Source organism: Neofelis nebulosa, chromosome 5 (genome assembly GCF_028018385.1).
Source record: "Neofelis nebulosa isolate mNeoNeb1 chromosome 5, mNeoNeb1.pri, whole genome shotgun sequence".
In the NCBI taxonomy this organism is placed as follows: domain Eukaryota; kingdom Metazoa; phylum Chordata; class Mammalia; order Carnivora; family Felidae; genus Neofelis; species Neofelis nebulosa.
The window spans coordinates 9536965-9810375 of record NC_080786.1 but is presented as its reverse complement, the minus strand read 5'-3'; the positions used below and the strand labels follow the sequence as shown (position 1 = coordinate 9810375).

At 46.0% G+C, this 273411-nt stretch overlaps 2 protein-coding genes and 2 long non-coding RNA genes across 12 annotated transcripts; 2 read left to right on the top strand and 2 right to left on the bottom strand.

The window, feature by feature from the left end:
• Positions 1-8408: 8408 nt before the first annotated feature.
• Positions 8409-41327, top strand: LOC131511658 (uncharacterized). Its single transcript, XR_009261644.1, has 3 exons — positions 8409-8488; positions 39708-39860; positions 41209-41327. It is a non-coding gene; the product is annotated as an uncharacterized LOC131511658 (long non-coding RNA).
• Positions 41328-98259: 56932 nt separating this feature from the next.
• On the top strand, positions 98260-104205 carry CCK (cholecystokinin). The gene is made up of 3 exons (XM_058729543.1): positions 98260-98394; positions 99660-99875; positions 103801-104205. The coding sequence occupies exons 2-3, from the start codon at positions 99662-99664 to the stop codon at positions 103932-103934; spliced, it is 348 nt and encodes a 115-aa protein (XP_058585526.1). The 5' UTR covers positions 98260-98394; positions 99660-99661; the 3' UTR covers positions 103935-104205.
• A 4273-nt stretch (positions 104206-108478) lies between these two features.
• On the bottom strand, positions 108479-141464 carry LOC131511656 (uncharacterized). Its single transcript, XR_009261643.1, has 2 exons — positions 141129-141464; positions 108479-108886 (listed from the first exon to the last, which is right to left on the bottom strand). It is a non-coding gene; the product is annotated as an uncharacterized LOC131511656 (long non-coding RNA).
• A 910-nt stretch (positions 141465-142374) lies between these two features.
• Positions 142375-266739, bottom strand: TRAK1 (trafficking kinesin protein 1). 9 transcript variants are annotated; one of them, XM_058729542.1, is made up of 17 exons: positions 262852-263036; positions 231011-231205; positions 185159-185235; positions 178689-178805; positions 175594-175694; positions 174698-174806; positions 172835-172913; positions 171756-171886; positions 171064-171138; positions 170243-170380; positions 165547-165623; positions 163830-164066; positions 162516-162832; positions 155640-155858; positions 146244-146346; positions 145396-145486; positions 143168-143296 (listed from the first exon to the last, which is right to left on the bottom strand). In XM_058729542.1, exons 1-17 carry the CDS (start codon positions 262940-262942, stop codon positions 143291-143293), a joined length of 2163 nt encoding a protein of 720 aa, XP_058585525.1. In that variant the 5' UTR covers positions 262943-263036; the 3' UTR covers positions 143168-143290. The 9 variants fall into 9 exon arrangements, with proteins under 9 accessions (XP_058585523.1, XP_058585516.1, XP_058585517.1 ...); XM_058729540.1 differs by lacking the exons at positions 145396-145486; positions 262852-263036 and adding an exon at positions 266456-266739 and having other exon boundaries at positions 142375-143296; XM_058729533.1 differs by lacking the exon at positions 145396-145486 and having other exon boundaries at positions 142375-143296; positions 262852-263041.
• Positions 266740-273411: the final 6672 nt, after the last annotated feature.

Sequence of the window (273411 nt, the reverse complement as noted above, 5' to 3'; positions counted from 1 at the left end):
CTGACCACCCCCCAAACCCCCACCCAGGGAGCAGCCTTCATGCCCAAATTCTTTTTTTTTTTTTTTTTTTTTTTGTGAGAGAGAACGAGACAGAGGGAGAGAGTGAGAGCAAGCAGTGGAGGGGCAGAGGGAGAGGGAGAGAGAGAATCCCAAGCAGGCTCTATGCCCAGTTCGAAGCCAGACACGGGGCTCGATCTCACGAATGGGAGATTGTGACCTGAGCCAAAGTCAAGACTCGGGTGCTTAACTGACTGAGCCACCCAGGCACCCCAATGCCCAAATTCTTGAGTGAAGAATTGAACCCTGGGGCAATATTGACCACTGGGAGCACCAGGGATCCCAAAAGACGAAGCTACCTATCTCAGATCCCTCAGGGGACAAGAAATAGGGGAGTTAGAGCCTCCTTTCCGGGCTCAAGTAGAAAGCACTCAGCTTCTTGTCACTCCCAGGATGGGGAGCAAAGCTCCTGGTTGCACCTGAAACCATCCCTCACCCCACCTCTGCATCAGGGCTCTGCAAACCTGGGGTTCCCCTGGGAGCGCTGCTGGCTATGGCATCTCACTGGGTGCTATGCCTCTGGCTGGTCTCTAGTTCAAAGCTAAAAGTTCTCATTCCAACTGGTGATTTTCCTCCCTTAGCCAGGCTGAGGCTCATGTTTCTATAAGCAGAGCCCTGGTTGCTAGGTGACATCCTGGCTCCTCGTTCCGGAGGCAACCGAGGCAGAAATGAACTGAAGAGATTTGAAGCTTCCACTTTGAAGACAGAATATGAAACCTAAAAGAGGAAATAAGACCCTAACTTAATTGGAGGGTTACATAACAACCAGACATGGCTCTCATGTCCTCCCCGCTACCCTGCCAAGACCAGTGGGATATATTTAAGTGTATTTTTCAAAATAGGAAAAAAAATAGTAGCAAGTTGAACTGATAAATATAGTTGGCTCTTTTGATTGGGAGAGGAAACTTCTAATTACATCGCTTTTCTAAGCTCCATCAATCAGATCTACACCTTCATTAGCCTCTGAGTCATTAGTGGAACTTATTGAAACAATTAGAACTGCACAGAACTGCACCCATCAGCATCTCTGACAGCTGCATCGGGGATTTAAACTTTTCATTAAAATTGGACGGAGCCTCTTGCAAATCAATAAGGAGTAGATGAGCATTCCAAGTGAAAAACGAGCAAAGAATGTGAATAGACAACTTACAAAAGAACCATGAATGGACAATAAACAAATGAAAAAATTTCCCAACTCATTAGCAACTGTGAAAATACATTAAAATAATAATGAGAAAGCATTTTCATCTATTAAGCAAGTATTCTTTAAATGATAATATACAGGATAATATACAGTAAATGTGCTGTTTTGATGCACTGTTGGTTCAAAGGCAGTCAAAGGAGACCTTTCTGGAAAGCAATGTGGCCGCATATTGAAAGTCTTAAACATATACACAACTTTTGGCCAAGCAATGTGGTGTCCTCATTTACAAAATGTTCACATAACATTATTTATAAAAAGGGAGAAATTTGAAAAATATGTATCTAACAGTGGATATTAGTTAAGCAAAAAGAAATCATTTTAATTACATGCAAACATATTCTCAAGATTGGGAAAGGGAAAAAGAAGGTTATAAAGTCGCATGCACTTTATGAATCCATTTCTGTAAGATGAAAAAGAAAACTATTTATGTTCATATAGAATACTGTTAGCTGGGGTTGACAAACGTTCTTGATTCATGGAAACTTTAGTGCCTCTGAAGTTCTCTCGTGGAGCCCCTGGACACTGCTCCCTGCCCTGAATAAAAACCCGACAATTGAGTTTATTAAGTAGTTAGCTCCAAACAATTTAACAGTAGTAGTTTTTATGGTGTTGGGCAGATGTTGCTATGTTTCCGTCAGGTACTTAAAACACCCTGTGGCACCCCTGTGAGTTTATTGCGGAGCCCTGGCACATACTTTGGAAACGGAGCAGCTATAAAGCTAAAGGTTACCTGTGGTTCAGTTCTGGATCCCAAGCTGCGTGTGTTTCCACATGGGCTCTCTCGCTTGCTAATGAGTGACCCTGTGCAGACTATCTTCCCGGTGCCTCAGTTTTCTCCTCTATCAAGTGGAGTGCAGGTGACTTTGAATTTTTTCTTTATACTTTTTTTTTTTTTTGCATTTTCAAAATGTCACACAGTAAACATGTATTGCTTTACTCTTTCTTTCTTTCTTTCTTTCTTTCTTTCTTTCTTTCTTTCTTTCTTTCTTTCTTTCTTTCTTTCTTTCTTCTTTCTTTATTTTTAAATCAGAGAAAGTAGCGTCGTCAGCTCCCCCTGTCCTGAGTGCTGGGCACAGGCAGGACAGAGAGTGGAACAGGTAACACACCTGGAAGGCGTTGAGGGCATTCTCCTTCTGCAGACAGTAGTGCCTTGGTAATTATGCATGAAGAATGTCCCTCTGTGCTACCTTGGGACAGAAGGACTTCTCATGGGCATCTTATTAATTACAAATGGTAGAGGGCATAACTCCCTCCCCAACCTCAGGTAGTTCGGCATTTGCCTCTGCTCAAGCTGTGCCCTGTGCTGGGAGCACCCTCACCCCTCCTTTGCCTGGCCACTTCCCACACTGATCCGTACTCGCTCCTCCTGCTCAGTCTTGGATGAGCTCAGAGGCTGTCCTCTGACAACCTCTACTTTATTGAAATACTCCTTGTCTGTGTCTATTGCTGCCTTTTCATCTCCCCCTCCCCCGCCGCTTCATGCTTCCTTGGGGCAAAAGCTGCATGAGTCTCATCTGCCTGGCATTCAGTGGGTGCTTCACAAATGCTTGTTGATCTGCTCATCCCCTTCATGGAAGGCAGGAGGCTGTGTCACACGGGGATTTACATTTGTAAATTCACATTCCTTGGGAACAAGGTTACTCTTGGCATAACCAACTTTGACCAGAAGCTTACGGGTCCTGCTTGAGGGTTGGGTATGGAGCGGACTGTCCCCTTGGGGTATGTCGGTGGGGGCACTTTATAGGATCACTGGGGAAACCAAGCCTTTGGCCTGGGCCTGGAGAAGCACTGACTATTTCTAAGAGTGACTAGCTAGCTAGAAGGGGCTGATCGCTGGGATGCGAGGCATCATGTCTACTCGCAGGCCATGCAGAAAACATTGCTGTCTGCTCACTCAGCAAATGATGATTAAGCACCTGCTGTAGACACAGCCCTACACCAAGATCGAGAAGATTAGCAGGTAGGGTTTGAATCTTGAAGGGGAGACACACACACCGGTAACTCTAAGATGTCAGGCCATGGTTGCTGGGACAGAGGCATGAACAAAGCCCTTTGGGGACCAAGGCAGGAGACAGGGAGAGTCTAGAGGAAGGAGGGGACTAGTTTGGCATGATGGGTAGCTGAGACTCTTCCACCTGGAGAGGGAGAGAAGAGGGGGAAGAAGGAGGAGAAGGGTCACGGGCAGGGGAACGGCAGGGACAAAGTCAGGAGTGTGAGGCATGTTGAGGAGGGAGGGGCCCAGTGCAGCAACTGCCCAGTTTCTGCCTGGGGTCCCCCCCATCACCCGCTTCTCAGGGGATGTGTCCAGTGAAAAAGATGCAAAAGATGGCCTCAGGCCAACTCAGCGCTCACGGCTTTGCTCTCCGAGTCCTGGGCAGTGGGCGGTGGCTTCCAGGGCCAGCACCCAGTGAGGCAGATCCCAAAAGGGTCAGGTCCAAGTGCCGACGTATGGGAGACACACATGAAGCTCCCCAATCCAGAAGCACTTCCTGGAGGTCCTGAGACAAGCCCCCAGGATGGGATCCCAGGGACATGGCGTCTCTACTTCCCACCACCACTCCCAGTGTGGACAGCCAGGGCCTCTCATTAGGTGTCTCAGGGACAGAAAAATGTCCCCCCTACTGCTCCTTTATTCTACCTCCCACAGTACCCCTCCTGCAGAGCAGCCTCCAAACAAATGGGTCTGTTCAATTAAACAGAATGAAATCTTCCCAGTTTATATGGGATAGGGATTCGAAGGATAAGGAATCTGAGTAGCTGTTTGTGTACTTATTAACTTTTTCTTTATTTCAATATCTAATACACATTTATTATAGAAAATTAGAAAATGCCAACAAGTAAGCATAAAAAAATTGGGGCACCTGGGTGGCTCAGTTGGTTAAATGTCTGAGTTCAGCTCAGGTCATGATCTTGTTTGTGGGTTCAAGCCCCACGTCGGAATCTGTGCTGACAGCTCAGAGCCTGGTGCCTGCTTCAGATTCTGTGTCTCCCTCTCTTTTTTCCCCTTCCCCGCTCATTCTCTCTCTCTCTCTCTCTCTCTCTCTCTCTCTCTGTCTCTCTCTGTCTCACTTGTTGTCTCTCTCTCAAAAGTAAATAAACTACAAAAATTAAAACATTGCATTTCTACCACTTAAGGATTACTTTTGTAACTTTGGTCTAGAGCATACCTTTTGTGGTGGATGAAACTATTCTCCCGATTCTCCACTCCCCTGTAGTTGTATTAAATATCCACACCTTGTCATGGCTTCATAGCAGGTGGACTAAACTTCCCTGCCCCTTGATTTCAGACCTGGTTTCGTGACTTGCTTTGGCCAAGGGGGTGTGAGTAGACATAATGAACTTAGAGGCTTGAAGTGTGCTCGTGTGGCTGGGTTTTCCAATTCTCACTCGTGCCTTTCACCAAGAGTAGGACATGCCTCAGGCAGGTGTTGGTCTAAGGTATAGACCTGGTCTCAGCCTGAAGTCCCACCATGGCCACCCTAGGTAATTCCAGATGACCAGCAGATGAGAGAATATGGAATAAATGCTTATTATGGCACACCACTGACATTTTGGGGTTATTTTGTGCATCATATGTGGCAACTAGTGACCCATACGCTCTTCGAGATCTTTTCCTCTGCACAATTTTTAACCGAACTGAGATTATACTCTAGTTTTGTAGGCCACTTGTTTCGATTCTTGTACTTAGCTTAATTTTTATGTTAGCTAACGTTGAAACCATATTCAAATTTCTCCAGTTGACAAAGAAAATATCTTTTACAGCTGGCTTATCCGAACCGGTTTCAAATCAAGGCTCTGACCTTGCATGTGGTTATGTCCTTAAATCCCTTTTAACCTAGCACAGTCCCCTTTGGGATGACACTGGCATGTTGCAGATGAACATTTTGGCTAGAGTACATCGGTGACGCTGTGTGCTTTAGAGCACACCACTTTGGGACACCTTAACGTCTGGACGACCCTTTTGTGAAGATCTCACATACAAGCCTCAGGGCTGAGGCTAAGGCCCGACTGAGTCAACCAGTAAATGTACGAGCCACTTTAGATTTAGACAGAATTACTTACACAGGCAGTGAAAGGAAGTATGCTGAACGTGCCAGCATGCCATGATCCTTTCCACGGTCCCCAAGAGGAACCGCACTGAAACTGCACAGGCAGGTGACTGCGGGTGAATCGTGGGACCCTGTTGGTGGACTAGCCAAGGGCAGACCGCAGCCAAGCAGGGATGCATGCAGGATTCAAAGGCAGGGAGAGGCAGGGATGGAGCAGAAGGCCACATTCCTCATCAGAACCTGGGTGGCGATGAGAAGCTCTTTCATGGCAGCCTCCCAGGGGAGAGAGGGAGGCCAGTGGGAGATGGCCTCATGGCAGCTCCTTACAAGCCTCTCATCCGTGTTCTGAGATCGCAAGACATTCTGCCAAGACCGGATTAGCTGCCACTCAAGACTTTGCCTGTGTGGATACATTCAGGGTCACCAAGACCCTTGGTGGTGCCAGCTTCCTACGTCTTCCCGAGCGATCCTAAGGCTGCCTGTTGAGTGAAGGTGCTGACGATGGCCTGAATCTCCCACGGAAGTGATCTGTGGGATGCTCCTATGTCACTCGATGAATGTTCAGTTCCCTGTCCACCGTATGTGGAGGATGGTAACGGCGACGCATAAAGCTTGCCTGAATCACCATTTCAGTAGTGTCAGTGAGACAGTGGTCTGCTCTTCCTCCTGCGTCTGCTACCTGGCATTCTGGGAAGTAAGCTTTCCCTCAGCCTCTGAGGCTCTCCGGAGCCTCTGAAATTAAGTTCCTACTGAAAATGTGGGATTAATGCTTGATTCCTACAACTGCGTATTCCAATTTTTATTATTAAAAAAATTCAAAGATATAAAAAAAGGAAACAATGGCACTGCAAACACCCTTCTACCCATGACTCAGATTGAAAAATTGTCAACACTGACTGTATTTGCTTTATCTCTGTGAGTATATATTTTATTTTTCCTGAAAGTAAATTGTAGACATCATTACCCCTTATTACCTCAGCAAGCATTTCCTCAGAACAAGGATATTTTGCTACATAAACACAGTGCCCTTATAACTCCCCAGATAATTAATATTAATCTCTAGTATTATATTCATCATATAAATATATATAGCTCAACATTAGACTCAAATTTAAGTTTCCCCAATTGTTCTCCAAATGTCTTTTATGTGTTTTTTTAAACAAAATAAAACCAGAGTCCAATCAAATTTCATGCATTACATTGACTTTGTTTAGTTTATTTTAATCTAGACAATCCTCTTCCCCCAGTGGCTTTGATTTTAAAGTTTATTTTATTTTGAGAGAGAGAAAGAGCTGGGAGGGGCAGAGAGAGAGAGAGAGAGAGAGAGAGAATCCCAAGCAGGCTCTGCTCTGTCAGGCACAGAACCCCTGACGTGGAGCTCGAACTCATGAACTGTGAGATCGTGACCTAGGCTGAAATCAAGAATCAGACACTTAACCAACTGAGCCACCCAGGCGCTACTGGCATCGATTGTTTCTTTTAAGGGTCTAGGCCAGTTGTCTTGTAAAATGTCTCAAATTCTGTATTAATCTCACTGGCTTCTTCATGGGTCACTTGACTGCTATTTCCGTAGATTTTTTTTCAGATTCAAATTATGTCCAACTGCTTGATGAGGTCCAACTTAAATATTTCTGGCACCCACAGGTAATGTTGCATCCTTCATACTGCATCTTCTCAGGAGACACGTAACCTCAGGTTGTCGTTCTATAAGGGGTGCTGCGTTTAAGTGGCTATTTAGGTTAGCAATGACCACAGTTCTTCCTTGTAAAAAGCACATTTCCCCTTTGTGATTAGTAAGTAATCTATGGGGTGATACCTTGGCACAGTGTGAATATGTGTTCTCCAGCTGCCTTTCACTGTTCGGGTTGAGCATGTAAAAATAGTGGTCTGTCCGTACGACAAGGGAGGTGGGCACTGCAGTGAAGTATCTACAAGTCAAGGAACATTGAGGACTGCCAGCCCCCACAGGTAGCTGGAAGAAGCATGGAAGGATCCTCCCTACAGGTTTCAGAGGGACCATGGCCCTGCGGACACCTTCATTTCAGACTTCTGGCCTCCAGAGCTCGGGAAATTAGTGTCATCTAGAAGAAAGGATGCTGTATTGGGAGTTGATCCAGATTCTAACCTTCTTACTAACAGCCCCATTGACTTCTGAGTCTCTGTCTCCTCGTCTATGAAATGGACCCTACATTTGTCACACTTACTTCAGGGTTGGGGTTGTAAGGATAACTACCTCTGTGTGTCAAAGGAGACATTGTTTGCATAGGGACTACGTAAACAAATACAGGCTTAAAATGAAGCGAGAATTATATGGGGTGTTGCAAAATGATGCTTTGCTTTTCTTCTCTGTTTATTAGCTGACTTTTTTTTTCTGTAAGGAAGAGCTTTCTCTCACCAGCTAGGGATGAACTAAAGCTCCTACACACACAAGAAAATGAAGCTACATATCTTTTTTGTCCTTTAATTATCAATTTTCAGAATAAGGACTTGATATATTAGTTATCTCCAGTAATGACAATTGAATTTTTTCTTTTATCTTTTAAAAATAATTACTATACACCCATGTGTCTTCGTGTATTCAAAGTTTTATGATAAATTACAGTCATTATTCTTTTTTTTTTTTTCGTGCTCCAATGATCTCAAGTCTGACCAGTGGCAAGCCCTTCAAACTTGACTCCCATGACCTGTCTTGATGTGTATCTCGTCATGACCCTCATCAACTTCAGCGCTTTTAATTAATAGAGCAGTGCACCACAAGTGAATCGCAATGTAAACTATGGACCTTGGGTGATAATGACACATCAGTATAGGTTCATCCATTGTGACAAATGTGCCATCTGGTGTGGGATGTTGATAGTAGGGGAGGCTGTGCATGAGTGAGGGGCAGGGGATACAGGAGAACTCGGTACCTTCTGCTCAATTTTGCTATGGGCCTAAAACGTCTCTAAAGTATTTTTTAAAAAAGAAATACATTAGTTTTAAATTATGAAACATTGAGCAATTAATAATTATAGAGAATAAAAGAATATAATATAGAAATATTTCACCCATTCTTCTGTCCTTCTCTCCTTCCTCCCTGTCTCTCTCTCTCTCTCTCACTCTCTCTCTCCCAGCCCCTTCCTGGAGGTTATCACCGGGAGCACAGGACTCTGTGGTACATGCACCCAAGATGTACTATGTGAGTATAAAAAAGAATGAAAAAGCCCTCCATGCGCTAAAATGGAGTGATTGCAGAATGTATTGTTAGTGTGGGGCAGGGTGGGGGAAGGCACAGAACAATATATATAAGATGTTGGTTTCTGTAAAAGAGAGGAGAAAACAGAATGTGCATTACTTACATACCTATATCCATTTGCTTAGTTTTACAAAAAGAAACACTGGAAAGATAATCAAAATGGTTGCCCGTTAGGGGTAGGATGGGGAAAATAATGGAGGGGATGGGAATAGAAATGAGGCTTCTCTGAAAATAGCTTTTTATATCATTTGGATTTAACTGCACAAAAATTTTACATATTCACAAAATAAAGTTAGAGAAGAAAAAAGCAAACTTTGAAACTGAAAACAAATTAGGCTCGAGGAAACCAACTGCATAATAAATTAGTAAGAGCTATGCCAAGAAAAAGGGTTTTCAGACATCTTTGACATGGTTTTCTGACAGTCTGTTCTTTGTGAGATGTATTCCAAGACCAGAAAGAACTGCAAGAAAATACTCAACTTCATTGGTAGTTTTATTAGGAACATTCTGTTTTAATTTGTGGACAGTTTTAGGTATGTTGTAAGATAAAGCAAAAAGGTAAATACTTGAAACTGTTTTCTGTATATTATAGAATAAAGCAATTAATTAAACATATTCTAATATTATTAGGGGCCAAACGTTTTCAGGGTAAAAGAAAAGAGGTCCAAATACAAAATAGAATAGATTTAATAGAAGCTCTTCATTGTTAAATTTGAATTGGAGTAAATATGAACCCATGATTTGTATGTGTGTATATAAATATGTATAAAATCCATAAAGGACCTGACAGAATGACCTGTCTCAGTTTTAAAACACTTGTGTGCTGGGAACTCCCTCAGTTATATAAATATATATATCTATTTATATATGATAGTTCTGTGCACTGAAAGGGCCTAGAAGCAGTGAGCACCCCAAGCACCTAGATCTTTAATTCTAAACAAAATTCCCACTCAAAAGAACCAGGGCTCCTCAGGGTCAGGACTGGGGCAGGGAACTATGAGCAGAGTCTGAAGCATCTTGTTGGTCCAGAAAATAAGCAAATGCTTAAAGACTGCAGGGTACGATGTTTGCTGGGATGGAGGGAGCTCCCAGGACATGGGGCTATTCAGCTTGAAACCTGGGACAAGTTGGTCATTCGGTCAAGTTTTCTCCAGACAGGCATTTGCATTATTTCCAGTTTTTTTTTTTTTTTTTTTTTTTCCTAATGTAAATAATGTCACAATGACAAACCTCTTGTTTGTTTTGTATTTGTGGATGTGCATATTCAAGGTAGATTCCCGGCAGTGGAATTCCTGGGCTAGAAGGTAAATACACCTGTCCTTTTGTTAGATGTTGACAAATTCTCCTCCACGGAGGTGGTTATGCTGTTTGGCCTCCAATTCTTTGTCCTGATACTTGGATCTGACCCAGCAGGGACGGAACATCTTATGCCGTAGTTAGGAAGATAAGTGACTGCCATTTATTTCCAGGGAGTATAAATGACGGTCATCAGCTTCTTTCCTAGATAACTATCTTGATAGCAGGAGAAGGAGCGAGGAGGAAAAGATGCTTTGACATCTTTGGGGGAGGCTCTAAGTCCGGATTTTCCCTGCATCCCCGTTCTGCCTGGGTTTCTGGAACTCTGACACGCTACTCAGGCAAGATAACAGACTCCAAGCCTACAATTCCAAGCCCATTCTCTTTCAATACCCAGACCCTTGTCACTAGTTAACACAGGGCATTCTCACCCAGGTCTGCCTTTTTGGGCCCTCAGCTTATTTGGGCTGTTGAATTGATACTGGGACCACATACAAGGGCCTCCCTTCTCTGTCCTAGCCCTCTTGTTGCTAATCAGGGCACATGCTTCTCCCCTTAGCACTGCCAATACCTAGGACAGGAGCTTTTTGTCCATGTACAAAGCAACAGAAGCCTCCCCAGTGCAGCTGTTTTCTTTTCTTTCTTTCTTTCTTCTTTTTTTTTTTTTTGCTTCCTCCCAGCAAATAGAACATTTACATTTTCATAAGCATACCCAGATTTTATGAAACCTCAAACAAATTCTGCAAGGAAATAAATCAATTGACATTACAGCTATTTTGTCCCAGTCCTCATGGAAACCTCTCATTCAGTTACGTGAGGTTCCAGGCCTGGCTACGGCCCTAGGACAGGCTGTGTCTGCATGACCCCAGGGGCTCTGGATGTGGCACCGGCTCTCCCTCTCCCCCAAGAAAGCATGGTGTTAATGTGAATGAGCTAGATGTATAAGTGGTTACAGAAATCAACCTCAGAGCATGCAGTTGAGTGAAAGAACAAGTTGCAAAAGCAAATAGAGTATCTATTGAAGGCCCACAAAGCACTACATCATTCATGGAGACATCTGCACAGGACTGGTATGCAGGGGCCACTGCTGGGAGAGCCGGTTGGTTTCTGGCTGCTTACTGCTGTGATGGGTGCCAGGCCCCATGCAGGTTGTTAAATATCTTGATATTGTGTCCCCCTCCAACAGTGGCACAGCGTGAAAACAAGCACAGAGAAGCACACAACGTTAGGGTAGTGGGTACTTAACACACGGCAGAATGGAGGGAAATGGTTCGCAGGTTAGAGGATTTGACTTTGCCTATAGCTTACTTTGTTCTTTCTCTTTTCTGTTGTTAAGGATATGAAAAAAATATGTGCAGACATTAGCATTCGTTAAGTGTGTATCTGGCTGCTTGTTCTATTATTCTCTCTATATTTTTTCATATACTCTAAATATTGAATTATTTGTGTACATATATATTTTAGAGAGTGGAGAGAAAGCCTGAATGCAAAACAGTGAGAATGGGTTATGGGAATAGACTTAAAACCTCTCTAATTTGTCTACAGGAGAGGGAGGAGGAGGGATACGGAGTCTATTCATCCACAAATACCTGCCTTTTAACTCTGTTAGTCACAAATTCCCTGCAATCCCAACAGTCAGCCAGGGGGTTGGTAACACATCAGGTGCTCACTGACCACTGAGAAGCCTGAAGTCGACCTGTAAGCCCTGACCTGGAAAGTCCCCAAGATGAGAGAAGCCATCACTGGGCGACACCGGCAGTTGTCAGCTGTGGTGACTGATTACCTCTGGGAGGGGGTTGGGAGGGACAGAGGGAGCGGTGGAGGACTTTCACATCTTATTCTTTAGAATTGTGCTTAGTTGTGTTTGATGTTTCATAGTAAGAATGAATGAATGCATTGCTTTTAAAATTAAAATAATTTAAAGTGGTGAGGGTCACAGGAGAGGTACAGGCAAAGAGCCTTAAAGGAAACAAGAAAGGGCCCATGGAGGAGATACGGGGGCCCTGAGGAATAGGTAGGACCTGGAATACAGAAGCAGGGGAGGCGAAAGACAGCAGGGCAGAGGCATCGAGGTAAGAAGCAGTGGTGGCTTCAGGAAGGGAGTATGGAGCTCTCCTGGGAAGGATCTGGTAAATACACCGGGGCCAGATTAGGCTGGACTTTGGATTTTCAGGCTGGGCAGTCTGGCTTCCACTTCTCTGCCGCTTCCCCTCCCTGGAAGAATCAGACTACTGCCCAGGGGGGCTATGGTTGCCCAAGTGTGACTGGGCCCCACAGACCTAAGGTGAGATCTGCCCAGAGGTCACTGGGAGATGGGCCAAGGCAGAGGCTTCTCTGTCATTCTCGGTCTCCCATGAGCAGCCCTGGGTGCCACGTTCCCGGAAAAGGAGGTGGGTGGGAGAGGGAGGGCAGGCGGACAAGTGCATTCTTACTGAGCTATGATCAACTGCTGGGCACATGGCCTGGGGCCTGGAATGAAACTAGGAAACCATTAATTTATATAATCTGCTAATTAAGCTAATTGTCTGAACAGCACTTTTTTTGTATAGTCATCATAAAGAGGCATAATGAGCATAAAAACAAAGGTCTTTCTTTTTTTTCTTTTCTATGTCTTAATCATCACTTCAAATATCCCTCCCTGCCTGGTTGCTATAATTATAGGCTCTCGGTACAAAAGTGAAGCTGGTTTCCAGAGGATGTTGAGTTCACATCCCTGTTCTGCCAGAAAGCTGGCCCTGTCCTATAGAAGCTTCTGAAATTAGGAATGCTTCTCTCTGCGCGCAGAGTTCCTTGGATGCCTTTTGATCACACAGAGACAGATATTTCAGAATGCCAAGAGACAGAGACAGAGATTCCTCTCCCTACGCAATGGAGAAGTCATATTGTGATAGAAAAACATGGTGCTGTAGTGGACACCATGGGTGCTAGGCAGATAGTGTTCTTCCGAGGACTGTAGAGCAGAATGCAGGATGCCGTCACCATGACCCCAGAATGTTCTGGAACCCTTGGTAAGAGGTCCACTTGTGGGTGGTGATGGAAGAATAGGTAGAATGGACAATTCTGTGCCCACACCCACTGAGAAGATCATCTCTAGGCAGTGCTATCAGCGTTCACCCTTGGAAACGCTTGCCACTTCTAGGCACAATGTAAGCTTGACTTTATCAGCCATCTTTGTTGAAAGGCTGCCCATCCAGAGCCCATCTGGCCTGCATCAGGGAGGGAGTAGGAAGAAACAGGGAATTAACATCTCTCTGAACCAGCCCTTATGGGCAGTGACTGACAGATGTGAATACCTTAGCTCTATCCCCCTTGGACCTCCATATCCCAGAGTTCCTTCTTAGGATTGGCTCCAGTTACCCACTGCAGTAGCTGGCTGAATAGCACACCCTTACTGGCTACCTCCTCTGCCCAAATTCCTTTCTCCCTCACCTTCCCATGCTCCCTCCACCTTCCATGTAAACTACTCACTCTCAAATCCTTAACTCAAGATCTGCTTCTGCAGGAGCTCAAACCAAGACCCCCTGCGCAAACCTTGCTGTGGGCAGCTCCATCCATAAGCCACCACATTTGATCATTAGATTCGGCTCAGCTCCTCAGTCCTTGCTGAAGTCTCAGCCTTGTGAACTTGGCTGTGGGTTTTCCACTGTGTTCTGCATCCTTGGAGGTGCCCCAGGAACCTCAATGGGCAAGGGAAGCAGGTAGTTCTGGGGACCCCTCACCCTGAACCAACCTGAATAGTTCTGCTTTAATCTGTTATACATATGGATTTAATCTGCAAAAAGGCTTCTGCCATTGCCGCTGGAGAAATAAAGACGGCAATCACTGAGCAATCCCAGTGCTCACCCCAACCTGAGAATCTGTTGATTCTTAATGAGCTAAGGATTTCAAGTTTACAAGCCTCCACCTTTGCCAGCCCATCAGAGTGTGGGGTGTCACCATGGGAGAGGTCTGCTGCCCTTGCCCCATGGCCACCACCTTGGCACAGCATAGCTATCCTCACTTCCTGTTGCCTGAGTGAAGAATATAGTCCATTGTCATTTATGCCTTCTGAAGAGGATCCAGAAAACGTATGTCTCTCTTCCTGTATCTCTAGCCCACACTTCCATGTCTTCCCTCATACAAACTCCTTCCAATCCAGTTAAATGGACCATTCACTCTGATTTTCAGGGACACTTTCCTTATTGGCACCTGTGTTAGGCAAAATCATGGCCCCCAAAGGTGGCTACTCTTTAGTTCTGGGAACCTGTGACTCTTTTACCTCATATGACCAAAGAGATTTTGAAGAATTTGTGATTAAATTAAGGATCTTAAACTGGGGAGATTATCCTGGATTATCCAGGTAGGTCCCTGTCATCACAAGAGTCCTTCCAAATGCAAGAATAGAGAAGGAAGAGAGGGGAGCAGAGTCAGAGATGTGCTAGCAGAAGCAGAGCTCAGTTGAGGTGGAAGGGCCATGAGCCAAGGAATGCATGTAGTTTCTAGAAGCTAGAGAAGGCAAGAAGGTGGATTCTAGAGCTTCCATAAAGGAAAGTGGCCCTTCTGACACCTGGATTTGAGCCCAATGAGATCCCTTTCAGACCTCTGACCTCCAGAACTATAAGATAGTAAGTTTGTGTTGTTTTAAACCACTGAGTTTGTGGTAACTTGTTATAGCAGTAATAGACTAATACATGATATCTGTGCTGTATGCTATTCCCTCTGGCCCTGATACCCTCCCGTCTTCCACCCCACCCCATTCCCACCAAGTTCCCTACTTTCTGGGTGCCATGAAACTTCACTTGTTCCTGCCTCTATCTCCAGGGTCATCCACCCATTAGGCATCTCTCAACACAATCCCCAACTCCCATAGCTCCAAGCCCCAGAGTTGCTCTTCTGGCTTTCAAACATTGCAGCCAATAGAAACAATTTTTCCATTTTGCACAACTGATGCAGACTGACATTTTGAAGAATTTTATGAAAGAAGAAAAGGAGGGGATGAACTCTCAAAACACAAGCATGAGAAAGATTGGAGACATACTCAAGTATAGGCTTTTAGTCTAAAAATTCAGTAGAAACGGGGGCACCTGGGTGGCTCAGTTGGTTGAACATTTGACTCTTGATTTTGGCTTATGATCCCAGGATTGTGGGATTGAGCCCAGAGTTGGGCTTCACGCTGAGCATGGGTTCTGCCTTGGATTCTCTCTCCCTCTCCCTATAACTACCCCCCCCCCCCTTAAAAAAATCCAATAGAAGTAGCAAAAAACTGCATTAGGATCCTGAGGTTTCTGCTTGGAGCAAGCCTAATGCACTATCCTGACTTCCTGCCCTGCTCCTCCCTGCGTAGATCTGTCCATGGCTTCCAGATGCTACCTCACCCTTCTTGGAGCTACCCGAAGCCCTCTGAAACTTCCTCCCCATTTCTGGGCTCACACCTTCAAGACCCCATTAGCTCACTCACTTTCAGTCTGAGGGGCTCAACCAGGTGGCAGCCTTAGGAAAAGCTGATGCCCACAATGGCAGTGGGTACTGTATAACTTATTATCCAAACTGGGATACTTTAGGTAGTGAAAGGAGTTGTTAATATTTGTGCTTGGAAAAAATGGGGTAAAGTCAGCTGTTGTGGGCAAACCGGGCCATTTGGCCACCCTGGCAATGAACGGTCCGACTCTTCCTGGAGGACCCAGTTGGGAGATTCAGGGCTGTGAATCTCCTATCTTTCTGCCCACATACCGGAGCTGACAGAGGAAACAAAGCTAACCTCACTCAGACACAGGAGACAGCCAGCCAGACACCAACAACACTAACAATCCTCAGTGAAGGATTGTTCTAGGGGAAAATGTGCCCTGTGCTCAGATAAGGCCGGAAAACCTGGCTTACATAAAAGCGAGAAAGTTTTGGTCTTTAAGTCAGGACTTCTCGGAACCCTTAATCCTCCAGTGTGGGTCATGCAGCTCCAAGAAGAAAATACAGTGTGCCATGTTTCCCTCACAATAGCATGGCTACCTTCCAGAAATCCCATATGGCACCTTGAGGGATAGTCAGAGGCAGATCTGAAGTAGCAGAGTGGCTCAGATTCTCTGATTCGGGAAATCCCAGTTTCCCTTCACTTGGGAAGGCCCCAGAGATCGGTGGCCTATCCCTGAAGAGTCCTTGGGACCCTGCAAACCATCCTTCTCCAGATGTGTGGGAAGGTGTGTAGGGAAGGGGAGGGGCAGTTCTCAGGCATGAGCTGAGTGCAGACTTGTACCAGGTAAACTCCACCCAGAGTTGGGGCACGTGTCCTCCCCTCCTGGGTGGTGGCTGCTTTAGAAGTTGCTTTTGTCTTTTGCTAAGAGACCCAGGGAACTGCAGAACATGAGGTGATAATCCAGGGTGGCCTTCCTACCTCCAGTCCCACCCCTGGACCTGAAGTCCTGAAGATAAGCCTACTTCTAGTCACAGGTTCATTTTGGCCTTTCAAGCCCCAGACAACAGCTGCTTGTAGGTAATGCTTGAGCTGAGCATTGATTTTGCTTTGGAGGAGCCAGAGTCCCTGCAGCCTACATATCAACAGCCTTCATCCGTCATTCAGACATGAGCCTGGAGACCCAAACCCGAGCACATTCATGTGCTGGCCTGCGTGAGCTGATGACCCATGCAGGAAAAACGAGGAACGTTCTCTCCTGCACGAATCAGCGTTTATCATTACTCTGTTTCTGCCATCATCCTAGGCTTTTATTTCTTGTACTTTGGTACCTTAGGAATTAATCAAACTCAACTCCTATCATCCAGGAACAGTACACATGCAGAGATTCAGAAGAAGGGCATGTGGTTTGCTGGGGAGAGCACTGGTTAGGAATTTGGAAGATCTAGGCCTGTCTCCAATTTTCTTCCCTAAAAATCTTTGGGTCTCAGCTTGTTTTGTTTTGTTTTGTTTTGTTTTTTATCTACAAAATAAGGTGTATAAATGATATAATAATGAAGTGTAATAATGAAACTCAATTCAGGTAAGCATAAAATGTAATTTTCTCTGTATGTGTATATGCATGTGTGTGTGACGTGTTTTGTGTGTGTGTGTGTGTGTATGTGTGTGTGTGTATGAAACTACAACTTGCAACTTGCTTTAGAGGCATTTCTCTCTCAGAGCAGAAAACATTTACATTTCCCAATTAAAGGTAATTCTACCTCTTCTAATTTGAATGTCTCTTTTGTGTAAATATTCTGTTAATTCTAAATTCAGGCTTCCAGTCTAGAATTATGATGCTCACCCCTCAAGGAGTCTCCTTACCCCTTTTCCTTTCCAAAGGAAATACAAATCAAAACTATAGTGAGATGCCACTTAATACTCAGTAAAGTGGCTGTAATCAAAATCACAGATAATAACACATGTTGGTGAGGATGTGGAAAAATTGAAACCCTCACACAATGCTGACATGAACGTAAAACAGTGCAGCCACTTTGGAAAACAGTCTTAGCAGGTCCTCAGAAGGTTAAACATAGAATTATCATATGACCCAGAAATTCCACTCCTAGGCATACACCCAAGAGAAATGAAAACATATGTCTACACAAAAACTTGTATGCAAATGTTTACAGCAGTATTATTCATGAATAGCCAAGAAGTAGAAACAGTTCAAATGCTTATCAACTAATGAATGGATAAATAATATGTCTGTCCTCACAATGAAATATTATTAGTCAAGAACAAAAGATAAGGGGTGGGGCCAGGTGGCCCAGTTGGTTGAGCATCGGACTCTTGATTTGGGCTCAGGTCATGATCCAGGGTTGTGGGACTGAGCCCCATGCCCAACTCTTCGCTGACTATGGAGCCTGCTTAAGATTCTCTCTCTCTCTCTCTCTCTCTCTCTCTCTCTCTCTCTCCCTCCCTCCCTCCCTCCCTCCCTTTCCCTATGACCCTCTCCCTGCTCATGCATGCTCTCTCTCTAAAATAAAATTTAAAAAAGAAAAAAAGATAAAATACTGATACCTGCTACAATGTGGACAAACCTTAAAGCCTTACACTAAGTCAAAGATGGTTGAGGGACCACATATTGTATGAGCTCATCTCTATGAAATGTCTAGAACAGGCAAATTAGTAGAAACAGAAAGAAGATTGGTGGTTGTCTAGGGCTGGGATGGGAGTTGGCGGCAAATGGGGAGTGAATGCTAAGGGATATAGGGTTTTGTTTTGGGATGGTGAAAATATCCCCAATTGATTGTGATGATGGTTGTACAACTCTGTGAATAATATACTAAAAACCTTGGGCTTATATAAATGGTGAACTTTAAGTGGGGAAACTTTAATATGTGAATTATATACCAAGAAAGCTCTTACCACCCCTCACCACCCCGCCAAGGAGTTGCTCTCTTTTCTCTGATGTTAAGCTGGTAGAATAAAAACTTGAAACTGCTAGTGGCCATAGGTGCCCATCTCTGAATGAAGCCAACATAAAAGAAAGCAGAAACAAGAAAGAGAAAGATTCCTGTGGATATTATTTGAGCCCCTGATTCAGCCATGCCTGAAGCCATATACTCCCTGGACTTTTTGGTTATGTGAGCCACTTAATTCTTTTGTTTTGCGTAATAAAATTGAAGTCTCAGGGTGCCTGGGTGGCTCAGTCTGTTAAACATCTGACTCTTGATTTCAGCTCGGGTCATAATCTTATACTTCATGGAATAAAGCCTCATGTCAGGCTCTGCTGATGGCTCACAGCCTGCTTGGGATTCTTCCTCTCTCTCTCTCTGCCCCTCCCCCCCCCTCTCTCAATAAACACTAGAAAAGAATTTAAAAATTTTTACTTTCTCCCACTTAGAAATGAAAATATCTGACTTGTATGGTTTCACAGGGTTTGTCTTGATTTTGGATCCAATTCTACTTTGGAACATGACTTCCAGCACTTTCTCAGCTACATAAACCCCAGTGTGGGGAAGACATTTCCAACTCTGTGCACAGATGTGCTGTGTCCTGAGAAAATCTCTACAGAGCCCCCTCATCACCCAGAGCTGAGCAGGGCGGGGAGCTCAGTGTCTCATCTCAGGGACTTGGAGTCACAGGTCACTCTGTAACATGCCATTGACTTTGCAGCAGGAACAGTTATTCCAATTACCAGCACCTCTTTTTTGAAAATATATCGGGCACTGAGACACAACATGTGGAATAAGTGACCTCATTAAAGTTACCAAACATTTGATCTGGGAATAAAAATTTACACAAAACCCAGTTTGTTTCTGAAAAACCTATGGGAAATTTCTTTAGACTATCCAATTTACTAAAAACAAGACAATACATATAAATGTTTAAGCTGGAAGAGATCTAAGACATTGTTTGGCTCAGGGGTTCTGATTTTACAACCTGAGTTAATGAAAGAAGGAAATGAAAAATACTTTCCTTCCTGTTCATTTGAACTAATGGTATAAAGTTCTTTTTTCACCCTAAATAAGCCTAAGGTGGCACAAAAAGCCAGACCCACACACTTGGCTGTCAGAGACGCCATGGATTGGCTGTGCGAAGATGGCTCAACAATCTCATTTCTTCTGCAAGCCAAACACCATCATCTTGTTAAAATTCACTTTAGAGCAGATTTAAAGGCTCTTTTTATCTAATTTATTTTTAACGTTTATTTATTTTGAGAGAGAGAGGGAAAGCGTGTGTGCATGTGTGAGGGAAGGGCAGAGAGAGAGGGAAGGAAGGGGGGGAGAGAGAGAGAGAGAGAGAGAGGGAGGGAGAGAGAGAGAGAATCCCCAGTAGGCTCCGTGTTCAGCACGGAGTCCAACGTGGGGCTCAATCCCACAAACTGTGAGATCATGACCTGAGCTGAAATCAATAGTCGGACGCTTAACCAACTGAGCCACCCAGGTGCCCCTAAGCCTCATTTTAAAATTTAATTACACAGTTTAAGTTGTTAAGAAGCGAGGATCTGAGATAGGTGGTGGGCTGCAGACAGGCAGGCAGTGGTCAGGCTCAAGAGGAGGGCAGAAACAGAAAAAAGGAAAGATGTCTGAAGTTCAGGAGGCAAGAAGAGGAGTCCAAGGTCAGTCAAAGGCAGGAGAAGGAGGGAGGAACAAAATCACTCAGGTCTTGCATTCAGGGCTCCAGTTAAAGCAGGAACAAAGGATGGATAGGAATGTAGGAAACAAAAAGCTAGGGATCTGGACAAAAGTCTGGGTCAGCAGAAGCCAGGAAGGGGACAGAAGGCCTTGGAACTAGGTGGGGCTCAAGGACAGAAGGAAGGACTCTCTTTGGGCTGAGAGTCATGTGGCACAGGCAGGGGGTCCAGGCTGGGTGGGGGGTGAGGGGCCAGTTCAGCCTGCACCCCAATCTAGCTCTCCTGGGTGGTCTCATCCCACCTTCACCTGGCCCCATGCTCCCCAATTCATGCTGTGGCTTTGGCCCCCTCAGTCAGAAGTGGGCATCCGACCTCCAGAACAGCCGCCTTGCCTGACAGAGCTCTGCCCACCACTGTAACTTGCCCCACAGTGGAGCTCAAACCCTGAGTTCTAACCAGGAGCCCACCCAGCCCACTGTGGCTCGAGGGGACACACTCAGTCCATGACCTGCTCTGTTAGTCCCCAGACTGCCTGCAAGTATAGGTCATCTGATTTGTGCAAATGTCTTACCTTTTTACTAGAGTAGAAAGCCCCTGAAGGCACATTTTTCACAGCCCTTATGCAATGCCAGATGTTCATGGCCTTGATGCCCCATGAATGTTTCAACTGAGTGAATGAGGCCACTGGGTAAAGTTTTCTTTTCAACTGGCTTCCCAGCCTGATTGCAGGAGGCTTTTGCTAACAAGCTGTTCTCAATAATGTTCATTTTTTATTTCAGTACTGGGACTTGCCTACTGGGCTCTTGGTAAAAACAAAACCCAAGGGTGCCTTTTAAGGAAAGGACCCAATGTTTAAAGCCTACAGCGAAAATAAAATAATGAATACCCTGGAGGAATCTTGCAGTCAGAGCTGGGATTTCAAATTTGTTAGGATTATCCTTCGTCCAGCTTGAGACCTGTGAAAGCAACTCAGAATGTCCCTTAAGTGTAATAAACAACCTCGACTAAGGGAATAAAGGACTGTCCCTGGACCAGAGTCACACGGGGAAGGATATAACTGAGGACACCATCCCTAGCCAAGATGGAGAGGGTTTACCTTGGCAACTACAGGCTGCTTCTGGGCTGGGAGAGGGAAGAGAAAGGAGACGGAAATGCAGAAAAGTGCCAATTAGTAAATTAAACATATTTGTTTGATTTGTTTGATGATATTAGATCGTTATTGAGCATTTTTAGGTGAGATAATAGTGTTGTGGTTATGCTTCGTATAAAAGAATCCTTATATTTTAGAAACATACACTGAATCATTTACCATGAAGTGATAGTCGTTCTAGAATTTGGTTAAAAACAAAGCATGGAGTCTCAGTTGGTTAAGTGTCTGACTCTTGGTTTTGGCTCAGGTCATAACCTCACAGTTCGTGAGTTCGAGCCCCACGTTTTCAGGCTCTGTGCTTGACCGCGCAGAGCCTGCTTGGGATCCTCTCTCTCCCTTCCGCTGCCCTTCCCCTGCTCATGCTCTCTCTCTCAAAATAAATAAATAAACTTAAAAACAACAACAACAATGGATGGATGCAGATAAGGGGTAAATGAGAATCTATTATGCTATTTTCTCTACTTCTGTACGTGTTCAAAAATTTCCATAATAAAAAGTGAAAATGAATAGTAAAATAATCATAAACGAGCCCAACTTGCTGCCTCCTATTGTTCAGTGTTGTGAATTCAGAATTTCTCCAGGAACTGACAGGGGGCAGTGGGACAGCAGGGAGAGGGCAGCATTTTGGTTGGCATGGAGTGAGGACCAGGTGAGAAACTTGTGTGGTATGTGTTTGCATAAGAATGGCACTCTTTGGGGTTCCTGGGTGGCTAGTCAGTTAAACATCCGACTTCAGCTCAGGTCTTGATCTCACAGTTCATGAGTTCGAGCCCTGCATTGGGCTCTGTGCTGATAGCTCACAGCCTGGAGACTGCTTCAGATTCTGTGTCTCCCTCTCTCTCTGCCCCTCCCCTGCTCACACTCTGTCTCTCTCTCCCTCAAAATGAGTAAACATTAATTTTTTTAAAAAAGAAGGGCACTCTTTACTTAGATGGTTAATTTGGAATGCCCTGGGGACAGGCTCAGGCTGTTATGGGAGAGGTGATGGTAAAGTCCCCCAAAGACAGTCTAATCCTGGCTATGCCCAAGCAAGTTTTTTCTTAGGGCCCAAAAACCTTCGGGAACATTTGAATTGTGCCTGCAGATTTGAGGGCTTGGAGGAAGAAGAGAAGCAGCCAGATCACACAGCTGCTGCTTTTAGTTCTGGTGGGACTTGGTCTATAGCCGTGGCCTGGGCTGCTCTTGCTCCATAGGGCCAAGCACAGGACTCAGAGTTCACAGTATTTGTCAACTGATAAATCGATTGATAGACTGATCGATGGGTGGTTGCTGTAGAGCCATGAGAGCACACACCTATCCTAAGTCTAGGCACACTGGATACATGGTCATCCCCTGTCTCTGACCTTGCATGTTATGGATCCCATGTGTATACCAAAACTGAATAGAGCAATGCCTGGAGAGGGAATATTTCTCATTTTCATTTCCTTTCTTTGTTCTTTTTGGGCCCAGACTTAGTACTTCTTTGCACCTTAAATTTTAAAAGATTATTTTTGGAGAAAACCTACTTAGATGCTACCTAAACTCTAACCAGGCATTCCTAATATATATATATATATATATATATATATATATATATATATATATGGAAAAATACACACACACACACACACACACACACACACACAGAGTTGAGCAGTTCGCTGAGCTCAGAGTCCTGAAGATGCAGAGTGAGCACTATTCACTCATAACAAATCCAGGAAATACACATCAAGGGGCCCACCGGGTCATTTACTTACCCATGAGGAGACCTCTAATGTGAACTTGCCTGTGCTCATGATTCTCTATTTCCCAAGACCAGATACCTTTCCCAAGTTCTAGGTCTATATTTCATTGGTCCATTAGGCATCTCCACTCTGGGATTTTCTCCACAAAATTCAAGTTAGCATTTCCAGTGTTCAATTTATAATTTTTCTCCAAATTTGTTCCTATGTTACCTGACTTGGGAATTGGCCAGGTCAGAAATGCTGGCGTCACCACTGTGGTCCTCACTTCTTTGTACCCCTGCTTCATTGATTCTGTCTCCTGGACACCCCTGGGATCTAGCCATTCACTATCTTCGATCTGATGACCACTAATGGTTAAAACCCTCATCATTCCTCTTCTGAATCCTGACAACTGACTCATAGCCTGGACACTTCAAGCAAATGGATTCAGGGTATTTCCTTGAATGATGAGAAGATAGATGGTCTCAGGAGGATAGGCAGAGGCCAGGCCACGAAGAGCATTTTGTGCCATGGTGGGGCTGGATCTCTCTATCCATGTTCTTTCCACTGTCTTTTCAAGGTGGGTGTGAGGTCCTTAGTCAAGCAGAAGGGTGCATGGTGCCATCCTAGACTTCACAGATCACAGGAGACTCAAGTAGATGGTCTTGGTCCTTGATTTCAGATAGTCCAAATGGGTGTATTAGCTCCACAAAACTCGGGAAGCTTTGCTACAAAGAAGTCTGGGAGACATGGTGTTTAGTTTTTATAGAGGCTGCAGGACAGGAAGGCCAGCTGAAGAGGGAGGTGTGTGGGTACTGAGTGAGTCTGTCTATAGTATTTGCCCCTGTAAGAATGGCTTCCCACGCTCTTCCAGGGAAACTTTGAGGAAAGCAGAAAAGAGAAATAAATACTATGACAGGTGTGAAGACAAAGCCTAAAGTCATTCTCCACTACTCTAACATTTCTTTGACATCTCATGTTTTGTCTTAAAAATGAACGTTGAGATTGCCTACTACTGCATAATAATGTCTATGCTTGTTTGTTTACATAAAATTGTAGGGTTTTTTTCCCTTGAAGTTTTTGGCAAAATTGATGCTCCAAATAAAAGCAGCCTTTATGTGACAACTGCCCCTACTCCTGGGACACTATGGCAGTCCACCAGGGGTGGGTCCACCTGCCCCAGATAAGGAACTTGGGACGAAGCCAATGAGGCAAGCGTTAGACACAGGCAGACCCCTGGGGCTCACCCAGGCCCCAACACCACCAGCAAATGAAGCCAAGAGTTCCTTAGTGCTAGGTTTCCACTCTTAACTTCTGTAGGGTCTGGCTCTAGGCAGGAGGAGCCCATGGGTGGTGGGATGCTGTCTGTGGCTCCTTCTCAGAGGAGCTGGGGAAGGAAGAAGCTATGGATTCTCTTGTCATCTCTCCTTTTTTTCACATGCAATTTGAAAATCACACAGCTGTTTCACACAGCTCCCTATCTGCTTGCAAATAAATTCTACCTCTTTCCATAATGGTGACTATTTCTTTTTAGAATTCTCAAGGCCTTACCTGCAAAACACTTAACATTCTCCTTAGCGCTCGTTTAAAGATGTCTTCCTTTGATAAAGTGGCAATTATCAGGTAGACGGATTGTGCCTCAGGATCATTTATCATCGTACAATCAATGGGATTGATTTAGCGTCTGAGCGCTGTGCATCTGGATGTTTTCCAGCCAATATAGCATCAGCAATCGGTGGCGAAGTCATTGTTATTTCAGTGGTTAATAGATGAGCCTGTGACAGGAATGGGATTTGAGAGCACAATGGCTCCCTAGAGTCCTTCCTTTCAGTCTCAGAATCATTTGTGGGAAATAGTCCAGATCCCAATTTTGCAGTTTCTACATCTCTGCTCTGGAAGCCCAAGGACATCCTTATCAATGCTGCCTAATTGTCTGGTTATACTTTTTTAAAAGCACATCCCTCAGATTATCCACTACAGTTTCCCCATACAAATCTGTAGAAATTTAAGAAAATGTATCTTTAAAAAATTCATAACTATTTTGGAAAGCAAGAGAGGGTGCTATTAGTGGACGTTGTGAGGGATGACTGAAAGGCATCGGAAGGCAGATGGGATCAGACAGAGGAAGGAAACCAAATTCCAAAACATGCAAAGGAGAGGATTCTTAAAAAGGAGGGAGGTGTCCTAGAGGGTTGTGCCAAGTTGGAGAGAGGCAGTTACAGAGATCTGAAGGGTTCTAGATGGGATCTGGCAAGAGAGGCAGACAAGTGGTTCAGACCCTCTTCCACTTTCTACCTTGTGCCAGCAGTAGGTGACAGGGCTGTCACTGATCAGGTGGGAGCAGCGACTGTAGATGCTTAGGTCAAGAGGCAAGTGGTACCCTTCATAGTTGATGACTCAGGAAGCCAACAGCTACCACATCCAGAAACCTGGACCTTCCCCAACAGCTGCATGTCACCCTGGCCTGTGTCCATAATGATAGACTGAGATAAATAATGCCACACACACCTTTCAGGACAGCTCAAATGCAAAAATGAACACAATCAAAATTTAACAAACACCTGAAGAAAATCAAGCACACCCAAGAGATGCCCTAATGAAACAGACAGAGGAATGGACACCAGAGGAAGTACAGTTAACCACGCACACAACACTTCAGCTGGATGAGAGAGAATTTCATATCAAGTAAGAACAAGTTGTTAAGAAAAAGGCCCAGGGGCGCCTGGGTGGCTCAGTAGGTTAAGCGTCCAACTTTGGCTCAGGTCATGACCTCACAGCTCATGAGTTCAAGCCCCATGTCAGGATCTGTGATAACAGCTCAGAACCTGGAGCCTGCTTCAGATTCTGTGTCCCCCTCTTCCTCTCTGCCCCTCCCCCACTCACACTCTGTCTCTCTCAAAAATAAACATTAAAAAAAAAGAAAAAGGCCCAGTTAGAAAAATATTAACAAAGAAATGAAACACATACAAGCACTGAATAGAATAGAAACATGGCTTTAAAAATGGCATAGTGAAAAAAAATGGCTTAGTGAAAAAAAAATGGCATAGGTGATGAAACAGAGGGATTCTGTCATAATTGAGGACACAAGGACCAAAAGATGAACTATGAGAGAATAATCAAGAGATGGAGGGTGATGTAGACATGTCAACATCATGTAATGTGAGTGCCAGTAAGTGATGATATAGAAAATGAAGGGTAGGGAGGGGCAGCCCCATTTCCATCTTGTAACTGGAAGTGATCCTTAGAAATCCAGTCCTGAGCGCCAGCAACAGAACTACTTCATGGCCTCTGGGCCTTACCACACACACAAAAAGCTCCAAAATAGTAAAGCTAACTGCAGGCTTAACACTGAAATGTTTTGTCTTTTGTCCTTTTGTGATTATAATATACCCACTAAGATATGCAGCCAGCACACTGTGTTCAAAAGTCACTTGATTGTTCTGTCTTCTTCTATGACCCATGCTGTTTCTACTTTAGGGTTTGCTTTTCTTTCTCATTTAATTTTTAAAATATGTTAAACATTTACATCGTTCAAAATTCAAGACAATGTGAAAAGATGCCCAGAAAATCTCCCTTCTGGGTGGCTCAGTCAGTTGAGTGTCTAACTTTGGCTCAGGTCATGATCTGAGCGTTCATGAGTTAGAGTCCCGCATTTGGCTTGCTGCTTTCAGTGCAGAGCTCATTTCAGATCCTCTGTTCCCCTCTCACTCTGCTCATCCCCTGCTCTTGTTCTCTCAAAAATAAACATTAAAAAAATCTTTATACATTGTATGCCCAATTAACACAGATTTATTATTGCTTTTGGCAGTTGTCTCTTTTTTTTGTCTTTTAAATCTTATAGAAAAAAAGCAAAAAAGTTTATACTGTCTTTTATATTCACCTATATAGTTCCCTTTATGAGTGCTCTTTATTTACTCAATTAACTGTATAGTCTCTGTTCATTTCAGCCTAAAGGACTCCCTCTAATATTTCTTGCAGGGAAAGTCTACTAGCAACAAATTCTCTCAGATTTTGTTTACTTAGGAATATCTTAATTTCTCCTTCATTTTTTTCACATATAGTTTTACTGGGTATAGAATTCTTAGTTGACAGTATTTTTCTTTCCACACTTTAAATACACCATCCCACTGCCTTCTGGTCTCTGTGGTTTCTGATGAGAAATCAGCTCTTAATCTTATTGAAAATCCCCTATATGTAATGAGTCACTTCTCTCTTGCTGACTTTAAGAGTCTCTCCTTATCTTTTGTCTTGCAACAGTTTGATTATGATGTGTTTAGGTGTGGGTCTCTTTGAGTGTATCTGACTTAGAATTCAATAAGCTTCTTAGATGTATGGATTAGTATTTCTAACCACGTTTGGGAAGTTTTGGGCTATTATTTCTTCAAATATTTTTTCTGTTGTTATGCTTGATGGTGTCTGTATTAGGGTTTTCCAAGAAACAGAATCAATAAGATACATTATATCTATATCTGTATCTATATCTACCTCTATATATATAGAGAGAGACTTATTATAGAAATTGGCTCACAAGATTATGCAGTGTGAGAAGTCCCTTGATCTGCCATCTACAAGTGGGAGAACCAAGAAAGATAGTGGTTTAATTTAGTACAAGTCAAGGAATATTTTAGAGGTTTTCAAATACCTATATGGACACCTCATTCTCCAGTTCTTTCCCATTAAGTTGTATGATTAGCCTTTTTTTTTTTTTTTGGTCCCACTGTTACCTACCACCTCAGCCAGCTGTGATATTAAATGATTGTTTAATTTTTTTTTTTCATTTTTGAGCGAGAGAGTGGAGGGGGCAAGTGAGCAAGAGGCCGAGAGAGAATAGGGGAACACCCAAAGTGGGGCTCAAGTTCACCTGACACTGGGCTCAAGCCCACAAATCATGAGATCATGACCTGAGCCAAAGTCAGATGCTTTTTTTAATTTTATTTTTAATTTTTTAAAATTTACATCCAAATTAGTTTGCATATAGTGCAACAATGATTTCACGAGTAGATTCCTTAGTGCCCCTTACCCATTTAGCCCATCCCCCCTCCCACAACCCCTCCTGTAAACTTCAGTTTGTTTTCCATATTTGTGAGTCTCTTCTGTTTTGTCCCCCTCCCTGTTTTTATATTATTTTTGTTTCCCTTCCCTTATGTTCATCTGTTTTATCTCTTAAAGTCCTCATATGAGTGAAGTCATACGATTTTTGTCTTTCTCTGACTAATTTCACTTAGCATAATACCCTACAGTTTCATCCACGTAGTTGCAAATGGCAAGATTTCATTCTTTTTGATTGCTGAGTAATACTCCATTGTGCGTGTGTGTGTGTGTGTGTGTGTGTGTGTGTGTGTGTGTGTATACCACATCTTCTTTATCCATTCATCCATTGATGGACATTTGAGCTCTTTCCATACTTTGGCTATTGCTGATAGTGCTGCTATAAACATGAGGGTACATGTGTCCCTTCGAAACAGTACACCTGTATCCTGTGGATAAATACCCAGTAGTGCAATTGCTGGGTCATAGGGTAGTGTGGCTGCACCAGCTTGCATTCCCATCAACAATGCAAAAGAGATCCTCTTTCTCTTTCTCGCCAACATCTGTTGTTGCCTGAGTTGTTGATGTTAGCCATTCTGACAGGTGTGAGGTGGTATCTCATGGTGGTTTTGATTTGTATGTCCCTGAGGATGAGCAACGTTGAACATTTTTTCATGTGTCGGTTGGCCATCTGGATGTCTTCTTTGGAGAAGTGCCTTTTCATGTCTTTTTCCCATTTCTTCACTGGATTATTTGGTTTTTGGGTGTTGAGTTTGATAAGTTCTTTATAGATTTTGGATACTAACCCTTTATCTGATATGTCATTTACAAATATCTTCTCCCATTCTGTCAGTTGTCTTTTAGTTTTGCTGATTGTTTCCTTAGCTGTGCAGAAGCTTTTTATTTTGATGAGGTCCCAGTAGTTCATTTTTGCTTTTGCTTCCCTTGCCTCCAGAGATGCTACAGCCAAGATCAAAGAGGTTTTTGCCTGCTTTCTCCTCAAGGATTTTGATGGCTTCCTGTCTTACATTGAAGTCTTTCATCCATTCTGAGTTTATTTTTGTGTATGGTATAAGAAAGTGGTCCAGGTTCATTCTTCTGCATGTCGCTGTCCAGTTTTCCTAGCACCACTTGCTGGAGACACTGTCTTTATTTCATTGGATATTCTTTCCTGCTTTGTCAAAGATTAATTGGCCACACGTTTGTGGGTCCATTTCCAGGTTCTCTATTCTGTTCCATTGATCTGAGTGTCTGTTCTTGTGCCAGTACCATACTGTCTTGATGGTTACAGCTTTGCAGTATAGCTTGAAGTCCAGGATTGTGATGCCTCTTGCTTTGGTTTTCTTTTTCAAGATCGCTTTGGCTTTGGGGTCTTTTCTGGTTCCATACAAATTGTAGGATTCTTTGTTCTAGCTCTGTGAAGAATGCTGGTGTTATCTTGATAGGGATTGCATTGAATATGTAGATCACTTTGGGTAGTATCGACATTTTAACAATATTTGTTCTTCCTATCCAGGAGCATGGAATCTTTTTTCCATTTTTTTGTGTCTTCTTCAATTTCTTTCATAAGCTTTCTATAGTTTTCAGTGTATAGATTTTTCACCTCTGGTTAGATTTATTCCTGGGTATTTTATGGTTTTTGGTGCAATTGTAAATGGGATCGATTCCTTGATTTCTCTTTCTGTCACTTCATTGTTGGTGTATAGGAATGCAACTGATTTCTGTGCATTGATTTTATGTCCTGCAACTTTGCTGAATTCATGAATCGACTCTAGCAGTTTTCTGGTGGAATCTTTTGGGTTTTCCATATAGAATATCACTCTTTCCATATAGAAGAGTGAAACTTTGACCTTCTGGCCGATTTGTATGCCTTTTATTTCTTTGTGTTGTCTGATTGTAGAGGTGAAGCTTCCAATACTATGTTGAATAACACTGGTGAGAGTGGACACTGTCTTGTTCCTGACCTTGGGAGAAAGCTCTCAGTTTTTCCCCGTTGAGGATGATATTAATGTTAGGTCGTTCATATATGGCTTTTATGATCTCGAGGTATGATCCTTCTATCCCTACTTTCTTGAGAGTTTTTATCAAGAGACGATGCTGTATTTTGTCAAATGCTTTCTCTGCATCTATTGAGAGGATCGTATGGTTCTTGTCCTTTCATTTATTGATGTGATGAATCACATTAATTGTTTTCAGATATTGACCAGCCCTGCATCCCACGTATAAATCCCACTTGATTGTGGTGAATACTTTTTTTAATGTATTGTTGGAGCCGATTGGCTAATATCTTGTTGAGGATTTTTGCATCCATGTTCATCAGGGAAACTGGTCTATAGTTCTCCTTTTTAGTGGGGTCTCTGTCTGGTTTTGGAATCAAGGTAATGTTGGCTTCATAGAAAGAGTTTGGAAGTTTTCCCTCCATTTCTATTTTTTGGAACAGTTTCAAGAGAATAGGTGTCAACGCTTCCTTAAATGTTTGGTAGAATTCCCCTGGAAAGCCATCTGGCCCTGGACTCTTGTTTTTTGGCAGATTTTTTATTACTAATTAGATTTCCTTACGGTTATGGGTCTGTTCAAATTTTCTATTTCTTCCTGTTTCCGTTTTGGTAGTGTTTTTGTTTCTAGGAATTTGACCATTTCTTCTAGATTGCCCATTTTATTGGCGTATAATTGCTCATAATATTGTCTTATTATTGTTTTTATTTCTGCTGTGTTGGTTGTGATCTCTCCTCTTTCACTCTTGATTTTGTTTCTTTGGGTCCTTTACTTTTTCTTTTTGATCAAACTGGCTAGTAGTTTATCAATTTTGTTAATTCTTTCAAAGAACAAGCTTCTAGTTTCATTGATCTGTTCTACTGTTTTTGTTTTTTGTTTTTTGGGTTTTTTTTTTTGGTTTTGATAGCATTAATTTCTGCTGTAATCTGTATTATTTCCTGTCTTCTGCTGGTTTTGGGTTTTATTTGCTGTTCTTTTTCCAGCTCCTTAAGGCGCAAGGTTAGGTTGTGTATCTGAGATCTTTCTTCCTTCTTTAGGAAGGCCTGGATTGCTATATACTTTCCTCTTATGACCGCCTTTGCTGCGTCCCAGAGGTTTTGGGTTGTGGTATTATCATTTTCATTGACTTCCACGTACTTTTTAATTTCCTCTTTAACTTCTTGGTTAGCCCATTCATTCTTTAGTAGGATGTTTTTCAGTCTCCAAGTATTTGTTACCTTTCCAGATTTTTTCTTGTGGTTGATTTCGAGTTTCATAGCGTTGTGGTCTGAAAATATGCACGGTATGATCTCAATCTTTTTGTACTTACTTAGGACTGATTTGTGTCCCAGTATATGGTCTATTCTGGAGAACGTTCCATTTGCACTGAATAAGAATGTATATTCTGCTGCTTTAGGATGAAATGATCTGAATATATCTGTTAAGTCCATTTGGTCCAGTGTGTCATTCAAAGCTATTGTTTCCTTGTAGATTTTTTTTATTACATGATCTCTCCATTGTTGTAAGTGGGGTGTTGGAGACTCCTACTATTATGGTATTACTATTGATGAGTTTCTTTATGTTTGTGTTTGATTTATATATTTGGGTGCTATCATATTTGGCACATAAATGTTTACAATTGGTGGGTCTTCTTGGTGGATAGACCCCTTAATTATGATATAATGCCCTTCTTCATCTCTTGTTACAGTCTTTATTTTAAAGTCTAGATTGTCTGATATAAGTATGGCTACTCCAGCTTTCTTTTGTTGACCATTAGCATGATAGATGGTTCTCCATCCCCTTATTTTCAATCTGAAGGTGTCTTTAGGTCTAAAGTGGGTCTCTTATAAACAGCATATAGATAGATCTTGTTTTCTTATCCATTCTGTTACCCTATGTCTTTTGATTGGAGCATTGAGTCCATTGACATTTAGAGTGAGTAGTGAACGATATGAATTTACTGCCGTTATGATGCTTGTCGAGTTGGAGTTTCTGGTGGTGTTTTCTGGTCCTTTCTAATCTTTGTTGCTTTTGGTATTTATATATAGATATAGATATAGATATAGAATTAGATATAGATATAGAATTAGATATAGGTATAGATACAGATATAGATAGATTGATAGATATAGATATAGATATAGGTATAGATATAGATAGACATTTTCATCTTTTCTCCCCTCAGAGAGTCCCCCTTTAAAATTTCTTGCAGGGCTGGTTTAGTGGTCACAAACTCCTTTAATTTTTGTTTGGGAAACTTTTAACTCTCCTTCTATTTTGGATGACAGGCTTGCTGGATAAAGAATTCTTGGCTGCATATTTTTCTGATTCAGCACACTGAATATATCCTGCAACTCCTTTCTGGCCTACCAAGTTTCTGTGGATAGGTCTGCTGCAAACCTGATATGTCTTCCCTTGTATGTTAGGGTTTTTTTTCCCTTGCTGCTTTCATGATCCTCTCCTTGCCTGAGTATTTTGTGAATTTGACTATGATATGCCTTGTTGATGGTCGGTTTGGGTTGAATCTAATGGGAGTCCTCTGTGCTTCCTGGATTTTGATGTCTGTGTCTTTCCCCAGGTTAGGGAAGATTTCTGCTATGATTTGCTCACATAACCCTTCTACCCCTATTTCTCTCTCTTCATCTTCTGGGTTGTGATTCTGATGTTGTTCCTTTTTAATGAGTCACTGATTTCTCTAATTCTTAAATCGTGCTCTTTTGCCTTCATCTCTCTCTTTTTTTCTGCTTCATTATTCTCTATAAGTTTGTCCTCCACATCACTGCTTCTCTGTTCTGCCTCATCCATCCTTGCCATCACTGCATCCATCCATGATTGTAGCTTTGTTGTAGCATTTTTAATTTCATTCTTGCTATTTTTTATTTCTTTTATCTCTGCAGAAAGGGATTCTAATCCATTTTCAACTCCAGCTAGTATTCTTATTATCATGATTCTAAATTCTGGTTCAGACATCTTGCTTTTATCTGTGTTGGTTAAATCCCTGGCTGTCGTTTCTTCGTGCTCTTTCTTTTGGGGTGAATTCTTTCATTTTGTCATTTTGAAGGGAGAAAAGGAATTAATGAGGTACAAAAATTAAAATTAAATAAATATTAAAATTATAACACACACACGCAAAAATCGAATAAATGATGCTAGATTCTAGGTGTGTTTTTCTCTGGGTGTTGAAAGTGGTTTGACAGATTAGAGAAAAAAAGGGGGGGGAGAAAAAAGGAAAATCATTTGAGAATTTGAAGAAATGAATACACTAAGGTAGACTAAAATGAGATGATGGGAGTAAAATAGAATTTGAAAAAATATACACAAAAGTAAAGAATAAAGTAGAAAAAAAAAAGAAAGAAAATAAAAATTGAAAATAAATTTGAACTTTTCTTTTTCTGTGTTCAAGAAAAAGAAATGAAAAAGAGAAAAAAGATTTAAAAAAGGAAATCAGGGGCGCCTGGGTGGCGCAGTCGGTTAAGCCTCCGACTTCAGCCAGGTCACGATCTCACGGTCCGTGAGTTCGAGCCCCACGTCAGGCTCTGGGCTGATGGCTCGGAGCCTGGAGCCTGCTTCCAATTCTGTGTCTCCCTCTCTCTCTGACCCTCCCCCGTTCATGCTCTGTCTCTCTCTGTCCCAAAAATAAATAAAAAAACGTTGAAAAAAAATTAAAAAAAAAATAAAAATAAAAAATAAAATAAAAAAATAAATAAAAAAGGAAATCATTTGAAAATTTGAAAAAGTGGATACACTGTAGTAGACTAAAATAAAATGATGGAAGTAAATAGAATTTGACAAAATCTATATAAAAGCAAAAAATATAGCAAAAAATTAAAGAAAAATATTTTTAATAGAAATTAAAGTAAAAATGAAGTTTTTCTCTTTCTGCATTCAAGAAAAAGAAAAGAAGCAAGAAAGAGGAAAAAATGAAAAAGAAAAAAGGGAAATCGTTTGAAAGTTTGAAAAGGTGAATACACTGAAGTAGACTAAAATAAAATGATGCAAGTAAAACAGAATTTGAAAAAATTTACACAAAAGTAAAAAATATAGTGATAAAAATTAAAGAAAAATATTTTTAATAAAAACTGAAAATAAAAATGAGTTTTTCTCTTTCTGTATTCAAGAAAAAGAAGTGTAAAAGAGAAAAAAAAAGACAGAATATTGAATAGATGAACCTGCTAACAGATTGAAGTAGGACTGAAATTGCTTCGTTTTCCCCTAGAAGTCAGTCTGTGTAGTTCTTTATAGTCCATAAATTAAGTCAGTGGTGAGACTTGTGTTCTTGAAGAGTGAAGTTGGCCCGGTTGGGCGGGGCTCGGTGTAACAGCTCTGCTCTCCACTAGATGGCGCAGCTAGCCTACTGGGGTAGATTATTGTGGCGCTCGTAAGTGCGTATGCGCATGCGCGGTGAAAATGGCGTCACCCAGGTACCCAGTGTGTTCTCCCGGATCAGCAATCGCGTACCCATCCTTGTCTTCAGCTTTCGTCCACTCCCTGCTCTTTCACTCTCCGTGACCAGGCCCCAGGCAGTACATCTCTCCCAAGTTTTGTCTCAAATGCACCTGTTTTCCCCAGCCTCTTACTTCTGAAGGACTGTGGTTTTGACCTGCTCACCCCTCTGTGGGAGGGTCTCACCGAGCAATGGCTGAATGCTGGCTGCACCCCAGGAATGCTTGCTGGACCCTGCTGCTGCCAGTGCCCCGAGACTATGGCCAGGTGCCAGTCTGCCTCAGAAAAAGTTCGAGAGATAGTGTAGCAGCAGGGATTATGGAAAATCACAACACACATCTGGCACCAGGCTTCATCCCCAAAGACCTTGTTCCAGCACCAGTGAATGTGGCCGCTTTCTGGGGTCTGCTGGGACCAGGTGGCTTCAACAGTCTCTACCAAATGTCCTTCCAGCAGTGGACCTGCTTTTCCCCGTGTGGCCCAAGAACCTCCCGGACCCCACTCTGTTCCTGGGGATTCGCCCTTCCCACCAGAGCACCACCAGGTATCGAGCTGAGGAGTTGCAGACTGCGCTCCCCTTGTTCACAGTCTTAATGGAATTTAAACCCTCTCCTTTCTCCTATTTTAGTTTAGCCCCTGCAGCTGTTTCCAATTTTCCACTTTCTCTCCAGCTGCTTTTGGGGAGGGGTGCTTTTCCCGTATTCTCCCCCCACCCCAGTCTCCATCCTCTCTCTGCTCACGAAAGTACCTCACTTCCTGCACCTTCTTGCTCCCCAAGTTCAACTCTCTGTGCCGCGTACCTGCTGAATTCTGTGGTTCAGGTTGTGCAGATTGTTGTGTTAATCCTCCAGTCAGTTTTCTAGGTGTGTAGGATCCAAAGTCAGATGCTTAACCAACTGAGCCACCCAGGTGCCCTGGGAAATTCCAAATAATTTTTGAATTATTTTCAAAAAGTGTCCCTGCGGAAAAAATCATTTATACTGGGTAAACTCAGAGTCAGGTCAAATAAAGACATTCTTGTGGGTGGGGTCTTCCTGTTAACCTTTAAACAGGTCAAATAATTACAATTCTCTGAGAACAGGGCTTTGAAGAAGCTCAAATCTCATTTTGCTCCCTCCAACAGCTGCCAAGCTGCAGGTTTTTATTGCAATTGTGGTGAATTGGTTTTCAAGGCAACCATAAAGCTGGGGTGATGGAAATACCTAAATTAGAATGCCACAAAACTCACTGTGCTACCAAGAGTAAGTCATTTTTCTTGAGTCAACACTCCCTGAATAGCTGTAAGCCTTTGGTTAATTTCCTTTTGGTTAAGTTGATCCAGGTAATTGTTTTTCTTAGTGTTCTTGTTGCTTCTATGAGAAGAGAATTTTGAGAAGTCCTTACTCTATCATTTTTGCTTACATCATTCCTCCTGGTACAGTTTTAATTTGAGCTTTTCTCGTAATAAATGAAGTTAAATATGTTTTCATATGTTTAAAAGCCATTTGCATTTTTTTCTGTGAACTGTCAGCCATGTCTTTTGCCCATTTTTCTATTAATGTTTTTTGGACTTCTCGATTTTAAGAATGCTTACATATTAGAGAGATTGGCCCTTGGTACATGATACAAATTGTAAATATTTTTTCTCAGTTTGTCATTTGTCTTTTGACTTTGCCTTTGGTGTTTGTTTTATTCTGTCATGCAAAAACTTTGAAAAGTTTTTAAAATTTAGTTAAATTTATCAATCTTTTAAAAAATTGCATCCTAATTTTAAGTTGTAACTAGAAAGGCATTATCCACTTCTGTTTTTTTTTTTTTTTTTTTTTAATTTTTTTTTTCAACGTTTTTAATTTATTTTTGGGACAGAGAGAGACAGAGCATGAACGGGGGAGGGGCAGAGAGAGAGGGAGACACAGAATCGGAAACAGGCTCCAGGCTCCGAGCCATCAGCCCAGAGCCTGACGCGGGGCTCGAACTCACGGACCGCGAGATCGTGACCTGGCTGAAGTCGGACGCTTAACCGACTGCGCCACCCAGGCGCCCCCACTTCTGGTTTTTTTAATTAAACTATATTTCTTTCTAGTACTTATGATTTCATCTTTTACATTTAGATTGGATCTATTTGAAGTTTATTTGAAGGATATGTATGAAGTATAGGTCCAGTGTGATATTTTCCCAAATGGCTAGCCAGTTGTCTCAAGATCAATTATTAAGCATCCCGTTTTTTCCAGTAATTTAAGACACCACTTTTGTCATGTACGGGATTGACATATATACTTGGGTCTGCTCCAAGTTTTTTTATTCTGCGCCATTGGTCTTTCAGGCACCAATACAATATCAGCTTAAATATTGAGTTGAGGATTTCTGTGGCTGAGGAATATTCCATTGTGTATATGTGTATCACATCTTCTTTATCCATTCATCTAGCAGTGGACATTTAGGTTACTTCCATGTCTTAGTTATTGTAAATAATGTTGCAGTAAACAGAGTGGTGCATATATGTTTTCAGCTTATAATTTTTGTGGACGCCTGGGTGGCTCAGTTGATTGGGTGTCTGACTTTGGCTCAGATCATGATCTCGCGGTCTATGAGTTTAAGCCCCGTGTCGGGCTCTGTGTTGACAGCTCAGAGCCTGGAGTCTGCTTCAGATTCTGTGTCTCCCTCTCTCTCTGCCCCTCCCCCACTCTCTCTCTCTCTCTCAAAAATAAATTTTAAAATTTTTTAATAAAAAAATTAAAAAAAATTAGAATTTTTGTTTTCTTTGGGTACAACATGAATGGACCTAGAGGGTCCATTTGCTAAGTGAAATAAGTCAGAGAAAGACAAATACCATATGATTTCACTTATATGTGGAATCTAGAAAACAAAACAAATGAACAAACAAGCACACAAACAGGAAAACAGAAACAGACTCAAATACAGAGAACAAACTTGTGGTTGCCAGAGGGGAAGGAGTTGGGGGATTGGTGAAATAGGTGAAGGTGATGAAGCAGTACAAACTTCCAGGTGTAAAATAAATACGTTCAGGGGATGAAAAGTACAGTATAGGGAATATTGTCAATAATGTTGTAATAACTTTGTATGGTGACAGATGGTAACTATATTTACCACGATGAGCATTGAGTCATGTATGGAATTATTGAATCACTATTGTCATACACTTGAAACTAATATAACATTATATGTCAGCTGTACTCAATAAAAAAATATTGAAGACTTCCAGTATGTTTCAATATACGGTAAAGCTAGACTCTATCCCCTGGTACCTTCTTCTTTTCAGGATTTTCCTGCCAAATTTTGCCTCTTTATTTCTCCATAGAAACTTTCTATTTGTCTTTTCAAGTTCCAGAAGAGAAAAAACTTGATGCTTTTGTAGAGATCACAGTAAATTCTTTAAGTAACTTGAGCAGGATTGAAATCTTCATGATGTTGTCTTCTTGTCCAGGAATATATATCTCATATTTCACTGGTTAGGTCTACCTTTTTGACATCAGGAATCTTGTAGATTTTGGTGCATAAACGTTTCTTAAATATTAAACATTTCTTACTTAATTTATTTCTGCATGTTTTATCTTTCTGGTGTTGAAAAGCAGTGGCAAGAGTTATTTCTTTGCCTTGTTCCTAGGCAAAGGAAAGACTTCAGTATTTCCCCATTAAATAAGAAGCTGAACTTCAGGTTGACACATGTCTATTTTATCAGAACTTGCCCTAACTTTCAAAGTATTCTTTTAGCCAGAGGGAGAATTATGTTCCAGAGTTGTGTAAAAGAAAGGTGTTTAAGAGAATTGTAAGTAATTTTAAAGAATTGTAAGTGGCAGGAGGGTAGCTTGCCTATTATGAGAGGCAGGAAATGAAATAGAGACCATTTAAGGACACATGATGGAGATCTCACAAACTGTGCTAGAGAGCTTGAACCTTCTTCCATAGTTGTAAAAACAAAAAATCGCCGAGAGATTTTAAGCAGAGGACAGCATGATTGGACTTATGTTTTAGTGAGATTCTTCTGGGGGCAATGGCTAATAAATTCCATTAACAAAGCATTTCAAACACGACTGCAAATCAGACCAGACACTGTTCACTGAATAATCCAGGAGGAATAACAAGTTAGGTCCAGAAAACCAAATCATAACCATGTCACTTTTTTTTTTTAATGACTTAAAAATAATGGAGTCAGTAGATCTACTTAAGACTAAACATGAGAGACTTTTTTCTTTTTCTTTTTTTAAATTTTAAAATGTTTATTCATTTTTTGAAAGAGAGAGCACAAAGGAGCGAGGAACAGAGAAAATGGGAGACACAGAATCCAAATCAGGCTCCAGGCTCTGAGCTGTCAGCACAGAGCCCAATGTGGGGCTTGAACTCATGAACTGAGAGATCATGACCTGAGCTAAAGTCAGACACTTAACTGACTGAGTCACTCAGGCACCCCGAAAGACTTTTTTCTATTTATCTATTTCCAAAACCTGGAAGTCCTCCTAGGGAGAGTCAGCTCTGGGTGACTGTGCTGAGTCAGACCTGGTCAGGAAGTGCTGTACCTTAAAGAGGCCCCCAGCAACATGGTGGGACCTGGGCGACCCTTACAGCAAGCCCCAGAATCACTTTCATTCACCGAGGACATGACTCTTTTCTCTCCTTTTCTTTTCCTGAGTGGAGTGCTGGAAATAGTCAAGCACAAAGCACAGCATGGTGGACAAAGAATATGATGTTTGTGTTCATGAAAAATTCAACCCTAATTATACCTCTGGGAGCCAGTGGGAGTTATGAAATAGTGTGCCCGGGATGTTCATCTTGTTAATAGATGCCAACCATGGGGTACTTATTTTCCATGCCATTTATAAAGACTTTGATGGACAGAAAAAAAGCTGCTTGCGTCAGTCCATAAAGTTATAAGATGTAAAGGATATTACAGTAATTCTTCGGGATGATTTTCATTTAGTATCTGGTCTATGAGAATGCCTTTCCTCCCGTTAGTGCAATATTCCAGCAAATGTAATAGTCAGCTTAGCAGGAACTCTCAAAACTTTACTCACTAACGTTGGCTCAGACACCAGGGACACATTTTGCTGCCATTTAAAAGTAATTATTTTTAATATGTTTGTTAAAGAAATGGTTTAAAAATTTTATTTCTGACTCTCAGTTTAGGAGTGATAGCGCCTAGATTTCAATCACATGGGTTGACTGACATACAGAAGGTCATGGTGTGACCCCAACATGACAGCCAGCTTTCTGAAAGCAAATGAGCAGTCAGGTAAGGTGAACACAAAAAAAAAAGGAGAAAGAGAAAACTAGCTAGTCCCTTTGCGGGACAAGGAGTATATCAGCAAGTTTCTTTGGTCTGAAACCAAGATCTGAATGTCACCTTTAGTGACTTTTACCAATGTTTATGCAAGTTGAACCATATGAAAGTCCTGATAGTCTACTGGTTTTGACTGACAAAATCATATTTCATATAGTTTGCAGATCTGCTGGCCCATGGAGCCAAAAGTCCCCTGGGCATCTCAGCAAGGAACTCCCTCAGCATGATAATTTTTTTCCCTCTTTTGTTTTTCTGGGTTTTTTTCTTTTTTAAACCTCACTGAATATAGCGACTCACCGCCATTGAAGAGAATGAAGGAGAATGTGCCACTTCTGAGACTGAGTCATGGGAAGCACCGCGGCCTCCATCTTGGATGAGAAGCAACAAGGAACATGTAAATGAGAGAAGGCAGAGAGGACTGTGACAAGGAGTCTGTGACTTTGTGAGTATCATAAAGTCAGTGGTGCCCTCCATCATTACCCTTTCAGATGCTCAGGCTGTGCTTTGTGGCCAGTGGAAATTGGCCTTGGTTTTTAGCAGACTTGGCCCTAGGCTGTTTCTCTGTCTACCATTGCTCCCTTGGCAATTGCACTGGGTTCTCTCAGGGCTTTAGACCCCTTCCACTCGCTGATGATCCCAGTAGTTCTATCTCCTCCTCAGCCTCATCCTCTGAACTTCAGACCCTCACCTCCAGCTTCCACCCAGGTGTCTATCTGCCCATTGATGTCTGAAAGGCACCTCCAACCAAACCCATCATCCCCCTTCCATTTACTCAGTTCAGAATCCTTAGAGGCTCCTTGGCCTTTCTTTTCCTCACACCACACTGGGAGATCTCCTTTCACTGCATGAGCCAGTCTGACCCTGTCATAGGTCTCATGGAACTTATGCAGGTCTAAGCCAACTTCATATCTTGCCTAGATTTGGGGAACATTCTCATACAAGCACTCACTGCCTCTACTCTTGCCACCAGGAGGATCCTCTGAAAAGTGTGTCAGACTATATTCCCTCCTTTCTTGAATCCTCTGGTGGCCCCACCTCATTCAGATACAGTAGGGAACAAAACCAAGTTCCTCCCCTTGTGGAGATGGCACTCAAGTTGAGACAGACAAAATTTAACAACAACAATCTAACATGTAAGCAGGTGATGAGAACAAATGGCTTCTTTGTTTGAACACTTGAACTCCCCTAAAGAGACATTTCCAGGAGTAGAAACGTCTTCAGTATCCGGTGCAAGTCCTGGCTGGATTCAGACAGTGCTATGGTCCTGGGCTCCCTGAAGAATGAGGACAGGCTGCAGTGGGAGAGCCCAGACTTTGGAGTAAGGCAAACACAGCTCCACCCTGGCCCTGCCCCCCCCCCCCCACTACCTGCAAGGTCTACCTATCGAATCCCTTCTCCCATGAAACAGGCTAAAGAGAGTATCTATTTCAGGGTATTTTCCTGAGGATTCAGTAAGATAGTACATAGCACCAAAGATAATGCCTGCTACCAAGTAATGATTCAACAATTGGTAGCTATTATTGCCAGTATTAATGTTAACATTGTCTGTCCCCAAGACCCAGATTTTTTTTTTCAATCGGCAAGAGAAATTCCAAACACAAGAAATCACAGCCTTATAAAAATTTGAATGAAAGGAGACTACAGTGGTAGGGTTTTTGAGAACTGCCCCAGGGAAGGAAATTTCTCTGAGTACAGTATCAGTACCATTATGGAGGATCCTACTCATGGCAGGAGGGGAGACACAGGATTAGGGTCAGAGCCTGATACTCTGTTCTTTTTGCGGCTGCCAGGGCTGTGCTAGGGCAGAAGAGGCAGTTTAAGACACTGAAAGATGGACATCAAGACAAAGGTGGAAGGTGGTGAGGAGATGTGGGACCTCTCTAACCCGCTGGTGAGTTAGAGGTCCTGAGCAGCTTGACCAATGTGGGCCTCCCCCTGATGAGATGGCAAGTAAATTTCCAGTACTGTAGTCCTCTCTATGGCCTGACTATTATTTGTATCAACTCAGCACTGATGTCCAGTCAAAGCTTTGCCATGTTTGGGTGGACAGCAGACTTCTGGAGCATGGAAAGAAGACAACACTGAACATCAGCCACTGTCTCCCACAAGGGTTGACAGTAGGATTCTGCAGATTGTGCTGAACACAAAGGGGCCTTGGAGAGCGTGATGGGACAGAAATCTTGTCTGTGCTCTAAGTCGTTCATCTGAGGGACTCCTTGTAACTCAGCTGTTCAAAGGTGGAGATTTTAGCAAATATGTCTGCCCAGCAGGGGTGCCTTTTAAAATTTTGCCTCGTGTGCTAATGGGATCCTGCTCACACCCCTGTCCAGGGAGGAAAGGGACAAGGTGGCATGGGAATGCCACAGTCATCACTACCTCTATGTCCCTCATTTAGGAAGGTTGGGGTTAAGCTTCCTTATCCATAAATGGTCAATGGTAAACATATTGAGCTTGAGGAAGTCCAAAAATTGTCCTCTACTCCCAGAAGACATGCTACTCAAATTAAAGTGGAGACTGGGAGAGTATTGTCAGATCTGTTTTGGAAAAGGAGGAGGTGTCTCCTCCTGTAGCAGATGGGAGGCCTCCATGGCCTCAGGGGCAGGAGCATTACCAAGTTCTGTGCCTGGGCTTCCTATGAGGGCATCTCCATGGCTACTTTTCTAACATCCCTAGAAACAAGGACCAGACTAATGTAGACATCTGCCAGAGGGCAACTGGAATTTTCCACATGGAACCACTACACCCTTGATGGAGAATGCCAGGAAGGGAGGAGTGGGAGAAAGGCTAATAGAAGAGGGGAGATGAAGAGTCAAAGGGTCAGCAGAGAGAATCACCAATTAGCTTGAGTGAACAGCCCAGGACTCCAGCCTTGGGGAGCACACTGGAGAAATGAGGAGCTGGCCTGGATAATGGAGAGGCTACAAAGTCACCCCAGAGGGATGAGGCAGGATAAGACATGGCCTAACATGTCAGGAAGAGAGACCAGGAAGGTAAACAGAGTCTGGTAGGGAAGGGTTGGGCTACACAGGGCTGCAAAGTCTCTGATCTTTATACCTGTTGCTGGCCTCAAGGGGGTGAGCATTGTCTCTTGAGTCCAATAAACATGACCACAAAGGATGCTCCTATGTCTGAGCAGAGGGACAGGGATGTTTCCTGAGCAGAGTGAGAAGTTAGAGCCTATGGAGGGTCTTCAGGGATAGCCTTCAAGAATGGGGGGCTGGTGGGGAGGCTAGGTGTCTCAGTCAGTTAAGGATCCAACTCTTGGTTTTGGCTCAGGTCATGATCTCATGGTTTCATGAGTCTGAGCCCTGCATTGGGCTCTGCACTGGCAGCGTGGAGCCTGCTTGGGATTTTCTCTCTCCCTCTCTGTCTCTGTCCCTCCCCCAGTCAGGCTGTTTCTGTCTCTCTCAAAATAAATAAATAAACATTAAAAAAAAAAAAAAGAATGGAGGGCTAGAGAACTCTGTGGGTGGGGGTACCTGCCACCTTCCACAGCGTTCATGCCTACATGCTCCCATTTGTGATAAATCTGTGATTCTTGAGTATAAGAACAAAAACTGGGGCCCTTGGGTGGCTCAGGTGGTTGAGTGTCCGACTTTGGCTCAGGTCATGATCTCACAGTCCATGAGTTCGAGCCTCGCATTGGGCTTGCTGCTATCAGTGTAGAGCCTGGAGCCTGCTTCAGATCCTCTGTCTTCCCCCCTCTCTGACCCTACCCCTCTCACTCTCTCTCTCTCTCTCAAAAATAAATAAAAAATTTTTTAAAAAGAACAAAACCTTCATGATAGGGAGCCCCCAATTTCCTCCTTGCCTTCTAACTTTGCTCCTTTTCCTTTCTTGTTTGCAAGACCTTTCACCTTGCAAACTATGACTAGACCATAAGCCACAAGGCTTGCAAAGAAACTTCTTGAAATATACTATTCTGATGGTGTTAGGATTGCACCTGGGCAAGGGGCACAAAAATAGAAACAGCCTCTAAACCGTGAGTTTCCACTGAGGTCCAACACTGCTTCCTAAACCCACACTGCACATCTGCAAAGTCAGCTTCCCCTCTCCTATAAACACCCTAGCCCCGCTTTAATCTGGGGCCACCTGTCCCTCAGGTGTTCTCTGATGTGCATTAGTTGAATAACTCTTTAATCTTTATTCAAGTCACCTAAATAACTTTCTTTTCACAGCTGGTACTCAGACAAATGGTCCTAGAACATTATTTGGGTCATCCGTTCCAACGCCGTCTTCTGGCAAGTGTCCGGTGGTGTTCAGGCAGGGCGGGATCAGCCTCTCTCCCCCACAGCACTGGGCTTTGTCTGGCACCACTCTACTGAGCACAGGGCCATGGGGCACAGGCGGAGTGTGAGCGTGTGCGTGGGTGACTGAGAGCAAACCAGATGAGCGCCGGGAAGATGACACCCTGCAAGGAAAGGAGGTGGTGTGGGGGAGGGGCAGGGGAAGAGAAGTTGAGTCTCCTTCGGTGTGTGCAGATTGTGAATTTCATCTCCTGAATTGAGGAATGAAGAATTAGAACTTGCTTTATATTCCATGACTCTACTTAACTTCTCACTCAAGTCCCATTCTGCCGGGCTGTAGGAAAAACGACGTTCGTCCTTTCTGGGACACCTCACCTTCTATGTGGTCCTGCTTTCCTGGGTCTTGCACAGTGCCAAGGCCCTGGGGTAGGGAAAGCTCTGTGGTCCTTAGTCATCAGGCCTGCGGTTGTCATTCTGATTGCTTCTGGACAGGCAACTCTTGGTGACACCCATGCCGGAAGCCTATCTTGAATGTATCTCTCTCTGGAGTCTGGCCACCTCCCTGGTGGGGCTGCCAGGAAATAGGGTAGTGCCCCATCCTCCCCTGGGACCATGGCCTCACTCTTCCTTCTCTTATGCCCAGTGGAGAGCAATCTATTTTCAGTCTGGGGAGAATCCGTCTCCTTTTATGTTTCTTTGACTATGGTTATTCTCAGGAATTCACTTGTAAGTGTAAAGGCAACACCAGCAGGACTTTCAGAGTACGTCTATTTTCTGACTTGCCACATGCCTTGGCTGAAGCAGTGTGCACCAAGCTGACTTAAATGAGAAGGGAAAAGGGAAACAGATGGGGAAAGAGTACATACATTTATGTATCAGTTAGAAATCTTCTGGTTTCTCCCCGCCTTCCATGTCATCTGCTCTAAGCTGAGGCTGGGAGCCTGGGGTTTGGAATTTGTGGGTTGGGGAATGCTCCCTGGAGCTGAGGGTGGGGTCAATCCCTACCGGGGCAGCTTGGCTAGGGATAGGAGAAGGAGGTTCTCCAAATGGAGTATTACCATAAAGGAGGGAATTAGAGCAGCAGGAAATACTCGGCAGTCTTCTGTGACCTTTCCCTATTCCATAATGACTAGATGTTTCTCCTCTGTGTCCCTAGAACGCTTTCCTCCACTGGCACAGACCACAGTCTGGCTTCATTCCTGCCTCCCTCTTTAGACAGAGAGCTCCCAAACTGAGGACCTGTATTTGTTCATCTGGGGACCCTAAGCCCCTGAAAGGTAAAGACTGAGTAAGTAACTCATTGGAATGTTATGGAATCCCTGTCCCTGCTGCAGGTGACTGGCCTGCAATGGGTGACTGAGGCCTGGGTGTGGAAATTGTGGCTGACACTGAACTGTGCCACTCAACAAAATTAGGATCAGTGGATTCAAAGCATGGGCCAAAGCAAGCCAGATAAAATGTAATGCTTCAAAACATAAAACCGTGGACTTGAATTGCAAAATTCAGCTGGGATGAAAGTGATTTGATGAAAGAGTAGAGCCTATAAGCAAGATGTAGAGGTTCTGATTACCTTCAACTCAGTATGAGTCAGTAATGTTACATGACTGGCAAAGAACAAAAATCAGAGTAAAAACCGGTAGTTTGATATAAGGCTACATTAGGAGAAGTATGCCATCTAAAACAAAGGAGGTGATAGCCCTCTTATTTCCCTCACTGCATCCAAGTCAAATCTTTCCTGGGATATAATGTCCAGCCCTGTGCACTATGTCTCCTGGGACACATGACTGAACAGAATACCTTCAAATAAAAGTAACCAGAGGGTGCTTTCATCTCAAAACCTGATCTTGTCTTGTCTTTAAATGGTACTGTATATACTCGATATCCCTGTGGGAAAAAAGGAACGTACATAAAACTAACACACAAATACACAAAATTTAACTCAACACAGAACTGAAAACTATAAACGTCAAGAAGAAAACATTAAGAGAAGATTCTTTGCAATGCTGGGGTTGGTAAAGATCTCTTAAAACATAAACTATAAAAGAAAAATAATGACACATGGACTTCATCAAAATTCACCCAGAATTCTTTGAAACTCACCCAGAAGAAAACAAAAATGCAAGCCAAATGGGAGAAAATATGTGCAGTACATGTATAAGACAAAGAACTTGCAGCCACACATAAAGAACTCTTTAACTCAATAAGAAGACAAAACAATACAGTAAGAAAACATGCAAAAGATTCAAACAGACACTTCACAAAAAAGATATACAAATGGCCAATAAGCCATCCAAAGATGTTCAACATCATGATTCATTAAGAAAATAAAAATCAGGGGCGCCTGGGTGGCGCAGTCGGTTAAGCGTCTGACTTCAGCCAGGTCACGATCTCGCGGTCCGTGAGTTCGAGCCCCGCGTCGGGCTCTGGGCTGATGGCTCGGAGCCTGGAGCCTGTTTCCGATTCTGTGTCTCCCTCTCTCTCTGCCCCTCCCCCGTTCATGCTCTGTCTCTCTCTGTCCCAAAAATAAATTAAAAACGTTGAAAAAAAAAATTAAAAAAAAAAAAGAAAATAAAAATCAAAATACCATGTACTTAACAGAATGGCTAAAAGTAATGAGTCTGACCCTACTGAGTGTTGGCAAGGCCGTGGAGCAACGGGAACTCTCACACGCCTGGTGGGGATGTGAGCGATGTAACCGCTTGGAAAACAGCATGACAGTTTCCTAAAATGTCAAACATACACTTGCCCTACGAACTAGCCATTCTACAACTATGCATTTACCCAAGAAAAATGAAAATACATGCCCGCACAAAGAATTATACACATGATAACAAATCTTTATTTGTAATATCAAAAAAAAAAAAAACCTGGAAGCAACACAAATGTGCATCACCAGGTGAATATATAAAAAAATTATACAGGGCGCCTGGGTGGCTCAGTCGGTCAGGCGTCCGACTTCGGCTCAGGTCGTGATCTCGCGGTCCGTGAGTTCGAGCCCCACGTCGGGCTCTGTGCTGACAGCTCGGAGCCTGGAGCCTGTTTCGGATTCTGTGTCTCCCTCTCTCTGACCCTCCCCCGTTCATGCTCTATCTCTCTCTGTCTCAAAAATAAATAAACGTTAAAAAAAATTTTTTAAAAATTATGGTATATCCATACTGTGGAATATTACTCAGCAAGAAAAAGGAACAGACTGTGCATGTGTGCAACAGCCTGGATAAATCTCAAAATAGTTATGCTAAATGAAAGAAGCTAGACAAATAAAGTACATGCTCTCTGATCCCATTTATATATAATTATAGATACATGCATATATATTTATATTTATATACATTCCAGAAAACTCAAACCTGTCTGAAGTGTCAGTGTAGTTGGTGCTGATGCAAATTGTCATCCTGATTGCAGTGATGTGTACATATGTCAAACTGAACAAATAGCACACTTTAAATATGTGCAATTTTGTGTATTTCAATTATGTCTGTGAAATTGGGGGAGGGATCTTCTCTTGGAAGAACGTAAAGTCACATCAGACGTGGCTGGCACTAGCATTGAAAATTCTAGGATTGTTGAGACAAGAGACTAGTAAAGCAATGCCTGGAAAGCCTGAGGGCTGCCCCTGGTGTTGAAGTTCCCCGGGGAGAAAAGGCAAGGGTTCTGGAGAAGGGGTCACTTCTTGCGTGGAAGATCTGCTGTATGGTCGCCAAATGCAGGCAGAGAAAGTCAAGTGTCAATGCCCATGGGGATCCTGTTCCAGAAGGAACCAACTGGAATTTGCTTTCTGGACTTCGTCTGAAAGTTTCACATTAGTAGCCACCAGACAAGAGTTTTCCCTGCCAAGTTTGTGATTGGGGTGGGTTATAAGTGGACAGGAGTTGGCCAAACCAAATGTTAGAGTCTGACACACGCTGTGGCAGAGCCACTTGACCTTCCCCACATGACACAGCCAGTGTGGCTTCCCTGTGACCCTTCAGCTGAGCATTTGCACTGGCCGTTGCCCAGTTCTGAGCACCACGTCACTGCCTCCTGCTCCTCTGTATCTGAGGAGTGGTTTCAAGACTTAGAACCGTAATGTGATCGTTGTTACCACTGCTGATTAATAACATGGGCCGGCATTTGTTTAATACCTGACCGTGGATACGATTGCAAAATTAGACTCCAAACTATTCAATGTCCTATAGGCATTAAAATCATACCTTTTGGGGTGGTTCTTTCTTTTGGACAGAAATCACGTGCAACATCGATCTTCTACTGGGTAATGAGGTATCAGCTAATTTAAAAAGTATTCCTCGTTGGTGAGTTAGTAGAGACATTACTGACGATGCACTTTACATGTATTCATTCTATCTTCAAAACAACCTATGGGATAGGAAGTAGTATTACTCTCATTTTACACAGAAGGAAACTGAGACACTGAGAGATAGAGGAATAATTACCCAAACTCAGGGAATAAGACAAAAAAAAAATGATGACTTCATCTATCAACAACATACAAAGAGCTTTTAGTGACAAGCCTCCTAATGGCCATATAATTATCTGTGGGTGAGATGGGGTGTAATTTTATTTGACCTACTATGTAGTATTTACTGTGTTACCTAAATGGGGGTGTAGAGGGCACCAAGGTGGCTCAGTCAGTTGAACATCTGACTTTGGCTCAGGTGATGATCTTGAGGTTTGTGGGTTCAAACCCCGCATCGGGCTTACTGCTGTCAGCGCAGAACCCACTTCGGATTCTCTGTCTCTCTCTCTCTCCCTCTCTCTCAAAAATAAATAAACCTCAAAAAAAAATCCCTTTGAAGTTGTAAATGTAAATCAATATGTCAGCTCCCACACTAAAAAGTAGAAGAGATGGGGTGAGGACAACAGCCACGGGTTTTCCAGCAGTAAGAGAAAGGGCCAGAGATGGGTCCCAGTAACTTGTGAATCAAGTCCCCATTCCAACTAACTCATTAAAATATTCATCACTAACATGAAAGTACTTGACCTTGCAAAATGATAACAGTGCCAGACCCCAATTAGATGCAATGGCAATTAGTATTTTTAAAATGGTGTATCCGGAAGACAGGTGCTGCTGATGTAAGTGGGTTGTTAACCCATCTGCTGAAGCCCCTTTCCTCGTCATCTGGGATGCTAGCACAGTGTTAGGCCAATGGGGAAACGTCATTGGTAAAAGCAAAAATATTAGAACCAACCTAAAAGTGTAGGTGAAGTTAAATAAATTATTTGTGGAATTCTCTGTACCCAGTTTTCAAAATGAGGGGTTCCTTGCCACATTCTGGGAAGGTGTCCATGGTTCTCATTGCCCACACAGCAGCAGCCCTAAGCAAATAATTATTTTTTTAAATTTTTTAACGTTTATTTATTTTTTCAAATGAGTTTTCAAAATGAGGGGTTCCTTGCCACACTCTGGGAAGGTGTCCATGGTTCTCATTGCCCACACAGCAGCAGCCCTAAGCAAATAATTATTTTTTTTAATTTTTTAACGTTTATTTATTTTTGAGACAGAGAGAGACAGAGCATGAACGGGGGAGGGGCAGAGAGAGAGAGAGACACAGAATCGGAAGTAGGCTCCAGGCTCTGAGCCATCAGCCCAGAGCCCAACGCGGGGCTCGAACTCACAGACTGCGAGATCGTGACCTGAGTCGAAGTCGGATGCTTCACCGACTGAGCCACCCAGGCGCCCCAGAAAATAATTATTAAATGAATAAGTGGGTACGTTGTTAAGTGAACAAAAGTAAACAATACATACAACAGAATTCCATTTATTGTTTCAAAAGGGGCTACATGTGTTCAAAGGTATTTATTTTTTTCCTATCTGCATAAACACAGAAAATATCTGGAAGAATATGGTACCCAACTGCTACAGTGGCTACTTCTGAAAAGAGATTGGAAAGACAGGGGATTTTCCAGTTCAGAAAAGTGAAATCAGGAGCTGGAAGGTAAGTGCTCTAGAAGGTATGTGAAATGAGGAAAGTGAGACAGAAAACTTCACATACAAACACAGTTTCCTAAGACATCTACCATGTATGTTCATTTCGAAAAAATAAAAATATACAAAAAATTAAAAGCAGTCATCTTTAGATGGTGGGTCACGACTGACTGTTGTTTTCTTTGATGCTTTTTCTGTACTTTCCAAAATGCCTACAAGAAAGGTTTATTATTTTCACCAATAAACATGTACGCTTTTTAAAGGAAAAGAAAGTGGGGCACCTGACTGGCTCAGATGGGAGAGCATGTGACTCTTGATCTTGGGGTTGTGAGTTCAAGCCCCATGATGGGTGTAGAGATAGATTACTTTAAAAAGAAAAGAAAAGTAAAGAAGCATACCCACACTGAGTTTTGTTCATGTGAAGGCATGCATGCTCCTTAGCCCTGTAACCCAGGGGAAATTTACTGGGTTCCCTGACAGCAGAGCAAGGAAATTTCTCCCCGTGGCAGGTGAGGGAGGTCTTACCCAGCCACTCACAGACTGTGACTGAGGCTCTCAGGTGCCCGGATTGAAATGGGACAAACCTGTATAATCGTGCTTCCCAGACGTGCTCACTCCACACCAAGTCATCCATCCACTGGGCACACAGGCTGGCAGTTCTTGTTCATTCACTGTGAATGTCATCACCTGTCCCCAGGCACAGTGACTTCTGGCTCATCACACTGCTCCCAATAGATTTAGGGATTAATCACCTTTGAAACGAAATCAGGCAAGTTTGAGATAAATAGGCAAACATCACAGAAATTGAGTTCTCTGTGTATGTGTTTCCGAAGGCATGGTGCATATCCCAGAAGATGGTGTATAGGCTAGAAAGCAAGTTCAAGCATCATGACCGATGTCTCCTGACAGCCAGGGAGCCTCTCCAGACAGTAAGCTAAGAGAGCTGTACTTACCAATTTTGTCCTTCACAAGTGAGGAAAACAGAGATACTGTCATAAAAGCTTGGAACGAAAACCAACAGGGTGTAGACCCGGAGCACCCTAATTTGGGTAGATGGGGTCATCCCTCATTGCACTGAGGTCAGGGAATCACTTCCACACAGCTCATCTAGAAATCTTGGGGTAACATGTGTCTATTCCAGTTTAAGTATTGAATTACCAGTGCTGGGACCTCCTTCTCCTATTGACCCAGAACAATTTATGAAAGGGGGAGGGAATCTTATATTACACGCACGTGTACAAAAATAAATGAGGTAAAATACTCATCCCCTTGTGGCTGGTGGAAACTCCCCAAAAGCCATGTTTCAAAATATATCAAGTATGTTATCTTATTTTCTTGTTATTTAAATTTTTTTTAATGTTTTATTTATTTTTGAGAGAGAGAGCACAGCTGGGGTGGGACAGAAGGGTTGGGGGGCAGGGGGACAGAAGATCTGAAGCGGGCTCTGTGCTGAAGGCACCAAACCTGATATGGGGCTCGAACTCATAAACTGCAAGATCATGACCTGAGCCCAAGTAAGATGCTCAACTGACTGAGTTGCCCAGGTGCCTCTATCATTATTTTTAAAAAATCTACAATGAATATAGATTATTAATATAATCAGGGGGAAGTTACATACAAAATAACTTGGGATGGGCCCAGAACACTTCATTTTTAAAACTCCTAGGTGATTCTAATTTATGCTAGATTTTGAGAACCACTCCTCTAAACCTATTCTTTAAAGCTCCTCAAAGAATATAATATAATATAATATAATATAATATAATATAATATAATGTAATGTAATGTAATGTAATGTAATGTAATACAATACAATACAATACAATACAATACAATACAATACAATACAATACAATACAAGAAAATGTAGCAAAACTTGAAGGTTAAGAAAGGATACTGCCCCATGCAAGAAATATTCAGGAATATCTCTGAGATATAGTGAAAGTAGACCAAAATACAAGGGGGGCTGAGGCACAGTCCATCACAAATGAGGAAGAGCGCGTCTGGGGAGAAAACTTGGGAACCTGCTGCTAGACAGAACCCTGGTGATGTCCCTGGGCTGTGGTTGGGAGCGGGAGAGAACTGCCTGCCAGCTGCAGGGTGCTTCAGATGCAGGATATTTTGGGCCATGTCCTCATCATTTTAAGAAATTCCCTTCTATTCCTAGTTAGAGTCTGTTTAGTTTTCCTTTCAGGAATGAGTTGATTTTTTATAAAAAAATTTTTGAAATCTAGTGAAATGCACATATGTTTTTCTTCTTTAATGTGCCAATCAAATGACTGACATTAAAATTTTCCTAAAGTTGAATCATGTTTGCATAGCTAGTATAAATCTTATTTTTAATATGCTGCTGGATTTAATTTGACTTTTTTGGGGGTGGTTTTCATCTTTATTTTTTTTAACTTATTTTTTAAATTTACATCCAAGTTAGTTAGCATATGGTGCAACAATGATTTCAGGAGTAGATTCCTTGATGCCCTTCCCCCACTTAGCCCATCCCCCCCCCCACAATCCCTCCTGTAACCCTCTGTTCTCCATATTTAAGAGTCTCTTATGTTTTGTCCCCCTCCCTGTTTTTATATTATTTTTGCATCCCTTCCCTGATGTTTTTCTGTTTTGTGTCTTGAAGTCGTCATATGAGTGAAGTCATAGGATTTTTGTCTTTCTCTGACTAATTTCGCTTAACATAAAACCCTCTAGTTCCATCCACGTAGTTGCAAATGGCAAGATTTCAGTCTTTCTGGTTGCTGAGTAATACTCCATTGTATATATATACCACATCTTCTTTATCCATTCATCCGTTGATGTACATTTGGGCTCTTTCCATACTTTGGCTATTGTTGATAGTGCCGGTATAAACGTGGGGGTGTATTGCATGTATCCCTTCGAAACAGCATACTTGTATCCCTTGGATAAATACCTAGTAGTGCAATTGCTGGGTCAGAGGGTAGCTCTATTTTCAATTTTTTGAGGAACCTCCATACTGTTTTCCAGACTGGCTGTACCAGCTTGCATTCCCACCAGCAATGCAAAAGAGATCCTCTTTCTCTGCATCCTTGCCAACATCTGTTGTTGCCTGAGTTGTTCTTTTGAGCCATTCTGACAGGTGTGAAGTGGTATCTCATGGTGGTTTTGATTTGTATTTCTCTGATGATGAGTGATTTTGAGCATTTTTTATGTGTTGGTTGGCCATTTGGATGTCTTCTTTGGAGAAGTGTCTATTCCTGTCTTCTGCCCATTTCTTCACTGGATTATTTGTTTTTTGGGTGTTGAGTTTGATAAGTTCTTTATAGATTTTGGATACTAACCCTTTATCTGATATGTCATTTGCAAATATCTTGTCTCATTCCATCGGTTGACTTTTCCTTTTGATGATTGTTTCCTTAGCTGTGCAGAAGCTTTTTATTTTGATGAGGTCCCAGTAGTTCATTTTTGCTTTTGTTTCCCTTGCCTCTGGAGACGTGTTGAGCAAGAAGTTGCTGTGGCCAAGGTCTAAGAGGTTTTTGCCTGCTTTCTCCTTGAGGATTTTGCTGGCTTCCTGCCTTACATTTAGGTCTTTCATCCATTCTGAGTTTATTTTTGTGCATGGTGTAAGAAAGTGGTCCAGGTTCATTCTCCTGCATGTCACTGTCCAGTTTTCCCAGCACCACTTGCTGAACAGACTATCTCTATTCCAATGGATATTCTTTCCTGCTTTGTCAAAGATTAATTGGCCACACGTTTGTGGGTCCATTTCTGGGTTCTCTATTCTGTTCCATTGATCTGAGTGTCTGTTCTTGTGCCAGTACCATACTGTTTTGATGATTACAACTTTGTAGTATAGCTTGAAGTCGGGGATTGTGATGCCTCCTGCTTTGTTTTTCTTTTTCAAGATCACTTTGGCTATTTGGGGTCTTTTCTGGTTCCATACAAATTGTAGGATTCTTTGTTCTAGCTCTGTGAAGAATGCTGGTGTTATCTTGATAGGGATTGCATTGAATATGTAGATCGCTTTGGGTAGTATCAACATTTTAACAATATTTGTTCTTCCTATCCAGGAGCATGGAATCTTTTTCCATTTTTTTGTGTCTTCTTCAATTTCTTTCATAAGCTTTCTATAGTTTTCAGTGTATAGATTTTTCACCTCTGGTTAGATTTATTCCTAGGTATTTTATGGTTTTTGGTGCAATTGTAAATGGGATCAATTCCTTGATTTCTCTTTCTGTTGCTTCATTGTTGCTGTATAGGAATGCAACAGATTTTTGTGCATTGATTTTATATCCTGCTATTTTAATGAATTCATGGATCAGTTCTAGCAGTGTTTGGGTGGAATCTTTTGGGTTTTCCATATAGAGTATCATGTCATCTGCGAAGAGTGAAAGTTTGACCTCCTTCTGACCTATTTGGATGCCTTTTATTTCTTTGTGTTGTCTGATTGCTGAAGCTAAGACTTCCAATACTATGTTGAATGGCAGTGGCAAGAGCAGACATCCCTGTCTTGTTCCTGACCTTAGGGAGAAAGCTCTCAGTTTTTCCCCATTGAGGATGATATTAGTGGTGGGTCTTTCATATATGGCTTTTTTGATCTCGAGGTATGATCCTTCTATCCCTACTTGCTTGAGGGTTTTTTATCAAAAAAGGATGTTGTATTTTGTCAAATGCTTTCTCTGCATCTATTGAGAGGATCATGTGGTTCTTGTCCTTTCTTTTATTGATGTGATGTATCACATTGATTGTTTTATGGATATTTAACCAGCCCTGCATCCCAGGTATAAATCCCACTTGGTCGTGGTGAGTAATTTTTTTAACGTATTGTTGGACCTGGTTGGCTAATATCTTGTTGAGGATTTTTGCATCCATGTTCATAAGGGAAATTGATCTGTAGTTCTCCTTTTTAGTGGGGTCTTTTTCTGGTTTTGGTCAAGGTAATGTTGGCTTCATAGAAAGCGTTTGGAAGTTTCCCTTCCATTTCTATTTTTTGGAACAGCTACAAGAGAATAGGTGTTAACTCCTCCTATATTTGGTAGAATTCCCCGGGAAAGCCATCTGGCCCTGGACTCCTGTTGTGGGGGGAGATTTTTTATTACTGGTTCAATTTCTTTACTGGTTATGGGTCTGTTCACATTTTCTACTTCTTCCTGTTTCAGTTTTGGTAGTTTATATGTTTCTAGGAATTTGTCTTTCAGATTGCCCATTTTATTTGCATATAGTTGCTCATTATATTCTCTTATTATTGTTTGTATTCCTTCTGTGTCGGTTGTGATCTCTCCTGTTTCATTCTTGATTTTATTTATTTGGGTCCTTTCCTTTTTCTTTTTGATCAAACTGGCTAGGGGTTTATCAATTTTGTTAATTCTTTCAAAGAACCAGCTTCTGATTTCATTGATCTGTTCTACCGGTTTTTGTTTGTTTGTTTGTTTTGTTTTGTTTTTTTTGTTTTCGTTTTGTTAGCATTGATTTCTGCTCTAATCTTTATTATTTCCTGTCTTCTTCTGGTTTTATTTGCTGTTCTTTTTCCAGCTCTTTAAGATGTGAGGTTAGGTTGTGTATCTGAGACCTTTCCTCCTTCTTTAGCAAGGCCTGGATTGCTTTATACTTCCATCTTATGACCGCCTTTGCTGTATCCCAGAGGTTTTGGGTTGTGGTGTTATCATTTTCATTGGCTTCCATGTACTTTTTAATTTCCTCTTTAACTTCTTGGTTAGTCCATTCATTCTTTAATAGAATGTTCTTTAGTCTCCATGTATTTGTTATCTTTCCACATTTCTTCTTGAGGTTGATTTTGAGTTTCATAATGTTGGGTCTGAAAATATGCACGTTATGGTCTTGATCTTTTTGTGCTTGATGAGGGTTGAATTGTGTCCCACTATGTGATCTGGAGAACATTCTATGTGCACTGGAGAAGAATGTATATATTGCTGCTTTAGGATGAAATGTTCTGAATATATCTCTTAAGTTATTCTGGTCCAGTGTGTCATTCAAAGCCATTTTTCCTTATTGATTTTCTGTTTAGATGATCTGTCCACTGCTTTAAGTGGGGTGTTGAAGTCTCTTACTATTATGGTATTATTATCAATGAGTTTCTTTATGTTTGTGATTAATTGATACACACACACACACACACACACACACACACACACATATGGGTACTCCCACATTTGGAGGATAAATGTTTACAATTGTTAGGTCTTCTTGGTGGATAGACCCCTTAAGTGTGATATAATGCCCTTCTTCATCTCTTGTTAAAGTCTTTATTTTAAAGTCTAGATTGTCTGATATAAGTATGGCTACTCTGGCTTTCTTTTGCTGACCATTAGCATGATAGATGGTTCTCCACCCCCCTATTTTCAATCTGAAGGTGTCTTTAGGTCTAAAGTGGGTCTCTTATAAACAACACATAGATGGATCTTATTTTCTTATCTATTCTGTTACCCTATATCTTTTGATTAGAGCATTTAGTCCATTGACATTTAGAGTGAGTACTGAAAGATATAAATTTATTGCCATTATGTTGCTTATAGAGTTGGAGTTTCTGGTGATGTTCTCTGGTCCTTTCTAGTCTTTGTTGCTTTTGGTTCTTTTTTTTTCTTTCCTCATCTTTTCTCCCCTCAAAGAGTCCCCCTTAAGTTTCTTGCAGGGTTGGTTTAGTGGTCACCAACTCCTTTTATTTTTGTTTGTCTGGGTAACTTTTTATCTCTCTTCTGTTTTGAATGACAGCCTTGCTGGATCAAGAATTCTTGGCTGCAAATTTTTCTGATTCAGCACATTGAATATATCCTGCCACTCCTTTCTGGCCTGCCAAGTTTCTGTGGATAGGTCTGCTGCAATTCTGATCTGTCTTCTCTTGTAGGTTAAGGACATTTTTCCCATGCTGCTTTCCTGATTCTTTCCTTGCCTGTGTATTTTGTGAATTTGACTCTGATATGCCTTGTTGATGGTTGGTTTTTGTTGAATCTAATGGGAGTCCTCTGTGCTTCCTAGATTTTGATGTCTGTGTCTTTCCCCAGGTTAGGAAAATTTTCTGCTATGATTTGCTCACATAACCCTTCCACCCCTTTTTCTCTGTCTTCATCTTCTGGGACCCTTATGATTCTGGTGTTGTTCCTTTTTAATGAGTCACTGATTTCTCTAATTTTTAAATCGTGCTCTTTTGCCTTAGTCTCCTGCTTTTTTCTGCTTCATTGTTATCCATACATTTGTCCTCTATCTCTGATTCTCTGCTCTGCCTCATCCATCCTTGCCACAGTGGCAAGTATTCTAGATTGCAGCTCAGTTATAGCATTTTTTATTTCATCCTGACTAGCTTTTACTTCTTTCATCTACACAGAAAGGGGCTCTAATCTATTTTCAACCCCAGCTAGTATTCTTATTATCATGATTCTAAATTCTGGTTCAGATGTCTTGCTTGTGTCTGCGTTGATTAAGTCCCTGACTGTCATTTCTTCCTGCTCTTTCTTTTGGGCTGAATTTCTTCGTTTCATCATTTTGTAGGAAAAAAAGGAATTAATAATGTAAAAAAATTTAAAATTAAAAAATTAAAAACAACACACACACACATCAAATAAATCATGTTAGATACTAGGTGTGTTTTCGTCTGGTTGTTGAAGGGAGCTTGATAGATTAGAGAAAAAAGGGAAAAAAGAAAAAGAAAGAAAGAAAAAAGAAAACATTTGACAATTTGAAAAAATTAATACACTGAAATAGAATAAAATTAAATGATGGAAGTAAAATAGAATTTGAAAATTTTACAAAAAAGTAAAAAATATAGAAAAAATTAAATAAATATTTTTAATAAAAATTGATAATAAAAATATTTTTTTTCTCTTTCTGTATTCAAAAAAAAGAAAAGAAATGAAAAAGGAAAAAAAATTGAATAGGTGGACCAGGGAACAAACTGAAATTCAATTTAAATTACATCGTTTTCCCCTAGAAGTCAAACTATGAAGCACTTTATAGTCATAAACTAAGCAGGAAGAGAGACTCATATTTCTGAAGAGTGAGGTTGGCCCAGTTGGGCAGGGCTTAGTGTAATGGCTCCATTCTCCACTAAATGGTGCTGTTTAGCTTACTGGGGTGGATTGTTGTGGTGCTTGTAAGTGTGTATGCACACATGCGGGAGAGGTGAAAATAGCGTCACCCAGCTACCCAGTCTCTAGTATCAGAACTCTGTTCTACCTGATCAGTAGTCATGCACCCATCCTCTGTCTCCTGTTTCCATCCACTCCCCACTTTTACACTGTCCGTGACCAAGCCATCAGGTTGCCAGGCAGCACCTCCCTCCTGAGTTTTATCTCAGATGTAGCTGTGTTTCCCAACCCTTTACTTTTGAGGGACTGCGGCTTTGACCCACTCAGATCCTCTGGGGGAGGGTCTCACCGAGCAATGGCCGGGTGCTGGCCACACCCAGGAACATTCGCAGAAACTGTGCTGCTGCTGCCGCCTGGAGACTGCGGCCAGTTGCCAGCCCAGCCCAGAAAAAGTTCATGTGATCGTGTGGCAGCAGCATTTCAGGGATTATGGCAAATCACAACACACATCTGGCACCAGGCTTCATCCCCAACGACTTTGTTCTGGCACCAGCGAATGTGGTTGATCTCACTCTCTGCTCCTGGGGACTCACCCTTCTCATCAGAGCACTACCAGGTATCTAGCTGTGGATTTTCAGACTGTGCTCCCCCTGTTTATAGAGTCTTAATGGAATTTAAACCCTCTCCTTTCTCCTTTCTCCCTTTTTAGTTCAGTCCCTGTGGCTGTTCCCACTTTTCCACTTTCTCTCCAGCTGCTTTTGAGGAGTGGTGCTTTTCCCATATTCTACCCCCCACCACAGCACCTCTACCCCCATCTCAATCCTCCCTTCACAAGCAAAAACAGCTCCCTGCCCTCTGAGCCTTCTCTCCCCCAGTTCACCGCTGTTACCTACTGAGTTCTATGGTTCAGGTTGTGCAGATTGTTGTGTTATACCTCAGATCAGTTTTCTAGGTGTGCGGGATGGTTTAGTGTTAGTCTGGCTGTATTTCATGGATGCGAGACGCAAAAAAAAACTTCCATGCTCTTCTGCCATATTGGTCACTCCCTGGAATTTTCATATTTATAGAGTGAGCTAAGCTTATAGCCTGCCTGCCTGCCTGCCTTCCTTCTTTTTTCTTATGTTGGTATCAGGATTATTATGCTAGCCTTATAAAATATATTGGAAAGACTTCCACATTTATACATGGTTAAGTAATAAGAAATTTTTGGTACCCCAAAGGTTTGGCTGTGTTTGGGCACACTTTAGTATAAATATTAGACCACCTTTCCAATTTATTATGTATTTGTTGTTCTCTTTAAATTTCCTACTTCTTTGCCAATATTGGGCATTTGATTCCTAGAAAATCATGTGTGTTTTCCCTTTCCAGTTAGTTATTATAAAGTTTTATATAATATTCCCTTCAATTTTTAAAAACTCTACTATGTTTACAGTTACAGTCCCTTTATCATTCCTAATGTTGTTTATTGGTGTTTTTTCTAAATTTGTCTGGATTAAACTTGTCACAATTTGTCAATTTTATTTGTTTCCTCCCTCCTCCAGAAGAAAGAAAGGGTTCTATTGTTCCATTTCTTGGTTTCTACTTTTATATTTATTATTTACTTACTTTGGGGGATTATTTTGATGTTCTTTTCTTAGCTTTTTGAGTTGAGATGTTAGTTTTTTTTTAATCTCTTATTTTCTAGCAAATGTATTAGAGCTCAATTTTTTTTGTATGACTTTGGCTGCACCCTAAAGATTTTTATATGTAGTGCCTCTTCTCATTTGTTTCTAATTTATCTATATGTTCCACTTGATTTTTTTCTATAATGCCAGTATTTTGGATGTTATTTCTATTCCAATTAAATGAATAGATTTGGGGGTTGAATTCGTTTTTTCTTCTTTTTTTTTTGCCATCATCATGTGTTGATTACTAAATTTGCCTGTAGAGATTTCCTTTTTCTTTCTTTATTTTTCATTTTCATTTTAAGTTTATTTTTGAGAGAGAGAGGGTTGGGGGGAGGCAGGGGAGTAGCCAAGAGAAAGAATCCCAAACAGGCTTCATGTTCTCAGTGCAGAGCCCAACACGGACCTCAAACCCACAAACTGCAAGATGATGATCTGAAAATCCAGAGCAGAATGCTTAACTAACTGAGCCACCCAGGCACCCCAAGATTTTGTTTTTGGAATGAGTTGCAATTTGCCTTTAGGCCTAACATACGCTTAATTTTTAGAGAATGCTCCATATTTGCTTAGAAAGAATTTGTCTTCTTTGAGGCTGGGTACAGCGTTCTTTATATAGCTGTTATATCAAGTTTCATTACTATGTTCTTCAAATATTTTAAAGCCTTACCTATTATTTGCTTATTGATTGCTGGGAGAGGTGTGTTACTCTCTGTATCAGCTAGCGGTTGCCGCAAAACAAAGCCCTCGAAACTCAAGGGCTTAACACAGCCATCATTTATTATCATTCCTGTGCTTGTGGCAAAGTGGGGTCAGTGGACCTATTGAGCGCTTGGCTGAGCGCCTCAGCTCCAGGCTCTGCAGGCCATGGTTGCTATGGTGGTTCTGCTGCTGACTGCAGGTCTGTGTGGTTGATAAGTTGATTCTGCTCCTCATTATAATTCTTTCGGTTAGCTAGAACTCTGCTCCACAGTGCCTTTGCTAAGCTCTTTCTTGTCCAAGACTCATGACATTTGCAGATGTAATTAAATTAAGGATCTTACTATGAGATCATCCTGGATTTAGGGCTCACTTGCCCTAAATCCAGTGACTGGGTGTGCTTGTAAGAGACAGGAAAGAAGCCACAGAGACATACAGAAGAGAAGGTGCCATGAGGAGGGAGGCAGAGATTGGAGAGACATGCCTAGAAATCAAGCAATGCCAAGAATTGCTGCTAGCCACCAGAATCTAGCCGAGAGACATGGAACACATTCTCCCTCAGAGCCTCCAGAAGGAATCAATCTTGATTTTGGACTTCAAGCCTCCAGAACTGTGAAGGAATAAATTTATGTTCTTTTAAGCTACTCGGTTTGTGGTAATTTGTTTCAGCAGCCACAAAAAAGCTAATACAATCTGCTCCCACACATGGCCCTACTCTTGCTGACACATAGCAATATGCTTTAGAAAAGTCCTTGAGATGTAAGCTTTGTTCCCCATCCAGGCTGTGCTGGGATCTGACTCCAGGAAATGAGGCATGGTGAGAGCAAGTCGTGAAGAGAATTAATATCTCTATGAGGCTCTAATTCAAGTGAGGTCAGCATGGTCTCCAGACAAGGGGAGGCGATTCTCCTCTGGCAGAGGGAGGAGGTTGCTTTTGCCAAGGGAATTTGAGGATTTGAGATTGCTGGGTTTAGCCACCAAAATGTTTCCAACCCAGGTATTTTCTGCAGCTCTGTCTTAAATTCTGGGGGTGATTTTCAGCACAAACTGATCCGATTGCAGCAGATAAGGATCTCCTTAAAGGCTACCATACTGGTGTTAGAAGTCAGGATAATAATTCCCTTCCTAGAAGCATGCAGTGATTGGAGCAGGACATAAGGAGAGCTTTTGGGTGTTGATAGTTTTATATATTTTTTAAATTTTTTAATGTTTATTTATTTATTTTTTAATTTTTTTTAACGTTTATTTATTTTTGAGACAGAGACAGAGCATGGATGGGGGAGGGGCGGAGAGAGAGGGAGACACAGAAACTGAAACAGGCTCCAGGCTCTGAGCGGTCAGCACAGAGCCCGACGCAGGGCTCGAACTCACAGACCGCGAGATCATGACCTGAGCCGAAGTCAGACACTTAACCGACTGAGCCACCCAGGCGCCCCTAATATTTATTTTTGAGAGAGAGAGAGAGAGAGAGAGAGCGAGTGGGGAGGGGCAGAGAGAGATGGAGACACAGAGTCTGAAGCAGGCTCCAGGCTCCGAGCTGTCAACACAGAGTCAGACGCGGGGCTTGAACTCACAAACTGTGAGATCATAACCTGAGCCAAAGTCCAACGCTTAACCAACCGAATCACTCAGGCACCCCTATATTATTTTATTAAAAAAATTTTTTAGTTTATTTATTTTGAGACAGAGCAAAAGTGGAGGAGGGTCAGAATGACAGAGAGACAGAATCCCAAGCAGGCTCTGTATTATCAGCACAGAGCCCAATGCAGGGCTTGAACTCAGGAACTGTGAGATCATGACCTGAGCCGAGATCAAGAGTCCAATGCTTAACCGACTGTGCCACCCAGGTGCCCCTTGACAATTTTATATTTATTTAACCTGGGGCCTGGCTAAATGGTTGTGCTCTACAGAAATTCCTCAAGTTCTGTGTTTATAATACATGCACTTTTCTGAAGGTTACACTTCCATATTTTTTTCATTTGTAAAAACTTGTTTTAAAGAAGTTTAAAAAGTATTAAAACAAGAGCTGCTATGGAGGCTCTCTGGCTTTGCAAGTATTTTCAGAGTTGGAAGTTGATTGCCCTGAGCCAATCGTTCTTTTTCCGTAAGTCCCTATGCCATCATAAATAGCCAGACTATTTCATATTTGTTTTTAATTAACATCATTTCCACAGCAATTAAGTGAAGTTACTATCCAGTCTCCTGGGACTGCCTCATCATGAGTCCTTCCGAAATCAGGGTCTAAGGCGAGGGGAAGGGCAAGACCAGGAGAGTGAACAAGAAGAGACAAGGGAAGCAAAGGAAGGGAAATGTGTGACCGCTGCTTCACAAGGAGTCACAAAGAGACACGGGGCAGGTCTGGAGCTGATCAATTTTTTTAAAAGTTTATTTATTTATTTTGGGAGTGTGGGTCTGTGTGTGTGTGAGCAGGGGAGGAGCAGGGAGAGAGAGAGAGAGAGAGAGAGAGAGAGAGAGAGAGAGAGAATCCCAAGCAGGTTCTACACTGTCAGTGCAGAGCCTTATGTGGGGCTCAGTCCCACAAACCATGAGATCATGACCTTGGCCAAAATCAAGAGTCAGACGCTTAACCAAATGAGCCACGCTGGCACCTCAAGGATCTGACAATTTTTTAATACCACTTCAAATCTTCTTGGCCTCATTTCCTATTCCAGCCACTTCTGCAGCAAGTTCTGTAATGGGTCCCAACCAGTCTCACACAAGAGCAACCTGAGTGGGTCTCCTCCTGCCCCAGGGCTACTCTGATGCCAGAATGGAAATGCTCAGGGGTGGGGGGGGGGTGCAGGGGGGACTCATTTAGCACTCACACATGCATAAGCTAAGAGGACCCAGGAGTCAGCATCTATGGGGTAGTGGCAGCTAATGGATAAATGCTCCCCTTTCATACCCCAGAAGCACCATTCTGAGATGCACTTCACAAAGCGCCCTAGACCATCCCATGTCATTGAGCATCCGTCACTAGCCATATTGATACCAACTTAAATCATCTTTGCTCTAGTTTTCCCTCCTTCTGTTTCACTCCCCGTTTCTCTTGCTCCTGTTCCTTGGGATCACTTCCAAAGCAAATTATCTGCATACTTGCATTACCTGTGTGTCTGCTTTAGAGGGCATTAACAAGGCAAAATCACTCATCAGGACATTTGCCCAGTATGCATGATGGGTCACAAACAGGTACCACACCCTGGTGTGAGCCACAGGAGAGAAGGGAAAATTAATCTGTCTGGATTCCTTTTATCTCCCATTTTTCACTGATTTCATGTTAGTCTACAAGTTGTTAATTCCCAGTCCTTCTGCATTGTATCATCCAACTCCTTGCCCACCATTCAGGAAATCTGATCCTGTATTTCACAGTGTGGGATGGAAGGGTGACCTCATGGGGTGGATGCTGATTGATACAGAGAGAGAGGAGGCAGTGGAAAGGCAATGCAAGAGCTACACAAGTTTAGTGTCCTGTACAAGGGAGAAAACAGTATTTGAGATGTAAGAGAATTGAAGGTTGACAGAGCTTGAGAATCTACAGAATATTCAGAGAATCCACCCAGAAGCTATTGAAGCTCAGGTCTGCAGCTCAGGAAAGAGGCCAGAGCTGGAGCTCTGGATGTGGGAATAGCCAGGACACAGGAGGACTAGAAGCCTGAGGATGAGGCCACTCTGAAAGGCACAGATAAGGGTCAGGGTCAAAGCTGGGGATCCAAGGCAGGCAGATGTGCAGAAGAAGAGAAGCCAAGGGAGGACAATCCAAGTTAGGAGGAGAGCCAGGAGGGTGTTCTGTTATAGAAGCCAATGGATAGAGGGGAAGCGTAGGTGAAATGCTGTGAAGAGGTCAAGCAGAATGCAGACTGAGGAAAAATCTGTCCTGTCTGGCAATTAGGAAGTCATCTGTGAGCCCCGTGAAGAATCTACATCAGCAGAAATATGGGCATGTAGGCCAGACTGCAGCGGGGGAGGTGAAGTAGTATGGGCCTCCAGGGATGATCTTAGAGGAAGCTGAGGATGTTGGCAGGAAGGGGAAGGGGCACAAGTGGGGAAGAGGGAAAGGGAACTAACATTTACTAGTATAACATTAGCACCAGGCCAAGGTCTTCCACATTATGTCCTCACGGACTGCACCCCCTAGTCCTGGAGGGAGGAGCCATCCTGAATGAGAGGAGGGAAAACTGAGGCTCAGAGAAGTGGCTGGTCCAAGGTCACAAGGCTGGTAAGGGTAAGCCTGGAATCTGCACTCAGGATTGCCTGCCACTATGAGTTTGCTTCTCCATCATCCGCTGGAGGGTGAAGCAAAACTCTGGGGAGGACATTTCAGGAGGGAGGGACTGGATTTGTGTGCAGTCAGAGACACATATGGAGAGAATATCTGGTGGCGACAGTCCCAGGGGAAGCAGAGGTGGCCAGGGGATGGCATTGGTAAGATTCGACAAGTAACAAAATCATGGACACATCTTTATTTCTGTTGGCTTTTTTATTTTCAAATCTCTAAGTTAATAGACAGCTCTCTGACTTCCTTGCCCGGGAATTAGATCATGTTGCTCACTAAAATAATGCTGAGCCTGGAGAGGTGGGAGCAAGGGTGCAGGAGGCCTGTCAGGCTCAGGCCCCAGGCCTAGAATATTTCTTTCTAGGGATGAAAATGATATGTAATAAACAAGCAATACCAACAGTGCTGTGGGAGGGCAAAATAAGTTTAAAAAAAAAGTATTTTTTCTTTATTTATTTATAATTTTTTTTTTACTATTTATGTTGAAATAATTATAGACTCATAGGAAGTGAAACAAATTTTTAAATGACAGATTATTTTTTATTTCTGACATGTTTTATTATTTATTTATTTATTTATTTATTTATTTATTTATTTTCTATGGTTCAAACATAATTAGAATTTTTTTAATCCAAATTAGTTAACATATTGTGTAATAATAGTTTCAGGGATAGAATTTAGTGATTCATCACTTACATATAACACCCAGTGCTCATCCCAAAAAGTGCCTTCCTTAATGCCCATCACCCATTTAGCCCACCCCGCCCCCTCCTGCAGTAACCCTCAGTTTGTTCTCTACACTCAAGAGTCTATTATGGTTTGTCTCCCTCTCTGTTTTTATCTTATTTTTACTTCCATTCCCCTATGTTCATCTGTTTTGTATCTTAAATTCCACAAATGAGTGAAGTCATATGATATTTGTCTTTCTCTGACTGACTTATTTCACTTAGCTTAATACACATTAGCTCCATCCACATTGTTGCAAATGGCAAGATTTCATTCTTTTTGATTGCCGAGTAATACCATTGTGTATATATACCACATCTTTAACCATCCATCAGTCAATGGACATTTGGGCTCTTTCCATACTTTAACTATTGTTGATAGTGCTTCTGTAAACATTGGGGTGCACATGTCCCTTCGAATCAGCACTCCTGTATCCTTTGGGTAAATAGTACATTTGCTGGCTTGTAGGGTAGTTCTATTTTTTTTTTTTTTTAATTTTTTAGGAACCTCCATACTGTTTTCCAGACTGGCTGCACCAGCTTGCATTCCCACCAGCAGTGCAAAAGGGTGCCCCTTTCTCCACATCCTCGGCAACATCTGTTGTTGCCTGAGTTGTTCATGTTAGCCATTCTGACAGGTGTGAGGTGGTATCTCATTGTGGTTTTGATTTGTATTTCCCTGATGATGAGTGATGGTGAGCATTTTTTCGTGTGTCTGTTGGCCATCTGGATGTCTTCTTTGGAAAAATGTCTATTCCTGTCTTCTACCCATTTCTTTACTGGATTATTTGTTGGGTGTTGAGTTTGATAAGTTCTGTATAGATTTTAGATACTAACCCTTTATCTTATATGTCATTTGCAAATATCTTCTCCCATTCCATTGGTTGCCTTTTAGTTTTGCTGATTGTTTCCTTCGCTGTGCAGAAGGTTTTTATCTTGATGAGGTCCCAATAGTTCATTTTTGCATTTGTTTTCTTTGCCTCCAGAGATATGTCAAGTAAGAGGTTGCTGTGGCTGAGGTCAAAGAGGTTGTTGCCTGTTTTCTCTTCTAGGATTTTGATGCCTTCCTGTCTTACGTTTAGGTCTTTCATCCATTCGAGTTTATTTTTGTGTAAGAATGTGCTCCAGGTTCATTTTTCCACATGTCACTGTCCAGTTTTCCCAGCACCATTTGCTGAAGAGACTGTCTTTATTTCATTGGATATTCTTTTCTGCTCTCTCAAAGATTAGTTGGCCATACGTTTGTGGGTCCATTTCTGGGTTCTCTATTCTTTTCCATCGATCTATGTGCCTGTTTTTGTGCCAATACCATACTGCCTTGATGATTGCAGCTTTGTAATACAGCTTGAAATCTGGAACTGTGATGCCTCCAGCTTTGGTTTTCTTTTTCAACATTACTTTGGGTATTTGGGGTCTTTTGCAGTTCCAAATAAATTTTAGAATTGTTTGTTCTAGCTCTGTGAAGAATGCTGTTGTTATTTTGATAGATATTGCGTTGAATATGTAGATTGCTTTGGATCTGATGTACGTTTTAAATGACGTACCTTTTAAATGGCATATTTTTTCCCTGCGATTAGCAAAAAAATTAAATATTAGTATCTCAGGGTACCTGGGTGTCTCAGTCGGTTAAGTGTTTGACTCTTGATTTTGGCTCAGGTCATGATCTCATGGTCATGGGATGGAGCCCTGTTTCAGGCTCAGAACTGACAGCACTGAGCCTGTGTGGGATTCTCTCTCTCCCTTTCTCTCTGCACCTCCCCACTCATTGTTTCTCTCTCTCCCTCTCTCTCTCAAGATGAATAAACGTTTATAAAAGAATTTAATAATATCTAATATTAGCAAGGGTGCGGGGACAGCAGCTTTTTGGAGGACAACTGGGCTGTGTCTTCCTATTCGAATACCCACGTGCGCTTGGAACCACCGAGTCCAAGTGTGAGAGAAGCACTCACACACCTGCACAAGGAGGTTAAATGCCCATCAGTGGGGACACAATACATCAATAAGGTAGAATTTCCATTCAGCCACTAAATAAAGATGAAGAAAATGTATGTTAGGAAATTCTCCCAAAAACATTGTTAGCTGATTTAAAAAAGCAAGTTGAAAACAGTACTATAATACAGTATGACCTTATTTATTTAAATATCAAAACCAATGCAAAACCAAATTATTTGTGTCTATATAACTACAGTAATGTCAGAGGAGAGAAATGAGATTGGAGGATAATAGAATCAACGTGGAATTCATTTTATTAGTTTTGCTATTTTGCAATGAGAATATACTCATGTATCATTTGGGCATTGAATTTTTTCTTTAGAATGAGGACTGCCAGCCTAGTAATGCCTGCATGATACAGCTCTCCCCTCCTCTTTTCGCAAATGTCACATAAAACTCCATTTTAAACAAAACTAGACTCCTACTGTCCTTACCCCAAATTCAGCAGTTTTCAATAAATAAATGCTCCTCAATTTGTTGCTTGTCTTTGGTCTATTTCTAAGCCCTGAAACAATTATTGCTTTGCAATAATTATCTTGTCCAGTTTTATAGTTGTTTTTGGAAAAGAGGATTTACCAACATTTTTATTGGCCATTGCTTTTTTCATTTTTACCTGAGTTTATTTTCTTTCTGAGCTAATGTTTTCAATCTATGGAGTCTATATAGTTTCCTGGAGCTGCCTTAACAAGGTACCCAAAACTGGGTGACTTAAAACAAATACAGTTTTCACAGTTAAGGATACCAGAAGTCAGAAATCAAAGTGTTGGCAAGGCCATGCTCTCTCTGAAGGCTCTAAGAGAGAATCTGTTCCATGCCTTTCTTTTAACTTCTGGTGTTGTTGGCAATCATTGGCATTTTTTTGGCTTATAGATAGATCACTCCAGTCTCTGTCTCTGTAGTCACGTGAGGTTCTCCTTGTGTGTCTTCACATCATCTTCCCTCTGTGTATGTCTCTCTCACTGTCTCTTCTCTTCTTATAAGAACACCAGCCATATTGGATCAGGACCCACCTTAATGACTTTTTCTTAACTTGATTATATCTGCAAAGACCTTATTTCCAGATAAGGTCACATTTGAAAGTACCTGTGATTAGGACTTCCATGTATCTTCTTGAGGTACATAATTCAATCTATAATAGCTAAATATATCAATCTTTTATCTTATGGTGCCCATGTATTGACTTCTGCCTAAGAAAGGTCTCCTTCATCCCTTTATGGATAAATATATTTTTATGATGTAATTGTTTACGTTTAAATTTCTGAGACATCTGAAATTATTTTGGTGTAAGGAATGAGGTAAAGACTTGACTTTATATTTTCCATGCTCTAAAATGGTTTATTAAGCAATCCATTCTCTCTCATTGCTTCAAAATGGCACACATAGGACCCAAGAGTCAGAGGAGCTGAAGAACTAGATGCAGTGGGAGCCCAACTTTGGCTCTGAGCCAACCTGGTTTTTCAGCAAATTGATGACAACATACATGAGAGCCACCAGAGTGCCTCATGTCCTACACTAGCCTCCCCAGTATAAGGAAACATGGTTATTCCTTCCCATCAGCCTTCTAAATTTTGTGCAAAATGTCTCTGGTGGTCCACGGCAACGTGTGACTATGCAGAGAAAGGAATTCTTAGCTAGAATGACATAATAGGGTTTGAATGGAAGAATGATGTGATCTAACTTAAATTTTAAAAAAATTTAATGTTTATTTTTTACAGAGAGAGAAGGATAGAGTGTGAGCGGTGAGGGGCAGAGAGAGAGGGAGACACAGAATCTGAAGCAGGCTCTAGGCTCTGAGCTGTCAGCACAGAACCCAATGTGGGGCTTGAAGTCATGAACCATGAGATCATGATCTGAGCTGAAGTTGTATGCTTAACCAATTGAGCCACCCAGGCTCCTCTAAGTTAAATTTTTAAAGGATCACATTGGCTGCTTTTGCATAATCCAAGTGAGACATACATGTATCTTAGACCAGGGAGTACTGAGAAGTGGTCATATATTTAAAGAAGAAGCAGGGGCAACTGGGTGGCTCGGTTGGTTGAGCAACTGATTCTTGATTTTAGCTCAGGTCATGACCTTATGGTTCATGAAATTGAGCCCTGCCCGGGGCTCTGCACTGACAGCAGGGATCCTTCTTGGAATTCTCTCTCTCCCTTTCTCACTGCCCCTTCCTTGGGCTCTCTCTCTCTCTCCCTCTCAAAAATAAATAAATTAACTAACTAACTAACTAAACAAACAAACCTAAAAAATTAAAAATAATAAAAGGACTTCCTTATAGATTGGATATTGTATGTGAAGGATGACTCCAAGATTTTTTTTGGCACAAGCAGCCTGAAGAATGAGATTGCCATTAATGGAGTTTGAGAGACTCAAGGAAGATCCAAATTTGGGAGACTAGTTAAGAACTGGGTTTTTGGGGCACCTGAGTGGTTCAGTTGGTTAAGCGTCTGACACTTGATTTCAGCCCAGGTCATGATCTCAGGGTTGTGAGATCAAGCCCGGAGTCAGGCTCCTCACTGGGCATGGGGTCTAATTAAGATCCTCTCTCTCTTCCTCTACTACTCACGTGCTCTCTCTCTCTCTCTCGAAGAAGAAGAAGAAGAAGAAGAAGAAGAAGAAGAAAGAACTGTGGGTTGGTTAGGATAGATTTGAGGTAATTACTAGACCCCTAAGTGGCGGTGTTACAACCTTGGACTTAGAGATAGATGGTCACTACTCCTTGGGATGGAGCAAGTGTATTCCATGTGTGGGGAGAATGGTGCATAGGGAAATTTGGGTACCCTGAGTGGTAGATTGTAGCAGAGAATGCTATGACTATCAATACCCAGCCTCATTTTCTTTCTTTAATAAGAAAATCCTGGGGTATGTGGGTTGCTTAGTGGAGTGTCTAACTTCGGCTCAGGTCATAATTTCACAGTTTGTGGGTTCGAGCCCAGCATCGGGCCTGCTGCTGTCAGCACGGAGCCCACTTCAGATCCTCTGCCCCCTATCTCTGCTCCTCCCTGCTTTCTCTCTCTCTCAAATAAATAACTAAACATTTTTTAAAAAAAGAAAAAAATCTTGAGTTTTAGTTGGACACAGGACTTTTCAACAAGAGTTGACCCCTTCCAGCATTCCTGTCAGCTTTCTGAAATCATACAATCTGGTTTTAGCTAATAGACAATAGCAAAAATAATGTAAGTCACCTCAGGTCATACTTTTAAAAGGAATGAGAATAAATCACACTTGATCATAGTGAACAACTCTTTTAATATACTGTTGGATTCAATTTGCTAGTATTTTGTTGATAATTTTTACATCCATGTTCATCAGGAATATTGGCCTGTAATTCTCCTTTTTAGTGGGTTCATTGTCTGGTTTTGGAATCAAGGTAATGCTGGCCTTGTCAAATAAGTCTGGAAGTTTTCTTTCCTTTTCTATTTCTTTGGAACAGTTTGAAAAGAAGAGGTATTAACTCTTCTGTAAATATTTGGTAGAATTCCTTCCCCTGGGAAGCCATCTGACCCTGGACTTTTGTTTGTTGGGAGATTTTTGATTACTGACTAAATTTCTTTGTTGGTTATGGGTCTGTTCAAATTTTCTTTATCTTCCTGTGTCAGTTTTCATAGTTTATATGTTTCTAGGATTTATCCATTTCTTCCAGATTGCCGAATTTGTTGATATATAATTTTTCATAATACTCTCATATAATTGTTTGTATTTCTGTGGTGTTGTTTGTGATTTCTCCTCTGCATTTGCGATTTTATTTATTTGAGTCCTTTCTCTTTTCTTTTTTTATAAGTTGGACTAAGGGGGTTATCAATTTTATTAATTCTTTCAAAGAACCAGCTCCTCGCTTCATTGATCTATTCTGTTATGTGTGTGTGTGTGTGTGTGTATCATTTATTTCTGCTCTAATCTTTGTTATTTCTGTTATTCTGCCAACTTTATGCTTTATTTGCTGTTACTTTTCTAGTTCCTTTAGGTGTAAGGTTAGGTTGTATATTTGAGACTTTTCTTGCTTCTTTAGGTAAGTCTGTATCAATATAAACTTTCCTCTTATAACTGCCTTTGCTGCATCCCAAATGTTATGGACTGCTGTGTTTTCACTTTCATTTACTTCCATGTATCTTTTAATTTGTTCTTTAATTTCCTGATTGACCCATTCATTCTTTAGTAGGATATTCTTTAACCTCCATGTATTTGAGGGCCCTCCAAATTTTTTCTTGTGGTTGACTTCAAGCCTCATAGCATCATGGTCTGAAAATATTCATGCTATGATCTCAATCTTTTTTACTTGTTGAGACCTGATTTGTGGCCTGATTTGTTGAGACCAGAACAGTATGTGAACTGTTCTGGAGAATGTTCCATGTGCACTTGAAAAGAATGTGTATTCTGCTGTTTTAGGATAAAAAGTTCCGAATATATCTGTTAAGTACATCTGGTCCAGTGTGTCATTCAAAGCTATTGTTTTCTTATTGATTTTATGCTTAAATGATCTGTCCATTGTTGTAAGTGGAGTGTTAAAGTCCTCCACTATAATTATATTATTATCAATTATTTTTTAATGTTTGTTATTGATTGAATTATATATTTGGGGGTTCTAAGTTGGGGTCATAAATATTTACTATTGATAGTTCTTGTTGGGTAGACCCCTTTATTATGATTTAGTGCCCTTCTTCATCTCATTACAGTCTTTGGTTTAAATCTAGTTTGTCTGATATAAGTATGGGTACTGTGGCGCTTTTTTTTTTCTTTGACATCCATTAGCATGATAGATGGTTCTCCACCCCCTCACTTTCAATCTGTCGGTAACTTTAGGTATAATGAGTCTCTTCTAGGTAGCATATTGATGGGTCTTGATTTTTTATCCAATCTGATACCCTATGTTTTTTTATAAGAGCAGTTAAATTCATTTATAGTTTTTTAATTTATATTCATTTATATTTATATTTATATTTATATTTATATTTATATTCAGAGTAATTATTGATAGATATGAAGTTAATGCCATTGTATTACTGGTAAGTCATTGTTTCTGAAGATTTTCTCTCTTTCTTTCTAGTCTTTGTCACTTTTGGTCTTTATTTCCCACTCAGGGTCCCTTTTAACATTTCTTTCACAGCTGCATTAGTGGTCACAAACTCCTTTAGTTTTTGTTTGTCTGAGAAACTCTTTATCTCTCCTTCTATTCTGAATGACAGCTTTGTTAGATAAAGTATTCTTGGCTGCATTTTTTTCCCCATTCAGCATGTTGAATATATCATGTCACTTCCTTTTGGCATGCCAGGTTTCTGTGAGGAGACCTGCTGCTAACCTGATTTGTCTTCCCTTGTAGGTTAGGGATTTCTTTTCCCATGCTGCTTTCAGGATTCTTTCCTTATCTCTGTATTTTGCAAATTCTACTATGATGTGTCTTTGTGTTGGCCAGCTTTTGTTGATTGAAAAAAAATTTTTTTAAGTTTATTTATTTATTTTGAGAGAGACAGAGATAGCATGAGAGGTGGAGGGGCAGAGAGAGAGAAAGAGAAAGAGAATCCCAAGCAGGATCTGCACTGTCAACACAGAGCCTGATGTAGGGCTCAAACCAACGAACTGTGAGATTGTGACCTGAACCAAAACCAAGAATCTGACCCTTAACCAACTGAGCCACCCAGGCGTCCCTAGCTTTTGTTGATTTTGGTGGGAATTCTCTGCCTCCTGGACTTGGAGGTCTGTTACTTTCCCCATATTAGGGAAGTTTTCAACTATAATTTTCTCAAATAAACCTTTTGCCCCCTTTCCCCTCTCTTCTTCTTCTGAGACTCATATGATATGAATGTTATTACGCTTTATGGAATTGCTGAATTTCCTAAGTCTACACTCATGACTCAATATTTTTCCTTCCTGCTTCTTTTTGGCTTCATTATTTTACATAATTTTATCTTCTATATCACTTTTTCATTCTTCTACTTCGTCCATCCTTGTGGTCATGATATCCAGTCAGTTTTACATCTCAGTTATAGCATTTTTATTTTGGCCTGACTACTTTTTAGATCTTTTATCTCAGTGGTAAGGGCGTCTCTGGTTTCTCTTATGCTTTTCTCAAGCCCGGCTTGTATCGTTATGATTGCTATTTTAAATTCCGGTTCAGGCATATTACTTATATCTATTTTGATTAGCTCCCTGGCCATGACCTCTTCTTGTTCTTCCTTTTGGGATGAATTCCTCCATCTTGGCATTTTGTCTAGGTCTCTGTCTCTTGTGTGTTAGGAAAGCCTGTGGCTGGTCCTATTTCCACTAGAGCTGAAGCTTTTTAGCACTCTATGATCAGTACACCTGGTGCATGCAGCGGGCTTGTGATGGTCTTTTGGGGAGGGGCCTATTGCTGCTCTAGCTCTTAATCACACTTATTATAAAAGGCACCTGTAGAGTTCAGGTGGCGGGGCTTTGTGTAAGAGGCTCAAGCCTTCTCTGCATGTGCTATACTGGGCACTGAAGTCCATCCGTGCTGATGGGAGGGGTGAAAAATGGAAACACCCCAATCTCTTCCCTGCAGAGGGGAATTGGTTCAGGAAGCCCTCACAGAAGAGTGAACAATCTCCCATTTTGTTTCCCAGGCTTCTGTCACATCCCCGACTTCACCCTGTCTGCATCTGTAGTACTCCTGTGTTTTATCTCAGGCACGTGGCTGGGTTTCAAAACTCCAAATTTGAGGCACCAGTGTCCCTAAAATGAGAGGTGGATCCACTCTGATCTTCTGGTTGAGGATCTCACCATGCTATGGCTGGTACTGGTTTGTCCCAGAAAAGCCATCACATGACTGTGCAGAGGCTTGGATTTTATGATGAAGCACAGCAAAAGCTGGCATCCAGGTTAGCTGCCTTCAGCACATGTATGCTCATATGCTAATAAACAGGGCAACTCAATGGTGCCTGCCAGCTCTTTTGTCGCCTGAGAAGCAGTACCACCTCTCCCAAATGCACTCCAAGAAGGGGAGCTGTCTTTCCCCACATGACCCAGAGGATCCTCAGAGCACTCTGTCTGTTCCCAATCTTCTTCCTTCCTTCTTCACAGGAGCACTGATATACTCACAAGGCTCTACCCTGGCTCTGGGGTGGACTTCTAAAACTTCAGCTCCACTTTGTGTAAACTTGAGATAATTCGCCCCTGTGATTTTCCCAATCAATGGTTTTGGGGAAGTGTTTCTCTTGTGTAATCCCTTGTGTGCTGCTTTCTCTCTGTTTTTCTCTCTCTGTCCTCTCTCCATGATCAGGGATCCCTCCTTTCCACACTACCTGTGATTCTTTTCTCCCCCAAATCACATCTCTACACCTCCTACCTTCCACAATGTAGACTCTTTTCTCCCTCTAGTTGTGCAGTTTGTTCTCTCAGTCCTCAGATCGATTTCCTGGGTGTTTAGAATGATTTTATGATTATCTAACTGTGTTCAGGGGATGAGGCAAACATAAGGTCCTCCTACTACTCCACCATCTTAACCCTTCTCTCCATAGGTCATTTTTCTACATAACCAAAGTATCAGGATCATAATTAACAAAGTTAGTAATAATTTCTTAGTATGTTATCTCATATTCATTCCATATTTGTATTTCTCCAATTGTCCCCTAAATGACTTTTAAACTAATTTTCTTGAATCAGGATGCTATCAAGATCCATTGTATTTGTTGTTATGTCTCTTAAATCTCCTTTCATCTACAACAACCTCACTCCCCTTTTTATTCTTTCATGACAGCGACCAATTGAAGACACATGGTCAGATGTCCTCTAAGATGACTCATCTTTTAAGACTAAAAGTCAGTTCTAAAATTAGGTTAAATTTTGGGGCAAGAGCATGTCATAGATAGCACTGTGTACTTAATATTACGTCACATCAAGAAGCATAAACAGTCTGGCTATCCCTTTATTAGAGATGCTAAAATTGTAAATTTATTTCAAAATCACTTTTTAAAACAATATAAAATAGGTAAGAAAGATGAAAAGACATTGGCATACTTTAATCCAATAATCCAATTCATGGAACTCTGCTTTAAGGGAAAAATGAACCCAAAGTTTTATGAATATATTAGGCCCTTACCTGTTTTTAAAAAACTGGAAATAATATGAATGTTAAACAGTAGTAACTCTGATTTATTCATTATTTTATTTAATATTTATTTTTCTATTACTACGTGTTAGACAATGGGTAGGGCCTAGGAACTTAAAGACCAATATGGTATGGCCCCTACCTCAGGATCTGCTGGGGGAACATGCAAGCACATAGACATTTACTTCATAATGTGAGGAAGACCATATGGGGGAAATTTCCCATCTTTAATGATTTCAGTACACTTCCTTCAGTGTCCTTCCATCTCCCCAGATCAGGAGGCATTCATAGATTTCCGATTCATTCGACATTAATGCCTAATATAACTGCAACATGGTTTTATAGAAGATAAGCAAAATGATTTTTCAGGTAGCACATATTGATCACCTATAACCCTGAAACAATGAAGAGTCCCAAGATAGGAGACATGATATTTGTTCAATAACAGAATTGCATCCATCATGTTTTAATGGCCTGAGAGAGAATGTAGGAGGGGAAAATGAGCATGATTTATTTGTAGATGTAAATCATATCAGCTTTTAATGATTTTTTTTGCTGTCTCCAAACCTAAAATTATGTCCCAAAGCTTACTCCATGGCAGCGGTGGGTCATATGTACTGCACCACCAGTCCCAGGGTAGCAGCAGGACAAGCACACAGGCGCAGGTGTGTAAACAGACCCATGTTCTACATCAGAGGACTTGCACATGCTGACCCTTCTTAACACAAAGGCTTAATGCCACAATCTCAAAGTAAAGATTGTCAAGTTAGGCTATGATATTTTTAAATGTTCACCTGTTAAGCTACCCTTCAAAGTTTTTTTCTATAAAACACTTTATAACTTTATGATTAAATCAGACCTGAATGAGAATTTAAGGTCTTCTTAGTCCATCCCTTTAACTTTTCACTGGACCATGACTCAGCCCATAAAGTAAGAATTTATTTTATTTTTTAAAAAATCAGAAATAATGATAAATGCCTCAAGGAGTAATTTCACCATTTCTGCTACTAATTGGCTCTGTTATTTACAGACGTTGGCATTTAAGGGCACCCTCCTGCTTTTCTTGTGCTTCAGTTTAAACTTAGTTCCTTTGGTTCTAAATCTTGGCTAAGATTAAGTGCCCAGGATCAGTCCCTTGCCCACTCTCATCCTCCACTTTATCCACCTAATATCCCTGGCTCTACTTGGCTAACTCCGATTGCAAAATATCCAAATCACTTGCCACCACAGGCTAGCATATGGTTCATTTTTCAAGGGACTGTGAGAGGAAAATTTCTAGAAATTTATGCTGGGCACAGAGCCTCTGCTCCCAACTTGACTAGCTCAGGGGACCTTTCCCCGCCTGTTTTGAGGTGGCAGAATTGTCTTATGGAGATACATTTTTAACCTACTTTAAAATTCTTATTAGCAATTCCAGAAAATGGAAACAAATCTATAGTGACAAAAACAGATCAGTGGTTGCCTGGGGATGGGGAGGGAAAGAGGAAAGGGACACCAGGAAACTTTTGGGGGAAATGGAAATGTTCATTATCTTGATTGTGGTGATGGCTTCAAGGTTGTGTGCATATGTCAAATGCGATCAAGTTATACATGCTAAATATATGCAGTTTATTGTACATTAATTATACCCCAGTAAAGTTTTCAATGAATTCTTATTAACTCTTAGTTCAACTTCTTTCACACCCAGCCTAATTGCAGAAACCCTGACTTACTAATTTTCAAAGCCAGATCCCTCAGTCAATACCATGTTCCTTCAATCCCCAGGGCTGGAAACCACAGCAGTAACATCTTGACACAAGCCCTGCTATGTAAATCACTGTTAGTTCCCTGTAATCATGTGATCATTTCACTATCAATGGGGCTCAAAAAATTAAGTTGATTACAGTTTGTTCCTGCCATGCTTGCTGTTCAGCTGTGTGTGGGCTGCTCTGTGACATTGGAGGGGCAGACCTTGCTTAGTACAATGAATATTTCATAGATGAATATTCTGAAGAGTACATTCGACTTTATGTAAATGGACCATCACCCCCATCAAGACCTCCTCAAGGCCATGACTAAGACTTGTCCATTCTGAATGTGTTTGGTGCTTTGGGGCTGCTTTGGGGTTCACCCAGTGTCTCCTTCCCAGCAGCATCCCAGCTGTGTTTTAAAAGGAAGACAATCTAAGACACTCTCTTCCACATCAGTCCCCAACAACCCTTTTCCTCTCTCCCCTTCGTGAGGGAGGAGTGAAGAGAGATTGTGGGAACATTGAGCATCTCAGAACAACTCCAGAGCCTTCCAGAGCAAAGACTCTGATCATATTTAACTCCAAGCCAAGGCAGAAGAGAGGAGAAGATTAAAAAATACATGTATCCACATCTGAACTGCCTTTTCCAAGAAAGAGTGTGGGTCTTTGTTTCTAATCACAAATAACTTTCCTACCCCAGGAAAAAAAAAATACTTCTTCTTCCAATCACCTGGGTAAACTGACAGGACAGAGTTTTTAAAAGTCATGTTCAGACTTAATTAAATGTGACAGAATCCTGGCTCAAAAAAAGCCTATATAGAATAGGAATTTATTGACTACTATCACTTGGAGATCCAGCAGTGGGTCTCCTCGGGAACAGATGGATTCTGATGTTAAAGGGTGCTGTCTGGCCTCTGTCTCTTTCTCTCTCCTACCTCATTCTCAATCTTCTGTGATGGCTGCATTCTCAGGCAGACTCTGGCCTTTTCATGGAAGCATGATCACCCACAGCTCTTGATTACAAGGGTCCCTAATGACCCTACTTTATATATGTATATATAAAAGGCAGAGGTCAGCAATTTCTATGGTAACATATCAAGTCTTACAGAGGAACTCTGATTGGGTCTGCTTGAGTTAAGTGCTGATTTGTGAACCAGTCACTGTGACCAGAAGAATGGGGTGCTCTGATTGGCCAGCCCTATTGCCATGGGCCATCCATGAAGGAGGGAGTGAGGTGGGCATCTAAACCACATGACATGGCTTTTCCACAGTAAAGAGAAACCCTGTTAGCAGAACAGGGAGAGGAGATGGCATTCTGAGAAGCTGTCACAGTCCACTAGAAACAGAAAGAGAAATTGTTGGTGGCCCAAGAAAGTCTGTTATCAGAAGAAGAAGAAGGGGAAGAGGAGGAGGAGGAGGAAAAGGAAGAGGAACAAGAACAAGAAGAAGAAGAAGAAAAAAAAAAAACCTCTCCCACTTACTGCCATGTGGAGAGTCACAGAATAGAACTGTCTTCTCTCTTGTGAACCTTCATGATTCTCATGCATCATGGTGGGGGGGGGGGGGCGGGCAGGGAAGGAGATTCTTCAACTTGGTGGAAAGGCTAATGCCCTGCCTTTGCCCGTACTATCTTGCTTCTGCAGCAGGAGGAAAGGCCATTGGACTGCCCTCCCCATTCACAGGAAAATAATGATGCCAACTTGTAATTTATTCAGAGCAGAGATAAACTTGACCTTCACAGAGAAGAAAATAGCTCTGAGTGGGGGAAGTATTGATGAATGAAATGTCATCATTCTTGGTCTTGACCTGTAAGATTTAGATATATAGTAATAGACATTCATGAAGGAAAGGGGCACCTACAATCACCTTCTGTTAGGTGACGGAGGTTTATGTTCTCAGAAAGCCCACAGTTTGAGATTCTTTACCCCCTCCCTTATTCAGTGCTATTCCATTTAAAGAAAGGAAAATTTAGCTGATATTGCTGTGATTCAAAAGTAAGTCCAGTTTTAGCTAAATCTTCTGCTGTTACCATTGAATCCCTCACTCCCTTGGTTCCAGCTCTATCATCTATTGGCTACATGACCTTGGGCAAGTATTTTAATCTCTCCAAACTTCTTCTCTCAAGGGCATACCATATATTGGACAGTCCTCTTCAAATTGATCTATAGATTCAACACATGTCTGATCAAAATCCCTGAAGGCTATTTTTTTGTAGAAATTGACAAACTGATTCTAAAATTCATACAGAAATACAAAGATTTAGAATAGCCAAAACATTTCTGAAGAAATAAGGTTGCACTGGGTGCTTTTTGTTTTTCTAAGAATCTCTTCTTACCTTAAATGTTCTTCAGTTTTTCTCAGAAGCGTCTATATATGGATTTATCTTTATCTCTCCTACATGGGTTTTAGTACTCAGTGTGAATCCAAGGACTTATGCCTTTCTTTAGTTCTAGAAAGTTCCCAGCATTTCCTCAGACTATTACTTTTCCTTTCTAATTCACTCCTTCTGGAACTCCTTTTAGACGTTTGTTAAAGACTCAGTCTAACTTCTTTTTGTGTGTGTTATTCTCTCTTTGCTAATTTCTTGTTTCATCCTTTATGACTCCCTTCCAATTGATTAATATTAGGGTTTGGTCTATTGAGCTTTTATTTCAATGACCATATTTTTTTATTTCTAAGATTTCTAATTGATTCCTTAGAATATCTACCTGGTCTTGTTTCATTTCTGTATGTTTTGTTCAATAATTTCTTATTTTTATAACTATTTCTTCATCTCCTGAGAAGTCTTAATCTAAAGTCATTTTCAGATTACTCTGTTATTTTTATTTTATCTGGTATGAATTCATCTCTTGATTACTGATTTTATTGACTGCCTTTCTTAGAATTCGTTTTTCCTAATGTGTTTTTTAATTTATTTTTAGCTTATCTTAAATTGATCTGTCTCTTCTCTTTTTTTCTCCCTCCCTCTCTACACCTCAAGCTCGTGTCTTCCTGTTAATTGGTCCACTGATGCCTCCACTTGGCTTTTCAGGACACCTAGCTCTGTCTGATATTAGAGATTTCCCACATCCATTTACATAGGCTTGGGCTAGGTCCTGGCTGTGAAGTTCTGCCTTTCCACTTCCCCTGTCCTGGGAAGGTAGATTAAGTAAGCCATACCTCCAGGAAATGATGGAATGAGAAATTTTTTCTCACCTCTTTTGTAAGGCAAGGGAACGCCAGCCAAGTCTGTGGCTCCCACTGGTAAGCCTGGTTCTGGTGAGTAACCTTGCATGGTGCACTTGTAGGTTCCACTCCCGTGAATGATGTGAACTCCTGTCATTGCTTGCCTCTGTGCCCGAGGGCCTGTATCTTTAGCTTCAGTTTACTATTGTACATTTCTGTTATGCTCCTCGTCTATGGATATGTAGATTTTGCTTTTCATTGAAGGTATATCTTCTAATTTTCCCTTTTTTGTTTTATCTATCACTCTTTGGAGAGGAAGGAAACCCTCAAACGAAAACTAACAAAAGAGAAACTAACTCCCCCAAGGTCATAGAGCTAAGAGGCAAAACCAAATACTGACCTCCCATCTCTATGACTCTCAAGTGGATGCTTGATCCACACCATCACAATCACTCATTTTTTTCATTGAAAAATGTAGTTGTTCTTCTATAGCCACCTAAACATAGATGATCTCAACGTCTTCACGAATTATTCATTATTCATTTAGATAACTTTATAAATCTTAAACGAATTTAGCGGAGTAGAGTATCGTCCATTGAGACTCTAAATTGCCATAGTAAGTATTTTTTCCAGGTGCTCCACCGCATTGATGACTTGAATAAGTGACACTAATTGCAATTAATAATGATATTTTTTGTTATACCAATAGCACCAGTATTTGCATGCCAGGCACTTAGACACTGAGATAGAAAAGGATATAAAACATGGTTCCTGTTCTCAGGAGCTGGGCAGACACTACCCTAATCTAAAAATTCATATAATACATTAAAAGATAACTAAAAGGAAAGGTAGGATAAATGTATGATGGTCTAGGGTGACTAGGTTGCACCTTGTTGCACTGAGTTGATGAAAGTTAAAAAGAAGTTTTAAGAAAATGGCACCTTCGCACCTACCTGCATGGTTTATTCCATTTATCCCTGTTGAAAAATGTCTGCTTCAATTGAGAAATACTGCAGTACAACTGTTTCTCCAACAAACTAATATTTCTGCCTGGCTCAACAGTCAGTAATTTTATTAAGGTATGATAAGGTGGCCTAATATTATTTTATTAACCCCTAAAGCCAGAACACAGTCTCAGATAGCATCTTCAAATTATGAGTAGCATAAACAACGTGACCGACTTTAATTTCAAGGAACTTCCCAGTCACCTAAGGTCATGAAATAAGGAAGTCAGTGAAACTGAAATATTCACCCGAAAAAAATAACACTGCACAGTCCTGACAGCGGGGGAACAAAGAGAAGAATTTGAATCTACATTTTAAATAAGAAATTCCCCTCAAGTTGAAGATGACTTTAAGTGTTTTCAAATTAAAACCAACTTAAGGAGTCGAGTCAGATTTTGTTGGTGGATTTTTCCTTCTTTTCTCTGTCTGTTACTTATTACCCTCACCATCGCCACTTCCTATTCACCTAATCCCTACTCCCATATCTCCTCATAGAGGGAAATGAGAAGCTGAGCAAATTCAAAACCTCTGGATAAATATTACATAGATTCTTTTACCATTGCTTTTACTTTGCTGGTTCAATCCAGAAAACAATAAGGTACCTAAATCAACTGTTTGTCGAAATGTGAGCTAAGCCCATTAGTGAGACATGGGGGTTCACAAACTGACTCCAAATTATAAGTCCTTTCTTCAGTTCCAGGAAAAGCATGCTCTACCGGAGTTCTAGCCAATTTGAAATAATAACACAGTTCTTCGCATATGTAAGTCACTGAGAAGGACGTTTTCCGGTTCTCTCATTTAATTCTCACAGTAGCCCAAAAGGGTAGGCTATTATTATCGTCATCCTCATTTTACTGATAAGAAAACTAAGGGTCTGAGGGGATAAATAACTTGCTCAAAGTTTCACAGCTAAGGGGAAGAACCAAGATTTGAACCCAAGCAGTCTGGGTCCAGAGTTTGTGCTCTTCAGCACCACACAGTATTTCCCTGGTAATTGAGTTACCCAGAGCCATGTCTTAATAGTTTCTATTGCTTCCATTCCCATTTGTTTCCATTTGCAGCTTACCAATCTATTCACTCACTCTGTCAATTTTTCCTTTTAATCCTTACACATATTTTAACAACTCTTAAAGTCCCTGTCTTCTTAACTGTCCCTTCACTAATTCCCATCAGTCTTTTCTTTTAAATCTTGAACTTATTTGTAATCATTGTTTTAAGCCTTTTACTGCTGAATTCCAACATCTGGGTCATTTCAAGATGTATTTCTATTTAATGCTTTTTCCACTGATTGTGGGACTTATTTCCCTGCCTCCCATATCTGGTAATTTTTTTTTACTATATGCTGAACATTGTGGATGATACATTATAGGAAGCCTGGACTATGTAATTTTCCTTTAAATAATGTTAGATTTTGTTCTGACAAGTGGCTAAATTACTGGTGGATCTTCTTGATCTTATCAGGCTTTGATTTAGGCTTCGTGAAAGGCGCCCAGTTATGTTCGTGTTCTGGCCTTCAATCTAGGATGTATTCCTTACTCCTAAAGTAAGATCTGAGGTCTCAACTGAAGGTTCAGGGTGCTCAGCAAGATCTCTGAACTCTGGCTGCATGGAAATCCAACGTTTCCCAGCATGTCACAGCTTTCGGTATCTATTTAGTCTTGTCCTGCACATACCCAGTTCACACTGCTCCCCCTTGTGCAATCTCTCCTACTTGGCAACCCGCTCTGCTGACTCCAGTCACCCAGCAACCCCAAACTTCATTCCCTGCTTTCTCCACACAGGAAGACCTTTGTGTTCTACTTGGACTCAATTTTTCTGCTCCACTCTGGAAAGCGCCCCCAGGCATAGGGTCGGAGAAAATGGAAGTTTCTCCTCTCAGTAATCAGAGTCTTGCATGGCCTGCTGTCTTGTACTGAAAACAGTTGTGTCATATATTTTGTCTAGTTTTAGAATTGTTCACAAGAGGGGCCAGTGAGCAAAAGAAGTGTGCCTCGTGAGGACAGTGTGTGCCTGTTATTTGCTAAGCATTATATATAATATGCCAAATATATTTTCCGGGCAATGCCAGCATTTGCTGCTAATGACCTATTTATGTGTCATTTTCAATATATTATATTTAATACACTCTAAGACTATTGGTTGTAATATATACCATTGTTTTAGGAACACTGAAGCAAAAATGCTGTTGATTAAACAGAATTCCTTGATAGTCATCCTGCATGATGCATACATCAGTCACAGCAATCCCTTGTTGCTTTGAAATTTCTTTCATCTGTTCTAAGGAATTTGGCAATCTCTCCTGCCTTCAGTTGCACAGCTTAGAGGGTACTGGGCAATCATTTTGTTAAGTATCCCAATACAAAATGCAGTACAGCTTTGCCCGCTTGTGGGTGTCTTCCTTTTTATGACCTATGTGAAGTACTTGACTATGGTTTGCTGAGAAAATATGGAACTGCAATAATTTTTCCAACAGCAAGCCTATTTGCTTCATGGACAACATCTCTAGGTTTTACTACTGTTTCTGTGCCCTTCTATGCACACAATAACTTTTCATTTCAATGTCAATTGTAGTGTAACCTTTCCGAAGTCATTTTAAATAGTGTTTAAAGCCAACATGCATAGGGGTGCCTGGCTGGCTCGGTTGGTGGAGCACGTGACTCTTGATCTCAGGGTCGTGAGTTTGAGCTCCACAGTGGGTGTAGAGATTACATAAGAATAAAATCTTAAAAAAAAAAAAGCCAACACGCATACTGCAGCAATGCATACTACTCAGTTGATATGGCACCAGTACGAACAACCAAGGCTAAGGTTGTGCATCCGTGTGCAATGACAAGCACAGGCCAAATAGTCTCCAGTGATTATAAGATGCCATAGACTGTAACACATGTCCGGATTTCAGAATGTTAAAGTGTGAAAAAAACATGTACCTCATAGAATTGATAAAATATGTACACATAAATTATGCACACACATACACACACACTTACAGGACATAAAACCATGTCTAAAAGGAAGTAATTTGCTCATAAAAGGTCTTCTAATTGCTGTTCCCATTTTGACAACTTCAAGCACACTTCAAAGTTGCATCACTGTTGATCCGTTAGTTGGCCTAGTTTTGCAAATTGGACTACAATTTAAGCACACTTCTCATAAAATGAAAGTAATTACAGTGTGGGCCTTCTGAAGGCCATGCCTTGCTCTCACCACACACACCTGGTGAGAAGAGTGTAAATCATCCTAAATGCGTATGCCCTTTGCTGCAGGGATGGTGAGAGCTGAAGGTTGCCTTCTCAGGCCCGGTGATTCCTGCAGAAGTCCTGTCCCAAGGAAGAGGGGGAAAGACACTGCTCTTGGACTCATAGCCTCCCTTGGAAGCAGGACCAAGGCACTTCCAGGTTCTAGGCTGCAAGGACACTGCAAATGAGCACAGTGCTGTACCTTCTCCCCCACCCTCAATGCTGGAAACAGACATGAGTGATATAGGCTCTTTAAAACTGGCTTTCAGTGCATTTAACTTTTTAAAATTTTTTAATGTTTTATTTATTTTTGAGAGAGAGAGAGAGAGAGACAGAGTGTGAGTGGGAGAAGGGCAGAGAGAGAGGGAGACACAGAATCTACAGCAGGCTCCAGGCTCTGAGCTGTCGGCACAGAGCCCGAGATGGGGCTCAAACCCGTGAACTGCGAGGTCATGACCTGAGCCAAAGTTGGACACTTAACTGACTGAGTGAGCCACCCAGGTGCCCCTAACTTTTTTAAAGTTGGAAACTATTTAGGCAAGGTGAGAGTTTATATCCCATAGCCAACCCTAAAAGTGCAACATCCTTTTTTCTTTCTTTCTTTTCTTTTTTTTTTTTTTTTTTGTCTTCCAGTTTTTTAGAAAATTTGTTTAAAAGGTTTGGGAAATCCCAACAAGCAAAAAGCATGTTTTAATCTTCAGTGATGGTGGCAGCAGTTGGCATACACTATGTGCTGGTTATGTGTTATGTTAGGACTCGTGCGCCTGATCTAATCCTGACAGTGACCAAGAGAAGTCGCCATTATGCTATTCATTTTACAGAGAGAATCAGAGAGACACAGCAACACAGGCAAGGTCACACAGCCAAAGGGGGCAAAGCAGGGATTTAAACCTGAGATGTTCTGACACCAAAGTCTGTGCTCTTATGATTCAAAGAATGTTTCTCCCCAGCCTCTCCATTCAAACCTCTTCCAAGTATAACCTGCTATCTCAATGAAAAATAGGGACTGTCTGACCAGGTGAAGAATAAATGCTAAGCTCACACCTCAGAGCACAGAGTGAGTCCACAATTGGCAGGAAGCGCCCCATCCTGGACGAGGCAGAGAAGCTCAGGTGGCAGGCACTTCATTTTCCAAACACAGCAGGCTTGGTCCACACCTGACTCACCAACATCCCACAAAGTCTGTGAGCAACCAGCTTCCCATTTTCACTGAACCTCTTAAGCTAATGTTAGCCTTAAAGGGAGATATGAGATGATGCCCCATTGTGCTTCGGCCACATTGGCCTCAAATGTAAAAGGCACAACTGGAAAATTCAGTTAACTGTGAGCAGGGAGAGGGACAGGCCCCAGGGGTAAAATGGAGGGGTGGGGCACCTGGTTAGAGAAATAGTCTTTCCTAGATGCCCTTACTCTGGCTTGGTCCCAGATCTCAGGTTCAGAGAGAAGACAGATGCCAGCGAGGAAACTGGAGTCACAGGAATGTGAAGGTCACTACCAGAAAGAGTTCCTGAAGGGTCTGGTTTTGCGGTAATTTGTTGCACAGCAATGGATATTGGAAGGGCAGAAGGCAGGCAGGCAAGAAGGAAGGCAGGAAGGCAGGAAGGCAGGAAGGCAGGAAGGCAGGAAGGAAGGAAGGAAGGAACAGGGGAGGGAATGGGGGAAGGAAGGGTTGGATTCAGAAGCTATGATAACAGCTTAGGGAAGAACCCAAGAGGACCCAAACTATAGGAATCGAGAGGGGGCAGGGGGACATCAGCTTTGACGTGGCCCAGAAAGCTCAGAGTCTCTAAGCCCTGACAGACATGCAAATAATCCAGCAGCCAGACTTTCCACTGCTAAAGCTTTCCAAGTTGGGCAACAAACCATCAGATGTTTTGGTCCCCGCCCCAGATAAAGGTCTAGTGTTTGTAACTTCTCCCCAAAAGGAAGAGTGTGTTTTCATCTCCAACAATGATCGGGTTCTGGCCACACAGAGGCTCCACTGACCTCAATGACAAGTCCTTCACGGGAGTGTTTCTGAGAGGTGGCTGCTGGGGGGACAAATGCAGAAATGTGCCAAGCCGGGAATGTGAAGCAAGTCCTGGCTGGGTCTGGCATCCCTTCCCGCCTTTTCCTACATTTCCATCCATTCTTGTTTCCCTTTTATAATGATTCAAAAATTCATTAATTTTATGTAGACATAATTTCCCCTCACCCCAAAAGAAATAATAATAATCCTGGTTTTCCCAGGACACTCCTAGTACTTGATAGCAAGGCAGCTGCTTAAAAAGAATAGCCTATTGGGGCACCTGGGTGGCTCGGTTGGTTAGGCGTCTGACTTTGGCTCGGGTCATGATCTCACGGTTTGTGGGTTCGAGCCCTGCATCGGGCTCTGTGCTGACAGCTCAGAGCCTGGAGTCTGCTTTGGATTCTGTGTCTCCCTCTCTCTCTGCCCCTCTCCAACTCATGCTCTGTCTCTCTCTCTCTCTCAAAAATAAAATAAACATTACCAAAAAAATTTTTTTAAATAGCCTGTGAAATGACTCTCTCATACCATTCAAATAATTATAGTGAGCCTCTCCTGGGATTCAGATGTCCTTTAGAGTATCTGTGGGCAGGGGAGGGACTTGGCAGTAAGTATGGGGGCTCCTTCCCTTCCAGCAGAGAGAGGCTTTGCAGGTCTCAATCATGCTTAGCTAATAGCATGGGTGTGCAGACTAAAAGTTACTCATCCAACAACCAGAAAGAATGAAAAGGCATGTTTGCATAGCTCAGTGGTGGGGGGATCTCAAAAGGAGCTGGCCTGGAAGGCTAAGTTCACCTGGAACTGTCCAATGGAGCCACAACCCTGCCCCACCTCCCCCTCGATCCCACTCCTACTGTCTCCACTCCATGGAATTCATTCTAGTCCAGTATCTTGATTTTGCCACATGAGAAGCCCCATGACTTTCATAATCACCTGCTGGAGTGAACACCGTCTCTGTTCTACCCAGGTGCCCTTGGATCCCTTTTGTTTCTTCCGTTCTCCCCTGCCCCAGCTTCTAATGGCTTCCACTTATGGCTCTAGAGGGCTATGCTCAAGCTACTGGAGTCTCTTTGCCTTCACCTCCAGAGAACCAGAAGTGCCAGTGAGTTTGCCTGCCCTTAGCCAATGACTGACAGGTGCAGGAGACATCACTGAGGTAGGGACATCACTGAGATGTAACTTAAATGCCAGAGCTCCCTTGCAGGATCAAATGGAGGCTAACTTCTATGGGGCTCTGTTTGGGATGCACCCTGCCTTGGCTTCCTCCATTCCTGCCCTGATTCCCCCACTCTCCTACCAGATGCATTACTCAGGTCGGCTTCGGGGAAGCCTGGCCAAGACATTTCAGGAGCTTGTTAAAAAGTACACCTTGGCCCCACCTTCAGAGGTTCTGATGCAGCAGGTCTAAGATAAGGCCCAAACTCTGCCTTTTTAATAAGCACCCCTGATGATTCTCAAGCTTGGGTCAATCAGTGGACTCTACACTGAGAAGAACTAGTCCAAAACAAGTGATTCAGACTCAAGGAAACGTGCACTTGGGGTTTCTCATGTGGTTTGATGGTCCTATACATGGATGAGAGTCCTGATGCTGAGGTGAGGCCACTTTCCATGCAGCAAATCCTTTGCCAAGTTGTATAAAAGGAAGTTTCTGCAACCCGTTAAGATAAACCCTAGTGTCCACGTCCGCGTGTCAGCCTCTAATAAATTCCTTGAGGCCAACGCCACTCCCTTAGTTACCACAGCATCCCAGGACTATCTCTTAGCCACACGGTCCACAGAGAGTTTATTACCCATGACGGGGGTAAGCATGAGGAATATTTTTAACTCTGGAATATGACTCTGATGGAAGCTGAAAATTTGACTGTCATAATTTGGGTTTTCCCAGAAGTAGACCTGAGCAAAGGCTTTGAGGGCAAGTGGTATACTTGGGAGGTGATCCCAGACAGCACAGGGGATGGAAATAAGGGAGTGAAACAGAGCAAGGAAGGCAGCCACTTGAAAGGTGCATTGTTGGGCATGGTACCACCAAGGGCAACTGGGGCTGAACCCTGGTGGGGACCTATGACAGCCAGCGTAGAACATGGCTTAGGTGAGAGAGCTGGGGATGTGTTCATTGCTTCCCATGAGTGGCTGGTTGAGGGCTGCTCCTGGGGACCATTAATCCCCAGCACTTAAAACCCACCTCTGATGGCCGAGAAGACTCCTCCCATCACCAGGGAGAACACTCGGGCAAAGAGTCACAGGGGCTAGGAGCTGGAAGTCAGACTGACCCACAAGGCACCCATGGCATCTGATGAAGCATCTATATTAATATATGAGGGCGTGCCCTGGGAAGGCAAGTTCCTTCCAATTACAATGCCTATTGCATTGTCCTTAAAAAAAAATAAATTAAAATAAAATAAAATAAAATAAATAGAGCAAGAAAACGAACAGTTATGGATGGAAGAAAAAGAAACACAGCCATATCATGACACCAGCAGCATTTCTCTAGACGAATCCTTTAGGCCCATCTGTATCTTCCCAAGGAAAGCAGATTGCTTTGTGAGTTCCAGGGCTTTGGCTGGTGACAAACCCAGCTCCTCACTTCTGAATTTCCCAGCTGTGTGTACAGCACAAGCGAATGCCTTTAGCAGCCTGGCAACTCTTGCGGCAGCTAGGGTTGCCAAGAAAGAGCTGTGCTATCACTCCTGCTCTCTGCATCCATGATTTCTCTTTAAAATTAGCATCTTGTTATACAAGGGTCATCCACGGGGAGCCCAGAATAAGTCTCCCAAAACTTGAGCTTTAGCGGACTTGAGCTTTCAGTGCGATTCTTCCTCCACTTTGACTTCAAAGGAGCCACTGTTCGCAGAGAAGAGAGTGAGTGATAAAACTCAGGAGGCTTAGCGCAAATCTGTGTTAGTGACCCAATCCGAAAACACCTCTCACTTCTACTCCCTCCTCCCATCAGTATCTCGTCCTGAGACAAGTCTTTTTGTTCCAAGAAGAGCTGAATGTGGGAAAAGGCTGAAAATGCAAGTTTTCTTGTCCCCAAGACCTCACCTCCACTAAGGTTTATCCCATTGAGAGTTCACACCATTCTAGGAAGTGATTCCTACATGCCTTGTTCGACAGTTGTGCAAACACAGAATCATGACACCAAAGTGGCTTGCTCTGCGTTGCACAAACCGTGAGTGGGAGACCCAGGACTTACAAAGTTCCCAGGGTCGGAGAGGAAAGATCACAGTACTCGCCATAAGAAAAGGATGTGTTTCTTGAACGTTTCTCCAGGCAAAATATTTGTACCCATTGGTGCACACTTCCCCCCAAAGAATAAGAACAAAATGGGAAGGCCTGCATGTTTTCACAGTTCAGGAATGTAACGGGATCTTTCCTCAGGTTTGCACTTAGGGGCTGCAGGAGACACTGTTCATGCTTCACCCACGTCCCCTCAGCCCACCTGTACTCGTCGGCAGCTGCTGGGGACGGTTCCTGTACAGGCCGGTGGCTATCCACATCGAGTTCCTGCATCTCTATTCTCTGCCCTACCCCCAACCCATCACAGAACCCTCAAGCAATAGGACATAGGAGTCATGGATTAATGCTTCAGTGGTACGATGGTGAGAGGTGTTTCCTATACGGCTGTTCAGAAGGGCCCCAGCTAGACCGAGCCCCAGTTTCCTTCATCCATAACCTCTTTATTAAGCCACATTTACTTGACTTTTCTCTCTTCCCAGACTCATTTTCCAGCCTTCTCAGTTCAGCAGTCTAGGATGCTCTCCAAAACACACTACCTGCATCCAGGTCTTTGTCTCGGGGTCTGTGTTGGGGGGTGGGGAACCCAAATGAAGGCAGACCCAAAATATAAGCCAACGTTCTTGCTCAAAGATTGAATCTCTTTCAGCTCCAGAAACTTACATAAGAAACACAATCTGGCAGATAGGATCACATTCTCACTCCTTTTCAAGTCTCAGGCAGCCCCTGGGCCCAGCACCCCAAAACTCCCCGCGCAGCTGGAGGCCCGTCTGTTGCCAGCCATCTCTGGGGAAGTTACAGAAGCTGATAAACAAACTCTTTCCTTCACTCATCATCCTGGGTGCTAGGAAAATATATGCACAGATCCCTCATTTCTAGGCTGCCAATTTTTAACATTTTATTGCACTTGCTGCAGGTTTCTGCTATTCCTTAAGGAATGAAAATCTAAATAGAACTTCTTACATTTATGGTACAAACTCTCGCAGTTCAAATACCGCCGCTTTTTAGCATGAAATGATTTTTTCTTTGGGCTACTTTCCCGTCAACATGCCTTTTGGACGTTGTTCAATATTATCCCTGCACAAAGCAGCCCAAACTTGCTTTTCCCAAAACCCCAAATATCTGCCCACCTCCGTACTGGCATGTGGGACCTCCCTGTCCATCCTCGGATCTCAGGCTTGTCCACAGAAGTGAGTGCAGGTTGGATGGTGTGGTCAAGCCCATTAGTCAGTAGCAAGGTGAGGAAGAAGGGATGTGTACTTACGTTCTCTCTGCACTACATCCTGACGCCCTGCCCTCCACACACTTACACACTCCACCCCATCTTTCCAGGGTCCCTGCCTTCAGTCCCTGCTCCCAACTTTTGCCCTCTTACTTTCCCCTGATTGAATTAAGATAGCAAAAAACATCATGCTTAGGCTTTAAACGTCCAAGTTTTTAAGTCCTGAATCCCAACCCCATCTGACTCAACACCCGCTTTGGACAAAAGATACTACTCCCTTTGCTGGGAGTTACATTTTTAACTCTTACAATACACTTAAACACATAATATTTTAAAAATCAATATAATGCCCCAAATATAACATACTATAGAAAGAAAGTACATTACATAATATAACAGCAAGTTAGAATAAAATGGTATGTATCTCAATATGCAAATGGTCAGGCACAGCTAACTAGAAGAGGAAATTGTCAGATGTTTGCACCTACTTAGAATGAGTAAGTTTGGTCTTAAGGCAAGTAACACATTTTGCAACTGAATTTTGTGGCCATTTTCCTCTGCATTGATGATTTGAACCAAAGGTTAAAGGATATAAGGATTTTTCTAAGGCAGCTAGATTCATGGGCCAGTACAGGTATGTAGAGGGAGCTCCAATACCACAAGCAACCTTGGGACTTGGTGATATGATTTTTCAAAATGTGAGCTCACATCATCATGGGCTTTATTCACCTACTTGAGTGTCTAGTGGATCATTCAACATTATGTGCTTGTCTACCCAGGGGCTTGCCAGACACCTAGACATCCTGGCCCCCATTCCCCCCAGTACCAATAGACACCCCCATTACTGTACTCAACCCCCCCAAAAAAGTCCGCATGCATTTCCCAAACATCATCTAGAGGGCAGTACCAGCCATACTGAGAAGCGTTGCCTGCGCTTTGCCTCCTACACATGCTGGAATTCAAACAGACCTGTCACTCAAAGATTGAACCCAGTCATCCAGTGAGGTCCGCTCGCCACCAACTCAGAGCTAATGCTCTCAAGTGGTGGGTGTGGCTGAGGAGCTGGCCAAGTAGCTGGAGCTGAAGAATTAATAAGCAAGAAAAGATAAATATGCTGTCCTTGACAGTTGGGAACAATTGCCAGGCAGGGGAACTGGGCAATATTTGTGAAATGTTAAGTGTACAAACCCTTTAATTCTGCAATTCTACTTCTACAGATTCATGCCGTAGGTAACCTTGTGCATGTGCAGAATGATGTATGTTCAAGGAGCTTCTGTTATAATTGGAAAATACTGGAAACTATTTAAATTCTTAACCATAGGGCCCTGGCTCAATGAATTAAAGCACATCCATGTAAAGGGCTATTCTGTAGATATTGAGGTAGAATTATGCCAACAGTCCAAAGTGACCTCAAGATATATTTTAAGTGTGGGGCGCCTGGGTGGCTCGGTCGGTTAAGCGGCCGACTTCGGCTCAGGTCATGATCTCGCGTGATCTCGCGTGAGTTCGAGCCCCGCATCGGGCGCTGTGCTGACAGCTCAGAGCCTGGAGCCTGTTTCAGATTCTGTGTCTCCCTCTTTCTCTGACCCTCCCCTGTTCATGCTCTCTCTCTCTCTCTCTCTGTCTCAAAAATAAATAAATGTTAAAAAAAAAAGATATATTTTAAGTGAAAAAGGTGAAGTAGAGAACATTATGTACTATGTGCTTATATTGGGATTGTGTGTGTGTGTGTGTGTGTGTGTGTGTGTGTGAGACACTTATTTGATGCACTTGTATATGCGTGGACTCCCTTTGGAAGAATTTACTATAAACTAGAATCACTCTTTGCCTCTACGGATGGTATAAGGATGGGGTGAGGGTAAGACTTCATTTTCATTCATTTCATTTCATTTTGTTTCGTTTTGTTTTGTTTCATTTCATTCATTTCATTTCATTCATTATTTTCTACCTTTTCAGTTGTGAATGATGTGCATTCAATACCTATTCAAACCTTCTAATTTCATTTTTACATATTTATTTCTAAATGTTTATTTCAAGAGAGAACGAGAGCACACATGGACACAAGCAGGGAGGGGGAAGAGAGAGCGAGAGAGAGAGAAAGGGGGTGCTCTGGTGGGGGAGGGGCAGAGAGAGAGAGAGAGGGAGAGAGAGAGAGAATCCTGAGCAGGCTACATGCTGTTAGTGCAAAGCCCGACATGGGGCTCAATCCCATGAACCATGAGATTGTGATCTGGGCTGGAATCAAGAGTTGGATGCTTAACTGACTGAGCCACCCAGGTACCCCTAAATTTATTTTTCAAAACTAAGAGCTCTCCCCAGGAGAGTTGTCCTGGGACAGCTGTGACCCCAGGCATTAATTCAAAGAAGGAAAAATGGCCTGCACTGGGCACCAAGTGGGCTGATAAGGCAGGACGTGTCCCTGCTGGGAGCTGAGACCACTGAGGGACACACTGTGTCCTCTGCGGTAAGGGGCCCCAGCTCCAGAGGGAAACTGGATTGGCAGGATCGTAGAACTTGAGTCTGCTTATTAACTTTTCCCAGGTATAACCATAGAGGCTTCTTTTAAAACCTTCTACAAAGGGAACTGAGCCCAGCGACCGGCCTGAGGACAGTGGCAGCCTGTTTCCCCAGCAAGTACTGTTCCTCTTGTCTTTCCAGTATGAAAAGTAAAGACTTATTCTGCGTGGAGATCAATGACTGGGAGCTGAACGCTTCTCATACTTGTTACCCATTCATGAGGCAACCTCCCATTTCAGGTGGCTCTTACATCCCTGGCGAAAGAAATGGTGCTGAAGACAATTCCTGTGACCGTTTGGGAGTCAGTGACCCAGCCGAGGGTCAGCAAATGGCTTTTCACTCACCACCAAGCACCTCATACAACCAGTCTACTAAACTATAAGAGTTGTTTGCACCCTAAATGTTTATTGATCACTTAGCATGCGTCCAGCACATAAGTCACAGTTCCTGTCCCCTGGCATATGGGTCAGTGAGCTAGTCATATAGACGAAGAGGTCAGTCAACAGATTTATTGAGCAACTGCTATGTACCAAGCACGGTTGTAGGAAATTAAGATAAAATATGGTAAGCTCTAACACTGAATGTTAGCAAAGTGCTAGAGGAATAAATCTGCAGTGTCACATAACCCCTCAGTCCTGACCTTGAGAGTGCCTGCAGGCCCAGCTTCCCATCGCCAGCAGCTGTAACTGTTGCTCTACGGGCTTCCCGTGGGAGCTAGAAACCCCTCTGGCCCACACACACAGTGGGCCAGAAGTGCTAGGGAATTAATTACCGCCCTTCCTCCGGGAACCAGCCTCAACCAGTGACTGTCTGGAGTTGATGTATAAACACCCAGCTCCCTCACCCACTCAGGTAAGATAACTCTGAAGTACGAGTTCTGCACTCACCCGAGGGGTCCCCAGTGGGATTAACTACCACCCAAAAGTGTCCCTTGACGCTTATCATTGTGATGTTGCTTACTCACAGGCTGTTTTACTCACCTGTTGGTGTCTGGGTTTGTCTTACCTGACAGGACCTTCCTACCCAGATTTGAGGGATTCCACTGATGTTACAGAAACGCCAGTGAAAGAGGAAGATATTTTCCACATGCAGCTATGGTGCAGCCTGCTATGGGCTTAATGCGTTTTCCCAAAATCCGTATGCGGACGCCCTAACCCCCAGTGTGATGGTATTAGGAGGTCAGACCTTTGAAGATAATTAGGTTTAGATGAGGTCATGAGGGCGAGGTCCTCATGATGGAATTAGTGCCCTAACAAGAACAAAACCATAGGGCTTGCTGTCTCTGTACCATGTGAGGACACAGCAGGAAGAGAGCCCAAGAAAAGAGCTCCGACCAGGCCCCCGGCCATGAGGGCCCCCTGATCTGGGTCCTCTCGGCCTCCAGGCTGTGAGAAATAAATGCGTACTATTTAAGCCACCCAGTCTATGGTGTTTTGTTATAGCAGCTCAGCTAGTCCCCTAGGCTCCCTGGTAGCTATTCCCACCTCAGCCATCAGCTTCTCTCTTCTCTATGGAGAACTTTCTCTGGCCCTGCAGGAGCAGGGAGGCCTATTCAGAAGTAAAGGGGGAGCTGACACCCTGGAGAAGCCTTCAACCAACGGGCCACAGGAGCTGGTGAGTAAATGCCCCAGACTCTCCTAGCCTCAGGTAGTCACGTTCCAAGAGATATCTCACAGAGCCCCCAGTGGGACTGCTGCCACACCAGGAACCCACTCATCAGCATGCACCAGACTGTTTTCTCTCTCTCTTCCCTGCTCCCTCCCCCCTGCTCCCTCGAGCTCCCAGATAAACCCCCTGTGCCCAGGTGCTTGCCTCAGCCCTGCTATTGCAGCACTCAAACTAAGACAAGACGTTCTAGGGAACTCATCATTCGGGAGAGGAAGCACTCTTCACAATGACCCCAGCCACTTCCTTCTTTTCAGTCAAACTGTTCCAGGTCATAGCAGATGACACTGGCTCCGTGGGCCTTTGAGAAGTTCCAGGACAAAAAATGGCATTTCTAATACATGTTCGAGGGGAAACACTCAAGACCCAAAATAGAAGCCTTCAAACCAACACATCAGGAATCAGAGCAAAGAGTCTCCTGACTTCTTTCAAACGGGGGTTACTTGTAACAAGTTTAAATTCTGTGGATAATAAATTAGGAGGCTCTAGTATGTCCCTGCAAATGCCACTGAGTTTTCTACAAGTGCAAAATGGACAAATGTCTTTGAGATCCTTCCCGTGGCTAAAAATCCTACATTGAAGTGATTGCATCTGTTGCAAGGACCACCCGCTGGAGACACCGCCTTAACTCTAAACAGGACTTCACTTAACTGCTTTTCAGCACAATCAGATGGAAATTTCCAGATTCTAAAACCAGTTAAAGTCTCACCACTGCTCCGTCTCAAATGCTACATCTGGATACGGCTTCCATGCTCTCAGCCCCCTGCATGAGGGGAAGGACCCTCCACGTTCTGGACCCCAGCTGGTGAGTCTCGCTCAGTGGTAACGGGGTGAGGGTTGGGCAGGTGGGGGACAGAGAGGGCACTGCTCAGGGCTCATTCTCAACGTGCTCCTGGACCGCCCATGCACAAGCAGTGAGTTCAATCTTCTATTAATTAGACTCATTACCTACCTCACCCTCATATCCCAAACCTGCTCTCATACCTGAATTCCTTGTCTTGGGTAATTCTCCACACCCTCCTCCCCTGGCTCACGACATGGAGCCTCGAGGTCAGCCTCAGTCACCCAGTTTCACTGCCTCCACAGGCTTCTCGAACACCAAGAGGTTAATAGTGGCTGTTCCGGGGTGATGGAATTTTTCCTTTTTTCCCTACTTTTACTTATTTTCTGAATTATCTCTGATGAACACATTACTTTCATAATGTTTAGTATGTTTCATAATAATTAATAGTTTCATAATGGGTTATATCCTAAATATAAATCTATCTTGATCCCTCCTGGCCTTCCTAACAGATCCTGACTTACGGTCTCCCCTCTCACTTGGAACACCTTTCACATCACAACCAGACTCTTCTTTCTGAACCCGGAGCCTCATTCCTTCCCTCCCCCTCATCAAAACATTTCTCTGGGATGGTGCCCGACCTCCTCCACCCAAAGGGCCCCCCAAATACATCAGAATCACCAGGGGGTGTATGTACGTTTACTTGTTTTTTTCTGCTCTCCCATTATACTGTCATCATTGTTCATACTGAATCCCCAATGCCTGGCACAAAGCAAGGGTTCAATAAATATTAATTATTAATGAAATGCATGGAAGGAAGGAAGTTAAGTAACCGGCTTACCATAGGGAAATTCTACAGCAGTGGTTCTCAATGTATGCTCGGGGGCCACCAGGAGGCGCATCATGGGGAACTTGCTAGAAATGCAGATTCTTGGGCCTCACCTCAGAATCAGAAGCTCTAGCGACAATTGAACAAGCCCGTTATGCGATTTTTAAAAAATTTTTTTAAAACATTTATTCATTTTTAATGAGAGAGACAGAGCATGGGTGGGGGAGGGGCAGAGAGAGAGGGAGACACAGAATCTGAAGCAGGTTCCAGGCTCTGTGCTGTCAGCACAGAGCCGGACCTGGGGGGCTCCAACTCAGGAACCGCGAGATCGTGACCTGAGCTGAAATCTGGCGCTTAGCCGACCGAGCCACCCAGGCGCCCCTCCATGACTCTGTTTTATAACAAGTTTATGTTCCCAGAAATGTCTTGGCCACGGTCAGGAATAAAACTAGTCTCTCCGACTGAACTACACAACCTTCGCAGCAGACTCGTGGGAAAACATTTTATCTGCTGCTGCCTTTTCAGAAACGTTTCCTTTAGGTGGCAGAAATACTGCAGCGTCTAGAGTTTAGAAAGGGGGAGGGGTGCAACCAGAAGTGTCTCCCCCGCCCCCCACCCCTGCCGCCTCGCAGCGCTCCCCGTGGTCCCGCCATCTCCGGAGCCCCACAGCTGAGCCCCACAGATGCCAGTTTTGAAAGAAGCACTTCCAAATCCTCTGGAGGGAAAGGAGAAGAGGAATGGAGGGTCCTGGGACGGGACGAGGGGTAGACGCGACCCCCCGGGTCTCAGGCTGGGAGGCCTCGGTGGCGAGGCGGTTGGCGGTGCCTTTCGCGGGGACGCGGCGAACTAGAGCACCAACGCAAACGGCTTCAGGTCGGCGACGGGCTTGGGCACCACGGCGCCCTGGCGCCGGTCGCCTGGCACACGAGCCAGGGGCGCGATCGCGCAGGGAAGGACGCGGGGCGGCCTCGGTGCCTCGTTGCCCCCTGCGGGCGTCGAGTGACCCCTGCTCGTCCAAGCCGAGCAGCCCCCGCTGGCGCGGAGACCGGGCCCGGGCGTGGGCGCTCGGCGACTCCGGGAAGGTGGGAGCGGCGGATGCCGTTGCCGGAGGGGAACGCGGAGCGGGGGCTCTTTGGGACGCTCGCTGGCGCCACTTGTCGGCGACCGGGAGCCGCGCGCGCCGCGAGCAGGAGCTAATTCAGCCCCGGAGGAAAACACAGCCCTTTCCCAAACTCTGAGCAAAGCCCTGTGGTGTCATCCCCACTTTACAGCCGCGTGAACAGAGGTTGGGAGTCCAGGAGCCAGCTCCGGCCGGAACCCTTTTCACTGACCGGGGAACACAAGCCCTAGGAATCCTGGAGAACCTCCAGGGCTTTTCCTAGGACCGTGAAGAAGACAGTGAAGACCCCTCCCTCCCCCTGGAAGCCCACTCACTGATCCAAACATCCAGAGCGCAGCCAGGGAGGTTCCGAGGGGAGCCAACACCCCTCCAGCTCAGAATTACACTTCTGACCCCCAGCCCTGTCTAGTCACCCCACCCCACCCCACCCCACCCCGCCCGCCGCGTCCCCGGTTCCCTGGCCGGCCCCCTGCGGTCCCCAAAGCAGACCAAACTCTCCAGCAGTTTCTCCATCCTGGAGGAGATTTCCCCACACCTAGGCTTCCCACCCTAGAATGAGAAAGGGAGAGGGAGCGGGACAGATCTGGGAGAGGAAGCTCCCCCCCCCCCCCACCAACAAAGAGGGGGGCGGGACACCCGACACCAACTCCACAGAGCCATCGCCCCCTCTCTCCCAGGAGCCACTTCAATCGGTCGTCGCCCCAGTGGCCGCCCCGGAGCACGTGTTGCTGCCCGTCTGCGTCAAGGCTGGCTAAATAGATGACTGGCTAACAGCGCCGGGAGGGGCTATTTAAGCAGCAGCCTCCTGCCGGCCCACCCTGAACTTGGCTGGGCTCCCCGCCGCTCCGGTGGAAACGCGAAGCCAGCTGCGTCCTACTCTGAAGGTAGGTTCCGCACTCTCCCGCGGGGGATCCAAGTGTTCAGTTGGCTGAAGAATACTGTCTTCAGTTTGGTACCCTTTCCATTTTTCTGCTTCCTGTGTCTTCTTTCCGACAGCTCGAAAGACCTTGCTCGAGGTCAGAGACAACAAGGAGGTCTGGGTGGGTACAGCTGATGGAGAGACTTCCAAGCGCCTGCTTTGTTCTCAGCAGCACGCAATGCCGGAATATCTATTTGCTGGGATTAGCATGCAAAGTGGGGTTTGCTAGATGTTGCACAGAAGTGCCAGGTACTTTGCAATCTCTTCAGATAAACTACCAAGAGGTTTTAAGATTTAAACTCATTTTCTAAACGTTGCAGAAAAATTCAGGGCTTTGGGGATCGAAACGTGCGAGTGTTACCTGCTCCTGGATCCAAGATGCAGCGGAGTTTTGCCAACGACTGAAGACGGAGCGCATATTTCTGATTTTGAAAAGCCATTCTTGCGGTTTGCGTGGTGGTTTACTGCCAATTCCCATCTACACCTTAAAGAAACTTTATAAATATGGCTTTTATTTATTGTTCCCACATTTTATTTTTTTTTTAATTTCTTAACGTTTACTTATTTTTGAGACAGGGAGAGACAGCATGAACGGGGGAGGGGCAGAGAGAGAGGGAGACACAGAATCTGAAACAGGCTCCGGGCTCTGAGCTGTCAGCACAGAGCCCGACGCGGGGCTCGAACTCACGGACCGCGAGATCATGACCTGAGCCGAAGTCGGACGCTTCACCGACTGAGCCACCCAGGCGCCCCTACTGTTCCCACATTTTAAACTGCGCTACTCATTTTTCGCCGTTTATGAAAGCTTTTTAGCTGTCAAGGATCTCATTTCTCCCACGGAGTCTTCTCTCCAGCTAATTTTCCCATCTTTAATTAATCTCTTGCTTTTCCAGTTAGAAGACAGACGCTTTAAGAACACTTTCTGGCACTAAAGGAAAACAGAAGATTTTCCTTCTGCTAACCAGGGCAGAAGACAGGGTCTCCGTCCCATACCGGGGCACCGGGTGTGGTTCGCCCAAAAGACAAAAGGAGCGCGCTTGGAGCTCCCGTCGGCGCTTGGCGGCGCTTGGCGAGCCCCCGTGCCCTAGAGCTTGCGCAAGTGTGGCGGGTCTGGAGCCCCGCGCGTTTGGACTGAGCCCCCTTTTCCATAGCCCAGGTGCCCTGACCCTCCGCGAGAGGCCGCGACGCCCCACCTTTTCGTTCACGTCCCCTCCTCTTCGCTCTCCGCAGCCATGAACGGAGGCGTGTGCCTGTGCGTGCTGATGGCTGTACTGGCGGCGGGCGCCCTGGCGCAGCCGGTACCCGCGGCGGACCCTGCGGGCCCAGGGGCGCAGCAGGAGGAGGAAGCGCTTCGGCGGCAGCTGAGGGCCGTGCAGAAGGTGGACGGCGAGCCCCGAGCGCATCTGGGCGCGCTGCTGGCCAGATACATCCAGCAGGCCCGGAAAGGTATGGATGCTCATTCATCTGTGGGGTCCTTATCCCTCACTTCCGCCCCCGCGCGGGGCTCCCAATCCCGACCTTCTTCCCTAGCGTCTGGCGGATGGAGGTGCGTGACCTCTCCAAACGGGAACACAGGCTGCGCGTTAGGCTGAAAGGGTTTTCACTTTCTTTTCCCAATTGTACTGCACCGGGCGGTGTGGTTTTCTGGACGTCCTTTGTAGCAAACTGAGAGCTAGTGTGGAAGATTACATTTATTGGGGAAAACCGTTTTTAAAAGCTTTCTTGAAACTGACGTTTGGTACGTGTTGCTGTTTAAGCTCAACACCACATTATGAAGACGTTAAAAGGTAATTGCAGAGCAAATTACTGACTCAAAAAAGGTTTTCAGTCCTACTACATACCCTCTACTGAAAATGCAGAGGAATCAGAAGCCACTCTGACGCTGACACTTGAAAGCCCCCCCGGCAGGAAGGAATCAATGCTGAGAAAACGTTTGAGTTCTGACTGCAACCGCTGAAAAAGAAGTGACAACGTGTCAGGTTTCCCAGAAGAACATAACAGGAGGAAAGAATCAGGAGCAGTTTTGAGTTCCCCTCGTCAGTGATTTCAAATGATCACCCAATAGACCCGTTTGTTTTTATTTTGCTGTTGGAGAAATGGTCCCAATTGCAGCAGGAGCCCTCAAGCCACAGATTTCTCAGCATCAAAGTCTTTCTCCAGGAATAAGGTGACTGGGGGGCTCGCTAGCTGAGTGCCATGCTATCAACCCTGCCCCTCTCCTGGGCCTGTCTCATCTATAAAGCAGGGATGAGGCTAGAGTTCCCCTAGGTCCCTTCTAGCTCTTTGTGTGATTCAGAGGGAGGCTCATTCGTCCGTATGCTCCTTAGGAATCATGATTGGGACTGGGGCAGTTTTTTTCTACCAACTTGATCCACAGTGACACTTATGGTCGACACAGGCTGTGAGGCAGTAGGCTGAACTGGACCAACACGGCTGGACAATAAACCACAAAAAATGCCGCTGGGAGGGGGGGGAGGGGGTCCTTTCCCATGAGGCTCCCTTACCCTCTCATGTGCCGGGACCTGGATTTGAAGCTTAGCTCGTGGCTTGACTAGACAAGGAGGAAATGATGGGCTCAGCTTTCCAGAGTCTCTGATGGTTTCATATGAAGGTAAGATTGGGACTTTTCGACCAGGGGAGTTCAGAAGGAAAACAAAACGAAACAGAAGATGATGTGTTACATTTTGTCCTCTCTTTGAGAAATTGTCCCAGCTACTGTCTTCTGTTTTGCTCTCCAGCTAATTGAATCGAGAGATGTGGAAATACGAGTCAGATGGCAGAGGGAGTGTGAAAACTTTTTGAGTTCTTGCTGATTGTCTGCATCAAGATAAGTTAATGTCTGTCCTTGGAGGTAGGCTGAACTTCAGCCAGACCAGTCTGAAATAGCATAGGTTTTTCTTTGAGCCATAATCTGGAGCCACCTCCCCACCTTAGGGAAAAAACCACCAGAAACAGGTCCGGGAAGGAAGCCGGTTACCACACCATTTCCCCAGAACTGCCATTGACAGCGGCTTTATGCTACAAATAGCTGGAAGCTTCTTCCCGGCACCTCTTCTCAGCCACCTTCTCCCTTGGCCTTCAGCCTGTGGCACCAACCACACCTACGTGGGAATGGCAGCCTCTGCCTCCCCTGGCTGCTGACACCCACCACGAGCATGGGTAGGAAACAATCAGACTCGTCTGTTTGACGAATATGAACCGGGGATAAATATTTACACCTCGACAGTTTCTTTGACTATTTTACTGTTTTGATTATCGTGCTGGGTATTTACTCAACTGTTGTGCTTAAAGGCCCTAAATGCGATAATGCACTCTTTGAGGAGTGCTCAAGAGGTGGTCATTAGGGATTGTCTGCAAAGCTTTCAGTGACTGAGGAGAAGCAATTCTATTGAGGGAGCACGGGGACATATGGCATACACCTGCCCCGTGCCCAGCAAAGCTCTCATGCTACAGCTGTAACACCTGTACGGTTAGCCCCCAGCAGCCCTGTGCAGTAAGCTCGCTTATTCTTCGTCACTGTGGGAGCCAGGACTCTAAGAATGCATAAGCCACGTGACTCCGCACATCTAGGCCGACTCTGCACGTCTGAGAGTCCGTCCAGGCCCTGCCCTCCCCAGAAGGTCCAGAAGCCATTCAGCTTCCCATTCGGGGTTTTCAAGTTTAAAGGAGCCAGGTCCTTCACTTCCGTTCCATAAACCAGTTGTAAGTCCCTACTCTCGTCTGCACTGGGGAAGTGAGCGAGGACCCCAGTAGATGCACACGCTGTGAGCGCAGAGCTGTGTGTGGAATGGGGAAATTGAGGTGTGTGAGGAGCACAGCCACCAGGGCTTAACGTGGTGCCCCCACCAAGAACCCAGGCTGCTTGTGCCCATGGAAGCTGCCACTTCGCCTCATTAACTGGAACTTGGGGTCGTGCCAGCCTTTGGTGGGGGTGTTCGTCCGCGGCAGGCGGGAAGATGGGCCGTATTTCCATGACTGTGTACAGATAACTGGACTGCAGGGGTTTTTTGTTTTTATTTTTTTAGTGTGAGGACTAATCTTTTACCTGGAAGATGTTGAGCAATTCGATAGCTGGGGCTCTCTTCCTTGTGCATAGGCTGGAGATATCTGCAAGGGGCTGGAATGTGCAGGATTGACTCTCGGATTCCAAGGCTGGGAAGGGATTGAGGTGGGGTGGGGGATGGAAAAGAATGGGTGGGGACATGGCTCTGTATAATTGTTTCTGGTTTTTAATTTAGCTGGCTTTACTTGGTTATCCAATGAGACAGAGGAACTGCTTCTGCAAGGTCATGTGTCACTAAATAAGCCACGGTCTGTCTGACTCTTTGCAGCCTGAGGGCGGGAGTTGGCAGGGGCAGCCTCATACAGAAGGGCTGAATGCCAGCATCACAAGCAGTGGGGACGCAGTGCACTGATCCAATAGGAAGTATGGGGTGGTCTTCCATCACTGTGCTCTTAAAGTCCCCTGGGCTTGGCCCTTCGAGGTCCCTGAGGGACTTACTTGCCTCTTGGCTTGCACAGGAGAAGGCATTCTACGGATTTCATACCCGGGAGGCCTCTGTCTGTGACCCTTGGCCTAGGACTATGTCATGTCTCCCAAGAAACAGCTCCTTCGTGTCCCTTCTCCCTCAATGTGAATTATACATGAGAGTCATCCTGTTCCCGAGGACTTAACTCCAGTTCCAAAAGGCCCATTTCTCATTCAGTTATTGCATTTGGATCAAAAGGGCTGAATTAAATAACTTCCTTATTGCCTTTCTGCCCACTCTTCTGTCAGTTACTGACGTAAGATTTTATAATCTGACAGTGTGCCTTTCTCTCAATATCATTTTTTTAAAAAGAAGGTAGCTTTAAAATTAATTTTTAAATGGTGTTTGTCTAGTGGTAGGACTCGACTCCATTTTTTTTTAACCATTCTAACATCAAAATACTGCAATTGTGTTACCTTAACGAGAGTCAAGTATGCTCGGGATATTAAGGAGTGAACTTCAGAAATGGGTTAAGTACCAAGAAAATCCTTGCTTGACGTCTGCTGAGGGCCAGCTACTTAAGAGAAAACACGCTTCAGGGGTAGAAAGACCAGGCAGGTCCCAGCTGTGAAAGGCCACGGTCAGTGAATCCACTTAAATCGTTACAGATTAGAAACCACAACCATAGCTAGCAAATATTACCCTCCCTGGTTACACAGACCTGGGTCCTTGTCTTCTCTGAGATTTTGGGCCAGCAGTCCCACTGCTTGGTAACTCTTTGATACCTTTAAGAAAGTGCATGTTGCAAATTGTCTGGCTTTTCCCATTGCGCTCCTCTCAGATTGAATTGGTGCTGCTCCTAGATATAATGGCCCTGCTTCCTCTTCCCCTGCCCTTCGTAGCTCCTTCTGGCCGAATGTCCGTCATTAAGAACCTGCAGAGCCTGGACCCCAGTCACAGGATAAGCGACCGGGACTACATGGGCTGGATGGATTTTGGCCGGCGCAGTGCTGAGGAGTACGAGTACCCGTCCTAAGGGCCCCCACCTTTGTCAGCAGCCAGGAAGCAACCTCCCGGCTCAGAGGAGGCAGAATACGAAAACAATGACACTCACGACCCATTGTCTCTGAAGTTTGACGTTTTAAGTATCTATTTATTAAGTTTTCAATGTGAAAACTATGTCCGTAATCTTGTTCACTACCACCTCACCCCTCACCGGAATTGTACGAGCGGAAGACAAACCGTTTTCCTCGTCTGTGACACCTGGTCCTAAAGTGTTGCTATGCTATTAAAATGATTTCATCCTGCCCCCTATTTCCCTGTGTCTGTTGAGTGCAAAGGACTCCATTTAATCCTCGGAACCTTCAAGGAGGGCCGCCCGATACACGGTGCCTGAGGACAAATCCCTACGGTAGATGGTCCCAGAGAGGGCTTGGGAAATGAGGGCGGGCATGGGGCGGACTCCCCTGCTGCAGGCAAAACGGCCAGTGGAAGGGCCTCCTGGGTCAGCTCCATGGCCCAGCCCTGGCCACCCTGGGCCTGGGGCTCCAGCTGGGCTCCACTGCAAAAAGAGAACGTGTCCTGCTTGTGGTGAACACTCATTCGCCTGGGTAAAGACCAGAAAGGCAGCTCGGGATCCGTCCCAAGGTGGAGCCTCACCGTCTTCCCGTCCCCTCAGGAGGCATCTACCCCATCCCACGCCAGGGTTTCTTTAGGTTCTCTTGGCCTTTAACCAAATTATGGAGCAATGCTGTCCGTGCTTCCACATACCTTTGACCCCTCCACGGCCCTGTGGCACAGAGGTTATTGTCCTTCTTTTAGAGACGAGGAAACCGCTCTGAGAGGTGGAAGGGACGGGCCCACAGTTCCCCAGCTAGTGAGATTCACAGACGATCACTCCTAGGGAGTGTGACCCCCAGCACCCCAGCCCTTCCAGACTCTGGAGTGCACATGAATCACCAGGGAAGTCCGGTAGCCTGCCCCTTCTGATGCGGCAAGTCTGGCCTCGGGCCTGAGCAAGCTCCCGGGTGGTACCAGTGCTGTGGGTCCCGACCACACTTGGGGCTGCGCGGTCTACAGGGGAGCCTGTGATTACACTCCTTTGGGTCTCCCCGTATCCCAGAGACATATTTCAGGGCCGGCCGGGTGATCCTGGTAGCTCTCCAGCACAGAAGCTCTCCTTTCTTGGACCCATCCCGCTGGTGGGTCTCTGCAGGGGTCTGTGAGAGAAACTCTTTCAAGAGGACACCCAGAGACAATCTGACACCAGCCACCCACAGTGCAGCCTTTCCGTGCCTCCTGGCCGAGGCCTCCAGAAACCTCGGGTTCCAATCCAGGAAAGGCCCCAGGTGGCCTGATGCAGCAGGACATGCAGCCCCAAAGGGAACAGACGTTGGGAAGAACGTTGGCACATCTATACCTGGTCCTGGAAAGGCCGCACTCAGCCCGGGGTCCTCCCCAGGCCCTCAGTGCCATCTTTCTTGACACCAGAAGGCCACCGGGAAAGTCCTCAGAGGAAGACTGGGTCCTTGCATTCTTTTTTTTCTTTTTTTAGTGTTTGTTTATTTTGAGAGAGAGAGGAAGAGAGCTCATGTGGGGGAGGGGCAGAGAGGGGGAGACACAGAATGGAAAGCAGGCTCCAGGCTCCGAGCTGTCCGAGCTGTCAGCACAGAGCCCGATGTGGGGCTCGAACCCACGAACCGTGAGATCGTGACCTGAGCCGAAGTCGGACGCTCAACCGACTGAGCCACCCAGATGCCCCCGGTCCTTGCATTCTTTAACTTGAAGTGAAGTCAGAATTCAGTGTAAAACTTAGACTCTGAATGGACAACACATTATATTGTCCCCTTGTGAGCCATTACCTCATTCAGTCCCTACAATTTGGTCTCAAAGACTGCTTCAGATCTCAGGGCAGTCCCAACCAGTGAGTTTCTTAGTATGGTTTTGTATTTCTCAGTTCTAGAATCTCCATGCAGATCTTCTATTTCCTTGCGAAGATTTTCTTTTTTTTTTTTTTAATTTTTTTTTTCAACGTTTTTTAATTTATTTTTGGGACAGAGAGAGACAGAGCATGAACGGGGGAGGGGCAGAGAGAGAGGGAGACACAGAATCGGAAGCAGGCTCCAGGCTCCGAGCCATCGGCCCAGAGCCCGACGCGGGGCTCGAACTCACGGACCGCGAGATCGTGACCTGGCTGAAGTCGGACGCTTAACCGACTGCGCCACCCAGGCGCCCCGAAGATTTTCTATTCTAACGTGTTTCCAGGATGTTTGCGATTGCTCATTTGAGCACTTTTAGAACAGCAGCTTGACAGTCTTTGATAATTCCAACATTTGTGAAATCTTATCATTGGTGTCTGCTGATTGTGTTTTCTGAGAAAAAACTGAAAATCTCATGGTTCTTTGCATCCTCAGCAATTTTGAATTGTATCCTGGACAATTTGAACATTGCATTATGGATCTTGTTTAAGTCTTACAAAAAATGTTGATATTTTTGTTTTAGCGGTTAGGTCCCTAACCTGGTTAGGGTCAGTCTACAAGGTCTAACCCACCTTCTGTGGTTATAATGCAGGTATAATGCATATAATGGTTATATGGTTCTAATGCAGTTCAGTTTTCAGTGAAGTCCAATGAACTTTCCTGGTTTGGAAAATCTCAAATCCCCCAGTGACCGCTGTGGGAACTGAGCGGTGCTCTACATATAACTGAAGTTCTCCCATCCAACTACTAATTTCCTGATCAGTTGGGATCAGGCATTCAGGGTCGTAGGCTGGTAGACCATAACTTAAATTCTCCAAGTCTTTGATATGCTAATTAGGACCTGATCCAGACATGCAGGGCTCGGGAGTCCGTGAACAATGATACAGACTCAATTTCCTGAGCCCTTCCTTCTCTGCAGTCTCCCCTGCCCTTTTCAGTTCTGCGGGTTCCCCTTTTGGGTCTTCCACCCACTTCCATTCAGGTCCCAGTGGCAGGAGAAAAAAGCCGTGGGGGCTGGCCTCACCCTCTTGGGATCACAGCTCCTCTGATCAAAGAGCAGGTTCCCCTTGTTCAGAGTTTTGGCTCCTACTGATTTCATTACTGACTGTCACCACCGCGGTGTGGGTTTGCCTGGGAGCTGTCGCGTGAGAGAACAGAGAACGAGAAGAAATAGAAAACCAGGGAATGCTCGTGCTTTCCGGGCATTAAGAGCTTCCTATGTCACTCCTCAAACCAGAACTAACAGGCATCTCCTGGAACTGTCTGTGCCCTCGACCTCACTTCCGGTTTCTAGTGCATTAAGCTTAAGAAAGGCATCACCTGGAGCCGTCAGGGATTTTCCCCTGCCTTCTCCCAGCCTTCTCTCAGTCCGGCACTTCCTACTGGAACTGTAGGATCTAGATGTGATGTCATCTCAAGATGTGCCCAAAATTTGAAACCCAGTCATTAATGGCATCAGGCTATTCTCTAAGAAGGGGTGGCTTATTTTATTATGTTAGTTTTGACCCATTTAATGTGACTCCCAAGAGGCTTCTGGTTGGGAAAATCTCAAGAAAGAACAAGAGTTGCTGCCGTGTGGAATGTTACATCTAACCACGTCCCGAGGCCAGCACCTTTTGTACCTTTTCCTGCCCGTGGCTCACACGCTGGTGTGGGCAAATAGAAGCAGGCATTGGCAGTAGTTCAAGCCTTACCTGCCCAAACACCTGTGGACCACGGCCAGAATGACTTCCATGTGTTGGATCTCTAAGTTCCTTTTTGGAAAGGATTCAACTACTCCCTGACATCATCTTGTCTGGTCTGTTACAAACCCTTCGCTGGCTTAACACCCGTGGAACTACACCCGTGTGCCAGGCACTGTGTTGACATGGCAGGTACAGAGACCGAGCCAGCTGGTAGACTCATGAATTCATAGCGCAGCGCACCAGGAACTGACAGGTAATGCGCAGAAGCTAGGAGAAAGCAGTGTGGCTGAATTAAGGGGCCAGCCAGCCGGGCAGCTGCCTGAGGGTGCCAGTCTCTGAGTGACATCGAGCCGCCACCGAGGCAAGTTGGAAACCAGGTGTCAGTGAAGTTCTTCGCACTGAATAACTTACCTAACTGGAGAAATGGAGGTTTGGTGTCGCCCCTACAGAAGACAACAGCGCCCTCAAGTGGACATTTAAAAAACCCACGCACACCTCTGGGTACCAAGCATCTCTTCAAAGAAACAGTGGTGCCCATGTTGAAACCTGCAGGATCGGGCCCATTTCTCCTTCCCAACCTGCTGGTTATCTCAACAGTTGGTTGAAATTTTAAAACCAGAGGATTCAGGGTACGGGGGCTGTTTTCTAAGAATGGAGATGGTTTCTTTTATTATTTTAATTTTGAGCCTTTAATATGTTAGGTTTGGAAGATCACCCAATGAAACTGAAGAGAGGATAAGGGCCACAAGCAAGTGAAGTGCTTTATGTAGAATTAAAACCAAGAAAAATGAAGTCTCAGATATATCGTGAAGGCAACTTGGTAGCTATGGTTACCTCTAATTAGTGAGTACCTTATGCTTTCCAGATCTGAGTGGAGGAAAATGGAAAGGAAAAATAACTTCAAATAAGTAAACATGTTAATTTCCATTGGGTGCATGTATTCTTGCACTTTGAACATAAAGGATGAGATGTAAAAATGTGTTCTCTTCGCCTTCGCCTTCTGTGTCTTCCTTGCATAACGAGGACTCATAAGCCCAGACTGGGGGTCAAGGAAGTCTCCTCGAAGGGAGTGGCACCAGGGTGCAGGACAGGCAGCTTGTGGCAGATTCAGACCTACACAGGAGTCCTAACTGTGGCTGAAGTAGAGTGAGTACATGCAGTATCCGAATGAACTCCTCCTGTTCTGTGCCGGACCCCAGGGAAGGGTTGGATCTGGCTGCGGTCCCCATCAGGAACGCCCGGTTGGAGGGTCCATAATGACTTGGACTTGCACTTGAACGGAGGGAAGTCCCAAGAGAAGGTGATCTGGAGTCCAGTCAGGTGTTCTGAGAGAAGACACGACATAAAAAACATACCCACATTTAAAGGGAGAAGAGAAGTGGGGCAACCGTGCCACCTACTCGAACCATCTCATCCCTACCAGAGCTGAAGCCCCATCTTCTTTGTCTTTTTAAAAAATGTTTATTTATTTATTTTGAGGGGGTGGGGACAGGCGCAGAAAGAGAAGGGAGAGAATTCCAAGCAGGCTTCGTGCTGTCAGTGCAGAGAGAGATCGTGACTTGAGCCGAGATCAAGAGTCGGACGCTTACCTGACTTGAACCATCCAGGCATCCCTGAAGCCCCATCTTCGATCTGACCCAGCCTCCAGCTGAATTCAGGCTGTCGGCAGAGGGGAAGGCTCCTGTCTCTCTGAGGGACTTCTCCACTTCAAAGGAGAAAGATTTCATTTATAATTAATGAACTCACAAAATGGGTTTCCAAGGAACACTAGACACAGCATGCAGATTTAAATTCTTATTCTCTTCCACTGTCCGGAAAAGAATTGTGGGATTGGAATCTGGATAGCACAAACTTTGATCTGTGTGGGAAACCCCTGAAGTTGTTCATTTATTTTTTCACCCTTTCATTCAAAAGCTATTTACTGAGATGACTGTGGTCCGGACACAGAGCTAAGCACCAGAGACATGGCACTAACATCGGGCTTTCACATTCTAGCCAGAGGTGACAAATCGGGTCCAAAGGCAAAGATTTAGGCATCATTTCCCCTTGGACACCTAATGGATACCTCAATCTCAATAAATCCAAACTTGGACTGATGACCTTCCCCTGCCCCAACCTTCTCCAGCTACTGCCTGGACTCCAACTCCGTTGGTGACAACTCCATCCCTCCAGGTGCTCAGGCCAAAATCTCTGCAGTAATCTTTGACTCCTCTTTCCTTCACACTTTTCATTGAAAACATCGACAAATCTACTTGGCAATGAGAAAGAATGAAATCTGGCCGTTTGCAGCAACGTGGATGGAACTGGAGGGTATTCTGCTGAGTGAAATAAGTCAGGCAGAGAAAAATAGATATCATATGTTTTCACTCATGTGGAATTTGAGAAACTTAGCAGAAGACCATGGGGGAGGGGAAGGGGGAAAAAGTTACAGAGAGAGAGAGAGGCAAACCATAAGAGACTCTTAAAGACTGAGAACAAACTGAGGGTGGATGGGGGGTGGGGGAGAGGGGAAAGTGGGTGAGGGGCATCGAGGAGGGCACCTGTTGGGAGGAGCCCTGGGTGTTGTATGGAAACCAGTTTGACAATAAATTATATTTGATAAAAAATAATTTTAAAATGTGACATCTATATATAATGGAATATTATTCAGCCTTAAAAGGGAATGAGGTTTTGACACATGCTACAACATGGATTGACATTGAAGACATCATGCTAAGTGAAATAAGCCAGTCACAAAAGAGCAAATAGTGTATGATTCCACATATGCGAGTAATCCAAGTCGTACAGACAGAAAGTATAATGGTGGTTTTTAGGGACTGGATAGAGTGGAGAATTGGGAATTAGTGTTTAACAGACACAGGATTTTCAGTTGGGAAAGATGAAAAGGGACGGTGTTTATGGCTCTACCACAATGTGAATGTGCTTAATGCCACAGAGCTAACTGTACAGTTAAGAAGGTCAAGTAGTAAATTTTATGTTCAGTATATTTTGCCACATTGAAAATAAATTTTAAAATGTTTAATTAAAAAAAAAAGAAAGAAAGAAAACATCAACAAATCTTGTTGGCGTCACTTCAAAACGCCTGGGTGGTTCAGCCAGCTAAGCTGGCTTAAAAAGCCAGAATGTATTTAGAAGCTGCCCACTTGTTATGACTGCCACTGTCACCACCTTGCTCAGAGCCACGTTACCCCTCACCGGGATTACTGGAACAGCCAGCCAACTGGTATGCCTCTTCTACCCTACGGGTTCTATACAGAAAGACACTAGTGTTTATAAGCAGCTACAGAAACCAGTAACCGAAGGGTTAACCAAACTACTCGAAGCTGCAGCCCAATAAACACAGGTGCAACTCTTTACCCAGACCTTTTTCCTTTGCCTTTAAATATCCCAGACTCTCCTCCTTTGGGGAGGCAGATTTGAGTTTGGTCTTATCTCCTCGCTCGGCTGCCTCTGGAATAAATCCTTTCTTGTGGCGTCCTCCATGTTTCAGTGATTGTTTTTGCTGTGTATGAGAAGTTGGATTCATTTACAAGTCGGGTGACCCAGTCAGGAGCTCTTTGGCCGTAGCTTGTCGGCCCCCAGTTGATAACTGAAGTCCAGTGACTGGTCCAGCCAGCTGCCTAGGCTCTCTGTCCTGGGGACCGTGCCCAGGGCCCCACCCCAACTGGGAGCCACCAATCGCTGGTGCTTAATTGAACCATGGCCAAAAATGGTTTTTGGTTTCACTACGGACAGACGTCTCTTGGTAAGTATTTTGTGTTTGATGACAGGTAAATTCATTTCTCCCTCCCATTCAGCTGCCTCCAAGTAGGGAGTTTGGGTTTTTTAGGCTCTTTTTCTTGCTTAAGAAAAAACTGATTAAGGAGCCCTTTGATTCAGTTGCTGGCTTTTAGGGAGGAACTGGAAACCAGGAAGCCATAGGTTCAGTTGGTGATGCTCCAATTTTTGAGGAGGAACCAATGCTCGTAGAGGTATTCTGGACTTCATTCAGTTTGGTTGTTGCTTCAGCTTCTGGTATCTTTGAATAAAGCTAGCTGTCTTCCAACTGGAAAATAGGAAATGACGATTTATCCCCACATGCTACCCTTTGGGCTGTGTTCTCCAAAATTGTGGTGGTTTTTTTTTTTGTTTTTTCAACACTGCTTGGCCGCAATATTCATTAGGCTCTGGAGGAAAATTACAGATTAATGGATCCATAAATTATAATACCGTCTTACAATTAAACTTGTTTTGTAAAAGGTAGGTATTTGGAGATCGAGTTTTCAAGATTTGGTTTGCATCTTTTTTGTGTATTTCTCCATATACGTTGTAAATGTGAGAGATTTTCTCTACCTCTGGAAGGTATTAAAAGAGCTCTATTTAGTTGGTTTTAAAAAAGCACTTGTAAGAATTAGGCATTCTAATTCAAAGATAGAAACTAATCCAAATGTCTTAAAAGTTCATATGATCTGGGAAAATATTTGCTATGAAAGCTAAATTAAGGTTGGTTTAATTAAAATGGATACGGCTTTAGAATTATCAACATTAGATTTAAAACTTATTCTGTCCATACTTAAAATCAAATAAGTTTATGTTATCTCCATTGTAAAATTTTTCAGAAAAGAGGGGGGGAAGCCCCTTAGAACTTTGTCTAATGCCTTGTGAAGTTTTATAAGTAATCTAAGAACAAATAAACAGATGTAAATAATTTAACATAATTACGACTACTGAATGAGGGGGAACAACTCTATGCAAGGAAAGTGAGACTGGTTTTTGAGAAGGAAAAGTTAGGACAAAATCTGAAAAAAAAAATTGTAGGTTTGGGAGAAAGAAAAAGTAGTTTTGTGAGAAGGGAATCTTTGGAAAGGAATTCTGTGCATGGTCAGGACTAAGATTATGTAGTCTAGTATGTGTAAAAACAAACAAACAAACAAAAAAACAAAACAAAACAAAAAAACCAAAAACGAACAACCAAAACAAAACAAAAAAATTCATTAGGGAGTGATCAGCACCTGGGGAACAGAAGGGAGCGTGAGAGTGATCAGGCAGACGTTGAGAAGTGATAGGATAGCAAGAGAACCCTCAACTGATTCTCCGAAGAGTTCTAAAAGAATCCTCCTAAATTGGGATGAAAGGGTTGGATTTTTATAACGGTCATTGGATGTGGCCACCTGGGAAGAAGGCATGCCCTTGGTAAGGCAGCTGTCTTTAGTCAAGGCAATCCCTGATGGCCTCTGGGAGTTGAGGCTCATTGGCAGCATTCCTACAGCTGAAGGTCTTTGATTCCTGATGGGGATTCTAGTCCACACATCCCAGCACCTGCTCCAAAAACTGAGGTCCATGCAGCCCTCTGGATGTCCTTGTCTTGGTAAATATATCAACATGGGAGACAGGATGAGAAAAGGTGGGACTGCACACATTTTTTTAAAAAAATTCATCCTGCTGGAATGAATAAGTTTTAATATCAGGTGTATGTTGGTATAAGATGTATACCAATCTATTAAAAGGACACTCTTCTTACATAATTGGTCTAACTTGTAAACAAAAGTTTTTCTTTAACCTGCCTAGAAAAACAAAGCTTCAATTAAAAGAGCTACGATTTAGGGGCACCTGGCTGGCTCAGTTGGAAGAGCATCAAACTCGGGGTCTTGAGTTTGAGCTCCACGTTGGGTGTAGAGATTATATAAATAAATGAGTGAACGAATAAATGAACAACTAGAACTAAGTTCTGTTAGCAACTATGTAACCCACTGCATTTGGCTTTAGAATCCCTAACTGCCACCTTGGCTAAATACATAATTGAGTATTAAGCTTTGTCATCTGTAATCTTATTTAGGCATGTGTTTCAACACCTGGTATTTCAGACAAATTTCTCAAAATTCAACTTCTAAACGAAGTCATCTTGACTAATTACACTTGTTTGGTATGTCAAATTACACGGGAAGCATTGCCAAGTAAGGGCTAATAGACCTTTTTAGGTTATATTCTATGGGTGAATGCTAGAACTGTTCGAGCAGTTATATAGAATTCCTAAGGTTTTGATACATCCTATATAATGTCATCACTTATTCTAATTATTGAAATGTGGTCACAGAATTTCCTTGTTAATTGCATCATAATGACAGAGGTCTCTGATACCTAAAGATTCTAAAACCAGAACTTCTGGAACAAATGGAAAAGCTGTATTCAAACAGACTTCTGTTTGACACCTTGCTGGTTCTCTAACGTTTGCTTTTCTAAATCTGAAGCTATGACTTACAGAAATCTGGTAAAATACTCCTTTGAAAACAAATATGAAACATTTCTTTTTCTCCCTATTTGATCCCTCCCAGAATTTAGAAAGTCTAGTGAGTATGATATTCTCATGGCAATCATTTATTTGCGTAAGTTCAATAAGAGTCTGATCTCCTTATGTCCGGACATAATTGGAAACACTGGTTTTAGCATGACTTTGACTAGAATGCCATATTTGAGAGAGATGTGCATAAACTGATATGACCAGACAGTTTTAAGTGATAAGGTTGCCTTTATGGAGCCAATGAAGCCCCTTGGAAAAGAATAAGCCTGGTATCTTGCTTATAGGGTTCCCAGTAGCCTTACCAGGTAAGTAAAGAAGGCCATTTTCTGGCAGGTGCAGGAATCTCAGGATATTTGGGGGACCTCAAGAAGAGGCCACCAGACCTCACTTGTGATACCTGTCTTCTTGAGGTCAAGTATTTGGCTTGGCTTCTTAGCCTCAAGAGGCTGTTAAAAGTTTAATCTGAAATTCCTTATGAAAAGTACCTGCAAAACCGATTAAAAACCAACAACCTGTATGGCCAATCACTATTCTTGCTGTGCTTATGTAAAAAAGCCAAGTTTATTAAAATTAGACTTATTTTACAAACTAATCTGTCTTTGGGAATGAGGGTGGTTTTAGAGTCTAGTTCTGATTAACTGTCCTTGAGTGTTTGTTTACCCGTACAATTGGACTGGACCCCAATTTCCTGAATTCAGGGTATGACTCTTCAAACTACCATTTGCAAGGTTCTCCCATCCTTTTCACTTGGAGTCAATGAGAACTAAAACTGCCTTCTCCAAAGCCCTCCAAACTGAACCTGGACAATGTGATCCAGACTTCAGAGAAAAATTGCTAGAACAGCCCATGCCTGTTGCTGCACTGACCACTCAAAGATCACCAGAGGCACACAGATAATGGAACAAGTTTATTCCAGATATTCAGATTTGCTGTATCTGCCATTAGAAAATCCAGACCTTGAACTGTTCGTAACACAAGCAGTTTTATGGATTAAGGATAACGAAGAGCTGGGGGATGCAGTGGGGACCCATCAGCGCCTGTCCATGGTCAATGACCCCAGAAATCAGACTGTTTGCCTAAAGGAGAAATAACAAAAATCTTGATAATACAGAATGTTGGGTTTCCACCTGGAATTGAAGAGTATTTCTAATGAGTGCAGAAAGTTTTTATCCCTCTAACTCTGATCTTCACTATGGCAAGTTGTTACTAGAATGGTCGTTGTCCCAATTTCCTCAAGAATAAGAAGTGACCAAAAGACAGTGGGGATGGAAACCAGTAACCATAACAGTACTAATCTCCGCTGCCGACCAATAAGCACAGATGCAACTGTTGACCCAGACTTTTTTCATTTGCCTCTAAATATCCCTGACTTCCTCAGGAAGGTGGATTTGAGGCTTGCCCTCTTAGCTCCTTTGGCTGTCTCTCCAATAAACCTTTGTCTTTCTACATGCTTGATGTTTTCGTGTAATTGTCTCTGCACACCAGGCAGATAGACTTTGGTTCATTTATAATACTAAAGTCCTTGTTTCTGAACGGATCATGAGGATGTAGTTGATAATCATCATTTCTTTTATTCACCAAGCTGCCCACATTCCCTGCCAACCAAACAGGCATAGCCACCGGGGATGGTTCAGATCTTCCCCAGGTGAAAACTTGCACTATTTTCACTGAGTAAAGAATTCTGCCCAGCTGAGGACAAAAGAAACATGAAGTAGGTGGTGTAGGAGGAAGGAAGTCCTAATTGCCAACCAGAAACCAGGACTACCACACTGGCTTTTTCAACAGATGGACTATAGAGAATCGAACAGGTGTTGAAGACTGAAAAGGCAAAGGAAACCTGGGATGACATAGTAGCATTAACGGGTAGAAGAGCCCCACCCCTGCAGGACTGGGGGAACAAAGGGAAGAAGTTGGGATTCATTAAATGTAGAAGCTCAGCGTGGTATTGAGGAAGTGGAGCCCAGAGCTCAGAGGAGAGAGCGCTACCTGGCTGTGATCACAGAGCAGTGTGCGTGCGTGCGTGCGTGTGTGTGTGTGTGTGTGAGAGAGAGAGAGAGAGAGAGAGAGCGCGAGCACGGCGAGATGAAGTTTTGGGGAAGGTTCTGGGAATGAGGGAAAAGACTTAACTGGAACCAGCTGCTTCTTCCAGGGTGAAGAAGTGTTGCTAGTTGAAACTTATGGGAAAGGTGCACAAACAGGAAGTGACGAGCCTCACAGTGATGCGCCTGTCAGTGGCACTTGGTGTGGAAATGGTTTGCAGAGTCCCATCCTTAGCCCCATTCATGTATAAAATGGTGAGTTAGGAGCTGAGAAACAATAGCTTAACAACTGACACGTTGACTTTATTCTTTCATATAGGATGTGTTGAATGGCTAACATTGTGATGCATCCACAGGCCCAGTGTCTCAGGACAGGGTCACGATGGAAGATCAGGTCTGCACATACCCTATAGGTCCTACACTTCTCTTTAGAGAAGGCCATGCATTTACTATTTGCGAGAGGGACAGTTGTACTGTGCTAATGGAAGTGTTGTTGCTGATGAGGTGTTTGGTTTGAAGTAAAAGGAAGAAGAGGGGGTGGACAGCCAAGGGGTGGACTGTGGGGGCTATTCAACATTCTTTTGGTCTATTCAGCACCTTTGAACATCCCTCCTCTGTTTGGGAATTCTCTACATCCCCCAAGGAGGAGCCAAAACTTTTTTCCCCCAGCCTCTTTCTGCGGCTGGGGCATGAGCTTGTGAAGCTGGCCTCATCAATCATATACACCATCAGTAGTCTGGACTACAGTGGCTCTCCTGGAGTGGGCCAGTAGCATGATTTGGAAATGTTCCTACCTCCATAGCTTCCAGCCCAGGTTCTCTGTCCTTAGGAGATTCTGTAATCTTCCTATTATTCCTTGCTTAGCCTCTTTTCTCTTTAAACCATCTATGGCAGGTTTCTCTTGTTTGTAACTAAGAGCCTTGGCTGACGCAGATGGTAAGAACATACTGTTTGTTATATAACTCTTAGCTCTAAGTTTGAAATTCTTCATAAAGAAGGATTTTAAAATACAGGTGAGTGAGGATATAATGGATGAAATAAGGTCCCAGGAAAAGGAGGTAGGGGCTGAGATCCATTGAATTGGTGGAGATATGGACCAGAGTCCAGAAGAACCCACCCTCCTTTATAACAGAAGGAGAGCAAAAACAAGGAGTGTGCCTGCAGCAATTTTAAAGGTTTGGTCACAGAAAATCGAGACCATTCCTGTGTGATGAATTTTCTCTATGACAGAGGAATTTTTTAAACTATAATTTATTGTCAAATTGTCTAACATACAGTGTGTAAAGTATGGTTTTGGGGGTAGATTCCCGTGGTTCATTGCTTACATGGAACAGTCAGTGCTCATCCCAACAAGTGCTCTCCTCAATGCCCATCACCCATTTTCCCCTCTCCCCCACACCCCCCAGTCAACCTTCAGTTTGTTCTCTGTATTTAAGAGTATCTTATGGTTTGCCTCCCTCCTTCTGTTTGTAACTATTTTTCCCCTTCCCTTCCCCCATGGTCTTCTGTTAGTTTCTCAAGACCCATGTATGAGTGAAAACATATTGTATTGGTCTTTCTCTGACTTATTTCGTTCAACATAATACCTTCTAGTTTCATCCATGTTGCTGCAAATGGCAGGATTTCATTCTTTCTGACAGCCAAGAAGTATTCCATCGTATACATAAACAACATCTTTATCCATTCATCAGTTGATGAACGTTTAGGCTCTTTCCATAATTTGGCTATTGTTGAAAGCGCTGCTATAAACATTGGGGTGCATGTGCCCCTATGAATCAGCACCTCTGTATCCTTTTCCTAGAAGTGCTATTGCTGGGTCATATTTTTATTTTGGGGGGTTCTGTTTTTAATTTTTTGAGGAACCTCCACACTGTTTTCCAAAGCGGCTGCACCAGTTTGCATTCCCACCAACCGTGCAAGAGGGTTCCCATTTCTCCACATCCTCCCAGCATCTGTTGTTTCCTGAGTTAATTTTAGCCACTCTGACTGGTGTGAGGTGGTATCTCAGTGTGGTTTTGATTGGTCTTTCCTGATGAGTGAGACCTTGAGCATCTTTTCATGTGTATGACAGAGGAAATTTTATTTGTTGAGAGTGAGCCAGAGGTAGAGTAGAAAGTGAGGAGGGGAGAAGGGCAGAAATAGCACCTAAAGAGAATGAGAGAGATAAGTGACAAGGGAAATGTAGAATTGCCTAGCTACTTGGAAGGCCCAGCTGGGGTGGGAGATAATAATTTGGCATCCATGCTCATGGTTTATTTTCTCTACCAGAAGCCAGCAGTCTGATCAGGAAAAAAAGGTGAAGAGTTGAATGATCCAGAATTGGGGTTTTCACTTAGGAACTTGGTTTTGGAATGATGGGGCACAGTCTAGAAGACTGGATAGGAAGAAAAGTAACAAGATGAAGGGTGGGTGGCAAATTAAAGGGGCAGAGGAGCCAGGAGTCTAGATTCTTCTTTAAGGTCCAAGAACACATCAAAAATGGAGTCATGATGAGGCCAGTGGAGATGACGAAGTATAGGAATTGAAGGCCCAGAGCCAAAAGGGCCATCCCCTGGTGGTTGAAGTCACCCAGGCTGACAGCAAGACATAAACTGGAGAAAAAGACTATGAGCTCAGTGTTACACCCTCAAACAATGAGGGGGAATTTCCAGGAAGATGGTCAAGGACAGCCTTGTGGGGAGGGAGGTTGAGGGTCGGGAAGCATGGACTTCAACATGGCAGTGGTTCTAAAAAAAAGGTAATGGGAAAAGAACAATCCAAAGGAAGTAGTAGAGAGCAAGGAGGTCCAGGGCTCTCAGGAATCTGGAGAGTGGGGAATGACAGCCTTTTTCTGAGAGGGTCCTAAGGACCAGGTAGGTTTGGGTCAGGCATGGGGTGAAGGGCTGTTGATGGTGGAAATCAACAATGTGAGGGAGTCTTTTCACTATAGAACTTGTATTCCAGTGAAAAATGGTAGAGAGGGCATGGCTCTGAGGGAGAAGGGAAACCCCTGGGGCCATTCCAAGTCATCACCTTCTCCCCCACTCTGGACAGCTGGCCAAAAGGTATAGCCCAGCTTTGGTGTCTGCCTTCTTCCTGCTCCTCCATACCATGAGAGCGATTTGCTAAGAGCAAAACTAACCATATCAAATATTTAAAGTGTCCTCACTTAGCAATGGGAAATTTAATGAAAAGGTGCCTTTTACCTTAGAAGTCTTCCATACCAGCCCAACTCAAAGAGTGGTCTGTGGGCTGATGCCAGTCCGTAAACAAAATAAGAATGGAAATAGGGAATGAACGGCTAGATGCTTTTGGAGCAATTGATGTTGCCACATTATCTGAGCAGGTTACCAAGAGAGGTGGATCATTTCAGGTGCAGGACTCTCAGGGGGTACCAGCAGCAGACTGGTCACACATAGTGGGACCACAGTGCAACGTGTGTAGATTGTCAACCGCAAGCTAAAAATATATACAAATCTGAGCAAATGTAAGCCTTCATTTACTTTTCTAACAGTATTCAAGTTAATTTTTAATCAAGCTTGAAAAAAATGTATAATTCAATTATTATTCAAGTTCAAGAAGTAAAATTTGGGGCCGCTGGGTGGCTCAGTCAGTTAAGCGGCTGACTCCAGCTCAGGTTATGATTTCATAGTTTGTGAGTTCGAGTCCCATGTCGGTCTCTGTGCTGACAGCTCAGAGCCTGAAGCCCGCTTCAGATTCTGTGTCTCCCTCTCTCTCTCTGCCCCTACCCTGCTTACTGTCTGTCTCTGTCTCTCTCTCTCAAAAATAATAGACATTAAAATAGAAAATCTGTCTCTTCTCTATTAAAAAAAAGTAAAATTTACAGTGCTTATTTTTAGCCAGAATTTAGATTGTAAAATAAGCCCCACTGGAATTATTTGTCAAGAAATTACCTGACAAATCTCCTCTTCCTTTCCTGTCAATATTCCCTCTCTGAGGCTGGTTTCCCTGTGGTGGGTGTTATTAAAATAAAACATGGAAGCATCGTAGATACACCTTATCCCCTGCAAGGAGCATGAATGCCTATCTGAATGAGCTTGGATAAAATAATCCAACTTCTTACCACATTAAAAACTTGGATAAGTGTTCATTCCAAGTGAACATATAAATATTGAATATGTAAAATCACTATAACTGTTTTAGTTACGATTGCAGAATGACGAAGTTGAGTATAAATAGTCCCTAAATTAAGCGTTCTATGTGCACTTTCAGTGAATAACCTGAACTATCTTTGTAACTCTTTTCCTATGTTGTTATTTGTTCTTATAGAGTATATATTTATATATAAATTCTAGGTTGGAAAGTTTCTCTTTAGAAACTGAAAGATGAAATTCATTCTTTTCTAGTAGTGTTGCTGTAGAAAAGTGAGGTCCTATTGTTCCTTTTTTTTTTTTTTTTTTTAAATTCCGGTATCATTAACATAGTATTAGTTTCAGGTGCACAGTATAGTGATTCAACAATTCTATATGTTACTCAGAACTCATCATAGGTGTACTTCTAGTCCTCTTTGCTTATTTCATCCATCATCACCCCCACAGCCCCCCTGATAACCATCAGTTTGTTCTCTATAGTGGAGACTCTGTTTTATGGTTTGTCTCTTATTCTTCTTTTTTCATTTGTTTTGTTTCTTAAATTCCACTTAGGAGTGAAATTATATGGTTTTTGTCTTTCTCTGATTGACTTATTTCACTTAGCATCATACTCTCTAGCTCCATCCAGGTCATTGCAAATGGCAAGCTTTTATTCTTTTTATGGCTCAATAATATTCTGCTACACACACACACACACACACACACACCCCACATTTTTACCCATTCATGGACATCCATTGATGGACACTTGGGCTGCTTCCATAGTTTAGCTACTATAAATAATGCTACAATAATCATAGGAATGCATATATCTCTTTGAATTAGTGTTTTTGTATTTTGGGAGTAAATACCGGTAGTGTGATCAGTGGATCATAGGGTAGTTCTATTTTTAATTTTTTGAGGAACCTCCATACTGTTTTCCACAGTGGCTGCACCAGTTTGCATTCCCACCAACAGTGCGCAAGGGTATCTTTTTCTCCACATCCTCATCAACGCTTGTTGTTGTATTTTTTATTTTAGCCTTTCTGATTGGTATCAGATGATCTCTCATTGTAGATTCGATTTGCATTTCCCTGATGATGAGTGGTAATCAGCATCTTTTCATTTGTTGATTGGCCATCTCTATTTCTTTGGAGGAATGTCTGTTCATGTCTTCTGCTCATTTTTTTAAATGGCTTATTTTGGGTGTATTGAGTTGTATTCTTTATATATTTTGGATATTAACTCTTTATCAGATATGTCATTTGCAAATATCTTCTCCCATTAAGTAGGTTGCCTTTTACTTTTGTTGTTTATTTCCTTTACTGTCCAGAGACTTTATTTTGATGTAGTCCCAATAGGTTATTTTTGCTTTTATTTCCCTTGCCTCAGGAGACATACCTAGAAAAATGTTGCTATGGCCAACATCAGAGAGATTACTGCCTATGGTATCTTCAGGGACTTTTATGGTTTCAGGTCTCACATTCAGGTCTTTAATCCATTTTGAGATTATTTTTGTGTGCTGTGAAAGAAAGTAGTCCAGTTTCAATCTTCTGCATGTTGCTTTCCAGTTTTCCCAACACCCATTTGTTGAAAAGACAGTCCTTTTCTAATTGTATATTCATTCCTCCTTCATCGAAGATTAATTGACCATATAATTGTGGGTGTATTTCTGGGTTTCTGTTCCATTCATCTATATGTCTATTTTTATGCCAGTACCATATGGTTTTAATTACTACCACTTTGTAATATACCTTGAAACATGGAATTGTGATGCCTCCAGCTTTGCTTTGCTTTTTTAAGGTTGCTTCAGCCATCCAAGGTCTTTTGTGGTTCCATACAAATGTTAGGATTGTTTGTTCTAGCTCTGTGAAAAATGGTATTGGTATTTTGATAGGGATTACATGTAGATTTCTTTGGGTAGTACAGACATTAACAATACTTGTTTTAATACATGAGCATGGAATGTCTTTTCATTCCTTTGCATCACCTTGAATTTCATCAATGTTTTTGAGTTTTCAGAGTATAGGTCTTTCACCTCTTTGGTGAGATTTCTTTCTTTTTTTTTTTTTTTAACATTTATTTTTGAGACAGAGAGAGACAGAGCATGAACGGGGGAGGGTCAGAGAGAGGGAGACACAGAATCTGAAACAGGCTCCAGGCTCTGAGCTGTCAGCGCAGAGCCTGACGCGGGGCTCGAACTCACGGACCGTGAGATCATGACCTGAGCCGAAGTCGGCCGCTTAACCGACTGAGCCACCCAGGCACCCCTGGTGAGATTTATTTCTATATTGTTTTTTATGTAATTGTAAATGGGGCTTTATTAATTTCACTTCATGCTGCTTCATTATTAGTGTGTAGAAATGCAACAGATACCTGCACATTGATTTTGAATCCTGTGACTCCACTGAATTCATTTATCCATTCTAGGAGTTTTTTGGGGGGAGTCTTTAGGGTTTTCTCTATATAGTATGTCATTTGCAAATAGCAAGAATTTTACTTCTTAATTATCAATTTCGATGTTTTTTATTTCTTTGTGTTATGTAATTACTGTGGCCAGGACTTCCAGTATTATGTTCAATAAAAATGGTGAGAGTGGACATCCTGTCTTGCTCCTGACTTTAGGGGAAACACTCTTTTTCCCCACTGAGTATAATGTTGGCTGTGGGTTTTTCATATATGGCCCTTATTGTGTTGAGGTAAATTCCCTCTAACCCTATTTTGTTGAGGGTTTTTATCATGAATGGATGTCATACTTCTTCAAATGCTTTTTCTGTATCTATTGAAATGATCATATGGTTATTAACCTTTCTCTTATTGATGTGTTTTGCAAATATTGAATCACCCTTGCATCTCAGGAATAAATCCCACCTGATTATGGTGTATAATTGTTTTTAAAATGTTTATTTTGAAAGAAAGCATGAGACAGGGAGAGCACAAGTGGGAAAGGGGCAGAGAGAGAGAGGGAGGGAGGGAGAGAATCCCAAGCAGGCCCACTTTGGGGCTCAATCTCATAAACCATGAGATCATGACATGAGCCAAAATCAAGAGTCACACACCTAACTGAGCCACCCAGGTGCCCCTGGCACAGATTTTTTTTTTTAATGTATTGCTGGATTTGGTTTGCTAATATTTTGAGTATTTTTGCATCTATTTTACATGAAAGCTATTGGACTGTAGTTCTCTTTTTTGTGTGTCTTTATCTAATTTTGGTATCAGAGTGATACTGGCCTAATAGAATGAGTTTGGAAACTTTCCTTTCTCTTGTATTTTTTGGAATAGTTTGAGAAGAATAGGTATCTAAAATGTTTGGTAGAATTTGCCAGTGAAGCTGTCTGGTCCCAGTCTTTTGTTCACTGGGAGTTTGTTTGTTTGTTTTTTCTTACTGATTCGATTTCATTGCTGGTAATTGGTCTGTTTAAATGTTCTATTTCTTCCTGCTTTAGTTGTGGGAGATTATGTGTTTCTAGGAATTTATGCATTCCTTCTACCCTGTCTGATTTGTTGTCATATAGGTTTTCATCATATTCTGTTTGTATTTCTGTGGTGTTGGTTGTTATTTCTCCTCTTTCATTTTTTATTTTGTTTATTTGGATTCTCTCTCTTTCTTTTTGATGAGTTTTGCTAGAGGTTTATCATTTTGTTGATCTTTTCAGAGAACCAGCTCCTGGTTTCATTGATCTACTGTATTGTTTTTTAGTTTCTATACCCTTTATTTTTGCTCTAATCTTTATTCCCTTTTCCTGGGTTTGGATTTTGTTCTTCTGTATCTAGCTTCTTTTAAGTATAAGGTTAGGTTGTTTACTTGAGATTTTTCTTGCTTCTTGAGTTAGGCCTGTATTGCTATAAACTTCCCTTGGGGCACCTGGGTGGCTCAGTCTATTAAGCATTTGACTTCAGCCTGCAGTTCATGCGTTTGAGACCTGCATTGGGCTCTGTGCTGAAGGCTCAGAGCCTGGAGCGTGCTTCGAATTCTGTGTCTCCCTCTTTTTCTTCCCCTCCCCTGCCTTCCCTCTGTCTGACTCTTTCAAAAGTAAACATTAAAAAAAACCTTCCCTCTTACAACCACTTTTGCTGCATCCCAAAGGTGTCGAACCATTGTGTTTTCACTTTCATTTTTTTCCATGTAATTTTTATTTCTTCTTTGATTTTCCTGGTTGATCCATTCATTGTTTAGTAGCATGTTATTTAACTTCCATGTATTTGTGTGCTTTCCAGATTTTCTTTTTGTGGTTGACTTCTAGTTCATAGCACTTTGATTTTTTTTTTTTTTAATTTGTTGACTTTTTTGTGGTCTAACATGTGATCAATTCCAGAGAATGTTCCATGTGCACTTGAAAATAATGTGTATTCTGTTTTAGGATGGAATGTTCTGAAAATGTCTATTAAATCCATCTGGCCCAGAGTGCTATTCAAAGCCATTGTTAGCTTGATTTTCTGTTTGGATGGTATGTCCATCAATGTAACTGGGGTGTTAAAGTCCCCTACTATTACTGTATTACTATCAATTATTTTATGTTTGTTATTAGCTGTTTTATATATTTGGGTGCTTCCATGTTGGGTGAATAAATATTTACAATTGTAATATCCTCTTGTTGGATTGTTCCCTTGATGATTATATAGTATCTTTCTTGTCTGTTGTTACAGTCTTTGTTTTAAAGCCTATCTTGTCTGATGTAAGTATTGCTACCTCAGCTTTCATTTGACATCAATTTGCACGATAAGTTCTTCTCCATTCCCTCATTTTCTTTTTTTTTTTTAAGTTTATTTATTTTGAAAGAGAGCCCAAGTGGGGGAGGGGCGCAGAGACACACAGAGAGAGAGAGAGAGAGAGAGAGAGAGAGAGAGAGAGAGAGAGAGAGAGAGAGAGAGAGAGATATGGAGGATAGAGAGAATCCCAAGCAGGCTCTGCACCAGCAGCACAGAGCCTAATGTGGGGCTTGAACTCAGAAGAGATCATGACCTGAGCTGAAATCAAGAGTCAGATGCTCAACCGACTGAGCCACCCAGGCACCTACCATCCCTCCGCTTTCAATCTGCAGGTGACTTTTGGTTTGAAATGAGTCTCTTGTAGGCAGCATATAGATGGGTCTTGTTTTTTAAATCTATTTGGTCACCCTGTGTCTTTTGATTGGAGCATTCAGTCCATTTACGTTCAAAGCAATTATTTACACATTTCTTGCCATTTTGTTACTATGTTGTTGGCTTTCTTTAGTGATATATTTGGATTCTTTTTATTCCTTGCATATCTATTACATATTTGTGGTTACCATTAAGCTTGTATATAACCTCTTATGCAATAGCACTCTATTAAGTTGATGGTTACTTAAGTTTAAACCCATTTTTACTCCTCCCCCTACCCCATGTTTTTGATATATGGTGTCATATTTCATATCCTTCTATTTTATGAATCCCTTGATTGTTTTTTATAGAAATATTTATTTTTAACTGTTTTTGTGATTGTGTGTGTGTGTGTGTGTGTGTGTGTGTGTGTGTGTGTGTGTGTGTTTTACTTTTCATGCTCTCACTTAAGGTTTTTCCTTTCTACCGAGTCCCCTTTAATATTTTTTGTAGGGCTAGTTTAGTGTTCATGAACTCCTTTAGTTTTTGTTTGTCTGAGAAACTCTCTATCCCTCCTTCTATTCTGAATGATAGCCTTGCTGGATAGAGTATTATTGGCTCTATTGGCTGAAGATTTTTCCCTTTCAGCACTTTGAATATATCATGCCATTCCCTTCTGGCCATCAGAGTTTCTGCTGAAAATTTCCCAGATAACCTGATGGAGTTTCCATTATATATAACTGTCTTCTTTTCTCTTGCTGCTTTAAAATTTTTATCACTACTTTTTATCATTTTAATTACAATATGTTTTGGTGTGGACCTCCTTGGGTTGAATTGGGGTGGGGGGGAGGGGATCTCTGTGCCTCTTGGATCTGGATATCAGTTTCCTTCCCCGATTAGGCAAATTTTCAGCTATTATTTCTTCAAATAAAAGTTCCCTCCCCATCTCTCTTCTCCTGAAATCTCTATAATGCAAATGTTGCTATGCTTGAAGGAGTCACTGAGTTCCCTAAGACTGTTCTCAATTTGCATAATTTTCTTTCCTCTCCTTTGCTCAGCTTGGTTACTTTCCATTCTGCTTCTTCTAGCCTACTGTTTATACCAAGTGTATTTTTAATTTCATTTACTGTGTTTTTGATCTCTGGTTCTGTTTTTAAAAAAAATTTAATGTTTATTTTTGAGAGAGAGAGAGACAGAATGCCAAGTGGGGGAGGGGCAGAGAAAGAGGGAGACATAGAATCTGAAACAGGCTCCAGGCTCCAAGCTGTCAGCACACAGCCTGATGCAGAGCTCGAACTCATGTACCGTGAGATCATGACCTGAGCCGAAGTTGGACACTTAACCAGCTGAGCCACTCAGATGCCCCTGGTTGGTTCTCTTTTTTATCTCTGTGTTAGAGTTTCACTGATGTCCTTAACTCTTGTCTCAAGTCCGGTGAGTGTCTTTATGATCATTACTTTAAATTCTCTACCAGGCATATTATTTATATCTGTTTTGCTTTGGTCTCTTGCTGTGGTTTGGTCCTGTTCTTTCAACTGGGAAATATTTTTGTCTCCCCATTTTGTCTGACCTTCTGTTTCTGTGTGTTAGGGAAGTCAGCAGTGTCTCTTGTCCATAGTGAGAAAAGCTTTATGAAGAAGAGGTCCTGTAGTGCCCTGAAGAGCAACGTCTCCTATTCCTCAAGGTCTGGTGTTTCAGGGAGTGTCTCCTATGTGTGTTGCGTGTGCTCTGCTGTTGAGTCTTGGCCTTATTCCTTCAGTCCAGTTGTCTGAAGAGGCTCTCTTTGCCTAATGTGGTATGTTTGGTCCCCCGCAGGGGTGGCGCATATTTTAACAAGGTGGGCAGTGGTCTGCTTGCGAAATGAGACCTTACTGATGCCAGAACTGAAGCTCCTGCAAAATGAACAAGTCAGGAGGTGTGGTGTTGGCAGCGTTTGCACTGATCTTCTGGGGGAGGAGCCTGCAGGGCTGGGACCAAAGGGAGCATGACTGGGAAGGGCAGATCCACCAAAGCACAGGGGGGCAGGGCTTGATGTAAGCAAGTTAGATAGCCAGTGTGGGTGCTGGTTCCTACAGATGGCTGTTGTTTATGCTGGGGTTGGAAGAGGGAAATGGTGTCTTCAAGCTCTTTTGTTCCTGGAGAGGCCTTCTCATGATCTTTGTCTCTTGTAGGCACACTGTGAGATGAGAAAATCCTCTCCCTCCCATCTGCCTCTGGTGTGTTTCAAACTGCTGGTTCTACACTATATCTCTGTGGGCTGTTGGTCATGCTGTCTGTTTAAGGGTGAAGCTTCCACTTCCAAATTTCCTCTGGGACCTTGCGGATCCAAGCCCATCCATTTTTAAAACTCTACAGTTAGCCACCCAGGGGCACCTGGATGGCTTAGTCGGTTGAGCATCCGACCTGATGAGCATCATCATCAGGTCATGATCTCGCGGTTCATGAGTTCGAGCTCCACATCGGGCTCTGTGCTGACAGTTCGGAGCCTGGAGCCTGCTTCAGATTCTGTGTCCCCCTCTTTCTCTGCCCCACCCCTGCTTGTACTCTGTCTCTGTCTTTCAAAAATGAATAAACATTTTAAAAAATTAAAAAAAAAAAACTCCAGGCTTTAAGTCCAGCTGGTCGTAAGAACTATGAAATTCATCCCCTCTCACTTTCAAAGGCAAGTATTACAGGGATTCATCCTCCCTGTTCATGGGCTCCTCTGCATGAAAGTCTATTTCCAACACTTCTCTGCACCACCAGCTCCCTCACCACCACAGATGGTCAAGGTCTGTTTCACTCCCAGACCCCATCCTCATCCTTCCTACCTACTTCATTATGGCCTTTTCTTTGCCTTTAGTTGTGGAGTTTGTTCTGCTAGTCTTTGGGCCATTTTCTGGGTTATTTACAATGATATGATGACTGTTATCTAGTTGTATCCATGGGTCAGGGTAAACTTAGGGTCCTCCTACTCAGCCATCTTCCCAGCTGACCATAATGACTTTTATTTCTTTTTCTTGTCTGATTGCTGTGGCTAGGACTTCCAGTACTATGTTGAATAAAAATGGTGAGAGAGGTCATCCTTTTCTTGTTCCTGACTGTAGGGGAAAAGCTCTCAGTTTTTCACCATTGAGGATATTAGCTGTGTGCTTTTCTTTTTTTTTTTTTTTTTTTTTTTTTTTTTTAATTTTTTTTTTCAACATTTTTATTTATTTTTGGGACAGAGAGAGACAGAGCATGAACGGGGGAGGGGCAGAGAGAGAGGGAGACACAGAATCGGAAACAGGCTCCAGGCTCCGAGCCATCAGCCCAGAGCCTGACGCGGGGCTCGAACTCACGGACCGCGAGATCGTGACCTGGCTGAAGTCGGACGCTTAACCGACTGCGCCACCCAGGCGCCCCCTTTTTTTTTTTTTTTTAATTTTTTTTTTTTTTTTTGCTGTGTGCTTTTCATATATGGCTTTTATTATGTTGAAGTATGCTCCCTCTGAACCTACTTTGTTGAGGGTTTTTATCATGAATGGATGTTGTACTATATGTCAGATGCTTTTTCTGCACCTATTGAAATGATCATATGGGGGTGCCTGGGTTGCTCAATCGGTTAAGCATCTGACTTCAGCTCAAGTCATGATCTCATAGTTTGTGGGTTCGAGCCCCATGCTGGGCTCTGTGCTAACAGCTCAGAGCCTGGAACCTGCTTCAGATTCTGTGTCTCCCTCTCTCTCTGCTCTTACCCTGCTCATACTCTGTCGCTCTGTCTCTCTCTCACAAAAAGAAAATAAACATTAAACATTTTTTTGGAATGTTATATGGTTTTTATCTTTTCTCTTGCTGATCTATTATGTTGATTAATCTATGATTATCAGGGTTTTCTTGCATCCCAGGAATAAACCCACTTGATCATGGTGAATTATTTTTTTAATGTACGATTGGATTAGGCTTGCTAATATTTGTTGAAGATTTCTGCATCTATGTTCATCAAAGATATTGGCCTGTCATTTTCATTTTGTAGTGGTCCTTATCTAGTTTAGGTATCAGGGTAATGCTGGCTTCATAGAATGAATTTGGAAGCTTTCCTTCCTCTTGTATTTTTTGAAATAATTTGAGAATAGGTATTAATTCGTCTTTAAATGTTTGGTAGAATTTGCCTGTGAAGCTGTCCAGTCCTGGATTTCTGTTTGCTTGTAGTTGTTTTGTTTTTGTTTTTGTTTTTGTTTTAATTACTGATAGAATTTAATTGCTTGTGATTGGTCTGTTCAAATTTTCTATTTCTTACTCAGTTTTGGGAAATTATGTTTCTAGGAGTTTATCCATTTCTTCCACGTTTTCCAGTTTAGTGGCATATAATTTTCATATCATTATTTTATAATCCTATGTATTTCTGTGGTGTCAATTGTTTATCTTTCTGATTTTGACTCTTTTTTTGTTTGTTATGATGAGTCTGGCTAAAGATTTATCAATTTTGTTGATCTTTTCAAAGAACAGCTCATTTTTGTTGATCTGTTCTATCATATTTTTAGTTTCTATATCATTTATTTCTGCTCTAATTGTTATTACTTCCTTCTTTCTACTAGTTTGAGGTTTTGTCTTTTAGCTCTTTTATGTGTAAAGTTAGGTTTTTTTGAGATTTTTTTCTTCTTGAAGTAGGCCTGTATTGCTATAAACTTTCCCCTTTGAACCACCTTTGCTGCATCTCAAAGATTTCAGACTGTTGTGATTTAATTTTCATTCATCTCTATGTATTTTTTTATTGTTTGATTTCTTGGTTGACCTATTCATTGTTTAGTAGCATGTTGTTTAACTTCCATATATTTGTGCATTTTCCAGATTTTTTATTGTGGTTGAATACTAGTTTTATAGCATTGTAGTCAGAAAAGATGTATGGTATGACTTAAATAATTTTGAATTTGTTGCAACTTGTTTTGTGGCCACATTTTAGGTATATGGTGTTATACTTTACATCCTTTTATTTTGTGAATGCTTTGACTGATTTTTATAGTTAATTTTATGACTTTTGTGCTTCCTACTTTTCTTACATGGGGGGCGAAGAGTAAAGAATGGGTTCAAACTTAACCATCAGCTTAATATATACTGCTACATGCATAAGATGTCATATACAAACCGGATAACCACAAATCAAAAACCAGTAATAGCTATAAAATTGGATTCCTTTTTTTTTTTTTATTTTTTTGCTTATCACTAAAGAAAGCCAGCAAATTGTGAGAGAAAAGAACAAGAAAGGGAACAGAGAAGAACAGCAAAAACAACCATAAAACAACAAAGGGAAAATAAGTACATTCCTATCAATAACTACTTTGAATGTAAACAGACTAAGTACTCTAATCACAAGACATAGGGTGACAGAGTGGATTTAAAAAAAAAAAAAAAAAAGGCCCATCTATATGCTGCCTACAAGACTCTCATTACAGACATAAAGACACATGCTTTTCCTTCCCTTCGCTTTCAGTCTGCATTTATCATGCAAATAGAAGTGAAAAGAAAGCCAGGGTAGCAATACTTATATTGGACAGAATAGACTTTAAAACAAAGACTGTAACAACAGACAAAGAAGGACACTATGTAATAATCAGGAGAACAGTCCAACAAGAGGATGTAACAATTCTAAATATTTATGCACCCAACATGAGAGCACCCAAGTACATAAAGCAGCTATTAACAAGTGTATTGAAACATATAGGAAGTAATCAATAGTAAGACAATAATAGTAGAAAACTTTAACACCCCAATTACATTAATGGATAGATCACCCAAACAAAACTCAACAAGGAAATGGTGGCTTTGAATGACATTTTGAACTATGTAGATATAACTTATATTCAAAACATTACATCCTGAAACAATAGAATACACATTCTTTTCAACTGCATGTGGAACATTCTCCAGAATTGAGCACATACTAGGTCACGTAGGCTGCATGGTCTTTTCTTTCCACTGAAAAAGTTCCCTTTAACAGTTCTTATAGAGCTGGTTCAATTGTCATGAATTCCTTTAACTTTTGTCTGGGAGGTTCTTTATCCTATTCTGAATGATAACCTTGCTAGATAGAGTATTCTTGGTTGCAGGGCTTTTTTTTTTTTTTTTTTTTTTTTTTTTTTTTTTCCTCTCGCTCAAATATATCCTTTAAATATATCATGCCACTTCCTTCTCGCCAGCAAAGTTTCTGCTGAAAAATCCACTGATAGCCTTATGGGGTTTCCCCTGTATATAATCGTTTTCTTTTCTCTTGCTGCTTTTAAAATTCTGTTTATCACTACTTTTGCCATATTAATTACCATGTGTCTTGGTGTGGACCTCCTTGGATTTTTAATGGGGGCTCTCTGTGCCTCCTTGATCTAGGTTTCTGTTTCCTTCCCCCAATTTGGGAATTTTTCAGGTATTTCTTCAAATAATCTTTATGCCCCCCTCCCTTTTCTATCTCTTCTCCTTCTGGGATCCTTATAATGTAAATGTTATTATGCTGATGGTGTTGCTGAGTTTCCAGAGTCTATTTTCATTTTTCTTTCTTTCTTTCTCTTCTCTGTTCTGCTCTGCTCTGCTCTTTCCCTTTCCCTTTCCCATTCAGCTTGATTGCTTTCCATTACTCTGTCCTCCTGGTCATGGATCCATTCTTCTGCTTCCTCTAGTTTACTGTTTATTCCATATAGTGTGTTTTTAATTTCAGTTATTGAGTTCTTTATCTCTGATTGGTTCTTTTGTGTGTTTTCTGTCTCTTTGCTGAGGGTCTCACTGAGGTCCTCCCCTCTTAAGTCAAGTATCTTTGACCATGACTTTTGGTTTTTTTATAATTTATTTATTTTTTAAATTTAGCATATAGTTAGCATATGGTCAGCAGTTAGCATATAGTTAGTTAGCATATAGTTAGCATATAGCAATGATTTCAGGAGTAGATTCCTTAATGACCCTTACCTGTTTAGCACATCCCCCCTCTGACAACCCCTCCAGCAACCCTGTTTGTTCTCTATATTTAAGAGTCTCTTATGTTTGCCCTTTCCCTGTTTTTATATTATTTTTGCTTCCCTTCACTTATGTTCATCTGTTTTGTATGTTAAAGTCCTCATATGAGTGAAGTCATAGGATATTTGTCTTTTTCTGACGAATTTCGCTTAGCATAATACCCTCTAGTTCCATCCACATAGTTGCAAATGGCAAGATTTCATTCTTTTTGATATGAGTAATACTCCATTGTGTATATATATATACCACATCTTCTTTATCCATTCATCCATCGATGGACACTTGGGCTCTTTCCATACTTTGGCTTTTGTGATAGTGCTGCTATAAACATTGGGGTTCATGTGCCCCTTTGAAACAGCACACCTGTATCCTTTAGGTAAATAGTAGTGCAATTGCTGGGTCGTATGGTAGTTCTATTTTTAATTTTTTGAGGAACCTCCATACTGTCTCCCAGAGCAGCTGCACCAGTTTGCATTCCTACCAACGGTGCAAGAGGGTTCCAGTTTCTCCACATCCTTGCCAGCATCTGTTGTTTCCTGAGTTGTTCATTTTAGCCACTCTGACCAGCATGAGGTGGCATCTCAATGTGGTTTTGATTTGTATTCCCTGATGATGAGTGATGTTGAGCATTTTTTCATGTGTTGGTTGGCCATCTGGATGTCTTCTTTGGAGAAGTGTCTATTCATGTCTTTAGCCCATTTCTTCACTGGATTGTTTGTTTTTTGGGTGTTGAGTTTGATAAGTTCTTTATAGATTTTGGATACTAACCCTTTATCTGAAAAGTCATTTGCAAATATCTTCTCCCATTCTACTGGTTGCCTTTTAGTTTTGCTGATTTTTTCCTTCAATGTGCAGAAGGTTTTATTTTGATGATGAGGTCCAAGTAGTTCATTTTTGCTTTTGTTTCCCTTGCCTCTGGAGACGTGTTGAGTAAGAAGTTGCTGTGGCCAAGATCAAAGAGGTTTTTGTCTGCTTTCTCCTTGAGGATTTTGATGGCTTCCTGTCTTACATTTAGTTCCTTCATCCATTTGAGTTTATTTTTGTGTATGGTGTAAGAAAGTACTCCAGGTTCATTTTTCTGCATGTCGCTGTCCAGTTTTCCCAGCACCACTTGCTGAAGAAACTGTCTTTATTCCATTGGATATTCTTTCCTGCTTTGTCAAAGATCAGTTGGTCATACATTGGTGGGTCCATTTCTGGGTTCTCTATTCTGTTCCATTGATATGAGTGTTTGTTTTTGTGCCATCTTGCTGTGATTTTTGTCCTGTTCTTTCATTTGAGATCGATTCCTCTCTCCTCATTTTGTCTCTCTTTCTGTGTGTTGAGTCAGCTACACCTCCTGCTCTTGAAAGTAGTGGGCTTATGAAGAAGGATCCTGTAGTGTCCTGCAGTACAATGTTCCATGTTTACCAGAACCTGACATTTCAGGGCTGTCTCCTATGTATGTTGCATGCACCCTGCTGTTGTGTCTTGGCTGATTTTTTTCCTTCAGTCATCTACCATGGCTCCCTTTGCCTCTTGTGAGAGGAAGGTTTTGTCCCTGTTTTGGTAGGGGGCCAGTCTGGGGCCACCTTGGGATTGAGTTGAGTCAAACCAGGCGTTTTCCAGAGATGCAGTAGCACTGAACTGCAGGGTACTTTACTGTGTTCTCTGAGAAGCTTTTGTTGGTGGGCAGGGCCCACAGTCAGACCAGATATCTGTCCCCAGCCCACAGCAGTTGGACTGGTGTGTGTGGTTATTTTCCCTTCTCTTTGGGGCAGGAGTAACTTTGGATGGGTCTGGCCTCTATTTGGGGCTGCTGGCACAATGCCAGGCTGATGGCATTGCTTTGGATAGGCTCTGACCAAGGGCATACTGCAGGAGAATGCAGGGGCAGCCATTCCCACAGATGTTCCTGTGTCTAGATGGGGGGTGGGGAGAAATGGCACCTACCAGCTCCTTTGTAATTGGAGAAGTCTCCCTGTGATCCCTGACCCTCCAGCACATGTTCTGAGATTAGTAAATGAGTGTTTCTCCTTTCTACCCAAGGCAGGTTTTCAAACTGCTGCCTCTATGCTGCAGGGCTGTTTGATGTGCTGTCTCAAGGGTGGCGACTCCCATTTCTTCTTACCCTCTCTGCTCTCCCAGAGCCAAGCCCACTGATTTTTAAAGTTTCAAGGGGCTAAGCCCCCACTCGTTGTAAGAACTCATGAAATTACGCCCCTCTGTTTTTCAAAGCCCAATGTTCTGAAGATTCGTCTTCCCTATGTGGGTCCCCCGTGCCTGGGATTCCTGGTGTGAGGGTCTGTTTCTTCTCTCTGCTCTCCTGGCACTTCTCCAGAGCTCCCATGCATGGACAGTCCTGTGAGTTGATTTAGCTCTCTACTGGTTTTCGCCTTTCCTACCCTCTTGGACGTGGCCTCTTCTCTACATTTCACTGTGGAGAGTCTGTTCTGCCAGTCTTCAGGTCATTGTCTGGGTTATTTACGCTGATGTGGGTGTTACCTGTTGTATCCATGGGATGAGGTGCAATTAAGGTCCTCCCACTCTGCCATCTTCCCTGAAGTCCCTGTATTTAGCCAGAGTTTACAGATTGTAAAATAAGAGCCATTGGAATGATTTGTCAAGAGATTGCTTGAAAAATCTTGTCTTTCTCTCCCGTCAATATTCGTTCTCTGAGGCTGGCTTGTCTATGGTGGGTGTTATTAAGGTAAAACATGGAAGCATCACAGATATACCTTATCCCCTACAAGCAGCAAGACTGTCCATCTGAACTAGCTGGGATAAAAGAATCCAACTCCTTTACCACATTGAAAACTTTGAGACACAGTGTTCATTCCAAGTATGTATGCAGGTATTTGCTGTGGAAAATCACTACTTACTTACAACTGTTTAGCAATGATTGCAGAATGACAAAGTGTAATAGTGAGTCCCTATATTAAATGTTTTATGCATACTTTGAATAACATGCAGTAATTTCAGAATTTTACTTCTCCTATGTTATGTTCTTATATTCTTGAGATATATATAGATACATATATCATATTATTTTGAGAGAGAGAGAGAGAGCGAGAGCGAGAGAGAGAGAGCGCACGCAGGTGTGCATGCACAAGCCAGCAAGAGGGGCAGAGGGAGAGAATCCCAAGCAGGTGCCATGCTGTCAGTGCAGAGCCTGATGCAGGGCTCGATCTTACAAACTGTGAGATCATGACCTGAGCCAAAATCAAGAGTCGGATGCTTACCAACTGAGCCACCCAGGCTCCCCTTGAAATGTAATTTAATGTCTTGAATCTAATAATTTAAAAGTTGGTTTTGTATTTTCATTGTATTTGACAAATATTGGCCCATCTTGATTGATTTAAAGCAAACCAACAAATGCTTCACGACTAAGAATTGAGAAGCACCATTTTCTATGTCTATAAAGTCCCGGTGGCTTGTTGGCTGTTGACACCTGGCTCAGTGACCCCCTCCCTCTTCACACCTATGTATTCATGTGGGGTCAGGACTCCAGCTTTGACAAAGCAGACTGGGAGGAACCAGAGACAGGATATTAGCTGATGAGGGTGGAAGTACCTATTTACCCAGTTCCTAAGCCAGGAACTTTGTCTTTTTGGTGGGTCAGTTCCAGAGCCTCTGCAGAACTGGGGGCACCCACTCAGAACAGCTGGGTGCATAATGCAATTACTTCTCCAGTCACAAGCTAGGACCCAAGGGCAGTGAAGGCCACTGGCTGGAAATCAGGCAACCAGGAGAGTCAGGAGTCACATGGAGCCATTGCTACACTGGGCCTTGGTGTCACAGGTGGTGAATAGAGGCCTCAGTGAGGACTTAGGGTTTATCTAATTGGGGGCTTAGGAGAACAACACCTCTGTTTTTTCTGTTCTGAAAAGATGTTCCTAAATTTTGGCCTGCCATTTGCGGACCACCTCTCCCAGTCCCTCAGTGGTGCAGCTACCTGGCCATAGAAAATCCTGCCGCATTCTGCCCTGCTCGTGGTCGGCACCGGGTTCCTGTTTTGCTTCTTTTCCCTGGGTCTCTCGTGTCTGCTCACAGGCATTGCCAAGCCTTCATGCTGCTGGTCTAAGCTAAAGGCTCCACTTTCCCTCTCTGGTCTTAAGTTCTTTGGGACTTGAGAGCAGAATCAGCCTGAGCCTTGGGCATTAGGGAGAATACCCAAGTACTGCTGAACAGACACTTCCTCCAACCCTGGATTTGGTCACTCTGCTGGGCTTAGGACACATGGGCTGACGTATTAAAGAGGAAAGGGGTACGATATCTAGAGCCCACTCTCAAATGCTTTTGGAAAGAGCAAGGGACAAAAATTATTTTTATTTTTATTTTCTAATGTTTATTTATTTTGAGAGTGAGAACAAGCAAGGAGGGACAGAGAGAGGGCAACAGAGAATCCTAAGCAGGCTCCACACTGTCAGCGCAAAGCCTGATGCAGGGGTCGATCTCTGACTGTGAGATCATGACCTGAGCCCATATCAAGAGTTGGATGCTTAACCAACGGAGTCACCCAGGCGCCCCAACAGAAAGTATTTTTAAAAGGAGGATGTATTAAAAGGGGGTGGACTAATTTCCAAAGGTGGAAACACCCTACTATGGCATGTTTTGTAAACTATGTTTCGCTTTCTTCTGCCTCCCAGGGATGGCAGGGTATGTAGGAGCTGGTCTCCTTCCTGTTCTGAATTTCTTTACTGATACCCCAAGCTTGTGAATCTGCTGCCCCCTTGGCCTGGAATGCCTCCCTCCATTTCACCTGCTCGACTCAGACCACGCCTCCTGACTTCCCTCAATGTCTCTGTTCATCCCGGTAGCCTTCCCTGAATTGCTTTCCAGGGAAGAGCAAACCCACGTGATTCCAGGACTGGCTCCTCAGAGTAGGTTCTTCCAGGTCTCCTGCTGTCTTCAACGCCCTCTACTGGCTACAGAAAATGCTCCCAGCACAGGTTTTCCAGCCAGGAGCCCACGTTGAGCAAAGACTTAATTTTTTTCTAAATTTCCAATCCATTCAGGTAATTTGGCATAGCTTTCCACCTCCACAAACTTCTTGCATGAAGTCTAAGTTCTGGGTGACCGCAGTCCTACGAGCTTGGGGGGAGGCACCCGTCTGCTTTCTTCCCCCTGTTGGACAGGCCCCCTAGGCATACCTGCCTCTCTGCTCCCAGGCACTGTTTGGGAGTGAGTCCCACATCTGTCCTGGTGCCAGACACTTGGTGATCCCCTGGGGATCTCTCTGAGGAGACCCACTTGCTTCCATTTCTACTCTCATGTGGTCACTGTCCGAGGAAGGGCGAGGAGCTGCAGTGGTATTCTGGGATAGCGCCACTTTCTCCGTCCCCCACTGTGAAACTAGCTCTTCTATATTTAGATCTTCAGACTCCTCTGGGACTTCTCCCAAGACCCTAGAGTTGGCCCTCTAGGGTCAGGGAAGGTGAGGGACCCTCTTCAAAGCCCTCCTTCATGTACCAGCTCAAAAGAACCTGTTGGGTCATGGGGGTTGTGAGGGAGACGATGGCAGTAAAAAAGGAAAATGGCTCAGTAGGTTTCATCCCGAATCTTTTGGTCTTAATGCAAACATACACTCAGTTTTTTCTGTCCTCATTTAAACCAAGAATTTGAGGTCTTTGTTCCTGGTCCCATCAACTGCCTCTTTGACAACATCCCCTTGGGCCATGGTGCCTTCCGGTTCAGCAACCTGGGCTGGGGGTAGGACTCAGGAAATACAGGAAGAAATTCAACACGGGACAGGGAGGGAAAACCCAGCTGCCCCAGGATCCTCCTGCCATAGCCAGGAGACAGAAGAATGCATTTATGCTTATAGTTTACAAAGACCTATGCTATTAGGGTGTTTCCCACCTTTTCAGGGTTCCTTGAATCTTTTTGAAATTTTTAATGTTTATTTTTGAGAGAGCAAGAGAGTATGCCAGTGAGGGAGGGGCTGAGAGGGAGACAGAACCCGGAGCAAGCTCCAGGCTCTGAGCTGTCAGCACAGAGCCCGACGCGGGGCTTGAACTCCCGAACCGTGAGATCATGACCTGAGTCGAAGTTGGACGCTTAACCAACTGAGCCACCTAGGCGCCCCTTTTCCTCTTTTCTTTTTTCTTTTAAATAAGCTCTATGCTTAACATGGCGCTCGAACTCACAACCCCGAGATCAAATGTCACATGCTGTACTGACCACTGAGCCAGCCAGGCATCCCTCTTTTAAAAACAAATTCTTATTTGCCTTTTCTAGAAACACAGGAAAATGACTTGTAGACGCATGTCAAGCCCCTTTATCTTAATCCTTTAGCATCTCCTAAGAAATGGGACAAGTTTTTACACAGCTACAGTACAACTGAGTTCATGAAATACTGATTCAGTATTTTTAAATATACCCAATATTCAAATTCCTCCGATCATCCCAATAGCTTTTATAGCAGGTGTTCTAGTTCAGAATCATGAGTGGCATTAGTTGTCTATATTCTCCTTTATTCTGATATAGTTCCTTGGTCTTTCATGACATTGACATTTTGAAAGGGAACAGGTACACGGTTTTATAAAATGTCCCGCAACTTGAGTTAGCCAATTTGTCGACCTCATGATTCAGGTTTTGCAATTTTGCCAGAGTTGCACAGAAGTGATGTGTGCTTCCCGGCACGTCACCTCAGGAGACACCTGATGGCAGTTTGTCACATTTGGGTAGTGGTAAATTTAACGACTTGAAAGTGGTGCATGACAGGTTTCTCCACTGCAAAGGTACCTTTTCCCCCTTTGCAAATTAATACGCACTCTGTGGGAGAATATGTGCGTAATTATTCTCTCGTTTTGGCATTCGTTGTTGTCAAGATGCGTTAGTTTTATGGTTGCAAAATGGTGGTTTTTCTAACTCTACTGGCCCTTTATATCAGTTACCCTACTACTGTAAGGAAGGGCCTGGAAAAATGCATCCTAGGATCCTTTTCCCATTCCTCAACATCTTTTCCCTCTGCTTGGAATGCCCTCCTGCCACCCCACCCACACCCCGGGGCAAATCCTGCCCATCCTTGAAACCCAGATCCAGGGTCACCTTGTCTCCATGCCTTTCTTGCCCCAGCTGGGCAGATAAAGCCCTTCTTCTGCCTTTCCCCTTCAAGCAAGGTGGGTGCAGCTGTCTGGCCTCCTCGAGCCCCTTGAGACAGGGAGAGACTGGGCAGGCAAAGCTCCTTCCCAGGGCAAGACTCCCTACCAACTCAGCCTGGCCCTGCACAGTGGTTCTAGAACTTCAGCCCAGAATCACCCGGAGGGCTTGGTAAAATACAGACGACTGGGCCCTACACAAAGGGATTCTGATGTACTACCCAAGAAACTCACTGGCTTAACAGGTTTGTTTGTCCCTCAGATCACATGCCAAATGCGGGTTGGCACGGAGTCTGGTCTACATGGTTCCTCACCAACCCAGGATGATGGAGGCTGTACCAACAGGTGACACCATTTCAACCTGTGCTTCAGGGGAAGGGGAGGAGCATGGAGAATCGTGCATGGATTTCTCTCTGCTCCCAGCCCACAGGCCAGAACTAATCATGTGTCTTGTCCACGGTGGAGTGGCCAGGAGGCATGGGGGTCAGACGGACCATTTGGTGAGTGCCCTGGTTTTCCTGTCGCAGCTGGGCAGGCCATCTTTCCACTCCCCAGACACCCCAAATGCTTTCCGGCCTTTGTGCTGGCTGCTCTCTGCCCACAGGGTCTTGTGCCAGATCTCACACCGTTGAATCAAATGCCACCTTCCTGGAGAAGCCTTCCTTGATGGCCCAATGTACACTGCCCTGTAATTCTCTGCATGGCCCTTATTATGCCATGTTTGAACTGTATGTTCACTCTACAGGGACAGAAGCTACTTAGGTCCCTGCTACCTAGAACAATGTCTCACACAGTAGATACTGAAGATAAATTTACTCAGCCAATGAACATTTATACCAACTAACATAATATACCAGAGGTATATTACTGTTCACATTTTACAGGTTGAAAAAAGCCCCAAAGGCCCTAAGGGGCTTGCCGAAGGTCATACCGTGACCGAATGGTAGCGTCTGATTTAAAATCCACGTTGCCACCACCCACGACTATGTTTGCCTGCATAATTTCACTGCTTACGCATACTGAGGCAGCAGGGTCAGTCTTAATCCTTTTTGTCCCAATTCTCTGATACCCCTCTGCAATCCTTGGTCTTTAGAAGTTTCTTGATTCTGTGGAGGGCAATTTGGTGACCTCTATCTAGGAATTTATCTCACAGATGGGCTCCCATATGTGGAAAATTACATATAGGCAAAGGTTTTTTTCATTATAGGGCTGTGATAGAAAAGGCGGGAATTAACTCCATGCCCAGCCCTAGGGTACTGGTCCACAGGAGTATGGACGTGTTCATCGTGGGCACGTCAACACGGTATAACATAGGGAATGTAGGGAAGCTCTCGAGGTTCCAACTGGAAAGCTGTCTAAGGTGTAGTATTGTGTGAAAGGGTGGCTGTAACAGTACGGTCAGTATACGGCTTTCGTTTACTCGTCCCAGAGAGCTGAACAGCTTTAGGTGTCCCATAAAGAGATCTCCTCGATGAAAAATGGAATACAAGTCAGAATCCGAGTGTGGTTTCCATCATTTGAACTTATTTTATTGATATTCATTAGAGAAGGAAATTTGTGTTTCGATGCATTACAACACGCTCTTTTGGTAGTGGTTGCACAAGGTCGATCATGAACTACACTAAGTACTGCAACCTCCGAATTGCCGATTTTTTACACTGGTATTTCCTTTGTGGTGATGGGTGGCTCCTCTCTGAATACACAAAGTGGTCCATTCAATGCGTGGTTTCCACACTCCTTTGTGGTTCTACCTACTGCTTTAAAATACATTCAAATAAAAAATCTCCTTGCAGTGAGCGCACGCATACAACCGAAACAACCCCCACCTTCGTGTTCTGAGAATAAATACTCTAAAATCGGACGACTGACGTCTGCTCCTTTGAGACTTTCTCAAAGACGCTTCAGCGGGCGTGGGTTTCCACTCACTCAACTGGACACACTGGGGGAGGGGGCGGGGAACAGGGGACGGCAACGCGACAACTTCGTCTGCACGTGACGTTACCCTTCCGCAGACGGCTGGACCAAAGGACCACGGAACACTGAGGGACGGCGCAGTCCTCAGGTTAGAATAAATAAGTTACCTGCTTGGACTGGAAGGCCACAGCCACGCCGGAACCGGAAAGGAGAGCGCAGGTTTAAAACGCAGCACGCACAAATAAATAAAAGGTCCGAACTTCGTCAGCGCCCCCAACAGGACCAGGCTCCCTCGTTCACGCACGGTTCTTCCCACGAGCACCTATCTTCTAGACACAGGCCTTCGCGGGAGAGGGAGAAGATACCTTGCAGTAAGCACTCGGGTCCGAGACGTGAGGGCCCTACGAAGACCACATCCGTGAAGACACGCGGGCCAGTCTCGGGCGTCCCAGGAAGGACTGGAACCAGCCGACTGCCACAGCCCCCTTTCTCCCGTGAGCTGGTTCCGTGGCTGGGGTTCCTTTTACTGCGGACAGATTCCACTCCCAGCCTCCTCCTCCCCGCCCCCCCCCCCCCCCCCCCACCCTCTTTCCTTTTAATCGCGTTGTTAAACGTGTCTCGGGGCTGGGACACGGGGTCCCCAAGCCCTGCCACTCGCTCAGCAGCGGTTTGGTATGAGGAAAACCGTACGGTGTCGGTGTCCTGGAACCACGGCACGCGGACTGTGACGCGCCATCTAGTACCATTACTTCCCTGCCTATAAAAAAACAGACAACGGAACCTTCACGCAGGACACACGGGGGCTGCCGCAAGGGCCGACGGGAGCGTGGATACATTCTTCCAGGTCAGACCTCCGGCCTGACGAAGGATTACGGGACAGCGAAGGGCGACAGAGGTCGAAGGCATGGAAAGAAAAAGTCCCACCTCAAAAAAAAAGAAGCGCCTAGCCTCTCCGTTGAAGCAGAGGAGTGAAGGTCTTGAGGAAGCCGGGCCGCCCCTGAAAGAAAGAACAGCCCTGCGCTCCCGAAAGCTACATCAGCTGCGTGGGGCCACAGCCCCAGGCTCCTGCGGCGCTTCCGGGGCGAGCGAGGGGAGGCGCCCAGAGACACCGGCCGGCAGAGGCGTGGTGCCCCGTGCCGGCTCGCGATGCACAGCGCTGGGAGCCACAGATTCACTGGTTTCCTATCCATGGGATAAGAACAACTTGGGGGTTTCAGTGCTTCTCAAAGGAGAGGAGGAGGAAGGGCCGCCCGCCTGCCCCTGTCCCCGGCCGTACAAAGTCCCGGTGACAGCAGTGACAGCCAGGGCCCTTCCCGTGGGATATGGAGGAAGGGCAGGGCGGATACAAGTCTCCAGGTCCTATGTACACACTGTACACAGTCTCCACTCTTCCCCCATTAGGCACGAGGTTGATTTGTCTAGCTCAAGAGGGGAGGGGGTGGAGGGGGGGAGAGGGAGAACGCGCAGTGCAGTGGGGGAGAGAGGGAGGCAGGAGCAAGACGGGTCTCCTCCAGGGGAAGGGCCCCCCTCCCGTCCTCACCGGAAGCTAGTTTGTTTGGGGAGCTTAGCACCCATCAAGATGCCCGAGGTGAGAGTCACGGGGGCTTTCATCTGCATGCTGGACCCCACCATGGTGGGGAAGCTGCGGTTCCGCCGGATGCCGCTGTGGAGCTGCAGCCCGCCGATGGCACTCGTGACCGTGGGGCATCCGAGAGGCAGGCCCTCGGGGACCAGGCCCCCGGGGACGAGGGCCTGGGCTGGGCCCGGGGGCCCACAGAGGAGAGGTCCCTGATCCTCAGTCAAGGTGGGGACGTGGGCTCGCCCTGAGTTCACCACTTTGGCCACGCCAAACCTCCTGACTTTGTCCACGAGGTTGAGGTTGGAGACGGACACGTCTGTCTGGCTCTCGCTGCTCCGGACGTTCTTCTTCTCCCTCACCTCCCTCAGGATGGAGCTGGCCGGCTTGGAAGCCAGGAAGTTGTCGTAGGGAGGGCTCGTGCACTTGAACTCAAAGGAGGGCGGGGAAGACGTGGGTGTCTGCAGAGGCGAGTTGGGTGGGGTGGAGGGGATCACCGCCATCCTGGGGGTGTAGGAGTGCAGGAGGGAGCCCCGGCCGGCCCTGTCCCAGCTCTGCGGGTCATATACGGCCGCGGAGATGCCCCGCTCCTTCAGCAGCCACACCAGCCCCAGAGACGTGCTCATGGTGGTCGTGGACTCGCGGGTGTTAGTGAAGGACTCGGCCAGGCTCAGTCTCCGTGGAGTGCACGGGGTGGCCACCGGCGTGGACTTCAAGTGGCTGGTGCCACCACAAGCTGGAGTTGGAGCCGAGTTAAGGCTGATAAGAAAGGACAAGAGGTCATTCATCAGAAAATGCCCACGAGCCCCCACGAAAAGGTTCGTGGCCAGTCTCCTGCAGGAGTGCAGGGAGGACCCGCCCAGGCTCCCCAGATGCCTCTTTCTACGTCTGTTCCTCCCTCCCGCCCCTGGGGGCCTTGGATTCCCTTGCGTGGGGGCATGGTTTAAAGTTAACAAGCTGCACATGAGTCCCTTGTCTCAGCCCCGGAGGGTGGGGACAACTGTCCCCTTGGCAGGTGACAAAACTCAGTCTCAGAGGTTAGGTGGCTGATTCAGTGTCACGCTCAGCTACTGAGTGGAAGACCCAGGATTTGAGCCCAAGTCTGGGTGGCCCCCAAAGATGGGGAGTGGGGGAGCCCTTCAGCAGAGAGGCTTTCTTTCCCTACCCCATTACTCAAGTTCCGGTGTTCCTTCCTACTGACTACTCCCGAGGCAAGAAGTTAACCGGGACTCGGGATCTGAGAGCTTACCCCCAGGAATGGCCCCAGCAGATGGAGAGCCTGTGGGTTAGGGGGAGACAGGCTGAGGGGTGTGCATCACAGCAGCAGCACTCCCCGGCCTCCTGACTTCCACTATAGTGCCCTTCCCTGCACCGTGCTTCCCCCTTAGTCCTCCTCCCGTGGTTGCCGATTCCACCTCCGTGAGCAGAGTTATGGGGTCAGAGGCAGCCGTGGCACGTACTATCAGGCCTGCATCTATGGAGCTATCTAGAAAAAGGCTCACGGGAGGTGCGACACCTGTGTCACCAAAGGAAAGCAGCAAGATTTCTCCATCCACTTGTGTCATGCTGGCTGAGGACCCACTATGTTCCAGAAGCTGGAGTCCAGCAGTAAAGGGAGTGAGGCCAGTGCAGTGTAACAGGGGCTGCAGGGGGAAAGACATTGCTGTCTGCTTAAAAATCAGGAAAGACCCTCTCTTAACAGCTGGTGCAGGGATGGGGCCAGGCCACAAAGGCATGGAGGTCCTTCACAGTTGCCGGCTAAACTCCTAAGGGCAGGGCAGCACACCCCTCCTTAGAGTCTTAGGAGACCTGCCCTGGTACCTCCCCAGGGCCATGGCAGGGGCTGCAGGTACCCCTTGGAGCAGTCCAGCTGGGTGGGCCCCAGGAGCTGGGGGAACAGAGCCCTGGCAGAAGGAAGGCCAGATACCTTGGGCAAGACACCAAGTAGGGGTATGGGCAGGGAGGGGCCTCACTCTGGAGCAGGTCCCAGGAATGACCTGAGCAGGGGCCTTCTGCTGGGGGAAGGAGGGTTCACAAGCACGTTCGAGCTAAGGCATCGTTTGGCTGCACACTGGGGTGACCTTGCCGCTGGCTGGTAAGCTCAGGGTGAGAAACCCAGAACAGGCCCATCTTATGCAAGCTCAGGGGTCGGGATGCTGGTGGGTCGGGAGCACTCAGAGAAACACGAGATTAGAAGCCACAGCAGATTCCTAAGGTTAAGAAATGGATTCTCCAAAAAGCACAAGTGGAATTCTACAAAACTGGTCTGCAAGCAGTAGGGGGCAAAAACATGGGGGACTTAAAATCTTGTTTACAAGGCCATTCTGAGGAAGATCTCTCATTTGGTCTCAAGCTGCCATTCTTCCACACCCAGGCAAAAAGCCTTCTCTTGCTAGTGAACGCCCAGATCTTTTCTGTCCCTGATGAGGCTCCGTGGACCCCGAGATGGGGACAGGAGTGCTGTGTTGAGTCCTACGGCTTAGACAGAAGATCACCAGGCACCAGCCTCTCCCGGGAGAAGCCCCAGAGCGTGGTAAAACACCTAGAGCTCTTCCAACATCGGGCTACGGGTGGGGACGCCGGCTTCTCCAGAGGCAGGAAGGGAGTCAGAGAAGACAAGCTCAGATGTAGATTCCCTTTCTGCTGAGAACTTCGGTTAGGCCCATATTAGTGCCGGCACTCGGCTCAACTGAGCATTTAGAGGGGTTAGGGGCATCCACTGTCAAGGCCACGTTAGCCAGGCACAACCACAGAGACACATCCACGCCTAAGTCCTGGGTTAGTGGCGGCCACGCGTGCACACACAGCTCCTTCCAGGTGGCCCTGCCGGGGGCAGGCACCGCTGGCGGTGTGCTCACCCCCTGCCTCGCCTGTGGGCTCATTCTCTGCCCTACATCTCCTCTCAGCTCGACGGGGCATAGGGCCGCTTCGTCATCCTCCTCACATGACCTGCGGAGAATTATTCATAGTTTAAGGTGTTCCCTGGGGCGGCGGCTCCCTCCGAGCTGGCCCTGCTCGCCTCCCTCCCTTCCTGCTTCACCTGCATTCGCCCCGGGATCTTGCTCGACTGCACCATACAGAAAAGGGCTGAGGGGGTCACCTCACCCCGTGGAGGGAGACCGTTTTCTCTTTCACTAGAAGCTGTGGAAGGCCTGAAACCAAGCCAAGCAGACCACCCCAGGCCATACAAGTCCTCCTGCCAGACAGTGTCAATCTCTATCGCTTCTGGAAGGCACCGAAGGAAAATGGGCCATGCTGGGCACACGGCTGGGTCTTCGAGTCTTATCCTTTCAGTCGTTACACTGTGGCTGTGGCACATGGTTCCTGCAGTCTATTCCAGAGGCACGCGGCCTCCACTCTGTGAAGGAACTCCATGCTCTACTGACAGACTTTGGGACAAAATCCCATCGGACGTGGCTTTACTGACTGTGGAAGCATCAATTTCGGCTGGTTAGGGAGGGACGCGGCCAGCTAAAAAGGCACCTAGAGCCTGGGTCCACGTCTCTCTGTGCTGGATCTGAATCAAAAAGGGCCTCCACTCAAGAGGAAGATGGGACCCCAAACAGCAGGTGCTACGAGACGCCTCAGCTGGCCCAAGTTGGTTCTGAATGAGCCTCTCTACTTTGGCTTTTCTTGCCAGTAAGTCTTGCAGGAAGTGCCCCGACCTCACCCCGTCCTTACCCACCCCGGGGCCGGGGTCCCTTACCTTGGCGTGACCCGCGTGAGCTCATCTGAAGGATGCAGGATACGACATGTGGTGAAGGTGAAGGTGGAGTTGGTCTGTGACATGCACTTCCCAGGGTGGTGTGCTAAATTGGGGGAGGGGGGAACAGAACATATTCCTTGCATCCAAGGAAACCCATGAGAGAGTTAAAATCCCAGCACGGCCCTCAAGGGACAGAAGAAGCGATGAGCTACCTTGTTAACCGGATCTGGGCAAGGAAGGTGTAATCACATGTTCTGGATCGAAGGTGGTCTTTCAAAAATAACCACACTTTTGAGCACTGGTTTGCAGAGCATCAAATTGCAGCTTCCGACCCAATCCAGACAGGGTTCCCCATCAGCGTTCTTTGGCCAGTAGTGGATCCAGTTTGAAGAGCTAATGAGCCCTTGGGGGTAATCTGGTTTCCCTCCTCAGGGGTCAGAATCGGCTTCCTTCTTGTGGTGTTTCACACTTCTTTTTACTGGCAAACAGGTGCCAAGTTCTGCCAAGGAGAGGGGAGAGGCGTGGGGATGGGGAGGGGCCGTGCCACCAGAAATGGGGCAAGGCCCACATGGCTCCCTTTCCTGTGTACACGAAAAGGGGCTCGGGGGAGCTGGCTCCACTACTGTCTATGTGTGGTCCGCAGGGTGGGAGATGGGATGTCAGCTGCCCCAACAACAAGCTGGCAAGACTCCCAGAGCCCAGGGCTGTCTTTAGCTCCAGGATCAAGTGTGGTCTGACACACACCAGTGCGTGCGTCCCCTGTCCCCCGGGCCGCTTTCTTGCCATCTCTAGGATGTCTGATTTCTAATGAAAGAGAAGTTGTCCTCAATGTATTTCCTTTTAAAGCCCTAAGGGGCTGTTGTTAAGGCAGCTGAAGACTATGATTTGGGGCAAAGTAAATCACAGAAGCATTAGGAACATGCATCAGAAAGCTGGCGAGTGGGAAGTAATGAGTGATCGAGTCTATGGGAGACATCATGATTGTAGAGGTCACCCTCGTTCATAATTCAAATGCAAAAAAAAAAAAAAAAAAAAAAGGAAAAAAAAAAAGATGCTGCTCTGTATAGCATGCACGATGGCACAATGCGGTACTGGGACGACCCCCCGCCCTGCCCGTCCCAACACCCCTCTAGCAGCTCAGCCCCCAGAGACCTCTTGGGGGAGGGGGAACGCATTTGGTTCTCAGAGGCCATGAGCACTCCAAAGATTCAAAAGGCCGCGAACTAGAATCTTCTAGCTCATTCTGGCAAGTTTTCCCTTGGGTTTGACAAAAAGGAAAACAAAACAGAAGAGATTGGTGCCCCAAACCTACAGATCCACACGCAGTTGACTGGGTCTTAAAAAACAAAAAAAAAAATAAAAACAAAACAAAACAAAAAAAAGCCCAGAACCAGATGAAACAAAAACTGTCGGAGACAGGCAAACTGAAGGCAGGCAGGACAAGGCCAGAGCACAAAAACGGTGGCAGGGACTAGAGGCGCAACGTAAGACTGCTGTGCCCCGATTGTGATGGTCCGACTCATCTCTCTGGGTCGAGGCAGGCGCCCGTGGCCCCTGGAGAGGCAGCCAGCACTCCGGCCACCAGAGCCAACCCTTAACCACGGGCAGCACCGGGCAGAGCAGGAAGGGGCAAAAACACACATGAAAACAGCCTTTATGAATCTTTCTCAACCGATAAATGTGACGGCTTAGGAACCGGGCAGGGTAACTGGAAAATCGCGGCCAACAAAACAAAAATGGAAGAAGCTATGAAGAAAAGGCAACCAAACAATCACGATTCTCTGGCCGCAATAAGATCTAGCAACAAAAGCAATAAAAAGCCTGAGAGAAGCATCCCAAATAACAGGCGTGAGGGGTTATTTGGGAGGGAGGGAGGGAGGAAAGAAAAACGCAGGAAGGAGAGGTAACGAAGAAGACACAACAGTGGAAAGAGAGATCACCTTAAAAAAAAAAAAAAAATCAAAACCAAGGCTGGCTTTAATTAGGAGTGGACCCCATTTAAACACAGGAGATTATCAAATCAAAAGGTCCCAAAGGTTCGCTCCTCTCCCCCCCGCCACGTAGTGGATCTTCCCTTGCGACACGTGGTGCAAGATGGACATTTTAGACACATGGTGGCATCAGCAGAAGCAAAACCCATCTGACACAGATGGGTTTGGGGACAGGAAAAGGCTGCTAAAATTCAGAAGTCGTCATTTCCCAGAAGCAACGGATAGGAAGATCAACAGGAAGGAATCAAAAGTGCCAAGCCAGAGGTCCGGCCCCTCCGAAATACCACTGGGACGCCTGGCCCCGCTCTCCGCGCGTCACCACTGCCTGCCGGGCTGCTGCAGCGTTTCCCTTCCTTGGGACACAACACAGAGACAGTGAGTCGCCCGAGGCCTCTGGTGCTCCCCACAGAGCAGCCACAGGCTGATTCCCAAAGCCCTGCCTGCGGGAGAGGAATTCCTCCAAGAAAGAGGCACAGGATGCCTTCTCGCCAGCAGGGGTAGGGGCACAGGGGGAGGGCTCCCTCCTGGAGTCCCCTGGTCCCCACGGGACACGAGAGCCCTGCCTCAGCAGCTGTGTGTGCACCTCCTGCTGCCCACCCGGGGCCTCCGAGGACAGGGTTGCTTGGATTTAAGACTCCGGCTTCCTGCTTAAATCCTTTTCCTCTTCCTCAGTCTGGGCTGCAGGGCCTCACAGCCTTGCTCGGGGACAGCGCCACGTGGGTTAGAGTATTCACACCAACAAGGGCTTCCCTCGAGCGTCCCCTAATCCCTCGTTATTCACATCTGTTCCTTCTCTGCCAGGTTCTGACGCTGCTACAAAATCCTAATCTATCAAAGGGGACCTTTAAACTGAGTTAGTCTTTGTTATTCAAGATCGTCTACACTGGTGAACTACACGCAGGGGGCCAGCGTACACATTCGTTTTTCTGCAAACATGCCTCGTGCAGGCACACCCCTTTGGCCAGCCGCAGGTCGGGGCACAGAAGGAAGGGCTTTCCGAGGGCAAGAGCTACCCTGCTCACTTGCTCTCTGATCCGTCCATGCTGTGCTTTCTGCCTAGAGCAGGTGCACTGGGTAAACGGTCTGACGGGCTGTGCTCCTCTGGAGGGGAAAAGGGTGGTGAGGACTGACGGCAAAACTGGGCGCTCGGGATCTCGACGCTGCAGCTAGTGATGGGGCCCATGGTCTCCGGTGAGCTGGGGCTTCCTCCCTGCGTGGCCTTGAGACAGCACTGAGGATTACGCAGACCTGGGTGATGGCTGCTCGATGGACTGTTTGGGCCGCCCGGGGACGGGCGGGAAAGCCCAATGCTCTCCCCGTCGCTGCCTGCTCTAATTGTGAGGAGAGCAAAGGGTCACTCTGGCGGGGACATGAAGCGTGACCAAGACTCTGCCGGTCTCCCACCCGTATGATGTGATCTGTACACAGTGACCCATGCATTTCAGTCAATCTGAGTGGTGCTGTCCCTCCCCCCATACTGCGGGCTGGTAATGTGCTGGGGAGAACAGGAACTTCCCCTCTAAGGGCCATCATGGCACCCAGTCCTTAAAACAGCCCTCACGTGAGCCCACACGGATGCCAAAAACTATACCTGCACCCGGAGGTTTCTAAGGAGTCACCAAAAACACACCAGGGCAAGGCTGTTTCAAAGGGGATTTCTGAGGACGGAGAAGCCTGGCCATGCCACACACCGGAGATTTTCTTTCTTTTTGCTAACATGAATAGCTTAAAAATCAAAATTACAAACACATCTCCGGATCCTGGAAAAAGAGGACTCTGCCTTTGTGATGCACTGAAAGCTTCCGTATGCTCTTCCCCACTTTCCATGGGAAGAGGCCAAACCTACGTAAAGTGAACAAAATGCCTCCAATGTTTTCCTTTTCTTAATTTGAACACATAGCGTGTGAAGTTGCTGTCACACAGTTCGGATCTGCTTCGCAATTTCTATAAACTCATTAACCAACGCACACGCCCATGTTCTCTCTCCCACCTGCCCCTACAGTTCCAGTAGCTGCCATCACGTCAACAGCGGTGCCCACGGGCCAGCCTTTTCTATCCAAGAAAAACCAGACCCACAGAAAACAGAAACCATTGTCTATCCAGCTTAAAGGCATGGCTTGAGCTAAATCCTAAGAGCATCAGCACCTTTTCTTGGTTTTGCTTTGGTTTTGTTTTTACCTTTTTACTAGTTCCTAATGACTGTTACTTTTTGTTCAAGGAATAATCACATTTGGGGGAAGGGAAGGAGGTGGACATGTCTGCCTGTCAGCTGCTTGCCCATTAAAAAAAAAAGAAAGAAAAGAAAGAAGGGGCAAAAAGCAATGCTTTTGAATTCTTCCTAAAAGACTTAAAATGTCAGGGCATAGGAAAATGCTTTAGAGACTTCTTTCTGTCACTTCTTTATATAACTCTGCCCATGATTTTTTCTGGGAAAAAAAGAAGTTTCATGAGTTCCTGTGGGAAAAGCTCCATAAATCTTTTGTGTGCCCTCTGTTTCATCATTAATATAAATACTGTGTCCAGGGTTCACGTGGCTCTAACAAGCGTTTTCCTCTGGAGGCTGGGGAATCAACAACAGTTTCTGACACGGCAGTGCATTTCCTCCCTTCTTAAAAAAAAATAAAAGTGATTTTAAGCCAAACGGTGTTACGGGGTGGTATTTTTTAAGCCCTTAGCTCCGGGCTTAACATGGGCCCCCGAAGGCTGCCTCTTGAGCATTTCTTCAACATAGCCCCTCGTCTGTCCCTGCAGCTCGACAGAGACCTCCAAGCCCCTGTCGCAGACCCGGGCCTACAGGCACCAGGAGGTTTCTATCACAGAGATTTTTAAGCCACACGAGATCTTTTTCTGGTTTCTGTACAACTTATTTTTGGATCCTGCAAAATTAAAATAATTAAAAGCCTGTTTTTTCCCATTGCGCCAGGCTATTCCCTGTTTCATCTAAGGAGTATGTGATTTAACCGATGAGCATTCTCACAGCATTTCATGCAGAGAGGGGCAGAAATTCCCACAAGTGGCCCTTAAAATACCCTCTGGAGAAAAAGGGATTTTTTTTAAAGAATTGTGGTTAAAATGTTGAAGGGGCAAAATGCAAAAGTCTCTTTGGATCCTCTGGGTTCTCACAAAGCTGGGCCCTAGACCTTGTCCTCTCGTCCTCCCTTCTGTGGCGGATGCCCGCGGGGGGTGGGCAGCTGGCCTGACTTAAGAGGCACCAAGAGCGTCCCGGCTAAGTGCCTTCCAAGCCAGTTCAGGGGCGCACTTCCCCCTCCCACCACGAGGTGGTGCAGCCGGACAGCTCACTCCACCGCCAGCACCCACGCCGGAGCTCCTCCGCTAAGTGTCAGCAGCCTGAGCCCCCCGCTCAGCCGTCTGTCTGCGTGGGTCCCCCCCAGAGCACGGGAAGGCTCCCCTATGGTTTTCAGAGGTGAGGCTGCCGTCCAGAAAGCACTCCCGAAGCGCAGGCTTGTTCAGGAAATTGTAAGCAGGGTTGACTCCAGCTGGCGGTTTGGGGAGGCGTCAAGGACCTCACTCTTCCTTCATGTTTCCACCTCCTGGGAGCCGCTGCCTGTTTCGTTCTGGTCTAATAGGTATCCCGATGCAAGAGCACCGGGCCTTCCTTAATTGCCTAACACCAGTGGGTCTGAGCAGACCGCCTGCTCTGTGCGCAAGGACCAAACTCCTGTAACCGCTCCAGAACGAAGGCTGGGTTGGAAAGTCTTCCCAGCAAGAGTGGTCACGTGTCATCAACTCTTTCCGTGGAGACAGAAGGGACCTTGCCTACACCCGAAGGTCTGTGAATCGAAGGAACCGGGCTTCCCTTCCAGACCCATCAGGCCCCCACGGCCCACTCTCCCTCAGGACCCACCTGGGTCCTGAGGCAGAAAGGACAGGACGGCGGGCCTTTATTCAGGCTCCTGCCCCACGCATGCGCTGAAGTACTACTCAGCGGGCCCCACTTCCCTTCTGGCTCCTTTCCTCCACAGAACCCCGACCTAGGTGTCCAGGAAGGGAGCTACGAAAGAAGCCAGTTCCTGGCCTGTGCCTGGGGTGCTGGGGGGAGGTCCACGCTGCAGCTTCAGGCTACTTTCAAGGGCTGTTGTGACCAAAGGTGGGTTCTGCCTTCAACGCTTACTTTGGCACCTCGGCCCCAACTCCACTGCGGGGCCACAGCCAGACAGGCCGCCGTGACTGGCATGAGCCTGCTCTAGGGAAATTTCCCCCACCTGAGTGGCCTTCGTGTGCATGAGCGTGAAAATAAACGGACCTTCCCTTTCTTCTGTGCTTTCACCCTACTTCTCCCTCCCCTTTAAGGATCAGGGCGTCCAAAACAATTCAATTAAACAGCCCGACCATCTGCCGACTTAACTGCATGACTTTAAAACTCTGATCTGAATCTTTTCTCACGTGCCGGGCTCCTCCCTACAAATAAACACCTAAAATTCACAACATGGACAGTACAAGATAATGACTGTTTCTGAGAAAGTGTACTTTCTAAAGGAGTTAATAACATAAAATGTCCCTGAAAAAGTAAAACTATAAAAAATTGTTTTAAACAATCCATTATAATCATCTAAATTATTTACAAACAACAAGGAATCACGTTTTTTTAAGACATGGGATTATAAAAATCAGCCAATAATGATACAATAATACATTAAAATATATTAATTTTTTTTTCCGTACTCAAAACTTTTTCTCCATGAGCTAACAGGCTCTAGATAAAAGTGCCTAATATAGAAGTCTCCCCAGTTTCCTCCCTTAGGAATAGTTGCAAGAAAAAAGGCTAACCCTTCCCGTCTTCAGTTTCTCCCTACTATGTATTCCCAGAGGCAGCTCCTGGGACTGTGCTGTCTGGCACCAGAAAAGCCTAAGCCATCAGGGCACCTGGGTGGCTCAGTCAGTTAAGCGTCTGACTTCTTGCAGTTTTGTGAGTTCAAGCCCCACACTCAACTCTTTGCTGGCAGCACAAAACCTGCTTGGGGTTCGTTCATTCATTCATTCATTCATTCACACTCTCCCTCTCTCTCTCTCTCTCTGCCACTCCCCCATTTGTGCTGTCTCTGTCTCTCTCAAAATAAATAAATAAACTTAAAAAAAAAAAAAAAAAAGAGAGAAACCCTAAGCATTAGGGACAGACCAGCCCGGATACAAATCCCAAGACAGACTATGCCCTAGTCCTTCCTGCTGAAGCTTAGCTATTTACCTGTGACTCCAAGACTGTGTACAGAATGCCACTTGGGGCCTCTGGGGTGATTTATTTAGAGTGACATGCTTCTTACATTCCAGTAATCAAAACGGTCGTGTTACTCCCAATAGAGAGAGAAGGGCCAAATTGCTGTTTGCACCGATCCCCTCTGAGCACTGAGCTTTTAACAACTCTGACCCAGCAAATGAGCTCCAAAGAACCCTTCTCTAAATGCTCAGCCCTTCCCTGTGTTACCTTCAGCGATCTATAGAACTCTTTCTGAACGCATGCTTCCAACCTGGGATCCCTCTAAATGTCAACTATAGATTTGTGTGCCTCTCTTCAAAGTTGCTGGGATGAATTTGCTGAGGTTTGAGGAAAGAGGGAAGAAGCAATTGAATACATCTTTGTCTAGGGTAAGGAAAGCAGTCAGGACTTATGTCCTCATAATTGGTCCCCTCTCCCCCTCTGACCTTCAAGAGAAGCTCTTAGCTGACTTGACAAGTTTTACTCCTTTTGTGTAACTTCTTAAAGACACAGTTAATGATGCTTCTTCACACTTAAAGCATTCACTTTCTAGTCCATGTAGGACTACAGGGAGAGGTCATCACAGCTGACACGATTCCTACAGTTTCAGTCACATAAATCAGCAGACGCCGTGCTTCCCGTACCACCGTCTGCCTTCCGGAAGGACAACGGTGCTGCTAACAAAGGTAAGTGACAATACCACCGCTGGTCTCCCGTTCTGAATATATTCAGTAATAAACATTTTCATTCCCTTGCAAGCTTAACCTGATAACTGCTAAGAAAGTAAATAAGCAAACCATAAACCTATGTGCTAAACCAATCCTTTTCACTTTGAATCCTTTACCTCTGAAGTTGATGTCAAAGAGAAAAGGAAAGTTGGGTCCAAATAAAGTCCCTTGCCACAGGCATCCAAACTTAGCCTGGGAGGCGCCATCGCGAACCTCAGCTTGCTCCTGCCCTGTACCTCAGCGGGGGGAGTTGTGGCCTTCATGAATGAAAGTTATGAATCACAAAGATGCGTGTCCTCTCCTCAAATCTAATGACTCGGGATGTCATGAGGATGACAACATTGCCTGAATTCATCATAGGCTGGGTCTCTGCCCTGACCCCACAAGATAGCTTCCTTGTCTCCTCAGCACTGCAGTCAGGGCGGGGGGGGGGGGGGGGGGTTGTCCCAGGAAATCTGGGGCAAATGGTGACCACATGACCCCTGTAGTTCCAGGGCCCTGAGCCCAAAGTGTTTCATCCCAGTGACGCCTAGGGTGTAAATCTACAAACGCATGGTCAGGTCTTTAATGGGGCAGCAGGGGGTGGGTAATCAACCAGAGCTCCTTTCCAGATTCATCTGGGGTCCCCTCTCTGGAAATACTTCCAACCTGGGACCCTCTAGATGTCATTGTCCTAGGGCTTGTTGGGTTAAGGAGTACTGCTAAAACACTTTTTAAAAATCCGCTCTGAACACATGTGTAAGCTGGAAAGAAAACACATACACCTTCATTGAAGTTAGAAATGTGAAAAGGCCGCTCTATCCACCAGTTGTCTGAAATCCTGAACACCTTCTGGGCTTTTTCCTATTCCGATGCTCCGTGGAGGGACAGGGTCTCTCATTCACCATCTGAACGACCCGGCGCTCCTATCTTCCCCCTTAAAATGCCCAATTCTGCTCAGCTCGGTTTGGAAATCACCGCAGGACTCGACAATCTGCCCCCCGCCCTGCCCCAGACTCAGGGAGAGACCCACAACAGGAAGAGGGGAGCTGATGTGTGGGGCGGGGGCAACAATCCCCTCCTTTTTAGCAGCCTTTCCTGCTCCCCCGTCAGGAGCCCCGCTGGGCCATGCACCTCCAACACGGGCAGGGAGCTACACCCATTTGTTACAAAAAGGAGGCATCAGACTCTGCGTTAAAAAACAGACCCGCACGATGGGAGTGCTTTAATCGTCACCCACACAGACGAGCGGAAGCTACAGACAGAGAGCCGCTACGGATGGTGCTCGGAACAGAGGTGACAATGGCCCAGAACTCGGCCTCTGGTAAAGGTGCCAGGTTTACAGGACTCATGGCGGTGCCCTCACCAGACCCCTCCTCCTCCTCCTCGGCCGCGGGCGGCTCCTGCATCTCCTCTGGGAAAGCCTGAGGCCGGCGTGGGTAACTTCTGCTGCCTGAGACAGTCACGCGTGCTCGGGACCCCTCACCTGAGGTCTCTGGGTGCTGAACTGGCGTGGAGGTAGCTAGGCCCGGGAGGGAAATGTGGTCACCTGTGTCGTCTTCCTCAAAGTCGTTAAGGCAGTACACTTCGTCCAGGTCAACGTCCAGTGTCCGGAAGCCCTTGGTGACCACACCGGGCCGGGGGTCCAGGATGCCCCCCAGGTGGGGCTGGGCCAACTGCTGCCAGTGGTGAAGGGTGGCGGAGCCTTGCAGGAGAAAGGGCAGAGAAGGGGGGACAAGGCAGAAGAGAGGGTTAGGATGCGAGTCCGAGCTGACGGCTGTCACCACCCTCAGAGTGCGGAGCGTGACCCTCAAGCGGGCCCTGAGCCTCGTGGGTGAACTCTGGCAGGGACACCGGGGGAGCGGCCCTGGCTCTTGCTACCGTGTGACGGGCGATCACCTTGCCACGCCTGGGAGGGGCACCAACTGAAGTAATCAGAAACAAAGCTTTTTACAAAGTAAAATGAAAGCCATAAGGCTTGGCAAGGATGTCTGGTGACAAACTTTTAGTCAACCCATTGTCAGTCCCCAAATCCAACATGGTATCAACTTAGGAACTGGAGAGGAAAAAAATAAGCAAGACCAAGTACAAAAGGGCGGGGGGCGGGGGGCGGGGGAGGGTACAAGTACAGAGTCTATGCCAAGTACGCACCGTTGGGAACACGGAAGACAGAAGCAGAGGCAGAGTAAGACCATGTCAACTCGGGACCCACAACATGAGAAAAGCAAAAGGCAATTAGAGTAGCACACAGAGATAAGCCGTAGGCACGACTGTAGTCTTCTTTACTTATTAGGGTTTCTGTTTTCGACCAACAAACCTGATAGGCTGCAGGTTTGGGAGAGGGAAAGGGACGAGCTCGGTGTGAGTGACGAGCATGTAAGTCCGTACAGAGGTCTGAAGCAGAGGAGATCTCCTTAGTGACACCAGACCCCGGGACTCAGATGACATCGTGCAAGGTCTGTAATAACACCGGAGTGTGTCCCTGAGGACCTCGAGGGTGTCATGGGTGCTCACGAAGAGAAGTGTTCCAAGAACAATTATGCTTAGCAAACCTGGGTTGACAAGTAGATTTATGGAGGAACGTCTCAAAACCTTTGGTATGTTGCTATGTCCTGGGATTCTGGCCAATCCATTTGCCTTTTGAAGAGCAACCCCTTCCCTTTTGGAACATTTATTACACCTCGCGTGGCCCAGGTATGATGGCCCATGAGGCTGGGTGTCTGTCCCCATTCTACAGATGAATTAGTGGGTCACGCAAATAAACATTCTACTCGAGAGACTTTGAGAGCAGTTCTCAGGCATAGGAAAGCGAGAGCCTTCCTGCACCAATGCCTCCCAGTTACCACTGGTTAACCACCCAGTTACCAAGGGTGTCCTCTATTGGGCAGGCAAGAATCCCTCCAAGGCCTCCAGGGGCACATCAGAAAGGGGGACCAGGGAGCCAGGAGCCAGCAGCTCAGGAGTCAAGAGAAAAGAGAAGGAAAACGGTGGCAGGCATCGGAGTCAGGGATCAGTCCAGGAATGTGAACAAGATGCGGGGAACCCCCCTCAACGGCAGCTCCTGACCCTGTGGTGTGCCTCATGACTGTGCTGCCTCCAACATACCGCTGGGAAGGAACTTCTCAGGAAGCAGTCCCGGCCGGTGAGTCTTGAAAGGACTCTGTAAGTGGGCAGTTCCAAACTCACTTAAAAGAGAAACAGTGGACACGCTGCCAATACGTGTTCAGGACAGTCCCACTTTGAGGCCTGTCCCAGTTTGAAAGGCCACCTACTTACTCTGAATCTACTGCATCGACATAGAAAATATCCTCAGTGCAAAAGGAGTGAGATCATACAGAGGCACATAGGAGGAAAGAGAGCATCACATCCCTGCTCCCTCACTAGCTGCTAAGAGATGTCTAGAGCAGTGGTTCTCAGCTGGGGACGTCTGTTAACATCTGGAGACATTTTTGTCACAACTTGGGGGGAAGGACGGAGCGCTAAGGACATCTCATGGGTAGCGCCCGGGATGCTACAGGACGATGCCCAGGACAACCCCAACAACCCGGAATGACCTGGCCCCAGATGTCAGCAGGGCGGAGACTGAGAAACCCTGGCCAGGAGCTGTGGTCTCAATTCTCAGACCCTTTGAGAACCTGGAGAGCTCACAGACTCTATCCCGAAAAGGAGCTCACAGGCAAGCGGCAACGTGTGTTAACTGGTCGGGGCTTTGCAGACATGCTGAAACCCGCTCACGGGATCCTGAATCCTAGATGTCATGGCTCCATTTTTTTTTTTTTTTTTTAATTACCCTGTATGGAGCATGCCTGTACAGCAGCTTCTTTTAATACGTATTACCTCAACTCACTGCTCCCAAGCCCCTGATGAGGGAACCGAGGTGCACTGAAGTTGGATAATTTTTCAAAGTCCTGGAGGGGTGGCATAGCCAGAGGTCAGTGCTAAAGGCCAGGTTCTTTCAATCTCACACTGCCTGCCCCCCAGAGTCCATAGGTGTGTAAAGAAGGATATCCGTGCTCCAGCCAGGAACCCAGACTAAGCGAGAAGCCTAAGTGGTGGGCGGCAAAACTTCCAGGTGGCTGTCCAAGGCCCGTCAGGAGACACGCACACACAGCTGCCGATGGAATCTCTCCAGCCACCCCCGGAGACCCCCATTCATAATGCATAGTGAGCCCCCTGTTCATGTGTTCACTGGAAGCACGGGCACATTCCTGGCAAAAACACTGCACTGGGGAGAAGTCTTAACAAGGCCCTGTGACTTCCAGTTTGGGACTGCACATGCTGGTCTTGCCGCAGGATGACCAACCCTTGGGTCCAGAGTGGCCACGTCACCTCTACTTTTGGAAGGGGAAGAGAGTTGACAGACACTGGAAAGTGAAGGACCGTGTCAAGAAGTGCTAAAGGTCCTCATCCTTCCGGAAGGGGCTGAGATGTTTACAAAGCACTGGGAAGGAACTCAGGGAGGCAGGGGTCTGGGCCCGGACAACTGTCCCAGTCAATAGATCAACTATCTGTTCAACTAGCTGTGCAACAGACTGCCCTCATCCCTCCCCACCCCAGGCATGGGCTCGAGACAGAAATGAGGCTACGAAGGGTTTGCTGCTTGGGATTCAAGAGGCTGCAGACGGACATGGGGTTATTTGCCTTTCCCAAACATGCAGAGCCGAGGGAATTTAGTGAGACTGCAATGGAAAGACTATGCTGACACATGCATCATTCTTGGATTTGGGCCCCTGTCTTGGGCAGCTCATTCACATCGAACAGCCAACCTTTACTGAGCACTTAGTAAGGGCCAGGAGTCCTAGGAGGTCTACATTTATTAACTCACTTAATCATGATAACCCTGTCCTCATTTTATAGATGAGGAAACTGAGCACAGGGAGGTCAGGTAACTTGCCAGAGGTTGCAAAGCTGGCAAGTGGCTAATCTGGGTGGGATTCAAACCCATGCTGGCTCCAGTGTCTAGCCTCTTAACCACATAGACCATCTCTTGGCCAGCAGTGAGGAGGCCTCCTGAGTGTGAGTTCTCAGAAATCAGGTCAACACCACACCGGACTGGCTTCTTCAGTCCTCACACAGGTGTGTTCCATGCTGCAAAAGTGACCATTAGTGAAAGCCTTCGCAATCCTGTTATCTGAGTCACGTCAGGCTGTGGAGCTCACAGACCATTTCCGTTCCTGACTGGTTCTGAGGCCCCAGAAAGGTTTCCTGAGTCCAACACCTGGGCAAAACAGCTAGCTCCCCCTCACTCCCCCTGCCACTGCCTGGGACCACCTTGTTGGAATTCTTACGAATCTCCTGGCTGCCTGAAGTCCTGCCTTGGATACAAGATGGAGGACAAATCAAAAATTAAATATGAACGGCATCTTATTCAGAGCCTCGGCTGCCTCTTTCCTATTCTCCACACCCCGCCCTGGCTTCCTTCATCTGTAGAGCACAAAGGAGAAGTACTATTATCTACCTGTCATCACACCCCTCCTCCCCAACCACATGAGAACAAGGCTGGGGGGCAGGGAAAGAGAGGAACTTCCCTGTCCCGGTTGGCACCAAGATGAAGCTCTATGAAACGAGCATGTGGACAGCAGAGAAAACACAGTCACCACGCCTTTCCTTCTGTTTGCTTTCCCTCCACATCCCACTGTTCTGACTACAAGTTTTTGTATCATCAAAGGAAAAGAAAACCAAACCTATGTATGTCAGAAGAGTACCTGGGACTTAAAAGTTAAAGCTAACCTGTTGGACAAGGTCTAGCATAGCCTAGAAGTAGATGCTGTCCTCTAATTACATACTGACTTGTTTTGGGGGAAATACCATCTTGGTATTTCCCGGGGGTCGGGGGGAAATACTGCCCAACTCATCTCTTTAATGCAGGGCTGTCTCTTCTAGTCTGGAAAGTTTGGTTTGTTCTTCACTTGCTTAAAACACCTAAGGTAAGATGATGAGACAAGAGTGCTAACCTTAAACACCGAGCCCAGCTATGTTGGCTGACACCAATGAGCAGACAGCAAGATGAATTAAATAGGTAAGGGAGACACAGATTGGCTATCTGCTGTGATCCCAGCCAACCTCCAGGGGCCTCACCCCAGGCACGTTTACCTGGGCCACCGAAGACCAAAGGAGTCCTATCGGCTTCTGAGCAGGCTAGCGGAAACGGATGATGTAAGAACTCGGCCCCAGCACAGTACTGGTCCGGGTTCTCAACACTGGTAAGGCCACCCTCCAGACCTGAGCTGCTGCAACAGGGGCAAGTGTGGGGAACCTAAGTTTTAATTAGCACCTATTAGGTGCCAGGCATAATACAAAACACATCACATGGACTCCTCACCACAATTTTGTGTGGCAGATGTAAGCCTTATTTCACAAATAAGGGGGACAGGGCTCAAAAAGGTAACTTGTCTAATGCCACAGAGATGCGCTGAACCCAGTGTCAGGCAGACTTCTGTGTCAGCACTCCATCGTATCATATTAAACATAGTAACACAAAAAAATAATTGTGGAGGGAAGGAAGAAAGGAAATATTGGTTGTATTTTAAACAGCTAAGAAGTCAGAGAACTACAAAATGGAGGACAGGGATCTCTATCATGAGAATGCATGACAGTCCATGGTGATAAGATATGACTTCTTAATGGTGGTGATTTAGCATCCTGGTGAGCTGGGTACTATCAATGAAACTCACCTAGCAAATCTAATGGGATTTCCTCTTATTCTATTAACACAAAAATACTGCTAAGTCACAAGATTATAAAAGAGGGAAAAAAAAGATGAATTGGTCGAAATAAAAGTTTAATAATCTCTTCCTGCAATATGCTTGGAAAATGAATCCAAAGACATATTCTTAGATGATCTAATGAAATACAAAGTCAAATACAGAAATCAGACAAAATAGAGATGGTAATTCCAATGAGCTTTAAGAGACAAAGGAGAAAAAAAGAAAAGAAAGGCAGAAAGTAAAATTGCAGAAACGGAAGATTTTATTGAAAGAAAAACAGACATAATTATGGATCAGGAAACAATCACCAAGCTCACAAGTGAATAAACAATTAAAAAAAGAATGAGCCATCCCTTTTCTGAAATCTAATAAGGCCCTAAATTATACAATTAAAACATAATCATGAAGAAAGAAAGTCAGCCCACCCTCTTCCTTCCTTTGAAAACTATACGACCCAGGACCCAGTTAAGTCTTAGGTCTTTAACAAGCACACCCTCATTTTACAGCATACATTCTCAACAGGGGTGATACTGCCCCCAATGGGTCAGAAATGGGTTATTATGGGGTGAAAAGAATCCTAATCTTTTTAGACAGAGAGCCGAGATATACATATAGTACATCAACAGTATATCTGTCATATTAAATTGTAGGGGCAGCAATTAAGAGCATATGTCTAAGACCACGCCTTAAGAATATAGGTCTAAAGTGATAAATACAGCCTTACCCAGATTCTGATTGGGCTTTGCGTCAGAAATGTAATACAGAGTACCCTCTCAAACAGCCTCTGAAACTCACATGGGTTTCCAAACCAAAGGAGTCAAAAATGAAAAATACCAACACTGGGTGGCTCTTGCCAGGGTGGTGGTAAGTAAAGGGAGGACATTTATAATGCCTGGAGGACAAAGAAAGAAAAAAGGTGAAATTCTCCATGAGTTTAATCATCCGGGGTGTCCCTGGAACTGAAAAGTAAATTGCCCCTGGGAAAGGCAGGCTTAAGGAAGCATGAACTCACCGGCCTCCGCGGCCGCCCCCTGCCTGGCCCCCCAGCGGTGGAGGTGGAGGCGCAGGAGGCTGGCTCGGATCACACCGCCAAGGCGGAAGGAAGAAAGTCACACCCTCCTCACTGGAAGACCAGAAGCAAAACGTGTCAGCCCACCAACTGCAAATCGCTTTCGCATGGTTACTGAAAAAAACTACTTCCTGCGCTGCTCTGCACCCCTCCCCGACGCCAACGTTTGGGGGGGGGGGGGGGGGAAGGTCCAAGCATTCATTCCCGGTGCTTCTCAGACCCCAGGCGTGACCTAATTAACTTTTCAGTACCTTAGCAGGGCCTCTGCCTCCCGCAAAGAGGTTTACTTCTAAGGTTCTACATGCAAAGGAGAGAGGACTGGGAAACCAGCGTCAGCACGTTGGTTCCCTGTCTTTGGCCTTGCTGGCCGAGGTCAGCCCCGGCCCGCGTGCGCACTCGCACACCTGCCCCGGCCGGGCCCAGGCCGGGCGCCGCCGTCAGAGGAACTCAAACCAGCAGCGCGGCAGGCTGTCGCGGAAGAAAAAGGAGTAGGTGTTACAGAGGCTGCCCGCCTGCCGGTGGTGGATCAGGGACCACAGGCGGTCGCTGAGGAGGGTGGAGAGGGGCCGAGGCCCCCGGTGATCACCTTCCAGCGGCTTCACGATCTGGAGTTTCTCGGGCAGGTAGGAGCGGCTGCTGAAGGACATGCCCGAGAAGCCGGTGAACTCGGAGAAGCGGGAGTGGGTGCCGAGGGACATGATGCTCTCCGTGGGCGTGAGGGAGCCGCTGAGCAGCTCGCCCTTCTCCGCCAGCTCCCGGAGCTTCCGCTCCTGCTCCTCCTCGAAGAACCTCCGCTCCGAGAGGTAGTTCTCCCGGCGGAGGGACAGCCGCCGCAGAGCGGTTTCCAGGTCGTGGGAGCCCGGGGTGCCCGGCGTCCCGGGCTTCTTGCTCCGCTCGTCATTCCTGCAGAAGGAGGGAGACGGGGCTGAGCGTGGGGCACCCCGCAGCGGGCGCGGTGCAAGGTGCGTGTGGCAAGGAAGGCCTTCCTGCTAGGTGCACGGGGTGGACAGGTCGGAGTGGCTGCAGGATGGATAGGGAAGCGGACGAGGCAAACAGCTGAAATTTAGGCAAAAATGGGGGCATAAATGATTGCCCGGAAGAACTAGTTCCCTCTGGTGGGTGTTTTGGGAGGTAGAGGGAGAGCACTAAGGTGCGTTAAAAAAAAAAAAAAAAAAAAATTGTAAGAAGAACTCCCGTTGCTATAAACCTCTCCCTCGTTGCTATAAACCTCTCCCTCGGGGGCCCTTAGGGAGAATTCTTCAGGATGCGGGTCCTAGTCACCAGAAGGGCCACTGGTTCAAGAGGCGTTTCTCTGTCCTCTTGAATTAAAAGAGCTGTTCTGATTAAGCAGTTTCCCCCAATTTTATTATCACGTAAAAAGGGTACACAACACAGCTGGCGTGTGTGCGTGCGTGCGTAGGGGTGGGTCTGCAGGGCTTTAGGACAAAGAAGGGCCCACTGCTAAGGAAGCCCCACCCCAGGGACAAGCACCTTTGAGCGGGTCCAGGACCCCACCTTCCAAAGCAAACTAGATTCTGGCCAGGAGAGAGAGACTGAGTCCTCCTCTACCTTTTAAACATCCAAGCTACCAAAGGGCTCATGAAACAAATGTCCATTCTGCAGCCCAACAGTGAAGATTAACAGAAAAATACTCATTTACCCTCCCCTTCAGCATCTGACAGAGAAGCAGACTTCCTGTTGTACCTCTTTAAGCTTGTGAAAATACTAAAATCGAGAATGACTGTAAACACAGAGTGTTGTTAAACCAGATTAAAACACTGAAAGCTCTAGACTTTTCCTGTGACTCTTTATCAGTCTTCCTCTTCTGATGACTGAACTTACACTCTAAACACACTACCTCTCCCCAAAACAGCCAGATAAAAACTCTGGGCTGGCTCACCCCAGGTCAGCTGACTCTGCTTCCAGGATGATGCTGTTGGTCTTGTTGTCCAGGACCACGTTACCAACATCACTGCCATAGAAGCTAGACCGGGGGGTGCTGACGCAGCTGGACAGGAGGGAGTTCACGGCTGAGGACTGGTTGGAGCCAGGGATGTTCATGGGGGACGGGGTCAGAGACCTCTGCTTGACGACCTGGTTGATGTTTCTCACCGTCTCAAAGACTCGCCTCTGGTGACTGGGGGGAATGCACAACATCATCCATGAATAAACAAATGCAGGAATGACCATGGAGTCCAACCTTCCAGAAACTACCATCTAGGAGCCAAAAGGCAGCTGGCCCACGTGAGCCCCCAAACAACCTGCTAGCCCGTGCTTCCAGTGTTTCTTAGGGCATTGTCTGGAACTCAAGAGACTCAATGCCCACTGAATTCAGGCCTCTCATAAATACGTGGTTGTGTCCTAAAGGTGATGCTAGCAAGGGGATACTGCTTTTCTCTCCCTTAGGCTTAACCCACAAATAAAAATACTAAAGTAGGGCTTTTGTCTCCCAGATACTTTTCCTCTTTCATGACGGTCACCAGAACGTAAAGTCCAAGAAAGCAGTGTTCACTGCTCAACACATAACAGGGCTCCAGAAATATCTGTGGAATGAGTATCTGGTGACCATTCATATACATTTAAAAAAAGCAAGACGAGGGGCGCCTGGGTGGCGCAGTCGGTTAAGCGTCCGACTTCAGCCAGGTCACGATCTTGCGGTCCGTGAGTTCGAGCCCCGCGTCAGGCTCTGGGCTGATGGCTCGGAGCCTGGAGCCTGTTTCCGATTCTGTGTCTCCCTCTCTCTCTGCCCCTCCCCCGTTCATGCTCTGTCTCTCTCTGTCCCAAAAATAAATAAAAAATGTTAAAAAAAAAAAAAAAAAAAAAAAAAAAGACGAAGTTAGTCTTAAACTTCTATAAGGAGATGGTAAACACCAGATTAATATTTTTTTAGCAACTGCTATTTCTAAGAGCGGAACCTCCCTTTGATGCTCATTTGCTTCTTTTTAAGGAGACAAGGTAGGCACGTTGCTACAACGGCCACCTCCTTCTGGGATGCAGAGGCCTTCACACATGCACCGAGGCTCAGGGACTGTGGTCACTCCCGGGATCCCATTTCAGTTCCAGCTGTGAGCTTCGGGTACAGAAAATACACAATGAAATCGGATCCACAGTGTCCTCAGAAACACCTCAGGGCAGGCCTTGAGCAAGAGCTCACGTTAGGAAGAGAGTTGGTAGAGGCCAATATCCCTAAACATATCCAGGAAGGAAGTGGAAGCCTGGGCACTCCTTGAAGAGCCTTCATACTGCATCTCATTTTTCTTTTCCTAACAGACATTAAAATTGTTTAAAGCTTAAACTTTAAACACCTTTCGGTGTTTTTCACTGAAAAGAAAGATAAAAACAAGTCGTGGTGTCAAGGCAGAGTCTGTAATTAACAGAGATAAGAAACATCTCTCTCCTTACTCAACTTTCTAGAAGTTCATAACCTATCTTTGAAACCTAGTAAGAGTTGATGGGGACTATTATCGGCTGTGTTCTCTTGTCTCCCTTAATCTGGACCCAAATCTGTGGAAGGACCACAGTGATCACTGGGGGGTTGTCTGAGACCCAGACGTTGTTAGTTTTGATGACCACAGGGCACGAGCCAGTCTCTGGGAAGCCTAGAACCGAGGCCGTACGCGATGTCTGGAGACTCAGGCTCTTCCAACTGCAGCTCCTTGCGCATCGTTCCCTCAATCTCTGCTGCCAAGGAGTCCTGAGAAAAGCCAGAAAACACAATGAGTGCACAGCAGTTCAAGTGCTCGGTCTCTAAAAGACGCGCCCGGCTGGCTAGCCACAGGAGTGTCAACCGAGGTCTCAGAAGCTTGCAAACTACCGTGACACAAGGCTGACAGCATTCATCACTGCTGGAAACCCTGACTGAGCAATCCCCACACCAGGTCCCGAACGGAGCAGTCCCGGTGGGCACTGGGTGTAAAGGCCCTGTGATCCCATGCAGCTAAGGGTCTCAGAGCAAACTCCATGTTCCCTTGGCCAAACCACAGAGCTGTGACTCTGCCACAAGGAGTGGAGGGGAACTTAGGGAGGACAGGACTGAGTCGTGAGCACTGGCATCTGAGCCTCTGCTCTCATGGCCCTCTACCCCCGGCAAGAAAAGCTCTCCCCGTCAACGACGCATCGCCCACCTCCCTCTAACGGCCAGCTCACACGTCCTTTCCACCAGTAATCCTTCATTCCTCCCCCTAGAAAGACACCAAACACATGAAGTCCCTGCGAGTTCCCCGAACAGTTAGTCCACTTAGATCTCTCTCCAGCTAAGTTGTGAACTTTGCGGGTTGGGGGAAGGCCTGGCACTGATAACTTCTCACTTTCCGGATGGGCCAGGCCCCAACCTGAGACTCAACGACAATACAGGCTGCCTCCCTGACCACCTGCCACTCCTCACCGTATCAGCTGGAGCCTAACAAGCAATCCCACATGCTGCCACAGGTAGATGCCAACAGGAGGACCAGGTGTGTGCAGCAAAGCACCTGCTGAGGCCTCAGAGAAGGGCACCACCTAGGACAACCTGAAGGAAAGGGCTGACTCTGTACTAACCAACACATTTCCTGGGATGACAGGAATGTGCTTTCTGCACTGTCCACTGCGGGAGCCACTGGCCACAGGTGGCTATTGAACACTTGAAACACGGCCAGTGTGGCTGAGAACCTGAACGAACCGTACTAATTTCAGTGGATTTAAATTTGCATGGCCACTTGTGGCCAATGGCTTCCCAGCAGACAGAGCAAGGGACTCCGAGGTGTCCACCTCCAAGCCCCACAGTCAGGGAGGGATGCTCCAGTCTGGAACCTGGGACCAAGTGGGGAGACTTATCGGAGTCAGCAAGAAGCTGGGTCAATAAATGGTTAGTGGGCTTGTTTTCAATTCCTATTCATAAGTGGACAATTTTATTTAGTAATTACTACCCACAGATTGACAGTCAACATAACCCAGGTTGTAAAAGGCTTCTCTGGGTGAACAGGACTGACTTTTTTAAAGCCAGTTTACTATTCATTCATTCATTCATTCATTCATTCATTCATGTATTTGTTTTAGAGAGAATGTGCATGCAGGGGAGGAACAGAGGGAGAGAAAGAGAATGCCAAGTAGGCCCCATGCCCAGCATGGAGCCCAACACAGAGCTCGATGTCATGACCTTCAGATCATGACCTGAACTGAAATCAGGAGTCTGACACTCAACCAACTGAGCCAGCCAAGCATCCCCAGTTTACTTTACTTTTTTTTTCCCCCAATGTTTATTTATTTTTGAGAGACAGAGCATGAGCAGGGGAGGGGCAGAGAGAAAGAAACACACAGAATCCAAAGCAGGCTCCAGGCTCTGAGCTGTCAACACAGAGCCCGACATGGAGCTCGAACCCACGAACCATGAGATCATGACCTGAGCCAAAATCAGACGCTTAACCCACCGAGCAACCTAAGTGCCCCCAGTCTACTTTTCTTAATACTATAATTCACCACTCAGCTTACATTCAGAGCTCTGCATGAAGAAAATATCTTCACACAAATTAGGAGAGACAAGATACTAAACTACCATTTTCAAGCCCATGCTGGGAGGATGTCGCAAACAGGCTCTATGACTTGTCTTGGTTGTGACCCCATCCGGCAGTCTGGGGAGGCCATGGACCTCTTCTTAGAATAGTATTTTTAAGTGAATCAAATAATGAGGACAAAAAGGAAGCCAGATCTATTGAACTAGTTACAAGAATGTTAGTAACGACGATGGTGAAACAGAAACACACAGGCTCTGGCTTCTGAAGTGGAGCTCAGCATGAACGGGAGTTTTGAGACATTTACAACTGAAATGTGCCATGAAAGCGGCTATGATTTCAACTGGTGACAAAATCACGGGGGTGCTAACATCGCTGTGGTTTGTTGCCTACCTTCACGTAAGAAAGAAACGACTAGGGGGGCGCCTGGGTGGCGCAGTCGGTTAAGCGTCCGACTTCAGCCAGGTCACGATCTCACGGTCTGTGAGTTCGAGCCCCGCGTCAGGCTCTGGGCTGATGGCTCAGAGCCTGGAGCCTGTTTCCGATTCTGTGTCTCCCTCTCTCTCTGTCCCTCCCCCGTTCATGCTCTGTCTCTCTCTGTCCCAAAAAATAAAATAAACGTTGAAAAAAAAAAAAAAAATTTAAAAAAAGAAAGAAACGACTAGGGATTAATGAAAATAGAAGACATGACCTTCCCGCAAGTTCACGGGCCCCCTGAATCCGGGGTGGGGATCCTAGATTAGGAACCCCTGCCATAGGCAAGAGAGCTGGGGATGTACTCCTCAGGCAGAAACTGCTACTCACCGTGCCACTCAGCAGTTAGAGAGTCTGGGAGCGAGAGAGGCAGCTCTGGTGTTCTGCTCCAGAAACACAAGGCACGGCACCACTCAGCTTGCCTTAAATACCTTTAATACATAGTGCACTTTAAAAATAGCCATCTTCAAAAAACCGAGTTATGCCAACAGCTACAGAAAAAGGCAAACAGAAGCTCTACCTCAGCAAATATGAAAGCTGAGGATCTCCGCAGAAGAAACCCAAATCCAGATTTTTAATTGGACTTTGCTATGTAAGGGCTTCGTTTTAAACTACCCGTCCATCCCTGTGAGTGGGGAATGCCGTGGGGCAAACCCCAAGTGCATGGGAGATAAGATGCCCCCCGGAGGTCACCACGCCAAGATGGGAAGCCAGGAAGGAGGGGAACTGAGGCAGGGAATGTACATCGCCACGTAGGACAGTCTTTGAGCTCCGTGTCAGCAGCTCTAGGTGGAGGAATCTGGGGCACAGCCTGTTCTTAAATCCCGTAACCGGGATTCCTGGACACACTGGATTGCCAATCTACTCCTTGGAAAGCTACGTTATACAGCTTCTGTTTTGGTTTCACTAAATTTCAGTCAAGCTGAGAGAGAGATCGTTCTAGGCTGATTTTGATATACATGAGCAAAAAGTAAAGGAGATCGTGATTTAGGCAACATGGGGCAGGCAACGAGCGTCGGGGGTAGCCGGAGTCAGCACCGGCGGGGGAGGTGGGGGGTGTGAAAGCAAAGAGCCCCAAGGAAAGGCCAAATCCGGAAGGGACCGAGCTGCACAAACACTGAAACTGCCATCTACTCGTATCTCACGTGGGAGTATTTCTCTCAAAAGTCCTCTCCTCAAAGAGACTGTGGTATTCCCTCAAACCACGGAAATAGAACCTGAATATAAAAGTTCTCAGCACTTTGCTCTTCAGTCCATTTACCCACCCATCCAAACCCAGTGTCTGCTAAGCATCTACACTTCTACAACATGTGAACACAGTGCAGATAACAGACTATTCGACAGAGGGAAGGAGAAGAGGAGCAAGTAAGATACGGTCCCCACCTTCAAGGGGTTTTCCTCTGACAGAAGAAGGTAAGATGAGGAAGCCCACCAAGTATCACAGGGAAACGAGCGGCAGAGGGGGGGGCCTGCCCTGGGCTGCCCGACCCCAACAGGGAGGGGCCAACCCAGAAAAGCCGCTTTTCCACCATGTTTCCTCCAAGCCCAAACATGAAAAGAGATCAAGCCAGAGTTAAGAAATAAGACTGAGGGAGAATCATTTTGTAGGAATGTAAAAGCAGCTCCTACAGTGGGGAGAGAGATTTTTTTCAGATCACAGATACTGAAAACCACCGAGAGAACGATTAATAAGCCTAGAAACAGGGGCGCCTGGATGGCTCTGTCGGTTAAGTGCCCGACTTCGGCTCAGGTCACGATCTCACGGTTCGTGAGTTCAAACCCTGCGTCGGGCTTGGTACTGACAGCTCAGAGCCTGGAGCCTGCTTCGGATTCTGTGTCTCCTTCTCTCTGCCCCTCCCCCACTCACATTCTCCCTCCCTGCCTCCCTCCCTCTCTCTCTCTCAAAAATAAACATTAAAAAAAACTACCAAAAATATAAGCCTAGAAAGAACCAGCAGGACTGTATGGGCAATTTAAGAATTCTGGAATGCACAGTGAGGCCAAAATAGCTCATATTCTAACAAGGTCAGAAAAATAATGATGTATGAATAACATCTTCCAAATATCTGAGGTTCCTACGAAATTTACCGGTCAAGGAGAAGAGGAGGAAACACGACGGAGTCAGAGGGATGGGAAAGAAACAATCACGTAGTCAAGGAGCCACCAGCTGGGCACACAAGCCCCTGACTCGGATTGAGAGCCAAGCTGTGGGACCAGAAGCCTCCCGCAAAGACTATGCTCCAGACCCCGCCTCCCTACCGGGGGGGGGGGGGGGGGGGGGCGGGGGGGGGAAGGGGGCACCCCTGCGCCCTGCTGGGTGGGAGGTGGGGGCGTGGAGCCAGCGGGCGCTCACCATGGGGAACAGGCCCAGGGAGTGGTAGCGCCGGGACGTGGTGTTGGGCATGGTCTTGTTCCGGAGGTTCTTCAGCTCCTCCTGCGCTTCGTGAAGCATCTCCATGCACTCCGCGTACTTGTCCTCCAGCTCGCGCAGCTGCAGCAAGTCAGAGAAGCGTGCAGGGTCAGGGACTGGCGGCCCTGAGCCCTGAAGCTGGACACCAAAGAGCCCTTGAAGCTCAGTTTGGCTTCCAACTGGGGGGGGGAGTGCTCATGGGCTCAGAAACCTCCCAAATTCTGACAACGGGCAAGTGAGATCACAGGCTTCCCATTACGGAATGCGGAAGTCGTGGGAATGAAAGGCACAGCATAGGGAACAGCGTCAATGGCACTGCAACAGCGCTGTATGGGGACAGGTGTGGCTACACTGTGCAGAGAACAGAATAATGTACAGAGATGCTCAATCACTACGTCGTACATCCGAAACGACTCTAACAGGGTGTGCCAACTATACTCAAATTAAAAAATTATTTGTTTTCCAACAGCATCCATCTATCTTGACACGAACGGGAGAGATCGTCACACCCTCGTTTCCAGCCACATCTCTCAACAGGCGCCTTTACGCGGCGAGCAATGTGTCGTTTCGCTGATGGAAACGTTCAGCGGGAGCGGGCTGTGCGGCGCCAGCCTCCCCGGCCCTCGTGGCAGTGACAGTGTGAGCAGGAATTTACAAGTAAGAACGACTTTCGATTCAGAAGAAAAACGGGTAGGGACCCCCAGCCTGGCAGGGGGAGGCTGAGAAGCGGGACGGGCCTGGAGGAGGGAGGCAGAGCCGCTCACCTCGGCCGTGAGCTGCCGCTGGGCATCCTTAGCCGCCCCCAGGTGCTGGACCAGCTCTTCATTTTCCACGGCACACTGCAACACGCCAAGGGGCCAGTCAGCTTCTCTTGGAAGCGGCTCACTGTTCTCCTCTTATTATCTGAGCTGTTACAATCCTGTCACATTTCTACAACGAGACTTCTGTGCCAGAGTAAAAATTTCGTCTTCCTTCTATACGATTTTGAAAGCAGCCTTGCCCCCATCCAGCACAGCCACGGCCCCTCTCCAGACGCACGTCACCTCGCCTTGCTTCTAGCAAGGGCCCGAGCCGGGAAACTAAACCGTATTTGGGTTTGCTTGCTGCTGCTGCTGCAGGACTGATTTAAAAAAGGGGGGTGTTGTTCTGCCACAGAGCACACTGGGTGTGCTGTGCAAGAACAAATATTAGGCTAGAAAATTCAAACATTAAATTCCAAAACTCCCTATCGACAGCACCTTTGTTCACAAACTCTTTTAACGTGCAGATTCTTTTTAGGAGATAAGTGGTGATGACAGGATCCCCTCCCCGGTTCAGGACAACGAGCTTTGTCCTATTGAATCTGCTAAGCCTTTTTCTCCAAAGGGGCAGCACAAAATCCTAAACTATGAGACTAAAGGGCACGGTCTTCAGGTGCAAATACCATCTGCACTGGCTCGAGAAACAGAAACCTTACAGCTTTGGCCTTCTTCTGCAAGTCAACTATCTGGGACAGCAGGTGTGTGATCTCCTCTTGCTGGCGGGCAGCATCCTCAGTCTTCTTGGCCAGCTCCTCTGAGATACTGGCAATCTGCACATTGGCATCCCCTTTAATCAAGAAATGACAACCACCAGAGGGAGTCAGACCCAGAGAGAATGGTCTCTTTGTGGCTTGCACAAGAAAAAGCATCTTTGTTACAAGACGGGGGCAGGGTGGGGGGGGGGGGGCAGAAGTGGAGAGAACACGGAGGGAGGAACAGTGCCCATTTTCCTGCCCCGGCTCAGTCTGGGCAGCCCCCAGGTGTGGCTCCCAGGCCTGGCGTGGGGGCCCAACCCCCCTGACCGCAGCTGCCCCCCCAGAGGAAATCAGGCTTTGGGCGTCAGGCAGGAGATGCCACACCAAACCAAGGTCCATCTGCCCAAATTCTCACCTTCATGCATGAGCAGATCCACATCATTAACAGGAACCCCTGTTGCACCCCATTCTAGAAGGAACTGCTACCTGCACAGTCTAATTCCCTGGGTGCTTTCAACCCATATTCAGAGTCATAACTCATTTTACTAGATGTGAACACAGGGTGTGTTTCATCTACTGAGTGCTCTGCTGAAGCTCAAAATATTGTTTGCCCTTTTGTCTTAACTTGTAAACTTATGATGGAGGGGACAGGGGAAGTACTTATTTGCAAAGCAGAGAACTCTGGCCTCAACTTTTGCACATCAGTCACAAGAAGCCAGTTTTTGCACATTAACACCAGAACTCCGTAACCGGGCTTAATTTAGGCATCATATAACTCCAGTATTCCAGTAGAAAGCCAACATCGAAATCAGACATCCGTCTCAGTGAGAAGAGAAATTAAGACAGTGCATGGATGACAACCTAGCACCCAATTTCTCATGAATCAGAGTGAGGGGTGCCTCTAGTTTTCAGAAAAATGTTACTGAACCCAAGCTGGCAGGGAGATGTGCTTTCTCAAGGGTGATGCAAATCTGTCTAGTCACAATGATGCAGAAAATAAAAAGAGGGGGTAGGGGTGGAGCACGAGGGCCAGGACATACTCAGCTCCTTCACACAGTCGTTGACCAGCTGCTGTTCCTTCTCTTCGTAGGTGATAGTCTCCGTCTTTAGCTGGCAGGCCTGTGGACAAGGGTCAGGTCAGAGGCCCCACATTCACATCTGGACTGGTGGGGCGGGCAAGGCCGAGGCATAGAGCAAGGATGAACCTGGGTCTGGGATGCTGCCTTTGACCATCTCCCCATCTGTGATCCATTATACCCTCAAATCCAGAAAGGCCATCAGAATGCCCTGCTTAGTTAAGGAATCGGATGTTCAAAGCTGAAGAGATGAAAACGGTGTACCACCAGAGGGCGCCACACAAAGCAATATGCGTGCTACAGGAGCCACCCTTGTATCAATGTCTGTCTATTCGTTTGCGTCTGTCCCAGACCACAGACACAGACCCCTTTGTGACCCCAACAGTATCTAGGACTCAGCTCTGTCTACCACGGGCATTCTAAGGATGACCACAAGAATGGCTCACACTTGTTTTATGTGAGGCACCTTCCTGTGAGGTCTGACTTGGAGTTAGAGCTATTGTATTCAGCTTAGTAAAAACAAGGTACAATAGGAAAGCACCAACATTCAGAAACCCAAGAGACAGGACTCGGGAGAACCTGCTCCAGGCTGAAAATGTGGGAAGAGATCCGAAGGTTTGAGGAAAATATCCCAGGTAGAAAGAAGGTATCTCTGAGCCCCCAGATCCCAGGGAGACACTATACTCCTGAACTGAGATGGAATCTGTAGCTGGGATCGGATTCCCTCTTGCTTTAGGTGGGCATTCTGACAGCTGAACTGCTGTGTGTCCAGGACTGGAACAGCAGTCCTGGCTCGGCCACTGGCTGGCAGAGAAAGCTTGGACAAGCCTCTTTGGTCACCCTGGGCTTGTATTTCCCACCAGTAAATGAGGACTAGAAGACCTAAGGTCTAAGAGAACATCACCTTCCTCATGATTAGCCCTGTTCAGCCAAGACATGAGGCTCTGTCCAACATGTGAGCAAGTTCAAGGTGGTCTGCCCTACTGGAGGGGTTTCAGGGACCCCTGGGCCAGCTAAGGTGGGCTTGCAGCCCTAACTCGACTAGCCATACCTCTGGCCACAGAGCATAAACTCACTGAATTAGGACAAAAAGTACCAAACTTGCATGCCTCAGTGTTTCCAGGTAGGGGCAGTGGGTGAAGGGAAGTAACGAGAGGTTCAGAATCACAGAGCCTCACAAATCCTGGCTTTGTCATTCACTATCTTGTACCACGGTAGCAAATCAAACACTCTGCTGCCTGGGTCCCGGTTTTCTGGCTGTAAACGAGGAGCTTCCAGCCTTGCAGTGAAACTTGAAAAAAAAGAACACAGGCAAAGTGTCTGGCACAATGACTAGCCAGTCAGAAATACTCAAAAGCACGAGTTCCCAAGTGGCCTTGGCTCTACCTTTTTAATTGTCTAGGAAATAGGTCTCCAAGTTCTCATGTGCTATTTCCTTAGAGCATATCTGACCTGCGGCAACCTGGAAATGAGGCTTTCACCCTGGGCTTCCACGTAATTTCCACGCCAGAGCTGGAGGACACCATGGAGAGACCCCCTGCCCCCGCCACCGAGGGACCCCTGCCCTAGCTGAAGGAGGAGGGGCCCACCACTGTCACCCACCCTGAGGATCCCACCCGGATGGGTGTGTGCTCCCCGGAGGCCAATGGCCAGCACACAGACGTGGCTCGCCTGACAAGCACTGGGTGCAGCTGGGAGCTGAGCGCAGGCGACTCTCCCACAGACTGTTGCCTCTGAGAATGGTGCTGTAGCCACGGTGGCTCCGGCCACACGAGGCCAAGGGGCCACCACCCTCCAGCGGGGACGGGGGCAGGGAGTGCGCTTCACCTCGGATCGGAGCACGACGTTCTCCTCCTCAAGGTCCTTCAGCTTCTTCTGAAGAGAATCCAGATGAAAGTAGTTCTGCACGTTGGAGGATGACTCATTCCTCTTCAACCTGGGGGAGAGAGCACGGGCTCGCTCTGGGGAGAGACGTTTGTCCCTCCACAACCTGGCAGACCCAGGGAACCTCGGGGGGCTCTTCCATCGAGTGATCATGAAACATGCAGGTGTGACAGTGGCCCCCAGGAAAACAGCACCCGTCGGCTCACAGACTCGCCACCCTCAGGACCCACATCCCAACCCTCTGTCCATCACTGGCATTTGCCACATGGCCTCAGAAGTCAGCAGGATCAACTGCTCAAAGCCTACACAGTTCTGGATGCCTGGAAGTCTATTTAATATTTGTAACGCACTTCTAACGTGCCTAGAACAGTTTTAAGTACTGTACTTGTACACTCATAACCCTATAAGGACTATCAGTCTCTCCATTTTACAAATGCAGAAACGAGCAGAGTGCTTAAGTAACTTGGCCAAGAGCACGCAGCTAGTAAAACCACAGAGCCAAGGTCTGAACTCGGGCCACTGGGCTCGAGAGTTCGTGCTCCTAACGTGAGGCTCTGCTGACCCCCAGAGAAGGCCTCACACCTTCTGCCCCAGGGGCCCACCATGGCATCTCTGGTTCCAGAACCCACCTGCCGGGCCCATGGCCAGGCCAGATCAATCAAAACTGCTAAATGTCCCGCTGAAATAGCACAATCAATCTGTTTGAGGCACGAGGAGATGCTCGGTCTGGGGAAGGCTGGGAGTGGCTGACCTTCACGGCCGGCGAGGCGACCCTGCCGAGGCAAGTCCAGAGACCCCGGCAACAGCCAGCCGCCTGTGCCCCGGCCGCAGGGACTTACGGGGTGGAGCACACGGACTCGGGCTCGCTGTCCTCTGCAGCACTGGCGTAGAATTGCAGCAACTCATCCTTCATGGACAGCTCATGCCGGAGCTGGGACACCTGCACAGACACGGCGGGGGCTCACACTCATCCCCAAGCACTGACAATGCCCCCGTCACGTTCCAGCACTTGCTGCTGGGGGGACGACGTTTCGTTCCTTACCAAAAGTGAACGCATGTAATTGATGCTGTGCTCGACAAGGAAAAGAGATTGCATTTGACCCCGTTTAAGAAAAATACAGTCTGTTATTTTTTGGACAGAAAGCCCTCTACCTAAATTTATAATTTTTACTTTGGTTCAGAGATGAGGTGAGAGGGGACTGGAAGGTTCCAGAATGGTATTTGGGGAAGGGGGGCAAGGCAGCATATGGGTTTTGCAAGTAGCCAGATGATCGGCTGGGCAAACGGCCAGAGAAAAAGATCCTGTTACCAAATGAAAAAAAAGAGGCCATTCACTTCTGCTGAAACAATGCCACCGCGGACCGGGACCCTGGCGATGCCAGCTCTGGGTGGGCAGCTACAAACAGCTTGTCAACCCTCACAGCCCCACCCTGTGACTGCTACACCCTCACAGGGCTCCCAGCCAAGCCTGGCCAGGCCTTGTTCTGTACTCAAGGATCACAAGACAGCAATTTCAGACACAGGGAGAACAGAGGCAGACATCAGGAAGTGGCCACACTGATTACTGCTAAGGCAGCTGTTGCAAATCACCTGATTTATACTTGACATCTAAAATAAACAAACCTGTGCCATAAAAGTTTTCATTGCCCGTTTACCACTCAGTACGGAGGGACAGGGAGCTACTGCTGTAAGCAAAAATTAGGACAAAGTTTTCATTCTTTCTGGTTTCTAATCTGATTTGGGGTCCGTGGTTTATTTTTGCTTTCCTACACAACCGAGTGTTTATGACTTCCATGGAGAAGCAGACTTTATGTGCACAAAAGCTTTAGTTTCAATATCTAGACTGACAATTTAATAATATGCCAAAGGGGAACATATCACAGCTTTCAAATTCAAAGCTTTTCCAAGGAAAAAGAGGTATTTCCACTTCCCAAGAGTTGGATGCCATTTGTGTGAGGCGAGGAAGCCCCAACACAAGGGCAGGTGCGCGGGGAAGCAGCACGTGAGGAGCAATGGTTGACCATTTACTGGGTCCTGGGCAACACGTTCCTCTGCTCAGAAGACCAGGCTGAGGGGCGCCTGGGTGGCTCAGTCGGTTAAGCATCCGACTTCAGCTCAGGTCATGATCTCGCGGTTTGTGGGTTCGAGCCCCGCCTCGGGCTCTGTGCTGACAGCTCAGAGCCTGGAGCCTGCTTCACGTTCTGTGTCTCCCTCTCTCTGCCACTCCCCTTCTCATGCTCTATTTCTCTCTCAAAAATAAATAAGATTTAAAAAAAAGAAAAAAGACGAGGCTGACCTGGAATGCTTTAATGCCTGAGGGAAGGGGAAGTCAGGCCATGGCCATTGGGGGCAAGGAAAGCAGGGGTCAACTTTACTTCTCCAAAACACAACCACATTTGACCTTATTGTCTTTCAAAAGATGCATATCTATTTCATCATATGAAAACAATTATTAAACCCAGACAACAATACCTGGGAACAGCTTTAATGAGGAAAAGGTCTGAATGCATCTAAGAGACACAAGTAAAGGCATCCCTTCCCACTTAGAAAGTTTCTGATAGAAAATAAGGGAGAAGAGAGGTGCCTGGGTGGCTCAGTCGGTTAAATGGCTGACTCCTGATTTCAGCTCAGGTCATGATCTCACAAGTCTTGGGTTCGAGCCCCATGTTGGGCTCCGTGCTAACATTTCTGAGCCTACTTGGGAATCTCTCTCTCAAAAATAAATACATGTTTAAAAACAAAAAAACAAAAACAGGGGTGGCTGGGTGACTCAGTAGGTTAAGCGTCCAACTTCAGTTCAGGTCATGACCTAACAATTTGTGAGTCTGAGCCCTGTGTCAGGCTCTATGCTGACAGCTCAGAGCCTAGAGCCTGCTTCAGATTCTGTGTCACCCTCTCTGTCTGGGCCTCCCCTGCTCACACTTTGTCTCTCTCTCAAAAATAAACATTAAAAAAAAGTTAAAAAAAAAAAAAAAAAAAGGGAGAAGAAACCAGGAGAAGAAGAATATCAAATGCAAGTCCTCACGGCTAAAATTCCAAATTAAAAGAACAGGATAATGGAAAAGAAACTACAGGGGCGCCTGGGTGACTCAGTTGGTTGAGTGTCCGACTTTGGCACAGGTCATGATTTCATGGTTTGTGAGTTTGAGCCCCGCTTCAGGCTCTGTAACAGCTTGGACCAGGGAGCCTGATATGGATTCTGTGTCTCCCTTTCTCGCCGCCCCTCCCTCGCTTGTGCTCTCTCTCTCTCAAAAATAAACAAACAAACATTAAAAAAATAAAATTAAAAAAGAGGTACAAAGTAGGCCCCGGCTCTAACTCCTAAGCCTTGTGACACCATCTGACTCTGCAGAACTTGCCTCCTCCTGCCCACACCATGACCTTCCGGGAAACCAGTGGTACTCCTCTGAAACCCGAGTCCCTGAAGATAAACCTACTCTGCCCCCTACCTCTGACCACTGATACTCTTTCGCCAAGATTTGTATCATGGAAATGACAGGGTTTCTATCATGACAACAACCGGCTATTTTTTGGGTCTGTTTTACAAACAGGAAATTATATTGTAAGGAAGACTGTGCGATCACTGGCCTCCTCTGCAGCACAGGCTGGCCTCCTCCTGACCGGGCTCCCCGCCAGCCTGCCCACGCCCACCCCCCTCAGAACCCCCTGCTCACTGCCGTCTTAGCCCGTGTGCACTCCTGCCACGTGCCGAGGGTCTTTCCCAGCCCATGGAGGATGCGGACTCTTGGGAGACGGGGACCATGAGGGCTGCTCCTACCCAGCTGGTGCCGTCCACACTGTCCGAAGGAGGGTCATGAACAGCAGGCGCAGCGGGAAGGCGGCTTTCTGCCTCCAGGTGGCCACTTCGGAGCAGGCAGGTCTAGGGGGCCTGAGCCCGAGCCCACCCGGCCCGGCCTTCGCCACAGCTCCTCACCTCCTCCCTGATGTGTTCCACTTGCTCTTCCAGAAGCTCGTTCCTCTCCGTTAGTGTCTTGTTCTTCTTCAACAACGACTGGCCGATCCGAGCAGCCAGTTCTAAATCCCGCTCTTTCTATGAAAGGCAAGAGTGAGAACAGACGTTCAAAACACCTGCGCTTCCTGAAGGAGCCAAGGGTGCTGCGTGTCAACTGAGGAAAATAGGGCATTTAGATATGCCGAAGGAATGAATCACTTGCCATCCGCATACCAGCATTCGATGCCTGTTCAGAGAAGGGGGGCGCTCTGCCCACAGAACGCACAAGAGCTGAGCAGACCTCAGGCAATAGGAGAGACCCTTAAAGTCCCAGGAAAACAAGTCTCTGTTCCTACCAGAGAAACATGCTTCCAAAAACATTTCTCTGCAGCAGCCTTGGTATTTGTGAAATCCTTAAAAAGCCGGTCCCTAAGTTTCCTCAGGGAGGTGCCATCAGTAAAGAGGCAGACACCGGAGATGTTAAGAAAGTTATAACAAATAGCTTCAGGTAACTTATTTAACGGGTAAGTTCAACTCCCATTCTTGACATGACTACTTTCCTTATAAAACTGATCCAAAAGCCTATTATCTCCTGATTGGTGTCCCATCTGAACAGGTGGCAAAGGCAACTGCGTACACGGCCTCGGGCCAACAGCTTCCACTTAACAAAGGTCAGGTAGACTCCAGATTAGCTTTTTATAAACCATCAGTAGGTTGAGAATCATTTTTGTAATGGCAACTGCTATTTTGTTTTAAATGAAATTCAACGGCACAAACTTGAAATACCAAAGTGAATTCCACGTGATAAGGGTATTAATTCATGTTTATGCTTTTGCTTGTCACGTATTTATGTAGGTGAGTATCAAGTCACAACCTAAGGTGCATTTCTTACAGTGGGTACCGGTCGAGTTTAACTGCTCCGGGCAAACCCTTCTCCATGACTGTAAGAGGTCGGGTTCTGCCCGAACATCCTCGGGACCCAATTCCCTCATCTGTTCTCTCATCTTAGATGGCGAGGGGAGGTGGGGTTACCCTTGGAAAAGTCTTCTAGCATTATGATTCAGAGGTGAACGATATTTTTTAAAAAAAGGAAAAAAAAGGCAGCTTTTACTTCTAACTTCTTACATCTGCACCAAATTATTCTGTGCATCAGCAGCACACCTGCCCTGCTTCTCACGGGAGTTTCACCGAAATATGAGGCAAGCGCTGGAGGTCAAAGTACGGTCTGGGAGAACTCCGGATTTGACACTCTCTCTTGCACACATGGTGGTCCCTCTCCCCTTGGTCTTCGCAGTCCTAAAACCTGCAACTGTTATCACCACTGCCCCAGAAGCCAGCTGGGTGTCACATCAAGGGCCACAGATACGTCCAACTTATTCCCACAACTCGTGCCTCCTCCTGTGCCTGCCAAGGAACAAAGGGGACCAGCCCAATGAGCTGCACAATGAGCTGCCCAATGAGCTGAGACACTCCTCTCTGTGGACTTACCCACGCTGGTTACAGCGTCTTCCAAGGAGGGTCCCTAGCTCCACAGGTGTGCTCATCTGGTCCCTGGGGGAAAGGACCTCAAGGGACTGCGGGAGGGAACCTAGCTCTCCAGGCCGACTCAAAGCGAGCATTTGGTGCAGGCAGTTTCGGCCGGCTAAAACTCAGTTAAAACTGGAGTACCAGTGTCCATTTGGAAGCATGGTCTCCACGAACGTAAGGCAAGTCTACTAAATCCGCCCACCGGAACAAGCTCTCACGCTGAATACCCAGCTAGCACGTCACGCCCATTGGCCGCTGTGCCGTCATCACGCGTCCATCCCGGCGCGGACCGTGCTGAGTTCCAACAAGCACAGGCATTCTGTACGCCCGGGGCCACGTCCTGTGGGCAGACCCCACGGCACACAAATCGAGCAAAAATGGTCATCATGGAGGTCTGCTGGGCAAGGCCAGCTGGAGCACCCGAAGGACGGCGAGGGCTTCCCACGGCACACAGAGGCCAGAGCTCAAGGGCAACAAGCAGGGAAAGAAAAACCCATGAGCTGTGCGCCCAGTGAAGCCCCTCGCCCTCCGCCATTACACGGCAAACCTCAGACCCGGGGGCCTCCCTGCCCTGCAGCTGGGCAGCCCTCCCCTCAACTACACCAAAGATCTCATCTTTAGAGTAACATCAAAACTCTCTGCTGGGGAAAAAAAAAAAAAAAAAGACAAAAAGTAATGGTAAAAATATTTATGGATGAAATGAAAAAATTAAACAAGTTACATGGTGCCTAAAGGTTATCTAAGGGAGGGTGCCTGGCTGGCTCAGTCACTAGAGCAAGGGACTCAATCTCCGGGTTGTAGGGTCAAGCCCCACATTGGGTGTAGAGACTACTTAAAAGTTATCTAAAGGTAGTTCATCTACAAGTTACAATAGGTAAAAACTTACTGTAGTAGAGCTGTGTTTTCTTTCCTAAGGGGACAGACGGGTTGGATTTCTTCTGGAGAACCAAAGGAATGAAAGCACTCCTATTTATTACAACCCGCCGACATACGGTAAGTGTTTACTTCTAAAAACAGGAAAACATCTAGGCTATGACCACTGGGCTAAACGACAGTGAGAACGACAGGTTACAAATAAATCATTTAGGCCCTTGGAAATCAACAATGAAGAGAGCCGGTTCCTTCCTTCCTCGGGAAATGCAGCCACGTGGAGCTCATTCCAATTGCCTGTGCTTTGCCGAAAAGGATTGTGACGTGGCTCAGCCCCTTTTGCCGGTGGCACTCGTGCTGTCTGACACAGCCCTCGGGATGGAGAGCAACAAGCCTCCCACACTGAGCAGCTGACTCATCTCATTCACCGATCTCAGGATAAAACGCATGACTAAGGGACCCTCGGAACAGCCCTCTCCAAAAGGTAAATCCGGCGGCAGGATGCCAAGGCAAGCTGAGGAATCCTCCTTCCCGTGGAGGCGAAGCAAGAGCTCCCCTCCGCCCCCCCTGCCGACGGGCTGTGCTCTGGCATCCCGCGCACACCCCGCCGCCTCCCTCCCCGGCACCCTGCCCGTGGATGGCAGGCCTGCAAACCAAAGCAGATGATCAGAGGAAAGGGAACCAAAGCCAAGCCGAGCACGGTACAATTGTCATGTGACCCAGGCCGGGAGACTTTAACCCGGGAACCACCTAGTTCCAAGGAAAGGCAGTGACTCAGATGTGGCTCTTATCAGGACAAGAATGGCATTATGAATAAACCAGAGACACCCAGACCACTGCCATGGTGAGCTGCTAAAAATAAAACAGACAAGGCACAAGAGAGCCACCTGAGGAAAGCGCCCCACAAGCCTTCTTTCCAACAACTCAGATTTTTAAAAGGATGACGGCAGGAGCCGGGCTGGGGGAGGGGAACTACTGACACCCAGTATCCGGTATCCGCACGAAGGCTGTGGTCCCCGGCCTCTTCGGAAGCAAGCCCCAGACAAGCAGAGACAAATCTCGCCCTGTGGGGGGATCACGTGGCACTCCAGCTCACGCCTGGCAGGAACCAAGAACTGCAAGCAGTGGGCACTCACAGAGGCAGCATCCCAGAAAAAATACGAAACAAAACGGAGGGAACTGCAAGATGACTCCTGTGCTCACGGGGCTCATGGGGGGGTGGGGAGGTGGGCTGTGTACAGACCACCTGGGGCCGTGGTGACGGATGGCTTCACAGGTCCCCATGAGCCAGGGAAAGATGGGGCAGGTCCCTGGCGACAAGTTAGAAGGGGTTTCAGAATGTGGTCCGTAGTTGGCTTTTGGATACCACAGTGAGGTCTCCTAAGTGTCTCCAAGTGTGGGGGGTGGGGCAAAGTGGTCAGCAGGCTTGGGATAGGGGCAGCTGGCAGCTGCAGAGAAAAACAAAACCTCACCGCTGAGGCTCTGGGGGCCGGTGGAGCGGAGTGGCCTTGGAATGAAAAGAAATGTCCAGACGTAGCCCCTTGAGAAGACTGGAGGGCTAACAGTGGGGGGTGAGGGGAGGGGCGGATGCTGGAAACACAAGGGAGTCCTGACAGCATGGCAGGACCGGGGGGGGGGGGGGGGGGGGGGGGGGGGGGGGGGGGGGGGGGGGATGGACACAGTGGGAAAGGTTCTGTGATGAACCATTTTCAAAAGCCAGTGGTGCCAGGGCACCTGGATGGCTCAGTCAGTTGAGCATCCGACTTTGGCTCAGGTAATGATCTCACAGTTCGTGAGTTTGAGCCCCGTATCGGGCTCTGCGCTGTCAGCACACAGCCTGCTTTGGATCCCTGTCCCCTTCTCTCTCTGCCCCTCCCCCACTTGTGCTCGCTCTCAAAAATAAAATAAACGTTACAAAAAATTATGGGGCGCCTGGGTGGCTCAGTTACGTGTCCAACTTCAACTCAGGTCTTCTCTTGAGGTTCAGGAGTTTGAGCCCCACATCGGGCTCTGTGCTGACAGCCCAGAGCCTGGAGCCTGCTTCCAATTCTGTGTCTCCCTCTCTCTCTGCCCTTCCCCCATTCATGTTCATTCTCTCTCTCTCTCTCCCTCAAATATAAATAAACATTAAAAAAAATAATAAAGAATAAAAAGTCAGTGCTACCAACTAAGCTGGCCCCCAAGTGCCTAATGCCAGCCACTTGCCACCAGAAGGCCTTGTCACACAGCCCAAAACCTAGCATCACTTGCTTGGGCCCGAGAAGTTGGTAACTGCTGTGACATGCAGGTGGCCAAGTGCTCTCAGCTCCTGCCCACACTCAACACAGCTGGGTCCACTAGTGGGGGACCAACTGCAGGAGAAGGGGGGGAACGAGCTGCTGGGCAGGTGAGCCCTGAGAAACTCAGGGGGGAATTCAGAGTCCAGGCTTCGGAGCAGCTATGAGAAAACTGGATATGCAGACGGGAATAAACACAGGGGAAGAGAGACATAAAAAATGGGGTAAATGAGGCACCTAGGTGGTTCAGTCGGTTAAGTCTCCGACTTCAGCTCAGGTCACGACCTCACGGTCTGTGAGTTTGAACCCCGTGTTGGCCTCTGTGCTGACAGCTCAGAGCCTGGATCCTGCTTCAGATTCTGTGTCTCCCTCTCTCTCTGCCCCTCCTCCACGTTCTCTCTCAAAAATAAATGTTAAAAAAAAATTTTTTTTAATAAAAAAAAAAAAGCGGGGTAAAAAGACGCCTCTAAAAACTCTGGGTCCCATCACTCCCACTCAGCCCTGTGTTTCAACCTTGTCCCACGACCGGCCGAAAAGGACAACCATGATTTCTGCATTTCCCACATGATTCTACTCTTTTCCTGGAGAAGGGCTAATGAATAAGAACATGACCCAAAGTCAATCCCAGTTCCAGAGCAGAAACGAGGGTCTAAGTTAGCACCTGTGCTGTTGAAGGCCTGGTAACATTTAAAGCCGGGCACTTATTCAATATATACTTTTTTTTTTTTTTTTAACATTTATTTATTTTTGAGACAGAGAGAGACAGAGCATGAACAGGGGAGGGTCAGAGAGAGGGAGACACAGAATCCGAAACAGGCTCCAGGCTCCGAGCTGTCAGCACAGAGCCCGACGTGGGGCTCGAACTCACAGACCGCGAGATCATGACCTGAGCCGAAGTCGGCCGCTCAACTGACTGAGCCACCCAGGCGCCCCTATACTTTTAAGATCCTACTGTGTTCTGGCCAGTCCTAGGCATGGGGGTCCACATATGCTACTCATCTGTTTGTAGAGGTGTGCACAGCACCGGGATTCTCAACTGCCAACAGAATGCTAAGGAGAAACTGAGAAAACCAGTCTCTAAAATACCAGCAACTCATCCAACCCTAAGCAAGTTTCCTATATTTTTCTTTCCATGCTGATTTTATTTCTATGCTGCATATTATTCCCTTAACCTGATGGAAGTGTTTTTTTTTTAAATATATAGATATGGATAATGATGTATTTTTCTGACATTTTTAGACACCCTTAAAATATAGTATTACAATACAGTTTAAAGGTTTTTAAAAAATCTTAAACTTTGGGGTGCCTGGGTGGGTCAGTCAGTTAAGCGTCCGACTTCGGTTCAGGTCGTGATCTCACGGTTTGTGAGTTCAAGCCCCACGCTGGGCTCTGCACGGACAGCTCAGAGCCTGGAGCCTGCTTCAGATTCTGTGTCTCCCTCTTTCTCTCTGCCCCAACCCCATTCATTCTCTCTCTCTCTCTCTCTCTCAAAAATAAACATTAAAAATTTTTTTTTGTAATTTTAAAAATCTTAAACTGGCTATTCTAGCAAGTAGTCCTATTTTATATCTTTAATACATTCCTTTTAAAACCTAACATACCTTGTACAAAGTTATAGCTACAAAGACTTACATAGCTACCAGTTCAAAAAGTAAAGCCATTGCATTATACCCTGAGAGGGCCCAATTCTGGTAATTCTTCACTCAGACAGACAATAATGTATTCTTTAATCAATTTAATCAATCATAAATGGCCCTTTGCCTCCCAGGAAACACTTACCTCCTCAAGAAGCCGAGTGACAGCATCTATGTCATTATACGTCTTAGTCATCTGGCCAACTCTTTCAGCACATAAAACTGCAAAAAATAAAAGTGGCAATGAAACGACAATCACAAACCGGCCAAACAAATGACCCACCAAAACAGGTGGCCCTCAAATTGTGCCTGTGGATCGGGCACAAAGGGTTGTTGGTTTTGCTGTGTTCAACCCACACTGTGCTGGGCACCATTGGATTTCATTTCCGGGAAAGAGCCCCAAGGAGGACCGAGAGAGGGGTAACTTCCAATCCTGCAAGGGTTTGACACTGTGTGTGTGTATGTGTGTGCGCGCGCGCGCGCGCACTCACGTGCACGTGCACACTTAGAGGTGACATTACGGACGAGGCGCTGGAGTGGAAAGGGGTCTGGCTGCATATAAACTCAGCAAACGGAAGTGGGTCAGCAGCACAGCCACCAATGTGTGACTTATCAGAACGAGAGGGTGTAGACCTCACTAACCATAGACCCAACCACATGGACAGAGTGGGATCCTTCAGAAAGCAGCTGGTGGTGCAATTATTAAATAACACTCTTAGCTGATAATGACATGATGACAAAGCTCCTCCCCTCCCCTCCCCTCAATTCTACGGCTAGGAGACCAGTTTCTACACCACGAAAACCAGGGTAGTAGATTCTTCTTTAATCAACACCAAAAAGACTATTACTGCTATACACAAATACGCATACGTACACAGAGTGATATTTCATCATATATATAATTTACTGTGGTCATAAGAGGCTGTATGTAGGCCACTTTAGAACTGACGTCTTTGTTCTCCTGTGGGGGGAAAAAGGTCATGTGATGAAAGAATGCTTTAGTCTGCGGAAAAACCTCAGGGTTGCTTTATTTAAACAGATGGCAGGGAATCGATTTGCAATTCGACAAACACCAAGAAGGTAGCATAGGCTTTATTCTGGGGAGGAAGGAATGAATGTAAATGGGTTGAGGACCCAAGTGTAAAAAATTATAAACTTGCCACTTTTGCAAGAAGTAACCTCATAGTAACTCTTTATAACGACGACTCTACAAAATAATTCTTGGTGAGGACTTGGCGAAGCTCTCACAATGACCCACATTCAGTAGCAGCCCAAGCAAGGCATTTGGAAATTAAGTGGGTTACTCAGCCAACCTAACACTGCTAGTAGATTCTCCGACTGGAATGCAATAGGTCTCTAAATATTTTATCAAACCCAAGTAAAGATCGGCCTCGTGAATGGGCTCGGAGGAATCCGATCTGTTGGAATGATTTTCTAGCTGAAGGAGCCCCGAAATCTGGTTCCAAATCTGAAATCCTACCAGCAAGGCCTTCCGGAACCAGGAGGCGGGGCCCCTCCCTCTGCCGCCCTCACCCTGCACTTGATGAGAGCTGCGGGGGGCGGGGGCTCGCCTCAGGAACTCTCCTTCCTCCCCTCCAGGGGAGCTGCCTGGCTAGGGGGATTTGTAAGGGTTGGTTTACACCCGAGTTTAATTTGATGGAGGTGGAGTCCGGCTCAAATTGCTCTAAACTGTTCCCTTAGCCCTGGGTCAGGAAAAATCCCTAAGTGAAGATTCCTACGCCCCGACAGGAGTTAGTTTTCATGCTGGACAGCTGTGCTGGGCTGTGGGCGCGCAGATAAAGATGCAGGAGGCCCCCCCCCCCCCCACCGGCTCCCGGGTCGACTGGAAACAGACCCCCTTCCCCCTTCCCCACCCCCACCGCAGTCACAAAAGGCCTCTGTGCTGAAACCGGGATTATGACTGGGGGCCTGCTTAGTGCCCCCCTTGCCTTCGAGGACCACGCCCTCTGCTGTTGGGGAGGAAAATTACACCGGGCTGCACCTTAACTAATCTGGCCCCATGTCACCCTAACACGAGAGAGCACGATTCGGCGCTGCTTTTTTTTCTCCGGGATTGTATTAATTAGAAATTACACTCACATTTTGTACGCTAATTTTTTGAATTGAGGTCACTGTAGTGAATCGTGTAGATAATCACATGCAGATGCAAGAAATAATACAGAGATCCCTTATACCCTTTACCCCGTTTCCCCGCAGGGGTAACATTTGGTAAAATGATAATTCCAGCCAGGGCACTGCCATTGATAAAATCCAGGAATCTGACTCCGATTTCCTCAGACTAACTGGTGCTCATCTGTGTGTGCACGTGTGCTTGCGTGCTCCTGAATGACGAACCTCTAACAATTCTATCACCTGTGTAGGTTTGTGTATCTATGACCACAAAGATCCCTCGTGTTGCCCTTGTCTGAGGCTAATCTTAAACAGCTTTAATGTACTTTAACTATTGTCCCCATAGATGTAAACCTGGAATGGTGGGCTTTCTCTAGCATCAACCAGTCGGGCACATACTGTCACCATGCCCCCATGGTGACAGGAGGGCAGGGGTGACCATTCACATTCAGTCAGGACTACAGGGTGAGGTAGAGACCTCCCCAAAGTCCCCAGGCCTTTGACAGCTCCCAGCTTCAGAAGTCAGAGGCATAAGTGAAAAACCACTGTTGACCCTGAGTTGTTAAGGTATGTGCACTGTTGTTCCAGTTATGTTTTTAAAAATACGTACAATTCCAACCGGGAGAAAATGTACTGCTTCATAATACACAGAAAAAAAACTAGGATAGCCATAAAAATAATTGACATTTAGATGGTATTACACATTTTAATTTTTGTGCTTTAAAAAGAATTTGTTTTTGTAGTGACCATGCACTGATAGGAAAAGAATTACTTAAAATATTTTTCAGAAAATATACAGTCGACTATAGTTATAGGGTCCTGGGATCCTCCCTGATGCAACTTTTAAGAGAAATCAGTAACAGCAGCAGCAGAGAAATCAGACCCTTACTGGGCACACTTTCTATGGCCAGGCCATGTTCAATACTACTCTAATGGATTATCAATAAATGCTACAGGATAGAACTTTAACTCCATTTTACAAATGGGAACCAGAAGCCCAGAGTGGTTAAATAACTCCTCTGATGTCATATACAGCTAGCAAATGGTGAATTTCAAAAAAAAAAAAAAAAGGGGGGGGAGGGGGAGGGGGGAAGGGGTTGCAGAGGAGGGAGGGGGAGGAAGGAGGGGGGTAAGGGGGAGGGGGAAGGGGAGGAAAGCGGAGGGGGAGGAAGGGGGAGGGGGAAGACGAAGAGGAAGACAAAGGAGAAGACAAGAGGAAGACGAAGACGAGATTCCCAGCAAGGGCAATAGTTAACATTTATAAAGTCCCTTCTACGTCTGGGATTTAAGGAGCTTTTTCCTTAAGCCTCACCACACCCCTGAAGGGTATGTGCTGTTGTGACTATTCCACAGATGAGAAAACTGTTGCCGGGAGAAGTTAAGGACCCGACTGAGGTCACAGCAAATGAGGTTGTAAGGTAAGGACTGCACCTAGGCCAATTTGGCTCCTGTCCTAACTAAGTTGGGGGGGGGGGGGGAACCATAAAGGATCCAAGGTCAAGGCTGAGGCTGGCACAAATCAACAATTCTTGGAAGCATAAACAGAGCAAGAAACATCTGTGGTATAGGGGAAAGATCTCTGGTGCCAGGACTCCGAGGCTTAGGTTTTCATAGGACACTCTACCAAGGTCATGAGGCCCTGGAAAAGCCCTGTAATTGTGTCTTCGGTTTCCTCTTCCAAGAAATGAGAGGGGCAGGAGTGAGAACAATGAGGTGGGAAAATAGCCAGTGAGGCCTTTAAACAGTAAGACAAGTACGGGCTGCACTTTCCAAGCAGCTTTCTAGATACTCAATGTCCAATAAACCCCGGTCCTGTTTCTCTCTCCATGGGAACAGTATTCCAAATGGAGGCTCCAGTTCTGACCAAGGGAGCACTACCCAATCAATCCACTTCCACTCAAAGGATGTTCAAAAAAAAGGACAGCCATAAACCTCTACAACAACGTGATAAAAGTAGGGTCCAAGTTCTAGAAAAAGAAGTATAATACACCAACAGTAGCAAAGCAGATAGAGTGGACACTTAGGACACCTCTAACAGTGTCAAACTAACGTGTACCAAACGTGCACCAGGCTCTGTGCTGAGAAGGGCAGGAGACTAGCCCTTCCAGGACACACAGAAAACGGGCAGGTTCCCCATCAGGGCATTCCTGGGCAGGGGCCTAGGGTGTGTGAGACCTGGCAAGTCCCTTTAGGGACTCTGGACTTTAATAATGGGACAACTGAAGCCACTGGAGGGTTCTCAAAGGGGGAGTGTCTACATAAAAGCTGTATTTCAGGAACGATTCTCCCTCCAGCACAGAGAAATGGTGGGAGATGGGGGTGGAGGTGGTCAAAGCTGTTGACAAATCCAAGGAAATTCTAAGTGGCTGCAAAAGTGGAGAGAAGTGGTCTCTTTTCTTGAGAGAGTTACGAGAGAAGACAGGGTGGGTGGTAAATCAGAAAGATAGGATCTGGGCTTCTCGCTGGGGCAGAGGGGACAAAGGCACTCCACTTCCTAGGCCTAGGGTCCCCAGGCAAGACAGGCAGGTGAGACAGAAGCTCAGAAGCATGCTGGGGCTGCCCTAGCACAGTCACTGGCGAAGGGGACAGCGGCTGAGGTCACCACGGGATCATGTGTGTGCCAGGCAGAGGGCCGTGCACAGCCCACAGCAGGAATGTCCTCCCGGGAGCTGGAGGTACTAAATTGTGGTTAGGAAGAATCCGATCTGCAGTGAGAAAAGGGTTGAGTGCCAATCCTTGGGTGGGCAGGTAGAATCATGAAGCCAAATTCGAATGAGTGGCCCCGGGGCCGGTTGAGCAGAGACAGGGAGGCCTGCACTGGGTTGTCAGCTAACTGAAGGTGCAAATCAGAAGGGAGGCGGGGTGCTCTGGCTGAAAATCAGGAATGCAAACTTGATGCAAATTAAACCGTGCCCAAAACGATTTTGAGGATAAATGCTGGCAGCCATCTTCAGCCAAGAAATCCCCAGTATCCACAGAGAGCAGGCCCTGAATAGAAATGAGTCCTTGCCTAATGCCAAGGAGATGCAGCCAAGTGAGAGGCTCGGGGGTAAAGACCTGAGGCCCAAGAGAAATCCCCACAGGGAAGAAAACAATGGGGCCGGGGACTGGGGGGGGGGGGGCGTTCTCCAGGGACAGATCGGAAGTGGCCATCTGAAGGAGCCCTGGGGCAGGAGCGGGAGAAGAGGGCAGAGGCTGTGCAGGCAGTAGGGCGGCCAGAGCAGGGAGCCAGAGGCACAACTCAGGAGGCCTGACTGATGAAGTGGAGGGCAAGAAGGTCCCAGCACACAACCTGTGAACCTGTGTCTTCTCGTCATATTAACAGGCTTGACAAGACCCCCTTGACATTTTGGCCTTATCAGACTTCTCGGAGAAACTCTTGTTAGCAGCCCTCACTTCCCATTTATGTGCTGCATTTTGGTGAAATGGTTCCCCTAAAGTTATGTCAACAGTTAGCTCTCATCATTTTTCTTAATTTTTTTTTTTTTTACCTTTTACTTATTTTTGAGAGAGAGAGAGAGTGAGTGAGAGAGAGACAAAGCATGAGAAGGGGAGAGACAGAGAGAGAGGGAGACACAGAATCTGAAGCAGGCTCCAGGCTCTGAGCTGTGAGCACAGAGCCTGACGTGGGGCTCGAACTCACAAACCGCAAGATGGTGACCGGAAGTTGGACGCTTAACTGACTGAGCCACCCAGGCGCCCCTGCTCTCATCATTTCTTAACCTAATTTTGAGAACATTTCTCCTATGTCAGTTTTACATACGTATGGAGCAAATAAGTGAATGAATATTTTGCACACATAGAAATATGTGTGAGGGTGTACACGTACATAAATGCACACATACATAAAATTATACACCTATATACATAAGTGTGTGTGTATCCCAAGACCTCAGGGGACACTGCTCCCTTGTAACACTAAGACCAAGTAGCCAACATCCATGAACGGAGGGAAGATATTCACGACTGCCCATTACATTTGCACCTTTGGGTAGTTTGGCCGTGTGTTCTAGCTTATTCACAGGTCATTTCTTTAATTTCCTAGAGCACTGTTTTTCAACTTTTTTTTAGAACCCGATTCTAGTCCCCTTCCCCAATAATTTCTCCTTTTATCTTCTGTACCTTAGCACTAGCTTTTTTTTTTTTAAGTAAATTTTATTTTCTGTAATATTTATTATAACAACCATACAATATTGAATAAACTTTCGATACGCCCAGTGGAGACAGGAGCTGGCACTCAAGTATCAGAGAAAAGCATGGTCCACAAAGCGGTGGATTATCCCCCCCCCCCCCCTCTCTGACCGGTAACAGCAGCCGTCAGTTGAAAAAGCATCCCTACATTTGGCCCCTGATCCTCCAGGAAGTAAACCTAATACCTAGTTACTGTCTGCCCTGCCCCTGGCAAGGGGTGGGAGGTTCAGAACCTGAAAGCCAAAGCTGAAAAGATCCCCCATGAAATTCTAGATGAGTCACCACCGCTGCTAAGTTTCCAGGCATTACAGAATAAACGTCCTTTATTTAAAGCTTTGTCTACATGCTTTAGAATTTGATTTGTCAATGCTCCACTTAAAAACCCTCACCAGCTCTGCCACTGCCCACAAGCAGCAGCCTCGATACATAAATCATCCAGGGACCATCCATACCGGCTCCTCGCCGCCCCCATGCCCATTCTCCATCACGGCTCAGCCCTCCCTATGACACCACTCTCGGATGTCTGGCTTGGTTCCAGGTGTGCCCGTTTCCTTCTGCAGGGACGGTCCCTCTTCTGCTCCTCCCCAACGCCCGTCTTCCTGCTGGGAAGATTTCCCATGGAAGATGGCTAGCAGTCATCCAGACGGGGCAGCTTGGCAAAGCATTCTGACGAGGGGGGCATCTCTGAATGGCTGTTCTGACTCAGCCGCAGGGCCGCAATCCCTGCGTGTCGCGGCCAGACACAGGGCGGGTGGGCTAGAGGCATGGGTCTCCGAACTTTCTGGCAGCGAAACTCAGGCTCTGAAAGTCACAGGACTTGCCTGAGGTCACAGACTTTAACCATCCCCTGGGCCTCAGGGCGCCTGGGTGGCTCAGTCGATTAAGCCTCCGACTTCCAGCTCAGGTCACGACCTCACAGTCCGTGAATTCGAGCCCCACGCTGGGCTCTGTGCTGACAGCTCAGAGCCTGCAGCCTGCTTCCGATTCTATGTCTTCCTCTCTCTCTGCCCCTTCCCTGCCTGCACTCTCTCACTCTCTCTCAAAAAAAAAAAAAAAAAAAAAAAAAAAAATTAAAAAAAAAAAATTCCTCTAGGCCTCTACCCAAGAGAAATAAAAACCTATGTCCACCCAAAACTTGTACACGAATGTTTGCAGCAGCATTCCCCGTTATAAGCCAGAACGTGGAAACACACAAATGACTCTCTACTGGTGAACGGATACACGAGATGTGGTATGTCTGCGCAGTCTGTAAAAAGGAACGATGCATTGGGGTGCCTGGGTGGCTCAACTGGCTCAGGGTCTGACTCCCGATTTCAGCTCAGGTCATGATTTCATCGTGCGTCGCATCGAGCTCCGCGTCAGGCTTCGCACTGCCGGTTCAGAGCCCGCTTGGGATTCTCTCTCTCCCCCTCTCTTGCACACTAACACCTCTCTCTCTAAATAAATAAAGAAACTTTCTCTAAATGAATAAGTAAGTACTGATACATGCTGCAACGTGGAGAAACCTCAAAAACTTGATGCTCAGAAGCGGCCAGGCACAAAAGACCATACTCTGTGGGATCCCATTCCTATTCAGTACCCGATACGGGCCAATTAGAGAGCAGGTAAGTGGCTGCTGGGGGCTGGGAGTGGGGATGGGATTAGTTGTAAACAGGGGTGAGGGAGCTCACACAGGGAGGGGATACAAATGTTCTAAAACTGAACTGTGGTGGGGGCACCTGGGTGGCTCAGTCAGTTGAGTGTCCGACTCTTGATTCTGGCTCAGGTCATGATCCCAGGGTCGTGGGATGGAGCCCTGCGTTGGGCTCCACACTAAGCACGGAGCCTGCTTAAGATATTCTCTCTCTCTCTCTCTCTCTCTCTCTCTCTCCGTCCCTCGCTACAGCATGCATGTGCACTCTCTCTCCCTCGCTCTGTAAAAGACTAAATAAATAAAACTAAACTATGGCGACGGTCGTACAACTCGGAATTCGCTAAAAGTCATTACACTGTCCAGTTAAAAGAGCTGAATTTTATGGCAGCAGGTTGTACCTCAAGGCTTTAAGTTAGCGAACGACACTCAAACAAGCATTCGGGGGCTACATTTACTGTACCCCAACCGCTGCCCCATGATATGGCATTGCAGAGGCACTGTCTTGTTATCTCGATCCCTGACTGAGCCTTCCTCAGACCACAGCGGGGTTCTCAGACAGCAAAACTGTTCAGGAGGAGCGATCACCCACTTCAGAATGAGCCCTGATAAAAGGCACACAAACGTACCAGTGCACCCCACAGAGACTAGGTTATTTTCAGTTAGAGAACCGTCACTAAAATGTGCTCAGATAGTACACATCTGTAGGTAAACCAAGAGCCGCCTCTCTCCGGTTTTTGAAAAGAGTGACTCTGGAGTCTCCTCCCAGGCATGACACGTCCATCCTTTTCCCAAGGGACAGCCTCAGCCCGGGCTTAGCTGTTGTCCTTCAATATCCACCTTCACAATCAGCCCAAGAGCCCAACTGGGTTAACCACTACGACCCAGAAGACACACGTTATTTGGTTTAAAAAAGAACTATTTTGACGCAGCCCTTGTAGAGGGTGTGGAAGAACAGGGTGAGGACCCACCCATCAAAAATGGCTAGAGCCATAATGAATGTTATTCTTTTTTTTTCTTTTTTAATGCTTATTTAGTTTTGAGAGAGAAAGAGACAGAGTGCGAGTGGGGTACGAGAGGAGACAGAATCCGAAGCAGGCTCCAGGCTCTGAGCTGTCAGCACAAGAGCCCAACACGGGGCTTGAACTCACAGACTATGAGATCATGACCTGAGCCGAAGTCGGACACTTAACCAACTGGGCCACCCAGGCGCCCCACATGTAATTCTTACAAAAGTCCCATGCCCCCGCCTACCTGGGTTATGTAAGGCACATGAAGGCAGCAGAGTCTTATTTGGGGCCCAACACATAATTGGTACTCAAAAAAAGGGAAGATTTTGTATTCTCACAGACCAGTCTTGGGAAAGAAAGGCTCACGTCTAACCGACACCCCAGAGAGAGGTGAAAACATGAAACCCTGGTGGAGAGCTTATCACCCCCAAATAAGCAAATGTCCCAGAGAGTCACCTCCCTTTTCCTCCCAGCTTTTGGGGGGTGGAGGGAAGAAGCCATCTGGAAAAGGGCCGTCTAAAGTAACACAAAGCGATGACGAGGTGGGAGATTGCTAAGAAAGAAGCTGTGTTCAAAGGAAAGGCATCAACTGGTAAGTAGCTGTGGTCTCCAGCCGGAAGCAAACGGACACCTGGGTGAACAGGTGCTGGTTTGCCACGGCGGCCACTGAGGCGGCCTCCGGGACAGTGTGGTGGCAGAGGCCAGCCCACTACAACAGCAGTCGGTTCGGCCATTGCCTGCGCCCGCGTGGAGCCCGGTCTGCGCACTGGGAGGTGGGAGAGGGACAGCACTGCCAAGAGCAGAGACCTGATCGTACAGCTGTGGCGACATTTAACTGCTCACCAGCATCATTAACTGAAATTTTAGTGTGACTATGTTATTGGCTCACGTCCCCTTCCGAGGTGGGCTGAGAGCAGAGCACCGTGGCAGGTTACTGAAGAGGCAGCGAAGGAGTAAGGAAATGAGTCGTGAGTATATTTGTCATGCCAGCCGCCACCCTGGTCATTTTACAAACATTATTTACTTAAAACCAAGAACAGCTCCATGACACCAGTATGAGCCACATTTAACACACCAGACAGACAGGAAGAGGCCAAGTGGCTTGTCCAAGGACATAACCAAGGACTTGGGCCTGGTCTATTAGAGGCCATAAACAGCCACCCCGCCCTAGAACCAGAACACTCAGTGTTGATCTATGGTGGCCGTTCGTGATCAGGATATCTAAAGAGGGCTTGCTTGGTGATCGCCAATTATGACTGCTCACCACGTGCTGGCACTCTGCCAAGTGTGGGATGGCTATCATCTCCTTCAGTGTTTACATTCATCCTAGGAGAACAGTATTACTGTCGGCCGTCCACGTTGCCCAAGGTCACAGGGCTCTTATGGGAGGGCCTGATCAGTCTGACCCCCAAGTTGGCACTCTTAGCCACTGTCTCCTGAGTAAATACATGACTCCCACTCTCAAGCTGAGCTGGTAAGATGCACACATAAATTAGAATACAGAGGAGCAAGCAGGAAGGGCCAAGTGAGAGATGCCGTTGGGAGTTCGGATACAAGAAGACGGGGCGGCAAGGGGGAAGGGGGCAGGTGCCAGAAGTGGGCAGAGCAGCAAGAGGACCCCAAAATAACAAAGGCTCTGGGTGAACCTTGCCCGTGGCCAGCCCTGGGGCTATGCGGGTACCTGCACTCCAGTAAGAGAACCACCCTGAGCAACTGACATCAACCCCAGGCTGGAGACCCAGGTAGTCAACACCACGAGCACACAGTGCTGAGGCCAGGACTGGTAAGCCGGGTCACCTCCTTCCTGATCGTAACCCTACAGGAGAGAGTCCTGCATAGCGCCCTCGTGTGCCGCTGGCCACACCGTGTCAACACACACACACGCGCACGCACACACACCAAGGCGGGACCCTGACAGCTCCTTCTCCAGGGCAGACATCACACGCCTCCCCCGCCTCCCCGCCTCAGCCATTCTCCACGCAGCCTGGCCCTCCGCCAGCAGCCCGCGATTTCCTCCTCAAACTGGAGGAATCCGCTGTCTGTGCTGCCTCTAAGGCTTCACCTTGGGCCCAGCCGAAGAACTTGAATGACCCAGCAGGGTGCAGCTACGCACAGTCACACGGGCCCCAGGCTCTCCACCAAGTTCCAGGTAGGTTCCCACTGCCAACTGGTGTTTCTCCATCTCTGCTTTTCCAGATGATAATTTCTGGTTAGTGCTCATCACCTGAAAACGGCCCTTTGTGCAAAAGACCGACGTGGCCACTCACACCCTGGCCACCAGGAGCCACCTCTGAGGACAGGACACTTGCTCTCCTGCAGCCTGCGGGCTCAGAAAACCAAAACCTGCTACGAGAGCACTCGGTAACCCCCAGAGAATTCCATGTGTTCTTTCCGAATCCTGCTGCCTGCCAGGAATCGGGGAGGGAATCTTGCAGTCGGGTAACGGCCTCAGGAGTGTCCAGGTGAGGAAAAATCATGAGATCAGGCTTCCCGAGGCATGCCCTCGAGAAAGCGGTGGGAATCTGCCACACAGCAAACCACAAGGAAGCGACCACCGAAGTTCATCTTCGTCAGTGTCCTCCTGATGCCAGTGCCAGTGCCCTTCACTCCCAGCAGCACGGAGACCGGCTTCCTGCCTGACCTCACGCGGAGCAGAGGGGGCTGGGGCAAACAAGCAGGGCCCTGCTCCAAGACCGCCACACGGGACGAAGCTGCTTGAGGTCAGTTCTGTGTCTGCACTGTGCAAGTTCTCGGTGGCCAGAAGACACAGAGCCCAGACACTTTCTCTCCCTGAGGACCATAAGAGCCAAACAGCCTCTCACAGCTGCTTCTCCTGGGAGCCCCGCCTCCCCGTGAGCACCCACTTCGTGGGTTAGAACGGCCAGAAGGGGCCTTCGACTCCATCAGCACCTCGTGCCTGGGTGCAGTGGAAGGTAGACCCCAGGCAGGGTGACGGCGGTAGAATTCTGGACAGGGACAGCCGAGCTGAGCCTCAGTCGCTTTGACTGCAAATGGGAATAGCACTCGTTGCAAAGGCTGCTTTGAAGGTGAGAGGGTGACATTACAAAGTACCCATCACCCCCACAAGGTGACTGGGAGAAAACACATGTCTCATGTATTCACAGCTATCAGAGCAACCCAAATACTGATTCTGTCCTTCAGTGCTCAGCCAAAATCACCTCTTTGACATCGGTCAACAGGGAAGAAAAGCACCTAAACCAGCTCAGAATCCAGGGAACGCAGTCACGTCCACGTCCCGCACATAATTTCATTATTCAAGAGCATTTCTCTTCCATACACGGGACTTGCTGGCCCATGAACTCAAGACAATGTCAGAGAAAAGCAGGGTCCTGCCCAGCGCCGGGCTTGCTCTGGGACACAGGACTGGCCACAGAAACCAAATCTTCCAAAACAAACCTCTATCTTCCAACCTATGCCCCAGACTTCCTTCCGGCCGGGAGCCAGTCTCATGAATTTTCTCTGACGAAGAAAACTGAGCACACTGGCTATAAAGTGTCTTTCTTTCGAGCTTACTGTCCTAAAATTACTATGAACACGTCACCCCCTCCCCCCTTACAGGACAGCTAAACATTTTATTGAAGAAAGGAAGGCGATGGGAAGGGAAAAAACAAAAGAGAATGTACGTCTATCCTAAGATGCCAAATACAAAGCAGTGCCCCTCTCAAATGTGATCACAGAGTAGGGACCCTGTGTTGGGGGATGTCAACAAAAAGATGCGACCTCCAGTTGACCTGTGAGCGGGAGTCGGCCACTTGGAGCCTCCCCACACCCTCCTTGGAATGTGGGTTCTGCTCACCTTTCCCGCTCCCAGAGGCTGCGCCAAGGACACAGCCTTGAGATGGCGATGGGCTGCGAACATCCGAGCGGCCAACGTGGCCGCACCCAGTTAGGGCCTCTTTCTAAACACACTTCTAAGGTTTGGCGGGTGGCTGCACAGATCCAGTCTTGCTGCTGCCCGCCCAGGACAAGCCTCGTCCTTACGTGGGTTCCCTCTGCTTACTGAACTGCCACCTACCGAGCTGGAGTGGCCGGCCTCCTCCTTCACCTCTCCCTGCCCAAGGAGGTTTCAGATTACGCCTGGGAAACTCCCGAGGGGGTGGCCAACCAACACCCACGGTTATCTCTGAAATGTAGACCAGCACGGGACAATGTGCGTTGGAATCAGCCAGAGGGCACGTTAAAACCCAGTCTGCTGGGCCCCACCCCAGAGAGCCTGGCTCAGCAGGTCTGGGGCAGGGCCCCAGAATGTGCATTTCTAACACAATCCTGGGTGATGCTGGTGCTACTGGGTGGGGGGGGCCCCACTTTGAGAACTGCTAGCATGGTGATTTAAGAGCAGAGGGCTCTTGAGTTGTTCTACATAGGCTGAAACCACTTACTAGCTCTGTGACTCTGGACAAGTTAACTTAAGTTTCCTCTTACAAGCCTGTGAAATGGAAATGATAATAGCACTTAACCTCTGATCTGGCTGTTTGAAGGATCAAATGCACAAATCCACATGAAGTACTCAGAACAGTGCGTGGCACGTAGTAAGAGCACAATAAACACTGGCGCTCATCACCATCATCTGGCTCCCAGTTTTTTTCTTCAAGTTAAAAATAGGGATAGATGAAATATATACAACACAAAATGTTTTCTTCTCTTGACTAGGCTCTAAGACACTGTTCCAGAATCTTGTATAGCCTTTAATTTAGAATCATATGGTTCTGTGACTGGTTTCTAAACTCATCTCACTCTGCTTATGGCAACTGCTCATCTCATATTTTCATATGCACAGGAATCCCCTGAAGATCTCGTTAAAAGGTGGGTTTTGACTCGGTGGGTCTGGGGCCTGAGCATCTGCATTTCCAACAGGCTCCCAGGTGATGTGGGGACACGGGGGCTGGAAGGGACACCAGCTGATCCAGGGAAACCTGGGCTGGCCCTAGCTCTATGAGAGCAGGTGGATGCCTTTCTCCTGAGTACTTACAGGAAGCTGACTAATGCACAGTCCCCATCGGCCGGCCATTCCTACACCAGCTCCTTCGTGAAAGGGCCAGGCGGGGTTTGAGGCCTCAGCTTGGAGACCCCCATCTCTCTGCCAGCTCTTCCCTTCCCCCGCTTTCTCCAATGTAAAGCTTTTAACTGTCCTGTGGTAAAATGTTACTGTTTTTAGGACAGAATGTTTTTCTCAAACGAAAACACTTCTGATAAGGCCAATTATAAATAACTTAAAAAAAATTTTTTTAATGTTTATCTTTGTTTTTGAGACAGAGAGAGAGCATGAGCAGGAGAGAGGCAGAGAAAGGGAGACACAGAATCAGAAGCAGGCTCCAGGCTCCGAGCTGTCAGCACAGAGCCCGACACGGGGCTTGAACTCATCAACTGTGAGATCATGACCTGAGCTGAAGCTGGACGCTCAACAGACTGAGCCACCCAGGCGCCCCTATAAATAACTTTTAAAATAAAAGTTATGTTGAGACATGAAGATAAACCATTTCAGAGCAGAACTTTGTAAAGGTATTCAGACTGTTTTTCCTCAAGACCTAAAGAACATACATGCAGTCACTGTTTAAACATTCTGCTGCACCCCCAAAATCCCTTTCTCTGCACTGCGGGCAAAAGCCCCAGAAGCCCAACTAGGAAACTCCCACTGAGCATCTGGGCCTCTCATTGAATTAACACCCTCACTTCTCCAGAACCAGTGTCCTTCTAACAGAGCCCGAAGGTGGGTCCCCAGGTGACTTCAAAGTCAGCCTTGTACTTCTCCATTTGAAAGAATCCTAAATTTAAAAAAAAAAAAAAAAAAAAAAAAAAAAAATCCCTGTTTCAAATCAGTGATTAATGACTTTTTAAAGATAAGCAACACCAGCACAAAAACATACTTTATTTAATAATGACTCAGTCTCAGGGCGCCTGGGTGGCTTAGTCGGTTGAGCCTCCGACTTCGGCTCAGGTCACTCATGATCTTACTGTTCGTGAGTTCGAGCCCTGTGTTGGGCTCTGTGCTGATAGCTCAGAGCCTGGAGTCTGCTTTGGATTCTGTGTCTCCCTTTCTCTCTGCCCTTCCCCAACTCGCACTCTGTCTCTCTCTCAAAAATAAACAAATGTTTAAAAAAAAAATTTTTTTTAAATAATAATGACTCAGTCTCTTGCTAATTTACCAAAACCTGTTCAGTCACAAGAAAACAACCAAAACTCTTAAAGCAGAGTACTGGAATGCCACACACACACACACACAGACACAAAGCAAAAAGACAACTAACTGATATTTGCAACAACGTGTATGAATCAGTCAAGCAACAGGAACCAATCAAAATAATGCACCCTGTTTGATTCCATCTGTCTAGATCAAGAACAAAGGAGCAAAATAAATCTCAGGTCATAGAACTCGGGACAATGGTCTCCCTCCTGGGGCACAAGGGGCTTTCCCAGGGTGCCAGACGTACGACATGTGGTTTTACAAGGGGGTCATCACAAGCCATCCACCGACGTAAGATCTGTGTGCTTGAAGTTACACCTCAATAGGGAAATAAAAGAGTGCTGTGAGATCAGTGAAACAGCCAGGCGTACTTAGACACTAACAGGGAAAGGGTCAGTTTGAACAAAGTACGAATTTACCCTCTTCCAAGAGGTCCAGGCTTTCATGCCGCTCGCTGGTGGGCTTCCTCTCTTCATCTTGGTAGTCGTACTCAAAACACTCTTCTTCCCTTCCCACGTCTCTCAGGGACATTGCTGAAGTCACCCCAAAGCCAAAACATTGCCCTAAGGGGCTGTTCTTGGGGGAGCTCCCAGCCGTCTGCCCAGAGGAGCCATTGGAGCCCGGGCCCCTGGGGCACACGCTGGGCCCTGGACGGGGCCGAGGACGTGCCCTGGCTGAGCTAGAGTGGAGGGTGTACACAGGGCCATTGGCCCAGCGTCACCCAGGACAGACCCGGAAGGGGGTGGTTCCCAGGAGCAGAGAGGAGGGACAGGGTGGGGGCAGGAGAGGGAGAAGCACCTGCCAGAACGGGAATGCCCTGCCTGCCCCAGGGCGACCGTGCCAGGTGCTGTGGATTCAGAGGGGGAGGTGGGCAGGCAGGTGGAGGACCTCAGGCAAGCTCGCCACCTCCAGATGCCCCTCCCCACTTCTCCTCCCCCAGGAAGCAGTGAGGAAATGGTAGCTCCCTGGAAGTTTTGCAGCAACTGCACAGGGTGATACCGAGAAAGCCTTAAGCAGGTGCACCTGTCTACAGGTGGGACCCTAGAAGAAGAGCTGCCCTGGTAAATAACTGCACAATGCCCTCAGATGGGAGGTTTTCGGTGGGCACGCTCCAAAAGCTGAGACCCAGCGGACTTTGACCACAGCCTGACATAGTGCTGAATGGGAAAGGAAGTGATCATTCTCATTTCTAGCAGAAGGGAAAAAAAAAAATTAAAAAAAAAAAAAAAAAAACACATGGCAGTAACCATTACCTATTTTAAGATTAATTCAATCTTTCTTTGGTAATAATACATTGCATCTGCTCTTTTTAAATCTGCATTTGATAACCCCCACTCTCATCCTAAATCTGCAGATTCACAGTCAAATCCGTAAATTCTAATTGCTGGGATAAGGGGGGAAATAATCTAAAGCCTAATAGCTTACAACATTGCCTGGAAGAAGAATCCAGTTTAATTGTGTGTCTCAATACCAATTCCTCTGTACTGCTTAATTTTGCCTTTAACAGTGAAAATGGCAGGTCCCTCCATCAAACCCACTGGAAGGTGGCCCTGAGCGCTGGCATCTAAGAAGTACGGCACATTCTGTGATTTCTGGGCTTCGGCTGCCTCCCAGCTACACTGTGGCAGGTCTCCCGGCTCCTAAAAGCCACATCAGGAGACCTATTCCACCTCCCTCCGATTCACCTCCCCCAGGTAACCAAGAGGGAGGCTTTCAGCAGAGGCAAGACCTTTATAAAGAATTCTCTGCACAGGCTCAGGCCCTAGGTCTCATTCATCTTTGGATCCTTAAGGCTGAAGATCCTGTTTTGGTAAGCTAAAAATGTCTGCTGCATTGAATCGCTACCTCCATAAAAACGAATTTAAGACCACACGAGTGCCTGAAATAGAAAATCAGAATATGACAAAAGTATGCATTGTCTGGTTAATATTTTGGAACCTGAAGATGATTACTACATTTTATAACATTAAAAATGTGTTCTTTGTAAAAAGGAGGCTTAGCAGAAATTCAGTGGCAGGGAGTTTAAAATCGCATTTTGAAAATCTGCATTAGCTTTCAGCACAATGTTTATGAGGATACACGCTCAGGAAAAAAAAAATGCCACTTAATCTCAATAAATGGCATCAAATTGGGCCTGATTCAATTCAAACGACGGTGAGTCTGAAACCCTGGCAAGGGAGGGAGGGACAGAGGGAGCATTATTCATTCAGCAAATATAAGGCCGACTATAAGACGTGTAGGATACTGTGCTGGGCCACGGTGTGTGTAAATGAAAACAAAAGCTGATTTCATGTAGTTGAAAATACTCTCAGTGATGACTCATAACCAAGTTGCTTATACTCAGCTTTTAACTCAAATCTAGGCTACCTTTAACAAATGAAGCCCAAGTCTACACATATTACATAGTAAGCATTTAGGACACGGCATTTTGAACACAAAACCATCCTAGACTCTTCATGTCACCTCATATGCCTGGGTTTAGTCCTTCAGGATATTCCCCGCCCCCCACCCCAAATCTCTCCTCCCTCCCCACCCTGCAGGGATGTGAAGGAATTCTCAAACCTCATCCACATCTGCATTCATTTCAAGGTTAAAGGCAGACACGGGCCCAAGAGCATCTTCTCTGACAGAGTAATCTCTCCAAAAGCCAAAGCAAGAAAGCCCAGGAATCCCTGTGCCAAGTGGGAGACCCTGGACCTCTGGATGTGAAGTTGCAGGAGCTCAGCCCCAGGAGGGTCACGTAGCAAAGGTGTTGCCATCCCAGAGGTAAGGAGCAGACACTGGGGCCCCGGGCAGGGCGGCAGGGACTGAGTTCTGGACCTTCCCTGGGAACACTGGACAGGAAGGCTGTAAGTGGAAGGTGTCCCCTCTTGCAGGGTGGAGGGGCATCCTTCTGTGAGTGTCCCTCTTCAGATCTACTCAACATACCATCACAGAAGTCACTGTCCTGAAGCTCCACCATGCCTGACACGGGCCACAAGTCACTGGCGCTATTTACATTTAAATTTAAATTGATTAAAATTAAATAAAATTCAAGATTCAGTCATGCTAGCCACGTTTCCAGTGCTCCAGAGCCACACGTGGCCAGTGGCTGCCATCCTGGACAGCACTGCACAATGTTGCCATTGTCACAACAAGTCCTACTGGACACCAGCCCTCCAGAGGGTGCCCCTTCGTCTCGAGACGCGGGCTGTACGCTTCCTGGCCTCCATAGCCTGTGCCTCCCCTGCAGCCCCCTGCCCGCCTGACCCCACGGCACTCTCCTGCCGTGAGTGTCCTCGTCCTCTTCCGAGGGCCACCCACAACGCAGACTTCTCTCAGTGCTCCATGCACCTCCTCCCTCCATTTCTTGGCCCTGGCTAAGGGTGCCGGTTACTGACAATACTTCTCCAAGGACCTCGCTTATGCCATTAAAAAAAATAAGTAAGAGAAACATGGGCTCTGGGCTTGCATCTACTTCTTGGGAAGGACATTACCGCTATTTTACTCAAGCCAGTGAGAAGAGCTGACAGTTACGTTATGCATTTACACTTAATTCTTTTTTTCCCCCGCCCAAGTCGCTTTAAGAGCCATTCACAAGGTTGTTGTTTGGAAAGGGAAGAGCCGTCCTGCACTGTCAAAGGTGCATCCTGCAATAAACACAAGATGAAAACACAGAGGCCTGTTTGCATCGTATGACACAGAGCGCAGGACATTAGAAAATCATCAAAAACCTGGTAAAGTCTTTTTTTTAATTTTTACTTATTTGTTTTGAGAGGGACAGAGACCGTGTGAGTGAGGGAAGGGCAGAGAGAGAGAGAGTGAGAGAGAGAGAGAATATCCCAAGCAGGCTCCGCCATGACAGCTCATAAACCGTGAGATCATGACCCAAGCTGAAACCGAGAGGTGGATGCTTAACCGACTTGGCCACCCAGGCACCCCACCCCCACCCCCCACCCCCAGTAACAGCTTTTCAGTTAATGCCTAAAATATCTCCAGCAAAACTTTACTCCCAAAATGGCCACCCCTACCTTGGAGTGGCATTTTAGAGGTCACTGCAATGAAGCCAAGCAGTAGAGCACATGTGACCGCCCCCGTGGGTTGCCACGGACTTTTCACTATGGAGTAAGAAGCCCAGAGAAAGGCTTCCTCAGCCATCCACTGGTTTCCCCATGATGAGATCAACATGAGCGAGACCACCTCCTGCCCGGACATTCACATCTGTAATGCCGCTCAGTGAGGGGAGAGGGTGCACAGTCACAAAAGACAGTACAGCAAGAGACGGATGGTCAAGATACTATACCCTTGTTCAAAATGCCACTCACCTTCTGAAAGGGATTTTTTGTTTAAATTTTTTTATGTTTATCTTTGAGAGACAGTGAGTGTGCGTGAGTGAGGGAGGGACAGGGAAAGAGGGAGACAGAATCCCAAGCAGGCTCCAGGCTCTGAGCTGTAGGCACAGAGCCCAACGTGGGGCTTAAACTCACAGACTGAGAGATCATGACCTGAGCCCAAGTCGGACGCTCAACCGACTGAGCTACGCAGGTGCCCCATGAAAGGGATTTGTAGAAAGAACTAACTACACTATCTCTGAGAAAATAAAATTAAGCACTGGCCCAGTACATCACTGTTTACAAAAAGCTTTTACAGTTGACCCTTGGACCACATGGTTTTGAACTGCATGGGTCCACTTACATGTGGATTTTCTTCTCAATAAATACAATCTAGTGCTGTGAATCTATTTTCTCTAATGATTTTCTTAATAACCTTTTCTTTTCTCCAGCTTACTGTATTGTAAGAACACCTTAATCGACTGTTTATATTATTGATAAAGCTACCAGTCAACGGTAGGCTATTCTAGTAGTTAAGTTTTGGAGGAGCCAAAAGTTCTACGCAGATTTTTTTTTTTTATCGTGTGGCAGGGAGAGGGTCGGCATCCCAAACCCCTATGATGTTCAAGGGTCAACTGTCCTTTATTCACGCTCCTTGTACTCTTCACAATGGCTCTGGTCAGTGCGGCTGTCCCCACTTGCTAGATGGGCCATCTGGGTTGACGGGCTCACAGATGTGGGTCCCAGGATGTGCCCAAACCACATAGCCATACGGGGCGCAAAACAGGCCTCAAGCAGAAACTCCATGCCCGTGCACTGTGTGGTGTTCTACCTACTTCTAGAGTCATTACAAAAGTACACTCTTTAACTTAAGGACACACACGTGAACCCAAGCCTTTTAAAAAAGAAACAGGCCTCACGGGTTTATTTTGTTTTTTAGAATCTTCAGCAGGCTCCCTGCTGAGCATGAAGCCCAATGCAGGACTCGATCCCACCACCCTGGGATCATGACCTGAGTCAAAATCAAGAGTTAAACACACAACTGATCGGGCCACCCAGGCACCCTGGGTCTCATAGTTTTTAAAATCGTAAGTGACCAGTGTAGCCAAGAAACAACATAAGATTCTGTGACAGATCTAAAGAATTATTTCCCAGACCCCTATGTCTGCAGATGGTCTCCACTGACATTGGCACAGCTTCCCACACACCCGATGTAAAGAACCACCTAAAGCATGTGCTAAAAATTCAGATTTCTCAGGACCTCTCTGGGTCTGGAGTAAATCTGAGAATCTTCCTTTTAAATAAATGGGTATCGGGGCGTCTGGGTGGCTCAGTCGGTTAAGCATCCGACTTCAGCTCAGGTCATGATCTCGCGGTCCGTGAGTTCGAGCCCCGCGTCGGGCTCTGGGCTGATGGCTCAGAGCCTGGAGCCTGCTTCCGATTCTATGTCTCCCTCTCTCTCTGCCCTTCCCCCATTCATGTTCTGTCTCTCTCTGTCTCAAAAATAAATAAACGTTAAAAAAAAATTTTTTTTTAAATAAATAAATGGGTATCATGATCCTAGGGTTGCGGGATCGAGCCCCGTGTTGGGCTCCTCACTGGGCATGGAGCCTTCTTGAGACTCTCTCTCCCTCTACCCCTCTCCCCTGCTCTCGCTCTCTCAAATTAAAAAAAAAAAAAAAAAAAAAAAAAAAGGAAATTAAAAAAAAGAAGGAGGATGAGGGGAGCCTGGATGGTTCAGTTGGTTGAGCATCCGACTCTTGATTTCAGTTCAGATCATGATCCCAGGGTTGTGAGACCAAGCCCCACGTCAGGCTCTGTGCTGTGCATGGAGCCTGCTTGAGATCTCTACCCCCCCACCCGCCCCTACTCTCCTTGTGTGCTCTCTTTCTAAAATAAAATTTAAAAAGAAAAAAAAAGTTTTTTAATAGATAAATAAATGGGTGATTTTCATAGTATGCCAGGCTTCAGAGGGGGGACACATCCAATGTAGGCACCATGACATCGTTTGACACTGTAGCTTAAGCTGTAGGCACTGGGTGTATCTGGTAAATTCTGCGAAGGCCAAGCTACACTTTGTTGAGGGCTGGCTGTTTGAAATCTCTAAAATTTACTTTAAGGTACTGGGCAATCAACCCCTCCAGCTTCTTATCATTCTAAGCCCCTGCCCCATGCCTCTTGTTATACCCTTGGGGTCTTCCTGTGATGCAGTGTGGTTGGGGGAGGCGGGGAGGAAGATGGTGTGTTAAGATTCCAGAACTAAAACTGATAAAGGGGGCGGCGCCTGGGTGGCTCAGTCAGTTAAGCAGCTGACTTCGGCTCAGGTCATGAGCTCGCGGTCCATGAGTTCGAGCCCCGCATTGGGCTCTGTGCTGACAGCTCAGAGTCTGGAGCCTGTTTCGGATTCTGTGTCTCCCCCTCTCTCTGACCCTCCCCTGTTCATGCTCTGTCTCTCTCTGTCTCAAAAATGAATAAACGTTAAAAAAAATTAAAAAAAAAAATAAAACTGATAAAGGGGAAGGGTACGGTCATTCAGCACTGAAGAAAGCTCTCCTAAACCTCAGAGACAAAAGAGAATCAAGCTATTTCTTGATTCCAATTTTAAAAGAGGGGTCCTAATTGTCTTGCAATCCATATTCCCACCCATATAAATATGTATATTACTTTTGAGTGCTAACCTTGCAATTGAAGTGCAAGTCAGTAAGTCTGACATAAATGATGATTTTGCATCTTCTTCAAAACATTTGACTCATCTCTTATTATTAGTATGGAAAGTTCCCTAGAAGTTTCCCTCATTAAAGATTCAAATGACAAGAGAGACAAAGCAATGCTGTGTGTCTACTCCTACCTGGGCGGTCAGGACTGGGAGATAAAGGGGCTATTTCAATTTGCAAGTTTAAAGATGCATATATAAGCAAAGGCAAATTGTATTTCCAGACTAGCCTGCAGAGACCAGGAACCCAACTAGTTAGAAATGAGTCAACAAGTTAACTACAAAATTGGCATCTACTCGAAATCCCAACCCCCTGGATTTCCTAAACTAGGTGATCTCTGGGTTTCTGTCCCTTTTATTCCCTGTTTTGCTAACTATTTTTAAAAATGGGATTATGAAAATGGCAATTGTCCCAGTAAATTCTGTCCCAGTGGCCTTCTCCCTTGCATCCCCACTGGAATGGAGGGTAAAGGCAAGTATTTTGCCCAACACACATTTAGAAAGTAACTGCAATCAACACTGATCTACCCTTGAAGAGATCAGAAGCCTTTCCTTCCATTTTCCTTTTCTGTTGGAAGAAGAGTGATCTGGCTGCCTCTGGGCCAAAAGACTCAACTGAGAAATGGCCGGGTAAGAAAATCCTTCTGACAGACACCCAGATAAGAGCCGGCCTCCTCTCACTCCTCAAAATGACCACCACGAGTAACTGGCTTTATTCCCAAGGACGAAGGTGTAAAGAGAGCTGGACAGTGTAGCAATTGGGTCAAGACAGGAAGAAACCTCTCTCCCCCGCTTGGCTTCTAGGATGGATCCGTGGGAGCCATGGCCACACCCGACTCATCCGTGGTCTGGGACAGGCGCTCTGCTGGAACCGACGCTCCCATTCCAGTGATCCACTGAGATCCACACTTTAAAAAGTTAGGGAGGGCTCAGTGAGTCACAAATCACCAAGGAAACTACGAGAGTTCACTGACGGTTCTGAAAAGAAGCATCCCTGTCATTGCCTTTTGGAGTTGGGAACTTGCTTCAAGAGTAATATATCCATGAGAAAAAAAGGATTTAATCATCTTTTCCCCCAAAGACCCTCGGAGCTGCCCACCACCACCATTACTCAGGATATTTAAAAACACACGGACTCAACATGACACTGTCTTCACATAATGCTGGGGGGGGGGGGTGGACGACAGTGGGGCTCAACTGGGGAACTTTCTCAGCACATTTACTACCCACCCGCCCTCTCCAAGAAAGCCTCTAGGTCCCTCTCCCATAGCCCTTGCCAAGGCAGAAATTAGCAGATAAGAGACAATTATGTAGTTCTTCTGCTTACTAATGAGGCCAGCTCCCAGCCTGCCACATCATTCAGGTTAATCAAATGTAGTCATGGTCTTAGAGCAGTCTGAAACTCCCGAATCAATTAAAAAACGGTTACCTTACCTATTAATGGTTCGTGTGGGGCTGGGAACACTAGGGAACAGACCCTCAAACTGTATATATTGTGTCCTGTGTGTGTGTGTGTGTGTGTAGAAGACATGTGATTTGAGGGTCATTTTGAAGAAGAAATTAAGTAAGACAGATCAACTGTGCCCATACCCAATTCTGGGGCCCAACACCACAGGAGCCTAAGGTGCCTCTCCTGTGGCCTCTCTGGGAATGCAGCTCAGTGCTATTTTCCATGTATATCCGGAACCTCCTGAGGCCTGTCCAGCCACACAAACTCCACCCAGTCTCCTCTGGAATGTGCCACACCCTCCCTGCACAAACTGAGCCCTGTGACAGAAGGAGACAGTCTCTCCCTGCCCCTCCCAAAGTCTCCCCGCCCCCATCTCCGTGGGATCCTACAAGCAAAATTCATTGGAATTGCCTGCTGGGTGGGCAGCTGCTTCTGCCTTTTCTCCGGCCTCCCCACAGCCCCAGGTCTGGGCTCAGGAAAGGGAGGATTCTTCTAGGCCTGCCACCGACAGTCCAGACAGCCACCTCCTGAATACACCATTCCCCAGCCCCGCCAACAGCACAGAGGTCAGAACACATCTCCCCTTGCACACACACGCGTGCGTGCACCACCACCACACTCGCGCCTCACCCCCGAGAGAATTCAACCCAAGAGAAGTATAATGCTCACAAGCCCTGCACACCAACACCATCTGCCCTCCTGAGCAAAGACCGACTGACCACAGAGGGATCTCAGTGAGCCCTGCCCACCTGCCATCTCCTCCATCAAGCTTTGAAAACTGTCAGGGCCATTCACGCCTGCGGTGGTGCTGGTTCCATTGCCCCCCTCCCGCCTCTCTCCCTGGGAAAGGTTTCAGGACCAACACCCCACCCCAGAGGGAAACAACACCCCTACACATCCCTGCTCTGTTTTGCGGGGGCCGTAATTACCGTCCGAGCATTCTTCATAATACCAGTCTAGTTCATAATAATCCGCTTCAATAAATTTCTGCATAGTCAGTATTCTTGCAGAGGAGAGAACAGACTTCACAGCGCCATCAACATCAAGTAAAACGCTGCCATGCCTCCCTGCCCTTCCAGAACACCGGGCAGAAGAGCATCCTGAAACACAGCAGAATGAAGCTGTGCATTCTTAATGACAGTCCGAAGCCAACACAGAGAAGGGGCAGCCAGGAGAAAAATTCTGGTGGGATGAGGACAGGAGGGAAGGGAGGCGATTTGCAGAGCTCCTGGGGCCTCCGGGGCAGGTCTGCTAATAAAGCAGCGGCAGCCAGCAGCCCTGAATGGGAGTATCCGGAATCATCCTATCCAGACGAGAGGACGGTGACGTCACGGACACACACAACCACCCCGAGGTCTCACTCGAGCCTCGCCTCCCGCTCCCTGCTCATCTTTCAATCTCACCGTTGCCATAGAAACTGGCCAGCGCTGAAAAATGATGCAGAGATGGAGGAAATGTCTTCCTGGGAAGCTGGGAGCAGAGGCTGCGAGGTGCCACCCAGGGAGAAGGGAGGGTGCGGGCAGGTGGGGCCGGGGACTGTGCCCCCATCATCACTCCCAAAGAATGTAAGAGACCCTGGGCCACCACAGAGTGCATCGGAGAAATGCCACCATTACTTCTGGTTTTCTTTCCCCAGCCTGATTTAAAACACCGAACATCTTTTCTTAAAATCGTTGACCGCCACCTAAGGAAAATGTAAATTACTTTAAAAAATGGAAACGTGTTCGCTGAGAGGCAGTTCTGCTCACTCCTTTGCTCAAACTTCTGGAAAAACAGCCTTCGACCTACAAATAGAGAAGCACGCCATTACAGAGGGGCCCGTGCAATTCGATATACTGTTTCATGGACACTCCTGTGTGTGTAATCAAAGTATAAACACACACAGCAGAATGAAACAACCCACTTTCAAGACAGTGGTTGCCTCGGGGAAGCAGGGAATGGGGCTTTGAAACTGTCCTTGTAAATGCATCTGTAATGTTTTATCTCCTGAAGAAAAAAAAAAAAAAGGAGTTAACATTTATTCCGAGTGTTTGGCATGTTTTAAATACTTCTTTAAAATGAGTCATGGATAATGAGACAGATTTTGGACTTCTTATAGGTAACTCCCTCCTCTAAAACAGAAAGGTTTCTCAGTCCTAGCACCAGTGACATTTAAAGCCAGATCATCCTTTGCCGGGCACCCGCAGGCTGTTAAGCAGCATCCCTGGCCTCTGCCCTCTTACTCGCCAGAAGCACTACCTTCTCTCCTTGTAGATGTAAGGACCAGGCACTGCCAAACGTCCTCTGGGGGCCAAAATCTCCCTCAAAACCCTGCTGCCCTAAAACCAAACTACCTACAGAACCTCACCAGCCTGCTGGCCGAGTACTGTAACTATCTGTTGGTGTCCCAGCAGCAGCATGGGCTTGGTTAAGTTTTCCTCTTCGTGTTCTACTCAAGACTGTGTCATCTGTGAATGAGTAAGAGTAAAAGGTCTCTTTACCACTACTGAGAGGGCATGCTTCTTTCCTTCTACAGTGACCCCACAGGGTGATTTCTCTTTATTCCACCCGTGGCATATGGTGCCTCAGCTAACAAACGCGGAGGAAAAGACATCCCTCTAGGGCAGGGCTTCCCAGGATTTAATGTGCATGTAGTAAATCACCCAGAGCTCTTGCTAAAATGCAGATTCTGATGCAGCAGGTCTATGGAAGGCCCAAGATTCTGCATTTCTAACAAGTTTCCAACGTAAGGCAATGCTGCTGGTCCCCAGGCCACGCTTTGAATGTGAGGTACTTCAACAGGATGAATAGATAGGGAGGGTAATAGACACAGTATGTGCATTTGAATAAAAAAGTTTCAAGAAGAAAACTGTGTGTGTGTGTGTGTGTGTGTGTGTGTGTGTGTGTGTGTGTGTGTATATACACACATTCATGTACGTACATACATACACACACAATGACAAACCCTATATATAGACTCTTGGGCAGAATCTGTACTATATATAAATCAATCTCAACCTTCCTAAATCATGAGAAGCAGAGGAGCCTTTAATGCTGTGTTGTGAGGTTCCCCAGAGCTGGCTTCCTGCACCTGTGTAGGCTCCAGAAGTTTCTCCCAGCTCCAGGTACCCTCTCCTTACTTCAGGGCCCTGTGTCGCTTTACCAGGCCATGCTTGCATACCAGCACAGGATGCTACAGGGAGAGCTTCCCACTTGCCAGGCGGCCGACTGAGCCCAGGTGGGAGAGCACGCCCTGTCCTGTGTGGAAAGTGGGGTTCCTGCCTCTTTAGCACCACCCAATAGCAGAACCCCCTCAAGTCTCAGAAGGGGAAAGGAAAGTTAAAGGCAGCTGGTGATGAATCTTGGCTCAAGTTGTAAACAGGCTTTTGGGAAAGTCTGGAAAATGTCGAGTGCCAAGGAATGGTACTGTCTCTGGCCATGCTGTCCCCAGCGGTCACCTACACCCTGGAGGACCTGTACCCCTCCCCACCCAATCCCAAATTCTTGCTGGGCAAAGTGGAGAGCAGACTCCATCGCCTCCCTCACTTACTTTAATCCCTGCCCTTCCCTCTCCCTGACCCCAACTTGGATACACATTTAAGATTTTCTAGGACATCTGCCTATTTAAAGTCAGCAGCCAATGATTTTAATTCCGGCTATACCTGCCCCCATTATCTGAACCTCTCCCTCCCTTTGGCCCTTTATCAGGTCTCTCTCTGGTGAGGACAGCACCTCCCATCAGCCCCACAGCATACCCCCAAGTGGCCCTCCCACGTGTCATTCCTCACCTTAAGGGAGCAGAGGCTGGTGCCCCAAGGTTTTCTGAGGTTTTGTTTGTTTCAAGCTCCTTATGGCGTTTCTAAAGAAGATTATAGGCCTCAGAGATAAACGAGTCAGCAATTAACAGATGCCTCAAATACCAGCACATTCAACAGGTTCAATCCACTACGTCTGGGGAAAAGGGTCCAGTATGAGTTTGCAAAAGGAAGATGTAATAAAGGAACAGGAAATGCAAACTCTGTAAAGCATCACAGAAAGTCAGATGAGCGTAAAGACCCCTTAAACAAAGGCTTGGCACATGTACCTTCCAGTGCTATGAATTTTAAAAAATACTTTACTCATAACACATCACCATAAAAGCAAAAAGTAACAGGCGGATGGATAGAGGGATATAGGGATGTACAGATGGACGACAGACTAATGGCAGGCAGTTTAATTTCATAGTTTAAGAGCATGGGCTTTAGCAGTACAATGGCGTGATGTTTGATCTGGGCTCCTCGTTCGCCATCTCTATGACCTTCTTAGACCGAGTCCTATCTGCTAAATGGGGTGATTATAATACCCGCCCCAGGGATGAGGCGAGCCTTTAATTAATGGAAGGGAGAGCACTCAGCACAGTGCCTGGGACAAAGTGAGTTTGCAAAAAATATCAGTTTGGGATCATCCTCACCACTCAAATTCTGTAGGCCAGTATGGGCAGTTAAAAAGACAGCACAATTTTGTAAGCTATAATTAGGGAAATGAGGTAGAAATGGCACTTCTTGGCTTGTCCCAGCATAATTAACGAAAAGGGACTGAGTTCACAGTAATACGCCAGAGTGACGGTTGGGTGGGGGGAAGGGCAGGGAGCGTATCTCTAAACAGTAACCTATTACTGAACACAACCTCTATCAAGTGCAAATATTGTATATATCCAATGTACATCTGAAGAAAATGGGAAAGAAAGAAAACAGAGCGTATCAAGTACAAAGGAAAGAGCATCACTCATGGGTGACTTCCAGGAGCTCCGAGCAGGAATCAAAGTGAACATCTACACCCAAACTCCCATTTTACAGGCTCCGAAGGGGAAAGCCATCCATCCACAGCTCTGCAGAGCTGGTGCTGAGGTTAAGATCCAGGAGTATCTGCCTTCAAATCCACACTTTCATCCAAAAGTCCCACATGCCCCCCCACCCCCCTCCACAAGGGTTCCAGCCCTCCCTCTCCCAGGCTTCCAGCAGCTGAAGAAGCAAGGTCCTCTTCCGGTGGGCCGGGCGGAGGCTGCCCCCATCACTGCCACACCCTGGGAGAATCGCGATCAGGGACAGGGTCCAGGAGCAGCCTCAGAGAAGTCACCTCTCACTCACCCTCATCACCAATACCATTTAGGAAATGCAGGCTGCTCACCAGGAAGTCAGCACTTCCTGTCTCACTCATTCCTCAGACCCTGCTACCTAATCACCAGCCCCCCCCAGCTGTGTAGACAAGGAAAGGGGGCCCAGAGACAGATTAAAAAGCTCACCCAGGATCACTCAGCAATAAGAACATCTGGATATAAACTGGGCATGGTCCACCCCTAAAGTCTTTCCATTAATAATTAAGAAAGCATCTAAGGATTATTTACAAGTGAAATGTGGGAGGAAAAAAAAGGGGGGAGGACACAATGAAAGGCGATAAAAACTCAAGTTGGCATCTCACAGGAAAAACAAATTGTGAAGCCTTTTTTTTCCAGAACGAAATAAAAAATGATCAGGAATTAAACTGAAACTATCAATGGGACTTTGTGATATTAAAAAGAAATACTATTTCCCGCTCTGTCAAGAAAGGGGCCCGGTAAGGATACCACTCCACCCACAACCAGCACGTCAAACGTCTGGTGTCCAGATTTGGGTTAAACCTCAACATGCCTCCTTGGAGAGCTGCTAATTTCATGTCTTGGGGTAGGAAAAATCAGGATCCGCCTACAATGCCAGCTTGCCAGAAAGCAAAGATGGTCCCATGAGGTCTTGGGTAGAGGTGACAAGGCCTAAAAGGATGATCACGGGCCAGGTTGTGAAATTTGCACATCAAAAACAGAATAGAGTTAATAACATTTAAAGCCAACAGGTTGAGTCTGTAAAGGCCAGGAATGTCAGGGAATAACAAGACTAAAAGGGCAACCAATTGAACAAGGCTACAGATACATAAAGGGAAGGAGAAGATGATAGGAAGATATTTTTAATCCATCTTAAGAAGTAGGGGAAGGTGGGTGTTTAGGACTGTTCTGTCTCTGCCACTAATGCCTTTTACAAAGCATTACACGAACATTTCTCTAAGTAGGGTGGCTATGAATAAGCCACCCAGAAATGAAATGAGGAGGCAGGTCAAATAACAGAAAGGCCTGATGCTTCGGTCACAAACTACACCCGGGGTAGGGAGGAGGCTCGGGTCCTGGGCCGCAAGGAGAGCTGTATGTTCTCGTTTACACGCACTTATGAGACTCTAATAGATTTGGTCTGCAGTGTTAAGGGGAATCGAATTATATCCATTTGTAATCAAATTTAAATTTTTAAAAGAACTTAATTTCTGAAGCGCCTGGGTGGCTCAGTTGGTTGAGTGTCCAACTCTTGATTTCAGCTCATGTCATGATCCCAGGGTCGTGGGATCAAGCCCCATGTCGGGCTCCGTGCTGAGTGTGGAGCCTGCTTAGGATATTCTCTCTCTCTTTCTCTGCCCTCTCCGGACTCTGCCCCTCTCCCGCTCATGTGCTCTAAAATTAAAAAATTAAAAACGAATTTAATTTCTAAGTCTCTAATTATTAGTTGTGTGAGCATATGAATTAAATATCCATATACAAGTGATTTTATATATATATATATATATATATATAATTGAATGCATACATACACATATATATAATTTTGAATAGTTGTTCAATACGTTTAAAAGATGAGTCAACACTAACAACGATTAAAGTACAAATAACGCAGTCATGAATGTGCTCCAAAGTATGTGACGTTACAGAAATCGCCATATGTCACTTTCCTCTGTGCCCTGCGGTGATGGGTGCAGGCCATGTGCCGCCGATCAAACAGGTGGGGAGAAGGACAGCTCCCTGTGTGCTCCCCTCCTGCTTGGAAGCAGGACCACTCGACAGCCCCAATCCCCTCTGGAGCATGCTCCCCGTCTCTAGAGCTTTCCTCCCTTCAGCAAATAGCGCGTCTGGCCTTCTACCTGCACCCAACAGTGGCCAGGAGCCTAAAGACAGAAGAGGGGAAGGCCCAAAATGAGCCTCCTCACCTTCCATTCCAGACAGGGCTGGCGGAGCTCACATGACACACAGCCTTGCAAGCGGACCTTCCCTGCACCTGCTACAGAAAACTGACAAACAGGATGCTTCTGCAGGGCTCTCTTTCCGATGTTTATTTTTTAAAACACTGCCACTGCCAGTCACTGAGCTCCCGTGGCAGAAGGCAGGCTGTTAACAAACAGCTTGCTGTCAGCTACCCCCTCCCAAACCATCTCCACCTCATTTCAGACGCAGGAAAAGTAGGCACCCGTGCGCCATGCTACCTCTAGGGTTCTCCGGGGCAGAACAATGCCTGGCTTCTAGAGAGACATCCAATGGCAGGGAGACAGCATTCAACAGAGCACTGCAGAGCCGACATGCACCTCGGCCTTGATGCAGTTATTAAAATCACCCACGCATCCCAGAAGCACACAGAGAACACAGAGCTCTGACGTGCCCCACACTTCCAGGTTGCTTCCTGCAGGCTCGGGGGCTGCCAGGGTTATTCCACTCCTGGGACCCGAAGGTCACACAGCAGATGGCACGGGCTGCAAACGCAAACCAGAAGCTCCAACGATCCCCAATCCTGTTCCTGCTGTAACTCTGAGCCTCTCCGGATGGAGCACATTCTCCCAGGAGGGGCGCCGATGGGGTGCGGGCTGAACTGTCATGTCAATTTCCCACCTGAGACAGTTCCAACTTTGTCTCAGACGCGCGGGATTGACGTGAAAAGGGAAACAGTCAATCTGTACAGAACTGCTTGCCAAGCATTTCTGTTCTTAAAAGAAAGGATACTCAACATTGGAATCTGGTTTGATGAGGAAAAAAAAGCTGGCAGGCGGCAGACGGCGAGGTAAGTTTAGAGGGGCCACAGGAGTAGGTTGCCCCCGGGATGAGTACCTGGCTGTCCTGGTGACCAGACACTGTGCCCAGGGCCACAGCTGCCACCAGGCAGGCCGGCACATGGCTACCCTGGACCCCCTCCTGGAGACAGGACGTCCAGTCCCCCAGTGCCTGGGCCCACACCTGGGTGGGGACGCCATGAGCCGGTGCAGCTCACGTGTGGGGTGCATCCGGGCGGCCAGAGCCACCGCTGACCCCGCAGACACCTGTGTAGCTAAAGGCAGTGCAAACAAGGCCAAAGAAGAGTCCACTTGTGTGACAGGTGAGCGAAATGGGGAGAAGGCACAATCCAGGGCTCATCTGGGGGCTCACCTGAAAACCACGTGGCCCCAGGTCTCAGGCATGGCAGAAGGACACGGCCAAAACATGGGCATTTACATGAGAGAAACTCATGGCATCTACTTATAAATATATTATAATGTATGCATTTTGGTATTATTTTTGTTAGCAAATGAAAATGACAAGTTTTTTCCTGCCATAAGATCCCTTTTCCATCCCAACACATGCTCCATCCCTGTAATTAATTTACCTTCCCTCCCCTCACTCAACCCCTCCCATCACACACAGTGCCTGGGTGAGAACAGACCCCCAGTGTTCCACAGGGCGCCCCTCCTGCACACATGCACGCTTGTGCATGTGCACACTGCCCCCCCTGAATGTTTTCTCTTACGCCACTCCTCAGAATTATTAACCACCCCCCTATAGAAAGTCAGCACTGGGTGTTATTTATCTATCTGATCTGTGTAGGCTTAGTTCTATTTTTGTTTCACTTAGAACTTTAATCAGATGAAGCCAATCTCTGGAAGGTAGCAAAAACCCAAACAATCTCTGTATTCTCTATGCAGGTTTTTTATTTCGCTTGTTTTTACCAAAAAAAAAAAATAAGAAAGGAGAAAAACTTTTCTTTCTTAATGTTTATTTTTGAGAGACAGAGAGACAAAGTGTGAGCAGGGGAGGGGCAGAGAGGGAGGGAGACACAGAATCCGAAGCAGGCTCCAGGCTCTGAGCTGTCAGCACAGAGCCGACGCGGGGCTTGAACCCACAAGTTGTGAGATCATGACCTGAGCCAAAGTCAGACACTTTACCGACTGAGCCACCCAGATAGCCCAGAAAGGAGAAAAACTTTAATTTAAAAACATGTATCCTGGGGTGCCTGGGTGGCTAGTGTCTGACTTAGGCTCAGGTCATAATCTCACGGGTTTGTGAGTTCGAGCCCCGCATTGGGCTCTGTGCTGACAGTTCAGAGCCTGGATCCTGCTTCCGATTCTGTGTATTCTTTTCTCTCCCTCTCTCTCTCTGCCCCCTATCTCAAAAATAAATATTAAAAAAAAATTTTTTTTAAACATGTATCTTTGCATTTTCTCTTATTTGAAAAGCATTTATAAAATACTTGTTTGACATAAGGCACTGGGCTGGGGCTTTGGCCCATTCAAACATGAAGCAGACATGAGTTCTGTACCCCTGGGATTTACTCAGTGACTATGGAAATTATTTTCAACAACTTGTACTCTTTTAGAGCATAAGCCTTGCACAGATCTACATCTTTTTTTTAATATTTATTTTTGAGAGACAGAGCGTGAGTAGGGGAGGGGCAGAGAGAGAGGGAGACATAGAATCTGAAGCAGGCTCCAGGTTCCAAGCGGTCAGCACAGAGCCCAACACGGGGCTCGAGCTCACAAACCGTGAGATCATGACCTGAGCTGAAGTCGGACGCTTAACTGACAAGCCACCACTGATCTAAATCTTAATGTGAAAAGTTCTAGGCAATTTAAAACGTGCTTAGAGAATTAGGCCAATATTTCTATAGAATTCTGAGAATTCTTTAAAATTTTCCCTATACCACCTGAGAACAAAAGCACTTTTATATAAAAAAAGCAAACACTACCATTTTTTTTTTAATTTATGAAGCTGGTTTTACTTTGTAACAATTCCTTAAAACTGAAAATTAAAGTCCTAAGTCCCTTAATTCCTATTATACAATACAGAAAAATACATTAAAAAAGAAATGGCAATAAACCAAAAAAATAACAATAAAAGAACTCTGTCATGGGATAGATACCTTTGACAGAAGAGTAAAAAAGCTCTTGATGACATATTTCAGAGATTCACAGAACCTGACTAATTTTCAGATAGTAAATCTGAGTTCCAAAGAGGCTATGTGATTTGCTCAAGGTCACATGGAGTTGGCAAATGAGGGGGGCATGGCCCTCTAACCTAGGGCTGACTGCTGGGTCTCTGATGACTTTTCTTCTCTAAGAACCACTCAGAAGAAGAAAAGCTTCATCATATAAGGAAGTTACCTAAACCTCAAGTAGACCTCACCTTCTCCTGCACAGATTAGCGGCATCTCTCAATTTCAGCTAAACTTCTACAGGTACCATGCATGAAACTGTCCTTGGTAAAAAGTTTAAGGCTATCCCTTGATAACACTTTGAATTACACACACACACACACACACACACACACACACACTGAAATGAGTTGCCATACTCACATAAACTTCAGTCATCTTATTCAGGCCATTATATTTTTTGTTTTGTTTTGTTTATTTATATTGTGAGAGAGAAAGGAGAGAGAGAGACAGACACAGAGAAAGAGAGAGAGAGCAGGGAAGGGGCAGAGAGAGGGGGAGGGAGGGAGAAAGGGAGGGAGAGACAAAGGGAGGGAGGGAGAGAATCCCAAGTGGGGATGTGGGGCTCGAACTCACAAACCATGAGATCATGACCTGAGCTGAAACCAAGAGTCAGACGCTCAATGACTGAGCCACCCAAGCGCCTGAGGCCATTACCCAATTATTATCATTTTCCAAACCTTCATTAATGGATAGTGACCTGTACAAGGCAAAAAAAGGTCTTCCTCAGGTATCTTATAAGAAAACACGTAGGACATGTTCAGACTTCTTAAAGACCAAATACAGTGTTTTCAGGTAAAGTGTTTCTAAGTACTGCACGGCCTGATGTCTTGAAAATAAAAAGATTTGGTTAAAGATGAGAAGATCACACAGGGCGCCTGAGTGCTCAATCAGTCAAGCATCCAACTTCAGCTCAGGTCATGATCTCGCAGTTCGTGGGTTTGAGCCCCGCATTGGGTTCTATGCTGACGGCTCAGAGCTTGGAGACTGCTTCAGATTCTGTGTCTCCCTCTCTCTCTGCCCCTCCCCTGCTCACGCTGTGTCTCTATCTCTCAACGATAAATAAATGTTAAAAAATAATAATAAAAAAAAAAAGATGAGAAGATCACAATTCAGAGCTGGGGAGAGGTGAAATTCTGTCCATTTTAAGTATGTCAAAAGCACATAAGACCTTTTTAAACCATAGAAAATAAAGCCTGGACTGCACTGAAGATATCACTGTGGAAGAGAATGGGCTTAGTCCTGCTGGGCTCAGACACTTCCTGTGTGACTCTGGGCCAGCAATACGGGACTCTCTGAACCTCGGCCTCATTTTAAAAATGGGGATAAAAGAGGCACCTGGGTGGCTCAGTCAGTTAAGCATCTGACTTTGGTTCAGGTCATGATCTCACGATTGGTGAGTTCGAGCCCCACAGTGAGCTCTGTGCTGACAGCTCAGAGCCTGGAGCCTGCTTCGGATTCTGGGTCTCCCTCTCTCTCTGCCCCTCCCCCACTCATACCCTGTCTCTTTCTCTTTCTCTCTCTCTCTCTCTCTCTCTCTCTCTCAAAAATAAATAAACATTAAAAAAAAAAATTTTTTTTAATGGGGATAAAAACAGTCTCCACCTCCAAGCAGTGCAGGGTGACTCAAAGTGCCCAGAATGTAATAAACGCTCAGTGGCCGTGCTTTTCATTCATCTTGAACCACCATCCCCTGCAAACCATCCAGCAGAAATCAGAGACATAACCCGGAAAGAATTCTGAATCCAAAGAATGAGGCATCCACCAATTTCCAAATCTCCAGAGACCTTTCACAGGTGAGGAAAAAGTCAGGAAGATTATGAAGTCTTACCACCCACAGAAAGATGCCCTACTCATCCACTCACTCAACATGTATACATCAGGTTTCCTAATAATCTGATGACTCAAAAGAATAGGCTGGTTTTATTGCGTGAAGTGAATATTTACTCTAAGAATGAGTAATAATGCAGTTCAAGGAAACTTAAAAATCATTACATTTTCAAGCCAAGTAAATCAATTTCTAGAAATATACCTTAAGAAAATCACGAGTTGGTGGACACACACTTATGTATGTAACTGGTGTGTTATCTGAGCAAAAATTAGAAACAGTCCAGATTCTAATAATAGACTAATGATTAAGTCTATTGTATTAAGCAACAATGAAAAAATTGCAGTTTTCAAGAATTTTAATGCCATGGGGAAATAGCCAACATATATAATTAAGTAAAAGAGCATTATACTCCCAAATATGTAATATATTTGTGGAGGAAAAAAAACCACTTGAAACATCTCACCGAAAAAAATAAAATAAAATGATAAATGGTTGCTAAGTTAGTCCTCTTTTTGTCCTAACTTTTGTTCAATTATCTACAATCAGCCTACTTTTATGACCAAAGGATATATTATTTTTAGAACCTGACTCCCTTTAAAGACCATCTATGTTCACTGAAAGGCCAGGCACTAAGAGCTGAGAAATGGAGTAGGTTCCATGATTCTGTCACGGATTCTGTCAAACACTGACAGGCAACCCTGCTTTCTCACCCTGATCAGAAATGGACACTACTGGGGCGCCTGGGTGGCGCAGTCGGTTGGGCGTCCGACTTCAGCCAGGCCACGATCTCATGGTCCGTGAGTTCGAGCCCCGCGTCAGGCTCTGGGCTGATGGCTCGGAGCCTGGAGCCTGTTTCCGATTCTGTGTCTCCCTCTCTCTCTGCCCCTCCCCCGTTCATGCTCTGTCTCTCTCTGTCCCAAAAATAAATAAAAAACGTTGGAAAAAAAAAAAAATTAAAAAAAAAAAAAAAAAAGAAATGGACACTACCTCCCAATGCCATGTCACCAACCGAGTCAAAAAACTTAAGTTTACTTATTTTGAGACAAAGAGAGCACACACTTCAGTACTCAAGCCGGAGAGGGACAAAGAGAAAGGGAGACAGAGAATCAGCACAGAGGCCGATGTGGGGCTCGATCCCACAACCCTGCGATCATGACCTGAGCCGAAATCACGAGGTGGACGCTCAACCAACTGAGCCACCTAGGCACCCCACACAACTTTTCTTTTAACAAAAGAAGGAAAAAGAAAGGGAGGGAGGGAGGGAGGGAGGGGAAGGAAGGAAGGAAGGAAGGAAGGAAGGAAGGAAGGAAGGAAGGAAGGAAGGAAGGAAGGAAGGAAGGAAAAAGAAAAGAGAAGAAAAGAAAAGAGAAAAGAAAAGAAAAGAAAAGAAAAGAAAAGAAAAAAGAAAACAAAACCAAGGAACAAACAGGTTCCATGACTTGCTTATGGTGTCAACATTCACAGGCTTCAGGACGAGGGCTGAAATGTGTACTGAATATCTGCAGATGTAGGACAGGGGAGAAGGTGCCTCTGAGGTCGGAAAGCATGGCACGTGCCCTGGGCTGCTGCTGGGTCCTGAGGCCTCCGTGCATGTCAGGCAGCTGGGAACAAAAGCCGACATCAAGATGACACGCTGGTGTTCGGTGTTTGGTTTACGTGACACTTCCCGTGGGCGGAGAGAGAAATGTAGAAGTCGCCTACAGAGAGGCAACAGCTAAATCACAGGAGGTGGGGGAGACAGGAGACCCCAAGACAGAAGACTGACAAAGGTCCACAGTTAAGCAGAGGAAGGGGAAAAGAGATTTACCAAAAATGAAAAGTAACAAAACCAGAGATGACTGGTCAGAGGAGAGGCACAGCTAAAATTCTGCCAGGAACAATTCAAGGACACACAGATACATGCTGCAAATAGAAGTTTGGGGAGCACCTGGGTGGCTCCGTCAGCTGAGCATCTATCTGACTTTTGATTTCGGCTCAGGTCATGATCCCAGAGTCATGAGATCGAGCCCCACCTCAGGCTCTGTCCTGAGCACAGAGCCTGCTTACAATATTCTCTCTCTCTCTCTCTCCGTCCTTCCCCCTCCCTCTCTCTCTCAAAAAAAAAAAAAAAAAAAAAAGTTCCAGTGGGAAATAAGGACTTTTCATATTTAATCATCACCCAGGTACCCACCACCCAACAAGAGCACTTAGGAGACCACATCTCACGATAAGGAGGCACCTCGCTTTGGTTAGAAAGAAGGAATGCCCTACAGCCGTATTTCCAGGCACTCCTGGTTGACCCGCAGCCACAACAAGGAGCCACGGCCCTGGAGAGCCCACTGCCGCCACTCGCCAGCAGACCACGGCTTCTCAGAGGCTGGGCATTTGGGCGCTTAGGAATATACCTCCACCTGCCAATGGTCATTTGTGTTTGTTCCCAAGCCCGTTCGTGTCCCTTTTGCTTACTAATATTATTATATAATTATGTTCATTTCACGCATAGCACAAAACAGAGCTGTTTCTATGAAAGCTGAGCTTAATACCTTGAAAAACCAACTTAAGGATTAAATGGCCAATTCAACGTGGATACACAACTGCACTGTATCGGAAAACGTTGCGTAACGAGGAGAGGATCACATACTTCAAATCCAGCGTATGTGTCCTGTAGGCTCACGAAGGCAAAGCACTTTAGTGCCAGCCAGGAAGCACCCCACAGAAGAGACTCTTTATTATTAACGCTTACGTTATCACGATCTAAGCAGAGAGAGAGAGAGAGAGAGAGAGAGAGAGAGAGAGGAGCGATGAAGGCAGCAAAAAAGGAAAGGGGGGGACCCTACAAGTGGGTGCTCTGGGAAGGCTTCTCTGAGGAGGGCACACTGTGTCGAGAATCAGAGAACAGGGAAGGACAAGCATGGAATGTCCACAGCGGGGCCAGGGTGCAGGGGAAGGCCACAGTGAGGCCGGCGGCACAGAGGGCCAAGAGCCAGGTCACGGGGTCCTAGAAGACCCCGCATTTGATCCAAAGAGCAGTGAGAGGCAAAGGAGCAGCATGGCCCAATGGGGTCTCGAGAACAGACCAGCCGGGCTGCTGAATTAGAAGAGAAGAGCAGAGAAGCCAAGTGGAAGCAGGAGAGGGTTACAGCGGCCCGGGGACAGGACAGTGGTGGCTTCCTCCAGGATGGTGGCAGCCGGGTCAGAGGGGTGGTCAGAGATGCACGTGCACGAAGGGTTAACAGAGCCGGCTGATGGCCAGCAGGACACAGAAAGGGGGTGAACCGTGTGGCATCTATCAAGACAAACGTGTGTAAGGACGGCGGTGGGGATAATGTTGGCAGAAGACATGCTGAGCCATGACTGGGAACGGGAGCCTGGGGCAGGGGAGGGAGGGAGGAGGAAGGGGCGTCAGAAATTTGGGAGTCGCCAGCACGTAGCTGGTAGTTAAAGCCTTGGGAGGAGAGTACACGGAGAGATGCAGGCCGGGCACACCAACACTTCCAGAAGCAGAGCACCCCTACTGGAGATTGCAATGAGGGCTTATTTGTATTTTTATTTATTTAATGTTTACTTTTGAGATAGAGCGCATGAGCGTGAGCAGGGGAGGGGCAGAGGGAGAGAGAGGGGTGACAGAGGATCCAAAGCAGGCTCTGCCCTGACAGCACAGAGCCCGACGTGGGGCTCGAACTCACGGACCACGAGATCACGAGCCGAAGTCGGACGCTTACCTGACGGAGCCACCCACGCACCTCCGCGTGGGCTTATTGTAAAAGCTCTGTCAGTCCATCAGGGTTGACAGTCACTGATGTAGAAGCTCTGAAGAAGAGGGCAACCTGGTGAAAGAGGTTGCAGGGACCCGCCAGAGAGAGTGGTCAGCCCTGCTCCAGGCACCAGGACCTCCAGCTGCGGCCGGGGGCAGACACTGAGGTCCAGCCGACGCTTTGGCCAGCGAGCCCCCACAGATGCCCTGTGTCCTCCTCATGCCCGGCCCCCTGCAGACTCCCACTGGCCCACAGTAAGTTCTGATCGGCAGGTAAAGCACAACACGCAGGCTCATACACGTGCTCATTATGACTGGGGCTGCGCGGACACAAGCGAACGAACACAGTGGACACGGGGGCACGGTATCGACCGTGCGTTCCGTGGGCCCAACCCCAGGTGCCAGCGTGAAGGGCAGGAGGACCCATAGGTGACCCCTGGCCCGTGCAGGGCAGGCACCGCGCACGAGCTTCGTGAGGCACTTCGCCACAGGCCTTAGGTTCTCCGGCAATGATCTTTATTTTTAAATTAAACTTAAAAAAATTAGGGGCGCCTGGGTGGCGCAGTCGGTTAAGCGTCCGACTTCAGCCAGGTCACGATCTCGCGGTCCGTGAGTTCGAGCCCCGCGTCAGGCTCTGGGCCGATGGCTCGGAGCCTGGAGCCTGTTTCGGATTCTGTGTCTCCCTCTCTCTCTGCCCCTCCCCCGTTCATGCTCTGTCTCTCTCTGTCCCAAAAATAAAAAATAAAAAAAAAAAATGTTAAAAAAAAAAAAAAAAAAAAAAAAAAAAAAATCTCTAAACTTAAAAAAATTAAAATGGCACAGGGACCTAGTTGAATACGCAGGTTCCCAGAGCCCACTCTACTTCTCGCACACAAGCAGGGCGAGCAGCTCCGTGCAGGATGCCAGCAGAGGCCTCGAGGACTTCCTGCATTGGCCCAACCCAGTGCAAAGTCCCTGCTTAGGTAACAGAAGAAAATCAATAATCCAGGAGATGCTTCTACTTCCTTAGCCAGAAAACCTCATCCAGAACTCAAACAAGTCAAGTTCACAAAGGATCACAGGAGCATACCAGGGACTCAATAAATACTTGTGGGCTGATTCATCAGCATTACCTTACAGTGAAAGTAAACAATAGAACAGTGTCTTGAAACCCTTATTTGCTTTATAACCTTCTCTTCTTAGGTAAAAGATTATTCCAGGGAAACTCAGAGGTAAAGTGGTCAGAGAATCCTCTACACTTGAGACAGAGAGGGATTTCTTGACCCAATGCTTTTTTTTTTTTTTTTTTTTTTAATGTGTTTATTTATTTTTGAGACAGAGAGAGACAGAGCATGAGCAGGGGAGGGGCAGAGAGAGAGGGAGACACAGAATCCGAAGCAGGCTCCAGGCTCCGAGCTGTCAGCACAGAGCCTGATGCGGGGCTCGAACTCATGGACCGTGAGACCATGACGTGAGCTGAAGTCGGATGCTCAACCGACTGAGCCACCCAGGCGCCCTGACCCAATGCTTTCTTAATCAGGAAGTCATACAGAGCAGCCCCTGGAAATGAAGAACCAGAAGGAACCATCGCTACCTACCAAGACAGACACCTTCCTGTCTGGTCTCTGCAGTATGTTACGTGACAAGAAAGGTCGACAGCCACACGCACAAGTCATTTCCACTGGAGATGGGGAAGTGTGACCTGTAGACCACAGGACAGAGGCAAAACCACAGGAAGGAGGGAGGAAACCTCCCCCTGAAATTCAGTTACATGCAGCTAAGTTTCACTTAGGACAGTGACCTTCGTTAAAAAAAGTTCAATTTTGAATCTGTGGGACACACATTTTGTAAACAAATAGCTACTGATATTCTCAAACTGAGGGTTTGCTCTTTGTATCACGATGACCAAATGGACTTTATTCTTTTTTCTTTTTTTACTTTCTATAATTTATTTATTGTTGATCATTTACATCCAAGTTAATTAGCACATGTTGCAACAATGATTTCAGGAGTATCAAATGGACTTTATTCTTAAACTACAACTGTTTTCTCGTTTAGCTGAGAGAGTAGTTAAGATATGAAGTCCAAACCAGACAACTAGGTATGAAACTCAGCACCCCACCTTGGTAGCTGTGTGACTCTGGGCGAGTTTCTTAACTTCCCTGTGCCTCAGTGTCCTCATCTGTAGAACAGGGGCAGCAAAACTCTTTCACTCAGAGGTCAGTGTGAGAATTAAATGAGATACATGTAAAGAAATAGAAACAGTGCCTCATACACACTAAGGGCAAAGTTGACTCTTCATTCTTCCTCTTAGACCGTCTAAGCCTAAACATCCCATATTTATGGGCACGTCTGCAGACCCATCAGGAGTCAAAAAATCAACCTGCCTGTTAAAATCTGTCTGAAAAGGTCATTCTACCACCTGGCAAAGGTAGACACTCAAAGATGTGGACACTTCTTCTTAACAGACCAGGTGAAGGGTGCCTGGTTGAGTCAGTTGGTAGAGCATGTGGCTCACAAGCTCTGGGTCGTGAGTTCAAGCCCCACATTTGGCATGGAGCCCACTAAAATAAAAAAATATAAAATAAACTAAAAAATAAATAAAATAAAATGATAAAATAAAATAAAATAAAATAATTAAATAAAATAAAATAATAAAAAAATGAAAAAATGAAAAAATAAAGTAAAATAAAAAATAAAATAAAAAATAAAATAAAATAAAATAAAATAAAATAAAATAAAATAAAATAAAATAAAATAAAATAAAATAAAAACAAAGAAACAAACCAGCTGAACACCAGATTCAAAAGGCAAAGCACTGTCTCTAGTCTGGGGGACGGCATGTAAGAAAGGGTGCTGAGTTTTACCTCATCCCCTATTATCAGAACCCCTAGGGTAACCCCTTATCCCCACTCCCACCCACAACAGAGAACCACTGCCCTAACTGATGAGAAAGTAAATCTAAAAGGAAACAGTTGTTATCTTCTTAACACACCTCACCACTGATTTAACACACTGGTGAGTCACAGTACTGTGGCCACCGTATCTCCTGGGTTACACGTGTGTAAACAGACAATGAAACCCAAAATGGACACCACGCACCCAGCAGGACTCCTGATCTGTGCCTTCTACCGACCTCTCAGCCAGCTCGGCAAGGCTCACAGACACCTCAGAAGAAAGATCTGAAAACAGAAGATAAAGTACAAAGGACTACAAAGGAAACCAGCTGTATTATAATGCAGTTTCTAAAACTTGAAAAAAGTCTGTGATACAAGAGCTTCTTTATCAATGTATTAAGTAATAAGATCGAGGGGCACCTGGGTGGCTTAGCTGGTTAAGCCTCTGGACTTGGGTTCAGGTCATGATCTCGCGGTTCATGAGTTCACAAGTTTGAGCCCCATGTCGGGCTCTGTGCTGACAGCTCAGAGCCTAGAGCCTGCTTTGGATTCTGACTGCATTTCCCTCTGCCCCTCTCCCACTCACACTCTGTCTGTCTGTCTGTCTGTCTCTCTCTCTCAAATATAAATAAATAAACAAGCAAACAAATGAATAAAAGAACAAGATCTATCAGCACACCTAATGAACGCAATTTCAAAGCAGTGATGAGTAAAAGCAGTATTTCAAAGTATCTGTTTCCACTGCAGCGTGACATGAAAATCTTGATTTCTATCGGTGACCAAGTCACAGGTCCTGCTAATACCACTGTGCTTTCTTTTCTATGTTCATAGTATAAGGAAATGCTGCATTTCAGTCAGAAGTTAATGAAAAGAAAGATGTAACTTCATTTCTTTACAAGTCCACACAATCCCCAATTTCCCTCTACAGACCTGAGGTCCCAAGACCTCAGTTTGAAAGTCCTGCTCAAGAGCACGCTGTATTTAAGAGTTAACCTGCGGGGGAGCCTGAATGGCTCAGCGGTTAAGTGTCTTGACTCTTCATTTCGACTCAGGTCACGATCTCGCAGTCCGCAAGTCTGAGCCCCGCGTCGGGCTCTGTGCTGATGGCTCGGAGCCTGGAACCTGCTTCGGATTCTGTGTCCCCCTCTTTCTCTGCCCCTACCCCACTCATGCTCTCTCTCTGTCTCAGAAACAAATAAACATGAAAAAAAATTAAAAACAAAAAACAAGAGTTAACCTCTGGTCATTCAGTGAACCAACAGTTAGCAATACCTACTTGGCTCTAAGTGCAAGTACCACAGAAGAAAATACAAAGCAAGACTGGGATGCAACCACCCTCTTAAGAATTTTCAGAATCTCTGCTCAGTGTTTATTTCGCTTCTTCCAATTTTAGTATAATTTGTGTTACCCACTACCAAATCCACCAGGATTTCTTTTTTCTCCCTCTCTCACATATATAACTAAAAGCAGAATGAACATGTGGAAACGGGCCATGGTTCCTGTTCCAGCATACTGTTGCAAGGATTTTAGGAGCTGGAGGTCGGTGCTATGGAACAAACACTAGGAGCCCTCCATGCTTCCTCTTCCTCGATAATCAGATCAGCTTTGCCCAAACTGCAGGCATTTCACAGGGATGAAGGAGGCAATTCAAACGGAAGTTCTCCGCAGATAGTTAAGTACCGCCCATGAATGGTTCCCGTGATGCTGCGAATGTACGTGCTTAATCTGTGCAGGAGGAGAAGGGACCCAGGAGCCTCCCGCGCCAGAAGTGGCCACGCGGGGTCCTGTAGAATCACAGGAGGGTCTTATAAAGAAGAGTAAGGAACACACGGGGATTTCTGAAAAAGTGGTTCTGTGGCGAATCCTACCGCAGAGAAGTCTGAAGGAACCAAATAGAGAACCTGCCAAGGAGGTTACTCCGGACACAGTTTTCCACCCAACCCCATGTCTCTTGTTGTTACAGATACCGTGAGTCAACAAAAGTGACTGGCAAAGAGCTTCCTGTACCAACCAGACATGCTGGAAATTCTAAAGCTCTGACGTGAACACTGGTACAAGTCTTACGTGCTAACTATCTGCCCTGGTGTGGATAATTCCATTTTTATTCCTATCGCAACTGACATCTACAGTGTTCACAGAGACTTGTAGGATTTGCCCTAAGTATAAAAGCACAGGTCAGTTTAAAGAAAATTCCTTTGTCATTAACATCCAATAGAGAAAATGTGAAAACAGCCCCAGATACATGCTAAGAGAGAAACCTGAAGTTCCAACTTGTTTATCATAAACGATTTCACAAATTCAAGAACGCTGGAGATCACTCTCTATTGAAAAAATAGTGACAGAAACTTACAGCTGGATCATGAGCTGGTTTTGAACCAAGTTACCACCAAGCAGCAGCAGAACTGCTGTACTTTTTATTTCAAAGGTGGCACAATGACACGCAGGTATGTAAAGATGTCACCTTGAAAGTGACGTCACCAATTAGACTAGGCTAAAGTTAACCTGAATTTTCCAAAGTCTGAGGTATCATGACCAAGGAGGGCTGGTCTGTCCCACCGACTTGATAGGGCTACACTGAATTTCTAAAGGGTACAGTTATTTCTACAAAGGCACCTCTTGAACGAACACTGGAAACATCATGAGCATGAGTTTTTTTAAATTATCACATGTTTTCCCAAATCTGCAAAATCAGGTTTCACACCCTTGGCATCACACACTGGGAGAAAAAACAAACAAACCCTAGTACGCTTCTCACCCTACCAGGTGTCAGCTTCTGCAGCCCAAGGCATGACTGTTTTGCTGTGGGAGCAGCATTGTGACTTTCCTGAATAACCAGCCTAGTGGGCTCTCACACACAGAAACCATCAGCCTTGGAAAACCAAGCTCGCAGATATGGAGAACAGACTGGTGTTGCCAGGGGCAGGGAGTTGGGGGGCGTTGGGGGGAAGGGGTAGGAGAAATAGGTGAAGGGAGTCAAAAGGCACATACTTCCCGTTATACAATAAATAGGTCATGGGGATATAATATACAGCATGGTGACTACAGTGAATGACACTATACTGCGTATTTACAATTCCTGATAGATCTTGAAAGTTTTCATGAGAAAAAATTTTTTTAATATTTTATTTCAATTTTTTTTTAATTTTTAATGTTTCTTATTTATTTTTGAGAGGGAGAACACAAGTAGGGGAAGGACAGAAAGAGGGGGATAGAGGATCTGAAGTGGGCTCCATGCTGATAGCAGCGATCATGACCTGAGCCGAAGTCAGACGCTCAACCGACTGAGCCACCCAGGCGCCCCATGAGAAAAAAAAACACTTTTTTTGTAACTATGTGTAGGGAGAGATGTCAACAAGACCTACTGTGGGGATCGTTTTGCAGTGGATACAAATATTGAATCATGTTGTACACCTGAAATTAATATCAGGTTATATGTCAATTACACCTCAATTAAAAAATGCAAAATAAACTATCAGCCTTGGTATATGTGTCTTGCTGTGTCATACAAATAACACTAAGCAGCCAAGATGTTCCCGGTACCTTTGGTTTAAATGCAAACTCCTTCCCAGTGAGGGTTTCTAGGTTCTCACATGGTATGTTGATAAGGGGGGGGAAATGGGAGCCTTTTCAAATTCTCCTGTACAGTTAGGCGAAAACGAGCTCATGTGAAAATTCATACTTAGTCCCCACCACTCTAAGACGTCTATTCGGAACACTCGAAGTCAAGGCCTTGCATGTAGCTAAATCCTATTGCCACATTTCTTGGCACACTCATCCACGAATGGTAGGCCGTAAGACCTGCTAAGCAGTACAAGGTCCCACGTGGCGCCACGGCTAACCAGCACAGCCCGTCACGGACCAGACCAAAGGGAGCTACTCACGGAAGTACTTCAGCGTCTCTTCAATTTGCTCGGTCGTGAGGTCAATGTTGGCATCTGGAGAAATGAGGGGCGTATGGAGCCAGTCGTCGTGGTCATAACCATAGATGGTGTCGGCTCTTAACTTATAATGGGGCAGCTGCTCCTCCAGCAGGCTGATGATCTCGACTTCCGGAAGATCGGTGCTGTTGCACACGTCTGGAGGCAAGAAGATGGCAAAGTGAGAGCCCGGACTGGTTTCGGCCTCGCTGCTAAACTGAATGACCTTGTGGCCGCGGCAGTTGTCTTCGGCTACTTACCCACAGCATGGAGAGGCCAGGCGAGGCCACGTCGGGCGTCTTTTTCCTACTTAAATTCCATTCTCAAAATTTATAACACCCACCTGAAACAGTCACTTTCTTCAAAGCCACCCACTTTCTTCGAAGTAAAGCCACAACTCCCGTGCTTTCTGGGCTCAGTCATCCTTCCCGACCCTTCCTCCGACCATTCTCTTTCAATCATTCTACGTATAAGCCAAACCAGTTAGAATTTCACCAATATGCCCAACTTCTTCCTGCCACTCTTACCATTCAAGCCACCCCCCACCCCCCGCACGTAGGATTCTGCCTCCATTTAATTCATTCACTCAACTGTTTATTCACCCATATTTCTTTCCATTCATCCATCCAAATACACTCTGCGTCCCAGAGACCTAGGAAATGCAACAGTAAACACCACAGTTATGGTCCTGTGCTCGCGACGCTTGTACTCTTGTGGGGCTTCCAACCAAAGTAACCGGTGTCCCTCTGTCAAGGCAGAGCTGGGATACCACCTCTTCCCAGATATGCCGGTGTTCCGGACACCTCAAGCAGAGCTAACCTCTCTCCTCCCTTCTGTATTCACACAGCATTTTGTCAGCTCTTCAATTGCTGCCCTTATTAAGCTCTGTCCTCTGGGTGGTTTAGTGTTCAACCCATCTCCCTGTGAGATGGCAAATTTCCATCAACAGTTAGTTGTTCTCAATCCACCACCCGTACCCCCTCACCCCTCATAGGTCCTGGCCCAGACTGCGCTCAGGGGGTGCGCCATAAGGCCTGTGAAGGTGAATCAATCCATATAAAGCACATTAAAGAGACCCTTTAGGGGCGCCTGGGTGGCTCAGTCGGTTGGGCGGCCGACTTCGGCTCAGGTCATGATCTTGCGGTCCGCGAGTTTGAGCCCCGTGTCGGGCTCTGTGCTGACAGCTCAGAGCCTAGAGCCTGTTTCAGATTCTGTGTCTCCCTCTCTCTGACCCTCCCCCATTCATGCTCTGTCTCTCTCTGTCTCAAAAATAAATAAACGTTAAAAAAAAAAAAAATTTTTTTAAATAAAGAGACCCTTTAATTAAACTGTTATAAAAAGGGGCGCCTGGGTGGCTCAGTCGGTTAAGCGGCCGACTTCGGCTCAGGTCACGATCTCACGGTCCGTGAGTTCGAGCCCCGCGTCAGGCTCTGGGCTGACGGCTCAGAGCCTGGAGCCTGCTTCCGATTCTGTGTCTCCCTCTCTCTCTGCCCCTCCCCCGTTCATGCTCTGTCTCTCTCTGTCTCAAAAATAAATAAAACGTTAAAAAAAAAAAATTAAAAAAAAAAAAATCAAAGTACCCAGGATAAGCCCAATCATAGGCAATTTCTCTACCCCTAGGAAGAATGAATTAAATAATTGTTAATGGGGGGACACCGGGGTGGCTCAGTCAGTTAAGCATTGACTCTTGGTTACGGCTCAGGTCATGATCTCATGGTTCTTGAGTTCGAGCCCCGCTTCAGGCTCTGTGCTGACAGTGTAGAGCCTGCTTGGGATTCTCTCTCTCTCTCTGCCCCTCCCACAAGCACATACACACACTCTCTCTCTCTCTCTCTCTCAAAATAAAGAAATAACTTTAAAAAATAATAAATGCTAATGGGTGAGTGCTGATTATCTCTCAGCTGATTCTGACATCAACCCATAAATAAACCGGAGCACCTACGGTGCTCATGGCTGGACAAAAGAAGAGAGTTAACTCGGTCTCGTGTTCTAGGAATGAGCCTTCCAAGAGAAAAACCACTCAAAAGATAAGAATAGAATAAGAGCAATTCTCCAGAAGGTTATTGCACAATGGTCTTGCCTTGCAGTAGTAAACACAGGTGGGGGACTGGGTCAAGGTGGAGGGCAGAGCAGAGGATTCAATCTCCCATCCCCTGTCCCTCTCCGAAGTGCAGGGAGGAGAAGAAAACCCTCTGGAGATCAACGAAACCACACGACAGCGAGGGGAAATAAGGAAGAGGTGCTGACAAGAGATCACAGTTATGAGTCATGCCCGAGGACGTGGAAGGAGGCATCGAAGGAAAGGAGGAAGGTCCTGCCTGAAAACACACAGAGGAAATGAGTGGAGCAAACAGTGTGGGTCCCGGGGTGCTGGTCCCGGGGTGCGGCAAGCTTGGGGGCGGGGGGGCGGAGGGAGCAGGAAGGGCCCGGGGCAGGGGTTTGCTGGAGACCAAAGCCGGCACAGCAGGGAAGACCGGTCCCTTTGCTCCTCTCCGGGCTGAACCAAGGCAAAGGCAGCGGCGGGGCAGTGGCCATGTGGCCGCTCACACTCCAACAGTGTGACACCTGTGCCCAGAAGAATAGCTATGCCAGAGACTTACCTACATTCCTGTGTCCTTCGGGTCTAAGGCCACACAGCAGGGGGAAAAAAAAAACACAGAAGCACAGGTAAAGACAGCGTTCAGTGACCCAGTGTTTCCCTTTGGGCAGGAGCCCACTGAGACCTGTCAGACTCCCTCTACCTCCTACCACCCCCACACACCCTCTTCTTGCTCAATTTAATTTGCAAAGCTTCTTTGCAGAGCATCTCGATTCAGGAAGTCAGTGTGGTTTTTCGAGCACTGACGAAAGAGAAGAAAATAAATACAAAGTGAAGACATTTAGAATTTTACTTGGAGCTTCTGGGACTGGCAGGTGGGGGTGGGGACAGCATCTGAACATTTGATTTCTCTGCCTAACGTGGGAAATGCCACTGCAAGTGCTCTTGGCATTGCAGCCAGTGAAAACCAGACCGGAGCCGCTCTGCCGCGAACAGAAGTTACCTCCTCCCCGGGGACAGAGCCCACAGCCCAACCTCAAGACAGACGTGTCCTATTTCTTCCCACCTCCCTCCAAGAACGAAACGCCACCAAGAGGCTCAAGATGGGCCCATAATTAAGTGAATATTTCCTTCTCTCACAATCAGGTGAAGAGTAAGTTCCCACAATGCTCGTCTTGAGGACAGGCCTCGTGGCTACAAAATGGCAGCCTTGTGAAAAGGGGACGTGGGGTCAAGGAGGGCTGACGCCCAGCTGGTGGCATCTCTCAACTGAACATGGATTGGCTCCACAAAGGACTGTGCCAGCCTATGCCTAGGGAGAGAGGCAGGAGACCAACACATTCCTGAGTGACTCACCCTCACAACAGGCTAGGATCTTCCAGCGTCACTGCTTTGGGTGGTGGGGAAGGCAACAATCTTAAACAAAAATCCCTTCTAAGAATAACGTGTCACTTCTGAGCATGTTGGCAGCTGCTCAGACTCTGAGCCTTGACCTGTCCTTCCACATTTCCAGGGCTGAAGGTCAACCTATTTACAATGTGGGTCCTTATGCCCAAGAGACATCATTTTCCTAGAAGCACATGATGGCCGGCGAGATAAAAGAAGTATCAAAAAGCGAGAGTGTGCAAAAATGTCTTTTTAAAAAACTCTGTGTATTTGATTTTGCCATAATGTGACCAGTCATACAAACATGGCAAGTTTTCAGCTGCCTGGACGGCCCAGAGAATCAGAGCATAGGGAAGGATTATAGAGGCCATAAGCCCTGGGGACCTCCAGTGGAGGGGACGCCACATTTGCCACATGGAGAAGACGTACCAAGGCCTGAGGTTGAGTAAACATAGTAAGAGAGCCTCCGAGAATTCCCCAGGAATTCTGCACTGTGGCAGGCCCAAGCCAGCTGCCTTCAGGGCACTCCCTGACCCTCCAAGAAATCTGGGACACACACAATATTGGCTCTGGTTTATAGATGCAGAAGCTGAGATTCACAGGGGCTATGGAATATCTTGTTGGTCAAGGCCACGCAGGTAACTGGCAGATCCCGTTCGAGAAGCCTCAGCTGTCCGACTAAAAGCCGTGCTCCTCCCTCTGCCCTCTGCAGCCCATCTCCCAGGCAGGCACATGAGAAACGCTGATGATTTCCCAGCATATTCTGATCGGGAAGTTTTTGTTCTAAACAGGGAGATAACTTCGTAAGTATGGTCGGGATGTTCAATTAAACACACTGACAAATTAGGGAGATGTCAGAATGTTCCTTCCAGAGCACGGGAAGCAGAACGGAGAAGTAAAGTAACTTGTCTGCGGGACCACGAAGGATCAGGGGCCTGAGAAGGATGGCCCTGCCCCCTCTCTTGGGGCTTACTGACTCAAGCTCAAGGTGTAAAAGAACACTGTTGGCCAAACCTAGAGGAAAGGACCCCTTTATGCTCCTAACGGTCATCATTTCTCCAAAGCTCCAAGCCACATCATTAACATTAAAACGTGTTCTCGGATAAGGTTATCAGCCTACTGATTGAACTCAGACCCCAACAGGTCCCTGGCTTCTGGCAAGTGTGCAGCAACCACAGCCCAGAACCCACCGAGCCCCAGCATGTAAAACCTTCGAAAGGCCAGGCTCACCCCGGCTGTCAGGGTGGACTGAGCCCTTCGTATCTCTCCACTCTCCAGTTACTACAACAGCTCTATGGTTGCCAGCCACACCTCCCCTGGACCCATCTGTGGAAAGATGTTTCTAAAACATGGCACTGCCCTGCTTTAGAAACCTCCCAGCTCCTCAGGGGCACCTGGGTGGCTCAGTCAGTTAAGCATCCACCTCTTGATTTCGGCTCAGGTCTCGATCTCACGAGAGATCTCTTCGTGAGTTCAAGCCCCACATGGGGCTTCATGCTGGCAGTGTGGAACCTTCTTGGGATTCTCTCTCTCTCTCTCTCTCTCTCTCTCTCTCTCTCTCTCTCTGTGCCCCTCCCTCCCCTGCTCATGCTCTCTCTCACTCTCTCTCAAAATAAATAAACTTAAAAGGAAAAAAAAAACCAAATCCTCCCAGCTCCCTATAAAGTACTTCATGATTCAGCCCACACACACCTTCCTAAGAAGCTGTGGGGACAGAGGTTTCCCAAAACCCAATTTCTACTTCTTCCTTTTGGTAACGTAATTTCCAAGGTGTGGCTGGGCACGTGGCTACCCGGCTAAAAACTACATTTCCCATCTCTCCTTGAAGTAAGGTATGTCCCTGTGCCTGGTTATCAGGAGGCTCACAGAGCTCCCGAGCCTCGCCTTCTCCAGCTGTGGGATGCAGAGAGGGGGCTGGTGCTGAAACCACCTTCAGCCAAGCAAGTTAAAGGCAACAGCAGGGCAACCCAGGGTGCCTGGGACCACCTGGTGGGGTCCAATCTGCCCCTGGGACTTGTAAGAGGGGAAGAAGGAAATGTCTACCTTGTTGAAGCCACTATTACCTTAGTCTCTATTAAAACGGCCTTTCTCATCAAGTGCAGTCTCTGCTCTTTTCTCCAGTACCCCTTCAGTTAAGCCACACCAACTTCTCAACATTTGCTAAGCACAGTTTTTCACAAATCTTGATTTTGACACCAGCTGTCCTAGCTGCCTAGAATGCCCTTCACTGCCCAGCAAACTCCATCTCAAAATACCACTCAAATGTCACCTTGTATTTCAAGCTTTCCTTGACTTCTGTCCCGTGGCTATATATGTAGTACATCGACTATTTCGCTACGATGTTATAAGTGTTTTCTGTAATCCCCTCTTCACTAACTGTAAGCCCCTCAGGAGAAAGAACTGAATCAGCCACCTTTACAGCCAGCTGGGCAAGACTAAGTGCTCACTGAGCGCTCCATAAATAACGGGCACAAAGGCGAGGACGAATCACCAACAGGGAGCAGGGCTGGTCTGGCAGCCCCATGTCCCCGGGATGGACCAAGGCCCAGCCTTCGGCACAGGGGAGGTGGAGTCGCGTAGTTACAAATGCTGTCAGGCCCCTCCTGGCATCCCCCTAGGTTTTTGTTCAGCACAGAGGTAAGTCCCGCTGGGAAGTGAATGTCCCCTCGATCACGCAGCAAACACCGATTCCATCCAAGGCCCCCTATTCTTACGGCAACACTTTGGGAGCAAAACACAACAGATCTCTTCACCTGTTCGCAGGTAGAACCCTTCAGAGGCCTTCTCCAAGGCATACGTTTTAGAGTGGGTCCCCCGACCCGAGGTACATTTAGGGCTCTCTGGGAGCTGAGACACGGTGCTGGAACCTGCGAGGCATCCGGAAGTTCTGGGGCTAAAAGTGCAGCTACGTCCACTCGACACCCGACTGGGGCCAGATCCTCCCTCCCACAGAGGGGCTAGAAGAGGCCCCTCTGATACACAGGTGGCACGGCAGTCTTCACGGAACTTGCCAGGCACCTGAGATAAAGCTTAACATTTTACAGCAGAGGAGGCAGCTCTAAATTAGTGTCTGACATTTAAAAATCAGGGAGTCTCATGTAAAGACACAGATCCCTGGCCTCTCAGAAGAAATCGACATATCCAGGACCACGCAGTTACATGCTCTGAGCGGTGGCCACCCCCAGATGGGGTGCGGTGGCTCCATAGGGGTTTCTGGGGCCTCTTGTCTGCAGGCCAGAGCTGGAGGGCTCTGGGCCCAGGAGAGCAGGAAAGTGCACAAATGTAGGGGAGAAGCGTCCTAAACACTCACCCAGGCTCCGGGAGATCCTGGGGCAACAGCAGGGGGAGGAGAAAGAACAAAAGGAGAAAGGGAACTGTGCTGGACAAAGAGGAAGGCTTTCTGAGAAGAAACTGGCACAGTCAGGGAAGGGAGGGGCAGGGGAAAGTCAGGGAAGAGACAGATGGTGAGGCACACCAGCAGCATGACCGCCCCCTGCTGGAAGGTGCGTGAGGCCCAGGTACAGCAGGAGCACTGTTCCAGGAGCTCGGAGGGGGGAATGCCGGGCCTGGCTCCGTCCCCAACTTCTCCCTGTCACCCCGGCAAGCCCCATCTTCCTCCGTCGGGAGCTCCATTTCTGCATCCATGGAACAAAGGCGTGGCGTTGCAGAAAAGCTCTATTCCTGCCCACACGTGTGTGAGCAGCCAGACCAAGAACTGTGTGTGTAGAGCACATCCTGCTCCAGCCACGAGGTGCTCGTGGCCCTGGACATGCTGATTCCTCAACCTGCCTTTTTACAGGAGATTTCTTGATTTTTAAAAGTCGGACGCTCACTCAGAATTTTGTAAACACCCGGAGCACCCGGGTGGCTCGTCAGTTAAGCAACTGACTTCAGCTCAGGTCATGAGCTCACAGTTGGTGAGCTCAAGCTCCGCATCGGGTGGGCTCTACTTCTCTTTCTTTCTTCCTTCCTTCCTTCCTTCCTTTCTTTCTCTTTCTCTCTCTCTCTCCTCCTCCCCCTCCTCCCCTTCCTCCTCCCCCTCCTCCTCTCTTTCTCTCCCCACCCCACCCCCCAATGCCCCTTATGGGATTCTCTCTCCCTCTCTCTGCCCCTTGCTCACTTGTACCCTCTGTCTCTCAAAAAATAAAAATAAAAATTTATAAACACCCGAGGGTCAAATTAAGCATGCATGTGTTCCTCCTGTTTGTGCTCTGGGATTTTCCATGATGCCCCAACTCTATGCCTTGGGAGAATGTTCTAGGCGACATTAAAGGTGGCAATCAAAGAAAAGTAAAGGAACTTTAACTCATAAAAACTGGCCCTATTCTACCCATCTGTTTTCTATTCCGTCCCCACCCCCCCAACCCCACTCCATTTCTTTACCCACCAAGTTTCCACTTGGCCACAAGGACGGTGGCTGAACAGTGTGACCCCGGGGCTGTGCTTGAGGAAGCAAGCTTCTTACCACCCATTAAGCTTAGCAGTGATGGTAAACCTGCAGCAACGTTTGCAAGACGGCAAGAGACAAGACCCCTCTCCTACTGGGCCACTTGCAAACCACTTGTACAGACTTGGAAACAATTCATTTTTCTGGAAATTATTAAGATGAAAGGGTGCAGACTCAAAGACTTACACACACGCCATACTGGTGCCAGAGACACGTGATACTTTGTAACTGGTGTCTTTCTAGAAAATTCCTAGGTTACACGGTTGAGAGAGCCTTACCTATGCATCTTCGGGGAACTGTGTCAGGAGTTACGGTCTACACCACAAAAGTCGTGATTTCACAACCTACAAAGGGACCGCTGGAGCCAAAAACCACTGGCTCAACCATCTCATCTAACGGAAGACGGGACTGTACTCAGAGAGGCTGAGGGGGCGCCCAAATGGCGCTGAGCAACTGGCAACAGACCCGAGACTGGTACACGGCCCTCAGAAAGCCACAGTGCCATCCTGGATGCTGATTTGTGCCCTACGGTTTACACGGCACCCTGCCTGGTAAACAGTAAGCGCTCAGTGAACATTTGCGGAATGACCCAAAGCACGTGTACCTATTCCTGAACGTCATCCACCCTCACCAACCAGCAGGCACGGTGTGGGTGAAGAACACATTTCACAGATGAGGAAACCCGAGTCTCAGAGGTGATGTGAGGAGCCCAAGTGACTCTGCTCGTAAGGGGCCGAGCTGGACCCCACACCCCAGCCCACTTCCTCCCAACCCTAATCCACACATGGCTCATTCCCAGTCTGGCGGGTCCTGGTGACGATCCTCTAGGGAAGGAATCTGCAAGCAGGCCTTTCCCTTCCTTCACTGATCTGTGCTGAGGAACCCTCCGGAAAACCGTACCTGGGGGTGACACTACCAACGGGCGGGCTTCTCTACGAGGGGGTCTTCAGGTGGCTCCCGAGGTGCCACCCCAGACCTTCTGTACCAGGAACTGGCTTTTATGTCAAGTACCTCCGACGGGTTCTTGCACACCAACATTTGAGAGCTGGCAGCCTCTGGTGATTTTCGTTAACTACATTTGCCTTCTTTAAAAACAACACCAATAAGTAAGGCACGTGGCTCAACGTGCAAACAGAACACAAGGGCAAACAGGCTTCTCTGTGGGCTCCGTCCTTCCCACACCTCTGATCTGCGCCTACTTCCACTCAAGACCATTCTGACACCCCTCACGAGAACGGCTGTGAGCTCCCAGGGAGCCCGTCCTCAGCCACCCCTTCCCCTTACACAGGGGAAAAGGTGGAGGGAGGGGGGTCTCACGGCTTAGCAGTGGAGGGACCAGACACAAGGCCCTCCTGTCCCCACGCAGCGCCTCAGCTCATATTCTAGCCCCAAAGAGACAGGCACAACCCTTCTTTCTCCTCCTCTTCCGCCTCGCCCCACTAAGGGCCAGCTCCCTCGCTGTGGGCAGCAGAGGGGGTTTCCAGGACAGGCAGGGCCACACAGAGAAACCCCCATGGAATGGGAAAGAAAAGACCAACAAAACTACAGAAAGGAAAAGCAATGGCTGTGGCCTTAAGTGCCACCAGAAGCAACTCTTTCTAAGAAAAAGGATCAACAATCACATGGGGTCAATTCCACAGAGACTAGGTGTCAGGTTCCGAGCTCTCACATAATCACACATGAACACCAGCTCAGATGATCCCTACCCCAGCAGGAACACTGTGGCAGAGACAGCCGATCCGCCCGATGGCCGTGTCCAAGTAGGGTCTGTGACATGACGCTCAAGTGCAGTCACGTGCAACTGACCCGGCACTGTCCGGCCGAACACACCAGGTTGTGGTGCAACGAGAGAGGGCAAGAGGCAGGGCAAAGTCAAGGAAGGAGCCTGCTACGCAGGCCCCCAAATGGCAAGACCAAATCCAGTTTTCCAGAAATAGTGCCTCCCGTGGGCTTTGTATAGAGACCTAGAAAAGCAGAGGATAGTACGTTACAGGTTGGACTGATTCTAAAAGTAAGACATACAGCTTGAACTGTATGGATATTTTAAAAGGAAAAATGAATGCGTATAAATCCAGCCCAAAGTCAAACCTGCACAAAAAATAGGAAGTGTTACTACCCATTAGAATACATTTTAGGAGCGCCTGGGTGGCTCAGTCACTTAAGCAACCGACCCTGGGTTTCAGCGCAGCTCATGATCTCACGGTTTCAGAGGTTCAAGCCCTGTGTCAGGCTCTGCACTGGCAGAGAGAAACCTGCTTGGGATTCTCTCCTTCTCTCCCTCTGCCCCTCCCCAACTTGCACTATGTCCCTTCAAAATAAATAAACTTAAAAAGAAAAGCATTTTTTTTTTTAGTAAGAGACAAATAGAATAAAAATACTTTTGGTTTTCCGATTTTCTTGATAATTTCTCTTAAAAGTATAGATTGTATCATTATTTTACATGAAAATAGCCAGTGTCCGTGTGATTGTAACTGAAGTGTTCACAGCTGCACAAACAGCGTGACAGCACGTCTGGAGAACCAAAAATTGATCGTGGCCCTTAAACCAGTACTCTCACATACAGGGTTAAATCTAAGAAAGGAATCCAAAACATCTAAGGTACAAAATATACAAGCATGTTTACAGTGCATCTGATAAAAACATACATAACCAGCTTCCTCAAAAAAGTTAAACACAGAACTACCTTATGACCCAACTATTCCAAATCTGGATATATATCCAGAAGCAAATGCAGGGACCTCAATACCTATTTGTACATCCACGCTCCTAACAGCGTTATTCACAAACAGCTAAAAGGGAGAAGCAACCAAGTGGCCATCGATCAATGAACGGATGCCAAAAGGTGGTCTATTCACACGGTGGAGTATCACTCAGCCTTAACGAGGAAGGAAATTCTGACACAGGCTACAACATGGATGGACCCCAAAGACGTTACACGAAGTGAAATAAGGCAGTCGGAAAAGTACAAACGTCGTATGCTTCCTGTTACATGAGGTCCCGACAGCTCAGAGCCAGGGTAGCAAATTCATGGAGACAGAAGGTAGAATGGCAGTTGCCAGAGGCTGGAGGGAGAGGGGAACAGGGGTTAGCTTTTAAAGGGAAGAGAGTTTCAGCTGGGGAAAAGGAAAAAGTTCCGGAGATGCATGAAGGTGATACTTACTCAGCATCGTGAGTGTGCTTAACACTACAGAACAGTACACTTAGAAATGGTTAAAATGATAAACTCTGTGTTGTGTATATTTTACCCCTATTTTTTTTTTAAAGAAATAAAGGATGGTCACTGCATTAGGGATTTTCTTTTCTCTCTCAGACTTGGGACTTCAACGCCCCAGGGGCAAGAAAAGATACACGCGGAATAGACGTTTAAGAATATTCAAGGGAACCAAGCACACCGGCAGGTGGTGGCTAACACCAGGAGGGAAGGGAACAGAGGAGGTGGAGGGGCTGGGCTGGGCACGGACGCCCATGCCTCTTGTCTTGCCCCAAACAGCCCCAGTTCGTGCCTGTTGTTCCAGTGTAAGCAGTGGTATCACCCTCTGTCACACACGAGGTGTCCCTTCTAGAGAACAGGCTGGCAGGTCCTCAATAAGGTAAACACAGAATCACCATGTGACCCTGCAATTCCACTCCTGGGTTTACAGCCAAAAGGAGTGAAAGTGGGTATTCAAACAAAACCTTGTATACAAATGCTCACACTAACAGTCTTCCTAGTGCTCAAAAGGTGGAAACAATCTAATGACCAATGACCAATGCGTGAACTGACAAAAAGAAAATGCGGTATATCCATACAGTGCAATGTTATTCAGCCTTAAAAAGGAATTAAGTACCAGGGCGCCTGGGGGACTCAGTCAGTTAAGCGTCCAGCTTCAGCTCAGGTCATGATCTCACAGTTTGTGAATTTGAGCCCTGAGCCCCGTGTGGGGCTCTGTGCTGACAGCTCAGAGCCTGGAGCCTGTTGCGGATCCTGTGTCTTCCTTTCTGCCCTCCCCCATTTGCACTCTCTCTCCTGCAAAAATAAACATAAAAAAGGACAAAAAGGAATGAAGCACTGATACATGCTACTAGGTGAATGAACACCGAAAACATCGTGCTAAGTGAAAGAAACCACTCACAAAAGACCACGTGTTGTAGGATTCCATTTATGTGAAATATCCAGAACGCATAAATCCATAGGGATAGAAAGCACATCAGATGGGTAGTCGCCAGAGGCGAGGAGGAGGGAGGAACAGAAGTGAGTGCTAATGGGTAGGAAGTCCCCTTCGGGGGTGATGAAATGTGCTGGAAATGGATGGTGCTTACGCACATCTGGATACTCCAAATGCCACTGAATTACGTTAAAGACGGCTACATGGGAAATATTATATGCATTTTAATACAATAAAAAAAAAAACCCTAATAACAAAAGTGTCCCTGCCGAAAAGCCACAATGCGACACGACTACACAATCACTAGGATGACTATAATAAAAGAGACAACGGCATGAGTCAGGGAGGATGTGAAGAAACGGGAACCCTTACACCCTGAAGACGGGAATGAGAGACGGAGCAGGTACTTGGGGAGTACTGCAACTCTGTAAATCTACTATGAAGTATCACTAAATTGTGTGATTACAACGGGGACATTTTATGGTTGTGGAAACTATAGCTCCACGAAGCTGTCATAAACTGTCCTTGCTTGGAGGGAAGTCAAACTTTCAGTGTTTGCAAACGACACAATACTCTGTGTAGAAAACCCCAAAGACTGCACCAAAACATTGCTGGACTACATGAAGTCAGCAAAATCGCAGGATATAAAATCACTGTACAGAAATCTGCTGCGGTTCGATATATCGATAATGAAGCAGCGGGAAAAGAAATCAGGGAATCGATCCCATTTACAACTGCACCAAAAACCATAAGATACCTAGGAATAAACCTAAGCAAAGAGGTAAAAGATCTGTACTCTGAAAACTAGAGAACACTTTTGAAAGAAGTCGAAGAGGATACAAAGAAAATGGAAAAAATTCCATGCTCATGGATTGAAAGAACATTGTTAAAATGTCAATACTACCCAAAGCAATCTACACATTTTACTGCAATCTCTACCAAAATACTATGAGCATTCTTCACAGAGGTAGAACAAACAATCCTAAAATTTGTATGCAACCACAGAAGACCACCAATAGTCCAACCAATCCCGAAAAAGGAAAGCAAAGTTTTTCTTTGGGAAAGAAAAGAAGACATTGGGAGACATCACAATTCTGGACTTCAAGCTATATCAATAAGCCATAATCATTAAGACAATAAGGTACTGGCACAAAAACAGGCATACAGATCAATGGAACAGAATAGAAAACCCAGAAATGGAGCCACAATGACCTGGCCAACTAATCTTCAACAAAGCAGGAAAGAATATGCAATGGAAAAACGGCATTCTCTTCAACAAACTGTGTTGGGAAAACTGGATGGCAACATGCAGAAGGAAACTGGACCCCTTTCTTACACGTACATACACAAAAACAAATTCAACATGGATGAAAGATCTAAATGTGAGACAGGAAACCATCAAAATCCTAGAGGAGGAAACAGGCAGCAACCTGTCTGACCTCAGCCGCAGCAACTTCTTGCTAGACACATTGTTGAAGGCAAGGAAAACAAAAGCAAAAATGAGCTACTGGGACCTCATCAAAATAACAAGCTCCTACAAAGGAAACAATCAACAAAACTAAAAGGCAGCCTATGGAATGGGAGAAGATCTTTGCAAACGACATATCGGATAAAGAATATCCAATATCTATAAAGAACTTAGCCAACTCAACACCCAAAAAAACAAACAATCCAGTGAAGAAATGGGCAGAAGACATGAACACTTTTCCAAAGAAGACATCCCGATGGCTAACAGACACGTGAAAAGATGCTCGACATCGCTCATCATCAGGGAAACACAAATCAAAACCACGATGAGACAACACCTCACACCTGTCAGAATGGCTACCATGAACAACTCAGGCAACAACAGATGCTGATGAGGATGCAGAGAAAGGGGAACCTCTTGCACTGTCAGTGGGAATGCAGACTGGTGCAGCCGCTCTGGAAAACAGAATGGAGGTTCCTCAGAAAGTTAAAAACAGACCACCCCATGATCCAGCAACTGCATTACTAAGTATTTACCCAGAGAATACAAAAATACAGAATCGAAGAGGTACGTGTACCCTGATGTTTACAGCATCATTATTGACAACGGTCAAACTGTGGAAACAGCCCAAGTGTCCTTCAACTGATAAATGGATAAAGAAGATGTGTTTTATAAATACACAACGGAATATCACTCAGCCATCAAAAAGAATGAAACCTTGACATCTGCGATGACGTAGATGGAGTACATTATTCTAAGCAAAATAAGAGAAAGATAATCAGAGCAAGACAAATACCATATGATTTCACTCATATGCAGAATTTAAGAAACAAAACAGATGAACATATGGGAAGGGGGGGAAAGAGGGGAAGACAAAACATAAGAGACTCTTAACCACAGAGAACAAACTGAGGGTTGATGGAGGGAGGTGAGGGGGGGCTAGATGGGGGATGGGTATTAAGGAAGGCACTTGTGATGAGCACTGGGTATTTTATGTATGTGATGAATCACCAAATTCTACTCCTAAAACCAGTATTACACTATATGTTACCTAACTAGAATTTAAATAAAAGCTTGAAAAAAAAATCACCGTTGCTTGAACAATGACAATAGCTGCTTGGGCCAACTATTTATGAGATCTGAAATTAAAATAATGAAAGCTTCGGGTGCCTGGGTGGCTCAGTCAGTTAAGCGTCTGACTCTTGATTTCAGCTCAGGTCACGATCTCACGGTTTGTGGGTTCGAGCCCTGTGTCAGGCTCTGTGCTGACAGAGTGGAGCCTGCTTGGGATTCTCTCTCCCCACCCCTCTCTCTGCTTCTCCCCTGCTTGTTCTCTATTCCTGTCTCTCTCAAAATAAATAAACATTAAAAAAAAAAAATGAAAGCTTATCAAATACAAATGGGAGTCATTAAGTACCTGTAAATTATTTCTGCACATTCCTACATGTTAACAGTCACATCTTCAATGCACTTTTTAAAAGAGGTTCGTTGCAAAAAAAAAAAAAAAACCAGATTCTTAAATTCAGGAACAAACTGCCACAGAGGCAGTGGGTGCAGTGGGTGCAGGGATGGATAAAACGGATAAAGGGGATTAACAGCACACTTACCTTGATGAGAAACTTACAGAATTATTTTTTGTTTGTTTTGGGGGGGCACAAGTGAGTGAGGGGCAGAGACAGAAAATCCCAGGAGGGGCACAGAGAGAGAGAGAGAGAGAGGGAGAGAGAGAGAGAATCCCAGGAGGGACAGAGAGAGACAGGGAGAGAAACAAGGCTCAAGCTCATCCAAAGCAGGGCTCCCGTTCACCTGACGTGGGACTCGAGCTCATGAACCGTTGAGATCATGACCTGGGCCGAAGTCAGATGCTTACTGACGGAGCCACTCAGGCGCCCTAGAATTGAATCATTATACTGTACACCTGAAACTAATATAACTCTGAGTTAATTATACTTGAATTAAAAATTTCTTAATTTTAAAAATTAAAAAAAAAAAGGTCACTGCATTGCCAAATACAACCTTCGTGTCTAGCGGCATTTAAGTAAATCGTACCAACTGAACGAAATATTATAAAGCCACGAATAACAATGATTTGTTCATTTCCGGGGAAGGGTCATCGGGGCAGAAACTGGAATAAAGATCTAGGGGGAACAGTGTTCCAAGCACAGGGAAGAGTAAATATAAAGAAAAACCAGAGGCATCCTGTACGGCCGGAGCTGGGTAGGGAGAGCCATGCAGGTGAGGGGAGGGAGGCCAGAGCGTCTAGAACGTTTAGGCCGTGGCAGGAAGTGTGATCTCGCTCTGGCCGCACTGGGAAGCCCCTCCACAAGAGTGCCACAGTCTCACTCAAGGATGAAATAGGTCTCTCTGGCTGCTACGTGGACAGGTCAAAGGGGCTACCCGTTGGGGACAAGCCACGATGCTACTGCCACAGTCCAGGCAAGAATCAAAGGTGTCTCAGGAATGCTGCTGAGAGAAGCGGCTGGATTCGGGGATGAGATCCCTCTGGCTGATGGAAGAGAACATCACAGGTGGGCCTGCCACCGATTTACAAGGAGCAGGAGGAAGACAACATGGTCTCTAATTCCAAAACCACTTTGAAAAAAATCTCTTTTCCCCCTCCTTTGATTTTATGTCTCTCCACGAAAGAGATCTTGGAAAATTCACCGGTGATGCTCTCAATATGTCACAGACACGGCTCCGTGGCAATAAATTCGGATCCACCTCCTTTTTAAGGGCTACATAGTATCCCATTTTCAATGCATGACACAATTCAGGGACAAGATTCCCCATTCACAAGCATTTCATGGTTTTGCAATGAAAGAACACTGGAATAAATATCCTTGCCATAGCACCCACCCCAATTTACACTCCCACTGGCAGCACACATGGGTTCCCTTTTCTCCCCATCCTTGCCAAGCCTTACTGTCTTGTCTTTTCGATAGTAGCCATTCTCATAGGTGTGAGGTGATAGCTCGTTGTGTTTTATTCGCATTTCCCTGATGACTAGTGATGCTGAGCACCTCCCCATGTACCTGTTGGCCATTCGCATTTAGTTCTTAGTAATATCCAACATTTTTTTCACAGACATATTGGTCATTTGTAATTTTTTTATGCTTATTTTTAAGAGAGAGAGAGAGAGAGAGAGAGATGGGGCGCCTGGGTGGCTCAGTCGACTGAGCGTCCGACTTCACCTCAGGTCACAATCTCGCGGTTTGTGAGTTCGAGCCCCGCGTCAGGCTCTGGGCTGATGGCTCAGAGCCTGGAGCCTGCTTCCGATTCTGTGTCTCCCTCTCTCTCTGCCCCTCCCCCATTCATGCTCTGTCTCTCTGTCTCAAAAATGAATAAACATTAAAAAAAATTTTTTTTAAAAGAGAGAGAGAGAGAGAGAGAGAGAGAGAGAGAGAGAGAGAGAGCAGAAGCCAGGGAGGGGCAGAGGGAGACAGGGGATCTGAAGCAGACAGATCTAGGCTGACCGCAGAGGCCCGAGTCAGCGCTCAAACTCATGAACTGTGAGATCATCACCTGAGCCAAAATCAGACGCTTAACCAACTGAGCCACCCAGGTGCCCCCATTTGTAATTCATTACAGGATGCTCATACATACTTTTTTCTTGCTTATCTCTTCTTTAATACTGACATATAGAGGAGACTTATGTGAACCTTTGTCTATCAGATATAGTGCAATCGTTTCCCCAGCTTGTCACTGGTCTTGCAAACCTACTCATGGTTCCTGCTTTTTTCCACACAGCCTTGTGTACTGCAACAGGCTTTTCTACCGGGAGCTCACATGCCTGTGTAAGAGGAGGGCACTCTTGTACTGCACAGGCAGGAGCCCTTCCAGCCCTATCTTAAAGAAGTGTAAAATACGCTCTACACCTAGGGCTCCATCCCCAAGGGGGCACACGCCAGCCTTGCGTGGCTCTGGGCTTGCAGAGGCTGCTCTTCCTCCCGTGCCCACCTTCAGGGGAGCTGCAGGGCTCCGAGCCCCCGCCCTCTGCGTGCCTCACAGCCTTTGCCCTGCAACCAGTTGTGTCCTTCGTGCTTTGTACGGTTTAACGTTCCGGTTACAAAGTCGCAGAACTGTCATTTGGGGCCCGCGATTTTGCAGACCATGCAAGCTTTTCAGGGACAGATACGCTGTATCACAGCAAGAAACCCAGTATAAGGCTTCGCTTTCAAACAGTGAAAATGATCCATTATTTTCTTTACAGTTCTAGCCCCTGCATCTGGCTTAGCAAGGCCTTGCCCATCTCAAGATTATTAAATATCCCAGCAATATTTACCTCTACCACTTTTGCAGCTTCATTCTTGATACTCTATCTTTGAGCCATCTGGATTTTATTGGGTGAGAAAGTTGTGTAGGGATCCGGCTTACTTTTTAGAATGGTAACAAACAACAGCAATAACAATGCATTTATCGAGTGCTACCAACGCTACATAAATCCTACCAGGTGAGGGCGCTGTTCCTATGCAGCCAAACCTCATCTTACTGATACAGGTAAGTAGTTCCCTTTAAGTTACTAGGAGGTAAATCTATATTTTTCTAATTCTCCATAGGACAGATAGGATAGCTTATTATACTTCATCTCACCAACCCCCCCCCCTTGACTTCTGTTGCTCTAATTTTGGGGGTTCAGATCCAGTTTCCTGTTTTAAAATTAACTTTTTGCTTACATCTGCTTTCTATTTTGCAAAAAACTTTATTCCCTGTATACATATTTATTCCATATATATATATACACATATGCGCATATATATATCGCATATATATATATATATATGCGATATATATATATTCGTTATTCCTTTCTTTCTTTCCCAATCTCAATGACAGTGAGATCATGATCTGAGCCAAAATCAAGAGTGGGATGCTCACCAACTGAGCCACACAGGCGCCCCTATACCCACTATTTATAGTTAGCCTCTCTAAAGCTCTTAAGGCAGCCAAGCAGCTGCCAGGGTTCAAAGCCCACGTCCTCCTACCTGTCCTCTCCTCCCCAAAGTTAGCTTTTACTACGGAATGAAAGTCCATTAATGTTGAGGTTAAATGCTGAGATAAAGAGTCATAAGTCAAATCAGGAAAACTTTATTAACAGAACACAATTTTATAAAATCCTAATGCCTACCATGCCTCCACCATTCAATGCAGTCAACTGCTTTATTCATCTAAATTGTTTCCTAGACAGGAAATTCTGTTTATAAGTGAACAATGGTTACTTTTTTAAAGCATGAAGTGAGATCATCTGGATATTAAAAGATTGCAAACTCATCCCCCAAAAAGCATTACAGCAGTCCAACAAGAAGCAATCAAACAAAACAGATAAATCAAATAAAACCTGAGCGTGAAACAATTCCATGTTACTCGAACCAGGTTTCAAACTCACACATGTAAATTCAAAGAGCAGAAAATTACACAGGACGACGTCCTGCAAAGCAGAATACAAATGAAGAAATATAAAGGTATAATAAGAATAAAGGACAAACGTTAAAGCTTCCTCCTCAGGTGATGTATTCTGATGCACAGGTGTCAGGGGCAGTGAAAGTGTTTATTGCGTGGACACCTGCATAGCATGATGGCCGTTCGAGAAGATCCCTCACTCTGCTCTCCAAGACCAGGACTGAGCCTGTCAGGGCCAAGAAAAAACACAGGCACCAGAATCCGAGAGGTCACCCTCTGAAAGCTCATTCATTCAGCCACATGGGGGACAGGGATGGGAGTGGATGGTGGGGGGGAGGTGACAGCTAAAGGGTCTGGAGTTTCTTTCTGGGGTGATGAAAACGTTCTAAAATTGATTTGTGGTAATGACTGCACAACCCTGCGAGTAAACCAAAAGCCACCAAATGATATACTTTAAATGGGTGAATTATATCTCAATGAAGTGGTCACACACACACAAATGTAACCACAACACATGTGAACGTAGGGTCACCGAGCACACCTACTCCCCTTATTCAGGGCACATCTCCAAGTCCCTCACCAAACACTGTCCGTGAACGATAATCTGAATCCACCAGGAAGGTTAAATTACCTTAAACCCCCATCATCCTCGGAAAGACCAAGGAGCTTCTAATACCCTTTACAGACATTTCTACAGAAAACGGTTCAACAAAATGAGGTTTCATACCCAGAAACAATAAACTTTGGCTGCCTGGAAAATTCAGTGACAATGGAACAACTATTTATGGCTCAACAATGCTGAACGGTGGGTGGGGTTTCACTGGACTCCCCAAGAGTTTCCCAACTAATAAGGGATATTTCTCTTTTGTTGTTAAGTTGACATCTTGATACAAACCAGCACTGAACGTCTCACCCAGGAGTACCCCAACTACGACCCACAGTGAAGTCCTGTGTGTTTTCGTAAACAACAATTTTATTCAAACACAGCTACGCCCATTACTTCAGGTGTACGGCTTCTTTCAGCTACAACAGCAGAGGCCAGTGGTTGCCACACAGACCATGTGACCCACGAACCTAAAATATTTACTCTCTGGCTTTTAGGGACAAGTCTGCTGACTGCTACTCTAGGCCAGAGGAGAGAGATCCCTGAGCCGACCTATGCACCCCAGCCATTTCGGGATCTTCTAAAATCTGGCTTCCAATTCTTCCTTCGCTACCTCCCCTTGCTTTGGTTCACTGTAAACAAAAATCACTTTGCAGTTCCGTGACTTCGAGCTGGGCCACAGAACTTGCCTTGGCCCATGGAATGTGAGCAGGTATCACATACCACATGTACAACCAGAGACTCTGAGCGTGTTCATTGAGTTTGTTTTCATGAGCCCTGTCCTATTCCAGAAAACTATAGTGTTAGACAACCTTTGCCGCCGGAGGCCAAATCCTCAAATGAGAGACATAAGTGGAGCCCAGGTCATCCCCGGGTGACCTACAGCCACAAGCAAGGAATAAATGTTGCAGTGGCCACTGTGGACTTGGGAGCCGTGTGTTACCCAACAAAACCTGACTAATACATACGCAATTTAAAATGGCATAAAGTTGGGGCGCCTGAGTGGCTCAGTCAGTTAAGCGTCCGACGTCAGCTCAGGTCACAGGCTCACGGTTCGTGGGTTCAAGCCCAGCATCAGGCTCTGTGCTGACCGCTCAGAGCCTGGAGCTTGCTTCAGATTCTGTGTCTCCCTCTCTCTCTGCGTCTCCCCCGCTCACGTGTTTTCTCTCTCTCTCAAAAGTAAACATTAAAATAAATAAGTAAATAAATAAAATGATATAAAGTATGACAAGTGATAGGTACAAGAATAAAGTTCAGTGCATGGCACTGACACCACACCACCATCTAGGTTAGGATCTCCTAACAAACGCTTTAAGCAGGAAAGACATGGTCACACGTGGCTCTCAAGATACTCCCCACCTTGCAAAAACGGGGATCAATGAAAATAAAGGTGGAAGGAACAAGTCAGGAGAAGGCATGGAGGGATGGAAGCGGATTTGTTTTGTTCCACACAACTGAAGCTGTCTTCCTTACCTGTCAGATCCTCTGGACAATTAACCTGCTCTTTCCTTCAATCCCTTTTAAAAGTTGCGAACCCTGGGGCACTGCAGGTGTCTGGTTGCTGGTGCTTCCGTGGACCACTAGGTGGCGCCGCGTGCACACCTGGGCAGGCCGCCCCAGCCTCCTGGGTCCCAGGCAAAAGGAGCCTGGGCACCAGAAGACTTCCTTTCTCCACCTCAGCCTTGTTCCCTTCCCATTTCTCCTCACCACAAACCCCCCCACAAGTAGGAAGAAATAGAGCTGAAATAACACTGAGCGATGGAGTTCAAACCTGCAGTTATGGCCATCCGAATGGACTGTTGTAAAGGTTTTTCTTGATAGAGGGAAAAAAAAAGTACAATTACATTTAACAGATAAGCTGAAACTCAACACACTGGGGGAAAATGAGAACAGGATTCCTGTCGAGAGAAGGGAAGGAATGTCAGGGTCCCAGGACCCCCAGACTCAGCCTTATCATCATCTTTCTAACCACTGAGAAGCAAGACCTTCCTTCTCTCCCGCTAAGAAGGTTCGGTTTAGCTCACACACGTGTTCCATCCAGGAGGGCTGAAAACTTCCTGGAAGATGAAGATTCGGGTCTTACTCTGCACTGGTTCACGGAGTGGGGGGGGGGGGGGGGGGGTCTGCGGTTAGTGCTGGCACTCTCTGGCTCCCCAGGCACATCTGGTTCATTTGCTTCCACCAGCTTTAAAAACCCACGCTACCCCCTGCTTCCGCCCACTTGTCCGCTTCGCAGCCCCTGTGGCGCGGGGCTCCCGGCCCTCCTCCCCACCAGGCCCTGTGGGTCCCCGGGGCTGCCCGTCAGCGCCTCGCAGCCCCTTCCCCGGGCGGCACCCTCCACCTCTGCCAGCCACACCCGGGCCGCCTCTGAAACCGGAAATTCACATGCCCCCTCTCCTCCCAGTTCTCCCTCATTTATTCCCACCCTGCCACATCAAGACCAGCACCCCGTGATCCCTCCGCCTTGCCTTCATCGCCCCCTCCCCACCCCCAGCTCGAATCCCACAGCCCTTTGCTCAGCTGCCCTCCTCGCTCCACAGCGCTTTCGTGAGGCCCATCGGGCCACACCCAATTCCGCACGAAGACAAGTGTCCACCTCGTGCCGTCCTGCACCTGGGCTCCCGGAGGCAGCAGGGGAAATCGCAGAGCACCGTGGGGCTGGCGGAAAGCCCCAGAAGCCTGAGGGCTCCCATGCTCAGGGGCACCATGCACAGCACCCCATCTCCTATTCTGACACAGTGCTGGGTGGCAGGGGTGAGGGAGGAGATGGGCAGGGTAAGGTCTGAAACAAGCTCTCCGCAGGGAAGTACCTCAGTTAAGTAAAACCACCTTTCAGCAGCTTCCCATCGAGGGGGAGTGGCCAGTTCTCTGCTCGCTCTCCCTCCTTCCTCCTCTCTCTGCCCAGGAGCTATCCCCAGCGCCCTTCCTACTCCTCCTGCTTGTAGCTAAACCCAGCGTACCCCAGATCAGCATCATGGAGCCCCTTCCTTCTCCCAGGACGTGACAGGTGCCTGTCACCCAGACACAAGAGAGGACCAGTTTACAAGAGGGCCCCTTCACCTCTTCCATGAGCCACAAAAACACTGAAGAACATTAACCCAGCATGGCCTGTAACCTGCTGTCTTTACCTGAGCAGTTCTGGCGGAATGTGGCAACGCTGCCCAGTCGGCCAGCCTAGACCCGCCACTGTCCTCAAGTGTTTAGAGGGAGTTTCTCTTAGGAGGAGAGGGAGGGGAGGAATACAGGGGAAGGGGGAGGAGAGTGGGAAGGGGGGGCAGAGGAGGGAAGGAGAGCGAAGGAGAGGGAAGAAGGGGCCAAGGAGAGAAAAAGAAGGGAGAGGAGGAGGGGGGGACACAGACAGGAGAGAAAGAGGGAGAAGATGGAAAAAGAAAGAAGGGAGGAAAGGAAATCTGAAAATCTAAGTTCTCCGAGCTAGTCCTCTGGAAACAGCAAAGCTGGCCCCTGGTTCTCAGGCACTGCCCGCTGTGACTGTGGTTTAAAACGTCAGAGCCCTGCAGGCCTTCCCGGAGCCGCTCCGCACGACGGCATATCAGCATGTTCAGTCTGTTTTCCGGGATGGACATCTGGGAGATTTAAAGACTCAAATCACAAAATACACGGTGATCCCTATCTACGTAAGGCAGAGGGGACACCCTCTGGTGTGATCCAAAGCGGGGCTTCCCCAATTCTGGAATTCAAAATCAAGCTGCACAGACAGCGAACTGCCAGACGAGGACGATGGGCACGGACGATGGGCACAGATCTCGTGGCAACCTCATTTCTGCAGGCAGCGTCACAGAACTTGGAATTAAGCTGAGCCATAAATAAAAAAGAGTCACTAACCCTTACTGAACGCCTTCCACAAGCCACCGCTGTACTAAGCCCTGAATAGGAATTACCACACTGAGTACCAGCAACGACCCTGAGGTGCTTACTGTCATCCCATTTTAAGGATGCACAAACAGGTTCAGAGACCGGCTGACGTGCCCAAGGTCCCGCTGCAGATGCTGCAGCCATAACACCCATCTAGACCTCTCTGCCCCAGAGCCAACATGCTTTAGGCCCAGAACCCCAGGAAGCCACATTCTGTCTCCCTTGGGTATCCCTAACTGTCAGAGTCTGTTAGGGCTGAAATATCAGGGTGGGTGGAATTCCCACAGGGGCCAGGTTCATGGCGCCTGGAGAAAATACAGTGGGCCAACATCCATTTATGTCCTCTTCAACCCCAAGTATGTCCAACGATGTTTCAACAGAACTGTGTTAGAATAAGCATAAAAGAAAAGCAACCTATGTGTCTTACTAAACAGAGGTAGGCAAAGGGCAGTTTTACCAGAATAGCTACTCAATGAAAACCTAAGGCAACTGAGCTTCCTAGAACCCAAAGCAAAAAGAGACCTCCCCACACACAACCAACAAAAAATTCATCGTCTAATAAAAAAAGAAGCTTACATAAACAGGAAAGAAAGCAGTTCTAGCAAGAACCTCAAGAGTTCATCAAGAGATTTTTTTAATGTTTATTTATTTTTTGAGAGAAAGAGAGTAGGAGAGAGACAGAGTATGAGCAGGGGAGAAACACAGAGAGAGGGAGACACAGAATCTGAAGCAGGCTCCAGGCTCTGAGCGGTCAGCACAGAGCCCGACGCGGGGCTCAAACTCACAAGCCGTGAGATCATGACCTCCGTGAAGTCGGACGCTTAACCGACTAAGCCACCCAAGTGACCCTCGTCAAGAAATTTTTGAGACAAATATTCAATAACATAATGGGAAGTAGCTTTAAAATCATTTTTTACAAATGATGCACAGACGCCAGTCACTTCCATAATCAACTAAAGCTTTTTTTTTTTTTTTAATACAGATGATATCCTATAAGTCTATGAAGACATTGTAACAGAGAACATTTCCATCACTGTAGAAGGTTCCACTGGACTTCCTTAGAGCTTCAGAGTTTTTCTAAGTATTTTACAAAAATATGTCACTTGCTCCCACTGCTCCCCCCCCCCCCCGCCCCCAGTAAATCCATCATTCCCGTCAGGTAGAGAAATAAATTCTGCCTCCCCAACACTCCAGAAGCCTCCAAGACCTGCCCTCCCCTGAGGCCACACTGCAAGGCCTTCCCCAGGAATGGAGTCAAATCCCAGCCAGAATACGCCTGGGGCCCAAGATAGGGCAGAGGGGGCTGTGGGACAGCAAGAAACAAAGAAGATGGGAGGGGGTCTGCAAACAAAGGGGAGGCTGAAGGGCAACATGTAAAACAACTATGCCTTTACCCTCCACCTACCAACCCACCTCAGGCAGCCTGGGGTCTCCTCCAGGCCAAACAGAAATAGATAAAAAGACAATGACAGTGAGACAGACAGACAGATGACAGATGATAGACAGGCAAGAAACAGCAACAACAAAGAAACAGACTAATTGAATGTTTACTATGTACCAACAACTTGCTCAGTACTCTGCATGTAGTAACTCGTTTAGCCCTCACGGTGACCCAGTGAGGCAGGCACCCCGAGACCTTCTCTCCCGTTGGCAAAGAAAGGAAAGTACAAAATAACAATTCTCTGGGTGCTTGGGTGGCTCAGTCGGTGGACCGTCCGACTTCGGCTCAAGTCATGGTCTCGCGGTTCGTGAGTTTGGGCCCCGCGTCGGGCTCTGTGCCGACAGCTCGGAGCCTGGAGCCTGCTTGGGATTCTGTGTCCCCCTCTCTCTCTGCCCCTCTCCTGCTCACACGCTCTCTCTCTCTCAAAAATAAACATTAAAAAATAATAATGATAAAAGAAAATAAAAAACAATTCTCTTATTTCAAATCATGGGAGTTACTACTCCATGAGCTAAAAACAGGAACTGTTAAGAAGAATTTATCTCAAATCCCAGAATATAAAAATAAAAATTCTGCTAGGAAATACCAAAAGATGCTCAACCGCTACATGCTGAGAGGAATATAAATCGAGGCCATATGCGCTCTTGTTTTCACACTTCAGTTGGCAAAGCGCAAGGTGTTTGCTAATACCCAGGGTGCAGGGGGTGTGGGCCCAGACACCCCCACTTCGAACGATATGAAAATACAACCTCTCTGGCAATGTCTGTCCAAACTGAAGTCCTCACCCCAGAAATTCTCCTCACAAGTGCATTCATCACATAGGTGCTCAATCAATATCCCCTGTGGCCTTCAGCTACATCGCTAGAGACCCTGAGCCAGAACCACTCAGCTAAGCTACTCCTAAATTCCCGACCCGCAGAAATAGGTGAGACTAGAAATGTTTGCTGTTTTAAATGAGCAAGGTTTGGGGGAAGTATGCTACACAAATAATACATGACAATTCAATGCAGGGAGATGTAAAAGATATTTAGAATAACGTCTAATACATAGTAAGTGCTCTATCAATGGTAGCTATTACTACCAATCATCTTCCCACCACAGGGCCTTTGTTCGTGCTGTCTTCACTGCTTGGAATGCTCTTTCCCCAGCCCCACCCCACTAATTCCTATGTATCTCTTCAGACTTCTGCTTAAATACTGCTTTTCCATAGAAACCTTGGAAATTCCACTTCAGAAATCCCCTTTACACAATCTTTTTATCACCCTCTACTTCCCCTATTAATATCAAATAGTTATATAGTAATAGTAGTTAAATAGTAATTCATGTAACTATTCTTAAGACATTTTTTCCTTTTGGGGCACCTGGGTGGCTCAGTCGGTTGAGCGTCCAACCAGCTCAGGTCAAGATCTCACAGCTCGTGAGTTCGAGCCTCGTGTCGGGCTCTGTGCTGACAGCTCGGAGCTTGGAGCCTGCTTTGGATTCTGTGTCTCCCTCTCTCTCTGCCCCTAACCCACTTGCATTCTGTCTCTCTCAAAAAAAAATAAACATTAAAAAAAAATTTCTTTTAAGACATGTTTTCCTCTTTTGGGGGCACCTGGGTGGCTCAGTCAGTTTATATCCAACTCTTGATTTTGGCTCAGGGTCATGGGATCAAGTCTGGTGGTCCAGCTCTGTGCTGAGCACAGATCCTGCTTGGGATTCTCTCTCTCTTTCCCTCTGCCCCTCACCCACTCACACGCACACTCTCTGGCAAGCTCTCTCTCTCTCTAATTTAAAAGACAATTTTCCTCTTCTGAAATACAAAAGAATCTCAAGCTGGCACACTGCCTTACCCTCTGAACACATAACAGAAACTCAATTATACCTCTTAAAGGTCAACAACCCATTAGAAAAATGAGCCAAGCAAAAAGACAGGCTGTTTGCAGAAAATAAAAAACAACACAAAAACGGCGTAAGACTATCCACCATGAAAAAGATACAAAATAAAACGAAGTGCCCTTTTTCGTGACTACCTGATTAGCCAAGATGAAGAGGGCTGACACTGCCCAGAGTTGCCAGAAAGCTGCCTCTCCAGCACACCCACGGTAGGCACTGAGCGGGAGCAGGCTCTGTGGAGGGCAGTGCTATGATCGACATCAAATCATAAACGCACACCCTGTTAGCTTACAGACATCCTGGTTAAGTGACCCAAAAGATACACATGCAAGAATGTTCCTTGGAGCACTATGAAAACACAAACACTGGAAATAACTGAAAGCTTCCACCAAGAGGCGTCTGCTCCAAACACTGCCTCTTGTTTGGACCTTACGTGACCAGCATATGGTCAGCTGCCTCAGCAGCCACAACCTTCATGGCTTTTTTTTTTTTTTTTTTAAGTTCATTTATTTTAAGAGAGAGAGCAGACGTCCAACAGAAGCAGGGGAGGAGCAGAGAAAGAGGGAGAGAGAGAGAATCCCAAGCAGGCTCTGCACTGTCAGCACGGAACCCAACTCCGGGCTTGATTCCACAAAACGTGAGATCGTGACCTCACTGAAGTCAAGAGTTGGATGTTTGACCGAGCCACCCAGGTGCCCCTCGGCCATTCCACCCACAAGGGGCAGGACCTGACTGCCCCTAATGAGGCCATGTGCACGCGGTCACGGCCAAACTCCAGGTCACGTCAGTTTGTTTTACAAGACCAGTGCTTTCACCCCTGAGCTATGGAGCCTACTCATTCATCAGTTTGCTTTAGCTTCTCGTTTACGTTACAGCCAGGCACTATGCTGTTGTTGTTGTTGTTGTTGTTGTTTTTATTGTGTTGACAAGGATTCGTGATCTACTAATTTCCAATTAATAAAGAAGGAATTAAAAAGTTTCTGTTAAAAAAGGAACATTACATCTGAGAAATGCTGGATTAAAAAAATGAATAAGGAGGGCGCCTGAGTGGCTCAGTCGGTTAAGCATCTGACTCTTGGTTTCGGCTCAGGTCATGATCACTGTTCGTGAGTTCTGGCCTCACATCGGGCCCTACACTGACAGAGTGGAGCCTGCTTGGGATTTTTTTCTCTCTCCCTCTCTCTCTGCCCCTCCCCTGCTCGCTCTGTATCTCTCTCAAATAAATAAACTTAAAAAAAATGCATCAGGATAATTCCAGATAACAGGAGACTTTGTAGCTATTTTAAAGAAAAAGGCAATATTATATAGGTATTGTAATGAAACCATCATAAGAAATGGTGTCAACTTTTTAAAAATGCAGAGCAGAGTTTACGGTATGGGCCTTTTGTGTTTTGTTTTGAAGAATAATTCCCCCATTTGTGTGGTTTTTTTTAATTTTTTTTTTTTAATGTTTATTTATTTTTGAGACAGTGAGAGACAGAGCATGAACGGGGGAGGGTCAGAGAGAGTGAGACACAGAATTGGAAGCAGGCTCCAGGCTCTGAGCCATCAGCCCAGAGCCCGACGCGGGGCTCAAACCCACGGACCGTGAGATCGTGACCTGAGCCGAAGTCGGACGCTTAACCAACTGAGCCACCCAGGCGCCCCCATTTGTGTTTTTTAAAAAAAGAATTTAGAGAACAATTCTTGGTATGATTTTTTTCTTAGAGTGGTTTAACTATATAGATGATAGAATGTTATTCTACATTGATAAGCTTTGGTACAATCCAAGCTTTACCACTTGCATATATGGGATTTATAATGTAAAACCCTGGTTAAACGAAATTTTTTTTTTTAATTTCACAATGAAGGAAGTTAACTTAAATAGGGTCAGCAAACAACACTGCTGGGTCTGAACCCCAAGGACTGCTATTTTCCAGAAGAGGGCAAGCCAGTCCATTCTGCACCTCCTTAAAGGTAGGGGTGATAACAGTACCCTCCTCCCCCTGGCAGGGCTGTGCTGAGGACAAAATGAGCTTCCGCAGCAGTGCCTGAAGCCTTGCCAGGCACAGAGCAACTACTCAGTAAGTGTCAGCCTTTGTTAGCATTTGTGATGGCTACCTGTCAACCTGACTGAGCCACAGGTGCCCACGTATTTTGCCAAACGTTATGCCAGGTGTTTCCGTGAGGGTATTTTTGGATGAGATAAAAACTTAAATCAGTAGACTGAGTAAAGCAGACTGCCCTCCTTAGTGTGGGTGGGCCTGGTCCAACCCGGTGAAGGCCTGAATAGAACTAAGAGATCTCCCTGGAGTAAGAAAATTCTTCCCGCCCGACTGCCTTCGAGCTGACATCAACTTTTTCCCTGTCCTTGGACTCAAACTGCAACACGCTCTCTTTCTAGGTTGCAAGCTGCTGGTCTTTGGCCTGGAACCACACCACTCTCCTGGGTCTCCAGCTTGCTGACTGCAGATCTTGGGACTTATCAGCCCATAACTGTGTGAGTCAATTCCTCATAATAAACCTCTTTATGGATGTATATCCTGTTGGTTCTGTTTCTCTGCAGAGCACTGACTAATATAAGATTTACGACATTTGATCTCTTCCGGGTCTCATTACAGCTATAAAGTTCCAGCTCATGGCAGTTTCAGTTTGAAGGGCTCAAATCTGTCAGTGGTCACACCCGATAAGCGATCACAGATCAGACAAGTCTCTCGGGGCCATGAGTCCCAGGGTCACCACTAAACAGTGCAGACGGGGGAACATCCGAATCTAGCCGCAAGGCCTGCTCCTGGCAGCAACATACCCTGAACCCTCTCTCCCCAAATCCCTGGAGAGCCCTCACAGAGGACCTCGGCCACAGCGGGGAACAGGAGGCTGAGGCCAGAGGCTGACACCTGGACCCTTAGCCAGCAAACACCCCTGAACCCTGGTCTGGTCACATCGAAAAGAGGACACCTTCACAAAGCATGTATGAAGAGATCCTCACTCTGATACCCGGAAGTCAAATTAATGTAAATCCATTACGAAAACTTAGCATCTAAGGGAAAACCATTAGGAATGCTATTTGCACTGGGATGGATATTCTGAAGCCCTTGCAAAGCACGCCTGATAAATAAGAAGATCACTCTTTAATTGTTTTAAAGTTTGCTTTTTTTTAACGTTTATTCATCTTTGAGAGACAGAGAGAGACAGAGCATGAGTGGGGGAGGAGCAAAGAGAGAGGGAGACACAGAATCCGAAACAGGCTCCAGGCTCTGAGCTGTCAGCACAGGGCCCAACGCGGGGCTTGAACCCATGAACCGTGAGATCATGACCTGAGCCGAAGTCAGAAGCTCGACCAACTGAGCCACCCAGGCACCCCTAGCTGTTTTAATATAATTTAAACTATTTGCCAGCTTCTTAAAATGGTTTAAGGTGGGCAAAGACTACCAGGAATACATTGGATACATTAAAAACTTGTTTCAAATTCATAAGAGAAAGCAATTAGGAAGGTAAAGCATATCAAGCACCTGAAACTACAGCTTCCCGCTAAGAATCCCACTGATCAGTTTACCTACATTTTACAGTATATGTCAAACACCCTGTGTGACAAATATTCTACCCACTCACCTAATGATGAGAGACTGAGGGGAAGCAAGATCGCTGCAAAATAATTTATAGCATGTTTAAAAGACAGATGTGAATGTTTTCGTGTTTTGCTAAAAATTAAATGTTAGCTCTAGAATATCAGCGTAAGAGGCCCTCGTCCTGAATTCCATGTGCAAAAACCAACCGTTAAACAGACCACATTCCACTAAGAAGGCGAAAACAACAGTTCCAACTTCTGAGTTTAGAGAAAATGTATAATTCTCTAGATTCTATTTCACATTTTTCTCACACTGTGCAAGAAGGGATATTTCACTGTCCAATCTTTTCTGCTTCATTCAGCCAAGTAAGTACCATTCAGGTTATACATTTTCCATGGAAAACACATGAAGAATCTTATACTAGATAGGAATTGATTAGCAAGACCTTAAACTTCATTGATAAAAGACATCCATCCTATTTTATTTGAGCATGTTTTCAGAGGATAAACCACTGAGTTTGATGGCTTAGACCAGTGACAGAAAAGGAACAAATCCTAAAGCATGGCCCTGTGATGGGGAGGGACACCTGGGCAGGGCTGCTCCATAAGCAGAGCCACAGCAATTCTCGTGGAGGCCGTCACGGGTCACTTACACCTCTTCCCACCTCCAGCGCTCTAAGACAGAGCCGGTTGTCACGATGGACCCCAGCAAAAAGCTGGCCTTGAATAGCTGTTAGTTGAACAGAATTACTGAACATGCATAAAGACGTTTTACACAGGCCCCCCCCCACACACTCACAGCACCCCACAATCTCTCATCCAAACTCCTACACGTCCTGAGACCTGAGCCGATTTGAACAGGACAAGAGGGGCTTGCCTCTCAGGAGTTGACTGGGTTTGGGCCCAGACAGCTCTTGTAACAGCACGCAGACTGGACACTCACCGACTATCGCACTCGGACCAGCCCCACAGCAGGGGAGACGAGCCACAGCAGCAATGATTCGCAAGCTCTCCATCACCGGGGTGTGGATCAGAGATACAGAGCCAAACACGTTTAGTCAAGGAAGGAAAAAAAAAAAAAAAAAAAAAAAACTAAAGGCAGAAAAGAGAGAAGGAGAAAAGGAGACACTAACTCTGTTCTTCACCTTTCAAAAAAGTCCTTGCTGAGCCAGATGCCAGTGGAGGCTCTGAGAAACCAGGATCAAGACACAGGATTACGAAAACTGAAGAGCTGGAGAGGCCAGGAGGGCCTCGGAGACCCCTCCTGTTCGGCTGCTGCAAAGAACCACAAGGGGGAAGGTGGTGGGGGTCTGGGAGGCCTGGTCCCAGCTCCGACCTGGCCCTCATGGCCCCGTGTCACTGCCTCCCTTGAGCCGGGATGAGGGGACGAGGGAGGAACAGCCTCTAAGGACCCTCAGCGCTGCCCTTCCATGATTCAATATTGCGATTTCCCTACCACACACCCAAGGACGACCTGCCAAGCAGAACAGAGCAGGAGAGAAACTACTTCTCCTGCGGTCTTCTCTCCTCTCCGGCCACACCACAAAGGAAACAAAGAGCAGACAAGCCCAGCAGACAACTTACCACATGAGTCTGTCCGGGTGAGCTTGCCCTGGGAGAGTGCTGGCAGAGGCTGGGCCCTGACGGGCTGCCTGAACTGACATACCAACGCCATGTGCAGGAATCGACTCCAAAGGCAACTCAGAGAGAAGACGGATCCTCCATGAGAACCCGGCTCGGGCAGGACCTCGGCACAGCCACCCTCCTGCGCCCTCCTCAGCAGTTTTCTCAGTCTGCTTGTTGGGGCAAATCCTAAGACCGTGAGCAGTTCTGGAAGTACAATGGGTTACGTAACCCCAGGCAGCCCAGCCACCCTATCGGCTCATCGTGTCGAACCGCCCCCAAGACAAAATGACGCGCCCAAAAATGTGATATCCCTAAGTCGAGGGGCGGGGGCGGCGCAGGGGAGCAGAGCTCCGTGGCCGGTGGCTGGCTTTGCCCAAAAATTAAAGAGGAACAAAAAGTCTGCTGTTCGTCTCAGCAGCCGGGGGCGGGGTACATTTCGCAGGCTCCCAGGGCCACACTTGGAAGAGCCCTGGGAGCCACGGATGCATTCTTGGGGACACTCCAGGTCTCCCCGAGGGTTTTCCCACTGTGTGTCCTCCTCACAGTGAGCATCTAGAAAGACGTTAGCCTGAGCGTGTGTGTCGTGCATCAGCCAGCACCTCGAACGTGGAACAGGGCCGGCGTTTCCCTCCTGTTCACTAAGCCTCCTGCTCACGTGACAGCGCTGAGCTCTGCTTCTCAGCCGTCCCACGGCGCCTGCCACCGTGTCCCGGCAAGAGCCTCCCGCCACCACGCCCCGCAGGGTCTGAAGCTTCAGCAGCACGCGCTCTGGCGTTTCTCCGTCCTCGGTCGTCACGTTCAGAGAAAGCGAAACCATTTCCACGGGCTGGATGTTGCCTGGATTTCATCGGGCACAGATGCCACCGGGAGCCCAGGGACTAGTTCACGTGTTTGCACAAACGCAGCTGGGGCGCTGCCTCCTTCGGGAAGCCCTCTGGGTCCTCCCCCAAACATTCCCCTCCAAGGCTCGGCCAGGCACCCCATTACCGGGTTCCCACGCGCCCGTGCCGATCACTGTGTTCACCACAGTACACAGTTTGCACCAGCTCATCTGTCGACCCCGCTGCACTGTATGCCTGGATGGCCGAGAACACCTGCCTCGGGGTCACGACCTACATGCAAATCTCACCCTCAGAGCTCAGGGATCTTAGGCAGGATACCGAACCTCTCGTGACTTAGTTTCTTTACCTGTAAAAAGGGGATAACAGACCCCACTTATTGGGCTCTGGCCACATGAGGTGCTACTTCAGCCACTGGGATTCAGGGCTGCACGAAGTCCTTGCCCTCAAAACACAAACCCATGTAGCTCATGACTAAGTCGGGGGAAGAAGAAAAGGCAGGAAAGGGAGAAGGGAGAAGGGAGGGGTGGGACCAGTCTTCCTGTAAAGCGGTCACAAAAAGGTCTCTAATGAAATGCCATTAGGAGAAAGTGAAGAGGGAATCATGAGGCCATCGGGGCGTAAGGTGATCCAGGTACCGGGCAACAGCAAGGACAAAGGCCCTGAGGCAGCACATTCTTGGTGAGTCCAAGGATTAGAAAGGAGGCCAGTGTCTCTGGGATGGAGTGGGCACAGACAAGAGTCAAAGGGACAGGAAAGTCCTGTCCCTTAGACCTCACAGGCCTCAATCAGATAGAAGCCTGCTGGAGGTTTGGAGCAAAAGGGTTAAACCATACGACATGTGTAAAAAGACTCTTCAGTGGGAAGAGACTGCACAAAAGCAAGCAGGGAAGCGGGAGGCCCAATAAGGAGCCCCCTGGAATAATCCAGACGTGAGATGGAGGTGGCCTAGACCAGGGTACATGCTGTGGAGCTGCTCAGAGACGGTCCAGTTCTGGACACACGGAAGACAGAGCCAACAGACTTCCCAGCAAACTGAGGTGTGAAAGAAATACAAATGCCTCCAAGGCATTTGGCCTGGGCAACTGGAAAGCCAGAAGCACCATTTACAAAGCCAAGGCAGACCACTGGAAAAGCAGGCGGAGGTGGAAACCAGTTCATTTTTGGTTGTTTGAGTTTGAGATGCCCACAGATGGGAAGGGGTGAAGGTGAAGAGGTGAGATGTGGACTCGGACCATCATGTCTGGCCTCCAGGGGAGAGGTTGAGTCTGAAGACAGCAGCTAGACAGTGGTCAGCACAGGGCAGGTTTTAAATCCTGAAGATTGGGGGAGGGCACTTGGGGCACAGGTGTTTATGGGAGAGCAAGGACTGAGCCCCGGGCCCCCCAACATCCCCAGGCTTGGGAGGAGCAGCCAGCAAGGTAGGAGAACAGAAGAATCAAGACCAAAGCCAAGGGACCAGATTTCCAGGAGAAGGGAGCGGTCGGCAGTGTTAAATCCTGAAGGCTAAGGACAGACCCCTGCACTGGACGAGGCCATCGGTGCTGAGGAAATGGTGGGATCGCAGCCTGGACCCAGGTGAGAACAGAAGAGAAAATGCAGTCAGCTCACTGAGAAGCAGAGACGCAGCTATGGGCACCGCCTGTGGGGAAAGTGGAGCCAAGAAGGATTATCTTTACAAAGGGAGAGATCACAGCATGTCTCTGTGCTGATAGCAGAGATCCAGGAGCAAAGGAAAACAGCAGATGTAGACAGAAAGGAGATGTCAGAAATGCGTCCTTCCTTCCGCAGGTGGGCACGCAGGGGTGGGATTTGGAGGAAGAGTAGACAGAGGGCAACTTATGGGGCCAGAGTTCAGCACGAGGGCTAGGCACCCAGGCTGGGCTCCTGGGCCATCTCAGCGTCCCTCTACACTCAGGACACTCCTGACACATGGGAGGTCCTTCATGCTTAACGTGAGATAGAGCCATGAAAAGCTACTGGAAGCAAATCTGCACATTTTAAGCTGTCATCGGGCATTATTTCAAACAGGGGAAGAAAAGTAAACACTGCAGGCAGAATGAGAACTGGGGCAAACTTTGATATGAACGCATCTGGACTTAACTCTAACGATGCCCCTTGTTACTGTTCCACACACCATCCTACACCATCTCTGTTCAGAGCCCTTGCCTGCACTGGCTCCAAGCCCTGGTCTCGATGACCCCTTTGGGGAAAAGGAGCCAGCGAGAGCTCTCGTACGGTTAACTCTGCTCTGCTCCTGGGACACGGGGAAGACGTGACTGACGCAGGCATCCATAAGGAGCGATATGGGCACAAACCTTGGCGGTATACAAAGGGTGCGGAAAGCAGTTCCCCATGTTTGCATCCCAGCACCCAGCTGTGTGCTATTTCCATCACGCCTGTCCTTATGTGTGAATCAGAAACTGAGCGTCAGAGAGAGGGAGCGGCACCAAACTACGCTGAGCATCGCTATGGGCCACACGTGCTGCTGGGGGTTCAAAATTCCCATCCTTAACCTTCACGGCAATTCTACAAGGCACTGTCTTCATCTCACGTTGGTTCTAGACGGCAGGTCTCAAAATCCCACAGCTCAGACTCCTTGCACTCAGACTTCTCCTCCTGGGCCCCTCACACCTCACCCAACGCACTCCTGCAGCCACGCCCTCCCCCAGTCCTCACTGACTGAGGCCACCCTCCCTCCCTGGCAGGAAAGGCCCCCTTACCGGTGATGGTGCAGGCATCCCGGTACCCTCTGCAGCTGGGAGCATCTTCCACAGCCTCGCTTACATAGTGCTCCTCAGGGATGCCCGGGCTGCAGGCTAGGACTGCATGGTTGCACACCTCCAAAGGGGGCACGGAGTTGGCCAAAGTGTCGTCGTGCGGAGCTGTGGCGTCCAGCTTGGCAGGTTTCACGGGGAGGTACCCACTGCCATCGGGGGCCCCGCTGCCGGAGTCTGGGGCAGTTGGGTGGACAAGCCCCAGTAGGTCTGGCACACCAGCGGGGGCTCCTTACAGGGAATCTATAGGACAATCGAGAGAGAAGGGCAGAGTTAGTCGAGTCTCTGAAAAAAATAAAAAAAATAAAATAAAAAATAAGGGCCCTGAGATGATGTGGGCTCAGATCACAAGTCCTGAAAAGCGTTTTCTTCAAGCCAAGGTATTTCCAAGCAGGTTCCCTGACTTTGATAAGAGAACTGCAGTCAATTGCAGAAATGCTTTAGCACGGCAGTTCTCAAAGTGTGACCCGAGAACCCCTGGGGTTCCCTGAGACCAGTGTGAAGGGTCCACACACAAGGTCAAAGTAGTCCACTCTCATACTCTCACGGATGCACAATGGAGTTTTCCAGAGACCATATGATGTGTGGTGACATCTTTGCCCCGAAGGCTTATTAGTGGAATGTGTACTTCTGTATCCCTGTGGCTTGAATTTTTGTTTTGATTTCTAATACAATAGATGTGAATCAATATAACACGCATGAACAAAAGCTCTTGGGGATCCTCAATGATTTTTTTTTTTAATTTTTTTTTTCAACGTTTTTTATTTATTTTTGGGACAGAGAGAGACAGAGCATGAACGGGGGAGGGGCAGAGAGAGAGGGAGACACAGAATCGGAAACAGGCTCCAGGCTCTGGGCCGATGGCTCGGAGCGAGCCATCTCGGCCGAGCCATCGGCCCAGAGCCCGACGCGGGGCTCGAACTCACGGACCGCGAGATCGTGACCTGGCTGAAGTCGGACGCTTAACCGACTGCGCCACCCAGGCGCCCCGAGGATCCTCAATGATTTTTAAGGGGTCCTGGAACCAGGAAAGTTTGAGAATTACTGCTCCAGTACATAATGTACTTACAGTTCTTTTTTTTTTTTTTTTTTTTAATAAGAAAGAAAACAAAAAGAGGGGAAAGTTAACAGATATCTCACCCAACATGGTACAGTGAGTTCTGAACAAAAACTACAGCCCTGTGACCTTTTCCTTCAACAAGAGGTTATTTACCACAATACACCAAGACTCTCTATATTAATGAATTCAGCCTTCATTAAAATGAACACACACAGAGGACTTATGCAGCCACACAGCAATTGGGGGTCTGGGTGGGGCCTGCCTGTGGCCCCTCTGTCCCTCTGCCAGCTGTCCCTGGCTGCCACCTGCCTGGACCCAGCCCAAGGACACCAGACACAACCTGGTTGTGACATCTTGGCCTGGTTCCCTCCCCTGGGGTGGGGCACACAGCAGCTCCCAGCGCTAAGGCCCAAGGAGTGTCCCCTGAGTGGGGCCCTGGACAGGCCAAGCCGGGCTCTCCAGACAGGCAGAGGAAGAAGGCTGCCATCTGTTGCTGTGTATTACACTGTTCCCATGCATTTTGGGGCTTTGTAATTAGTGACAAGAAAGCCCTTCCCTCCCACCCTTTTTTCCCTCTGGGGCATCTCCCTCGACCACGGCGTCCCCAGGTAGCCCTCTTCCTATAGAGAACTTCACCACACCATGCGCCCAATTCCGAGGACCATTCGTTCCGTGCACCCTCGCTCGGTGCCTGCCGGCTGGAAGCTGTACTACAGCAGAACGCTTTTCACATTCCCCTTCACCATTTTTACTATTATGAGACTTTACCTCCAAATGCTTCAATCAACACTGCTTTCCAAATTAAAAAAAAAAAAAAAAAAAAAAGAACACACAAATATAAACTGGGAAGGAGTAGGGGAGCCTGGATATCCCTGGTGAAAAGTGAAAGGCAACCAGAGAGAGAACTGGATTGTAACAGCCAGTCAGTGATTCAAATACAGACAAACGGATAAGACGCCTGTTAAGAAAAAGCCTAGAATATCCAAGCAGAGCCCTACAAACATTCTGGGCAGCAGAGGCCGGAGGAGGCGGACCAGGAGACCTCCAGAAGTGACCAGTGAATCAATCAAGCTACTGTTCCGTGCAAAGACAACAGAAAGACATTGTCAGAGATTTAAAAACTTAAAGGTCTGACCCCTGATAAGCCTGGGGAGCTCCGGCCAGGTGTGCTGACCACACCTTATGGGCTCCCACTAATGAAAAGGCCAAGAAAAAGAACTTGAAGGTAAGGAAAACAAGCCACATTAAGAATGGCAGTGAAATTAAACCAGAGACACTTAGAATTGATGTGTAAATAATGTACGTGATTCACAAACCTGAAGCAAAGTGCTCAAGAGAAAAAAATGGTCAAAGGATATAAAGATTCTCTCCAGTCCCCAAAAAGAAATACAAACACACACACACACCAAGCATATTAAGGAACCTTAGCCATGATCCTCCCCCCACACCCAAAATCTTTTTCTTTTTTTAAGTTTTTATTTATTTATTGTTGAGAGACAGAGAGAGGACAGAGAGAGAATCCCAAGCAGATTCCATACTTTCAGCACAGAGCCCGATATGGGGCTCTGCGATATCATGATATCATGATCTCTGTGATATCATGATATCATGATCTCTGTGATATCATGATATCATGACCCAAGTGGAAACCAAGAGTTGGACACTTAACTGACTGAGCCACCCAGACGCCAACCCCCCCAGAAAAAAGTCTTAATCAGGCTGACAAAGATTTAAAAATTATAACAAGGTTTGGGCGCCTGGGTGGCGCAGTCGGTTAAGCGTCCGACTTCAGCCAGGTCACGATCTCGCGGTCCGTGAGTTCGAGCCCCGCGTCAGGCTCTGGGCTGATGGCTCGGAGCCTGGAGCCTGTTTCCGATTCTGTGTCTCCCTCTCTCTCTGCCCCTCCCCCGTTCATGCTCTGTCTCTCTCTGTCCCAAAAATAAATAAAAAACGTTGAAAAAAAAAAATTTTAAAAAAAAAATAAAATAAATATTATAACAAGGTTGAAGTTGGCAAGAGTTTTAAGAAACCCCCAGTTTTGGGGCGCCTGGGTGGCGCAGTCGGTTAAGCGTCCGACTTCAGCCAGGTCACGATCTCGCGGTCCGTGAGTTCGAGCCCCGCGTCAGGCTCTGGGCTGATGGCTCGGAGCCTGGAGCCTGTTTCCGATTCTGTGTCTCCCTCTCTCTCTGCCCCTCCCCCGTTCATGCTATGTCTCTCTCTGTCCCAAAAATAAATAAATAAATAAATAAATAAATAAATAAATAAATAAATAAATAAAAAAAAGAAACCCCCAGTTTTATGTATTACCTGCGGTGGGAAGGTGGGAGGGGTGGTCATAAATCCGGAAGGACAGCCTGGCTAACTGTATATGGCCCTTCGGCTCGGGTGGATGTGGCCCAGGATGTTTATCACCGCGAAATGCCAAGAACAGCCCCACGTGCTACAGAGAGCAGGGGTCAATCACATTTCTGCCACAGAGAAGGCAAGCAGGCAGCTGTGGAAAGGAAGTTTCAGAGAGGGAAGGAATTCTTCATCACGGACTGAACCCTCACTCAAACCTTCTGTAATCCGCACTCAGATGCATTCCGTCTGATCCTAACACAGAAGTTTGAACTACTTTCTCCTTTTTTTTTTTTTTTTTTTAAATTTTTTTTTTTTCAACGTTTTTTTATTTATTTTTGGGACAGAGAGAGACAGAGCATGAACGGGGGAGGGGCAGAGAGAGAGGGAGACACAGAATCAGAAACAGGCTCCAGGCTCTGAGCCGTCAGCCCAGAGCCCGACGCGGGGCTCGAACTCACGGACCGCGAGATCGTGACCTGGCTGAAGTCGGACGCGTAACCGACTGCGCCACCCAGGCGCCCCAAACATACAGATTTCTTGAAAAGGACTTCAGCCATGGATTACACAACTTTTGTTTCATGGCCCGCCAGGTCAGGGAACTGGCTTAAATCCCGATGACTAGCCCTACAGGCTACTGTCCTGCCTCCTGGCACCTCTACTTGGATTTACAGCGCTCATACGCTCACCCCAGAAACATACAGTTATAAAACGAATAGTTCAAGTATAAACACTTTCTTAAAAAACCTATCTTGGGGGCGCCTGGGTGGCTCAGTCGGTTGAGCGTCCAACCTCGGCTCAGGTCATGATCTCGCGTGATCTCAGGTGAGTTCGGGCCCCGCGTCGGGCTCTGTGCTGACAGCTCGGAGCCTGGAGCCTGCTTCGGATTCTGTCTCTTGTCTCTGCCTCTCCCTTACTCACGCTCTGTCTCTGTCTCTCAAAAATAAATAAATGTTAAAAATTTTTTTTTTTTTTTTAAAAACCTATTTTGGACACCTCAGCAAATGCTCGCTCACGCATCACAACACAGGCGACCGTTCTGAAGCACAAAATACCCACATTATATGCTGCAGCTGGCAAAGCCTTCAGAAGCTTGAGAGGCCTCCCTCTCCTTCTCTAACTAGAATGGAACTACTCCAATTTGTTTTCTCATCTCAAACCCCAGTGAAAATAATCAGGTCCAAAGGCATGTGCATTCACACGCGAAGCACACTTGAGGTACATCCCGTCGCACAATTTGTGAATTTTGATTCTAACCGCGTTAGCTTTGTAGGCCATGGTATTTTTATTTTGTTGTGGTACAAGTAAAACCCACACAACATAAAATGTGCCCTCTTAACCATTTTTATTTTTATTTTTTTTCAATATATGAAGTGTATTGTCAAATTGGTTTCCATACAACACCCAGTGCTCATCCCAAAAAGTGCCCTCCTCAATACCCATCACCCACCCACCCCCTCCCTCACACCCCCCATCAGCCCTCAGTTTGTTCTCAGTTTTGTTTTTTAATTTTTTTTTAGCGTTTATTTATTTTTGAGACAGAGAGAGACAGAGCATGAACGGGGGAGGGGCAGAGAGAGAGGGAGACACAGAATCTGAAGCAGGCTCCAGGCTCTGAGCCATCAGCACAGAGCCCGACACGGGGCTCGAACCCACGGACCGTGAGATCGTGACCTGAGCCGAAGTCAGCCGCTCAACCGACTGAGCCACCCAGGCGCCCCTGTTCTCAGTTTTTAAGAGTCTCTTATGCTTTGGCTCTTTCACACTCTAACCTCTTTTTTTTTTTTTCCCTTCCCCTCCCCCATGGGTTTCTCCTCTTAACCATTTTTAAGTGTAAAGTTCAGGAGTCCTTTAGGACACTCACATTGTTGTGCAACCAATCCACAGAATGCTTCCTTCCAGAACCTGGCAACCACCATCTACTTTGGTTTTTGTTTTTTTCTTTAATGTTTATTTATTTTGAGATAGAGCAGGGGAGGGGCAGAGAGAGAGAGGGAGAGAGAAGTCCAAGCAGGCTCCACGCCATCAGTGCAGAGCCCGACGTGGGGCTCACACTCATGAACCGTGAGATCACGACCTGGGCCGAAATCAGGAGTTGGACGTTTAACCGAGCCGCTCAAGTGCCCCCACCACCATCTACTTTCTAGTTTACGAATTCGCTACTCTAAGTACCTCATGTGAGTGGAACCATACCGTACTTGCCTTTTTTGCAACTGGCTTATGTCACTTAGCATAATATCCTCAAGGTTTATCCACATTGTGGCATGTGTTGGAATTTCATTCTTTTTTAAGGCTGCATGATATTTCACTGGGCTGGGGAGCCCTTCTTGAAATGAAAAGACCAATCGTTAGCCCCTTAAAATCAAGTGGAAAACAACCTAAACGATTGATACAAAAACAGTTACAAATTACAGTCCACCCAAACCAATGAATTCTGTAAGATGAGATAATCCACCACAAACCTCCCTGCCAGGTGTGGCACTCTCAAAACAATCAAGTATCAAAACAACACTCTCAAAATAATCACAGGCTCGCAGATTCTGGCGCCTTCCTTGGTTCCACCATGATACTCATATGCCGGCATTTCCGACCCTTTTTCACTGTGAAACCTTTCTCCACGTGATACCTGCTTATGAGGCATTTACTTCGCGGATTTCACTTTGGGAAAGCCTCCCTGTGTGTCACACATCACCATGCCTTCATCATCGCTCGTCTGGGACACATCTCTCCTACACACCGTGAGCATCCTGAAAGCCTGGGCCGGTCCTGGCACCTGCTGGGTACTAAGTTAATATTTGCAGAATAAACAATAACAAAAAAAAAAAAATGTGCGTTGGTCCAAATGATGTTAAGGATCTCCTGAAGCCAAGAAGTTATGGTTCTATGATCCACAGGAACCAAAGGATCCAAACTCCCAAATTAGAAATTACAAGTCCAGGGGCGCCTGGGTGGCTCAGTCGGTTGGGCGTCCGACTTCGGCTCAGGTCACGATCTCACGGTCCGTGAGTTCGAGCCCCGCGTCGGGCTCTGGGCTGATGGCTCAGAGCCTGGAGCCTGCTTCGGATTCTGTGTCTCCCTCTCTCTCTGCCCCTCCCCCATTCATGCTGTATATCTCTCTGTCTCAAAAATAAATAAAACGTTAAAAAAAAATTAAAAAAAAAAAAAAAAGAAATTACAAGTCCAAATGCTAACCTTGAAGACTAACAGAAATCAAAGGGAAACCTTGTGAAGCACTCCCGAGCTGTCCCAGGGATGAGGACCACCCCCCCAGGGCTCTCCATGATGGCTCTAACTGAACCCCACTGCGTCCCTTCCATTACTGACCAATATACAGCAACCGTGAACTCGTGTAAGACAACCCATCCGGAATCCAGCAATCAGGAATTCTCATTTATAAACTGCTCAAAAGCTGCCTGTGAATCCCTCAGCCAGTTTCTAGCTTGAAGAAAGTCATAGCGCGTCCTGGGGGTGGTGGGACAAGGGCAACGACTCTTCCTCCTTC

Coding starts and splice junctions, on each gene's coding strand:
- CCK (XM_058729543.1), top strand. CDS start 99,662: ATGAACGGAGGCGTGTGCCTGTGCGTGCTGATGGCTGTACTGGCGGCG. Junction 99,876..103,800: donor CATCCAGCAGGCCCGGAAAG/GTATGGATGCTC, acceptor TGCCCTTCGTAG/CTCCTTCTGGCCGAATGTCC.
- TRAK1 (XM_058729533.1), bottom strand. CDS start 262,942: ATGGCGTTGGTATGTCAGTTCAGGCAGCCCGTCAGGGCCCAGCCTCTG. Junction 185,236..231,010: donor AGAGACGCTGAAGTACTTCC/GTGAGTAGCTCC, acceptor TATTTTTTGCAG/TTTTATGTGCTGAAAGAGTT. Junction 175,695..178,688: donor TGGAACACATCAGGGAGGAG/GTGAGGAGCTGT, acceptor GTGTCTGTGCAG/GTGTCCCAGCTCCGGCATGA.